General features: G+C 45.2%; 1 protein-coding gene and 1 long non-coding RNA gene across 2 annotated transcripts; one reads left to right on the forward strand and one right to left on the reverse strand.

Annotated features, from left to right (window-relative positions):
• Window positions 1–25023: 25023 nt before the first annotated feature.
• LOC138504162 (uncharacterized) lies at window positions 25024–37457 on the reverse strand. Its single transcript, XR_011279786.1, has 2 exons — window positions 37149–37457; window positions 25024–25388 (listed from the first exon to the last, which is right to left on the reverse strand). It is a non-coding gene; the product is annotated as an uncharacterized lncRNA (long non-coding RNA).
• On the forward strand, window positions 29984–141347 carry CRABP1 (cellular retinoic acid binding protein 1). Its single transcript, XM_069624417.1, has 4 exons — window positions 29984–30199; window positions 31026–31204; window positions 39525–39638; window positions 141023–141347. Exons 1-4 carry the CDS (start codon window positions 30130–30132, stop codon window positions 141071–141073), a joined length of 414 nt encoding a protein of 137 aa, XP_069480518.1. The 5' UTR covers window positions 29984–30129; the 3' UTR covers window positions 141074–141347.
• The last annotated feature ends 147011 nt before the right edge of the window (window positions 141348–288358 follow it).

Genomic DNA, 288358 nt, shown 5'->3' on the forward strand with positions numbered 1-288358 from the left:
GGTGTTGTTTCTATCTTTGTACACAGATGCATTGCTGCTTCTAGATCGGTATTCTCAGTGTGTTATGTTAGGTAGGAAGGTCTTGTCCTCTTTTATCATTGAAACCCATCAGAGATGGGGGTTTGGAGTGTGTTCACAACGCAGGGCGTGGTTTGTGAAAAAATAATTCCACCATATGGTTTTGGGTGGCCTATCCTTGCACCCATTACCCCACTAGTGGTATGTGTGGAGCATGTGGATTTGTCTGAAAACCATCCTGTACTTCCACAAGTATGCTACGCTGCGTTACTATGTTGTGCAAAACACACCATGCCAGTATGGTTTTGCATATGAGATTGATATGAACACTTCAAAGATGCACTTGACTATGTCTGTAGTGGCAACGTGTGCAACATTGTAGAGGGTCTCACCTGGGTTTGGTGGATTCCTGAAGGGTGTCAGGAGGAGTTGTGAGAGAGGGTAAGCACTCTCCCCTGCAAATGGGCAAATGGTAAATATTGGTTAGCTTGGTCACTGTGGTTGGCGGGTCTTTTGCATGTTCTTGTTTGTGAGTGTGATTGGATGTGTGTGATCAGTCATACTCACAAAGTAGCCACATGCTGCTCAAGGTTCCAGATGCCAGAGCATGATGGATAAGTGAATGAAATAGGATGTAGCTTTACTGAATGCACCCCGGATAATTGTCATTCATGTGCAGTATGTGGCCCCATTGATAGAATGTCACTTTTTGGGGTCCCTGTATGTGTGCTCTGCTTCTTTGGGGGGGGGGGGGTGCATTGCTATATGCATGGAGCCAGTGGCTCCAAGGACTCCTGGGTCACTGCTTGTCTTGCCTGCAGAGTGTGTGGCATGTCCACCAATCGCCCAAATATGAAGGGCAGCTAACACCTTCACATGCAAAGGTACAGCATGCAAACTTAGAGTGTGTGATGTCAACTCCACCTCCCACAACCCTGATCATGTCCAGGATGATGTGGGAGGAATCGTATCTTCATTGAACCTCATTTGCCATTGCAAAAATTGTGGTGCGGTTATGGAAGGCTCTGGCCTCCTCTTTGAATGTTGTGCGAGCACAAGTGCACAAAGTGCGTGATCGGCCATTATCGCTGGGTTTCACTATGCTTGAATGGCGAATGTATGCTTTGCCCTGTTCTGGATAGGCGGTACTTTTAAGGACATTCATGCCAACAGCTGTGTTTCCAGAACATCACAAATGCCTTCCTTCCTGCTCTGTGCCGTTACACTGCAGATGCTGAGCTTAAGGTGAGCCCTGCACGCGTTTGCTCCATTCTAATAAGGCTGCTGTCATCGAGGCAGCCTCACACACCATGATAGGTGCTGCAGCTGTCCATTCCCCACACATGGCGGATTGGCTGCCCTCTGGAGCATGAATGCCAAATGTTCCAATCGAGGGGAGCTGGCAGGTGAAGATGCCCCCCCATTAAGGCCATCCACTAAGATCTATGTCCCCTGTCTGGCCCTGTCCATGCCGCCAGGGCTGTCCAGCCATCTCAGCCCAAAGGTTGTGCTCCACCCTGACTTCCTATGCACAGTAATGCCTTTCTTCCCAAAGCTACCACCCCACTATTCCTAAATCTCACCCACTCCCTTTCTTCCAGTAACTATCCCCGTTCCCCCTGTTGTCAGCCCCCCAATGTGCACTATTTCATCTCCACATATCCATCATTCAAACCCAAGCCCAGTATATGGCTTCCCCAGTGCTCCGTGCTTGGGTGCTAGGAGGCTCCCCCGCTTGAGCGCCCACACCAGACCTCCGTGCACAGCCCGACCCATTGTAAATCCTCACAAAAATACCCGACTGAGAGCGCAAACAGCACTCGCTCCCTTACACTGGGACGTGGATCTTTCCTGACACAATCCTGCTGCTTTGCCCACTCCACAGTATCCTAACTACAGCCAGCTGCCAGTGCCAGGTGGGATCACAAATGTGCTGGCACCAACCCTGTCAGACCGGCCTAATCGCCCCACTCCACTCCATGGTGTTAAACAGGATACCATATTATGCCTCCTTTATTGTATATATTGGCCTAAGCCCAGTCGCTCTGCGAAGAAATCCGCGTTGCAAGGTTCCGACCTTAGATCGACCTAGCCGCCATTTTGGGAACATCCGCCATTTTGATTTTCACCTCAAAGACACTCTGTATTCTAAAATGGTGGACAGTGTTCTCCTGCTCGTAACCTTAGCCGCCCTGACCTTTGCACAGGTTAATGCCTAAACTGCCTGTAGGCTAAATGTTTGGGTCGTGTAATAAGACCATGTTGTATGTTTGACCTGAATATCAAAGGATTACTCGCGCCAACAAGTCTGATCCGCGGGCATACATTGAATACAATGTTGTTCAAATATTGAAAGCACTTGTTGAACTACATTGTATAAAACATGTACTAAGGCTTAATGTCAAATTCTAAGATACACTGTTGCCATTGTGACTTGTTGTTTAATAAACTAGACGTAATCCCCATGCATATAGTTGGACTAACTAGAGGTGAACTCGGCACAAACCCTAGTTTGAGAAAAATGAACTCGCAGACGGGCTGGACATTGCGCTTGAGAATTGTATAAAAGATGAGAATACGTAGACGTCCAGTACCTCTCTCTTCTCACACCGAAAGGGCTGGTATTCGTTGTGATGTACTGAGTGCCAGATAGCTATCTGATACTTTGTTTCTTTGTAAATTGTACAGTTATTTCAATAAAGATCTGAGAATCTTTAAAAGCCTGTGTTTGGTGTATTTCCTTTTGTGGTAGTCAGCCTCGATATTTCTCTTTTGTTTTTACAGATGGCGCCCGAATAGGGGCCCTCAAGATTGATGCCAACTCATTGAAAGTTGACAGGGCTATCGGACCGGGATCAGACGGTGTAAAAGGCGGCCCCTTTCCTGGATGAGACGCGACATCTCAGCAGCGCTGCACGACCCGATCCCTGGACGGTGAGCCCGCGGTCCGAGTCGTCATCTTGACGAGGGTCCATATATCGAGGCGGGCAGATTTGCCGAACTCACCAACCACGAGGCATCTTACTTAGAAAAATGTGAATTCCGATCAGACCTCCTTAGGATTTGATCAGGTGAGTCGTGACCCGATTCTTAAGTATCCTGATAATTTGTTTTGGCGCCTTACACTTGCTTGTGCAATTATTGACCAGGTAACACCAGTATTCTGATATGCCTGGTAAATTGTCTGCCTTTTCAGGGCGTTATTCTGCAGTGACAGACTATCTTTGGAATTTGGCCGACCGGCACCAATGGAGGGGTTGTCGGCGTGTACTATGTACTGTAAGCACGGCATTGGTGGCATAGTATTTAACGATATTTGGCACAGACAAACTAGACATGCTTCCGAACTTCAGTGGCCAATTAATGGTAGTTTTGAAATCCCTCGTATTGAATACCTAGAATCTATATTATTGAAGAAAAAGGCTAGTCCTGCAGCATTCGATGTATTACAAAATTGGAAGAAAGAAGCTATGCAGCAGCTTAAGAGTAGAGAAAAGCATGTGCGCCGTCATATGACGAACGCCGCAAAAGCGTTATATGACCAGAGTATACAGACTGAGTCAGTTATTAATGTGGATAGGGCTTTCTCACTTGGTATCCAGAAAATGTATCCTTCTAAAGACTTTCATGTATCTGATGAACTTATCGATAAACTGTTAAATGAGCAAAGGCCTGGTGCCACTGCGCCACCTCCGTATGTTCCTCCTCCTGCTGTTATTCCTCCTCCCGTTGCTCCTCCTGCTCCTCCTATTGCTCATTTTAATGTTCCTCTTCCTCCCGTTGTTCCTCCTCTTGTCGCCACTCCTCCACCTGCTCCTCCACCTTTGCCTACTGTTACGGGTCTGGAGGGCTTGCCTGCCACGCCAGCGACAGTACCTCTGTATCCGGATGTTCAAAATGTGCCTACTCTCCCTCTTGCAAGTGGTTCTACGCCGCTTGTAGTAGATCAGGGAGCGGGATCGAGAGTTGTAACTCGTAATACTGTATCTTCAGAGAAAAAGCGTGAGTTAACTGCATGGGCTAAGCATTGCATGGAGAAGGGTGACCAAGCTGATATTCTTGCCACACTTTATAATTCAGACAATTTTCCTGAGAAAAACGTTTTTATTGATGGATTAGGAATTCATTTATGTGTAATGTGGAACAGAATAAGTGATACAGATCTCCCACAAGGGTTAAGGGATCTGAATGCTTTAGCATTTTCTAGAGATACTGCAGAGAAAGTACAAGAGCATGTTGACAGGGTTTTTGGGTATAGAAGGGAGTTGGAAGGGCTAAAGAATGAAGATGTAGATGGTGATAGCTTGGATGTTATGTTCGTACAGAAACGTTTTTCTCCTTGTCAAAAATCGATAAGTGTGGCTGCGAGTGTGCAGTCTCTGGCAGTCACTCTACTGTTTCTACTGTTGCTGTGGGTGGTGCTACTACCCTCCTGTACATACAAGAACCCTTCATTCCGCGGAGCGGACCGCAGAGTGTGGCTGCGAGTGTGCAGTCTCTGGGAGTCACTCTACTGTTTCTACTGTTGCTCTGGGTGGTGCTACTACCCTCCTGTACCTACAAGAACCCTTCATTCCGCGGAGCAGACCGCGGAGTGTGGCTGCGAGTGTGCAGTCTCTGGCAGTCACTCTACTGTTTCTACTGTTGCTGTGGGTGGTGCTACTACCCTCCTGTACCTACAAGAACCCTTCATTCCGTGGAGCGGACCGCGGCGTGTGGCTGTGAGTGTGCAGTCTCTGGCAGTCTGTGCATGGCTGCCATGGCAGCCGTTTCTGAAACTTCACCACTTTTGGACATTGCCTCTGTTACCGTGTCAGACTCTACGGATCTTGAGGAGGGCCGTTTGCTTAGAAGCGCACGGCCCCGAATTGCACAAAAACAACACCTTCACCCTCGAGGTGTTTCGAGCCTCTTAACCTCGGATTCATCACATTGCCAACTACAATCTCAGGTCCCCCCTCGGCGGCGGGCCGAAAGTAAAGAAAACAAAGATCCAGCCACAAGAAAAATCCCCGCCATAATGGCGCGAGGAAGTCAGGCTGACACAGAAATTCAGTGTGATGAAACACAGAGCGTCGCAGCTCCTCACTCACCTCTGCAGCCGCGGATTCCTCCCTCACAGCTCCGAGCCTGGGATGCCTCCGGAGGGAGGACCGAGGCCCGTGAGCGGGGGGCGGGAACCAGCAAAGTGCTCTTCAGCCGTCCGCAAATCGGATCCCATTCAGGGGAGGAGCCTGAAGACGCCAAGGAGGTGGCTCCCGCTGAAGCATCGAGCGTGGAGAGCAGTGAGGGGAGGTGACTCCTTCTCCCGCCCCCGGCAAAGCAAACACCACCATCGTCCCTCCTCGTGCGTCTGGATAAGTCCCCTCTGGGTCAGAGGGAAAACAGAGAACTGAGAGCTGAATTAAGTCCTCAAATTATTGTCGCCAACGCTCTGATACAAATTGAGGCGCAGGTCCACTTGGGCTCGGACTCACCAGCCCGTGTTCTCCTGGAGGAAACCTGCCCCCGCTCTGCGGCGGACCGGAGGGGCACGGGATCTCAAATTGTCAAACCACTCGACCACACTTCATTTCCGCTTGCGGAGTCGAGCCCTCCCTCCTGCACAGAAACTTAAAATCCAAAAAAACGTCGCTGGAAGGAGGTGGAGGCATCTGATTCCAGAAAACCTCGTTTTCTCAGAAGAAAAGGCCTGCTGAAGCAAAAAACAAAAAAAAAAATCTTCACAAGTCTAGCGTCGAACAAAACTAAAACCAGCGGCCATTCCGTAAAAAAACCATGGAATCCTGAGTCCATAAAGCCCTCAGTGGCAAGTCTAGTTACAGACTTTTTCCACACCTTCGCTCCGGATTTGCGGAGCAGACAAGTGGACCTCACCGATGAGGACATTTTGGAGGCAGTTAAAACGTGTCAACCCCCAGAAAAAACAAGGAAAAGGTCCCCGGTGCCAGATCAGCTGCCAAAGATGAAAGACGCCTCAAAGCCGCAAACGGCTCAAATCTCTCCAACTCGGCTGCCGCAGGCTCAATCCCCGAAGGAACCTTCTCTCGACCTGCCTGGCAGAGTCTTATCAGCTGAACCAAGCAACAAGGGCGCAGTCACCCAAACTACACCGACAAATTATAGTGAAAAGTCTCCTTTGGTCCTCACAGGAAAACCAGTCCTGGTCAACCAAACAAATACACTTGGCACGGTACATGGTTCTACTCACTCAAACAAGCAGACTAACAAGGGCCCGCCGGGATGCCCAAGCCCAAGTCGGCCCCATTCCATTCACCCTTCAACTCCCTCAGATCAAAGGGTGGTGGCACCTCCAAAGGCTCGGATGCTTGAAACTACATCGCAAGCGCTATGCCAAGCATCTGCTGACATAAGGCAGCAATCCCGTCTGTATCAGGACAGCCTGTTGGCCGATCTTCAAAATAAACCGACTCACTCGGACAGAATCAGACGTGGATCCTTAGAGCTAGCATCCTCTCCTGTAGTAAGAAGACTTTTAAATGAGAGTCAAACAACAACTCCAAACCCGAAAAGCCTCACACATCAACCAGTGCACCAAACGGACTCTCCTTCGCAAAACAAGAGGGACATTCTATCAATTATGTCAGCGGTCACCATAGCGCTAAATCCGTTTATTAAACTCTATGAGGGGATAAATGAGTCCTTAAAAGACCATACCTCGATTCAAGCAAGGATGTATACAAAATTAACCTTTCTAGAAGGCTATATCACCGCCCTCAATGGCAAACTGTCAAGCTTAAAATCGGAGTTAAAGGAAATAAAGCTTTCGCGGAAGTCCACACAGATAATCAGATGGAAGTCGGGGCAGGTGGTCAAAATAGGCTGGCACAACCTCCTACCATAGCCTCCACCTCGGCTATTCAAAGGCCTACCACTGCGGCTGCAAATAGATCAACACCGGAAGAAGTAATTGACATCACAGATGAACCACCGTCACTGCCTCCTCCCCAACATTTTCCGGGGGGAATAGAGGAATGTGCATATTCGATGTTCTCTTCAACGAGACCAGACATCCACCCACAAAGAGGTGTGGTCCAAAAAAAAAAAAAAAGAAAAACATGCTACCCCGCGGATCTCTACCCCAATTCTAAGAACTGAGGCAACTGAAAGAACGGCTCAAATTTCGGTTCTCCCACCGGCCACACAAAACTTGAACAAAGCCTCACCCCGTTCAACGGAGGAATTTCTGGCAGAGGCGGACATGATGAACCTCTCTCAGCATCTTGATGATTCCCAAGCCCAGCAACAACTGAAGGAAGGAAAGAAAGCACGGGGGCTTCGAGCTGCTGCTTCGCCAGTGGTTCCCGGCGCTTTGGCTGACCTGAAAATTACTGAAGATTTATCAGAAGACGAATCATCACCAAAGTTCAGCACCCTGGAAGATCGCAGGAAGAAATTACACCAGGGGTCCAGACATAAGCTCCCTAGTTCCCCTAACTTTCGAGTTGTGGCATTTGCGTCCCCCGGGGACCAAGAGCGCACAAGGCGGATCCCCGGCATACAACAAGCGCGAGAGAAGGTTGGCGCCTCGGTTTCCAACAGGTACTCCACGTCACAAAGTACCAAACACTCGGGTGGAAAAACAAACGATAGAGGGAAACACCCAAAATCCCACTTTTTTTCACAAACTGAACAATACCGAAAAGCCAATTCACACGCAAGAGCGTCTCCTATAAAGATGGCCCAGCATCCTGAAAACAAAGATGATATAATCTTAAATAGAAGAGGATTACTTGCATTGTTCAGCCTCGTACCAGCTCTACGTGGGATCAAATCATCAGACCTACAGTTAGTGGACCCTTACCACTCAAACTTCCGAGCAAAAGCCTAAATTTACCTTGCCTCAACGAGTGCAAAAAAGGAAATTGTTCGAGCTGAAGAGGATTTGGCATTCCTTGGTTTCACTTTGGAAAATCAAAATCAGAAATCTCACTCTCACCAGTCAGGAAACCGAGGGTGCAATTTGAGAGGCAACGTCAAAGGTCGTGATAACGAAAACAGGAGTAAAAGGAAAAGTCACTCCGATCCCAAGCAGGTTTCTGAAAGCCACAACCAGAAGCCCTCAGCTTCCATCAACACAACCTCAAACCGAAAATCTGCCCCGCAGGGTTTAAAGAAAACCTTTGACTACAGGGAGCCTTACTCGGCTAAAACGAAAGTCGCAAAGGTGACAACTATACCCAATACTTCCACTGTTCCGAGCAACGCCACCCACTGTTTAGCTAACAAAGACCTTTCGGACAGCATCAACCAGTCAAAAGACAAACTTCAGAGTCTGTTGGCCTGGCTCCCAAAGGCTCTCACACTCAAGAAAAAATAGCAATGCGTAGGTCGGCCAAGAGGGCTTTCGGCCACTTCGACCGCCGACCCAACTCCACCCCCCCTTCGTCTCTGCTCTTGGAACACCCGTGGTCATTTGCACCTAACAACGCCGGGCGAAGCAAACCTGGCTGCTTTTGATATCATCTGCCTACAAGAGACATGGCTCGAGAAATCGCCTGCTATGGACGGCTACAACGTTATTTTGGCACCAGCAAATAAAGGATTAATGGGCCGCCCGACATCGGGTCTTCTCATCGCCTACCGGCAGGGGAGGGGTCTGAAGATCAAGGCCACTCTCCTTTCCAACCTTTCAATTCTGGCAGTATTACTTGACTGGGCGGATCAACCAAATTGTGGGCCCTCTCAAACCGCAATTATTTACACCTACTGGAACCCAGCAGCCATAAGCCAACAGTCATACTTAGCGACGATGGAAAATCTAGTAGATGAAATCCAAGCTTCCAACCAGGTCCCTTCGATCATCATTTGTGGCGACCTGAACGCCCACTGCTCGGACCACCGCACAAAGTTGGGCAAATCTTCTTCTTCGAATCCCGCCGCAAAAAGAGGGAGCCTGTGGTCAACACTGATGGCATCAAGAAAAATGGAAAATTTGGACTCAGTTTTCCCCAATGCTGACCGTCCCCCCACTTGGGAGCAAGGTGCTCACCACGCCACTATTGACTACATTTTTGCCTCGCGCTACCTTCTTTCAAAGGTAAAAGACTTCGAGGTTCGCAAAACCAAAGCGAGCGATCATAACCAGCTCACCATGTCTCTGCAATCCCATTTTAATCCACCGGCACCGTATGTGGTAGTGGTTGACTCAAATTCTTTTAGCAGGTGTTAAAATCCATGGCGCTAAGGGACCTTGATGTTAATTACGCCACCGTAATTTACGGTGGCGTAATTAACGCCTTCCCCACTCCCATTATGCCCTATGGGGCAAAAATGGGAATGGGGAAGGGTAAATGGGGATTGGGGACTTACCGCCCCGCCAACCTCGGAATGGGGCGGTAAGTCCGCCAACTACCATGGCGTAAACGTAGTTTACGCCATGGTGGTAAAGGTACGACCCAGGCGGTAACTTACCGCCTGGGTCGTAATGACCCCCATAGACTTGAAAAAAAATGCAGACGAATGGGCACCATTTATCCTGTCTATCTTCGCGCAGTGTGCCGGCCAGAAATCGCTCCCTCCATCGTGGATGAGGGCTGTTATCGTTCCAATTTACAAGAAAGGCGATATCACCGATCCACTAAATTACCGCCCTATAGCCCTCTTGGACTGCATTGGGAAAGTCTACGGGAGCCTTCTTTTGAAAAGATTTGATGCCTGGTCAAAGTCGGCCCCCTGTAATGACAGGTTCCAAATGGGCTTTAAGAGAAACGTGGGAACAGCGGCAAACATACTTACCATTAGCGTACTGAAAAGCAAGGTCTTGGAGGGCAAACCAAGGATCTTTGTGGCCTTTGTCGACCTCTCCCAAGCCTTTGACTTGGTTGACAGGCAGCGCCTCTGGTACAAACTCAAAGGCTGGAGTGCCCCCAGGAGATTCTGCAACCAATCAAGGCTCTCCACTCAGAAACCACCCTCAGGGTCCGATTGTCACAATTGGGCAACTTGTCATCTGAAATCCAGACGGGTCGAGGGGTGAAACAAGGTTGCCCCCTAGCTCCAGCACTGTTTCTTGCCTATATTGGTGATTATGGCATCTCAGAAGATCCGTCAAGGACTTTTCCGCCATCCCTGGCCACAGCAAAAATAAGCCACCTATTGTATGCTGATGACCTCATCCTACTCGACCAGACCCAGATTGGCCTCCAGAGGCAAATATCAAACCTCCTGCGTTACATGTCTGAGAACAACCTAAAAATAAACAAAGAAAAAACTAAAATCATGTCCCTGGAGTCCGGCCAGAAAAAAAACGCAGAAAACTTTAAATGGTATCTGGAAGAATATGTGATCGAGAAAGTCACAGTATACAAATACCTTGGAGTCCCGATGGACAGCACCAAACACGAAAGTTCAATGCAGGCCAACCTTCAATTTAGAATAAAGAAGTTGACATCTCAAGGTAAGGCGATTGACACAAAATTCGGTAAATTCTCTTGTATCCGTGTGATCGAATTCTACAGAAAGAAAGTCATCCCCTCCATCACTTACGGAGCCGAAGCCATGCCTCTGATTTCAAGTAAAATCTGGCAAAAACTTGAAAGTGTGTTTTAGAAAGGGGTCTTGTCCCTTCCAAAATCAACGTCCATAGCTGCTATCCGGAGAGAACTGAGCCTAGTGTCTCTGAAGACAATAGTTGACATTAGTTCCCTGAGGCTGTACCGAAAATGCATCATGGATGGGAGTGATGATATTTTTGGTCTCCTAAACAAGGACTTAAATTCTGGCAAGGTGCAAATGCTGCTAGTATGGAAAGAAGCAAACTCGGCTTTACTCAACTCAGTCGTTTGCTCGGAAGCCGACCTCACCTCACATCCAACTAGAGTGTTCAAAAAATTGAAAGAGCTTGACTAGATTCAAACCCAGGAGTCCGCTTCAAACAACAAACTTCTCCAGCACTTGCCTCCAACATTCCGTAAGCTCAATGAGCCAATGAAGTACCTTCAAAGATTCCCCAATACGGGGGCTCGGAATGCTCTTCTAAGGATAAGGATGAACTTGGTGGCCACAAACGAAATTCGCAAGATCAGAGGTTTATCTGATACGAGCGCCTGTTGCTTATGTGAAAATAAAACCGAATCCATCAGACATTTGCTTCTGTCATGCCCGAAAAACCAGAACCTGAGAGGGGCTTACTTGAATCATCTAATAGTGGACGATCGAGGGTGGGACGACGATACCTGGTGGAATAGACTGATCAGCGGAGACAGAATAACCTGGCTCCTGGCAACCGTGAAAATATTGGAACACACCATGAAAATGACAACAGCCACAGGGTCCCACCCTGGCTAGTTATCGTGCAATTTACTGCTTCGGTTCTTTTTCGTAAAATTCTTTTGAATATACACAAATAAAAAATAATAAAAAATAAAAAATAAAAAAAAAAATCGATAACTGAGGAAACACGAATTTGTACGAAAGATGCAATTAGGTGGATCTCAGATACATTGATAACTCCTGTTGAAGTGTATGACACGTATAGTCAGTATATGCCACAAATGCAGAGGGAAGTGAAGTTAATTGTAGAGTACCTACAGGATGAGTGTGTAAAAATAAAGATTTGTTGTTGTGCAGAGTTATTGAGTTTATGAGGGCTTTTTCATTTGACACTTCTTCAGCTGCTTTAGCGCTCGATTTTGCTCTGTTGCTTAGTAAGCGTTCGGAGTTGCCTACTTCTCAGTTGCCAATGAGAGAGGTCCCTCCGACATTTGTCCCAATGGAAAAGATTCCAGCTAATGCTGTAGCAGGTACTGCTGCTCAAGAAATTCCTGTACATCATGTGTCGCAGTTCGTTCACGTCCCGTTCTCGAGACAGGAAGTGAACACCATTAAACAGTCTATTTCCGATATTAGAAAGAATCCGACAGGGTTCTACAAAGGAGTGGAGTCTGTTTTACAATCCTCAGTATTCACCTTAAATGATATTGATATGTTGTTTCCCGTACTCCTGCCTGTTGATTTGTGGAAACAGATTAGGACTATAGATGATGTATCAGGGTTAGGAGATCCATGGGATAATATGACTAGACTCGATAGAGAAAGACCAGCTGGTAAGAGGCCACCACAGGTAATACTAAGTTTACCTGATAGAATAGCTACAAAATTGAAGACTATGGGCCTCGTTACACGGAAGGCGGTGAGCCATGGCGCTATTAGCGCCATGGCTCATGCCGGTAAAATACCGGCACCGCCTTGGCGGAAAGGGGATTTACCGCCCCATTCCAAGGTTGGAGGGGCGGTAAATCCCCCTTCCGCCATTGCCCTTCCCCATTCCCATTTCTGCCCCATTGGGCTCTATGGGAATGGGGAAGGCGCTAATTACGGCACCGCAATTTTGCGGTGCCGTAATTAGCTCTGAGGTCCCTTAGCGGGTTGGTTTTTAACGCCTGCAAAAAGCAGGCGTTAAAGCACCAACCCGCTAAGGGACCTCGTAGTAAGGCGGTAATGGTTAACGGTCACCGTTACCATTAACGGTGGCCGTTAACCATTACCGCCTTCCGTGTAATGAGGCCCTATAAGTCCTGAAAGAAGGATTATTTGGGACAAGCTTACGGCCTGTGTCCAAGGGAAATCTGATGGTGCCACTGAGTTCTTCAACCAGTTCGAACCAGTATTTTCAGATTACAGTGGACAAGACTTAAGCACAGAGTCTGGGAAAAGGCTATTTGTGGACAAATTTGTGCATGGATTGCTGCCTGACATCCAGTCACAGATCATGTCCTCTGAGAGCGCTTGGCAAGCGAAGTCTCAGTCAGAAGTACTGCACATGGCTCAGTACTACGAGAATCATGTCAATAACGAAAAGGAAAGAGTTGAAAAGAGAAAAGGTGACTTAAAGACAAAAGTACTATTTCAGCAAATTGTCAGAGGCCCTAGAGGGGGTAATTCGCAATTTAGAGGTCAGTACGTTCCACAAGGAAATGCGCCCTTGGGTCCTGTAAACATTAACCAGTGTGTTTATTGCAGACAAGAGGTTCACTGGCGTGCACAATGCCCAATCCTCCAGCAGAGGTCAAATAACACATTTGGGAATATGGGTAGATAATCCAGAGGCCGCCCAGGGGTAGGGGGTCCTGGTAGAGGTCAGTTTTCACAAGATTCACAGCAAGCTTTTTCGCAGGACAATCAGGCATCGAGTGTGGATAATAGAAATTTTTTGACCATCCTTCTGCTGCTTACGACTCTGAAGAACTTCCTTTCAACAACATTCTTTTTCGCTAGGATTGCCCAAAGCAGGGTTTGGAACCAACACCTATTCCCGTAATCAGAAAGGTCCCTACGTTGAAACGTTAGTGAGTAATAGGAAACATCTATTCTTGATAGATACAGGGGCACAGAAGTGTTCCATTGACCATTCACGGGTTCCAAACATTCCACTGTCAGAGCAAATCAATGTTTCTGTAGGGTTTTCTGGCACACCAGTCGTCTGTCCGTTTTTTTCGCTGGTACCTATTTCTGTAGGTCCATTTACGGACCACTGTCCATTCCTTTTGACCACGAATTGTGGAGAGAATTTGTTGGGGTTGAATCTGTTGAAGGAATTAAATGTGGTAATTCATTGTTCTTCTGATGGAGTGCGTTTGACGGTTTCACCACAGCAACTTTCTGTCTCTCAATTCTTAACCAGACCATTGCCGCCGGAATTTAGAGATGTTCCGGAGTGTTTGTGGGTGATTGACGACAATGATGTCGGTGTTTTGCAAATTGAGCCAGTTAAGATTGTTTTGAAATATGGAGTAAAGTTGCCACATATTCCCCAGTATAAGATCTCGGTCGATGGTGAGCAAGCTTTGAAATGCATCATCTCCGATTTTGTGCATCGAGGGGTGATTGAGGAAATTGCAGGTAGTTTGTGCAATAGTCTGATTTTGCCCATGTACAAAAAAGGCAATAATGCAATATAAGATCATTGCTCCACAATTTCCTATTGTACCTGATGTGACAACAATATTGACCATGATCCCGGCTTCAGCTACTTACTTTAGTGTTGTGGATCTAAAGAACGCCTTCTTTAGTATCCCTATACATAAGGACAGTAGATACTTGTTCGCGTTCACCTTAGGGGGGCGCTCGTTTATTTTTACCCGTGCACCGCAAGGTTACACGGAAAGTCCTAGCATCTATAGTAGGGCTTTGAAAGAGCAGCTCGATACCCTTGAGTTTCCCTCTACTTGTACACTGCTTCAATATGTTGAAGACCTGCTTTTAGCTGCTGACTCAGAGGGCACTTGTAAGGAGGGCACTGTGTTGTTGCGTATTCATCTAGCTCAACATGTACACAAAGCTTTGCTTAAAAAATGTCAATATTGTCGACAGGAGGTCGCCATTTAGGCTATCTCCTGTCAAAGGAGGGAAGAAGGTTGACGCCTGAACGGATAATTGGCTTCTTACTGTAGGCAGTGGTTCCCGAATGTCTCCTTAGTGATTAAACCAATGTTGGCTTTGACGAAGAAGGGCATTTCTTTGCCATTGCCGTGGAACTTGGAACACAATTTGATCTGCTCAAGACTGCATTGTGCTTGGCACCAGTTTTGGGCAGACCAAACTATGAAAAGGCCTTCGTGTTGTATGTGCATGAATGTGATGGATGTGCTTTGGCTGTATTAACGCAGGAACATGGAGAGAAGAATAGGCCGTGCAGCTACTTTTCTTCCGCCCTTGATCCTGTAGCATGCGCTTTGCCAAGATGTTTGAGAGCTGTCGCTGATGCTGCTGCATCCGTTAAACAGAGCGAGGTCCTAGGCCATGCTCTGACCCTGATGGTACCTCACTCTGTAGATATTCTATTAAACACAACACAAACGCTACACCTCACCTCCGCACGATTAACGAGATACAAATTGATCTTGTTTGCACCGCACATCCAAATTAAGAGGAGTTGTGTCCTTAATCCGGCTGAACTTCTACCTTTCCCGCAAGGTACTGCTTGCAGTGACGAAGAGCCACATGACTGCCTTTACACCACAGAACAAGAGACTAAAGGCAGAATTGACCTAAAGGACACTCCTTTAAATAATCCGCTGGGGGAGCTGTTTTGTGACGGCTCCTGTTTCAAACTCCCGGATGGTACATCCACAGCTGCTTATGCAATAACCACATTGAGCATGGTCGAGGAGACCAAAAGAATCACGCATAACTCCACGCAGGCCGCAGAGATTATAGCATTAACTCAAGCTTGTGAACTTTCTGAAGGGCTTACAGTAAATATATATGCTGACAGTCAGTATGCCTTTGGGGTGGTTCACAACTTCGGCAGACTTTGGGCAGAAAGAGGTTTCTTGACTTCACATGGTAGTTAAATCCAACATGGCTCCTTGATAGTACGGTTACTCTCAGCACTTGCACTCCCTACTCAGCTAGCTATCATGAAATGCACAGCGCATAAGAAGGTCATAGACAATGTAGGAAAAGGTAATGCTTTCTTTGACCAGATAGCCAAACAGACTGCCACTGATCCCTCTTCAGAAATGTATACTTCAAGGGAAGCCACAAATGCCTGTACTTTGGATGAGGGTACTGATTCCGTAAAGAATATTCAAGCTGATGCCACGTTAGAAGAATCTAAGAAATGGGCTGAGGGCTTGGGAAAACTGGATGATGATGGGTGCTGGGTGGATAAAGTTGAAGGGAAAGGGCTATTGCCTGATGCCTATGTTATGATGATGGTTGTTATGACTCATGGTCCCACCCATATTTGTGCTCACAAGGTCACGAAAATGTTGCAAAATGTGTGGGTAAATGGTAAAATCCCTAAAGTAGCTGAACGATTCGTTTAGGGATGTATGATTTATTTACAACACAATGTGGGAAAGGGCACATCAACTCCTAGGGGTAGTTTTGGTCCACCTTCTGTCCCCTTTGAGGTGATTCATTTTGACTTTATCGAAATGGAGTGTTGCCATAATTTTAAGTGCGTATTAGTTGTCATCTGTGCCTTTAGCAAATGGGTTGAAGCTTTTCCCGTCAAAGATGCCACAGCCATGACCACAGCAAAGACTATGCTAAAGGAATATTTTCCAAGATTTGGTTTGCCAAGAGTCATCTGATCGGACAATGGTCCACATTTTATCGCTGCTGTAATTCTGCAGATATGAGCAGGATTACAGATCGATAAACGGTTCCATTAAGCCAGACACGCACAGAGTGCTGGACTTGTAGAAAGACACAACGGCATCATCAAAAACAAGCTCGCTAAGACGTGTGCCGGCACCAAACTAATCATATTATGGTCCATGAGGTCGACCCCTCAAACTAAGACTGGGCTCTCTCCCTTTGAGGTGGTCATGGGTAGGCGAGCTAACATTTGGAATGTCCCCAGGCCCCGTTCTTTGTGCGAGGTCGATAATGTACTTCTTTCTGACTATTGTGGCCAGTTAACTAAAAATCTGTATTTGATTTATCACCAGGTGCGAGAGGCTTTACCTGTGAAATACGAGGGCTCCGGCCACAGCATACAGCCGGGTGACTGGCTCCTTACGAAAGCATTTGAGCAATCCTCTTGCCTCGCACCTCTTTGGCGGGGCCCGCATCAGGTCCTCCTGGTCACACAGACGGCAGTGCGGGTAGCAGGAAAGAAGAATTGGATCCACGCGTCACATATCAAGAGGATTCCACACCCTGTTCCACACGCTACAAAAGATACAGAACCCCTCACCAGTACTGCAACCAACGATCACGAAGCAGTAAACAGCATAGAGAGTGCATCAGAGACTCTCCCTGAGCCCGTGAGGCCTGGGGAAACAGCCATTTCACCTCCACACTCTCCAATAGCTTCGTCTTTTCAATTTGTTCCGGATCTTGCATCAGATCCTGTTTTGGATTTGTCGCTTCCAACGGGAAGTGATGACATGTTGTTCACAGATCATTCAGTACCAGGGATCACAAGGTACGATCTGTGTCCGAGGAAATAGACCTACTGCACGGTTCGGCTGTGCCTTTGAAGAAAAGTCATCAAGGGCTTGCCTTTTTGGCCCGATCATTTGTGTAGAAGGGGATTCTGTTGGCTAGGGTTTGTGAAAGGACTAAGAAGACGCTCGGCCTGGAGGTCGCCAGCAATAAAAACATTGGTGTAAATCGTTTGAAGAACAATGCCTGCAACTGCTCCCGCTCGTACGGAAAAGAAAAGAGGCTGTGTGACCAGCTACGGAAATGAACATTCAAATGCGTGGGCCCCGAAAACGTATTGTTGCTTAGTGATAATGTTGATTGGTTTTACAATAGTCATTGCCTTAGGATTTTGGTATCTGGAAGAAGTACATCCGCTCGAAAAAGTGTTACCCACTGAAAATGTACCCACTGTTCCTACTCCTTTTGTACATCTGCATACTTTATCTCCGAGAGACTCTCAGCACAGAGGTATCACAACAACACTCTATTGCTCATTATGAACGCTACACATACCATTCTTAATAGGTCTAACTGTTGGGTTTGTTCGCATTTACCGCAACATGGGGATAAGGGGCTGGGTTGGTATATTCATCCTTTACCTCTGACAACTGCTTGCTATGCTTCTCTTAGAGCACTATTCTTTGGCCGATGGAACGATAGCATCTCACAGAACTTTGATGGGACAAACTTGAACGATTTTGAAAGACGTGTTCTGACGCCCCTGGGATGCTCAGTTTTTGCAAATAGGAGCAAGCCAAATGTTGCTTGTATTAGGCCTTCTGACAGACTGTCCCGTCCTTTCCAATCTTTGATTTCTTTTAAGATGGCTCCTATAGGCAATAGGGATGCCACGCCACCTTCTTATACTGTTAACCACAGCCCCGATTCAGTTTCTTTCTGCATACAGAGGAATGGTACACAGTCAATGGGTGATTTTAAAGGTTGCACCAACTTTGCGAATTTGACTAGTGAGAATAGACCTTTGTATGTATGCGAACCTGTCTACTTTGTTTGCGTTAATGTAGCATTTCCATGGTTACCCAGGGATTGGCAGGGAGCTTGTTATTTAGGGATTCTGTTACCTGGGGTATTCATTACTAGCACTATAGAAATGTCAAAGGCTCGTCCACGGCGGGACGAGAATGGCGATACTTCAGCACAAGTTCTGGGCGATGTAGGTAACTCCTTTGTGCCATTTTGGGGGCAAATACTGTACTCAGAAGATATCAGGAGTCTTGTGAGAGTAATGGAAAGGACCATCAACCGGACCACTGACCTACTCTATAATATGACATTAGAACAGAAAGCAATAAGGTTAGTGGCACTTCAGAACCGAATGGCATTAGATGTCATCCTTGCTGAACGTGGTGGGGTATGTAAATTAGTGGGGTCCGCTTGCTGCGTTTTCGTGCCAGATTCCTCCCCAACAATCTTTAGGGCAATCCAAAATCTGCATGCCCTTAGTTCAGAAGTGCATGTTCCCGAGGGAAACTGGGAACTTAGCGCTTGGTTCTGGGACCTCCTACGATTTTGGGGGTGGAAGTTACTTTCGGTCTTGATGATTATTTTAGGTATGCTGTTGTTTCTTTGCTGCTGTATACAATGTCTTCCTGGTATATGCTCGATGTTAGGAGGATGTTGTGCACAAGCGATGGGTGCATTAGGGCACAAAGTATACGCCCCAGAGAAGATCGCCATTGAATTTGTGCTGAAAGAAATCTTAGTATCCGACCTCATGGCAATTGATATTTCCGATAGTGATTCACGATGTATGGACATTGAGACGTGGAGTTACTCGTAGAGTGACTAGAGGTAGTTTAGCGCTTGGCTTAGCCCAAAAGGAGGGTTTGTTAAACGGGATACCATATTATGCCTCTTTTATTGTATATATTGGCCTAAACCCAGTCGCTCTGCAAAGAAATCCACATTGCAAGGTTCCAACCTTAGATCGACCTAGCCGCCATTTTGGGAACATCCGCCATTTTGATTTCCACCTCAAAATCACTCTGTATTCTCAAATGGTGGACAGTGTTCTCCTGCTCATAACCTTAGCTGTCCTGACCTTTGCACAGGTTAATGCCTAAACTGCCTGTAGGCTAAATGTTTGGGTCGTGTAATAAGACCATGTTGTATGTTTGACCTGAAGATCAAAGGATTACTCGTGCCAACAAGTCTGATCTGCGGGCATACATTGAATACAATGTTGTTTAAATACTGAATGTGAGCACTTGTTGAACTACATTGTATAAAACATGCACTAAGGCTTAATGTCAAATTCTAAGATACACTGTTGCCATTGTGACATGTTTTATAAACTAGACGTAATTCCCATTCATATAGTTGGACTAACTAGAGGCGAACTCGGCACGAACCCTAGTCCGAGAATAATTGACTTGCAGAGGGACTGGACATTGCGATTGAGAATTGTATAAAAGATGAGAATATGTAGACATCCAGTACCTCTCACTTCTCACACCAAAAGGGCTGGTATTCGTTGTGATGTACTAAGAGCCAGATAGCTATCTGATACTTTGTTTCTTTGTAAACTGTACAGTTATTTGAATAAATATCTGAGAATCTTTACAAGCCTGTGTTTGGTGTATTACCTTTTATGGTTCTTAGCCTCGATATTTCTCTTTTGCTTTTACAATGGTAGGGCACTTGGAAGCATATCTGGTCTCAGTCCTGCAATCATGGCAATCTTCTGAAACCTGTATGCAAGCCCCACTCACTAACTTCACCTTGCACCACGCCACTATCCACCAGAATATTAATGCTGATTCTTTGGATGGCAAGCTGGACAGCACATGCAGCATCACGCCAAACTACAACATAACACATAATAGCTCTGCAAATCATGCCTCCCAGCACACTCGTGCAAGTCTTTCCTCCATCTGTGACCGCAGACCCACTGCACGTCCACTGCTCAACACAGCACTCAAGAATGCTTGGCAGGCCATTTCCCATTCATGCTGCAACTAGCTGCCAGACCACCAGCCCGACCCTACTGCAGCCAGACACCAGCGCTGCACGAAATGTGCACATCTGCCTACCCACTAGTCTTTCCTCTCATACCAAGCCAACTACCTTTCCTCAGCAATGCGCCTGAAAGAGTGCTGCTAGCTTAATTTATGCGCTTAGCAACATGAACAGCGCTGATAGCCTAATACATCCCCCCAGAAATTTGGACATTAGTCGCCTGCCTTACCCACCTATTGTACCTCTAAATTGTACTACGGACTTGCTACATCTCAACACTGCCAATACAAGCCTGCCCCATTTTCCACTATGCCACTGACCTGCGCACTAAAAGGATCGCCCAGCCACTCAACCACTAGCATCGCCAACACCCAACCTACCTCCCTCTCCTCTCATTTCTGCCCTAGTCAATGCCAGGGCCATCTCAAACACTTTTGGGGCCTGAGGCACGGACACCTTTGGGGGCCCCCTCCACTGAACCAAAGGAATTAAAAGATAAAAAATATCTGGTTGTCACCCCCTCATCATACTCACAACCCATAGCTTGATGTGCTGCTTTGCAGCAATCAAAATAATCATGGGTACTCCCTTTCTGTCCCAATACCCTGCTAATTCTTGCTGTAATCTGAATGACAAACAAGTAGCGTTTCAAGGCCAACATCAGAAGTCAAGGACAAGGGGACTTGGGTTCTAGCATAGGTAGAGCACACTTTTCATCAATATTAGGCACGAGGAAGGTAGAGAGGCCATAGTCTTAATGCAGAACAGAGATCGAATGAAAAAGGGTGCACATAATCCAGAATAGACAGATGACTCAAATTGGATCCCTAAAAGAATGGAAACGTGCTTGCGTATGCATACGGGAAACCAATTGAAAGCAAGGAGAAAGTTACAGAACCCATAGCATAGCTAGTGGATGGAGATAAGAAGCTAACAGGAACGAGTCCATATTCAGGCATACTGAGATTAGAAGAGGGGCATGGATCTCAATATGTGTGGCCATTAGAGAGCAAAGTAGCTCTGGTGTGCTATATACCAAGGTTCACTATTATTATAGCGGAAGCAACACTAGAGCCAGTGAAATCATGAGTGAACTTTTTTGAAGATGATACACTGAGAACAAAATCCCTCTGAAGAGAGACAATGTCCAAAGTTTTATGGACCGGTCATTTTGACAGGTTAGGCAATACGAGATTAAATGAGATGACCAGGATCACACATTCGTTAAGAGGAGACACTGGGATTTGCACCCACTCTGCAATGTCTGCACTTTACCATTTTCTTTTCTAGTACTTAACATGAACTAAAATAACCCCATTTGATAGAACTGACCTGCACAGTACACAATTCACATAATCTAACATCACAATTTCTAAAAAAAAAAAAAATTTGGAAGCATATTATGCAAAATGGGAATTATTCTAGCTTTATTTATTTTAATTGATGTGATCCTAATAGATTTTATCCAAGTTTCTATTTTGCATTTAAAAGCTTTGAATACACCTGAAACACAGGCTTGTGAAACTTATTTATAGACGTGCTGAAAAACCTTTGAATTGCACAAAAGGACAATCCGTTTTTTTGTGTCAAATAAGAAAAATGATATCCCTACAAAATATCCCCACCAAAAACATCGCCATACATATGGCCATTTGTCTCCCTATAGGTGATATTTTTGGGGAGGATACTTTTTGGGAGAGGGTTTTTCCCCGCACATTTTAAAATAATTCGGGGGTGTCCCCCGCAGGGTCCATGGGTCAATATCGCTGCAAAAATATAGTGATATTTTTGTATCACAATATTTTTGTGGGGATATTAACACATGGTACCATAAAAATATGCTTGTCAGAGGCCTGCGAAGTATGGTCCAGTGTCTTCTCTCTAGAACCCCTTCCATTACAGGATGAATGCTACAGGAATTGTGCTTCAGTGACTTCACAAACTATAAATGCCACAGTGAACACAAAAATCAGAGCAGAATGTACCTGTACACAACAAATACAAAATAGGTTTAGTGTCTGGTGAGCAATGTAAGTTACTTCTTTAGATACAACAGCCTTGTGGGGCCCCCCTCCAAAGTGGGGGCCCGGTGCAAGTGCCCCCTTTGCCCTCCCATAAAGACATCTGTGGTCAATGCTAGATTTATCCAAGCTCACCCTTTGGACATCCAAGGCCTTATTTTTAATAACAATTTGGACCTCCTCCATCTCAGAAACATGGCTTCATGACACCTCTGGCCCAGCCCTCTCTATTGCTATTCCACCAGGTTTTACCATCTACTGTAGCGATAGACTCAACTCTAGAGGAGGGGGTGCAGCTCTGATTTCAAAAGATAATCACCCAGTCAGACAGTTTAGCACGGCCCAGATACCCAACTGTGACATTCTCTCAGTGATGCTATCTTTATCCCACACCTCCACCATCTCTGTGTACATCATATATTGCCCGCACAGGCCCACTTTGTTCCTTTGAAGACGATCTCCAGCATATCCTTATTTCTAACATCAAGCCCACCACGAAAAACTATTCTACTGGGTGACCTTAACCTAGGTAAGGTGACATGAATGCTGCATCTGTATATCCACCTCCCTCAATACTCTAGGTTTTATTCAGCATATAACAATGCCCACCCATGCAAAAAGCTGCAACTTAGACTTGCTAGCAGACCTCAACTGCCAGGTCACCATGCTCTCCAACTTGCCCTGTGCTTGGACGGATCATCATATCATATCATTCATTATCTCAACCTGCAGCCTGGCCACAAGTACCAGCTCACCTCTACTACCTACCATTGCCAGTAGCTCAAGAAACCTAACTAAAGCCAAAATGCTGCCCCTGCTAAGGAATCTACAAGTGGTACCTCCACTTAGCACCAGCCCAGTTGCTCTTGCGGATCTAAACTTAGAAACAATCTCCAACGCAGTTGATACTATCGTCCCACTTGCACCATGCAAAGTAAGCCCAGCACCCACAGGAATTCGTGGTTCACCCCACACCTCCAAGTACTCTTTTCTAAAATATGAGAGGCTGGAGCTATATGGAGAACACCTTCATGTGAAAAATAAACGGGACCAAATACCAACTTTGAAGGGGTTAAAACAGCCTAGTGGATGGCCACATAATGATATAGAAAATAAAGGCTGTTTCAAATATTAACCAAACACGGGTAGAAATATGATATTTATTGAAATATGATTCACATATGTTTATGGAACAATACAAAACAAGATGACATTCACCACAAGACGAAATACATGGAATAATGACAAAAAGAAATGGCCAAAACAGTTATTCACAAACCCACACAAAAGGAAATGCAAAGGTGTTGATTCAACCCTAATGCTAATGTACACATGAATTATACATAGAGACCCAACATGTTTCTGTCGACATTGCTCGACTGCCCGACATTCTTCAGGGGGCATATAATGTAGCTTTTCTCCACACAGTCCAATCACTTCTCTGTAAATCCTCTATAGTTAACACAACTGTCTTCATTTAGTGTGTGGACATCACAATGTAATTCTCTACATTCACCCGACTGTGTCTATTGTCCATCAGGAAAGTAGTAAGTCATGGTAATCATGCAACACAATTAATGTGTATTATTTCAACTGGATCTCTAATCATCTCAATGCCCATATGCTCTATATCATAGTCATAAAGTTGCCACTGGGGGTATGATGTATATATTGATAGAAATGTGCCTCACGAAAATCCAGAAAACTGGAATGTTATGTCACCTGTCTCTGTCCGCACAAACGTACCAATACAGAGCCAGTGATTGAATCCACTCATAACCAGCCCACACCTCCAAGCACTCCATTCTAAAATATGAGAGGCTGAAGCTCTATGGAGGAGAACACCTTCAGCCACCCCAAATCGCACTTAACCACAACTGCCAAAGAGTACAAACAGGCCATACTACTAGCCAAAACTACGACTTACAACACCAGAATTGCTAACGCCAAACCAAACACTTGTGAGCTCTTTACTATCCTCAGAAAGCTGGAATCCCTCTCCACCCCTTCTCAACATCACTAAGTATGAGGCCTGGTGTACCAATATCCAGAACACCCACCTTGACAAAATCTCCACTCTTCCCAAAGAAATCCAACTAAAACAAGCAACCATCAGTACCAACACACAGCCCTCACTTATCGACCTGCTTCCCTCCACCCTGCAAGACCTTCCGCCATTTCGCTTCAACCCTGTCTGCGGAAGTCACCTCCATTCTGAAATGCGTGAAATGGTCTAGGCGTAAAGGCGGTGTTTGCCCAGCCACAATCATCAAGGACTGTTTGGAAACCCCTGACACTATTTACCATAATGTTCATTAATGCATTCTTCTCAAGCCTACTTCGCACCAGTCTCAAGGAAGCTTGGGTTCACCCGCAGTGGACAAAAACATCCTTGGACCCCATTTTTCCCACTAACTACCGGCCCATCACTACAGTCCCCTTCCTCCAGAAAATCCTAGACCCAACATCTTACCTTCAAATCCAGCAATACTTAGAGGCTAACTGCATCCTGTGAACACGCCAATCAGGCTTCTGCCCTGGTCATGGTACGGAATCAGCCTTACTAGACCTAAAAGAAACAGCTAGATGAGATCAAAGATGCAGGAAAGTCTGCTTTTCTACTACTCCTAGATCTTTCGGCAGCGTTTGATTTGTTAGACAACAAGATCCTTTACCAGCACCTCAACTCTGTGGCTAACCTTTTGCCCACAGCTACGAGCTGGATCACCTCCTTCCTAGCCAAAAGACCATTCAGAGTTTTCGCCAAAAAGGCAAATGCCCCTCCTTCACCAATTTCCTGTGGTATCCCACAAGGATCGTCCGCCCCCCAACCCTCTGTAACATTTTCACTAAACCACTATTTGACCTCTTAGACAAGAAGTCATCTCCTACATGAACTTCGCTGATGACACGCAACTCTCCCCCACCACTCCTCTGGCGACTATGTAGATGACTCCTCTACACTATTCGCAGTTTACCACACCATCCAGACTTGGATGGCCTCCCACCTACTTAGAGGGGAGATCCCCATTGGACACCCCCACCTCCTTAGGTCAGAATAATAGTACATTGAAAGAATACACAGACAACTTTTTTAAAGTTCTTTGGAAAACACAAGGTCACAGTTTATTTGGAGCAAGACAACTTGGGACGGTCCCAGCCACATCACAAAAAACAGTCAGATACGGGTGAACCATGTCACCTCTTTAGCCACTGGCCAAACAGTCAGATACGGGTGAACCATGTCACCTCTTTAGCCACTGGCCAAACTGACAAAAACTGCTGGTTATTCCAGCTACACTGGTACTACCAGCAGGACACTCAGGGGCACTGACCAGGAGATTGTTGGCCTAAAGGCCTAAGTAAGGGAGTCAGTGCCCGTCGAGGGATCGGCTCGAGCCCGGCCAACCCAGAGCCGCTGCAGCGTGAAGTCCCTCATTGGCTAGGACCGCCCCGATACTCCGCCTGTAACAAGAGAAGAGAATTAGGAACAACTCATACAACACACTAAACTTATCTTATCACTAATTAACTCTGTTCACCTTATCACTCCTATTGATGATGCGAAAGCCTCACCCTGATCCTACTCTACTACCGGTCTGCACGTATTAACTCCCAGTTACTACCAGTAGGACACTGTCCCATATATGCCACTGGCACAGGCTGACAGCGCTTTTGGTTACACTCCAAATCTTACGACCTTCAACTTGTTTGCCCCAAGACTTACTATCAGGCGTGGGTGGGTGGGGATTAACACTAGGCGGGAGCTGCAGGGCAAAAGACTGATGGCCTGCCGCTCCCGCCCTTATAAGTGTCCCCGGGGAGATCTGACCGGAAGCCAGGTCCCCGGGGACACCTTCCGCCTTGCTGAGGTGGGAGGAAGAGGAGAGGCATGCCCAGCAACCGGAAGGGGGTGGCCAGAGGGGACAGCCCGCTATGTAGGCTATCCCTCTAGCGCCCCCTGCGGGGGGCGGTCAGCCTCTTAGCGGGGAGATCCCCATTGGACACCCCCACCTCCTTAGGTCAGAATAATAGTACATTGAAAGAATACACAGACAACTTTTTTAAAGTTCTTTGGAAAACACAAGGTCACAGTTTATTTGGAGCAAGACAACTTGGGACGGTCCCAGCCACATCACAAAAAACAGTCAGATACGGGTGAACCATGTCACCTCTTTAGCCACTGGCCAAACAGTCAGATACGGGTGAACCATGTCACCTCTTTAGCCACTGGCCAAACTGACAAAAACTGCTGGTTATTCCAGCTACACTGGTACTACCAGCAGGACACTCAGGGGCACTGACCAGGAGATTGTTGGCCTAAAGGCCTAAGTAAGGGAGTCAGTGCCCGTTGAGGGATCGGCTCGAGCCCGCCCGAGCCGCTGCAGCTGCAGCGTGAAGTCCCTCATTGGCTAGGACCGCCCCGATACTCCGCCACGCTTTGATGGTGGCTCCCGCTGCCATCAATGCCCCCAAACCTTAGGACCTTACTTCTCCTTAAAACTCTCCTAAACATCTACATTGTTACCATACTCACCATTGGTTTACTGCAACCAGCCCTCCTTAGCTCACCCAGGCGGCTACTACCAGTAGGACACTGTCCCATATATGCCACTGGCACAAGCTGACAACGCTTTTGGTTGCACTCAAAATCTTACCGACCTTTGACTTGTTTGCCCCAAGACTTTACTTATCAGGCGTGGGTGGGTGGGGATTCACACCAGGTAACTCGTGCGCCACTATGCGCAACGTCACCTGTATTTGTGTGGGCAAACGTCCGCGACCTAACTTGGCCGGATTGTTGCCCCCCAAATGACTTAATAACCACCTTGGTGCCCGCCTCCCCTTTAGTCACCAGTGAATAGCAGGCAGCAAGGAATGCCACCTCATTCCAGGAGTGCCGGCCACACACCCTCGGTACCATTGAATCCCAGGTTGTGGCCGATCGTCCATTGCCTAGCCCTTTTTTTTTTTTTTTTTTTTTTAACACGTGTCACAAATGAGTGGCCGATCAACCACACTGCGTCATCTGCGGGGAAAAAACATACCACACCCTAAGTTTTTTGATCCCCCAGGATCCAACCCGCCCAACTACCCAGCCCGGCCCTTGAGTGCTCTTGGTATCTAGTATTCTTCTGGGAATGCACTGTGCTGGGGGCGGACATACAGTCAATAACGGCCTGACTCCCACCTCCCCACCTTCATGATTGCCCGTGGAGACATGCCCTGCTGAAAGGCAGTGGTAGCTGCGCCTATGCTGAAACTATGGGTAGACCACCCCTCCCCCTGAATTCCCAAGGCCTTCAAGGCCATTGTCAGCACCATGCGAAATTGAAATACAGAGAGGGGGGAAGTGTCGGCGTGGATTAGCGGGGGGGCCAGCGCTTGTAGCTTTTATTTGTAGAAACCGCTTAAAAAGGTGCACAGGGCAGCAATCCGCCAGGGGGGCCCCATGTAGGCATATGTGAAAACCTTTTCCCTGCTGATCCGTCTTGCTTTTCCTCAACCATATACTGACACCTTCACCTGAGTCTTTGTGGAACAGGGATACATCACCCAAAGCAATGGCCCTCCCAGATGTGTCTTTCTTGGATGCAGAAACTAGCTCACTAATCCTAAAGGCCTCAAAAAAGGCCCATGCGAACGCCAACCTGAATAGAGCCGTTTCGTATTCGCCGAAGCATATGCTAGGTAATATGGCCAACAACCTCACCAATAACCCAAAGTCAATTGGTTTGCGCACGTCCTCAGACCTTGGCTCCGAACGGGCCCAGCCTTTCAATGCCGAGCGCACCAAAAACCCCTTTGTGGGATCACCCCTCCCCTCCAACTTGGAGTGGAAGGCAACCGCCGCCAGGTGCGACGCCGCCCAACTCTTTGACAATCCTTCTGAGTGTGCCAAACGCTGTGATTAGGAGTAATTTGTCGAAGGACAAGACCACCCTGGAGAAGATGCAGCAACTCCTGGGTAAGCTGAATTTTGCGGCCAAAGTCATCCCGGCAGGGAGGGTCTTTGCACGAAGGCTAGCCAGGGCAACAGCTGGTGTGGCTCAGAAGCAGCACCACATTAGATTAAGCGCTGCCCTCAAAGAGGACTTGAAGATGTGGTGCAGATTCTTAGATAGCTTCAATGGGGTTCAGTTATGGCGAACCCGGTGGGAAACCAGCGCTGAGCTACAGATGTTTTCGGATGCTGCAGGAAGCGAAGGTTTCGGTGTGATCCTAGGGCCTGAGTGGTGTGCTCAGAAGTGGCCGCAGCAATGGCACAAGAAGGGCAGAACAAGAAACATAATGGTCCTAGAGATGTTCCCCCATTGTAGTCGCATTGTTGTTGTGGCCTAGGATTCTGGCCAACAAGAGGGTTCGTTTTTGGTCCGACAACAATGCGGTAGTCCAAGCCATTAACTTAGTCTGCTTCTTGCCCAGCAATGTTGAGCTTGCTCAGAAAACTAGTGGCAGTATGTTTATATCATAACATTGAATTTAGGGCTCGACATGTGCCGGGCTCTGCAAATGTTGCTGCTGACGCTCTTTCTCGCTTTCAGTGGTCCAAGTTCCGGAATGCCCACCCGGAGGGCAAGCTGGAGGGAGCACAGTTCAAAAAGGAATGGTGGCAGTTGGTGGTGTGGACAGGGCACTCGCAGAGTTGAGTGAGCGCTCACTCACGCCCAGAGTAAGATGCAGATACCAGCAAGGTTATGGTAAAGTTCAAGAGCATGATTTCTTATCTACAGTGTGAAAAACAGACCGCGGAGGAACAGGACGCACTTTTGTGGTTTGAGCTGCAGGGCAAAAGACTGATGCCTGCCGCTCCCGCCCTTATAAGTGTCCCCGGGGAGATCTGACCGGAAGCCAGGTCCCCGGGGACACCTTCCGCCTCGCTGAGGTGGGAAGAAGAGGAGAGGCATGCCCAGCAACCTGAAGGGGGTGGCCAGAGGGGACAGCCCGCTATGTAGGCTGTCCCTCTAGCGCCCCCTGCGGGGGCCGGTCAGCCTCTTTGCCTGAACTATGAAAAAACTGAAATTCTCCTCGTAGGACCCCCCAGCTATGCTATAAAACCTCAACAAATTGTATTGCTCTTTCACCATTGACAGCATCACGATCCCAGCCTCCTCAACAGTAGAGACTCTGGGAGTTCACCGTGATGCCTCCCTCTCACTAACAGGTCATGTCAAGGTTATCGAGTCCTCTGCTGCTCACACCACCAAAATGATCAGTGCCTGCAGGCCCTTCTTATCCACCAACAGCTGCCTGCCCCTTCGTTTGAAGCACTTTACAAATGTAAAAATAAATAAACACATTTGGTCTGTGAGTGAGATCTCTATAGTTTTTGTGAATTAGGTTTCTTTTTTACGTTGGTGGGTGTGTTAGGGAGTGTGCCTGGCTCCTCTCAGCCCACGCCCATGCCATGCCACTTTTTTCCCCAACATCGTGAGACTGCGTGCATATTACGCCCCATTCTCCGCCCTTGCGTTAACCCTTTCTTTGAGCTAGTGCACCGCTAGTGCCGTGCGGTGCAACGTGCTTAGCCAGCGTACAGAGGTGCTGTGTCTGCGCTAATTGCCGTTTGTGAATCGCATTTGTATGTGCGCCACACAAATTGCACTTTTTCTGCGCAAAGTAACTAAGCGCTCTATAGTAGGGGCCCATTGAGTACAATTAAATTGGGTAACACTAAGACACATAATAACAGTTCTTAGAAGCGGGAGGCAGGCATGAGGCAATATTGTACACAAATCATTATTTTTATTATCTTGGTAGGTACGTTGGGTTACCTTTTGTGGAGGCCTAGTGCAGCATTGTGTATGTAGCGCTGCGTGTAAGCTTGATGAGAACTGGACTGAAGGCAGCGCTGACTTGGCCACTTGGCGCCAAATGATCCATTGGTCGCTATTCTGGAAGCCCTTGCTGTGTTGCGAGCACAGCCCTTCTTCTGGTGACAGCCTATTCTGGAGAAGCCCACGGCAGGGGTGATGCTAATGAGAAGTGGGCAGGGGTGGGGGAGCGCGGGGGAGGGAGGGAGGGGCAAGGCGGCTAGATGGCCCCGGACAATGCGCTGTCAGAGTATATGACACGCAGGGGAGGCTGAGCGCAGGCAGGCAGAGCAGTCTGCCGGTGTCACCCAGCCGGGAGGAGTCCCCTGACTTGGAGCTCGCTCCCTGCCCCGCTGCATCTCTTCACAGCCGCTGACCCTGGCACTCCCGAAATGCCGGACTTCGCCGGGACTTGGAGAATGAAATCCAGCGAACATTTCGACGAACTTCTGAAGGCTCTCGGTAAGGCACTGATCAGGATATATAGAGCTCATCACGTTGCATTCCGTTCTTTTAGTTTTATTAGGTCGATATTTGAAAGCACCATGTGGAATACAGATGGCTTTCGCCAGTGTGCATACAGCATTTAAAGGCAGCAGCTGTGCAGTTTGAAATGTGTATTAACAAGTATGTTGTCATTGGAATCTTCAAATGTGGGTCGAATTCTACGATTGGCTCAGATACATATTTATGACATAATATTACGATAGCACACGTTTTTGTGAAAACCATATCATATTTTATTAAAAGGACAATTTTGATCAGGTAACAATGCTAATGTGGTTTACGTCTTCCTGGCTGCATTTTTCTCTAGAAAGTAAAATCTTCGATTCCTTGGAACGAATCAGGAACAGTCCCCAGCATATCGAGGGGCAAGTGCTCATGACAATGGCAATTCATGGGGAGCTCATAAAATGAATGCAGTTTTTGTAAATCAGGGCTTAGGAGGAGGATGCAGCGCACACTGTTGGGTACAGCTCTGCGGTGGGGGACTGGGAATGTGTGGTAGATGGGGGCCTTGCTTTACTGATGTGGGAGGGGGGCAGGCTTTATTGGACTAACTGCGGATTCATTAACCAAGAGAGCTGATGTAAAAAAAAATGCCGCGAATTAACGTAGTGAATAATAAATAAATCGATTTATGAATAGAAAAATTATTGTTTTTAGGCGGCGGTGGGAGTTGGCGGGGGGGGCGGGAGGGCTGTGGAAGCGGCAAGAAAAGGCCACTTTAACTTAGCATTCCCCCCACATGTCTGCTTCATGGTGTGTTTTGCGTTGTCCGCATTAGGCGTCAACGCCATGCTCAGGAAAGTAGCAGTGGCGGCGGCCTCCAAGCCACACGTGGAAATCCGCCAGGACGGCGACCGCTTTTACATCAAGACGTCCACCACCGTCCGCACCACGGAGATCAACTTCACCGTCGGGGAGGAGTTCAACGAGGAGACGGTGGATGGGCGCAAGTGCAAGGTAAGGGGCGCCGTCAACTCTGGGAAACTAACAAGTGCCGCAGACGTAATTACAGCCGCGCTAACAATGATAGATTGGTGTATGTACACAGTGTAATGATGTGTCAGTATATCACACGCCGCACCTGGCATTCCCCCCCCCCCCCACCCCCCAGTGATGGCTGCAAATGGCAGCTCTTTTTCAAATGCACACATTGGCAAGTATACAGCGCCTAACAGTAGGGCTAATCTAACTCACTCCTAGGCTCTAGATATGGCAGTGGAGGACCGAAGAGTTAAAATCATTTGTTTGCAATTGTTTGGCTCAAATTGCCCGATAATTAAGATTGCTTGGTTGAAATAATTTGCTCAAGATCACACAGTTGTGTCAAGAGGGGGAACCAGGATGAGAACTCGTGCTGTTGACTGTGCTGAAGAGAATGTGACAGCTACATCACATTGCTAACCACATTTAAGTTTTATAATAATTTGCTATTTCTTTGCTGTCTTGTTTTTTTGGTTTTTTTTTACACCATTTTATGGAATTAAAATTCCCATTGGCTATAAGAGTGGCGCACCTGAAGCCAGGTCGCCATCCTTTGCTGTGGTGGAGCGCTTACTCCCATTTCTACTCATGCATTCACACAAGGACGGTACTGCTAAGCAATGCCCGAATGTCACTTCTGCTACTGTGCTTGACTGGATCAAATACTATGATGTTCTATGATGTTTACATGTACAGCGTGTTCACTGTGGCCTGCAAAACTGCACATGGTGTGTCATCACCTCAATATGTGGTGTATTTATAGCATTGATACTAATAGTTTAAGACTATTTCCAACCTATGTGAATCCCTGGCATTACCACACGTTACTGAGTTGCTACTAACTGATACCCACGGATGCTGCATGCATTAATGACTTATCTGAGAAGTACGGAAGAGTGCCTGGGTTTAGGTGTACAGTATGGAAGGGTTTCTGGACCCAGGTGTGGAGCATTGACAGGGTTAACAGACCCAGCTATACAGCATTGAAGGGTGTCTTGACACATCTCTGGAGAATGGAAGTCTGTGTATAGTTGTCTGGACCCAGGAATACAGTACGCTGGAGATGCTGGGTCCAGGTACACAATATGGAAGGGTGTGTGGATCCAAGTTGTAAGCACACACGGTTGTCTGGACCTAGGCATACAGTACGGTGGAGCGGTTGGGTCCAGGTTCACAGTATGGAAGGGTATGTGGATCCCAGTTGATAGCACACAACGTTGTCTGGACCCAGGCATACAGTACGCTGGAGCAGTTGGGCCCAGGTTCACAGTATAGAAGGGTGTGTGGATCCCAGTTGAAAGCACACAAGGTTGTCTGGACCCAGGCATACAGCACAGTGGAGAGGCTGGGTCCAGGTACACAGTATGGAAGGGTGCCTGGACCTTGGTATGGAGTGTTGATGTCTATCTAGACCCGGTCACACAGTGGAGAAGGGTGTCTGGAGACAGGTATACAGCATAGACGGGTGTCTTGACACAGGTCTGGAGAATGGAAGGATGTCTGGGTCCAGGTATACAGTATGTATAGTTGCCTGGACCCAGGCGTACAGTAAGGTGGAGAGGCTGGGTCCAGGTACACAGCATGGAAGGGTGTGTGGATACAAGTTGAAAGCACTCAAGGTTATCTGGACCCAGGCATACAGTACGGTGGAGAGGCTGGGTCCAGGTACACAGTATGGAAGGGTGTGTGGATCCAAGTTGAAAGCACACAAGGTTGTCTGGACCCAGGCATACAGTACGGTGGAGAGGCTGGGTCCAAGTACACAGCATGGAAGGGTGTGTGGATACAAGTTGAAAGCACTCAAGGTTATCTGGACCCAGGCATACAGTACGGTGGAGAGGCTGGGTCCAGGTACACAGTATGGAGGGGTGCCTGGACCTTGATATGGAGTGTTGATGTCTATCTAGACCCGTCGCACAGTGGAGAAGGGTGTCTGGAGAGAGGTATACAGCATAGAAGGGTTTCTTGACACAGGTCTGGAGAATGGAAGGTTGTCTGGGCCCAGGTATGCAGTATGTATAGTTGTCTGGACCCAGGCGTACAGTACGGTGGAGAGGCTGGGTCCAGGTACACAGTATGGAAGGGTGCCTGGACCTTGGTATGGAGTGTTGATGTGTATCTAGATCCGGTCACACAGTGGAGAAGGGTGTCTGGAGACAGGTATAGAGCATAGAAGAGTGTCTTCACACAGGTATGCAATGGAATAGAGATATATACCATACAAGGGTGCCTGAATACACATATACACTATGGACGGGTGTCTAGACCCATAAATACCATATGGAACGGTGTTTGGGCCCAGAGAAACAGCCAGCAGAGAGGGGGGGGGTTCTAACAGCAGGTTTACTCTATGGAAGGGTGCTGAGACTTAAGTGAACAGTGTGAAAGGGTGTCTCAGCTCAGGTATACTCTATGAAAGGTTATCGAGATACAAGTATACACCATGGAAGAGTGTCTGTGCTAAGATATAGTGGAATGGTGTCTGGACCCAGGTATACTGAAAGGAGACGTGTCTAGGCCCAGGCACACCGAATGGAAAGCTGTCTGGACACAGGTGTACACAGAATGGGAGGATGTCTGGACCCAGATATAAAGTACAGATGGGTGTCTGGACCCACATGTACGCCGGGGATGGGGGGGCCTGAACGTAGATATGCAGCATGAAATGGTGTCTGCTTCCCGGCCTACAATATGAAAAGGTTACTGGATCTAGGTATACCGTATTGAGGGGTGTCTAGACCCATGTTAGCAATTCAGAAGGAGTCTAGTCATCAATACACATTGATATTGATATTTTATTTCTATCGCGCTCGTACACAAGTGTTTCAGAGCGCAACAAGGCAAGGGAGGGGAACAGGGGAGAACAATACAGTGATCTTTCTAGGCCCAGTGACATTGAGAACACGCAAGAGCATAGATATGCTTCGGGACTCACGTATACAAAATGTAAGGGTGTCAGGATTAAGGTATTCAGTGTGGGTTGTTGTCTGGAATCAAGTACACAGTACAGAAGAGTGTTTGGCTCCAAATATAAAGCTTACACGTGTGACAGGGCCGTCATATACAGTGAGGAAAGGTGCCTGAGGTGATTCGTTTGCCCTTTGAAGCACTTCACTTGTGTATAAGCGCTCTACAGATAAACAATTACAATTACGATGGAAGGGTGTCTGGATCCAGGAATACAGTATGGAAGAGTGTCTAGACCCAGCTCCCCAGATATACAACATACCAGAATCTCTGGTCCCATATATGCACAATGGAAAACAGTCGACAACCTTGGTGTGCAGCATGTGTATTTGTTTGTACCCAGCATACAGTATGGAAGTGTGTATGCAGCCAGGTACACAATATGAAAAGGTGCCACGACACATGTATGCTTCATGGAATGGTGACTGGCCCAAGGTATATTATGTGAAAGGTTGTTAAGCCCCAAATCTACACTGTGAAGGGTGTCTGGATTCCAGATGTAGAATTCTTGGAAGTGTCGGGGTCAAGGTAACAGCATGGTCACGTGTCTGGATCAGGTCAATGTATGGAACCATGTCAGGACCCAGGTAAACACTGTGCAATGGTGTATTTGCCCAGATATGCAGGTTGGAACGGTGTATAAACCAGGATCACAGTAGAGAGGGGTGTCTGGGCCCAGGTGTACTCAATGGAAGGGTGTATAGACGCAGTTATGCAGTACGATAGGACGCCTAGCCCAGAGTTCACTGTAGAGAAGGGTATCTGGACCCAGGTGTACTGAGTGACAGGGTGTATAGACCCAGTTATACAGTACGATAGGACGCCTAGCCCATAGTTCACTGTAGAGAGGGGTATCTGGACCCAGGTGCACTGAATGGAAGGGTGTATAGACCCAGTTACACAGTATGATAGGACGCCTAGCCCAGAGTTTACAGTAGAGAAGGGTATCTGGACCCAGGTGTACTGAATGGAAGGGTGTATAGACCCAGTTATACAGTATGATAGGACGCCTAGCCCAGAGTTTACAGTAGAGAAGGGTATCTGGACCCAGGTGTACTGAATGGAAGGGTGTACAGACCCAGTTATACAGTATGATAGGACGCCTAGCCCAGAGTTTACAGTAGAGAAGGGTATCTGGACCCAGGTGTACTGAATGGAAGGGTGTATTGACCCAGTTATACAGTATGATAGGACGCCTAGCCCAGAGTTCACTGTAGAGAAGGGTATCTGGGACCAGGTGTACTGAATGGAAGGGTGTATAGACCCAGTTACACAGAATGATAGGACGCCCAGCCCAGAGTTTACAGTAGAGAAGGGTATCTGGGCCCAGGTGTTCTGAATGGAAGGGTGTATAGACCCAGTTATAAAGTATGATAGGACGCCCAGCCCAGAGTTTACAGTAGATAAGGGTATCTGGAACCAGGTGTACTGAATGGAAGGGTGTATAGCCCCAGTTATACAGTATGATAGGACGCCTAGCCCAGAGTTTACAGTAGAGAAGGGTATCTGGACCCAGGTGTACTAAATGGAAGGGTGTATAGACCCAGTTATACAGTATGATAGGACGCCTAGCCCAGAGTTTACAGTAGAGAAGGGTATCTGGACCCAGGCGTACTGAATGGAAGGGTGTACAGACCCAGTTATACAGTATGATAGGACGCCTAGCCCAGAGTTTACAGTAGAGAAGGGTATCTGGACCCAGGCGTACTGAATGGAAGGGTGTACAGACCCAGTTATACAGTATGATAGGACGCCTAGCCCAGAGTTTACAGTAGAGAGGGGTATCTGGAGCCAGGTGTACTAAATGGAAGGGTGTATAGACCCAGTTATACTGTATGATAGCCCAGAGTTTACAGTATGGAAGTGTGTCTGGACACAAATGTACAGCATGGAATGGTGTCTAGACCCAGGTATATTAATTAATTAACCTTTTATAATGTGCCTAATACCAGAGACCAGCTTCTAAGCGCAGGACCGGGATTCCAATCTGTGTTGCTCCACATTGTCTTGTTTCCAAGACACACGTGTTGCCCCTGACCTATCCTCCCAGCCCCATATATAGCAATAAAGGCTGTTGGAACCCAAGTACACAGCCAGTGGCTCACCGACCATCGGGCAGACCGGGTTTTACCCGGGGGGCGGATATATATTAATTACCCAGTTGGCATCCCAACACCAAATGCAGGCTAATTCACTTCGCGATCTTGATAACTAGTTTTCTTATAGTGACCAGTTGGTGTAGAACGGAAGGGGATTTGCCGTGCCATTTAAAAGTGTGCAGAAGTTGAACATGGGTACCAGGTTTGTGTCTGACAAGCTGTGCCGAGAGGAACATTTGGGGATGCATGAATAAACATTCATCCAGCATAGTGTACAGTGTGGAAGGGCCGTGCACAGTATGGAAGGGAGGTGTACAGTATGGAAGGGAGTTGCACAGTATGGAAGGAAGGTGGACAGCATGGAAGGGAAGTGTACAGTATGGAAGGGCGGTGCACAGTATGGAAGGGAGGTGCACAGTATGGAAGGTAGGTGTACAGTATGGAAGGGAAGTGTGCAGTATGGAAGGTAGGTGTACAGTATGGAAGGACGGTGTACAGTATGGAAGAGTGTCTGGACCCAGGTATATTGCATCAAGAGGAGCCTGGGCACCCGAATACAGCGTGGAAGTGTCTCTGGACCCTTGCATACAGAAGGCTGTTTGGAACCAAGTATACATTACAGTATAGAAGTGTGTTTAGACACCGGTATGGAAAAGAGTGTTGCCACAAGTTTGCAGTGCTACTTGTAAGTAGCTATATTGCATTCCAATTAGGAGTTCTGTGTTAGTTTTGCATCTGGTTGTTATGTGACAACAGTTGCACAGTTCTACATTTTCTCTGTTATTGAAGTCGTGTCCCTTTAAAACTTGCACCCAATCCCCTGCCTCTTCCTCAGAAATAATCCTAAAACTCACCTGTTCTGATGTTGTTCTGTGCATCCACTTCAGCCAGCCAGAGTGCCTCTGGGGAGTTGCTTTGCTGAGCTGAGCTGTTCAAGACTACCAGTTGGATATTGGTTGATTAATTCATGCACTCTTTCGTCAGTTCATTCCTTTGGTCATTCACTTTCCCGTCTATTCGTTCATTCAATGATTAGTTGGTCTCTCGAGTCTGCCACCCATTCACTCCTCACCCACGCGCATTGTTCGGAGCTTGTCACCAAACAGGGCATCCATTAGACAGCACTTGGCTTCCCATGCAGACCATGAATGAAGGCAGATGTGTGTAGGGTGGGTACGCGGACCGCCCGCTCACAGGTGCACGCAGTGATAGACAACCCCGGGACAAACAACGATCAGGACAAATGAGATTATTGATTAAACCTTAACAGTGCACTCTGCAACATCCGAGACTTCTTCTCTGTCTGTTAACCCTCTCCAGGCCAAACAAAGAGGAGCGCAGGCTGATGGGGGCAGACAACGTACACTTTCATCAGGATTGTTCAATGAGGATTCCCTTCGCGTAGTGTGAACGGCTCCTGCGCGCAATAATGACGGGTGATGCGGGGGGAGCTGCCTCTCATCCGGCTGCCTCAGATCAATGATCAGCGTCAGAGTAGTGTCTGGTGGGAGCCCAGCTTCCAGCACGCCCAGACCGTCCACTCCATGTTGCAGCATTACTAATTACAGTCAGCTGTGCACTTAATGTACACATTCTCCACCCAATCAATGAGGAAGAGACCACAATTTCCCCGATCAAAGTATTGAACTGTATCAATAAGGCGGACTCTCTTGCAAGGCTTGCTTTAGTCACAAGGCTCTTTTGCATATTAAATGAGTGCCTGGATATTTTAAACAATTCTTGGAGTGCTGTTTCACTCCCAGAGGTTAACCGCAGGTGTGGCAGAAAGCCTATGTTGATGTATTAACCAGCACTTAAATATACAGGCTATATTTGCAATTTAGACTTGGGGCCTGGTTTACAAAGGGGTAAACCCTCCTTTGAAAACTCTCTTTATACCAGACCCTTAGCTGTTTGCCCCTGAAAGTTCATATCCATTGTCAGTCTACAGCCAGGCTTCCCCATACTGCAATTGTGACCAAGTAACATTGGAGTCCCCTATTCATTTTTTATTCATCTGTCCAAAATATTCTGGTTTAAGGAAAATCTGGTTATTACTGTTATTGTAAAAAAACTGGCACCAGGACAGTTACATCAGGCTGTAGGATACTGTGCTGCTCTGATCTTAAGGGTACACTATTTGAGGTTGCCCAGTGCCTGTGGGTAGATTGGTGTAAAAGGAAAAAGCTGTTGGGACCCAAGAACAACGTTGAAATGGGAATAACTGTTAGTGCTCCATGATATGCTACTGTGTGTAAATTTTGAATTTTACAACTGTAGGTGTTGATCTTTTGCAGTTTGCCAGTCTGCTATTTTTGTACATTTTGATGTATAGACATGTTGCAATTGCAGTGGCAGCAAATAATATAGGATGGCGACGATGGTGAGTTAAGGTATGCTGATACAGCTAAGGGAGGAGTGTGTTTTACTTTTAAATCAAAACAACCCATGAATCAGTGGATGGATGGGATGGTGCCTGAAGAAGTGGATGATGGACTGGCACACTAGCCAATGGATTCAACACCTGCGGCAGGGATTGGTTTGCAATCCACAGGTAACAGTATCTAATCCCGTAGGCTGGCTCAATTTGTTATGCTTCAGAGGTTGACCAAATGAATAGTGTACATTTTGGTAATAATAATATCTATGTTGTAAGTACACAGAGGCCATTCAGTGTGGCGTGGTCGGCACTGCATCAATGTTCGGTGTTGTTTTTATTGTTATCATAGTGGCATTGCAGTAATGCTGTTTTTAATCACTATAAAATAAAACGAATTTTAATAGCAACTATACTCAATTTGGGAATCATATTTCTGTCTTTTCCGTTGGACATGCACATAATAATAACAACAAAAATGTACAAAACATCAATAATACATACTAGTGATAACTATGATGTTATAATAATAGTAACAATATTAACTGTATCCAAGGAACAGAGCAATTCATTGATTATTAACTACTGATATTGCTTCCATTGTATTCCTGAGTCCATACATGTGTGGTACTCTCCATTTTTGGAAAAAACATTCATTTAGTTGTTAACGCAGGGCTTCATTGTGGTGCTTAGCGGATGACTGCCACTGTGCATATGCCTGCTCTTCCTGTGGGCCAGTTCCCACCCTTCACTCCTTTACTGCAGCCATTATTCACAGCGATGTGCATTGTTGTCTCCGCCTCCTGCTGCCAGAGAGCATCATTAATGTTACTAATGTTTTTCTTGCCTGCAGAGTTTAGCCACTTGGGAGAATGAGAACAAAATCTACTGCAAGCAAACTCTCGTAGAAGGAACTGGTCCTAAAACGTACTGGACTCGAGAATTAGCAAATGAGGAGCTGATTTTGGTAAGATGTTTCAGCTGTGGCTTATTCTATGTAGACACCTTAGGCATGTATTCCTTTTTGAGAGATCTTTAATAAAAACAGGCAGAAATCCTATCCAAAACCCTGGTTAATGCTTGGTACATCAATCTAGAATACAATGGCAGAGTTATGTTTTCCCCAAGCAAGCTAGGATCATTAGTGCAAGCAAACGTAAACGAAAAATAGCAAAACCATACACCTACCAGCTTTCATTTCAACCTGTTTCTTTCTCCTGCCATCCTTCTACTTGGAGTCGGAAAAACGTTTGTCAATAAATAATGCTTTGAGCATTGACAATAATAAGACTTTTGCATGTACGGTTTGGTGCAAATCATTAGCACTTTAATACCATTATTTCTCACAGGCAGTTCATTCTGGCCTGTAGACCTCTGGAGCTTTAGGGGTGTGGTTGGAACATGTGGTGGTTTTGATACCACCCCATTGTTTGATACTTATTCATAAATTATGTAATTTGTAAATCAGTAATAATTTATAGGCAAGCCCTGAGCAAATACACCCTGTGCGTATCTGGAAGGGCTAAGTCATATGTCAATAGTTGACTTTGTAGGTGCATTCATGCAGTACCTTCAATAGACATACTAAAAATAGACGTCTGTGAAATGTACGGCTTCACCAACCACAGGTAAGTTGATACAATGTATTAATGATAGTGTTTCAAGGCAAGATTTAAATTAAATTTGCTAGCTGACACCAATCTCAACTTCATTGTGGCTCATTTTACCTCATTATACCGCCCACAAGCCAGCAGCCAGGTTGGATAGATGAACAGAACCTAGAAGGAGTGTGTGCAGTAAACTTGGAATAGTAAAATAGCTTTGAGTGAAGCTGGTCCATCAATGCATCTTGGATACTGTTATACACCATACTCCACAACAGAGTTACTTCAAGTTAGGCCTGTATTTTGACAGATGTGCCCCGGGTATCAGACTTCAGGAAGTAAGACCAGAGTAGATGTGAGGTTATCTGGTTATGAAGATATTATGGAAAATGTTAAAGTCTAACAGACTAGTAATATGTTAAGAAGAAGGACACACACGTTGTGGAATGGATTTGTATTAGAATGTTAGGGTTGTGGAAGAAATATTTCACTAACTATTTGGACTGCCAATGGTGTCTGTGAGAAAGTTAATGATTTTATGGGAAAGTAGCATTCTCATATGGAAAGTTAATGTGTAGGTTTGAGGATGCTAGGCTGCAGTCTTAAGACATAGGATTGATTGAGGTAGAGAGTATGGAGTTTCTTGCGTGGATTCGAAATGGAATGTATGGGGAATGCTAATGTTCAACCGAACTGTGGTGATGAAGGATGTGGAGTGATGACTGATGTGAGGATGGAATTCAAGGGTGGTAAGGCATGCAGAAAGTCTGCTAATTCGTCCACAGACGGTGTAAGTGCATTCTAATTGCATGAAAGTTCAAGGATATGTAAGCGATATTCAATCAACACTACAGCTAAGTCAATGCCTAGCCTGGGATGCTGAGGAAAACCCTTATTGACGTATTTTTATGTCCAGTTCAGTACTCTGGATGACAACCCTTGTATAACACGCCCCTCTTAGAATCCCCCTGACCCCACTGAGCCAAGAAGTAGGTTGGTTTTGCAAATTAAAAGGTTTATTTGAAAAATTAAACAATGTATATATATCACACTTTTATAATAAATTAATATCTGATAGTACACTTAGAAATATGATGTGGATCCACAATGGGTAATGTTACAGTGATACACTTGATTACTTAGGAGTAGTATAGAGGATGAGGTAGCTGAAAATGCTTGATGGTTTCAAGGAAATGCAAGGTGGAATAAAATTCAGTACAGCAAATAAACTTTATATGATTTCAACCAACAACAATGTAATCACCTTTCTCTGGCAACTCACTCCCCCCCTTTATACAATATAAGGATATGGAAAGGAGAGCACACAGTCTTCAAGAATCCCAACAAATCACACTTTATAATGCAATACACAGTTCCAGTTCCCCCAGCAAGCTTAGAGAAAACAGGTATGAGTTTAAACACAGGCAAATTACTTTGAAATGTGGTGGCAATGAAGTGAAAAGATGCTAACATTGATTTTAATTCCCTGCAGGAGGTTCAGGGTGAGGGAGAGATACTTTATATTAGTTCAGGCTCACTTTAGCAATGCTCCATGAATGATTAGCAGATTGCAAACGAATTTTAGCAAAGAGAAGCAAAAAGCTGCTGATTTTTACAGATGAAGAAATCGGGCCAAATTGCAAATCACGTTAAATTTCGCGAGTGCGTGTCTCGCAATTACGGAGGCACTATAAAGAGTAGCAAGTCGGTTCTAGGTCCGTTGGAAAGCCTAAAATCCCAGCTTTAAAATGAAAAAAATTTCGTTCCTAGCCCAAACGGTTCAAGAGATACGGACGATTTAATAAAGGTAGATTTTCGGATTTAAAGTAAAACCCAAAATGACGGTGACAGTTTGCAGCTTTAGAATGACAGATGACAGGATTACTAGGAGGCAGTTCTACTTAGGTTAAAATTGTTTGGATTAGATTATTTTAACTAAGAGATTGGGTTCTGCACAGTTCTGGCGGATACTCACTCCTAATTTTGAAATGAATGGGCCTCGTCACATATCTGGTCAACTGGACTGGACTTCGGGCGGTTCTGCTCACAGCGTCTGGGTCAGCTCTGCTCTGCTGGTCTAGCCTCTGTGGATACAGCGGCCTCTGGTTCTGGATACTGCTCTGCTTTCCGGTCCGGATCAAGTGAATTCTGGATGTAACACTGCTTTCTGGGTGCTGGCAAAAGTTCTTGTCTTGGCAAAGAATTCAGACAGCTCGCCCGGCTGTGGAATAGTTTGCAAATGATTTTAAGGATGCTGAGGCCTGCTGAGAAATACTTTTGCTTGCAGTGGGCCTTCTTGGTTCAAAGTTCTGTAGTCTCTGTTTAGCTTGGAAGTCTAAGTATTGGATCTCTGGATGTGAAGTCGTCGGTCAGCACGCTCCGCAGCAAATGGAATTGAATCCCTATCTGTCCTGCACTTTCTGCTTTTATGTGGTTTAGAAAGTGGGTGGAGAGGCTAGCATCACTAAGCCTGCCCCTCTCTTGATTTGATAGGTTAATAGCTTCTTTGGTCCCTGATTTGGGAAGGGATAGTGTGTCAGAGTGATGTCATTTTTATGGCCTCCAGAAAGAACACTCCCCTGTCATCTTTACACACAAATCTATTTCTGATCCAAATACATATTTCCCAGATACACAAGTGGTTGACATTACATGTACACATTATATATTCCTTATGGTCCATGCTTGTCCGCCTCTGATCTTCCTGGGGGCTTGCTTTCAAAAATGACAACATTTTGCGCTTTTTGACTGGTTTTGCAATATTGGATTTTATCAAAAATAACACAACTGTACACCCACCTTCTCCACACATTCCAGCTATTTACTAGGTTTCTAGCATAAACCCGGTGTCTGTAATATCAATAAATAGCGGGGTTTGGTCCTAGAACACCGTAGAAATTGGAGTTTGGACTCAAATCGTGAGGGCATTTTTCATACTAAGACTCTCAAAGTTGTACATTCCTGTCATTTGGTTACAGTAAGTTATAAATGTTTCCATACAATATATATTTGTTGCAATTCAACTCCCCAAAGTGTTTGGGTCCGCCTCCAGAAGTCTGGGTGGGTCAGTGATCACATGTCTCTCCTTGCTGGCAGAGGGCTGTTGACAGGAAACACTCAAAATTAACATACCCCATTCAACTGAAAGGGGCTATTGTCTCTCTCCTCCAGGCTGAAGGGGAAACCCCATCCTCTGACTCAGAAGGGCCATGTGATATCCTGCCTCCTGTTGTGAGTCTCTGGGGTGTTAAGAGTTCTCAGCCTCTTGGCCTCTGGGAACAGCAGGTGGCTAAGATTTTTTAATTAACCAACAGGCTTTGAAGTCCAGTTGACTCAGGTCCCTTTGCCAGCCAGTTCTCCTGTCAGAGTTTAGACCGCTAGCGCCGCCTTGTGGAATTTGTCGGTACTGCATCTATTTTTGGGATATGTCTTGAATTACTGCATTTCAATAGAGTGGTCTTTTGCTTGATAGAATAGGACCCTTGCTTAACATTGTTTTGATGGCATCCTTACAGTAGAGTGGTGATGTGGAACCCCCCACAAGAAGGTTGTATCTTTGGAGTGGTCTTGTGCCAACTGCGCAGTTCTCCTGGACTCTGGGCGGCGGCAGCTCATCCCCACATCTACCCAGTCTATTGATTCGGCATGGGTCAAAACCTTTCACAGATACCAAACCACTCGACGCGCTAAAGGAATTTGTTATTTATGATTGTGGTTACACATTTGTATTTTCCATGAATAGAGGGTTTGGACATTTGGTTTACAGGTGAGAAAGGTTTTGTCTTGATATTTACATGTTTGAAGCTCCAGAGTGGTTATTGAATCACTAGTGTGGTTTGTGTTTATGGTTTGAATGGTAAATCTGGTTTGTGAGTGGAGCCATTCAAGGGGTGGATAGCTTGGGAGGATGGCCCAGGGGCAACGTGCTCACCTTGGAAGCTTGATGACACGGAGCACCACAGGTTCGATCCCTGTGTCCGCGCTTAGAAACCTCTGGGTATTACGCGCTTTATAAATAAAATATCATACTATCATCATACAAGCACGGTATGCATTGGTATGTGGACGGTGGTCACTTGTCAGAAGTGGTATAACCGTATATCTTTATGCAACGGTGAGTAGACAAGATGGTCAAAAACTCTCTGGTGTATATAGAAAATGCTTTGTCTTAACATAGCTAATTGTTCCTCCACAATACTTATCAAGCTGCTGCATTTGATAACTTGCGACTGTCTGAGAGATGGTGGGTTAGTAGCCAATACTCCTTCTCCTGCGAAGAATGCTGATTTGTGGCACTAAACTGCTTCACAAAGAAGGCTTTGGGGAATGGTGCTGGGAATCCATTGAACAAGAAACTCTGAGTTAGGAATACTTACCCTTTTTATTAAGGAATCAGGAGTCTTGTACTGCAGAGTGGTGTGATGAACCCTGATGTTGACCAACTCTATCTAATCTCAATGCACAGGAAATCCCTCTCATCGATTCCTGCTCTTGATTGGTAGAAAAGAAGAGGCACTAGTAAAAATGGCTCAAATCATACAACCCTTGCTTACCTTACATTGATTCATATGAAGCACTATATTGAAGGTTACCTACTAAAATGCAAAACCTGCAGATGCTTGAACATGATTAGAAAGAAAGCATACATATTATAATCTCATCTACCCAGTAATATGCAAATACTTGATTATCTTATGCAGCAAATTGTTAAAAATGATGATGTTAGAAATTGCCTAGAGTTCAATAGATTTGTTAAAAAACAGTTTGTCATCTGGCCAGGAACTCTAAGGCTTGTCACGGGTTGGCCCGACACAGTTCTTTTAGTCAGTTTCTTAACCGACTCAAGTCCCAGCATCTCGTTCTTTTCATTGCAATCACTTTCTCTGATGTTCTTCGGAATTTAGGCTGCAAGTTTCAGCATTCTATGTTTCTACATTCAGTCACTTCCTTAATTTCCCAGTACACTTTCCCTACAAGTTCAATAAAGTAGTCTTTCACTTTCTGTCTTGTTCTGGTAACTTTACCTTCAAATTGCAAAATGCAGTCTTTCTCCTTAGACTGCATGTTTCAGCGTGCAGTGTGTCTACATTCAGTCACTTTCTTAATGGCTCTATGAATTTTGCCTTCAAGTTCCATCATGCAGTACTTCTCCTTTTATATATTTCTCAATTGATCTATGAATGTTCTGTACCGGTTCAAGCATGACGTTTTACTCTCTTTAATGTGTTTCTCAATTGCCATTAAGAAAGTTCTCTCCTGGTTCTAGCATGCAGCCTTTCAACCTCTTTCTCACAGGGATGTAGAGGGATTTCCTTGACGTCTCTCTTGCACCCCGTGGACCTCTCAATGGGATCTCCCTTTCTACACAATCCGTCATCTACAAAATCGGTACCAGTGAGGGCATAGACCAAACCTTGTCAAACTCCTCTCACAAATCAATGCATGGATGAGCAACAAGAGCCTTAAACTCAACTGAGATTAAACTGAAATCATTTGTTTTCCTATGTTAAGGTATATCTGATTAGGTTGCGTGTTTGAATAGCTGTGCTATTTTATCCTATGAAGGGCTACTATCTTAACGTCGAGCATTTATTTAAGGGCAACCTCACCTTAAATGGGATTACAGGCACAATTCTCCAATCTATATCTATTCTGCACAATACATAATTTGTAGGAGTGCCCACATTTTCTCTTATCTGTTTAGCTTAATCTTGTTTTTACAATCTTAACAATTCATGCACTGTCTTGATATTATTTCAATTTATTATAATACACATTGTAAGCGATGTTCAATCAACACTACAGCCAAGTCAATGCCTAGTCTGGGATGCTGAGGAAAACCCTTATTAATGTATTGTTATGTCTAGTTCAGTACTCTGGATGACCACCCTTGTATAACACCCCCCTCTTAGAATCCCCCTGACCCCACTGAGCCAAGAAGTAGGTGTGTTTTGCAAATTAAAAGGTTTATTTGAGGATTTAAACAATATATATATATATATATATATATATATATATATATCACACTTTATAATAAATTAATATCTGATAGTACACTTAGACATATGATGTTGATCAACAATGGGTAATCTGGCACTAGCACATTCTTTACAATCAATGAGGAGTTAGTATAGGATGGATAAAGTAGCAAAAATACTTTTATGGTTTCAAATGGATGCATTGTTGAATGAAAATGCAGTACAGAAACTAACTGATATGGTTTCACAAGATATCATATGTTCACTTTTCCCCTGGTGGCAATTCACCCCCCCCCCCCCCCCCCTTATATGCAATGCAAGGAGATGGAAGTAACACACACAGTTCTCAGGAATGCAATCAAATACAATACGAAATTCAATTCCCACCCCAGCAAGCTTAGAGAAAACAGGTATGAGTTTTAAAACACTGGATCTCTGGTCTGGTCTCTGGCAATTGTTCTTGCCAAAATAATTCAAACAGCTCGCCCGGCTGTGGAATAGTTTGCAAATGATTTTAAGGATGCTGAGGCCTGCTGAGAAGAGTTCTCAGTTTGTGGGTTTAGGCCCTTGCTTTAAGTTCTGAAGTAAAGTTCTGGTCTTTGGAGATTGATGGATTTGAAGTCTGTATCTCTGGATGTGAAGTCGTCGGTCAGCATGCTCCGCAGCAAATGGAATTGAATGTCTCTACCTGTCCCAGCAGTCTCTTTTTATGTGTTTTGAAAATGGGTGTGTGCCTGGGCCTAGCTAAGCCTGCCCCTCTCTACTTGTCATTGGCCCAATTTTCCCCTCTCCCATGATTGGGGGAAGGAAATGGATTGTCATCATGATGAGGTCTGTTTATGGGTCAGAGGATCCTCCCCTGGTCAGTTTGCCCACAAATCTATATTTGATTCAAATACATCTTTCCCAGATATACAATTTGTTGAAATTACATGTGCACATTATATATTCCTTATGGTCCATGCTTGTCCGCCTCTGATCTTCCTGGGGGCTTGCATTCAAAAATGACAACATTTTGCGCTTTTTAACTGGTTTTGCAATATCGGACATTTACCCAAAATTACACACATGTGCGCAAGGAGTATGGACATTAATTGATGAAGTGTCAGATTTTTAACATGCAGACATTTGGAGTGAGACCCTATTTTCCGCTAGCAACCCCCCAGAATACACCACAGGGTCCTAATGCCTCTCAAAATGTTCACAGAAAAATCACAAAAATAATGATATTACTTATATAATTCTGACAAGTCCGCACTATGAGTTATCTATCTTTTTAAAATGATGCCCTGGTCAAAAAGGGGTGTGGCTTCCCACATCACAGGGTGGAATAACTGGTTTATCCACTTCCCCCAAGCTCAGCTGCTAGCAGAGGCACTGCCCCTCCCAGTTTCCCCTAAGAGGAAGTCACTTTACGACGCCCCCAATATAACATTTGCCTGAGTCAAGGGAGTTGCATTGTTCTGTTCCTTCCAGTTCCCAGGTGCTCCATCCCTAATCTAATCAGAGAGGTGACAACTCCTTTTGGCAAGGGGCAGCAGGATGCAGCTAGGCCTGGGAAGAGTGGCTGAACAGGTTTCTCCTGTCGGGGGTAGTTGTCAGGCAGTATCCAGTTTCACTAAGCCAGGTTTCAGCTAAATGTCACTTTTTGTTCCCAGTTTTCTACATTCAAATCAAACTGACAATTTGTACCTATACATTAAATAATTACTTCCTTCAAGTCATTTCAGAATATGGTTTTACATTCTTCCACCTCTTAGCAAGTCTTTCCTTGGTCCGGTTTTGTTTCATTTGTGCAGTTTTACACAAAAGTCTGGTGGTTTTAAAACGCCAGCTTTCTGATAGTGGTGAGTACTGGTAATGCAACCATTTTTGGGATTAAGAAAATGAATTCCCCACAGTTCTGAGTTGCTTTTTTGGCAATCAGCATTGCCATTCCCAATGGTTTCAGGCTACTGTGTGTGTAGCCCAATGGTGGGTTTAGGCAGTGCCCTCCTGTGCTCACAACATAGGCAAAAATGGGTGGCAGCCTATTCTTCATGTTTTCTCTGTGCACTCTCTGGGGAGTTCTGGCCATCATGATGTTTTCCATGCCAGTACTGCACAGTTTTATTGTAGGGCTTGGATGCATGGGTAAAAACATCCCACAACATATCAAAAAATACAATTGAGTGTTTGAGGTTCTGAAATTCCTAATGCTTTAGATTGCCAACACGTGTTTTGATCCTTTGGATCCTCTTCAAGGCTATCAAAGTATTGAGAAAACGACCATCATATATTCTTGATCATCCTTATACATGTTATAAAGATTACAATAATAATAATGAGAAATCAATTTCTTAACGTAATTTAATATCACCGCTATTTGATTTAAACTAGGCAAGCAAATAATTCAGTTAGTGAAAATACATTTTTTTAATTGAAGCAAAGTGCCTAGATCAAGGAATGTTTTCTTTAATACAAGAGTATGTAATATATTTAAGTTATAATAACAGATATAATTTAATTGCAAAAGTATCTTATAACATTATAAGGTACTTTTGATACAATTACATTTTATTTTCACTATCTGAATTATTCGCTCGCCTAGCATAAAATCACATAGGGGTGAAATGAAAATATATTAAGAGATGGATTTCTCATTATTATAATAATCTTTATAACATGTATAGGGATGATCAAAAATTGATAATGGTCATTTTCTCATTACTTTGAAGACTTGAAGAGGATCCAAATGATCGAAACATATGTTGGCAATCTAAAGCAGAATTTCTGAACTACAAAAACTCAATTGTATTTTTTGATATGTGTGTTGTAATACAATGAAATAATATTAAGACAATACATTAAATGCTAGGTTAACCTCCAGGAAAGAACTAAAACATGTCTCTTTGATTTACCAACCTAACGAGAGAGAAGAGAAGCGTGCAGCTTTAATGCAAAGAGGTACAGCACAAAGTGCCAGGTCAAGGCTAGGGATTCCCAGGCCGCGTGATCCAAGCAGATTTGTCTACCTGTGAAAGAGAGACCTCACATCATTAACCACTGCACAGTGGGTTCCAGTTTAATCAACAAACAACCAGCCTAAAAATAATTCAACCCTATACCCTGATCAGAGGGTCTCCCAATCCCCTCCACACTAACCCTTCTAAAACTCTCCATGCTCCTGCAAACACATGACCAACTACATTACCCACATACAGCAACCACAACACGCCACACCCACACTGACAACAAAAAGCAAATCTCCACACCTCCTCCAATAACTCACACAATCGCCACATGATCAATGTACCCCTATGCCTTGGGGACACAAGGCCACCTATATAAACTCAAGGACCTGCACACGCACTGACCCACATCACCTAGAAGCAAAATTACACACATTGACGGTTTTTTATAAACTGAAACTACCAACACAGCAAAAGCAGATCCTCATGAACACCCAGAGTCCATGTAAATGGCAGCAATGTGTGGTATAAATGTGGTATATATCCCATTAACATAACATAACATCACAATGGCAGGCACTCATGAATCTTTCCCTTCTCACTTCTGCTCACTGTCTCGTCTGATCTCCTGTGCACACCTCCCTCATTATTTTGCGCCAACTTGGCTTCATGTGTTACACCTCTGCCTCTCACTCTCAATCCTTCTATCGAGTGTCTTGCTAATCTGGCTCTTAGTGGCATCCTGCCCACATCCTCACTGTTGCTCATGGGCTCCATGTGCCACACTCACCAACTCTCGTCTTCTCAGTTTATATTCATAGACTCTCAATGACTTCTCTGTGCACACCATCTCTGTTAAGGGTCTGTTCTGAAGTGCAATCTAACTAATAGCTTTTCCCACTAATACTTCACAGTATGTTAGTTCCTCAATACTTTATTTGTATTATTTCAGTACGTCTATATAGATCGAAACATTTCAGAATGCATGCATGCATTTATGTATGGATTTTACTATAGCTGGAACCTAACTGGCTAGCAATGGAATGCCGTATGTAAAATAGGGCCATACAAAGTTCAAAGAAGATGGAGGTGTCTGTGGTAGCTGAGGTGAGGGGTTGAGGGCTATACATTATTCAGTAGTTCGTCTCCAATAAGGTTGTCAATGCCCGCTTTGCAAACGCAGATTCCGCCTCTGGACTCGATCCGTAGAAGGATATTTGGGGAACATTAGACCATGTTGGATGTTCCATGATGCAAACCTTCCCCTTGATATGCTTGATTCAGTGGCAAGTTAATGGAAGTATTCCATGAACCAAGCTGTAACCCCAAACTTGGAGGAAGTTAGCCTCAGAACCAAAAACTGGCTGGAAGTAGCAGATACCGCTAAACTTGATAAGTACAATTGAAAGTGATCTTTCAAGGCATGAAGGGCCTTCTCCTGGGCCAGTGCCACACCCGAACCCCACCTCTGTAAGTATATAGAGTCCTCAGTATTACCCATTAATAACAAACATCTCAGATCTTCACATCTATCAAAAGGTTGCAGGTTTTGTCCTTTTGTGCCAGTTACAATTTATCTTGCGCAGACTTTACAAATCATTGGTGCATTTGAACCAAGATATTAACGTGACTTCATTAGCTAGTATTTGTTATGTATTACATAAAACTGTTCTTTCTGTGACACCTAATTCTGCCTGTTTTTTTTAAGTAGATCAATTTCTTTCCATTTCTGTTCTCCCCTCTGTGGTTTCTGATATAAAAATACCATGAGAGTTTATCCGTATTTGATATAGTTTTATGATCATATGATCCTTTGAGGGAGATTTTTGTGAATGTGTGTGGAATTGCAAATGGTCTGAAGAGCCATAAATGGGCCATATCACCTTTAAACGCCCTAAATCTTCAACAAGTGAAATCTCCATTCACAGACCAAAATCTTCAGGTGAAGATCGCACATGTTCAGGTTGATTTGTAGTACAAAACAATGACTGGAAAACCTTAAAGATGGAAAGGCTAAATTAAGGGATACAAGTGTGGGGGGCAGTATTAGGGATCAATCTGGGTGACAGATTAGCATAAGGAAGAAGAGTGGTGTGCATTGCCGAATGTTATCCACATAAAACGGTTCAATAAACTGCAGTAGGATATCTCAAATGGATAAATCAGCTGCTGTCGACATTTGTGTGCAACCCACAAGACAAAGGCGACTCAAATCTGGAGAGGAACAACTTTTATCGTTCTGAAGTTGATAACATATGCACAGTTGAGAAGGGTAGTTGTCAAATGTTAGTCATAACCGGGTCTGCTTTTCATACTTAGGAAGTTATTAAAATGACTAAGTGTGAGATGTGCAGTATGTCAGTGTGGAGAGTTCACGTTAGACATGTAGCTCATAAAAGTCTTTATGGATGGGGAGGAGTCCATCACATAGTAGAACCTATTTGCTGGCTCACTATCCCCTCCACTTCACCTGCAAAGCGTCTAACCTACATGGTGGCCACAGATTCTTCACAGCATTTCATTCGTGGTAAATGCTTTGTGTAAATTACTTCCTACAGAGATCCACTCACTTAAGCATGGACCTATCCGAAAACCACACACACACACACATTGTTACTACTTTGGGCCTCATCACAAGTTTCGCCTGAGCCCTTAAATGCAGCAGTAACAGTATTACCACAGCATTTAAGGGCTAGCCAAATCACAAGTTGGGCAGAAAATGGCATTTTTACCACCCGCTTGTTGCTGGAGGTAACAATGACAATTTTCAGGACTTTTAGGTGCTACTACCTCCAGCACAATTACCGCCAGCAGTAATAGTGCTCTCAGCCCCATTGAGTCCTATGAGCCTAATGGGCAATGAGGATTACCGCCCCAGCAACTCGTGATCCGGTAAAAATTGCACCAGACCGAGTGGCGGGATATTGCTCAACTCACGGTGAGGCCTGTGTGAACCAGCTTTGCACCATGCTGTATCAGTGGGAGATGGCTTTTAGTTGGGCTGCCAGTCAGAGAAGACCCCTAACAGTGCAAGTTGCACGGCGAAGCTGAGAGTCTATGAATATGAGCTGAGAAAAAGAGAGTTGTTGAGTGCTGAAAATGGAGCCCATGAGCAACAGGAAGCAAGGGGGAGGAGGCCCCTAAGAGCCAGGAGAGCAAGACACTCGATAAAGGGCAGAGAGTGAGTGGCAGAGGTGGAACATGCGATATCAAGATGGTGCAAAACAAGCAAATGTTTTCCCGGGTGGCAGGTGCAGAGGAAATCATACGGGAAGGACAGGAGACTGAGCAGAAGTGAGATGGGAAAGATTCCCATATGCCTGCTATTGTGATGTTATGTTTTGTTAACATGGCTTTCACCCCCTGAGCCCCCGCTGTGGGGGTGGGCATCACTGGGAAAGGCCAGCTAGCCCGAGCCAAGGTAGGCCCCGGCCCAAATGCCGGAGATCCCTATGGACTAGCATAAAGTATGCTGACCCCATAGTGATCCATTGTACGCCCTGCCTACCATGCTCACATGGCAGACAGAAAGTACAGTTACAATTAAACCCTGCTCGAATTGCTCGAATGTTGGGCAGGGTTTAATTGTTATTGTGAACACTGCTTTCCATGCACCCATAGTAAGCAGTGTTCACAAATGAAATGAAACCCTGCCAGACATCGTTTACTCATTTGTACTGCAGAGTGCAAATTTACAGGGCAGCTGGTGGCCTACACATGTGAACGTGATACTAAATTACTAATTTCAAGAAAATAAGCTTCAATGTGTACATAGACTGTGAAAAGCATGAAATCGCTTCCAAGTACAAGTATTTTTTTAACAACAGACCAGACTAAGAACTGAAATCATTTGTGAACCCGGGTCGCACTGCATCCTCTTCTGCTGTTACTACGATTTGGGCATTATTCATCCTGAATGCATTGCAGAACGACGGTAATTGTATTGCGTTTGTACATGTTTTACACTATTCCTGCTTATTTATACCTTTCCTCCCAGGAGCTGGTGCTCAGCTGAATTCTGCTGCTCCTGTCACTTTAACTAGAGTTCACCCCTTATTTGTTCCCCGTACTTTTTCAGTGGTTTCCATACTCTTTTCCCCTTGTTCTCTCCTCTATCTGTTTTTTCAATCAAGGAGCTGCAATAGTGCCCTCTGTCTGGGAATAACCCCTACCCCTGCGCCAGCCTCCTTTCTCCTTCCTTCTTTAGCCCATTCTTGGCTACTTCCCTTTTGCTATGATATGGAATGCCACCCTCTAAGGCTGAGATTTGAATGTTCTTGTACCCACTTCCTCACCATCACCTCCATCCCCATGGTTTGGAAGCAAACACAATGCTATGAAGCACGTTAATAAATAAGTACACAAGATAAAAATTAAAGTTTGAATGATGTAAGATTTCATGATTGTTTGAGTGCTTACCAGGTATGGTTAAGGCTGGGTACTTTACAATCAGGAGAGTTCATGGTGGGCAGCCACTTGCTTTGGAAAGGCTTGCTATGCTGGGGCAGAATCATTCTCATGACTAGCCATTCCGCCATGTGATATTGCTTAAATCAGCAACACCCAGCCATGCAAAGTGGAAATTTCATGATATGATATGATATGTTATCCATAGCGCGTCCATACACAAGTGTTTCAAGGCGCGACAAGGCAGGGGAGGGGAACAGGGGGTACAAGAACTTTCATGCTAGGCCCAGTGACATTGAGATTGCGCAAGTGCAGGGGAGAGGAAAGGGGAGAAATGCCAGGGGAGCAGGAGCAAGTGCAAGACATGGGATCAAACATTGAAAAGAAGAAGTGCGGCCAGAAGGTGGCAGTGCAGGGTTAAGTGCAGAAAACAAGTGTTAGATAAGTGCAGGTAAGGGGGTTGTAGGGTTGCAGATATAGCCCCAAGTGCAGGGTTGCTTGGAGGCAGTGCAGGTGTGCAACTGGGAGGGCAGGGACCTGGACCCGTTGTTCAGAGGGTAGTCAGGTAACCAGTGCAGTTTCAGACAGGAGATCAGAGAGGTAGCGGAAGAGAGATGGAAGAAGCAGAGGAAAGTCTTGAGCTGCTACCGGAACCAGAGATGGTACTGCAAGAGGCAGGGAGGCTGTTCCAGAGGGAGGCACCAGCCGAATTGAGCGATCTGCCCCCAACTCGTTGCTTGGAAAAGCGACAGACGCTCAAGGAGTTGGAGGTGGAGGAGTGAAGAGCTCGAGTAGGAAGATACTTCAGAAGAGAAAGATGGAGATATTTTGGTGCCAGGCCCCAGAAGGCCTTGTGGATGATGTAGAGGGTCATGAGTTTGTGGGGGAACTGTACTTGAGCAAATCCAGGATAACACACATCTCTGCAATACGTGTTTTAGAATATGTGTTGCCAGCTGAAAACAAAGCGCTTATGCTGTTTTGTATATGAAGCAAACTGTTAAAATAACACCAAGCTATTAGCTGTGCCAAAGGACAGGTTGTTTCGTTTGAAGCTTTGTCTGCAGAAATGGCTCTGACCTTTTCAGCCTGGTTCATCAGCCTGAAATAGTTATGAGCCTAATCTGACTCCAAACACCTAAACGTCCGTGTTTGCAATTATTTGAAAACTCTGTATCCTCTGAAAATGCAGGTGGTTGTGAGTTCAGCTAAACCAGTTCACCTGATCCTCTTTGTTTTATAGTTTGTTTCTCAAATTCAACCATGCCATATTTAAGAAGGCAATCTACTTAGTGAGCATAATGACTGAGTCTATATGCCCGTACGTAGACTGTTCACTAGTAATGTTAGAATACACATGTTTTTAAAGTTATGATTTTGCACTTGAAGGTTTCTTTCCTAGAATGCATAAGCATGGTTGTGCTCCCTATGCTGGGCCTTTACTTGTGTATTGGTCCTGGCCTCCTCTGTGAGATCAAGCTGGCATGGCCAAGGCACTTTTTGCATTTGCACAGGCACAGATGAAAAATACACAGGGCTTATGCTGATAATTAAATTGTTTGCATGTCGTCCTCTTTCTCTTCTAATCGTATTGCTACTCTGCAGATAGGCAATATTTGTAATGGATAGCATAGTTTAATCCAAACAAATAATTCACTTTAGCTCCTTGTGTACTTTCTTACATACAGTATCCATACGTTAAGACATTCTCAAATATTACATCTAAAATTGTATTTTTAAATTATTTATCAAATTAATTATTGCTAGGGATCCATGTCTCTTTCCCACACGCAACTTTTGCCTCACTCCTCTTCCACACAGTATGACTTAGTTTCATCGACAGTCGTTTTTTTGGCAGGTGTTTTTACAAAAACACTTTGCCGAAAAAACTCATCAACATTTTTTGGGGGGGGAAATAGATAAGGGGTTGGGGTGGCAGGAACAGTTAAAAATAGGTGGGGGAGGTGGGGCTTGGGGGGTGTAAAGGATTTCAATCAGGCACACACCCAAGTTTTGCCTAGCATGTAGTGCGCAAATAAAACCCTTATTTTATTTTTGTCTATAAGATCAATATTCTGAATGATATACCACTCATATCGCACCCTTTTCAAAATACCCCCCCCCCCCCCAGGTCACACTGAACCAGGAATCAGGCTGATTGGTAAAGTTTAAGATTTATTTATTTATTTAATATTCAAATCACACATTGGTTTAATATAGATATATATGGGGCAGCAATCACCCAAAGGTTGACAATACAATTCACAAATAAGCAAAGCAATTGAATTCACTTATAAGGAGGAAAAATAGGAAACACAAAGAAAAAGAACAATTTGTTTTGCACACAGATAACGTTTAGGTTAATGTTCACCCTGCAAAGTTTTGTTTAAACACAAATGAGCAATCCTACACCAATGTCAGTAATCAGCAGATTTTCAGGAATTAAATTCACTGTCTAGAGTTATAGGCAATCCTCCCTCCCACACAAGAGAGAAAACCTTATTTTGGCAAATGACACTTTGAAATGACAGGTGAAAATGGCTTGGTGAAATACTGCAAAATGGTCAAAATGCCAAAATGGAGACAAATTCTAAAAAAAGCCACTCTAATCAGGCGCTAACATGCATGGGCTATAATATGAACCACAATAGACACTTCAGATCATGATGGGATGGAAAAAAACACTTTGAAATGGGCTAAAGACACGTGCACATTGGCTGAAATTGCAGATGCGCGACAAACGTTTACTATGTGATATTGAAGAAAAATGGGTCAAATACACTGTTCCACGATGTTCCGGGTTTTTAGTTGTGGAGATAGCTAAGAATGTTAGGTATCAGTGGGAGTTGAAATGTCGTTTCAATCTTCAAAACTGAGGGAGTTATAGAGGTTTTAATGAGAGGTGTTTTTCAAAAATAAAGACGCAAATTTGTACAAGATCTTCAGTTTGAAACCAGAAAATATGGATTTTGCTTTTAATCAAGACTAGAGCATTCAGTCTAGACAACCAAGTTGGGACGAAGTAAGCTCTGAAACTGATTCATGACATCAGTAACAGGTCCCCAGCGTCTTCCCCGGCGGAACCAGACCAAACACTCGAGGTGGGATTTATGAATAAGAGTTACACAAATAAAATGACTATGAAAATTACGCTTTAGCAAATAGACAGGCTAGGATAGCACTAAAGATTTTGACACTGTTACTGGGTATGAAAGTAAGGATAGATCAGACATTAGGGTGGAACAAGATAAGACAAGGTATACAATAGTTCTCTAGTGTCCTGTTAATACTCACAATCCAATGGGATTTAAGATTTTTGGACCGTCAAAGTTCTGGTCAATGGATCGGGTCTATCAAGGAAGGACCGCACATCAGACGGGACTGGATCAGCTAGGCCGGTCGCCAGAACTGCATGGGATCTATCCTTCTCGTTTCTGGATATTTCAGATCAGCGGGATGGCGAGTTTATCAGGCACGCATTTATGGGAGCAAGCCAGATAGTTTCAGGATGCTTCCCCCCACCGCAGCGCTTCACTAGGTTGTGAGGATTAGTTGAGGATTGAGGCCTAGCTGAAAATGGTTCAGCTACTGCTTGGCCTGGTGGTTGGCATCTGGATCTAGATGGATGTTGAAGGCTGGATGTTGAAGTTTGGATCAAAGTGCTTCGCTGGAAACAGAAGAGAGAGTATGTGTCTATGTGTTGTCAGATGTCCCTATTTATCCTCTCAAACAACATCACCAAATGGGTGAATGGGCCGGCTTAACTAAACTGGCCCCAGTGAACTGGGATTGGATCAGAGCCTCATCTCTGCCTTGCATCCGGGTGATTGGATCAAAGACAGATGATGTCAGGTTTATGATTTGATTTTTACAATACTTAGAAACCTCCCCTAGCCACTAGTATCAAAATCAAATTGTGTCCTAAATACATATTCATACATTTGTAACCTCTATGAAAATCACATACAAGGATTACATATTTTATGGAGTACCTGTTCATCAAAATCGTACAGCTGTGAGATCCTGTTTCGCCTTTCTGCAGCATTTTGTCCATTTAGCCATGAAAACATTTTCCGGAATTTCTCCAAATTTCCACAAATATGCACTTTTACCATAGGAATGTGTTTGCAAAGTTTAACAATTCTAGCATAAATACAGTTCCCATAAAACCACATATATTGCCGTTCCTGTTCAGCATATGCTAAACAGTTCCATCAAGTTTTCAAATGTAGGGCCAAAGATTAGATTAACAAATCTGCCCTTTTTATATTTTTCACCACTTCTGATAGCGAGTTATAAATCTCTCAAAAATGTTCACTACATATTCTTTAGCAGTAAATGGACAGCATTTTGTTTATCTCTGGAGGCAAGGAGTAGCCCCACCTTTGGAATTTCCTTCTGCAAGCCGAGTTTATGACCTCTTCACACGTCCATTTCCTGGCCTGGAAAATATGCCATTGTTCAGTCCCTGGCAGGAGGCACAGGTCTGGCATACCCCGCAATTATCATGTGTTAGTGAGCATCTGCTGAGAGCAATGCCCTCCCCTTGGGTGGAAACCGGTTTGTCAACCCCTTGCTTGCCCAGCCAGTCTAGGTTAATACTTAATTTCTTGACCTGAAATCCAGCATAAAACAAACCTGTTGCATCAGATGAAATGTATAATTTACATTCTAGCTTTAAACATGTGGGATCAAAACTACTGAGATCTGTGTTCCTTTCCGCAACAGTCCTTTTATATTTGCTAATCCGGCAGACTTTTAGTTTAGACAACCTTAAAGTTTAATCAGGAGAGCCCATTTGACATGGGCTGTCACTCACAGGTAGCCCACTGTGGCTGCAGAAGGATTTTACATTTCAGGACCTTGTAAATTCACAGTGCTTCATTAGATTAAATTAATTTTAGCACCAAACAAAAATGTGAGTGTTGGAAAGTGTTATGTACAGGCATTTTGAAGTTTCAGCAGCAAAGTAAATGTCATTAACAGGCACATTTTGGAGTTTCACTTGCAAAGCACTGCTTCTCCCTCTGCACTCTATGTTTACTTGTCATGGAGCCCACTTTTACTTTTTCTGTAGCGTGTTCTCTGTTCCACCACACATGCACCATAGCTGGCAGGTTGTGCAGCCATCTTTTTGTGTGTTGAAAAATGTGGTTTTGGAGGATTTGGCACGCACAAGGGTTTTGCCACCATTTTACTGTTTCTCACACTATGGATAGCAGAGTGAGGCCGCATAGTATAGCAGAGTGGGTCAATACATCCCACACGGGGGACACCCCCTAAAATAAGAAAAATGTAGATTACTCTTTTTTGGCAAAATACTTTTGTAAAAACACCTGTTGTAAAAATAACTGTTGATGATATGTCATAGAACCCTTCTACACACCTCGTTCCCCACGCCACTCACAGCGTTGGCACTTTGAGCACTGCCCTCAACACTTCCACCTTTACATATTGAAGACCCCCCGAATCCCCACCTCATCCTGCCCGGGTTGCCAACACCCCCTCCACATTCATCTCCCGATCCTTGTGCATTTCCCCATTCCCCTTTCATTTTTATAGAACCCCGGGCTGACACATTCCGCAGTCACATTCGTCCACACACCACCACTGCCTGTATTCGATTTCTGCTCTGCTAAACCTGACTGGCATCACATATATACACTTTGGGCCTCGTTACGAGAACGGCAGTAGCCATGGAGCTATTAGCTCCATGGCTGCCACCGTTCCGGGCTCCATTACCGGGTTCCTGCAATGGGGACTTACCGGGTTACTCCGAGATAGGAGAACCCGGCAAGTCCTCCAGCAAGGAACCCTTCCCCATTCCCATTTGAGCCCCCGTAGGGCTCAATGGGAATGGGAATGGAGAGGGAGGTAATAACGGGCAGATTATATCTGGCCCGTTATTGCCTCCCTCTTCCGCTCACAGGACGTGCGATCCGGGTCCCGCGATGGGAAGCTTGTAATCGGCTCTCCCAGAATGAAGGGGGCCGGTGCTGTACCAGCCCCCTTGAATCCAGGAGCACCAGGGTCGTAATGATGCCCTTTCTGTTTGGAAAAAGTAGTATGCCAATAAATCACATGTGAAAAAGTGGTGAACTTCCACCTCTATAACCAGGTGGAATGAATGGCATCTTCACCACTTCTGACCAGATCCTTCCAAGCACAGTGGCTCATATTTCTGTATCCCTGTTAGCATCATATCAACTCACCAACACGTTTCAGTCTTGATTCAGCTCTAAATTGTGATCTACATAGGTACATGTTCTACAAGGCTGCTTGAACAGAGAATGATACAATAGCTTGGGCAATGGGTACCGTCAAATTGCATGGAAAATAAACCTCTTTGAGGACCATGACTGATTTGATTATCTATTCCAAATCGGCTATCTGGAAACTCAATTTTCTGCTGGCCCCAAGTATCACGTTTTGCTCTCCTTACTGATAATGGCATATTGAGTGAGGTTTGAAAAGGAAAGCAAGCTGTATGTGATGTATAAAGGTACAGAGAATATGCAGATACATCATAATCAGGCTGGTGTAGAGAAGGTGCGAACTTTAGAGTTGTATGGCGGCAGTCACAGGCAGGCATGATTCTGAAAAAGAGCTGATGTGGGAATATTTCTTGCTGACCCTCATTCTCCACGGTGCACCACAGTGCAAGCTCACCTTGTACATGAGGATAAGGAATCTAAAGTGTTTGATGTGTATGATGACCCCAATAATTAAGAGAACTCTAAGGATCCTGAGGACGGCAATGGGACATATCTGTCCCCAGGAACATACTCCTTTTGATTACCGTGCTCCGTGATAACATAAGCCTTATGCCTAAACTAGATATAGCAAATCATCCAAAAAGTGCTGTTTATTACAAGTCGGAACACTGTGTTCCCGAATGTATAAGCTCTTTGAGAAAGTGCAGGGAAAAGGGAATGCCAGACTGCTATGATCCAAACACTTGTGACCCCATCCCCACTCTTTCGCATTGCCACAGGAATTTGCAATCAGCCTTTTCAGTACAGAGCAAAGGTATGGATTCTGTTTGCAATGCATTTGATCCTCACATTAGCCCCAATGTTATAGGGAGCCCCCATACTATACTGCCGTCTGGTAAATTGTTTGACCAAGGATGAAAGGTGAAGGAAGTGTAGTTGGCTTCAGTTAAAATTCTTGATAGTCAGAATCGTTGCTTACTGAAATGGTTGTACCTTAATCGTTATGGCCACCGCAAGTCACACCTCAGACACAGCGTAGTGCGCAAGGCTTCCCTAAAAACACTCCCTTAAACACTCGGGACAGAACTACAATTTTAGGCAGTCCTGGTAACCATGCACAGATAATAACGCATTTGACCATGGCTGACCTTGTCAAGATATTCTTCAAACCCACGCAGCGGCTTACTGATCATAAAAGCGCTCAGCACTCAATGCCATACAGTCCTGTTTCATTCGAGTGATTGGCGCTTCATGATATGCTTTCTTGACAACCAATTGGTGACTGAATTGATGCTGCTCGGACTCTCCCAAAGTGATGCCAAACCCAGTCTGGTGAGTTGCAACTTACACTCACCCAAACTTGAAACAATGGATTGAGTAAGGCCCGGTCAAGTTTTGAAAACTAGCTAAAGCAAGTCGGTAGGGAGCTACCATCTTATTAGACCAAATCTGTATCAAATATAACATGGGCCTAGAAGATAAGGCCCGTGCAATTGGGGGGAAATTGCACTCCCACCGAAGGCTTGCTATGGGTGCCCCCTTGGTTGCATCAACAGAGCCCTTAAAAAATAATTTTCTGCGACATAAAGATAGAGTACCATTGGGTAACCCCAGACATCATCTCCACACAAGGCCGCAGACAAAGCCTGGGACCTATAGAGTTCAAGTGCAGGGGAGCCAGCTCCCTTGCCATGAGCATTAAAGAATCAGTGAATTCCCCCACAATATATGTCAATTGTTGCTGTTGCCTTAAGCTGGTGATTTTGCCAAATCAGATTATCAGACAACTGAATACCCAGGTAGTCATACATGCCACCTGTTCCAATGTATGGCCTTCTATTTGGATTCTTAAGGAGCACCTCCCAGCTGACTTGTGTCTGAAAAGCATAAGCTTGGTTTTATCGTTGTTAATTACCAATTGTAGGCATTTGCATTTTCTAATAAAGACATTAATAACAGGATTACTGCATCCACAATGAACAGCGGGGGGAACTTGTTCAGGCCACACCTGAGGGGATCAAGACAATGATTCACAAGTTCCTTGATAATCTCATCAATGTACAGGCAAAAAAGCAGGGGGGACCATCACACACCCCTGCCGTACTCCCCTCTCGACAGGCAGCAAATATGTTACTTCAATTGCCAGGCCCCATCTTACTGACGCTGTTTTGCTGTTATAAAGAGATTAAATATTAGTAAGAAGATACACAGGGACACCTTTCTTGATCAAAGTTTCCCACAACAACCCATGTGAAACACAATCGAAGGCAGTTAGGAGGTCAACAAAGATAGCATAGATTCGGGTCCTATTTAGTCAAATGTGTTTGGGCAATATAAGACTCAATCTAAATCCCTGGTGAGTTGCGCTAATACCCCACCAGAAACCATCCTGTAGGTGGCTTATTGCCTTATTCACATCTGCCCACACCTGTAGCCGACCCAAGATTAACTTTGCATAAATCTCCCCCAAGGCTCAAGCAGTGAAATGGGCCTATAAATCCCAGGGATATTCCTGTCACCCTTCTTATAAATAGGTACGATTCCCAATTCACACCAAGATAGCGGAACCCTGCCAATATGGTCAGAGGAATTAAAGATGCAATTTAGGAATGGCACCCAGATAGTCACGTCATCTTGCAAAAAGGTGAATTGGCATTTTGTCAGCCCCACTAGCGTGTCCTGCACCCAAGGCCTTAATAACCAATTCCTCTTCCTTTACTAAAATTGCCACTGCAGCTCTTCTCCAGCTGACGAGGACATGGGTATTTTGAATATTTAATGTTGCAGTTGGATCATTCATGTAAAAAGTACTAAAGTGGCTATGCCAGGAGTCTGGATTGATTTGGCACCTGAGAGATTCTGGGGAATTCAAATCCTCCCCATTTACTAGTCTCCAGAAGCCAATCGAATCACCAAAGCTGCATGCAAGGTCGTCCCATAGGTCCTTGTCATAGGCAGACTTCTTCCTCTGGAAAATAGATTCATAATTTTCCCTCAGGGTTCTCAATTTGTACTTACCAGCTATCTTTGCCTTCTTTAGATACTTCTATATCTTTTCCTTCACAACCCTACATTCCATGTTAAACCAGTTATTAGTCTCTACACCTCCTGCTGGGCCCTCCTAGCAGATTTAGTAACAAAGGGATGCAGAGTACATACCAAGTTGTCATATGCATCCATAATATCAGCCGGAAGAGTAGCCTCTTCAAAAATTGCAGAAAGGTAGGTTCTATAATGGCACAGAAACTTAGTTTATTAGTAGCAAAATCAGTAGGCGACCATTTGATCCTTCACCTAATGCGGCCCGTAACAGTAGCCAAATACGTTCCCAACCTGGGCCGAGCACCAATCTCCTGGGAAACTCATTAATTCATTAAGAATTCCTCCACTGGGGGAAAAGCTATGATCCTTTGTTCTGTGGTGCATGACCCACCCATGATTCCTGAGTCATGCCAGATGATGATTCATCTATAAACATATCACTCCGGGTTCATCGTAAGTGTGTGTAATAATCCACACATGGATCTGAAGAGAGGGTCCCCGGGACAGCCCCTGTGTCCTTTATGCACACAGCAGCCCAAAGGATGAGAAAAAAGAGATGCCAGTTGCTGTTTGGCTAACCTCTAGGGGGTCCAGTGTGTTCCATGTATGGTAACATGTACTCACTTAGACAGCCGTTTAAACCCTATCCAGCTGATGTCTTCGCAGATACAGGTGCCTCATGACTAGACCAGGATGACTAATGGTAAATGTCCAGTGGTGCTGAAGTCATTAGTGAGAACATGATATAGCAGTGTTAGTCACAAAGTAAACCCGCATTCCTGCACCAAGTTATGCAGACACACACATGCATACACGAAGAACATACACACACCATTCTGTAAATAGAGGACAGATACATATACATACTGTCACAATCCTTTCCATTTTTACTAGCCAAATGTAGAAACATAAGTAAGCAAAGTTCATTCGGAGCAAGCTTGCAACCGCTTTATTGCAAATCACCAAATACAGGGACGTATTAGGAACTTGGAAGGGCTCGAGTACTACTAACCTCTAAAGAAAATAATACAATGTATAGGGACACCATAGAATGACTGTAGTGAATTCACATGAAGCCACACGCCTCAAAATAAGGGAAGAAGAGACGCAGACTTTACAGCGTGAAACACAGTCAGTGCTCGCAGCCAAGGACAACAGCAGGTGGAAAATTCCTCACTCCAGGGGCAGGGGGGGCCACCAGCAAAACAACAGAATAAAATCCTCACTAATTGCAAACCGAAAAGGTCTGTTTTGTGGTCCTCATCCACGTGACTCAGCTGAACCGAACAATGGCCTTACACTCGTGGACAGAATTGATACATGCGTTGTCCACCAGACATTGCAACCAGCAGGCACTTTCCCAGGCTAGGTGGCTATATCAGTGGCGACAATGGGGACACACAGTCTTTCTCATTACCTTGAAAAGGTACACTGAGCGCTGTGAACAGAACAGGGTCCCAGGCCTGGGGAGACCCGCTCCAGCCAATCAAGACCCTCAAATCCTGGGGTGGTGTGTGAGGATGCAAGGGCCAATGGTCGTCCTGTGACCCTGCAACAATGTAATAGATCGTTTTTGGGGAAGTCTCAGGCGAACCCACCTGACATGGGAAGAGCAATCCAACCACCTATATAGGGGATCTCTATAGGTCTTATTAACCGAGCTACTCAATGAGTTTGGTTCTTAGGTTTTTTGGGAAGGGTTGGGAATTGTGATGTCACTATGGGATAAAAGCTTGTAACACAGGCTCAGGAGCTGTGATTGTGAGAGATTCTGGCATTTCCTGTATGATCCCTATTTGGAAAATAAAGGACAGTTCTAGCTTGCCCCATGCCTGAGTCATCTGTCATTGCCAGGGGAGGGTTCGATGGGACTTGGGTACTCTGCTAAGCTGTGATTAGAGGTGTGAACCACTGGTCCTCTGGGATACCTTACAGATCTCTTGCTCTCTGTGTCTAGATAGGCATGTACACATCACTGGGATCAGACTGATACGCAAATGGATATTCTCTTCTCGTAAGGCAAAGAGTACTGAAAAGTGATTGGGGTCCTCCTGAGTGGGTGGCAGTCAATCAAACAACCTATTTAAGGCTTTGATCAGTCTCAGTAGCTCATTTCTCACATTGTTGGCTTTTTTGTATAGGGCTCAGCTGTGTAGGCACAGCATCTCATTTCCACAATCACCGCTCATCTCTTGTAACTGCATGACTGCTGCTTGCCAAAACAATCCCCCTAGTAATGTCTCTGGTGGAGGTGGGTGAATCTGTGTTTCCCCTTGATGGCATGTCTGCTAGACTGGCTCACACTCCAAAGTTCTGATGCCAGTAACAATTGATCTCTTTTATAACGTGGCAGTTTTTCTCGTTAATGTTTAGCTTCAGACCCACAAAGTAAGTTCTGTGGGTAAAACATAGCAAGGCTTCTAGCTCTGGAACATAGATAAATAAACCAAATGGTGAGCTTTTACATCATGCTTCATGCGGGAGACCAGCCTCTAAGCACGGGACTGGTATTCAGACCTGTGACGCTCTGCGTTATCTTGCTTTCAAGACAAACACATTGCCTCAAAGCTATCCTCTCGGCCCTGGGAGACAGTTATTTTCAGGCATCTTCCCAGGTAGAATGTTAATAATTGATCCGGCTCAAAATTCAACAATGAGTAGCTGGACTGGGTAGATACTATGACTATCTCAGAATATTTCTAGCTCCCTTATCAGAAATGCCCTCCCTCCTGGTCAAGCTATTTAGGGTGGAGTAAGTTGGGTGTGTCCAGGAAGTAGAAGTGACTAGTTTCTACCATACATCCTGACCTTCCTGTCAGAGCTGGGTATTTCAGAACAACAGGAATTCTACCTATTACCCATATTTCAGCCTGAACCCCCTCAACAAAAAGAATAAAGATAGGGGTCATGTTCTAGGCTATTGGTGAGAAGTTGCTTCATGCATGAGACTCCCCTCTAAATAGTGTCATGTAACTGATGATAAAGCTCTGATGGACCAGGCTCTAGTTGGTTTCCAGCATTCAATTGATGATCTCTAAGAGCAGAGGGCATTGTGTCCATAACTCATTGCAACCCCAACATTATGGTGATGGGCAAGCGTATATGTACCTTTAAGTAGTTGTGACATATACAACTCTTGCCAAAGTTCACATTCATTGTTAGTTAGGTGTGTTGTTTGACAGAAAACATTCCTGGGTGACCAGAATTCTCGTTCGGCTCCTGTGCTGGGGTATATTGAAATTCCAAAATAACATAGGAACATTTCTCTCTTACCCTGAAGTTACAAAAATGTATAAGGCGATAATAGCCACAGTGATTATGCCTGGGGTGACAGTTTGTGGCATGTTACGAAAAAGGAGCATCACAAGGTTAGAGGTTTTTGCATTGAAAAAACTGTTCAGCTTAAAAGAGTCAACATCTACCTGTGAAATTAGACTATAATAAGCATTAATTTCCATCAATGCTTTATCCCTGACCTCTCGATAGAGTAGTTACCATTCCGTAATTCATGTAAAGTAGAATACGCTACTACATGAAGTTTGCAAAAATTTGCTACTTTTGCTAGAACTAACTCAAAATATATACCAGTAAGAGGCAACAAAGACAGATTTTGTACTAACTAATGAGAATTATTGATTCTATTAGAAAATGTCCCCAGGAAAATGTAGGCATGTGAAAATGTAGTCACCAAAATGTAGTCACCAAAATGTAGTCACCAAAACGTCGTTTTAAAAATGTAGTCTTTCGATACAAGCAATGCAAAGTGTGAAAATGTTGCCAGTAATAAGGATGATAAAGATTCTATTTCTACATACATAACAGTACAAGGCTATAACCCTACACTGACCAACACCTCCACAATCACCCTAACTCCATTCCCTAACCTAACTCTAATCACAACCCTTATTCTACCCTGAACACTTAACGAACACTAACCATTCAGTGCAAGAAAAGATTTTATTTGCATGTCAGCCAATACAAAGCACCAAATAAATAGAAAATAAACAGTGACTCCAACTCCAACCCCATCACCAGTTTGACACAGATAACATAGCTCTTGCCCTAACCGAAATCCTTGCTCTAATCCTAACCTTAGCCCAATACTAAGTGCAACCTTAACACTTACCCTAATGCTTATTCTAACATAACCACTAGGTTTATCCTAAAACCTATCCTACTAATTGTGTGTTGTTTTTCTTGTCACAATGTTGAGTTGCAGCATTTAACAATACATTATAGTAAATGAATCACTGCATTATATTACCAAGGAAGGATTTTGTTATGTGTGATTTCCTTTTGTGTGAGACTATTGTACTGTGGCATTTAATGTAAGAAAGCAGCACTGTTGAATTAAAAAAGCCTACTTGGATATGCTAACTACGCCTGCCTGGTTTCCGGAGCATGCAGAATAGGTGCAGGTCAGAGAAATAAAAAACCCAAACAATGCTGCAGAGAAAAGAGGCAGCACGTTATGAAGTGGAAGCTTTGGACATTCTCTTCAATTATACATAAATAATACCAAGCAATGTTGAAGCCACTCAATCTGGCTTTTCCGATGTAGAGGAAAAGCCTTGTTGTCCTGTTGGCTCCACAGAAACAACTGGTTCCTATATTTACAAAGTTAGATCTCTCAGTTACCAGCCAGTGAAGCCCCCCCCCCCCGAATGGGTGCTTATTGCTATTAGCACCCAGAGGCAAACTAGCTGGGTGCTAGTAGCAATTTGTTTTAAAACAGCTGTGTGCTATGCTCTGCACAGCCGGTGGAGAGGCGAGGCAGTGACCTGGGGCCATAGAGATGGAAAGCAGGGCTCTGCTCTGAGCCCCTCTTCCATTTCCATGGCAGTACCAGAAGCAGCAGTGCTGTCGGCTCGCTTAAGCAAGCTGCAGCATGCAGGAGGCTAGGTACATCAAGCACATGGGTTGCTCCAAACCCGGGCTTGGATCAATAGATCCAGCACAGGTTTGGAGCAACCTGACTGTCTGACGCACACACAAGGGATCTAAGGTTAATTGCCATCCTCTGCAATGATGCAGTCTGTATTTGAATACATTGTGCTTCTCAAGAACTTTCATTTTGTTGTATGTGTTTGTGGTTCGTAGGTGAGTTTGTAAGCCTGATAAAAACGTAAACTACAGGGAACTGAAACAATGGATTTAATTAAATGTTCGCCATAGCAGTGGTTATGGGACCTTATAGTTATTTCATCTCACAAAACTTCAAGGTAATATTCTGGGTCATGTCCAAGTAGCAATGTCATCATTTTCAAGTTTGGTCCCTTGCATGGGGGCTGCAGTATACCGTTGATCACCTGCTGCTAACACACAGGAATACGGCTTTGAACAAACCATAATACAACCATCTACACAGAGAATCACACTGTGCTTCACCACACAGCACCAAGAAGGCTATGGCACCCGAACAAGCAATATCTGCCAATACGCTCTTGATGAAATAATTAACCCTTTTATAGATGTCCAGTGAGCAGGTGGCCTGTGTCCATTCATCTTTGTTGAATGGTGCCAAGCAAACAGATACTATTATTATCCAGATACGATGGAAAAGAAACATAGAACATGTCATAATTCCTAGCAGGAAATTCAATCAGCTAACTACCCTTGGTAAAGGGGGGTACATTGATTTAGTCTAAATCATAATCAACTGTAATAATGTGGACAACACAGGCAGTTGACTACAGCATTGTTGAACTTGCGTTATTAATGGAAACTTTGATACATTGTGCACTCTGCTTCCTTGTAATTTCACTTGAGGGGTGACACTAGTCGTGTTCCTCAAGAGCATGCCCAATGGCAGTGACTGCAACCAACAGAGACTGATTTCTGACAAGGCCCTTTCAGTGCCATGTGCCTCTGAATCACTCGAGAGAAAGGAGATCACCAAGGGATGTAGTATTAATTTGGCACTGGAGCTCAGTGCACATAAGTGCCACATCAGCATTGGGAAAGAGCCCTCGATGAATGGCTCTGCCCCATCTTAACTTTAGAAAGGGCAGGGGCACAGAAAGCCCCACCATATTCTTAAAGAGGTGCCTTCTTATTTACATGGGCATATTAATCTTGCAAATCAAGGAATTTATATTTTGCTTGAAATTGAAATATGCTTCCAATACTGCCGAAGCACCAACTATGCCCTGGGGCGATGTAAGGACTACCTGTCATCGAAGAGGTGAGGACATGTAGCACGTGCACAAGGAATAGACTTTGGGTTATTGCATGCAGTATCTTAGAGAAGCCACAGCGCTTCCTCTTGGATGGGTTCAATCGCACTCTGCCCCCCCTCCCTTTGTGTGGGATCCTTCCAACATGAGACTGGAGAGGGGATGCACAATACCTGTCAGTCATGCTAGGCACATGCTAGCAGCATTTGAGCATGCTCACACCAATCCGCCTCTTTCAGAGTGATATGCATGAGAAGCTATTAATGATGATCACAGGCTCATCCTACTGAGCTCTCTAAAGGGCCAAGGAATCCATATGCACATCCTGAAGAAGAACTTGGTAAAGCCACCTATGCAGCACAACCGCTAACTAAAATAGAGAATGTGGTTGTGGACCCTCGGAGTGGAAGAAATTCCACAGAAGAGGTTATTTGACTCATGTTCGTTCTCACTAGAATAGCTACCACAATCCTCTGTAATTCTGTAAAACTTGTGGTTTCACCCTAAGTAACCCAGGCTAATCCAGATGTTTACCTCTTGCTCACTTTGCCTTAGAGTATAGAGGCTCAGCTTCACCTCGGTGAGGCGACCCAGCAAGGCCGAAGCATGTGTCTGGGGTTGCTGATGGTATTCTTGTTCAGAGGAGATTTGCCTAGCATTTTCGGTACTGGGCTGCCTTTGTGGGTGGGACCGGACTCATATGCAAATGGACATTTCTCCTTTGTGAAGTGTTCAGTGTGCTAAAACATAGTTGTAGATGCTCATGAGTGGAAGAGATTCCATAGAACAGAGTATTTGACCCATGTTCATTCTCAGTAGAGAGGCTCCCACACTCCTTTGCTAACAAAAATAGAATGCAGCTGCACAGCACAAGGTGCAAATTGCTCTCCAATATAGGACAAGATACCGATTTACGTGCCCTGCTAATATATTGTGTCACTGTATGTGCAAAATGGCACCCTGCACGCTCAAGATAATAATTTCCTGGGTGATTAAGAGAGACTTAAACACTGAGCTGTGACATTCTCCACAAGACCCTGCTGGAAAGCTGTTTCCTCCATCGTTTTTTAGACATTCAGTGGTGGCTGGTGAATTTTTTAATTGGAGGGGCATAAATATTTCTCATAAATTTGCCAGAGTGGCCGAGAGTAGCGAGAGACCCTGAACCAACCAAGAAACCTTTTTGAAAAATGTGTTTACTTTCTGTGAAAAATTGGGTGAAAAGCCAGATAGTTTGCAATTGGTTTTGTAGGGTAACTCATGAAGAAATCCAACAGATGCAAGTCTCAGCATGCCTTTGCCCACAATATATTCCAGAATAAAAACAGGTTCATGATGGCTGTGCCCATACATTTCCATGCTGTCTGAAATATATATGGCAGTATACCCATATAAGAATATAGTCATGTTTGGTTTGCGCATAAGGCCATTAATGATAGTATAAGAAAACATGTTCACCCGGACTCTACCAATATATGTCAGTACCACCTGATGAGAATATTTACCTGTTGGCTTTGCCTTTAAAAATGCCTTGCCACAATAGAAAACATGTTCACATGGCTGCAGCAATGTAGACCAGTTTAGACAAATAATAACACTTATCAGGTTCACTTTACCCTTCATGCCTAGTAAAAAATGCCATGTCACAGTAATCAATTATATCTAGACTGGTTGCACCAAAATGTCAGTCTTGCTATTTATTAACACTTATCATGCTTTCTTTATATAGTAATGCCCAGTAGAAAATGCCATGGCAGAAAGCAGAGGAATAAATAGCTCGACTGGTTGCACCAAAATGCCCTTCTAGGGATGTTATAGCACTTATCATGCTTACGTTGTCATTGATGCCCATTAAAACATCGGAGTATCTGCATCCTCAACTCCCCACTCCACCAAAATCAATGCCCGGCACAAACACAATGCACACACATTCACACAGCATGCACTCACCCATTCACACACATTAATTCGCTCATTCACATGTGTGCGCCCCATACACCATACACAAGCGTACCAAGCCCCATTCATCAAACACTCACGCCTTTACACACACATACATTACCACAGCATGCTTTATAAAGCTAACCTTACCTTCAGACCCATCTTGGACTCTGCTTCACTGCCAGCGTCTTTCAGGACCACACATACACTCAGGCCCCATCCTGCCGCATAAAGAAGAACCAGCAAGCAAGGAGAGCTTCCTGGTTCCTGCACATGTGCCCAGATGCCATAGCACTCATAGCTTACGCTCACACCAATCCATCTCTTTCAGAGTGATATGCATGAGAAGCTATTAATGATGATCACAGGCTCATCCTACTGAGCTCTCTAAAGGGCCAAGGAATCCATATGCACATCCTGAAGAAGAACTTGGTCAAGCCACCTACGCCGCACAACTGCTAACTAAAATAGAAAACGTGGTTGTGGATCCTCAGAGTGGAAGAAATTCCATTGGGCAGGTTATTTGACCCATATTCGTTCTCACTAGAATAGCTACCACAATCCTCTGTAATTTTGTAAAACTTGTGGTTTCACCCTAAGTAACCCAGGCTAATCCAGATGTTTACCTCTTGCTCACTTTGCCTTAGAGTAGAGATGCTCAGCTTCACCTTGGTGAGGAGACCCAGCAAGGACGAAGCATGTGTCTGGGGTTGCTGATGGTATTCTTGTTCAGAGGAGATTTGCCTAGCATTTTCGGTACTGGGCTGCCTTTGTGGGTGGGACCGGACTGATATGCAAATGGACATTTCTCCTTTGTGAAGTGTTCAGTGTGCTAAAACATAGTTGCAGATGCTCATGAGTGGAAGAGATTCCATAGAACAGAGTATTTGACCCATGTTCATTCTCAGTAGAGAGGCTCCCACACTCCTTTGCTAACAAAAATAGAATGCAGCTGCACAGCACAAGGTGCAAATTGCTCTCCAATATAGGACAAGATACCGATTTACGTGCCCTGCTAATATATTGTGTCACTGTATGTGCAAAATGGCACCTTACACGCTCAAGATAATAATTTCCTGGGGGATTAAGAGAGACTTAAATACTGAGCTGTGACATTCTCCACAAGACCCTGCTGGAAAGCTGTTTCCTCCATCGTTTTTTAGACATTCAGTGGTGGCTGGTGAATTTTTTATTTGGAGGGGCATAAATATTTCTCATAAATTTGCCAGAGTGGCCAAGAGTAGCGAGGGAGCCTGAACCAACCAAGAAACCTTTTTGAAAAATGTGTTTACTTTCTGTGAAAAATTGGGTGAAAAGCCAGATAGTTTGCAATTGGTTTTGTAGGGTAACTCATGAAGAAATCCAACAGATGCAAGTCCCAGCATGCCTTTGCCCACAATATATTCCAGAATAAAAACAGGTTCATGATGGATGTGCCCATACATTTCCATGCTGTCTGAAACATATATGGCAGTATACCCATATAAGAATATAGTCATGTTTGGTTTGCACATAAGGCCATTAATGATAGTATAAGAAAACATGTTCACCCGGACTCTACCAATATATGTCAGTATCACCACATGAGAATATGCTCCTGTTGGCTTTGCCTTTAAAAATGCCTTGCCACAATAGAAAACATGTTCACATGGCTGCAGCAATGTAGACCAGTTTAGACAAATAATAACACTTATCAGGTTCACTTTACCCTTCATGCCTAGTAAAAAATGCCATGTCACAGTAATCAATTATATCTAGACTGGTTGCACCAAAATGTCAGTCTTGCTATTTATTAACACTTATCATGCTTTCTTTATATAGTAATGCCCAGTAGAAAATGCCATGGCAGAAAGCAGAGGAATAAATAGCTCGACTGGTTGCACCAAAATGCCCTTCTAGGGATGTTATAGCACTTATCATGCTTACGTTGTCATTGATGCCCATTAAAACATCGGAGTATCTGCATCCCCCACTCCACCAAAATCAATGCCCGGCACAAACACAACGCACACGCATTCACGCAACATGCACTCACCCATTCACACACATTAATTTGCGCACCCATACACCATACACAAGTGTACCAAGCCACCCATTCATCAAACACTCACGCCTTTACACACGCATACATACACACACCCTGCTTTATAAAGCTAACCTTACCTTCAGACCCATCTTGGACTCTGCTTTACTGACAGCGCCTTTCAGGACCACACATACACTCAGGCCCCATCCTGCCGCATAAAGAAGAACCAGCAAGCAAGGAGAGCTTCCTGGTTCCTACACATGCGCCCAGATGCCAGAGCACTCGTAACTTACTGCCTCAGGCTGTTTGAATGTGCGGGAAGGCACAGGAGCACCGCCTAAGCAGATTCAGTGTTGCAGTTACCCAGCTTGCATCCCCATTGGGCCATGCACGCCTGGGAAAGTAGAATGCCTCAGCTTTGCATTAGTCCATTGGACACACACGTTGGGGAACGAAACTTTGAAAGGAAAACTATGTTTGCCATTGACAGTTTCAGCCAGCCCAGAAGCGCTTCCTCAGCTGCAGCAAGCAGCAAGCAGCTGAGGGAGCTTTAATTCTTTACACTGATCTGGCAAGCCTCCTCCATAATGGGTGAGGGTACGGACAGTACTGAGTAAATATCTGAAGTGCCACCAGTCCACATTAGGCCTCCTTTTACACACATTCTACCTAAAACATTCTCCTGGGCAGTGGTACGAACACCTATGGGCTGACACCACATCTTTTTACTATCTTCATCAGAAGTGCTACACAGCACAGAAGACATGGCAGGAGTAACCTGCTGTTTAGAAGCAATAGCAATCCTACATTGGGCCCCACAGATGACTGACTGATAAGAGATATCCAGGCAAATCCAATCTAATCTGCCAGAATTGTGCACATCAGTTGGCTTTGTCTGAGCCACAACACATATAAACACGTTCACCGTTCTCAGTATATGTTCATCCTAAATTTTGGAGGACGGATTTGTGCACTTCCCAACCGCCAGAGACCAATGCCAACACGTTTTCTGCTTGCCCACAGCCTCCAAAGAGTCTAAGTCGTGAAATAAAGATAAATCATTGACAGTCTCAGTCAAATCAGCAAAATATTAGGACATAATAAGGAACATGAGCATGGAACAGCTGTTGGGCACAATGTTCACCCTTTGGGGGCCGTGTGCAAAAAGAAAAAGTGTTGGCAAGGGTCTCTAGTGGTTGGGAGGTGCACAAATCCTGCCTCTACAATTTAGGATGAACATATCCTAAGGGGATGGAAATGTTTAGATTTGTTGTGGTTCAGAAAAAACGAACTGTTGTGCACAATTCTGGTAGTTTAGATTAGATTCCCAATGTGGGATTCAACGGTCCTAGCAATGCAAGAGCTGCTGCACTTGCGCACTCACTCGGAGAAATGACCTTCACTCAGCCTCGTGCCCAGATTGCAGACTGGATCCTCACCACATATGATGCCATTCACATCTCTCCCATCATTCCTGCACCCTGGACTGACCCCTCTCTAATTGAGTTTGGTTACTTATAAAGCCATCTCCTATAACTCCAGAATCACCAGTGCTAGCACTAACGCTAAATAACTATTTTCGATACTGAGAGAGTTAGAAAACCCAGTCCCCTCCAACACCCCAACTCCGTGCGATAAAGCCTGGTGCACCACCATCGAAACCCCCCTTGCTAAGAAAATGGATTCCCTATGTCACAAAATTACTCTGAAAAAAGCACAACTAGCTTCCAAACTCCCCTCACCAATCGATCAGGTGATCCCAGCTCCTCACAAACACCCCAGCCCCCGCTATTTAGTTTTTCTCAAGTATCTCAAGTCACTGTACTAGAAACTATCCAGTCATTTAAACCCTCTGACTGCAAGGGAAATACCTGCCCCACTCACATAGTCAAACCCTGAGCCGCCACCACTTTGTCTCCCATCATTACAGAATGTGTCAATGCCTGTCATGAACACACAGGTTACACAGGATAGGGAAACCAGGGCAGGCTGGACAGGCCTTATTCACCATTGGTGTTGGCACAAATGGCACAATCATCCTGTAGTGTCACAAGAGAAAGATTGCCACCTCCAAGATGGCCACCAGGAAAGGACACAGGTAAAAACTCAATATGGCTGCTGGATTTCCATTCTTCACCAGCAGCAACAGTCTAGGCATTGCAGGAAGAGCCCAGGGCTATATATAACATGTCCTGGGCTAACCTTGCTTCGCGTTGCTCCTGCTGCTCCTGAAGCAGCTGAACGCTTACCGCTTCCCACTGCTAGCCACGCCCAGGAGTTACCTGCTGCTGTTCGCACTCGGTCCCCAGCCACCACTCTCCTGGAAGAAGCAGGACAGAGAATATATATTAGTACCAAGAATTCGGCGTGCAGCCCTGCCTCCCACATTGCAACCCCCCCTTACCTGACAACGGTGGCAACAAGAATGCAGTATTCAATCTCTGCTCTCTGCACAGCATAACTCCAATTACCTGTCGTTGGATCGGGGACCTTTCAGATCAGCAACAACAGCCAAACCCGCCTGAAACAGACAAGGTTAACAAATGCAATAACACCGCGCTGGAGCTCATCAGAGAATACACTGACATTTGAAGGTGTCGCGCTGCAGGAAAGAAGTACCTTATTCACTCTGCCACTAACTGAAGGACAGCGCTACAAGGTGCAGGACAGACCTACCGACTAAAAGGGCCCCTTGGCCCCAGCACTTGGCGGGTTGCAGCTGGTCTGGAGCACGCTTACTAGTGAAGGTCCTGTGCCATCTTCATTCGCCAGCACACCTGTGTGCAGCATCTAACCACGAGGAGAGTCCAGCCTTCCCCTGGGCCAAGATTAGTGGAAAAGGAGGGGTGCGTAACAGGGGAAGTGCAAGAACACCCCAGTGACACAATTCTTAGTTCGGCCCTAGGTCCAGCCACACAGTCCAACCAATTTTGGGGGACCTGATAGCCTTGGGAGTCTATGGCCCACCTAATCAACACATTCCTACCCCTCCTGCCTCACAGCCACAAGGTTAGTTTACCTCAATGTGTTGCTGTGGGGAAAGAGTGGTGCAGAGCCTTCAACCATTTTCATCAGAGAGTTGGATGCTTCCGCAGGGCTTCAGGTAAGTGTTACAGAACTCAAAGCCCATGTTATTAGCCCTGCCTGAGCTTCATGGCATCTGACATAGACCAGTTAGCTGTGATCCTAGGGGAACTGTGGGCTGAAGTCCACGCTGCCCGTTCCGAAACCAATGCCATGAGGAAAGAGCTAATTATAAATAGGGAACTCATTGAGGATTTGGCTAAGCAGCTCATGCAGACAAAAGCTGGACAAACTCGGTTACCCAGTCCATCATTACCTACACCCCCACCAGCACAGGTACATGTAACCACTCCTCATTCAGTCCCTTTGGCCCCTCCTGAGCGCTTCTTGGGGATACACACAAGTATGCCCTCTTCATGAACCAGTGTCGACGCCACTTCCTCTGTAGGCCAGGGGCTTTCCCGAACGATCAGACTAAGGTAACCTTCGTGTTGTCCTACTTGGGCGGGCATGCAGGCAACTGGTCGGTACCCCTAGTGAATCGTGACAACCCTATTCTGCACAATTTCCCTGGGTTCCAGCAAGAACTTGCGACACTTTTCACCCGTAAGACACAAGGGTAGGCTCTGGATGGCGAACTACTACCCCTGCGTCAAGGATAACAGGACATCCTGGTGTATGTCACCACTTTGAATTGGTTGGTGGCAGAAACAAACTGGCCAGAGGAAAAAAGGACCACGTTATTCTATTGAGGCTTGCATAGTGAACTTAAGGATTTTCTGGCACAAGTGGTCAATCCCCCGGGGCATTGTTCTGAGTTCATCAACTTAGTGATCCAACTGGACCACCGCCTTCAATTGTGCAAAACTGACCAGTCACATCTGAGAGGTGACCACTGTACATTCGACCAAAGGAATGCACCCCAAGGCATCCCGAGAGGCCTCCAGAATCAATGCAACTGGGAGGAGTCAGGGGGCCCCTATCCAAAGATGAAAGAGAGAAACTGAGACAACTCCAGTTGTGTTTGTACTGTGGAAAAGCAGGTCATTTTCTGAAGGACTGTCCTGTGAAACCACGCCGGAAGACTATGGGAGCTGTTGAAGCTGTGACCCAAAACAAACCTGCAGAAAACTACAATGCACAGCAAAAATAGAGGTCGGCTTGTCGAGGGGAGAGAAGGCATCAATGGTCTCACATCTTATTTTACCAGTCACCTTGTCCGCTTGGAGGAACCACAGAAACTGCATGCCCTTGATACATTCGTGGACTGTGGAACAGTGGGTAACTACACGGACTATACAATGGCCCGGCGTATCGGTGTTGCACTTCTTCGGAAAGGAACCACAGACAATGTGGTGTCCATGGATGGGACACAGTTGTCCTCTTGACCGGTAACTCGTGTGCGGAAGAGATTGTGCTGTTCTGTCAAGATGGACATAGGGAACGTATCATTTTTGATTTAATCAACGCACCACAATTCCAGGTTATTTAAGTGATATCATGGTTGGAAGCACATGATGAAGTCTCACCCAATGAAAAATTGGGCGCAGCACAACTGTCGGGGATACTGAGCTTTTGCCGTTTGTAGGTACAGTAAAGTCAGATGGTCTGTGATGACGGTGATGGGATGTTGGGCTCCTAGGAGGTAATGGGGGTGCGTAATGAAAAAGCTGATGCACTATCACATATAGGCTGTATCACAGAAGACGACAATATCTATGCCGCACCAGCACCGGTACCCATAATTCCAGAACATAAGATACTGGGCATCGTCGAAGAGATTTTCTATGACCTGGAATCCCTGGAGAAAGCGATCCAACAGCTGATCCACTGCAGGGTTGGGCTTCTTTAGATCCACTACGAGAAGAGTGGAATGGTCTCCCTTACTATAAGGACCAATTATATACCAGACACCTGTATGCACACTAAGATAAAGCAAGCCCATCACAATGCATTGACCGCAGGTCAGCCCGGGGTCACAAAAACTTAAGCCAAGGTCTGACAACACTACTGGTGGCCCACCTGGTGATGAAACGTGATCCAATATGTTAAGACCTGTGACGTCTATGCCCAAAACAAAATCCTGACAACAAGACCACAATGCATGCTCCACCCGTTACCAGTACCACTCACATCCTGGCACACTACATCCCTGGACTTTATCACAGACCTGCCTCCATGCAATGGCTACAACACTATCCTGGTGGTGGTTGACCTACTAAACAAGATGGCGCATTTCATAGCTTTGAAGGCTCTATCAAACGCTAGGACTTTGGCCTAGGTGCTCTTAACAAATGTAGTCATACTGCATGGATTTCCTTTTGTAGTAATCTTGGACCGAAGGAGCCAATTAATTACCCGTTTCTTGAAGAGCTGCTGAGCTATCGCCCAGATACAGATATGCTTCTCAACCAGTCATCACCCACAGACCGACGGTCAAACCGAAAGGACAAGCCAAACTCTGGAGCAGTATCTGCGCTGCTTGTTCACACAGACCGATAAAGACTGGGTCAAACTCCTTTGGGTGGCAGAATATGCTTATAATAACACCATCCACAGTTCCAGAGGCTATTCGCCATTTTTTATGCTTCATTGCAGGCATCCATGCACCTCAGCCTACGATTCACTGGCACCTTCAGAAATACCTGCTATTACCACATTGCATGCCACCATCCAAGATACCCTCCAACAAGCTACGATGGCACTACAGAATGCCAAGACCGCCTACAAGAGATTTGCAGACCGCAAAAAAACATAGGCCCCAACTTATCATGTAGGGGACAAGGTCTGGCTGGCCACCAAGTATATCCTTCTAAAAGGCCAAAAGAAATTCCATTCAAGGTACATTGGCCCCCTATTCAGTCATACCTGTGATCAATCCAGTAACAGTCAAATTCTAATTACGCCCTAAATTGCGAATACATCCAGTCTTCCATGCATCCTTGTTGAAGCCTGTCCAACCCGGTACCTGGGATTCATTAGCTAGGCCTTCCCCAGTGGTGGCAATACAAGAGGAAGAACCTGAATACAAAGTCTGGAGCATTTTAGATTCTAAATTGATACGGAAGAAGCTATATTACTTGATCAATTGGAAAGCATATGGAGTGCTAGACTGATCCTGGGAGCCAACTTCCAATGTACATGCCCCACGATTAGTAACAGTTTACCACTGAAATTACCCAGGTTGTCCTGGCCCGGGCATAGCTCTCTTGGGAGGGGCCTTGAAAGGTGGGCTGTCATGAACACGCAGGTTACCCAGGATAGGGACACTGGGGCAGGATGGACAGCCTTGATTCACTATTGGCGTTGGCACAAATGGCACCATCATCCTGTAGTAAAATCAAAAAGAAGAAACTGATAACTTCCGTCCCTGGGTGAGCTCACTCAAAGAACCCTTTCCGGGGTTTCAAAATTATGTTCCACTCAATTAATCACTTTAATGCCAGTAAGACACGATTGCAAGTTTCTGTGTAGTTTTTCCTCAAATCTCATTATTTATTCCTGACCCATCAGTGTTTATGCAGTTTTTAGCCAATGCATTTCGGACTTCCGTCCATCATCAGGGCTATTAACACTGTTATACATCAACTGTACATTCATCACTCCACATGATATAATCCACATATTCAATTGAAAAAGTTGAAACAGTTCCCCATCTTAAAGTGCATCCCACGATTAGGGCAAGATATAAAGTATAGCATATAAGTAATGTAAATTAAACATACCAGGTGATAGTTGCAGTCCACGTGCAATTCAAGAAAAAATAGAGAAACATACAATAAGTTAACGAAGATTCATTGGAGTAACTCATTCAGTTGTATACTTGGCTATTTGTTTTTAAGATATGACTCACTACCTTTGTGTCCTTTTCTCCCAGAGCACTGATCCTCTCTGCTGAGTCTCTCAAAGCAGCCCGTATTCACTGTGAAATAAATGTGCATATTGAGTTCCCCTACTAATTAATACAGATCTATGTGCTCATCCCTCCTAGACGTACGCTTACCTTGCGTCGTGTGGTTCGCAGTGATGAACCGGCTACCCGAAAAGAGTTGCCGCCATCACCGTGAGCGTATGTAAACACTATTCCCCCACGTGCATGCGCGCAACTCGCTGTCTTTTTCTTACATATACTCTGTCAGCGTACTCCGTATAGTGCAAATTAGGGATATGTGGCCCTTGAAAGATCAAACTCCTCACAGATCAAACCTCCTTCTTAACCGCTTATTGTGCTAGCAAAAAATTAGTATTAAACCGGGCAGAAAATACCTTTTCATTACGTAACTGTTGTGCACTACTCTCTCGGGTACCGCGCATGCCCGCCAATCTCGGGGTAGTGTCCCGCTTTCCAGATGGTAAAATGAATTATACATAAGTTCTCAAAGTGCCGTTCTGTAGATACCTGAATCGTTACTGCAATGCAAATATTAGTCATAAGGTATATTCCCATATGTACCCAAATATATCTCCTTACTTCTGCTCAATGTAAAACATTATTTACAATGTTGCCACCAATTTCTTATCCACATTCACGTGGTGCCTGCATACTTTATCTTGCATGTGTTTATCTCTCTGTTCCTCTTGTAAAATCAAATTAGCCTGATTAAATGCATTATATACATTCTCTAGCTCATAACATTGACCATCTGGTCTATGTATATTCAGATATGTCACTCATTTTTTCTGCATTTACATATGTTCAAACATATCATATGAACCGAATCCGCTGTTTGGCAGTATCACACTGCCTCACGTCCCACAGGGGGTTCAATCCCTGCGGGACGTAGCCTGGATTCAGTCTGGATAGTATACTTATGATCCTGGGTGATATGCTGTCATAATGTTCAATTCCAATTCTACTTACAAAAAACACATGAGGTTTAATTCTTCATTTATACCCCCCCGGTCTCAAGGAGTCAAGACGATCGATCCAAAATGATTCTCGTTGATTGAGTCTTTTCCCCCAATCTTTATGTGCCTTGAGTGGCTGAATGACTTCTAAAACCTGTATCCTCATTTGGCTTATGTTATGTTTCTTTGAGTTCCAATGTCTTGCTACTGCTGAATTTATGTTATTGTTCCGGATGCAGGATCTGTGTTCGTTCCACCATAGTTTCCCAGCTCTTTTGGACTGCCCTACATAATAAATGCCACATGGGCATTTAATTCCATAAGTTATATTTAATGTATCACATGTGGCGTAACACTTTAATTTGATCTTTTCACCCATACGTGGGTGCTCTATGATGTCTCCTTTCCTTATGAAATTACAATTGCTACAATGTAAACATGGGTATGTCCCTCTTCTTGCTGTCTCTAGTGTTTTCTTTCCAGGTCTTGTTTTCACCAATCTATCTCTTAGATTTGCGCTCCTTTACGCAAAGGTGGGCATTACTCTAAACAGATGTTCCACTCTTGAGTCGCTTGTCAATGTATTCCACTTATTTTTGATCACATTCTTAATCTTGTTACTTTGTACAGAGTAACAAAAGACGTAGACTATATGAGGTTCTTTCTTCTCCTTTTTTGTCACACTGTTGGGAAATTCCATCAGCTGTTCTTTTGCTGCTGCTATCTCTGAGGGTTTATACCCTCTTGCTTCAAATCTTTCACCCATATGTTCAATTTCTATTTCACATGTTGTATGGTCATTCACAATCCTTTTCACCCTCATCATCTGGCTAAAGGGTAAATTCCTTATCAGACTCGGTTGGTGAAAACTTAAACGGTGGAGAAGATTGTTACGGTCTGTCTCTTTTCTATAAATGGTGGTTGAAAAGTTGTTGTTCTCAATTCGTATGGCCACATCCAGAAAGTGTATTTCAGTTTTTGAAATTTCGTGGGTGAATTGAATCTGCTGGTCAATACTGTTGAAATATGTAAAAAATCTTTCAAAGATTCTTCTGTACCAATCCAGATTCCAAAAATGTCATCCCACCCTTCCCCCTGATTTTGGATTCACCATCATCCTGTAGGGCCACAAGAGAAAGATCGCCAGCGCCAAGATGGCTGCCAAGAAATGACACAGGTTAAAACTCAATATGGCCACTGGATTTCCATTCTCCACCAGCAGCAACTGTCTAGGAATTGCAGGAAGGGGCCAGGCTATACATACCAGATTTATATCTGGGCCACCTTCGTTGCTTTGTGATGCTCCTGCTGAACCCGAAGCAGCTGAACGCTTGCCGCTTCCCACTGATAGCTGTGCCCGTGAGTTCCCTGCTGCTATTCGCACTCGGTCCCCAGTGCCCGCTGTCCTGGAAGAAGCGGGACAGAGAACATAAATCAGCGCCACAAATTCTGCGCACAGCCCCGCCTCTTTCATTGCAACCTTGCTTACCTGACAGAGGCGGCAACAAGAACGCAGTATTCAATCTCCGCTCTCTGCAGAGCATAACTCCACCTACCTGTCACTGGATCAAGGACCTCCCGGCTCAGCAACAACAGCCAAACCAACCTGTAACAGACAAGGACATAAACGTTAACAAATGCATTAACACCACACCGGAGCGTGAAAGGGAAAACACTGACATTTGAAATCGCTGCATGAAGTCCTTTATTCACCGCGCCAGGTCAGCACTACAAGGTGAAGGACAGAGCTACAGACTAAAAGGGCACCGTGGCCCCAGGACCTGGCAGGTCGACGCTGGTCTGGATCACGCTTACCAGTGAAGGAGCTGGTCCTATGCCATCTTCATTCGCCCGCACACGTGTGTGCAGCATCTAACCACAAGGTTAGTCCAGCCTTCCCCTGGGCAAGATCAGTCGAAAGGAGGGATGGGTAACGGGAAGTGCAAGAACACCCCAGTGACACAATTCTTGTTTCTGCCCTAGGTCCAGCCACACATTCCAACCATGACCTAATAGCCTTGGGAGTATACAACCCCCGAACCAATACATTCCAAACCGTCCTGACGCAAAGCACACAGGTTTAGTTTACCTCACTGTGTTCCTGTGGGGAAGGAGTGGTGCAGAGCCTTCAAAAACTTTCATCAGAGAATCAGACACTTCCACAGGGCTTCAGGTAAGCATTACAACGCTTCCTTTTCATCCAATATGGTCTCTACCTGCATTAAAGCCGCCTTGGTCACCCCGCTCCTCAGGAAACCATCACTTGACCGGACCCGCCACACCAACTACCGCCCAATCACCACTGTCAATTTCCTGCTCAAAATACTGAGTCGTTCGGCTTACTCCCAAGTACAACTTTTCATAGAACATCATCACCTCCTACAAGCAGGAAAATCTGCTTGCACCCAAAACACAGCACTGAAACAGTCCTGCTCAACCTCAAAATCCAACTAGACAATATCTGAAGCTTGGGTAACTTAGCCATTCTCCTGCTTCTCGATTTATCTTCAATATTCAACCTCGTGGACCATGACACTGTATGCCAGCATCTCAGTTCGCATTTCCACTTCTCCACTGAGGCCGCCACTTGGGTGAAATCCTGTCTAAGCAAATGCACATCAAGAGTCATCATTGGCGATTCAGCATCGGAACCCATCTGAGTGCCCTCGGGGTACCCCAAGGCTATTGCCTCTCACCGACCCTCTACAATACTTACACTAAGCCACAATTTGACTTTCTTGATACGCTTGTTATTATATATACAAATTTTGCCGACGATATCCTCATTTCTATTGCAGGCAATCACACCAGCGATACCGTCGCCATCAACAGCGTGTACTCATCATCCAAAGCTGGATGGCTACCCACAACCTTTGCCTCAATGATGACAAAACAGAGCTACCCAATGTGGGCTCCCCCTACCGTCTCAAAAATCATAACTCAGCCTACTCCTCCTTTTCCATTGATGGCACTGACATTCCCGCCCTGAAGCATGTCAAAAACCTGGGTGTCTATCTTGATGCAGACCTGTCCATGAACAAACACATCAATGCTCTGTAAACTAGACTACTGCAAAGCTCTCCTCATGCATTGAATTTAAAACTTTGACAATTGCACACCGTTGATATATAAAGAGGCCCCCTGCTATCTCAATAACAGCATTGCTCTGAAAACACCATTTGCACCCTTTACAGTCATCCGCCAGCCTCACTCTGTACACACTGTGCTACAAAAGCAATAGATCTGGTTTACTGAGATTGTGTCACAGCACCCTCCCTTTGGGACTCTCTACCACCCTACATCAGAAAGGAGCGCTCCTACCTATCTTTCAGAAGACTTGTGGAAACTTGGTTGTTCAACAAATATTTGTTTATTTGTTTATTTTAATTTGTATAGCGCACTGCAGCCCACAGGCATCGAGGCGCTGCATAGGGCTTATGAAGCCTTGATTAAGGGTTACAAAGAAGCCGCCCAGTGAAAATGACTTCTTACAATGCAGGATAAGTGGTTACATCATTGCAAAAGTATATGTACAATGATTACATAAGGCAGGTATACGGAATGCAAGATTGTAGTCAGACAAAGACGCTAGTTTTGATAGCCTTGCGAAAGGCAGAGTGGGATTCAATTAGTCTGATGTGCGGAAGTAGAGAGTTCCAGAGAGTGGGGGCCATCGTAGGGAAGCTGGAGCCGCCTGCACAAGCTTTTCGTGTTCTTGGAATGGATAACAGGTTGGAGTAGGGAGTCCTGGATGGTCTGAGGGTGGTCGGTTTTGTTATCCTTTGGGAAAGGTATGGTGGGGCCTGGCCGTGGAGATACTTGTGGGTAAGGGCGAGAGCCTTAAAGATGATTCTTTCCTTAACTGGGAGCCAGTGGACCTGTCTTCTGAGTTGTGAGATGTGTTCTCTATGTGAGAGGCCAGTGGCAGCTCTCGGCGCATTATTTTGTACAACTTGAAGCTTTACAACATTCTTAACTGATGTTCCTACAAGCAAAGCGTTACAGTAATCCAGCCTGGAGCCGATTATAGCTCTGGCAATGGTGAGGCAGTTTTGTTGGGACAGGAATGGTCTTACGGAGTTGATAAGTTTGAAGTAGTAGGCTGAAGAGGTGGCTATGGCGTTAACCTGTCTGTCCATGGTCAGGTCAGGTTCCAATTAGACGCCTAGGGTTTTGATCGAAGGTGAAACGGTGATGGGGATACTGTCGATGGTGAATGAGGCGTATTGGTTGTCCAGTTTGCTCAAGGTGGAGGGGGAGCCAATCAGCAGAAGATCAGTTTTCTCACTGTTGAGACAAAGCCAGTTTTCTGCCATCCAGGATTGGATTGTTGAGTAGATGGTATCAAGCGTGTTCTGGTCGGACAGGTAGTCACCCGAGAGAGGGATAAGTACCTGGGTGTCATCTGCATAGTTCGTGTATGAGATACATAGGGAGTCCAGAACTTTAAACAGTGACCTTGTAAAGAGGTTGTAGAGTGTGGGGGCCGTGCAATTGATGATGCTAGGGTTAGCGCAGGAGGAGTCGGAAAAGACCTTCATTGCCCTGTCTTTCAAGAAGGAATAAATCTAGTTACATGCCTTGGTGGAGAAGTTGGCTATTGATGATAGATGATGGCATAGAGTTTCATGGTCAACCAGGTCAAATGCCGCAGAGAGATCCAGGAGCAAAAGAAGCGCCGGTTTGCCTGCGTCTCTGAGGTCATCAATCTGTTTTTTAGGTGAAGGAGAGCCTTTTCGGTCCCATGACGTGGCCTGAAACCTGGTTGCCTAAACCCTAGGAGATGGTTGTCTTCTAGGAATTTCTGTATTTGCAGATAAGCTGCTTTATCAAGAATTTTTTGTAGGAAGGGGACGGTAGTGATGGGCGATTAATTACTTGGGATGGAGGGGTCAAGGAAGGGCTTTTTTTAGGAGTGGACGAACCCATGCATCCTTTAGTCCCAGAGGGACATGGCCACACTGAAAGGAGGCGTTCATAAATGCTGTGATGATGGGGGATAGAGAGGGGGCACAGTCCATGATGACTTGTGCTGGGCAGGCATCCCCTTTGCAATTGGAAGGTTTGATGGAGCGAAGGAGTGTGTTGCCCTCCGTTTCACTCATATCGTGAAAGTCAAACAGAGGGGATTGGCCAGGGCTGTTGCAGGCGCTGCGCTGCAATGGCTACTGGCAATCAGTTTGGTGAAATTACGTTGGTGGGCAAGGATCTTGGTCTGCAGGATTTCTAGTTTATTTAGCATTGCAGACTGGATGGAATTGCACCAAGGTTCATCCTTCACGAGCGGTGCTGGAGGTGAGGAGGGGGTTTCGAGCACCCTGAATATAGCAAAGATTGCTCTGGTACTGGATTTGGCATTGCAAATCCTTGTATTGAAGGAGGAAGCTTTGGCGTTGGTGATGGCGATTTTGTATTGTTTAGAGATGAATTTAAAGGTGGTTTTGTTGGCTTCTGTGGGATTATTAGTTCAAAGTGTAAGAGAAGCCCTTTCTTTCCCACACATCTGTAGGAGATCCTGGGTGACCCAGGCATTAGAGTACTTGATTTTCTTAGCTTTTCTAAGGGTGAGAGGTGCCACTAGGACCCTCCCTGGGTGACAACCGTCTTGAAATCGTTGGCGAGCCGATCAGGGTCGTTAGAGAATGGGGGTCGCAGAGCGGGCACTCTCAAGTGCTGGCATAAATTGTCATGCCCAGTCTAGGGTATGGCCTTTGGTGTGTGTGGGGCTGTAAATGGCTTGGGAAAACCCTATGGTGGAGAGGGCTTTATTAAGAGCTTTGGCGTGGGGGTCGTTGGGGTCATTCAGCCCTAGGTTATGGTCCCCCAGAAGAAGAGGCTTTTTTTAAGTTGTCTGAGAGGGAGTGGGTTAGGGCATCTTGGAAGTCGCTGGAGGGGCCGGGGGGCGATAGATGAGGTGGGGGGCGATGGTGCAATTGTGGGAGAGCTTGAGTTTAAGCAGAAGGTAGTCTGAGCTCTGGTCGAGGTCCTTCTGAATAGTCCTAATTGATAGGGTTTCTTTGGCTATGACAGCTACACCGCCCCCTCTGTGGGAAGAGCAGTCCTGTCTGTAGATTGTGTACCCAATGGGAATGACCAGGGCGAGAGCTGGACCTGATGAGTCAGATAACCATGTTTCACTAAGGAAGAGTAAATCGAGGTTATAATTTCTGATCAAGTCATGTACGTCTAAGGCGTGAGCTGGTAGGGAACAGAAGTTGATGAGGGCACATGTTAGGGGAACATCTGCTTGGGGATGTGGAATGGTGGCTAGGGGGGAGGAGGCAGTGATGACTGAGGCAGGAGTGGTTACTGCTGCGATACTGAATGGTGGCCTAGCATGAGAGTCATCAAAGGGAGTAGTGGTAACTGTAGCAGTATAGGGGGAACTGGCAGCAGAGGATGGTGGTACATTGTCAAAAGTGCATAGGTAAACAAGGGGTGATTTTTGAGTTGATGCTGTACATTGCACCAAGGTGCAAGCTTGGGGCAATGGCAGATTATCTAGGGAAGGCACAGCAGTACTTGACAGGTTCTTAGATATGGCAGTACGAGGCATGGTGCTAAGGACAGCTGTAGCAACACATGACATGACCTTAGGAGTGGCAGTGCAAGGCATACTACATGGGGCAACTGTATCAACACATGACAAGATCTTAGGAGTGGCAGTGCAAGGCATAGTACACGGGGCAACTGTATCAACACATGACAAGATCTTAGGAGTGGCAGGGGGCAACTGTATCAACACATGACAAGATCTTAGGAGTGGCAGTGCAAGGCATAGTACACGGGGCAACTGTATCAACACATGACAAGATCTTAGGAGTGGCAGTGCAAGGCATAGTACACGGGGCAACTGTATCAACACATGACAAGATCTTAGGAGTGGCAGTGCAAGGCATAGTACACGGGGCAACTGTATCAACACATGACAAGATCTTAGGAGTGGCAGTGCAAGGCATAGTACACGGGGCAACTGTATCAACACATGACAAGATCTTAGGAGTGGCAGTGCAAGGCATAGGACACGGGGCAACTGTATCAACACATGACAAGATCTTAGGAGTGGCAGTGCAAGGCATAGTACACGGGGCAACTGTATCAGCACATGACAAGATCTTAGGAGTGGCAGTGCAAGGCATAGTACACGGGGCAACTGTATCAACACATGACAAGATCTTAGGAGTGGCAGTGCAAGGCATAGTACACGGGGCAACTGTATCAGCACATGACAAGATCTTAGGAGTGGCAGTGCAAGGCATAGTACACGGGGCAACTGTATCAGCACATGACAAGATCTTAGGAGTGGCAGTGCAAGGCATAGTACACGGGGCAACTGTATCAACACATGACAAGATCTTAGGAGTGGCAGTGCAAGGCATAGTACACGGGGCAACTGTATCAACACATGACAAGATCTTAGGAGTGGCAGTGCAAGGCATAGTACACGGGGCAACTGTATCAGCACATGACAAGATCTTAGGAGTGGCAGTGCAAGGCATAGTACACGGGGCAACTGTATCAACACATGACAAGATCTTAGGAGTGGCAGTGCAAGGCATAGTACACGGGGAACTGTATCATTACATAACAGATTCTTCGGTATGGCAATACTGGGTAGGTTCTTCATCACAGTACATGGAATGGAATAGGTGGTGTCATATATGATTGTTTCACCTGCTGTGTTCACTGTTTTCCTACTTCTGTACAAAAGCCCTGATACCCCTGGTTTTTGGTGTTACACACATGCACAAAATACATACAAATAAATACTTCTGGGCAAAATTGGACCGCACCAGTTTAGAATCGTCCAGCCCCAGTGCAAGTGATGTCATGCAGCCTTAAGCGAATAAAGGCCTGATTCTGATTTTGGTCTGCAAAGCGGACTCGGCTACTCTTTAACTTGTGCCGCATAGTCGCACTGTACACCTGATTTTGATTCTGCCATTGAGAGAAGGTGTCCAAATTGCGCACCTTTACGTCCAACATCAAAATGAGCAGCAATGTGTGGTAAGTGCTTGAATCTGCGCCCTTGCTCAGCAGCCCTGGCGTCCGCTGTCTGTGCTGCTGATCAACGTCTGCCACTAGTAGATCATTCATGTCAGGCCGCTGCCCCGACATTGCCTGAGGGCCACCCCAAAGGCTCCCGGGGCTGCACTTACTCATCGTCCTGGCGCTGGGCCACAGGCATCATCAATAACGGCTTCCTCTCCCAAAAGGCACAGCAACGAGTCACCAGGGCCGGTGATTGATTTCCTCGAGCATTAAGGCCAATCGCCAGGAGTGAAGACATAGAAAAGGATACAGCAGCCCGCGGGCAGCCCATCAATCAGAGTCACCAGCAAGAATGATGCTCCCCCATCAAAGTGCGGTGAGCACATGCATCGAGATGCAGCAGCAGACAGCAGCAGCAAAAGAGGAAGCGCCATCAAAGAATGCATTCTTACGGTTGACATCATTTCATGAGATTCACATTTTTACAGCAATGTGAAGGTTAATGGGTTTGTATTTTTTATGACTGTGATTTATTGATGTTTTACAGCTGGTGAACACTTTCTTTATTACCTGCTTATAATGCCCTGCTGAGCCATCAGCCTGCATTCTCCTATTATGTGTAGGGTAATTGGGAAGCTAAACTGGCACGTCTGAGACCAGCTATGGACCATTTCCAGCAAGAATCAATGCTTCAGGGCTGATGCCCACCTGGAAATGTCATGGTCATGGCCGTGTGGAAAGAAGGGTGTCTTATGTACACAGACAGTGCAATCCACAGCCAATGACTGATATTAATACCACGCGTGGAATGTTGGTTGCTTGTAATCTAATCAGGATCATTTGAATGCATTGCCTTAATTTGGATCCCCATGAATGCTGGAGGAATCCTTGCAAACAGTGTTGGTTCTAGGTGCCTGTCTGCCTGCTTCTCTACTATCAATGTTATGCAGGCAGGACCTTCTTGCGAATTCGGGCCTGGGTCAATTACCTTGCAGTGTGTGTAAGTCTCTCCCGACCCTACTCCCAGAATGCTGCATCTTCTCGAGGATCCACTGAGTGTCCATCTGCTCTTCTGTACCAGCTTTCCAATTGAAACCCCTGCTCCTTCCTTAAACCTTGGAGTCATGCTCGACTCTTTGGCATCAGGTAATAGTGTCCCTTTATATAATGTTACCATACATATAGTCGCCGGGAAAGAGCATAGGCGACATTATATATTGGAACAATATATGGGGTAAATGGGAGCATGGGTTGCGGGGGTGTCCCACGCTCCCTTTCAAAACATTTTTTTAAACAGGGGTGTCCCCAGCAGGTTCCATATGATGATGTTGCCACAGAAAATGCATGCAATTCGTGCATGGTGACATTTTTGCAGGGACATTATAACATGTAACCGAGTCTTCTCACTCCTTCCTCCCTCACACTCAGGACATTGCCAAGAAGTCCAACTATCACCTCTTCCTTCTCAAAGGAATTCTCCCTTTTCTCACTTCCACCAGAAGCTCAATGTTACCCGAGTTCTCGCTAGGCTTGACTACTGCAATAGCCTTCTGCTAAATCTACCTTCTTCAATACTACGACCTCTCCAGCTAATCCAGAATAGGGCAGCAAGACTTGGGGATACCGAGGGACCGTATCTCTCCTGCGTTAAAAACTCTCCACTGGCTCCTGGTTGCTGCACGGATTAAATTCAGATCCCTCTGCATCATCCACAAGGCTGTCTGGGGCCTGGGACCACACTATATGCAACTTTCTTTTACTAAAAACTCTCCTGATAGACATCTAAGGTCTTCTGGCACCAGCTCTATGTGCGTAAAGCGTTTCATTAAAGCGATGGTGCCAGAGGCCGATCACTTTCTTCATCTGGTTCACTCTTATGGAACAACCCCCCCTTCCTCTTCATCTTGAGCAGGACTTCCTCAAATTCTGAAAGCTCCTCAAGACTTTCCTCTTCACCTCCCCCTTCCCTTCTACCCTCCTATGCTAATCTCACAGTCGATGTGATTGGTGACCAGGGCCCTTATTTATCCTTCGGGGTCGTGGCCTCCTACACCCAATCACTCCAGCCTCTGCCTACCTCTCAGCACTTGCCTCTGCACCCACTGGCCTACTTCCTGTAGGCTTACATTATCTACCCACCACGCCCCCTGGTCGCATATCACTTACTACACTATGCACTTCATCCGCTGCTCACCCACAAGCATGGATATTCCAGCACTCACCCCCATTCCCAATTCCCCTCTTCTCTCTGCACTTGCACGTTCTGAACACTAACAAGTTATAGTAGGTCCGTCCTCATGCTCTACTGTATTTATTGTTTCAATTCCATGTTCCCTCCCAGTTGCACTGTGGGCGCTTTGAAACAGATTCCACTTACTGTATAAGCGCCTAACAAATGCTCAATACATAAAATAAATAAATATATTGGCAATGCCATCAGTTTTGGCTTCTGTGTAGGCATGGGAAAGGCATTTGACATGCCCTGCCATAGTGGTATTAAATAGCCATCAATGGTAGCAGCTGCAAAATGGTGCAAGTACCTGGGCATATAAAAGTAGTACCTGGCAAATGCCTAATGTTTATGTACAAGCCCAAAATCTTGGCTTTGCCAATGCTTGTTTTTTTACAAGTCTTCAGTAAAGGACACTCATAGTGCTTATAAATGGAGAGTCTGAAGGCAGACCTGGTTAAGACACTTTTATTACACCAGGAGCATGTTTAAAGCTTTAATTAAGTCATTATATCTCAGAAGACTGCTTTGAAAAAACATTAGCAGGCACTTCAAGCACAAAGGTTGATGATAAGCACTCCTTAATTTGTGGGAGTGTTATTCAGACTCAGTTTGATTATGTGGTGTTTTGGCAACTTTATTATTTTAACTTCCAGTCACATAATAAACACCCATAGAATCAGAGCAAAATGTAAATGATGATTGTCTTTAAAGACACACTTAAACATGTGTCTCATGTCAAGACACAACAAATATATTTTGTGTATATTCATTGGTATTTGTAAATCACACATTTGCCGTAGTGAGTACATGCGTCAATGACTCTAAGCCGGTTAGAGGTGCAGCTTTAACCTAATATATGCTGGCAGCATGGGGAGTAGCCGTGGGTGGTGGCAACTGTGGGCGGGAAGCTGTCCATCCCGACGTGTAATGGGCTTGTTAGAAAATATTTGAGCCCCGGCACTTCTTTTTTTACAATTTAAACCCTGATGGTAAGCCTGATAGCACAAAGAATTTGCAGGATGTCTTTTGGGGAATGGGCAGGAATTCGGTGGGAATGGCCATAGGAATTGGTATGGCCATGGGCAGACAATAATGGTAAATAACCAAACAAGCTTTGCATCCCTACTCATAAACCACTTCGCCCTAGCTGCACTCTGAAAATGGAAAGTGGGCTTCACCACAACCTTTCCTTTTTCTATATTTGGTTGATACATTCCAATAGCACTAGTGCCCATAGTTGTGTGAAACACATACACTCAGACGCCCTTTATACCAATGAAAAGCTCTTGCTGTGCCTGGAATGTTAACGAGGGTTGTGGGCAATTAAGGACCTGTATTGCCTGCAAATACAGGTACTAATTTTAAATGTATTTACACTGAAAGCAGCCGCAGTACCTGACAGCGGCCGTCTGACCAACACATCTTGCCACTATTTGGCCCCATTAGATTTCCAATACATAGCTGATGCTTCCATGCTAGGTGCTATCTTTCCTAAGGGTTCTCTTGACCCTTTGATCAGCCCCTGTTGCACAAGACATCCCGAGTAAGCCTTATCACCTCCTCCTCTAGCAGAAGAGAGAGGTGTAGCTTCTTTGCCAACGTTGCAGGCCTTCCACCCTTGGTTGCCCGGATTATCTCTACTCGGGCTACCATGCCTTGATCTCAGTCCTCCTTTCTCTTCAGCAGCCCGACTTGAGCCAACCCAGCTTCCTTGTGCCTTCCTGTTCTGTCTGGCTGGGGGTGTCCATCCATCTTCCCATTTGCTGTTAACCCCTCCTCTCTTGTTACCACCTACCCCTCTGTTGTAATCACTTCCCCATTCTCTGATGGTAAACTCTTCTCCTTCTCTGCCGGTACCACCCCCTTCTGCTCCTTCTACACGTTTTTCTCCAATACCTCCTTAATTCTCATTGCATCACCCTCCACCTGCCCCCACAACTTTCTCCTATAACCCACACTAGCTTATCGAGCGAGTTCACTGCTTTTTATAGTGCTCTCCCTCCTCCCTCTGGGCTGGGCTTCTGTTGAGGATTTTCAAGTGGACAGGGTGTGGACTGGATACTGCTCCTTCATGCACCTGGTCGTAGGGGAAAGACAATGGGCCTCATTACACGGATGGTGGTAAGGATTTACCGGTACCGGTATTTTACCGGTACCGGTAAATCCTTACCGCCTTACTACGAGTTCCCTTTGCGGGTTGGGGAATTTACCGCCTGCTTTTTGCAGGCGTTAAAAACCAACCCGCAAAAGGACCCAGGGAGCTAATTACAGTACCGCAATTTGCGGTACCGTAATTAGCGCCTTCCCCATTCCCATTATGCCCTATGGGGCAAAAATGGGAATGGGGAAGGGCAATGGTGGAAGGGGGAATTACCGCCCCGCCAACCTTGGAATGGGGCGGTAATTCCCCTTTCCGCCAAGGCGGTGCCGGTATTTTACCGGGATGAACCATGGCGCTAATAGCGCTATGGTTCTCCGCCATCCGTGTAATGAGGCCCAATGTCTTCATCTGGCTTGTTAGCCATATTGGATCGCACTCCCCCTCACTATGGCTGCCTATGGGCCCAGGACATTATCTGATGCAGTAATGCCTCGCCTCGCCCCCGGCTTGGGGGTTACTGCTTAATTAAAGCCATTTTCATCACTTTCAAACCCTTGGTTCCTATTGAATTTTCATCCCTTGAGGTAATTTGTCGATGGGACAGCAATGGTTGAAAAGTTTGGCATAAATTGCATGCAATTCTTTTTTGGTATTGGTAATGGAGATGTCTTGGATGCTCGTTACCTTGTTAGCTTCAGGCTGTATGGTTCCTTTTCAGGCTTGAAAGCCTTGCTACTTTATTGAGGACATGGCAAGATGATATTTAGCAGAATTTGCTGTGAGCCCAACCATCTGGAGAATACCGACCTTTAGATATAAATGCTTTACATATTCTGTCAAACTGATTTTGTAAATTACAAACGTGTCTAGGTAAGCCACTGAGAAGGCCTGATGGGACTGGGGTACAACATCCATCACTTTCAAGTTATTTTCTGATCCTCCTAAGGCTGCAGCAGGGTCTCCCAATAGCCCTTCATGTGATCAAGGGTGGATGGAGATGTACTTAACGAGGCTAATTCGGTCATCCTTTTAATCGATTTTTGACATTCGGTAAGCATCAAATGTCAACATCTCATTAACCTTCCTGAAAATGATGCAAAACCACAAGCAGGTTATGTGCTTGTGCAATAAAACATTGAGGGATGACCAGCGGCTTTGGGAGGCTTGATGGCACTGATCTCCAGCATCTGCTTGATGTTTTACTCTACCACATCCAGGCAAGGCAATAGGGTCAGCGCCAAACCGACTTTCCTGACTCTGTTTTAATCTGATGGACAAAGGTTGGTCACAGAATACAGAAAACGGTTGTAGAAAAGACCACAGATCTTGTTTCTGGTTGTTCTGAAGGTCATCAGGGATCAACTGCATCAGACCGGAGGTGTTAGCAGCAGTTTCCAAAGAGGCCATCAGGGAGGGAGGCAAAAATGGGGGAGGCTGTGAGGGAGGCATGAGGCAGCGCCACAGTTTTGGGCCAGGGAGTTTACAGAACCCGAACAGGGTGCGTTGTGTGTGCGGACTGGGTCCCCCCTCTGGCAATAACAGGTAGGCTACACAAGAAAGTAGGAGCGCCAAAGTTTCTTTGCAGAAATCAGGAACAGCGTTATTACAGGCAGATAAGTAGGTACATTGCCACCAGAGTAAGTTAGGCACCCTGGAAATGGATGCAGGCATAAGGCAGTGCATTAATGTCAAGCATACTAGCTAGGCATCCCCATTGGCGTGGCACTTGGCACTGGGGAGCACCCTTAGATTCAAGAGGGGCCAAGGGACACCGTAGGAAGAAGGGAAGGGTTGAAGAGGGTGAAAGAAGGGGGAGAGACGTGGGGACCAGGGCGGTGGAAAGATGGGAAATGGGTGTACGGGGAGGAAAGAGAGAGAGAGGGAGAAGGAGAGAGAGAGGGAGAGAGATAAAGAAAGAGTGAAAGAAAGAGGGAAGGGTAGAGTGTGAGAGAGAATGGGAGGAAAAAGAGAGAAAGGGACTAAGAAAGGCAGAAAGGCAGAGAGTGAGAGAGAATTAGAGGATGGAGATGGAGAAAGAGAGAGAGGGAAATAAGGAAAGAGACAGAGCAGGCAAGGGAGAGGGAGAGGGGATAAAAGGAGACAGTGGGAAAGGGAGAGAGAAGAAAGTGAGATGCAGAGAAGGAAAGAAAGAAGGGAAAGGGAGAGGGAAGAGAGGGAGTAAGAGAGAGAGGGAGAGAGAGAAAGAGATAGAGAAGGGCAGGGGCAGAGACAGAGTCCAGCAGGTTGGGGGGAAACGGGTAACTGAGGAGGGAAAGAGGGGCCAGACTGGGAGAAGTGTACCTGATGAGGGCCTGTGCAAGTGCTCTGTCCCCCCCACGTGTCCAGCACAGAACGGCAACCAAATAAAAGAGAGCGAGCCACAGTCTCCTGTCCACTTATAAGGCTGTTGCTATCCCTCCTGAGCCGACCCCTCCTGTCTCCCCATGATGGGCACAATAGTTCCCAGAGTCCAAGTGACAGGAAAAGGGTGGAGATGTACATACTGTAGGATGGAACATGCAGGCACAGCCAGCCCCCACCCCCTGCATCTGTCACTGCACCCTACAGGGCCTTCTGTGCTGTTCGCATGGCTTGAGGAAGTTTGGTCCAGGAAGGGGGGGACATGACAGGTGGGCAAACATACCCCATGATGGACACAATGGTTCCCACACAATTGTTCCAAGGTTCAGAGGGGCTGGAGACAGGAAGAGGGGGCAGGTGGGCAAATATATGCAGGCAGGAGGGGAGGAAACTTCTCCCAGGAGGGCTGAAGCAGATTCCATGATGACCACAGCTTCCAAGATGGACATTTCCACGGGTTGTTACCATGCTTTGAGCCAATTGATGCAGTACATTTAGCTAGGTCCCAGGTGGTTGTCTTGTTGGGCCCAGTAGTTGTGGTCACTGATCTGCATAATTTTGTAGGGTCCATGCCACTAGGCCTTCAGCCTATTCTCTGATGGCAGTAATATGACATGTGCCAGGAATTCCATCTTGAACATTGTTCACTAGGTTCTCCAGTTTACAACCTATTCTGTATCTCCTGCTGTCATGTAGTTGAATTGAATGATTCATAGTCTTTTTATGTCTACCTTTTTCAGAATGTCCTGTGTCTGCATCTGATAGGCCAGCTGGAAAGGAAAAAAACTGTGGAGGCCTGTAGTATTTTTCTGGAAGCAGGCAAGGCTCAGGGTAGCAGCTCATCACAGTTTGTAGCATCTCCTGATGAACCTTTCCAGATAAAGTTGTTTAAAGTCTGATTCAAGCATTCCGCTATGCCATCGGACTGGAGAGGATAAATAGAGGTGCAGAATGTCTTGATTTTTTAGTAATAGTTTAAATACAGCCATGATTCAGGGCATGAAGTGTGTACCCTGGTCTGTAAGTATCTCTTTTTGGTATTTGATATCTAGTTTTTCACCATATGCTGTGTGGTGTTACTCATCACGAGGAATGCCTCTGGGTGGTATAATCTAAGATGAATAGGATGGAATTGTTTCCTGCCTTAGGGGGCCTCAGGTGTCCCATTACATCCACATCAATTTGAGAAAAAGGTTCATCAATGGTTGGCAAGAATTATAGGGGGATAACACCACACATCTTTTGTGTAGGTTTTCTAGCACAACAAACTAGGCAATACTCTTAGATTTGCTCATGTAGACACAGGCAGACAAAACAACAAAATGATCTCCTTCATGTACCAGGAACATCTAAATTATGTGATTAAAACAAAAGTCCAAAATCACCCTTCTGTAGTCTAGGTTGATTACACCAGCCTACGTGTATACCATATCATCCAGCCCAGAATTTTGGGCAAGTCATCCATGCACCCCTGCAGGCTGTGCTACCTTCAAAAACATGGAGTAGAAGGCAGATTCCCTAGCAGGTATATAGCCTGCCTCCATGCCATACGTCCTATTCAGCAGAGTCTGGGCTGGCTTCTATGGGAAGTCACATCATGAGGCTTGTGCTGTTCTGGCAGCAAACTAGGCTCACGGTAGCAGTTATTATATTACAATGGGAAAGCTTTATAAAGTCTGGGTCAACTCTGGGTCAAGTATTTCACTATCTTCTACTACATTTCACTAGCAGTGAACACTAGTCTTCGTTTAGGGATAGGGCAGGCTTCTATAACAGTCTTTGAGCATCCCACTTTAGAGAGCACCTGTCAGGGTCCCATATGGCTGCACGAAAGACTGGACTCAGAAAAGTCTGACTCACAAGGATTATGTAATATATTTTTACTACCTCCCACATGAAGCACTTTTTGTTCATTCATGGTTTATTTTGACACATGTCATAATCCTTGCATAAACACATATACTGCACGATCATGAAATACATAATAAACATTAAACATAATGAATGAACCCTTAGTAATCAATATTACATATATATGGTTATGGTTAAGTTGCGGTTTCCATATGAAGAGCACTTTTTGGGCGGCCTATAACTCTGTTCCTCCTGGACGAATCCTCACCACACTTTGCAAAAAAAGTATATGGGCCACTCTGAATTTTTTTGCAAAGTTTGGTGAGGATTCGTCTGGGGGGGGGAAAGTTATAGGGGTGGTCCCAAAACATATTTTTTTCCTATAGACATAATGGGAAAAAAACTTTGCTCACGCCTACAGCCCAAACCGCTGGACGGATTTGCACCACATTTGCGGCCGGAGCAGCGGCTTGGTCCCGAAAGCGTGCTTTTGTTAATTTGGTGTAAATCCGTCCAGTAGTTTTCTTTAAAATGACCAAAATGTAAGGCACAAACATTGGTGATATCTATGTCCGCTCCGCGGGAACACTTCCCTGTTCGCTCCGCGAACAGGTCACAGATTGGTCAAGCAGCTTGCATGATGTGCTCTCTGATTGGCTGGGGTGACGCGTGAAGTGCGTCAGATTTTTGGAGACGCCCGCCATCTTGGATTCTCCTCCGGTGTCCACGGACATTGCAGCAAAACATATTAATAATAGCAACATTGCACTCATCAAGCTGATCAAATAATGTTTGGGGAGGTGAGGGGTGATGAGGAGAGGATGGAATATGGCTGCAAGAAGCACAAAACGTGTTAACTAAACAACATCCGAACGGGAAGAAAGCACGTAGCGGTGTAGACCACGCTCACGCAGTAAGGCACATGCGCAGAACTACTTCACCCGCTCTTCACATATTTGTGATGTCATCTTTGATGTCCTGGGTGTTAGTCTTAGCAATGCACGGTGGTGGCGCGAGTTATGGTTATTTAGTTTACCATAACTGGCGAATTTCTGGGTTTTTTTGATTTTACCTACAACCATAGCGTCCCCTTAACATAGTTTTGTTTACTGAATTGCATAGGTTTTTAGTAGTGCAACTTAACCATAACGTCCTTTAACAAAGTTTTATTTACTGAATAAATATATATATAACAATCAATTTAAAAAACATGACTTACATGTGTCAATGTGCTCGTAAAGTGCCTACTTTTGTTGGTACATCAAGTCTAAAAGATATAACATGTCTAAAGTGCTTGGTGCTTGAAGACTTCAGATTCAAGTATCAGTAGTTTTGCTTAGCAATACAATCCCTATGCATAGGCTATTAAGACTAAGCTGGAGAAACAATTCTGGAAACAAGCAAGTGGCCTGTGAATCATGCATCAGTACTCTTTGACCTACCAAGCTAAGCCCTGTGGCAACTGCAAAATGCCTGTTTCTTTTTTGGGTCACTTTACACTCATAAAACTTCTAGACACATGGCTAACTACAGCTAAAATACACATCAGTACAGAATATGTAAAATTACTCCCATAGAAAACGAAAATACATATACACAATATTTTTTACAAAAAACTCTCACAGATTCATAAAATAATAATAAAATGGCTGAGGTAAGTTGATACACCATGAGAAATCAGACAGGCAACTCTTAAAGTGCGAAGTGCTTAATAGCTTCAGAGTTTCGACAAAAAATAATACTTTAAAACAATCCATTTAGGATGTTGGACAGCAATCAATAACTAATCAAGGCAGGTTATTCGTGATGTAAAGTGAAAAAGAAATCTACATGTACATGAGAGAGACGGTTACATATTTTCCATCATATACACAGCTCTCTTTTTCCAAGCATGTCTCATATTGGAGAGTAAATGACTTTCTTTTAAGGGTCATCTAATTGCTTACACAAATATGACGTACTGTGAGCATTCCTTATACCTGCCAGTATCTATAGCGGCTTCCGCCGAGTCCTTACATTTTTATAAACGGGCCAAATAAAAGAAAATGCAAAACAGTTTCATCAATTGTTTTACAATAATGACAACACCTAGATATGTTGTAGCCCCATTTAGAAGTACTCAATCAGCAGGATACCCAAGCACAGTTTCAATAGGAACAGACGATTTGTGTCATCCCACCTATCAAGGAAGAACTCAAGGGCATTGGTTTCCTTCTTTGATAAATACTCTGTAACCAAACTGCCCATGTATTGCTGATGGAAGCAGAAATCCAGAATCCACAATTTGACAAACACGTCTTTCACGTATTTTAACCATGGTTATATAGCTGCACCTGAGATTTCTAACAAATTAGATAAAATCAACAAGTAATCTTTAAAAGAGTTGCTTGTCCAGATCCTCACCCAGTATGGGGGAGTTGCCTGTCCACTATCCTCACCATGGTCGAGCATAGTCAAAAATGTCTGGTCACCTTTTTCCAATTTTATTATCTGTGATTTGGAATTGATTTGTGTCAATATAACCCCAGACCTCTGTTACATATCTTACTGGCTGAAACAGCTTGTATTGTGTAGACTTCGACGATGCTTGATATTAAAGCGTTGTCGAAATTCCGTGAGAATTTTTATCATAGCTTCACCTCTATAACCCAACATGGAACCTTCCTAGCTAATGGTTTCCATGAGAGGGGGGCTTCTAGCCTGATGTACAAGTATTTAAAATATCATCTCTATTTTTCCCCAACAAGCGAAATGGCAGATTTGTGTGTTGATTATATCTGGGTGGGTAGCAGACAAGAAACCTAGGGGGTCATTATGAGTTTCCCGGTAAGCCGCCGGTAATTCTGGCAGGATACCGTGAAACTGACTTTACTGTTACTGCCGCCTGATATCCTGGTATTCCCAGGATATTCCAGGTGCCAGCAATGGTATTAAATCCCCATTCCATGGAGTCCCATAGGACTCCACGGAGGTGATTGCCAGTGTTTCCGGCACAGGTAAAACCGGTGCTAGATATACTGGCTGTGTTTTGCCAGTGGGGGCCTGATTTACCTCCATCTCTGGGCTATAGGTAAATCAGTGAACCCCCACGTGCAAACTTGTAGTTTGCTGGTCTGAGAAAATTGCTGGTCACAAAATTACCAGCAGTTTTCCTGGCAATTTTCCCAAACAGACAAACTTGTAATGAGGGCTAGTCTTGGAAGCGTTAATATTTAACAACATTGCTCCAAGTAACCTATGCAAAGATGTTAATTGGTGCTGCAAACCCATCTGAGATTTGGCACAAGGAATTGCGTCATCTGCGTGGAAGAGTGTGGAGGTTTTCTGTCCACCCATCTGTGGGGCATCTGTGGGGAGCTCCAAGAGTGCTGTTATTAGGTCATTGATAAAAGGCAAGAAGAGTAGAGGCACCAAGACACATCTTTGTCGAACCCCAATATTGATGTTGAAAGGTTCACCAGTGCCCTTACACTTGTCACGTCTAACCCGTGCATAATTATTGAAATAGAGAAGTCGGATAGCTTGTATAAGCGGGGTGGGTATGGTTAGTCTCTCCAAAGTCTTCTGAAAATGTGGATTGGAAATAGTGTCAAGTGCAGCCTCAAGATCAACAAAGGCAAGATTGATGGGTTGCTTCCTTAGGTTAACAAATGTATACAGAATTAATAGAAAACAGAACACCTGATCTGACATAGATACCCCCTTTCTGAATCCTGCCTGCATGGTGGAAAGGATATTGTGTTCTGTACGCCACAGTGCTAATCTGATTTCTAGGAGCTTCTCAAACATTTTGCCTAAGGAATCAAGGAGGGAAATCAGTCTGTAGTTCTGAGATAGGTTAATGGGCCCCTTATTATAGAATGATACGAATATGGCACCCTGCCAACTATCGGGAATAATGCCTAAGCTAAGTAGGTTGTTGAAGAACTTGGTTAAACCCTGATTTCTGTCTGCTCCCTAAAGATATAAATTGGGATAAAGTCCGGACCTGGGTCTTTTCCCGCTCTTTGTGAAAGAATTGCTGCCTCCATCTCTGCAAGAGAAAAAGGCATAAATGCTGAAACTTCTAACACCATTCAGAGATTGCAGTGATTCATAGTGTCATTATGTTCAGTTGCCATATTTTTGTATGAGGAACTAAAATGAAGGAACCATTCTTCCTGAGTAATGTAGATTAAATTCTCAAGAGTCGAATCTCTCGGAGAGTTGCGCACTAGTTTCCAAAAAGATCTCTTATCATTTGACAATGCAGCTGCTCTTAATTCTAAGCAAGAATTCTGGGTAAATACTGCCTTTTTCTTAATAATTAAATCTTTGTATAATGCCCTTTGCCTGACCACCAACTGACGTTGGTCAGCCAAAGCTATTTACACTGCTGATATCAAAGCCTTCTTTGCTGCATGGAACTCTGTATGCGGATGAATTCTTCTTCTGCAATGATATTGTGGCGGCTGCTTCTCCTAGGGTTGACATATGGGCCAGCATGTGTCAGGATCCTGGGTGATACAGAAAAATGTTTAGGAGGGAAAAAACAACATTTTTACCCAGGCTCTCCCCACTTTGATGCCTTTTTAGCTGCTGGGCACTGCCACCTTCAGCTTCCCGTATTTGTGTGGGTGACCACAGTCAGCATTCGGTGCAGGTGCAATCTTCCATGTCCCTTGTGCCCCGTTGATGAACCTGAAACAAGGTTGGCTTCCTGCTTTTCCTCTACTGGACCACAATAAGAGATTGTTCTATGGAGTGAACAGTTTGTCTTAACAAGATCAGTTCTGATAATCATCTTGTTTTTACTATTTTCTCTTAGCCTCTCTTCTTCACATCCTTGGCCTGCCTCCTGCTTGCATCTGCTCCTTTCCTGAGTCTGTTATATCATGCCTAGCCATTTCCTGCCTATTGTCATCTCTGTCTTGGAGTCTTGCTCACTTCCCAATTACATCCTCCCAGTGTTCTGTCCTCACTGTCTCCCTAAACATTGCCTTTTCAGTGCCTGGTTTAGTCTATGCTTTGGTCCAATAATCTTTAAGAACAGTTCTATCTCTACTTCACAAGGGATCTCTTGTCATCTGCCAGAGCCATGATGATACAGCGCTCAGCATTTTTCCTACTTTTTTTGGGTAAGGAAGGGTAGCATAGGGGCAATGCGTTTGTCCGGGAAGCAAGACAACGCAGCGCAACACAGGTTTGAATCCTGATCCCATGCTTAGAAACCACTTGTTGGGATTAAGCACGTTATAAAAGAACAATTATAATTATATTTAAAAAACTATCGTCCCATTACCAACGTGCTTCTCCTCAAAATTCTAGATAGGGCGAAACATTTTCAATTACAGAAATGTATTGAGAACAACAATATCCTTGCAGCACGTCAATCTGGATTCAGAGCCAGACATGGCACCGAGACCGCCATGCTGGACCTGAAATCCAGCTTGTTCAATATCACCGACCAAGGTCTGCCGGCCCTCCTCATGTTACTTGACCTGTCCGCCACATTCGACCTGGTCGATCATGCGTTATTGGTGGACAGGTTAGAATCTCGGGTGAGCTGTTCCAGGATAGCCGCACAATGGGTGGCCTCCTTTGTCGGCCCCTGAAATGGCAGGTTAGGCATTGACAATGCCAGTTCCACCCTGGCACTCATTACTTGCGGAGTACTGCAGGGATCTTGTATCTCACCATCCCTATTCAATATTTACATCCTCCCCCTCCTAAAGCTTCTCGGCAGCTTGCGTGTCCCGTATACCAACTATGCTGGTGGCACCCAGGTTGTCATGAAAATGTCGGGTTCCCATTCACAGGCCCTCAACACCGGTAAAACCGAGCTGCTGACCGTTGCCTCTGGACCCAAGCTTAAAATACTGGACCCCGAAAATAAAAGTTTCACCATCGCCAACAGCATCATCCCAGTGGCAAAAAAGGTGAAGACGCTCGGCGTTACCTTGGATGCATAGCTGACAATTAACCATCATGTTTCCCATGTTCGGGCCTCTTGTGGCTTTGTCAATTAATTACTACACCACATCCACCCGTTTCTGTCCGAAATGACCATCACCCTCCTGGCCTCTGCCCTCATCAATTCCTGTCTGGACTACTGTAGTAGTCTCCTGAGTGTCTCCTCCCGCACGGATATCTCTGCATTACAAGTTACTCAAAGTGGAGCAGTACAAGCAGCCTGTGGCCTAGCCATGCATGCCCATACCACCTCCGCCAGAAGAGAACTGCACTGGCTTCCCATACAGCATCGCATCACACACAAAATCCTCACACTGACCCATAAGTGTCTAAGCCTTGAGGCCCCCAAATATCTGAGCGACCGCCTGAAGGCACAAGTGCCCACGGTGAACCTTAGATCCAAGGATCAATTCAGACTTGTGCAGCCCAGATACAGTCTTGCCAAATTTGGAGGCACCTGTTTTGATGTCCTAGTACCCGCAACCTGGAATGCCCTTCCCCTGGCTCTAAAGAGAACTGGAATTACATCTGCGTTCAGGAAAAGTTTGAAGACCTTTTCAACTCCCCTCCTGAGTAAAAATGCCTGGCGCCCTGTCCATGACTCCTGCGCCATTAAATAAATAAATATAATTATAATTACTCCATGTTAAGTGTGGATGACTGGAGACCCTGGAATGCGGAGTAAGGCAACTGGTGGCTTCTTCTGTGTGTCATCATACGAGGAAATGTGAAGCTTGTTCCATGCCTTGCCAACCCAAACTGTACAACGACACCACAAGCAGCTACACTTTCCACAATCATCAAAAGGAAGATAGGTACACAGTGCAAGTGAGACCTCACCCACAACACTCATACACACACATAACAAAATGAAATAGCAATAACAAAAACGTTATCATCTCAAAATCAAATCTTTCACACTGAGTGTAATGTCATCCCACCTCAGGGAGCTTCCAAAACCCGAGAGTCACATGTGATATTTGCATGTTTTTCAGGAATGTCCACAACCCCTTGTCCAGCCGCTATTCCATACGATTCCCTGGAAAGCCTTGTCACATCTCCAACACTTCTAACACCCTGCTTATCCTCAGAGCCAATTACCCTTCTTCCCCAAAGCGCAGGGCCTCCCACCCTTGTTTGCACCGAATATTTCTCTTCTGGTCTCTTGTCATGGATGTCATTCCTGCACCTCCCTACTCAGCCTGCTTTGAGCAAGTCTGGCCTCTTCATGCTTTCCTGTTCCGTCTGCCTACTCTTTCTCCTCTGCTTTTACCACCTCCTCTTCCTCTCTTGCTACCACTACCTTTTGCTCTGCTGATGGCACTTCCTCCTATGCTCTTATCACCCCTTCCACTTTAGATGCCAATTCCTCCTCTTCTACTGTTACCATCTCCTCTCACCCCTTCTTCCCCTCCTATCGTGCTTTTGCTCTGCTGATGACACTTCCTCCTATGCTGTTATCACCCCTTCCACTTTAGATGCCAATTCCTCCTCTTCTACTGTTACCATCTCCTCTCACCCCTTCTTCCCCTCCTATCGTGCTTTTGCTCTGCTGATGACACTTCCTCCTATGCTCTTATCACCCCTTCCACTTTAGATGCCAATTCCTCCTCTTCTACTGTTACCATCTCCTCTCACCCCTTCTTCCCCTCCTATCGCGTACACCCCTTAACACTCCCAGTATCACTCTCCAACCACCTGCCACTACCTTATCCAACAACCCACACTTTCTGATTAGGGTCTTTGCTTTTTATAGTGCTCATTTATAGTCCTCTTTCCACCTCCTCCTTCTCTGTTTTTACCACCTCCTCACCTGTTGTTAACACTCCCTTCACTGTTATTATCACCCTTTCCACATATGCGAATTCCACCCTCTCCTGCCCCTTCTGCCCCTCTTATCTGCACCACTCCTTAACACTCCTAGTATTACTCTCTAGCCACCTGTGACACCCCTCTCCAACAACCCACACTTCCTGACGAGGATCTCTGTTTTTTACAATGCTCTACCTCCACCCCCTGGGTTGGGCGCCTGCTAAGGATCTGCACCTGCGTCTTGTGATTGTGCCTGGGTTTGGATTAGCTTCTGCTCATGGGATTAGGATGTTCAACCAAGCCGTCATCTAGCCTGTCTAGGGCTGCAGATCTCAAGGTCTCCTGTTCCATCTGTGTGTTGAGAAAACTCTTTGTAAGGCATTTCCTCTCTCTGGATGTCCAGAAAGTGTCACTTTGTTGTGAATCTTCAACATATTCTCTGCAAATGGATAACATTAGGGGGTTGTTATTTTTGTTTCTCATGCCGGTTATGTCTGCGAATGGGAACACCAGGCATGCTACATTGTATCAGGTACTGGACTTTGAGCTCAGTCATGGAGAGTTCCTGTCAGAAGCTCGAGAACTTGCAACATGTTATTAGTCTCTAGTCACCTGAGTTCATGGAACACTGGGCCGTCTAATTGATTTCTCTGATGTCAGGTAAAATGGAACAGTACCAAAACATACAGGAGTGTCATCCGGTGAATTTCATTGACATTGCTTTGAAGTGAAGCATCTGTTTTCCCTTGCCAGGAGTTTGGGTCTGCCTAGAAATAAGTTCATGCTCACTTAGTTGGAAAGGGGATGCAAAGAGAGGGGTTTTTCTGTGACTTTACTCTGTCAAGCATTAGAGACCAAGGGACGGTGACCAGGGAATTCTCCCTATACCTGCCCTGGGTACATCGTCCACTTTATCAGTGAGGCTTCCAGTCTCCTCAATCACCCCATTGGTGATACCATGAGCCAGCGGGGGACCTCGTCACACGCCTCAGTGGAGTCTAGCATACTGATGACAGCAAACATCACAAATTCGAGCCACACTCATGTCGCACCCTGGTGGGGCTTTTCAGGTCCTATCTTCTGTAAAAGCCATAGCATTTATTTCAAGGCCCTCGTCATCAAAAAGCCAAAGTATCTAGTGGACACACTATCCATATCTGGCAAAACCTGCAGAATCCAACGGCAAACACTTTTCGGGCTGGAAATGCATAGAATCAACAAAGACAAGACCCAAGGGCATCCCTTTAGGAGGACTATGCGCAATAATCTTGTTCATCCTGGACCTTGTTCATCCTGGACCATCTATGCTAATCACCATTAGAAAATAACTTCTCTTCAGAAAACAGCACCTGAGATACACACATCCAAATGGAGGACCACAAAACTGGCATACACAGAATCTTTGGGACTAGAATCCGGTTTTGTAAAGAGCTAGGAAAGTATCTTGTCTCTCTTATACTTCCAAACTTATGTAACTATTGTTTCAAACACCCAGCCACGGTCTACAACCATTATGCACTTGTAATTGTATGTCTGTCTGTATTTTAGATCCTGCCGATGTATAGAGCTCTGTTACCTTTTGAGACTAGGTGCCTCTTTTATTAAAACCATCATGAAAATAAAATAAAATCATACTTGGCAAATGAGCCATCCAAAGCCATTACTCTTTTCATAAACAATTGATTATTCCTGGTTATTTTCTTTGTTCTCTTACACATTGACTTCTGATCTATTGCAGATATATTGTTGCTGTTGTAGTCTTGTGTAACGGGTGAGCCCCCGTAATAGCATGCTTCACTTATGTATCGGAGAAGCTCCTTTTTGTCAATGACCTCACACACGCAGTGGACACAAATTTTCATAATCATTTTCTTACAGGAGCAGCTCTCTTATTGATGCCGTTCTCTTGTACATCGGGGTAAATGTATTATTGTTGATGCTGTTACTTCTAGAGGACAAGTCTTCCTATTTTTACTAGCCCTCTCAGTGTTGATGTTCTCGTACACAGTGGACAAGCCTTATTATTGTCATTATTGTCATTATTATAGGGTGGGTCAAATTAGGTTTAATCAAATAAAATTCAGAATCACCCATATGTAATATTTAATTTCCTTCATCTTTGGTATCATAAACTGTTTTAGCTCGCAAGACAGCCATCACAGCTGTTTTATTTATTTATTTATTATTTATGAAAAACTATAGTTTAAACTTAACGTAAAAACTTTTGTTTCAACTTCCTCTAGTACATTTGATATTATTTCATCAAATCTTAAGACAAAAACCAATACATATCTTTAGAACAAATGTTTCAGACAAATTAATTAAAACAAGATAAGTGATACCATCATTTGTTAGAGCTTCTAAGTAGCATCTTGTTATACAGTCCTCAAGGGGCGAATTTTAGAAGCGCATCCAAGTAAATCACAATTGCACAGGCATGTTTTACATTATTGCCAGAAGAAATTTTGCGCCACCAATCAGCCAAATCTTCGTCAATAGGCGAAAATTGTCCAAGGTGTATTGAGCGTAAATTAGAAATGTTCACACACTCAGTGACTAGGTGTTTTAACGATTTGACTGACACATGACAAAATCGGCATAAGTTATCATTTACCAGGATGTCCTTTCTTTGCAACAGGATTTCTTTGGATTTCAAGGTGTTAGTACAAAATCTCAGGAATTGCTCATGATAATAGCGGGCAGGGTAGTGCAGCAAGTAATTCGACTGGTTATTTAGTTTTTTTTTGTTCATTACCTAACCAGTGTGAAGAGGGCAATTTCTCTCTTTTTTCTAGGCTGACTATCCAAGCCCAAGACTCAAATTTTTTTTTAGCATGTTGTGGGTGTGTTAAGAGATCGAATTTGCTGATCGCTGCACCATCCACCCACGCTTGCACTTTAAGTCGCCATTGGTCTAATAGATTGGTTCTTCTGACATCACAATTTGTTGTGAATATTTGATAGGCCGGCATCAAATTTTCAATCATCATCTTGCGCATTAGCGAAATTGATTTCCAAATCACATGGCTGTATAATGAGTTTAATGATAGTTCATGTCTTAATGTTGTGATGGGACACATTGTGGAAGTTTGAGTACATAATGCCAGAACCGCCCTTGTAGGGTGTTGCAAGTTCGCTCGTTGATGTTCCAGCTGACTTCGGCTCCAAAAGTTATTATGGGGACAGATTTTGCATATAGATCATCAAAACGGGTGCTAAAGAGAATTTACCATAACATTTGTTTATCTTTGCAGCTTGAAGTGCAAGCCTTGTTAACTTCAATTTCAGTTCTTTCACCCAGTGATGTTTACAGATGGAGGTATTGAACTGAACTCCCAAATATCTAATGGGGGTGACAGAAGCCAAAATATGACCACCAACAGCCCACTTAAAGGCTCGGTCTCTTTTGCTGGTGACATTGCCTAGAGACAAGATTTTTGTTTTTTCTGTATTAATTGTAAGTTCATTGATAGCCAGATAATCATGTAGGCAGACTAATAAACGTTGGAGACCAATTTGGGTTCTGTCCACCAGGACCAGATTGTCAGCATAAACAATACATCTTACAGGGATTTGATTTATTTTGTGAGGAAAGCAGTGCACCTGGTCAAGATGTACAGGAGGTTTTATTCTCTTTACCAAGCAGTGGAATGCTTAAGTTTGTTAAGTGCGTAGTGACTTCCAAAAAGGTTTTATCCAACAAAATCCAATTTTTCCCCTGGTGGTAGAAAACCTCATGATATTGGTTTTTGATTTGTTAATTATTAGGTAATTAGCTGCTGCATAGGAGCATAAGGACCCAAAGAATCGCTGTAGGCTGTCATGGAAAAATAACCACTGACTATTCCGGTGGATTGGTGAACAATCTATTAGTAAAAACAATAACAGAACAAAACAAACCAATGACAGTACAAGTCTTTGGAGAAAGTAAGAACCACCCTCCCGCCAAGCACGGTTCTTTTATACCCAAAGGAACACATGCATTTCAATGGAAAGGGTGGTCCAGACAGGGCAAGGAATCATACTGAAACAATGTTGCAAGCAGGGAACAAAACCCACATTTGAAAGTCTTTCATACCAACTGCTTTCTTACATGTGGGGCAGGTTGTAAGAAGGAGTCAGACACTCGGTAGACATGATTCAAGCCTAACTTTCCCTATCACTGAAGGGAATACCTTACCTATATAAAAAAATAAAGGTGCTTGTCCGTTGTCATAAAGTCAAAAGAAAAGATGTCCTCTGTCCAAACTACCCTATCTAGCCCTGCCACTAATGTTAACTAGCTTAAATAGACCAACAGAATGATTTATTTTCGCCTGGTCTCCCCTCAAGGTCATTCAATAGTCTTGAATTACGCCACCTCTCGGTGGAACATAAAGTCTCTGTGATCAACTCTTGTAGCTCCTCCAGAGTGCTTTTCTTTCTATTGATTTTTGCGTTCCCCTTTTCCAAATGTCTTTTATCATCATCAACATGGTGTGTTTATTCAGATAAAATCCATTAAACAAATACAAGACTACAACAGTAAAATACAATTAAAAATACAAACGAGGTAATAAAGACAATTCATCATACAAAATGGAATATTACATCAACATCACCATATTACAAAGCCAGATAAAACTGCAAAGACCAGAAGCGATCGCTTCAGGCTCAACATAAAACACCAGTGTGGACTTACCTCACTTTTATGACCTTCTTTAAATAAATTAGGAAGGCCCAGGCCACTTATGGTGAATCAGCCATAAGAAGGAAATATAGAGCTGGATGACATCGACTGAAATTCTGTTGTCTGAGCACAGGAAGAATTGTTTGTCGTCTATTATGTGAAGAGGCAGGACAAAACAGCACCGAATGCAAAAGATCCTCCACAACAGCCCCACACAACAGGCAGCTTGGATCCTCTATGAAGCCTTGCCAATGGACTATGTTGGCAGTAGGCTGTTAAAACGTGTTTGTGTGTGACCAGCCAGCAACCTGGTTTCCTATGGCTCAGGGTGGGATACTGCTGTAAGGAATCCACACTGCCTACAATCACCTGTAGTCTATTAATTCTAATTAGCAGTTCTCTAGACTCTCGCTGTTCCTTAACCAATAGTGCAAATTAGCTCTTCTAGATGTTCTTTTGCTCCCTGATCAAAAGGGTCCAGGGGGAACAGTGCTAAGGCATTCATCTGGGAAAGGCTGGATCTAATATTAGAAAAGCAGGGAATGTTATGCATTGGCGTCAACCGTGACCTTATATAAGTCATTGATATAAAGAGTAAAAAGGACAGGAGCCAAAACAAAACCCTGTCGAACCCCGAAATTTACATCAAATAAATGTGTGCATTGGCCCAGCTCCCCATAACACACACATGCCTGATTATCCCGGTGGACTGTCTGTAGAGCTACCAATATATCAACTGGGCAGTTCAAGGGCCCAAGCACTGTCCAAATACTCTCCCTATTAACCTTATAAAGGGCGGGGCTCAGGTCCATCAAGGCCAGGAATACAGACTCACAGCTGATGTATACTAGGTGTGCCACCAACAAATAGAGGTTTAGAGCTTGGTCCCCTGTGCCCACACCAGGTCTGAAGCCATACTGGATACCAGATAAGATGGAGTTAGCTAAGACCCACTCCTCCAGGTTCCCCAACAGGATTCTTTTACAGTAACCTTTCTTGCCACTCAGATAGTTATTTGCAACCTCTTTCCATGTCTTCCACTTTCTGTAATGGCTAAAAAACAATGTTTTGAAAGGTTGCCCAGAGCTGTGCCAAAGGCTATGATTTATTCAAACCTTCCAGCCATCACCTTTTCTTTGCTTTAACAGGGAGGACAGCATAACGTGTTTTTTTTTGTAAAGGTGAATATACTCCTCAAAGATTCACACACGCTCTGTGGTAGGCAAGAATGCTTACAGTATGATGACTTGTGTCTAATAATGCTGCTTTTCTGAAGAAAGCAGGACCCGAAAACACACTTATATATGCCAAAAGGAAAACACGCCAGAAGCAAGAGATGTGAATGCGAGTCTAGCTACACTCTAGGTGAAGAGCCTTCATGCGCAGGAAAGGTTAGAGCCTCACCACGCACAAGCAAAAAACAGCATTTAACAGTGTTTAAACATGGCAGTTTGCAGTGCCTGCTCAATATTAAAATGCAGTAATGTGCAAGGAGAACGCATACCATTTTTTGTTCCAAACTTCCCACCACAGCCCCCTCCTATGAGACCTTCACTCCAGTCTCATTACATACATCTCTAGAGGAACAAACATCACATCCCAGCATATTATAGCAAATTATTTCTTCAGTAGCATGATAATAAAGCACTTGGGCAGTTCGAGAGACTTCAGAACAGGTGTTGCATAGCCGATAATAGAAACACTTACAAATCATGGACAGACACGACAGACTTACAATTATGACTAGTGCAATGAGTAAGATCTGACAAATAGACACACTCAATCCAAGACCCAAAGGTCAAGGAAGCCTCCGGACTGGTGCGAAGGAAGCTTACAGTGTGACGAGTGTGGGTGACGTACAGCACTCACTCTTCACGACTGTGCAGACGCCTCGCTCTGAGGCCAGAACAATGTCTAGAGCCATGCGATTCTGAAGCACTATGGTTCGGATGGCTACATGTTCTGGGGATTACAGAGTCAAGGAGGACGTACTAGCATTTGCAATATCCTCTACTAACCGTGACAATTGCTTTAGATGATATCTATTTATCTTAATACCAAGGGCTGGTGTGCGATATCCCACCCGCAATAATGTTTTCCCCAGGCGGTGCTTCTTCTGAGACAGGGCTCAGTGAGAAAAGTAGGAGTATGATGCACTGCAGGCAGAATATACCCCATGTAACATCTCCCTCCCGAATTAATGGGTATCAAGGGATAAGCTTTGTCCCCACAGATGAAGTTTATATAGCGTACCTGGACGGGGAAAAGAAAAAACGTAATCAAAGGCAAATATGACATTATTGATCACTACACAAGAATTGCTCGACAGATAATAATGACATTTTCTATTTTCCATTATCAGAGGACCTGGGTTAGTATAGCATATAAGACCAATTGCTGGAGAGGAAAGGTGGCGTGCTGCTGGCATAGTGCGTACTTGGTCTGGGGTGGCAAAATTCAGAGGACTGGTTCCCCAAGTGGGCCTTGGGACCGGGACACCAACTTGATATCCAGGCATACATATCCCCACTGAAAGGGGATAAGTGTGATAGGAAACCTGGAGGATAAGTCATTTGATACATGGACACAGACCCATCAGTCGGTCAAATAAAAAATGTAGGCATACTGCCAGGAGAGATGCCAGTACGTCTTTTTCACTGTGAGTGCAGGGATGTGGAGAGGACAGTTATTCTCATGACAGGTGGTGTGAAAAGCATTGGTTGTGATGAAGCACTAATATATACATTTTCTGACAATCACTGCGATGACAAGGATGTATCCAGACATCATGTACGCTAGGTGCGATCCCCAAATGTTCAAGTACAGGAATCAGGTCGTACCACCAGTACAAATGTGTGTGGCTTGACGGCAAAGTTCAGTTTAGTTCATCAAGGCGGATGATGTGCGGCACACAAACAATAGAGTTCACCAGAGCAAAACCTTCAGTTCAAAATTTATAAGCTCAGTGGAGATGCAACAAAGTATGCATCAGCTCCAAAAGCTCCACCAGGAATCAAGTACTGAACAAAGAAATCCGATATCCACAGTTTATGATTGAAAGTTCCACCTAAAAGTCCAAACCATAAGTATCCCAGGTACCAGAGCCATATGCATATCGGTCTTTGTAACAAAAAGAATGACCAACAGACGGTACCAGCAGGGGCCATAACTTGCAGATATTGATGAAACAACAGCAGAAGCTTCAACTGTATGCCAGTGCACTGTCACCTCAGGGGGATTCATCATCATTGAGGGGACAAATCCAGGGGGGAGTGACTTGGCCAGTTGCCACTTTGTTCAGAACTATTGATACTCAGAAACAATTCCTTGGGTCATAAAATGTACCTTTTGTGGGTTGCGTTGTGAGGTCCAGAGGGGTCAAACATGGAAGACGGAACGTCAGCAGTGAGGGCTGAATCTGGGTTGTTTTTTCCAGAACTTCGACTGCCTGATGAAGGAGCATTAGAAATAGCTTCTGCAGTGACCACACAGTGTGTAAGAGATTCAGAAGCTGCAGATCCTGGTTCAGCACCTGAGAATAGTGGCTGATCGAGGGCCTCAGCCTTGCCTTCTGTTACTGGCCGTTCCATTCCAGCAATACCAGAAGAGTCTGACATCGGCAAACGATCAGCGGCGTCACTGGTGTTGGATTTGGTGATCACGGTGGAGCTGGAGCCAAGCCGAGGAAGATCAGATGGTGCCATTCTCCGGAGTGGCGTCTTTACTGGCAATGAATTGCATGGATCCAGGCTGGGATTCCAAATCACTTTATGCCTGGGTTTGTTGTTAGAAGAACCACACCACCTCAGCTGCAGGACAGATTTCCACCGATGGACCTTCACCAGGACCCAGTGTCCTTGCTGCAGAGTGTGGCAGGGTTCAGTAGTCAGTTCAGGCAAGGCTTCACAGACCTGAGCATGGACAGATTGAACAGTTTTAATCAACATGCGACAATATTGGGGCAACACATCATCCTCTAAAGGCAGGCTTTGAATGTGGAGATTTGCTGGGGGTGCAGTTTCCATTCTCATGTGGTAACCAGTGAGGATTTCATGGGCAGACAGTTTATGGGTACCCCGTTGCTAGCTGTACTGAGGGGCAATCCATACCAAGGTATAAACTCTGCAAACAGCTTTTTAGCCACTTGGCAGCATATGCTTGTCTACATGTATAGGCATCGACCAGGACCAAACAGCAACCATAATTCATACATGTGGGCAGATGTATGAAGTCTGCCTGCACATGCAAAAATGGACCTTCCGGTACAAGACGTGCTGACATCCTCATGGGCATTACCAACCCAACATTATATGTTAAACATATAACACCATTTTCCCAGTAATTCTGAGCCACATAGGCTTAACCAGGAGCTATCCAATCTCTACTCAATAAAGTGATCATAGCATTTTTACCTGACTGATCTAAGCCGTGAGCTTCACGGACCAGGTAGGGGAGACGTACCTAAGAAACCACAAGGCATCCATCTGGGGAACGTCACAGGATGTCTACTCCCAACTTACAAAGACGTGGAGCCCAGGTCACCTTATCAGGTTCTGGGGCTTGATCTTGGAGGATTGTCAGACTGGAAAGGGAAGTGATGGATGACTGTGGAACTGCAACAAAAGCAACAAACTCGTTAGGAGCCAGCGGCCCATCTGCTAAAGTATATCCTAGGGCTGTGAGGGATTGTGTCCCTTACAGTTTATGATAGCTTCAGCGGCAGGAGGTAACAATTCAATCAATAAGACTGATACATATTTTCCATTTAATATTAGGGTGCCCATGATGTTAGATATCCATGCTGCTTCCAAAGGACACGCGAGTCGTGGATGACCCTGTGTGTAACGAGTCAGTACACATCATAGCCAATCTATCTCAGGCCAGAGCACAACCACAGGTGAGAACCAAGCGCTTGGCAAACTGTGCTGATTTTGTGATAGGTAATCGATATGCTGCTCAAACAGCATGGGGTTACATACAGAATACCCAAAGAGAAATGCCTCTGTTTCTGTGAACGGATACAAGATCCATCAATGGAAATAATCAGATCACGATTCAACAAAGGTACATCAGATAGATCAACATGGGGTGAGAAGAGTGTCTCCACAACAACCTGATAGTCATGCAGCTCCCCATAATCCAGGGTTTGGTAGCTATGGGGCAGGATTAAGAACTGAACATCAATTCAAAGTTACATTGGTAGCAGAAATAAGCAACTTTTCATATCGGGTGAGATGAGAATTCGACACATGCTGTGTCTTCCCTTTAAACAATAATGACAACACAGCATGGGTAATCACAATCGTGACAGGATGCCCCTAAACAAGGGAGTCAGCCTTTTCTATTAACAGGGGAGCAGTGGGGACAGCCTGCTAACAAGCTGGGAGTCCCATGGCTACTGGATCTAAAGCTACACTGTGGTAGTATATGGGCTGGTGCTTATCGCTATGTAAATGGGTCAACACACCTTGAGCAAACAGAACAGCACAAGGGATTTACTGTAATTCGGCAAACCTAAATTGGGAGCCATTGTGAGATTGCGAGTGCTTGCCTAATGGTAACAAAGGCCTCTTCTGCTGCCTGAGACCATGGCAGTGACTCAGGGGTCGAATCATGCGTGAGGTTCTGAAGTGGCTTAACTCTGGATGCATATCCCGAGACCCGCTGCCTACAGCAATTTACCATCCTGAGGAAACCCCTAATCTGCTTCTTAGTCTGGAGCATAGGGACTTTCTGGAAGATCCGGGGACAACTGTTTTTCCCCACGGATACCAGCACTTTTTTTACCAGACCACCCAACTTGGAATGATGCCAAATGTTTCCTTGGTGTGTCAGGAGAATGCCTCCCTTCTCCTGGCGTTCAGTTTCACATAATCTGGGGAATGGCTCCATTCCCCGGGTGACAAAGTTCCAAACAATATTTATTTTGTATGCCAGGAGAATGCCTCCCTTCTCCTGGCGTCCAGTCGTAAATTGCACGGGGGAGTGACTTCCTTCCCCAGGCTGATTAAACCATGCTCCTGGTCCAAGTTGCCAGGAGAATTACTTTCTTCTCCTGCTAATTACAAAACACTCTCTTACTACTAGGGAGAATGACTCATTTCCCCTGGTCAGCTTCTTCTGTGGTTTGGCCCACTTGGTTCACTTATCTACCAAGTATTGACTCAAGGAAGATGACTCATACCACTCTCTTTTTTGGGTCCTAAACCCTGGTTTCTCTTCGTCTTTGGTTTGGCCCACTTGGTTCACATACCTGGCAAGTACTGTCACAAGGAAGATGAATTGTATCACTCTCATGATTTGGGTCCTTAACCTTTGTTTCTCTCCCCTTCTCTTTATGTCCCCTTGGCTGCCTCGCTTGCCAAGTACTGACACGAGGTGTATAGTCCTGCTTGTTATATCTGTACAGGGTTTTTGCCTCCTGTACCTTCCAGCCCCTAGTGCTCCCCGCACCTAACCCGTTACCTTGAATGGTCCCAGGATGCATAGCCGGTTCTTCTTGGGGTCTCTCTACTACTCTGTGTGCGCCGCGGGCATCTCTGTGTCTTGGTGACTTCAACTCACGGATCTCCTTCCCGGCCCTTGGAGCGATGATATGGATGCTGCCTTTTGCACCATCTGACAACCTGCCGCTACTGTCTGGACACCGTAGGGCAAAGGTGTGCCGTTGTCCTCTTGACTCTGGGAGCGGACAGCTCTGGGCTCCATCCTGGCCTTCTCTGCATCTCATTTGTGCTTCCTAGGCTTCACAGTATTCACAGAAGTCTATACTGCTGTGGTTCTTTCTTGGTATTGCTTTTCATTGTTTGTGTGTTCCAGCTCATCCTAGTACTTGGATCACCTATGTTCCTGATGTTCTTCTTAATCTCAGTACTTTCCAGAACTTTGATGTAGTCTGCCTAATAACAGTGCATATGTCTGCTTTCTAAAAAGAGGTTAGCAGGAGAGGCTAGAGTGTGTGGGGGTCTGATGTTATCATAATGTCTATACCCAAGGTGGTCGTCCCTCTCCCTAACAGGGGAGTCCTTCCCCATGAGATCCTCCCACATTATACCACCCCCCAGTGAGACTATCAGGCAGTGGCCTCAACTTCCTGGTCTCATGGAAAAGGGCTCCTACTCTGGGAGAAGTGACAACATGTAGTGAATTGTCACAGTATGGAAGAAAACGCTTACCACAAATCTACAACAGTGAAGTACTTGGCTGCATAGGAAATACATGACAAAATGGTAGCCGGATTAGGGACGACTTGAAAAGCCGGTAACACAGATGCATTAACTGCTTGCAAATCCTGAATAAAACGATAAAACAAACCAACAACAGTACAAGACTTCATCACAAGTAACAACCCCCATCACTCCGAGCACCGCTCTGTAGTACCCACGGGAAGACATGCATTTCAATGGAAGTGGTGGTGCAGACAAGGCAAGGAATTATACTGAAACAATGTTGTAAGCAGAGAACAAAGCTCCACTATGCAAGCCTTTGATACCAGCTGCATTCTTATGTTAGACAGTTTTATTAGAGAGGACAGCATAATGTGATATTTTTAGTGAAGGTGAATATAGTCCTCAAAGATTCACATACTCTCTGAGGCAGGGGAGAAAGCCTACAGTATGATCATTTCCGTCTATTAATGCCACTTTTCCTAAGAAAGCGGGAGCATAAAACATGCTTATATATGCCAAAATGGAAACACGTCCAAAGCAAGACATGCACAGTAAAGCCTAAAATATCACCTTGTATGAGCAATAAACTGTGTTTAAACGTAGCAGTTTGCTGTGTCTGCTCAATATTATAATGCAGTAATGTGCAAGGAGAGTACATATACATTTTAATTCTAAACATTCCTCCACGAGGCCAATAGGAGTATGGCTGAATAACAGGACATCATCAGCATATGCAATCCACCAAAAGGCGCAGGTTGCCTAAATGAGGTGCTTCTACAGAAGATAACTCTAAAAAGTCACTAAAATCTGAGATAGATTTATGTATTAAATATACAGAAGGTTAATATATTTTATCCAAGATGTTAAAAGCAAGATCTAATCTAACTCTGATGCTGATCTCTGAAAGAAAATATATTAAAATACTTAATAGGCCTTTTGGGCACTACCAATTAAATAATTTCTTCCATTATAGGTTACTGTTTACAGTTTCAAAAGCAGAAGAGAAATCCACAAATCCCAGATAAATGGGTAAAGTATTAGTTTTTGATGTTTTATTTTGGAATATATTAAGAACCATCCCGTTTAGTGTAGTTCCATTATTGCTACGGAAACCAGAATGGTATTTATTCATGTGCCCTGTTGATTTTGACCAAGATTCAATTTCTTGTAGAATCATTGCAGCAAATATTCAAACTATCTCGAAGATTGAATTTCTTGGTGTGAGACTTACAAATAATGCCACATGAAGGTCCAATTATATAAAAGTGTCCAGTTTTACAGTGCTCCGGGATGGAGGTTCACCCTGCATATTTCTAAGCATTTAATTGGATAAAATGGTAGCACCAACATTAGAGGTATCTAGAGTTCAAACATAACCGGCCCATCTTGATGGTTGAGAGCTGTGGGTTCCTAGCAATGTAGGGAAACTAAGACCAAAATAGGTTTTTTTAGAGTTTTTTGGCTTTACCATCTCGTAATCTAGGGCTGCTGCTTAGGCCTTAGCACAGAGGTAGGGAATATAGGCACAGCATATGAAACCCAGATTAAGATGCTGCTTTATTGGGCAGAAAATCTGGAACCCCCTCCGCAACCTGGTTTGCTATAGAGATGCACAGATGTATGTTTTGGCCTCCAGATGGGGGTCTGTAGAACCTCGTATGAATCCAATACCAATGAAGACATGGACAAATTGCAGAAAAACAGCTTTAATGCAAATACAGTTGACGGCAGGGACTGTAAAACTGAAAACTCTCGACATGCCCACATCAGGCAATAATATTTAAAGGCAAAAACCACAAAACTAGAATACATTTGTATTTATCCTGGACATTAGGTGTAACCACAGCCTAACCATCCTATTGGCTCCTGCCTATAATAATTGCCCTGTTCTAGTTCGTTAGTAAAATAGTATGTTACATTTGATGTGCATCCCAACGCATGTGACCTAATCATGCTCAGGAAGAAGAACGAAATCTGCCCCACACTGCAACAAACTAGACACCATGTTATTCTCTTCCGTGTGACCCGACAACTTGGCACTGCGAGCTATTCCAAAACCCTGCTCCTCTCCCAAGTTAAAAGCATAGCCTTGCAGATATCATGTACATGTCTGTGCATGCCAAGGATACAAACTGTTATTTCATGGTGTGCTTGATTCTCTAGGGAAGGTTGCATGAGAAAGTACAATCGAGGCCTAATTCTTTGGACAATGTACTCGGAAATCTGAAGGCTCTCTCGGATGTGGCAAAAACAGAATCTAATTCAAAATGGCAGAGTCACTCGAATAAAATGGCATAATATTTCTGCCCCAGCTCACCCCGCTGTGTACTTGGCCATCTAGAGTGAGGCAGAAACGAAGCTCGGTTAACTAAAATGGCAAAAACACTCATGTTAGTAGAAGTCACGAAGCCGGTCAAGTGGCACTGCGAGTAGAGCGCTCGCTTTGACACCCGGAATCCCGGCAGGGCCAAACTCAGCCTTTCATCCTTCCGAGGTCGATAAATGAGCACCACACACCGTGGGTAATAATAAGCAGCGCTCAGATACCTGAGTGTTCGTAGCGCTATATAAAAGCCTAATTATTATTATTATTATTATTATTATATTTTCTCTGACGTTTAGGACGTTGAAGCCCCCACATTAACAGGGCTTTTTCCCTGGCGTGGGCGAAGTTGGTAAAAACAGATTTTGGTGGTGGATAATCTGCTGCTATTTTTAAAAACCCAATTGATAGGAGAAAATCCATCTTTGGCAATTAAAAAGGGTGCTCCAAGATGTACTAAGAACGTGTTGTGGCAGTTGTTATCTGGCACACTTTTACCTTGAGAATAAGTGCTCAATGGGACTACAGGGTTACCTAGACAAGATTGTGCCTCTGTCTATAAGAACATTCTATATTCATTTTCATCTGGGTACCCATCAGGGACGTCATTTAGGGGTTGCCAGGGGGTCGCAACTGCGACCCCTGGGGTCTCCCTTGCTACCCCTAAAAAAAATGTTGAAAAGAATTTTTTTTTTTTTTTTTTTTTAATGCAAGCTCCTGGGCTGTGCCCAGAGCCATGTGGCTCTTTGCTTCTGGAGTGGCTGGCTTTCTTGTTCAGGCCTCTTAAAATAAAATGAACAGGGGTTCCACAATTCTAACACTCTCAGCAGTGACCCGAAATAAGAAAGAACAGGAATACCATATAATTTGTCTTTCTGGATTTCTACACAATAATTGCTAGGGTCATTAAAGGTTTATTTCAGGAAGACTTCAGGGGGAATCACTGTATAAGTCTGTTCTTAAACACCTCAACTCAGCCTGTCATCCTTCTGAGGTCGATAAATGAGTAGAAACACAGGGTGGGTGATATTGTATGTATATTTTTTCTATATAAAGCACTTAGGCGTAACACATCATTATCATTTGGCCATGAACGTCTGCTTACATTAACAGTAATTTGGTCATATGGCCTATATACACTGATCTTAATGATACATATGGCGATCCATTCTTGTATGCAATGTATATCACATTATGGTGATATCGTAACCATATTTTTCGTAGTGTATTTAGGAACAATGCTATCTGATGCCCCTTCCTGTTTTGTCAAGGGGTGAAAGGTCGCATTCCATCGCTTCCCGCGATATCACTTCGGGGTGGGGTCAAATGACATCACTTCCTGTGATGTCACCAGAGTTCAAGGGTCATGCGATGTCACTTCCGCCACCCCTGGCGTTTTGGTGAAATGACGTCCCTAGTACCCATCCAACCACATGGTTACTGCATTTACCTGTTGTTGAAATAGGGGTTGCAGAGACAAGGGTGCTTCTTGCCTGTCTGAGAAAGGGGACAAAGTCCATGTATACCTTACTTTCCCCTCCTATAAAGAGTCAAAGGGAAGATGGCTAATCCTGCGCTTTAGGTCACATGGGGTGAATGCTCTAAAAAGTGCGATGCAGATTTGTTAGATCTACCTATGAGCATGTTCTTGGTTCAGTATCTAAACAGCCAGCCATTGCCTGGAATTTCAAATCGCAGGATAAAGGGCCTGTGCGAGGCACAGCAATGTTGTGTTTCTAAAGTAACTTGCTTCTGTATTGCGCACGTTGTACTTGCGGGAGATGTGTTTTAATTTGAGTTACTTTTATTTGTCAAGGAGTTTTTGTAACTTTGTGTTATTTTTATTGTTGTTGATTTTATGGGCACTTGCCCAACATAAATCATATTTTGACTAGGCTTGATTATTAGAAATTAATTGTATCAACTGACTGATCAGGGGCAATGTGGCCAGTGAAAACAAAAAAGCACTCTGTGCCCCCTCACTGTTTGCATCCGTGTGGGTAAAAGGCTCGATAGTCTTAGTTTCCATCAAATGGCTCACTGTAGATGCCAAAATGCTCGACTAGCGTGCCCTTGATTGGCAGTCCAGCCTTGCGATATTAAGATGGATTTTTATGTCTAATGCCAATACATTTCTGTAGAACCTCGAAACTTGCATGTAAAGCATTACAATACGCTAGGAGTTGACAGGCCTCACGTTTTAAATGTTCAGTATGGAGTGACAAACGCCTATTCAATATGCGAAGGCTGTACGGTTAGCGTTCATAATACCCAATAGAGCTAAAATGCCTCTGATTCTTACTGTGAAAACTGACAGGAATATTTTGCGACTGGATTGTTTCCATACTGTTTAACATTGTCTGAACTAGTCAAAAATGCACGTGTAGACACAAAACACGTCTTGACAATCGCTTTATTCTTTGCAATGGATCAATTAATGGTGAGATTCAGTGTGGGAGTTTTCCAATTTGAATTTAATGATGTATATGATATACATTATGTGAAAAAGTGAGGAAGGCGTTATTATGGAGAGCCATAATGATGGTTTTCACCCCTCCCCCAATTTTGGGAAAGATGTGTGCTCCAGGAGGGGTGTCAGTTCCTGGTCACCTGAATTGAAAACATGTTCTCACTACAGCTACCAGAATCCTTAGAGACTGAAAGAGCAACTAAATTGGTAACACCTGAAAAGAAACCCAGCCTCCCTGATGATTGTTTGTGAAAGGAAATCGCTTGGAGGAGAAGAACTAAAGAGCAACTTAATTGCAGCTCTTGGGATTTAACCCTTTTAATACTTGGACATTCTTGGGATTCAACCCAGTTACTTTTTGCATCAGGTATATTTTGACTGGGGAGTGCGCGCCTTGCCTTCCTCACTTTTTCATATATATGAAATACATTTTGTAACTCTTCAAGTATAATTTACATAATTTGGTCATTTAAGAAATTAATTTTATATTCCTCGATTCCAGGGACATATGGTAAAACAATCTCACGTATTGATAATTTCACACTAGCAGCTCATACCAGTTGGAGTCCAGTTCGCCTGTTGAATCTCAGATAGAAATTCTGAATTAATGTGCAGAGTGTACAGGGGTCAATCTTCACAGATGCTATTGTATTTTTGTATTTCTGCAATGCCACGTGACTGTTGGCAAAAACAGCTAGTGCCCTTGGTTGACCCAAAAACATATTTCTTAAATCACTTCTCTCACTCCCACAATCCACATCCACGGCCCACCACATATGGAAGTGGGCTTTCACCGCATTGGCAAGTATCTGATATGTATGCCAACTAGTTCTCTGGATTTAAAACTGGCTGAGAATGTATGAGGATGAATACAGAATACTCTTACAAGGCATCTGAAGAAAATAAGGAGCAGAGAACATTCTGTCGATTTGCACACATAAAAAGGCGACTGTTTCAAATTGGGTTTCATAATCATTGGTGTTACCCAGAAACAACTTCTGAAGAAGACAAGGCGAAGTCGAAGACATTCTATTGGAAATCCTGAAATATCTCATCAATTGTCAAACTTTTAACAATGCGTCTTGTGTCACATTGATTAATTATCAAAACTACACCTGGCCGCGAGAAATACTTTGACTTTTTATCCAGGCCTACTGCACAGACATTATTGTTAACCTTTTGCATACAGATGCATCTTTTCATCGTTTGTAGGCAATTGGACAAAATAGGAGAGCCACAAACTGTTCTGCTCATCTGCTGCTGTGTCCAGAACTCTGCATTTAATATTATTATATTGCCCTCCTTCATGTGATGCTGATTTAGTTTTGAAGTTTATTGATTTTGCTGCAGAGCTTGAACTCGATTCTGTGATCTGATTATTTTAGGAGATTGTAACTGTCATGCAAATGCGCCCACTGATTGTCATGCTGTCTGGTTGCTGTCCGCACTGCTGGATTTCCATTTACACCAGCTCACCGCTGGTCCTACTCATGTATCCGGTAATACTTTAGATTGGCTTTTATCTTCACCTGATTTGGCATCTTCTTTTTTGCCTTTCCCGGTGCCATGGACAGATCCTCTTATTTTTAAAGTTGGCTCTACCTTCTGAGCCTCCTTCTGGCTTCCGCCCTCCATACCAGAGTTGGCAGTCAGTCCCTTCATCTGATATTTCTGTACATATAAAAAATTCTTGCAACGCATCCTCAACAATCAATCTCTCTCTACTGGCTTCTGCCTTTTTGTCTACAGCTGATACTCTTGCACCACTAGGTCGCTGAAAAGTCCTTCGGAGCCATGGTTTACTCCGCAATTGGCTTCTTTACATCAGGCACGTAAACCAGCTGAACATAAATGACGCTTGTCGTATTGCCAAACCACTAAACAATTTCTGTGAAGGGTCACTGCTGCCTACCAGTATGCTATTATTGAGGTGAAGCCTCTGTTTTATGCTGATTCGATCTAATCAGCTATTGACCAACCAAAAGAGTTATTCAAGATCGTGAAGACATTAACGTCTGTCTTTCACCTTCGCAGACACTATGCAATTCCCTTTCTTCATTCTTTATAGATAAGATTGAAAATATTTGCTCACAGATTGCTTCCTGTGGTTTACAGTCATCCATTCCCTCGGATGCTCAAGGGATGGTTTCCCCGGACTTCTGGTCCACTTTCCCAGCATTTACCTCTGTACAGACCTTCCAGGATTTTGCGGCATCAAATGGCAAATTTTGCGGCATGAAATGGCAAATTTTGCGGCACAAACCTTTATTTATTGCGGCATTTTTGCGGGACATTTTGTATTAACTGGAGGGTGTAAGATTTCCACATTGCAGGAAATAGGCAGAGTGCAAGGCTACAAGAGAACCAGGGTATCATTATTATGTATCTTTTGTATTGAGTTAATAGGAAGAGTCCCAGATGTCTCTGGGTTGGCAGAACAGTGTTTGATTTGGCTACATTTCTGGTTTAATGTTCATGCCTATTTAATAGTATTTCAAAAAAGGTAGCAGGAGCTCCTCTCCAGAAAGAACATGGCATGATAACCTGTTCTGAGATGAGAGTTTGCAGCACATGCTTTTTGCTCACTGTACCTTTCACAGATGGGAAATGTCCATTTGCATATCAGTCTTTGTCCCGCCCACATGGGCAGTCCAGCACCGAAACGCTATGGTAATTCCTCGCTGAACAAGAGTACCAAAAGCAACCCCATACACGTGTTATCATGCCATGTTCTTTCTGGAGAGGAGCGCCTGCTACCTTCTTTGAACTATTTAATAATATTAACTAGATTGATCATCATCAATTGTAATGCTGAAAATATTCCCCTTCTATGTTCTCCAATCCCCCAAACACCCACACACCTCTCTCACCAACACACATCTCACCAACTCTCCATCACAACTTACATTCCTTAACCTCTCACTCTGTCATACAAATACTCACGTGCTATGTCACACTGTCAAGTCACAATTTGCACTGCCCAGCCCCTGCCACACTCCAAATCATACTCCCAACTCACACCTTACACTCTACAATTCCTCCCGCAATATACAGTCTTTCATTCTTTTGTGCTGCTTCTGCATCTTGCATCCTTTCTCCCATTCTATCACACTCTTCCCTCATCCTTTTTCCCAATCTGCAGCTGACTGCCTATTTCTGGCCAACCGCTTCCTCTCTGCTTTCTGGCTCACTGACCACACTCTCCCTCTACTTTCTGTACCTCTGCTCGCTCTCAGATTTCTGGCCCACTGCATCACTGCTTCCTCTGCTCTCTTGTGCAGCGCTTCCTCTTCTGACCCACTGCTCTCCCTTTGCTTTCTTGCCTATCACTTCACATCTCACCCATCACTCTCCCCCTTTCATAGTGTAACCATTTTTTTTTTTTTTTTTTAAATGTAGATTTTTACCCAGTTCCTCAAATAATGGGGCATTTAAAAAAAGAACAGAGGATATGCTATTTTTAGACAACCCATTTTTGGAAATGAGCAGGTCACCTTATTCTCAAAGGTGACCGGCGCATTTCCACAGGCTTGAGCTGTAGCGCAAATTGTGCGCTGGCCAGCTGCTTTGAATGGTGTTCTGGGTTGTTTGACTGTAGTGTAATTATTTGCGGCAGAATTGACCGTAGTCAATTTCGCTGCAAATTGATTTGCACTTCAGCCTAACAACCCAAAATGTACCTTTCACCACGACCCCACCCCCTCCCCTACTTAACTGCTTGGTCGCTGCCACTTCCCCTGCAACCCTGCGGTGCCAGATCCGTCCCTCTAATGCGGGTCAGATCCGACTCCGCATGCTCCCTTTTTCGTTCCCGGCTCCAATTTTGAGGAAAAAGGGGAAAACACTTCTGCAACCACCCTAGACCAAAAATACTGAACATGGGGAGCGGGTGACACCCCCGCAACACATGTTCAGTATTTATAAAAATTGATCGAATAGTACTGGACGAAATAGGTCAAATTGTAACATTCGATAGATTTTTGTCATCAAAATGGGCAGTACTTTGAATAGAATCGCTCTCCCGACAGTGTTCTGCAAGCTCCTAGCGCCTTTCACAGGGACCGGCCCTCCAGGTGCCTGCCGCTGTAAAATGCGACCCAAAAAATGCATTTTTATCCTGTTTGAGGAACAGAAATGCAAGCAGCACAGCAGCGGTTCATACCTTAAAAGAAATGCATGACAGGGTCAGGAAAGACCCTGTCATGCAGTGGCAGCCCCACATCCCGTGCGCATAGGGTTGCCTACAATTTCTGCACATTTAAAAGTGCATCTTGCTTGGAAATGAGGGATGCGCTTTTAAATTGACAGAAACACCACTTTATTTGATCGAGGAGGTGAAAAAGGCCATCTGAATGGGTGCGCATATACAATGTGCCCATTCATGTGCCCCTTGTGGATTGGGCTGCACTTTTTTGGTGCGCAAGTGATGAGATGTGTTAGCGCATTTCATTACTTGTGTAAAAAAAAGTTGAGAACCTGTCACCCTGAGTATTGTTTTTTTTAAAACAGTAATTTTTGCAGATTACTTTAAAAAAAATGCAAAAAACCAATGTTTTTTTTTAAAGATGCAATTTTTGTACAAAACGGCAGTTTTTGCGGCATATTGCGCAAAAACGTCAGTTTTCGCAGCATTTTGCGGGATCGCAAAATCGCTATAAACTGGAGGGTCTGTCTGTAGATATTCTAAGTGCCACTAATGGATTGAAGTCAAATTCTCCAATGGATGCTGTTCCTTTGTCGGTTTTGAAGACCATAATGCCTGATATTGCTACCTAGTTCACGGATACAGTGAACCACTCTTGTTCATCTGGTTTGATTTCCCCTATTCTTGAGCATGCTATGGTGATTCCTCCTCTGAAAAAACCGTCCTTGGATCCTTCGATTCCAGCACATTTTCATCCTATTTCAACCATTTCGTATGAAACTTTTGGAATCTTTGGTCTCTCATCTTCTCTCTTCGTTTCTTGAGAATTCTCTCTTTTTCAATACTTTTCAATCTGGTTTTCTTCCTGGCCGGAGTACTAAATCTGTTTTAGTTGTAGTTTTGGATGATCTGACCCTAATAGCAGATCAGGGTTGAGTAGGCGTGCTGATTCTCTTAGATCTATCAGCCGCCTTCGGCACGGTTGATCATCCTATACTTCTTTCTTGTTTGGCTTTTGCTAGGATCTCGGGTATTGTTCTAAAATGGTTTTCTTTGTTTCTTTCCGACTGGTCTCAAACTCATTCTCTGTTTCCTTACCGGTCTGCCACTTCCACTATTTCTTGTGGGGTGCCACAGGGCTCTGCTCTTTCTCCTTCTTTGTTTAATGTATATAGTCAACCTCTGGTGTTTTTCATTCAGTCTTTTGGTTTTCAATGCTTTATCTAGGCAGACAAATATGCAGATTCTTATGCGCCTTGATCTTGCCCAGGAGGACACTGCTGAGCGCTGTCGCTCCTGTTTACATGCAATCAGCGTTTGGATGAGTGACAACTGGTTGCGTCTAAAAGAAGATAAGACCAAGGTTCTGCTAGCTGGGCCTTCTTAATCAGTCTCGCTCTGAACATCAGCCTTCTGGCCTCCCTCCTTGGGCCCTTTGCTTAAACCTGTAGATACAGTGAAAAACCTTGTTTTTTGTTTTTCGGCTTCTCTGTTCACTGAGGCACAAATCAGCTCTGTGTGTCAGAAAGGCTTTTTTAACCTAAGGTTATTAAGTAAAATTCTTCTTTTTCTTACGACTCATCTTCACTTCCTGTAGTTTCTTCTTCGATATCTGGAATTTTGGATTATTGTAATTCACTCTATTCACCTCAAACTATTTATCTGTTACGTCGTCTACAGATATTGCAAAACTCTGCTGCTAGAGTGGCAATGGCTACTCCTCTTTGAGCACACATTTTTCCAGTTCTTCTAAGGCTTCACTAGCTGCCCATTTCCAAGCGTATTGAGTTTAAAACTCTTTTCTCGGTGCACTGGGTCTTCTACCGCATGGACCCAGAATACTAAGATATGTTCATTCATTATACTCCTATACATTCATTACAGTCCTCTGATGCTCTATTGATCACAACTCCCTGTTTTAAACGGGCCAGACTTAATGGCCGTTCCCTTTCTGTGATGGGTGCACGTCTTTGGAATAAACTACCACTATCTCTTCCTTCCACTGCACACAATTTTTCATTTCGACGCACTCTGAACACTTTTCTATTCTAGACCTGTTTGTTTCTTTTTTCTTCCCTTTTCCCTTTCTTCCTACTCACTTCAGCGATAGGATACCCATGTCGATGATTGTTATGCTATATAAGCAACTATAACATAACATGCCTTAGGACACATTTAGACACCCATTCATGTTATATTTACATGCCCCGACTATTTTACTTTAGAATTCAGAATATTTTTCCCGATCTCTGTAAACAAGGCATTAGTCAGTTACTTATATCTTATCATTACTGTTGTTGTACTGTCGATGACCTGCTATATGGCATCAGTCGCTATATCCGGCTAGCACTTAAATGTTGAAGCAAGGTTAGTATAAATCATTTTGTTAAATAGCCTTTTATTTCGATCAGTTAATATTGGAATTTGTAAACAATTCCGCTTCATCAGATTGATTCTTACTGGTCTAAATTGAGAATGTATTTTTATATATCATAAACTAGGATCTTGAATTCATGTTAAGTTGAATTTTAGAAGTGATTTAATGTACTGACATGATCCTGATTACATCATAAATTAAGGAACCCCGATCTAAACGATAGATGTATTGCAGATTTTTAAATCTCTGTATATGATTTGTTTGTGTGTATTTTCATATCAGACATATGTATGTATTTAAATATACTTTGCTATATTTTCATCTTGTGTGGGAAAGCAATTTTCATCCAATAAACATGACATGACATGGAATGTACCTGTATGAGGGGTGACTGTAAAGGGTAATGATTCATGTTTGGTGTTTACTTAAGAAAAAGTAGAGGTTTGGGTAGTCTTGGTCAGCTGATCATGGTCCCAAGGGTAGATTCCTGCCAAATGGCCTAGTCTAGCCGATCTCAGGGACCTGGTGGAAGCGCATCTCTTTATCATGACATACGTATACTTGGGACCAATGTCCTACATGGCTCTGCGGATAGTGCAAAGAGATTTATATTGCACTTGATTCACAATTGTAACTTAGAAGCCAGGAGGGACATAAGAGTGGATGGGAGGTGGCCTTGTTCCTTGAGCCTGCTACTCAATTCTTTCCGAGCTGAGGATGCTGGATATAAATACAGTGTTGCAGTAATCCACTACGCTCAGAACTAGGGTCCCACTGATGTTTACCCTACCTCAGAATACTAGCAGAAGGATGCTTCTCTTTTGCCTGTGAAAGGGATTGTGGCCATTTTATGTGAAAGCATTCACCTGTAGGAGGAATGATTGATCGCTGATAAAGATGGCAAATAGATTCCTTGCTTCTTCGACTGACTGCGCAGGTGGTCCATCGTGACTTGCCATTGGAAGGGAACAGCCCTGGAGACAGCAACAGTCCCTGATTTTCTCACATTACAACAGCAATTGTCGTTGGACATTCAGTCTGTCATAAAAATAGGAATTAAGTGCATATTACTAGCCCGTTTATGTACCATATCTACCCTGACAAAGAGCTCAATCCAATGCACAGCAATGAAATAGAATGCCCTACCATGCAGAAACCAATGTTTTCTAAGGTCTTTGGTTTGCAATTTAACATTTTCTTTTAAAAGAAACACCACCCCTGGCTTCTGTCCATGTTGCACCAGTATCTTTTTTTGGACACACTTGACATGGTGTTTGTACAGTGGCCATCCGCCTCGGCCACTGCACATGTTATAACAATAGTTTTCTTTGAGGCGTGGCCACTGCACATGTTGGACCAATAGGTTTCTTTGGGGCCCACTATCCATGGCCTTCAGCCTTGACCATTGGCCACAGCCGTAGGCCTTCGCAACTGTACATGTTACACCAATAGGTTACTTTGAGGCTCACTAGCCATGGCATTCACCCATGGCCAGTGGGAACGGCCTTTAGCCTTGGTCACTGCCCATGTTGCACCAATAGGTTTCTTTGGGGACTACTAGACATGGTCTTTGACCTTGGTCACTGTTCATGTTGCACGAATAGCATTCTTTAAGGTCCACTAGCCATGGCCTTCGGCCATGACCAGTGACCACGGTCGTCGGCCTCGGTCACTGTACATGTTACAACAATAGTTTTCTTTGGGGCCCACCAGTCATGACCTTCGGCCTTGGCCACTATACATATTGCACCAATAGGCTTCTTTGGGACCCACTTCCCATAGCCTTTGGCCATGGCTTTGGGTCATGGCCTTAAGCCTTAGGCACTGTCCATGTTGCACCAATAACCTTCTACGGGAACCAATAGCCATGGCGTTCAGCCATGACAAGTGGCCATGGCCACTGTATATGTTGCACCAATAGGTTTCTTTGGTAGCCATGGACATTAATTACATCATACATTCAATTACTGATGACATCACCAATGACATCCCCGATATTAGTGGTTTGATTAGTTACATTTTGAAATGTGACAACTATGTTTTGTTACCTAACATTATGCACATATTTCATACTTACACAGTAAATTGTATCCTGCCATTGTTTCTTTCAATTTAGTGTATAGGGCACAATTGTAGGTGCACACAGAGATTATTACAATGAAGAGTAGTATATAGGCATTACGAACATTGGAAGGTCATTTGTTAAATTGGAATACAAATTCATAATTTATTTTCAAAAGAAATGACTACAAGTATTAGTAATACAATTGACATGCTTATAATAAAATATTTACTTTCTAATCTTCATTTATTTCCATAAATGTAATTATGTAGATTTGTTTTTGTATTTTAACCAAACTTTGAATTATTAAATTCTTTATACTTTTACAATGCACACAGGCACACACTTGATATTATATGTGATTTTTTTTGGGTAAAACTTGCCATTTAGGAAATGCGTTAATGTACTGTTATTACAGTAAGAAGAATGTTTAAATGTAAATGTGTACATTTACTATGTTCATAAGACTTACCATAAAACATGTTTCTACTTCTATCTATACTTACACTTATTATATTATGTTTGAAATACCTGAAATAGATTTACCTGAACCAGGTACTTTCTCAGCAATTAAGTATTGTAATGGGTTACTAATGCATGAAATTCAAACCTTTTTTATAATGTTATAAATGTTTAGTTTACATTTGATAAGTTAATGAGTACTATAAATGAATGCTCCACACATAATCATATGATAATTCTGTATCAGTGTTTTGCTCCAAGTTATGTTATTATTATTGTTAAGTGTAATAAAATACAATATGTATCAAAAGAGGTGAACAAAGATATTGGGCCTCATTACGACTCTGGCGTTAACCATGGCGCTGTTAGCGCCATGGTTGACGCCGATATTTTACCAACTCCGCCATGGTGAATGGCGGAATCACGGCCCCATTCCAAGGTTGCCGGGGCGGTAATTCCCCATTCACCACTGGCCCTTCCCCATTCCCATTTTTGCCCCCATAGGGCTCAATGGGAATGGGGAAGGCGGTAATTACAGTAACGCAAATTGCAGTACCGTAATTACCTCGAAAGTCCCTTTGCGGGTTCCTTCCTTAACGGCTGGTAAAACCAGCCGTTAAGGTCGGGACCCGCAAAGGGACCTCGTAATTAGGCGGTAAGGGTTTAATGGCGCAGACACCTTTACGGCGCCATTAACCCCTTACCGCCTGGGTCGTAATGAGGCCCATTATAACTTATATGATCATAATGTCTTATATAATGTAATTATTGATCTCATCAATGATGTCTTGTATGATGTTGTTAGTAATGCCATCAATAATATCATCAGTGATGCCATGTGTGATGTAATTAGTGATGTCACCAGTGATGTCATCATTGCAGGTAGATGCTGCGCAACAGGGGCCATATAGTTAAAGTGCACTTGCTTGAAATGTGACCGCTGAATTTTCGGGGTTTTGTTGCGTTAAATCTGATCACCTTAACGCTGTCTTAACTAATGTGTTTTCACTGAATTTCAAAGGTTTTGTTATATTACAGTTTCTTCAGGGCCCAATAGCCATGGCCGTGGCCTCTGTAAATATTCAACCAATAGTTTTCCCTTGGGCGCATTGGGCCGACTAGCTATGGCCAATGGCCATGGCCAAACACGTTGCATAGTTTCTTGAGGTCTTACTATCAATGGCCTTTGGACGTGGCCACTGTACATGTTGCACCAATAGTTTCTTTTGGGTCCACTAGCTACGGCCTTCAACCATGGCCAGTGACCAAGGTCAGCCAAGTTGCATAGTTCCTTGAGTACCACACTAGCTATGGCCTTTGGCCATGGCCTCTGTATGTGTTGCACTAATAGATTTCTTTTGGACCCACTAGCCATGGCCACTAGCCATGTCAAACCATTAATTATTACCAAGCACACATTGCCCCCTGCCCAGTAGATGTAGGCACTGCAGATGATAAACCATTTTCTTCTAGCCCCTTATTCCTGCGATAATTTCACAGTAATCATTTCCAATAACAGAAATTCCTGTGGCTGTTTAACGTTTCCCACGATAACAGGAAAAATGGCTCAGGATTAACAAATGTTCCACATTCTCACAGGCTCTCCACATATGTTTCCCTTCATTTTTCCAGGTCCCTTCACTCCACTCAGTTGCTTTTTCCCTCCCTAACCATCTCCCATTACCCCTATCACTAATCGCTTTGTGTGACGCACACTTTTTTCAGAGCGTGTCTCATGGCGTTGCTGCAGTAATATTGTGTTATTCCTGCAGTCTTCCCCAGTTAAACCGAACATTTTCTACCTGAACCTGGTTCCCCAACCCACCTCCAACTCTGCAACTTCACATGCTGTCTTCTTCACCACTCCCGACTTCAAGTCTGATGTGATTGCTATTGCTATTGGTATTTATATAGCAGCTATGTCCAGGCCATTTTAGTGCTGTCATTTACAACAATCAGTGTTCCCCTAGGAGTGACTACAAAAACAGAGATGTGAGTCTCTTTCTGAAGTCGAGAATGTTATTAAACTCTGCAAGGTCGTGGGGAGTTCATTCTAAAGTTTGATGGCATCATTTTTCCTTCTTCAAATATTGTGTACAGTTCTTTCATTTGCGGCTTCTCCCATTAATATCGCGGGAATCACTCGCATTGAGCAAAAAAGAAATGGACCCTTTTCACATCTGAAAAGCCTCTGAGCCTCTCTACTGCACAGCACTATATATATATATATATATATATATATATATATATATATATATATATATATATATATATATATATATATATATAATATATGAGGGGCGACCCCAATGATTTTGTCGAATACTTTAAAAACAACTGGATGGATTTATCGCAAACTAGTCAAGGAAAATTTCTTATTTGGTTAAAATCTGTCAAGCTGTTTTTGTGCTATGGCTGTTCAAAAATGTCACTTTTTCTCTAGGGTAAAATTAATGGGAGTAGGCTGAAAACAGCAGTATTAAGTTTCCTTAATAACTTTTTTATTTTTCATGAATTTTTCCCATGAATTTTTCCCATGATTTCCATTTTGGGGGGCCCTTAACAAACGTTTTGTTTAGAAAATTCCATCCAAATCCACCCAGCAAGTCAAATGTTATTAGCCTTTCTCATCCTCTGTGCTGCAAAGCACCAAGGCAATATAAAGGTTTTAAGGAGCATGGGGCACCCCCTTCTATGTTGAATATTTTAAAAACTACTTGATAGATTTACTGCAAACCAGTGAAGGAAATTAAGTCAAGGCTTTGTGCCCAAATTGTTTTGCATTTAGTCCAAATCTGCCAAGCGGTTTTCACGCTACGGCTATTCAAACGCTGCACTTTTTCTCTTTGGGAAACGGAATGGGCTGAAAACTGTGGTGCGTTATTTTCTTTATAACTCTTTCCTTTTGTATTGTATAGTTCCCAAGGTTTGCAGTTTGGGGGTTGGGGGGTGCCTGGACAAAAGTTTTGTTTTGAAAGTTTACCCATGTTAACTTTGAAAAATGAATGGGAATAGGTCGAAAACAGTGTTTTGTGCTTTCTGAGTATTTTTTCAATTTTTTTGCAAATATTTCCCAAAACGTTCAGTCTGGTGGATGGGAGGATGGCGGGGGGGGGGGTTGTTGTGAGGGGAAGAACTTTTTATTTGGAAAATATTAGCCAAATCATGTATGCAAGTCAAAAGTTATTAGCAATAGAATTTTCATATTTTCTATGTATCTAGGAAATCAACTTAAATATGGTGCGATGACTGCCATACTATAATATATATATATATATATATTTCTGAAGCTTGTGGATCTGCTTAGATCACATGCTATGCATAGGCCAACATCTAGTGGTAGTCGCAGAGTATTACATTATTTGTTTTCGAAACTCGAAAAGGAACGTCGATAGGGTGTGCCAGTAATACTATCCCTAGTGTGAGGTCCACTGTACCCATGGTCCTTCATGCGTCGAGGTTCCTCAGATTGTTTTTTTACATCATCATAGTTGGACACAAGTTGCAGAGTTCCTTTATTTCTGGCTAACGTCATTGATCATACAAGCATTCAAATTAGATTTCTTCCTATCCTTTAAATGCCTGTACCACCGTAAGATCCTCAGCGACAGCTTACAAGGACAGATTCTTCATCGCCGCTGACTACATTGACCGTCTCAGCAAACTTTGACTGCGGCCTACTTAGGCCTCAACGGGCCTCGGACCTACACAGTAGGGAGAGTGGGGGGAGGTCATAATCTTTTTTCCCTTTAAGAATGCCTTTTTCCCTATTCTTCCTTTTTCATTCCTGAGCGGTCATCTTTCCATACTATCGAGAACACACAATTTAAATGTTGCCCTTCTTGTAACGGGACGTTTCCCTGTAACGATTTACACAGAGTGTGTAACCTCTGCCTCCCCAGGGACCATTCTGAAAATCATTGCAAGTTCTGCAAACTTTTTCGGCCTTCGGCCTAAGACACAATAGTACAGGAAAACTAAGCGCTGGGCTCATCAAGCCATGCAGGCAGAGGCTGCTATGGACGTGGAGGGAGCCTCCAGCGATGGCAGCGTCGGCGTCCTAAGTGACGCCGAGGGTGATCAGGACCCGATGGTTTCCCACATGCGAGCCCCGGACTCCATCAGGCAGCCCAGCAGTTCAGCTACAGAGATGACAACCGGTGGCTCAAGCACCCACACAGCATGCCACACATAACACACACCCCATGGACGACAGTAGACCACTTCGTCGACCGATAAGCCATACCAGTGTCAAATGGAAGGTCTGAAATATCCCTGTCCTCTGGGCCATCATGATCATGTTCACCACATGACAGACCCCCAAAACAGACCCCACAGTCTATATCTGACACTGCAAACAAAACAGACAAATCCTCGGGTACCAGTGAATGTGCATCGAACGACGCCTCAACGGCCCTTTGCAATAATTCCAAAATGAGGGAACTCATTAACAAACATGTCCCAGACATCCAGTCCAAAACATTGAAAAACACAAAATCTTCAATGCCCCTTCTCCCTAAATCCCCAATTTCAAAGGTGAAAGAACCCTCTGTCCCCAGTGACACCCTATCAGGGTCAATGCACCACAAACAACCCTCTACATCAGAGAGTAGCTCTACTCCTGCTCCCACAGTTTTCCATATCCACCCAATTGACCACTAAACAATTTGACAGATTAATGAGGTGAATGCCATGCTTTGTTGACTTTTTTGATCAGCACCCTGATCAGCTGTCCAACCTCCAAGGGCACTCAAAAGGGGAGTCAGCTAAAAACCAGCCTGCCTCCAAAAGATCACGCCTTGACACTGCCCAGCGAAGTACTTCTCAGAACCAGAACATGCTTGAAGACCTATACATCATAGACAATTCAGGCTCTCGAGACCCTAGTACTTTAGCGGACCAAGGGGACCTAGATGACGCAGACCAGTATTATGATGACGATGACGTCTACATCATACAATCTCCGGACCATCATGACTAACCCGTGACTAACTCCCCTGTGGATAATCAGCTGCAGCATAATGAGCTCATCGTAAAGGCTGCCAAACACTTTAAAATTGATACCCAAGAGGCATAAGTTAACAAGGACTTTGTAGAGGACATCTTGGAGATGAGAGGTCTGCAGCACAGTTTATGCCACTCCTGCAGTCCATCCAGAGATGCATTCAGCCTTCATTACTTACCACCAACCTTAAGGACAGTTAACCCCCGTATTGAAAAGATGTTCAGACCAGCCCCGTCAACCCATTATACATCATGGGTCAATTAAAGCCTGAATCTCTTGTCGTAACTACCACAAGAAAGAGAGCGGGCACTCCCTTACCCACTGCTGAAGCCCCTCCTGACAAGGAGAGCAAATAAATATATACACTGGGCAGGAAAGTAGCCTCCATGGCTGCATACCAAGTAAGAATATCTAATAACACCATGCTTTTAGCAAGTTACAATTGCCACAAATGGGACGAGATGTCACAACAAATCTACTCTGCCAGAGAGCCCCTTAAAACACAGCTTTTAAAAACAGTGGCTGAGGGTAAGCAGGTGGCAAATTTCATCCTGAAAAATAACGTTGATGCAGAAGATTATGCAGACCATATAGTAGCTAAGGGTACTGTCATTATGCGCCATGCATGGCTAAGACAATCCGGTTTTAAGCTGGAAACTCAAGCCACCCTGCTTAATATGCCGATCGAACTTGCACTGAAATGTGCTAAAGAAGAGTACGACACCTTCAAGTCCCTGGGACGGCTTACTAACAAACCTTTTGTGCAGAAAGGCACGTTTAATACACTCCACTTTCGAGGACACAACTCCCAACACTCCTCTAACTATAGTCAGGGTAGACAAACCTTGCAGGGGCAGTCCTCCCAAAACAATAATTCAAAGAGGGCACAGACAGTCTAGGAGTAGAGGCAGAGCTTCCTCCACCAGAGGCTCTACCCCTGCAAAGCCATAACCACCCGCTCCAAGTCCCCTCCCATGTTGCACCAGTAGGAGGTTGTATTTGTCATTTTACCCAAGCATGGGAGGGGATCACGTCAGACAAGTGGGTACTTTCCACCCTACCGGGAGGCTATTGCATATAACTCATTCAGAGACCACCCAACCACCCCCAAGACAAAGACAAACAACTCTGGAGGAACAGCGCATTCTGCTGGAAGAGGTCAAAGCTGGAAAAGGACTCTATACAGATCGTCCCGGAAAACCAGGAAAAGAAGGGCAACTTTTCAATGTACTTTCTTGTGCCAAAGAAAGACCTTACAATGCGCCCTGTCCTAGACCTGTGGCCTGCACACAAATATGTTAAGCCACAAAGGTTTCGCATGACAACACTTCAAGAATTAATCCCACTGCTAAAACAAGGGGACTACATGGAAACATTGGACATGAAAGATGCATACTGTCATATTTCAATGTTTCAGGTGCACAGAAAATTCCTGCGCTTCAAAATAGCAATTCAATAGCAAATCAACACTATCAATTGAAGATGCTCCTCATCGGCATAGCCTCAGCTCCAAGGGTATTCACCAAGGTATTTGCGGTAGTGGTGGCACACTTACGCAGACAATCAATGCCAGTGTACCCTTATCTGTACAACTAGCTGATAACAAGGGAATCCCCCCAAATCTATCTGCAAGCAAAATGCCAAAAGAACAATCAACCTTCTGTTCCAATTGCGGTTTTCAATCAATGAGAAAAAAATCAAGGCTAGTGACCAAGCCGAACCAAGCAGTTACAAGGAGCTATCATAAAAGACAAAGGTGGGGCTAGTCTTCCCCTCAAATGAAAGAGTTCAAAACATACTGCTGCAAATACCTCATTATCTGTCCGGTCGCCAAATAACCGTACACATGGCAATGCGCCTGCCTGGGATGATGGCTTCATGCATTTATCTAGTTCCACATGCACGGTTGCGTATGTGTCCAATGCAGGAGTGGTTAGCAAAACAGTGGTTTCAGGCAAGTGTCTGTGGGACGACCTAGTGGTTGTTTTGCTAACCCTAGTACAAGCACTTCTATGGTGGTCAAAAGAAAATCTGTTAAAAGGAAAACCCTTTCTCAATGCTCCAGTACAAGCGATAATTACAACACATGCCTCACTCTCCGGATGGGGAGCCCATTACCTCCACCACACAGCGCATGGCCAGTGGACACAGATCACAGCCCAAAACCACATCAACCTTCTAGAATTACTAGCGGTAGTCAAAGCCCTGCAAGCTTTCCAACTGCATCTAACAAGCCAAATGGTGCAAGTCCTCACAGACAGCACCACTGTCCTGTTCTATATAAACCACCAGGGAGGAACACACTCTCCAAGTCTGTCCAGGGTATGCCCAAAGATATGGAAGTGGGCACTCAAGCGGAGCATGTTCCTAGTGTCTCAACTTGTTCCAGGGGAACTCAATTCTCTAGCAGACTTCCTAAGCATAGATCCTCTACCCAAGCAACTCAACAGAGAAATCCTAGACGATGTCTTCTCCCTCTGCGGGTATCCTCCTTTAGACTTGTTCGCCACAAGTCTAAAAACACAATGCCCAGACTTCGCATCCAGGTTTCCCCTACCCAGATCCAAGGGGAACGTCCTGTGGATGAGCTGGTCAGGGAAATGTGCATATGCTTTTCCACAGACATCGCTCTTGAGCAGGATAGTGCACAAAATGCACCCGGAACAAGTGACTCTAATCCTGGATGCTACTATGTGGGCGATACAACCTTGGTTTCCACATCTACTCAAACTGGCTATATGCGAACCAATCAAACTCCTGATCCCCCACAACATGCTGTTCCAGCACAGGAGGACAACATTCCACCCACATTCTCAGTCTATGAACTTGGCAGCTTTGCTCCTGAAGTCATAGAGTCTGTACATTTAAAATTACCTCAAAGGTATATGTAAATTCTCAAGGAGGCACGCAACCCTAACACCAGGCACTGCTACTTCAATAAATGGAAACGATTTGTAATATGCTGCCGATCAAAGGATGTGAGCCCTATTGAATGTACTCCTTCACACATTCTTCACTACATGCTCCACTTACTAGACTCTGTCTTAATATTTAACTCCATCAAAGTTCACATAGTGGCTCTGTCTGCGTACACCACTTCAAAAAACAAGGTGTCCTTGTGGAAGGTTCATGTGACTAAGGCTTTCATGGAAGGAGTAAAGAGACTTTAGCCCCCCACCCCCTATTTCCAACACGCCTCTAGGTTGTGATCTTGATGTTGTACTCTCAAAGCTCATGGGTCCTCCCTTCAAGCCTATGCCCAAATCCAACCTCAAAAACCTAAAATACAAAACAGCCTTTCTGGTAGCCATCACCTCTATAAGAAGGGTTAGTGAGCTACAAGCTTTGTCAGTGCTTGACCCTTTCTTTGTTATCCACAAAGACAAAGTGGTACGTAAGACACATCCTACGTTTTTACCTAAATTCATATCCAAGTTCCATGTCAACCAATCAATTGAACTTCCAGCTTTCTTTCAAAATCCATCAAGCTCAGCTGAGAAAAACCTCCATACACTGGATGTAAGGAGGCCAGTTTTGTACTATGCAAACAAAACAAAACCACTAAAGAAAAACAGATTAACTGTTTGTCTCCATAGCCCCTGGCATGGACGGTGATCACGTTTCAAAGAATGCCATTTCCAGATAGCTAGTGAAATGCATACAGCTCTTCTATTCCCCAGACCAAGAGCTCACTCTACCAGAGGTACAGGAGCTACTTTAGCTTTTATTGAAAACGCCCCACTAGACGCCATTTGCAAAGCAACTACATGGAGTTCCATACATACCTTTACTCAGCATTACTGCATTGACACACATTCTGAAGCAGATTCACAGGTGGGACAAGCGATGCTAAAACATTTATTTGCTGCCATACTTTCTCACAACCCAACTCCTTCTCCTGGTACTGCTCACTAGTCTATGCATAGCATGTGATCTAAGCAGATCCGCAAGCCTCAGAAGTGATTCATTACTCACCATAATCATAATTCTAATGCTTGTATCGGGTTAGATTCACATGTGCCCACCCTTCCTCCCCTCTTGAAGTAGAAGGTGCATAGATGGTTTTCTGGCTTTATCGCATCTTATCTGTTTTATTACATCTGTACTCATGCTACACTTCATGCTAACTCATGTCAGAAACAAAACAATCTGAGGGGCCTTGTCGCTTGAAGGACCATGGGTACAGTGGACATCACACTAGGGATAGTATTACTGGCACAACCTGTCAACATCCCTTTTTGAGTTTCGAAAACAAATAATGTAATGTTCTGCGACTACCACTAGATGTCTGCCTATACATAGCATGTGAATCTAAGCAGATACAAGCATCAGAAATACAATTACGGTGAGTAATGTATCCCATATATATCAAACAAAAACGCACCAAGAAGCAAAGAAAATGCCAAAATCGCACACAGCACAGTGAAATAAAGCACATGGACCGATGGTGTTAAAGTCCAAGCAGGCAGGCGAAAGACCACAAGAAGCGACATGGTTCGGACCAAACCAAGTGCTTGTTCATATATATATATATATTAAACCAAAGGTTGCATCACAGAGTTTCTTTGGTTGGATCTCTCGTGTATCTTATTCTAGTTTCACACAACAGTTCTGATAGTAATCGAAGTTCATGGCTAGACATCTGACATATTACAATACAATACAATAATATACCTTTATTTATGTTTGATTAACTAATGCAATGAATAGCACAGAAATTCAAAATGTGTGTTGCATGTATTTTAAATAAAAACATGCTGTGTGTAAAAAAAAGCAATGCAAAAGCTTCATTCAATTGAGAATTAAATTTGCATTTTTTAATGATTTGAAACGTTCATAATTTCGGATGCATATACAGTTGTATTTAGTTTATCAATATCTATTGCTGTACAGCAAACACACCTGCTTTCTCTCATATAAGGGACATTCATATTGTATGTGCATGAGATTCAATTGTTTAAAGCACAGTTCTGCCACCTGTGACTCTCCAGATGCTGTCAACTGTGACTCCCAGGATCCCTCACCAATCTCTGTGCTGCCTAGGGATGATGGTAGTTGTAGTCCAAAACAACTGGAGAGCTGTAGGTTGCAGACTCATGATCTAAGTGTATTTGCAGAATAAGTATTGCATCTAAAATGTTTGTTTTTCGTTTCAGACCTTTGGAGCTGATGATGTTGTATGCACACGTATTTATGTAAGAGCTTGAACAAGGCTGAGACTCATCAACGATGAACGAAGGGTTACGATTAAGCAGTTGTCATTACAATAGTGACGGATGAAGTAGCTGCCTCCAGTATTTCAGATGCCAGTGAACAGTTCTCTTTGACAGTGTGTTTCATATCAACATTTTTACGTACCTCATTTTTTACTTTGTGGCAATAGTTTTGCATTTGATGGCTTTATTTTTCTGTACACGTTGCATTTTGTAGATACCAAACATGCATTCTGTGGTCGGTTAGTAAATGTGTTGCGCAAAAACACTGATTGTCCTCCATGCTCCTGGTGTACATTCACTTGGTGAAAGTGTTAACTCATCATTTGTGGTGGCAAGAATAAGAGAGTAAGAGAAGCCCTAAAAGTCTCTAAACAAATATGGAATTGATCAATTGAGGAACAGGCAACCATTACATGATGTTCCTCCCTACATCCTCCTGTTATAAACCTCTAAGAGACCCCACAGCGTTGAAAGAGTCTCCTAATCTTCAAATATTCTCAACAACCAATTTCAACAGATATTTCCTTATGCTTTCCTATCGTCCAGGGCCAGTGGCAGGGTTTATGCTACTTCAGATAAAGGGCAATTTTGGCATCTACATTCCCTGTAAAGGGACCATAATGTACGTTTTTAAGAGCAACCATAATGCTGCATGGCCCCACCTTCTATTGGCCTCTTTGACAGCTGCCTAGGATTGCCTTTATGCAGACTGGATTCCCCTGCAGTCCTGTTATGCCAAAGTCTGCTAACCATTGAACTGGGAAGAAAATACAACTATTGTTAAAGCACTTAGGTGCAGGAGGATTCCAGTATTAAGCACTATACATTTGTGATATTATTATTCCCTTAAAGAAGCACTGCTCAAATAGAACCATACTTCCCCAACCGTCTGAATATGCAATTTCCAAATTTTGGGGACCAGCAAAGTAAATCTGTTACTAAGTACTTTTTAAAGTGTTGAGCAGATATGGGGGACAGTGCCTTCTCCAGCAACCATTCGGACTTATTAATTTATATAGTTATTTATTTGATTTATTGTATTTGCATAAAAAGAATGTGAAATAGTTGTAAATCAATACAAAAGCCCAGTAACTCTAAATGCAACACATGCAAAGAAAGTCATTTACCTAACCAACTGTAATACTATCCTACTTTCCTATACTGCATTGTATATAAAGGAAGGCATTATTTTCAAATATGTACAAAATATAGCAAACAGAATGGATTTGGGTTGTAAGCCGAAATGTTCGAGGGAAGAAAGACCGAAAGTAATTTCTCCGAAAATAACATTTGGTCTTCTCTCCCCATAACATTTCAGACTTTGCCCTTACTCCCACCCCGTACATACCTGTGGGTGGCACACCTCCTTGTGTGTTTCCGAAATCCCACTGTGACGCCAGTTCCCTTCACTTACATGCTTGGGAAGCAGAGCCGCAGGGTCCTTTCCGTTTTTCTTTTTTACATTTCTTTTTTTACATTTTACATGGGGGGTCTCAGCCCCGCAACCCCCGAATCCAAAAATGCTAAAAATGGGGAGCAGGGGACACCCATGTAACCCCCGTTCCTCATGTTCAGTATGTTACCATCCGTACGAATGGTACAGGCCTTTTTCGGTCTTTTGTACCATTCCTTCGAATGGATACAGTCTTTTTGGGCAATTTCAAGAGAACAAGACATAGGCAACATAAGGACAATGTGGAAGGGACAGGGTTTACCAAAAACAGCCAAAACATTGTAGAAAATGTTTAGAAAATTAAAAAGTACAACAATGTTGGCTATTAAAAACAATAGAACAAATAATGCCTTATTCCAAAAATACCATATAATAGAGTTTATTATTTTGTTATTGTGCATTTGTAAGTCTCTTGTACATCAGGAAATTGTGTTTCAATGCGCCCACAAGCCAGAGAGGGAGGGAACATGGGAACAATGAACAGGAAAGGAGCGGTCCTACTAGGCCTTGTGAGCATTCAGAAAGTGCAAGCGGAGCGAGAGAGAGAGAGAGAGAGAGAAGGGACAGGGAAGGGGTGTAAGTGCTAGGAGTCCCACAGAGGGAAGTGCCAAGGAGTCAGTTGTGTGCAACAGTAAGTGCCTGGCAGAGATTGCTTTGTACAAGATGATCAACTGCTGAAAATAAGTGCAAGCCTGTGAGAACACAACTCAGTGGGTGCCAAAGGGAAGTGCTTGGATGGGTGGAGCGCTGAAGTCGATTGGGCAGGAGGCCGGAACCCAGGACGGCACACAAGGTCCCAAGCCACCAATGTCAGCAACAGTGGGGTATTAGCAAGGGAGTGAGAGGGGGAAGGAGTGTTACGCTCACCTGGTTCCCACAGGGGTGTCGATTGGACCCGGACAGCTGCGGTCTCCACCAACGTAATGCGTAGTGAAGAGATGACAGCCTGGACTGGCCCGCCTAATCTTGTCTACTGGACTCGTAGAAGTATTCTCCTGCAAGTGGAGAAAGGGATTAAGCCACCCGTGGACTTTAGTGATGGCCCCCCAACAGTTCTCGTTCTCCCCCCTAATCACCTCCGATATCCCCTTTTGGTAACCTCACCTTATGTTTTTAAATGATGAGCTCTCCATCCTCCATGGCATGCAGGGGCGCGTAGATACCAGTTACTTCACTGGGTTGAAGGTACTGGAGGAGTGCTGAAGGAATATTGACTCCAGTGTCTATAAAGTTCAAAGAGTTCAATATGTCCGATGTTCACTCTTGTTCCATTCCCTCGTTAGGTTACAGCTGGGTCCAAAAGAATATTGCCTGGAGGCAGCTGATGGCGTTCAGGTAAGAGTCTGTATTACCAAACCCTGTCCGGTGAAAGTTGCACGAGTTTAACTTGCTGTTTTCTCTCCCTTGATAGGTGCGGCATAGGAAGATGCGGCAAATTAAAGAATAATACCTCTGGTGGTAAAGCAGGTAAGCCTATGGTGGCAAAGAGATTGTCTATGTCAGTTTTCTCGGCTCACCTTGTTATTCCACTTGTTTTCCCCCCAGGTGCTGGATTTCAATGAAGAAAAAGATGGAGGCAGCGCCGAGTCGAAAGATGCGGTGGACTGGTGAGTATAACGCAGCGCTGCTGCTGGCGACGCGACGCATGCTGAAATAATGTCCTTTCCAGGCTCGGAGATGTGCTGGGTCCGGAATCAGGTAAGGAATCAAATAATGTCCGTGATCTAGCCTCTTCTCCTTTCTTTTCCTTTTGTCTAGGAGCTCCGGATTCGAGGCGGGCATGGCAGAAGACTGGATGCTGACTTGCAGACACGGTGAGCGTCACTCCGCTGGATGCAGAATAACGCGAAGCATGGGCTGCTGTTCGGGCGTGGTTTAAATAGTCTGCAAAGTAGTCCCAGGTAAGAAGTTCCCCAGAACCACACCCGAGTGAAAAATAGTCCCTGTAATAAAATAGTCCCATCCAGGCCTCACGTTGGCTTGGACTCATTTGCAGCATGGTCTGCATAAGGTAAGTAAAGTCTATGAGCCTTGCGCCTATGGCGCCAGGACTGATTTCTATGATGAGCCTGGTGCCTAAGGCGCCAGGACTGAATCCAAACAGCCCCCAGCCAGGGCTGTTGGGGTTTTAATGAGTATCTGGATGCCTGCTGCCGGGCTGATGGACTCGATCTGGATGCCCGGGGGTAGGCATCATGACAGCACTCCCCCCCAAGGCCCCTCCTAAAGTTGTTCTTCCCCTTGGCCCTGGCTTGTCTGGGAAGTCCCGATGGAATTTTTTCACCAATCGAGGAGCATGAACGTGGTCACTAGGTTCCCATGACCTTTCTTGTGGTCCATAACCCTTCCAGTCATTTAAATAAAAAAGTCTTGATTTAACCTTTTTAGAGTCCAGGATGTTTTTTACCTCAAATTCAGGTTCTCCATCTATTAGGATGGGGTCAGGTGGTTTGGTTACTCTTGTCCCGGGTTGAACTGGTTTTAGAAGTGAAACATGAAAGACAGGATGAATCCGCATATTAGAGGGTAATTCTAATTTGACGGCCACCGGGTTGATAATGGCCTTAATGGTGTAAGGTCCCAAATATCTAGGATTAAAAATCTGAGTTCCTTTCAGAGGTATATGTCTTGTAGCCAGCCAAACTTGGTCTCCGATTCGATATGGTGGGGTCTCACTTCTATGTTGATCAGCATTTTTCTTGTATTTCTCTTTTGCTTGTTTTAAATGTTTTGTTGCCTCTTTAAAGGCTTGTGTAATAGTAGAATGCAGATGAGTTACTGCCGGCATTTCTAAATGCTGGGGCGAATCGAGTTCTGAGGTTCGAGGATGATGTCCATATATGGTATAAAAGGGTCTTTGTCCGGTTCCTGAATGTACAGGGTTATTGCATGCGTATTCAGAAATCCATAAAATGTCCTTCCAATTACTTTCGGTTTGGTGGAGCATACAACGTAGGTATTGTTCAAGAGTCTGGTTAGTTCTCTCCATCTGACCATCGGTTTGGGGATGGTGACTGGTTGATAACCTTACGTCGATTTGTGCCAATTGACAACACTTCTGCCAAAATTGCGAAATGAACTGGCTAACTCGGTCAGAGATCAATACAGAAGGAAATCCATGTAGTCGAACAATATTTTCGAGAAATTCCTTGGCCAAGATTGAAGCAGAAGGTAATCCTTTTAAAGGAATGAAGTGGGCCATCTTGGAAAAAAGATCCACAATAACTAGAATGGTGTTGAATCCATTACATGGCGGTAAATCTGTAATAAAGTCTAAAGACAAAGTGTGCCATGGTGCGGGTGGAATATCTAAAGGTTATAAAAAACCAGCTGGTTTCTTCTTTTGACTTTTGTTCTGAGCGCAGGTGCCACAAGACAGCACAAATGACTTTACATCTTTTCGCCAGGTGGGCCACCAGAATTGTCTTTTAATTTTAGCTTCAGTTTTTGCAATACCTGGGTGCCCTTCAATCAGATCTTCATGGTAATTGGAGATGACTTGTTCTTGTAGTTCCTTGTGTGGTAGAAATAGATGCCCTTGATAGTAAGGTAGGTCATTGACAACTGAATAATCTTGGCCCTTTTTAACCCAGTCCTGCAGGGCTGCTGAATCGAAAAGTTGTTGGATCTTTAAATGAATATCTTCTAAGGTCTGTAGAGTAGTTACCCCAAGAATTCTTTGTTCAGGAATTATAGGCACCGGTTCCGGGTTTGAATATGCTTCTCCCATCCCGATTCGGGACAAAGCGTCTGCATTACCATTCTTACAAACTGGTCGATAAGTGATCACGAAATTGAATTCGGCAAGGAATAAGGCCCATCGAAGTTGATGCGATGATTGGACCTTGGCTGTTTTTAAATACTGCAAGTTCCTGTGATCTGTGATTACAGTAATTGTATGCCTGGCACTGAGAAGATAATGCCGCCAAGCCTCGAAGGTGGATTTGATGGCTAACAACTCTTTATCGGTAACCGGATAGTTTAATTCGGGGGCCGAGAATTTTCTGGACCAAAATGCTGCTGGATGACGTTGACCGGTTTCTGGATCCTTCTGGGACAGGACAGCCCCCATGGCTAAACTGGATGCATCGGTTTCAACTATGTATGGGAGCGCGGGGTGTGGATGCTTTAAGACAGGTGCCGACGTGAATTTCAATTTCAGTTCTTGGAAGGCTTTTTCAGCCTCTTCGGTCCACAAGAAGCATTTGTTTTTTCGCAAAAGTGCTGTGATGGGGTGTACAACATATGAGAAGTCAGGAATAAATCTGTGGTAGAAATTAGAAAACCCAAGCATGCTTTGCACCCCTTTAACTGAACTGGGTGATGGCCACTTGAGAATTGCGTCCACCTTTAGAGAGTCCATTCGGACTCCTTTTGGAGTAAGGATAAATCCAAGGAATTCAACTTCTGTAGCATGAAAAACAAATGTTTCCAATTTTGCATATAACTTGTACTGGCGTAGTTTCTCAAAGACTGCACGAACGTGCTTAACATGGTCTGATTCTGAGGAGGAGTACATGAGAATATCGTCTATGTATATGACAACACAGACGTCAATGAGTTTACGAAGGACATCGTTCATAAAATACTGGAAGCCTGCTGGTGCATTGCACAACCCAAAGGGCATCACCTGATATTCGAATAATCTGTACTTGGTGCGAAAAGCGGTCTTCCATTCGTCGCCCTTCTTTACACGTACCAGATTATATGCCCCTCGGAGATCTAATTTAGTGTAGATGCAAGCATCCTTTACTTGGTCTAGTAGTTCGGGGATCAGAGGCAATGGATATCGGTTCTTCACCGTGATCTGGTTTAATGCACGGTAGTCTATGCACGTTCTGAGGTCACCTTCCTTTTTGGGCACGAAGACTAAAGCTGAAGATGCAGGGGACTTAGATGGACGAAAGAAGCCATTAGCAAGGTATTTGTTCAAGTATTGTCGTAGGTGACGGTTTTCGGGTTCCGTAAGGGCGTAGATTCTACTGCATGGAGGTTGTGCACCGGGTATGAGGTTGATTTGACAATCGTATGATCTATAAGGTGGTAAGGTGTTTGCCTGTTCTTTCTGGAAAACATCCTGGAATTCTTGATATTCCTTAGGTAACTGCATGACTGGATTAGCAACTGTGGCCAGGCTTTTGTTCAAGGTTTTTTCCGGGTAACAGGTGTGTGCACACTCCGGGAAGGTTACTCTCTTCTCTCGCCAATCAATACAAGGATTATGTGGTTCCAACTAAGGTATCCCCAGTATTATTTGGAACTGCGGGGCTTTGATTAAGTCAAACACAGTAGTCTCTCGATGCCCATCTTGACCCAACAGTGTCATCTCTGCGGTGGAATGAGTTACAGGCCCAGAGGCAATTTCAGTTCCATCGACTGTGGTGATAACATCCTAAGTGGTCTTTTTGCAGACAGGTAGATTCATCCTAGAAGCCAATTCATGGTCCACATAGTTTCCTACGGCCCGCTATCAATGTATGCCCTAACTGCGTGCATACGTGATGGCTGCATTGGATCAATAAGGACCATTGGTATGATTAGGTGCAAGTTCTGAATGTCCTTCTTTAAGCTCGGCAAGCGTACCTCTACGCTTGTCGGGCGTGGTTGTTTCCCGAATCAGGCTCTGTTTGATTTCTATCAGCAACTCCGACTACTTTCTTGGATGGTTTTATAGGGCAATCCCTTAGAAAATGTCCTGAGGCCCCAGAGTACAGACACAACTGCATCTGTCGTCTCCTTTCTCTTTCTTTTTGAGTTAAGGGTCCCTTAACTCCCCCGATCTGCATTGGTCCTGATGCATCTGTTCCTTTGGGAGTAACATTGGGTTTAACCAATACCCGATTCTCAAACTTAGCTCGATCAGCTTTTCTATTCTGAAGTCGGTGGTCTAGCTGGACCACTAAGTCTATATATTCTGCGCAATCCTGAGGTGGGTTCACAACTTGGGCCAAAACATCTTTGAGTTCACCCCGAAGTCCAAGATGATATAATGTAATTCGCTTTACCTCTGGCCATCCGGTTTCCACCACAAACCTATTGAAGGATGTGAGATAAGTTAGCAGGTCCTGGTTTCCTTGTCGTAGGGATAGAAGTTCGTTATCCAGGGCCTGTCCCTGTGAATGTCTGGCAAATAATCTTTCCATGCTCAATTGAAAAACCTGAAAATCCCAAAGAAGAGGGTCATCCTGGTTAACTAATGGAATTGACCAATCCGCTGCGCTGCCACTAAGGTATGACAGTACAAAGTCTACTTTGGCTTGGTCATTTGGAAAAGCTCCTGGTCTGCATAAAAAGTGCAAGCGGCATTGGTTCATGAACACGGCGAACCTTTTCAGGTCCCCAGCAAAGTGTTCGGGTGGAGCTAAAGGAATGCTCCCTAGTAGAACCACTTGCACAGGGCTTCTCGATGAAACGGGGGTTGAATTCCCCCCAAGTCCAAGTAGTGGTGTTTGCCCGGCTTGGTTTTGCAGCAGTTGTCTGGCAAGATCGTCAGTGCGCTCCTTTGACACAATCAGTTCTCTCATGAGGGCATTAGTTTCTTGGCCCGCGGAGTGTACTTCTGCCCTAAGTTCTCCTAACAATTGGGCTAGTTGGTCAGTTTCTGAGGTCTCCATTACGCCCGAGTGGGGATTTGTAGATAGGCTTTGCGTTCTTACGCTCACCTGGTTCCCACAGGGGCGTCGATCGGATCTCCACCAACGTGATGCGTAGTGAAGAGATGACAGTCTGGACTGGCCCACCTAATCTTGTCTGCTGGATTTGTAGAAGTATTCTCCTGCAAGTGGAGAAAGGGATTTAGCCACCCATGGACTTTAGTGATGGCCCCCCAACAGTTCTCGTTCTCCCCACTAATCACCTCCGATATCCCCTTTTGGTAACCTCACCTTATGTTTTTAAATGATGAGCTCTCCATCCTGCATGGCATGCAGGGGCGCGTAGATACCAGTTACTTCACTGGGTTGAAGGTACTGGAGGAGTTCCGGAGGAATATTGACTCCAGTGTCTATAAAGTTCAAAGAGTTCAATATGTCCGATGTTCACTCTTGTTCCATTCCCTCATTAGGTTGCAGCTGGGTCCAAAAGAATATTGCCTGGAGGCAGCTGATGGCATTCAGGTAAGAGTATGTATTACCAAACACTGTCCGGTGAAAGTTGCACGAGTTTAACTTGCTGTTTTCTCTCCCTTTAAAAGTGTGGCATAGGAAGATGCAGCGAATTAAAGAATAATACCTCCGGTGGTAAAGCAGGTAAGCCTATGGTGGCAAAGAGATTGTTTTTGTTGGTTTTCTCGGCTCACCTTGATATTCCTCTTGTTTTCCCCCCAGGTGCTGGATTTGGACGAAGAAAATGATGGAGGCAGCGCTGAGTCGAAAGATGCAGTGGACTGGTGAGTATAACGCGGCGCTGCTGCTGGCGAAGCGACGCGTGCTGGAATAATGTCCTTTCCAGGCTCGGAGATGTGCTGGGTCCGGAATCAGGTAAGGAATCAAATAATGTCCGTGATCTAACCTCTTCTCCTTTCTTTTCCTTTTGTCTAGGAGCTCCGGATTCGAGGCGGGCGTGGCAGAAGACTGGATGCTGACTTGCAGACACAGTGAGCGTCACGCTGCTGGATGCAGAATAACGCGAAGCATGGGCTGCTGTTCGGGCGTGGTTTAATTAGCCTGCAAAGTAGTCCCAGGTAAGAAGTTCCCCAGAACCACACCCGAGTGAAAAATAGTCCCTGTAATAAAATAGTCCCATCCAGGCCTCACGTTGGCTTGGACTCATTTGCAGCATTTTCTGCATAAGGTAAGTAAAGTCTATGAGCCTGGTGCCTATGGCGCCAGGACTGATTTCTATGATGAGCCTGGCACCTAAGGCGCCAGGACTGAATCCAAACAGCCCCCAGCCGGGGCTGTTGGGGTTTTAATGAGTATCTGGATGCCTGCTCCCGGGGCTGATGGACTCGATCTGGATGCCCGGGGGTAGGCATCATGACAAGCAGGTGAAGAGGAAAGTCTTGAGGACCTTATGGAATTTCAGCTCAAGGCAGAGAGAGGGAGGGGAAGTTTGTTTCAGAGGAGGGAGACAGCCGAGGAGAGAGATCTGCCACCCACTCGCTGTTAAGAAAAGTTCCTGACACGCAGAGAGTTGGAGCCGGAGGAGCATATAGCTCAGGAAGGAAAGTATTTGGTGAGAGAAAGTTGTAGATAGATTGGTGTTCGGCCCCAGACAGCCTTATGCATGATGCAGAGGGATTTTAATTTGATCTTTGAAATGACGGGGAGCCAGTGGAGGATTTTTAGGGCTGGAGAGATACAGTCCCTGGGCTTCAGGCCAAAGATAAGTCTCATAGCTGTATTCTAGACAAACTGGAGGAGGCAGAGAGAGGAAGAGGGTAGATTGAGGAAGAGGTTGGCAGTAGTCTAGCCTAGAAAGTACAAGAGCTCTAGAGAGATTGCGCTTCTGGGGAAAAGTGAGGAAGGGAAGGATACCGCTGAGGAAGTGGAGTTGAGAGTGGGCTTTCTTGGCAAAGTCCAACATGTGAGGGAGAAAGGAGAGAGATGAGTCGAAGATAACTTCAAGGTTTCTGGGTTCAGATGCAGGAGAAGGGGGGAGCCCATAGAGGATGGCCAGAGTGAATGGAGGAAAAGGGAGTGGGAGTCCCACTAGGAGGTATCTCAGTCTTGCTGGAATTGAGGAAGAGATCATTGAAGACACACGAGGATTGGATAGCAGATAGGCAGTATGGAATGTTTGAGGAACTAGGGATAGAAAGGCTGAGGGAGGTTGGGCGGCCAGCGGGGTGAGGATGAGTTAGGAAGGGAGGAAGAAAGTGTTTTTTCAGTGGAGTGGCCAGTGCAGTGAGAGGGCCTGGGATGGAAGAGGCAAGGTGGAGACGGCAGAAGGATACGCGAGTTCCTTGCAGATATTAAAGAGTTCCGCTGTGTTCTTGGATGCTCCAGAGACACAGGCCTGGATGTGGGCCCTCTTCTTTGAACAAATGGTGAGATGATATTGCCCTTGGAGAAGATGGCAGGCCAGTTTGTCAGAGGATTAGCCTTTGCTCTGGAAACAGGGGGTATAGGTGTGCACTACTTTGTTGATCAGTCTTTTCAAAATCTGATGTGATTCCTTATGAGAATTATTAGTAATCCCCAGAGACCCAAAGTACACCACATTGGTACAAAACTATGGAACTAAAACGTGTCTGGTGACAGCATTTTCCCGACCTGGGGTCGCCAAATCTTGTAGTGGGAACTACTGAATATCTTTTTTGATTAATTCGAAGGTCAGATGTTCATCGTAAAGCAACAAAGTTGAAGATGCATCAGTATTGTGCAAAAACTCTTCTTTAATTAAGGTAATTTTTTTTTCATATAACTGTGCAGAAGCCAATAGCGGGTTCTGCTTGTGGTCCCCTCCCTGGGATAAACAGTCATGAGCCTTTGGTCTGCCACTTCCGGTCTGCAGCTCTGCACTTGTGCTTCAGGTCTGCTAGATTGGAGTCGTACCAAGTTTTACACTTGGTGGCATGTCTCAGGCAGATCCTCATGACTGGGGCAAGAATATCGAGAGCATTAGAGATGGCGAGATGGAGGTTGCTGAGAGCAGAGTCGGAGGTAGAGTCTGCAGTGGGAGGGGAGGGTGGGATGAAAGTGGATGCAAAGGCAGCAACTGACACTCATTTCATCAGGTGGATATCTGTGAACGAGGTTGGCAGGGCTAGGGGAGGTGTTGTCAGAGGGTTCCGAAGGTACATTAAACAGCTTTAAAGTTGGATACATTAAAGCTGTGAATGTGTATGCAATGAGCTCCAGAGTTATTACTTCAGCTTGCAAAAGTCCAAAAGAGACCTTCAGTGCAACACCTACAGATATGAATAAATAATTCATGCCTACCCTTCCTTGTGTTTTTCCTCCCCTTCCCACGTGATAAGATTCTTGTTTAAGAACATTTGTATTGTGCATTTGTAATATTCGTTTGCTCTTAAATAGTCCGTCTTGTCAAAAATAGTTCAGTGCAACTGCCATGAAAAAGTCATATGTTTATTCTACGCAAAACACGCTCTCTTTTTAAATTTTACATTTACTTAGGGATAAACAGAAATTATTTCCAATGGAAGAAAAACATAGCCTGGTCAAAAAAGGCAGCCACAGCCTACATTTGGTATGTTCTGCAGGTATAAAGATAGAAAATGCGGAGGTTAACTGACTGATAGAGTCCCATTATTTCTGGACTGCCTTTCCAGTCCATGAGAAACTTAGTAAGCCAAAGCCACATCCTTCTTTATTTACATGGGACAGTCCCAAGACGAGTGTATCTGCTGAGTTTTAATGTCACTTTCAATGACGTGTTTTTAGCTAAGCACATGCTGCAGACCCTGCAGAAGGACTTAATCTGAAGTAGCTAAAGAATGAAAATCCCAGTAGTGAAAAACTGAATCACACGGGGGGGGGGGGGAGGGGCGCTGTTGCGCAAAAAAAGGATGGCCACCTGAGTGTGAAGCTCCGGACTACAAGGGCGCATATCCTCCGATATAACCACGCTAAATACAGCTGGAACATCCATTACTGCTGTGGCTGCGATATAAGTCTGCATTCTACACTCGATCCGACTTTGGGTTCCGGAGACCCCCTGTAAGCCTCGCTGTCACCATTGGCTGCGCGGTGCTGTGGATGACTGACTTGCCTGGGGACGGAGCTCGGTGGAGCTCGGATCAGTGGTGCCACCCGACACCCCGGCGCAGGCGGCCTGCGTGGGGGAGGGGCATCAAGGCGCGTCGAACAGCTGCGCAGCTCATCTAATCACCCGGCGGGCCTGCGACTGCACTGCACCATCGCGGTCTGGTGGCCGCAGCCCGAGGCCTGTGCTCCCTCTTGATTGGGGCTGGAGCCGTGAGCGGTCGGAACCGCTGCGGCTGACCCCGTGCTGCTGTGCTGCTCGTCTGCCCTTCTCCCTCGCTCCCCCTCCTGTGGCACTCCAGCCACGTTTCTCTCATCAAGGTAACGAGGCCGGGTAGCGTGGAGCGGGCTGTCTTCTCCCGTAACTGGGATCCTGCTCCTGCAGTCGAGGACTGGCCTCAGGCCCTCTCTTCCCCTGCTGGTGAGCGGATTTGGCGGCGGCAATCGGCTTTGCCGCCCATGGCTATTTGAACTACATACTACCCGAGCACTCCGAGGGGAGCGGCTCGAGGCCTGGAGTCTGCACCATCCTTTATTCTGTGGGGGCCTCCTCTCCCCCCCACCTCAACATACCCAACGCATTGACATCCAACTGACGGACCAACGAGGGAATCCCTTGCTCCACCTTGTACTCCTGTGCAGCATTGAATTTGATACTCACCACACGCTTACTTGAGGTGAGGGGTGCCGCCCCTTGTTTCCAGCGCCAGTCTTATACTAAACCGGCCCTGCTGAACCATGCCACCGGTACCTTCATCCCCCACCGACTCTGCCTTAGGTGTCACATCCACTGTTACCACTGTTACCACCACGGGTGTGGGCCCTGCACAACTTGGGACGCACGTATGGCTTGGCAGGAAGGCTTGGAGCATACCTTGCTGCATATTGGACACTGAACCACAGGCTCGAAAAGCTACATAGCCATAGACCCATATATTCCTAATCTGCAGGTATCACCGGGGGCGCTATACTACCTCTGAGTACCTACTTTCGTCCAGCTCCCCGGTCCCCGGCCCGAATCACTTGCCATATGCTCCCTGTTCTGATGGGGGATCTGGGATCAGTGGAGACACCCTGATGCTGGACCTGCTTGGGGGCACCCCCTCTGGATTGTATATCCACCAGGACGGCTAGTCCAACCATGTGAACTTTATACAACATTCAACTCGGTACTTGCCATACGCTTACTTGATGGGAGAGGGTGCCGCCCTGGTCCCCAGCACCCGTTTCATACTAAACCGGTCCTGCTGTATTGAACCACCGGTGCCTTCACTTCCACCGACTCTGCCCTAGGGGTCACCCCCACCGCTGCCTCCATCGAGGGCTGGCCCTGCCCATCGGGGCACACACAAAATAATTAAAAAGAAGGTTGGGAGCATGACTTTTCCGTAAGTTGGACACTGACCCACAGGTCCTAAAAGCTACATAACTATAGACCCAGGTATCCATAATTTGCAACTATTACCGTGGGAATCTCACTATCTCTGAGTACCTACTTTCATCCAGGATCTCGGACCCCGAACGCGGCCTTCACCATGACCAAGGGGGCTGGTGCTGGGAAAAAGCAAAGTTCGTTAAACATGTTCACTAAAACGCCGTCCAAGCCTGTCCCCGATGACCACGAGGAGCAACCTACTACCTCTGCCCCATCGGATTCAGACGACTCACAGAAGATGCTAGAATATATTCGGGATGGCTTCATTATACTCCATACAAAACTGAACGATATGAACGGGACCATCTCCTCCATAAAAGCCCATATCGAAAAAACGGATGGAAGAGTTGCTGAGGTCGAAACCAGATCTACGCGCTGCAGTCTCCATGCTCACCAACCGGGAGACAGCGGCAGAGAAGAAAAATGACGATCTCGAATCCCGCTCGAGTCGGAACAATTTGGACATTATTGGAATACCCGAGGACAATATTACAGAGCCCATAAAGGACTACGTGGAACGCATCCTCATGACACTCCTTGATGCCCCTAAACTCTCCTTGACCGCAAAGCCCAGGCCGGGCGCACCACTGCAGCCCATTAAAGCCAGGATCCTAAACCTCCGGGACCGAGATGCCCTCCTACGAGCGGCCAGGATCAAGGGAGAACTTCTCCTTGGAGCAAATAGGATCCACCTCTAGCCGGACTATTGTGTGGCTGTGCAACTGGAACGCCAATCATTTACAGCTGTGAAAAAGAGACTTCGAGACTTGGGAGTCAAGTACTCCATGCTGTTTCCCGTAAAATTACGTATTGAACATTCCAACAAAACTTTCTTTTTCACAATCCCGGAGGAGGCCTCTAAGTTCCTCGATGAGCATTTCCCTGGCTGATCCACTGCTGGCACGGGCCCAGTCTGTTATGGTACCTATTATGTTGGTTTGGGTCAGTGATGGGCCGCATTTAGCCTTATTCATAATGGTTCTAGGCCATACACATCGACTCTGGTTGTCCTTCTGGTTTTTCTGGTTGGGTTGATCCTCTGCACTCCGGTCCTCTTGAGGGGCAGGATCTTGCTGTGTTTGACTATTATTAATACCCTACAGTTGCTCCAGTTTTTGTCACGGGCCGGTCCTCTGCCGGGGAGCTGGCGCCGATGAAATGCTTACAATTGTGATGTGCCATAGCTGCAATCTATGGAAACGCATAAACATGTTGTGGCGGCCCTCCTGTCCTTACCATAAATCCTCCACTCATGTAACCTAAACTGAACACACTTGCTCTTCCAACTGTATTTGCACTCTCCTCACCCTCTTTCAGTCCGTCGCGCCACGGCTTGGACAACTAACAGGCCCCCAGGCGCTGATGCCGAGTCGTTTGTTGATGCTTTGTTGGGTATTGCCGGTCAAGTGGCACAGCGAGTAGAGCGCTCGCTTTGACATCCGTGCAGAGCCTGTTAACGCAGGTTCGAATCCCGGCGGCGCCAAACTCAGCCTTTCATCCTTCCGAGGTCGATAAATGAGCACCACACACCGTGGGTAATAATAAGCAGTGCTCAGATACCTGAGGGTTCGTAGCGCTATATAAATGCCTAATTATTATTATTATTCCTCAAGTTGGGGGAGGGATGCGGGTGGGGGGGATAGGGAGTTATGTTGAAAAAGTCTTGGCAACCACCAGAGAGGTCACACATGACACACTAATACTACACAGGATCTTAGATGGGGTGACACATTGGCCTAGGCCGAGATGGCGTGTACCAACACAAACCCACAGTACAAAATTCAAACTACCCCTCCACACTAATGGCGGATAACAGCCTAATCTTCATGAGCTGGAATGTTAGGGGTCTGGGCAATTACAGAAAGATGCGACAAATACAACTCTATGCAGAGCGTCATGGTATTCAAGACCTATGCTCGCAAGAAACCCACGCTCGTTCCGAACAGTGCGAGAGATTCGCTAAACAGTTGGGACCCCAGAGGTACTACACAAATTACTCTACTCAAAGCAGAGTTACCCTCACCTAAATTCATAGGAACCTTAAGTTCAGTTGCTCCCAGTTGCGTGCAGACCCCCTGGGGAGATATGTACTCATTGTTGGTAAACTGCAAAATCAAGAGGTGGCTATCCTGAATATATATGGACCTAACATTGACGACCCTGAATTTTACCTGCACCTAGCTCGATTCTTCAAAGTTACCCCCAGATCCCGATCATATGGGGTGGAGACTTCGACACGATCTTAGATGTCACCCTAGATAGGTCGGGCTCCAGACCTCGCCAGCTCTCAAGGGCAGCTTACACGATCCTCACAACTTTACCCCGACTGGCCGTGGTCGACGCATGGCGTTTAATGTACCCTGACTCCCGCACGTACACCTATTACTCTTCAATCCATGATTCACATGCTAGAATAGATAGATGGCTTGTGTCCGACATACTAATAAGGTGCCTATCCCACCTGGCAATCCTCCCCAGAACGCTGTCCGATCACTCTCCACTGGTCATCTCTCTAACCTGGGGGCATGACTCTGGAAAAACGAGACAATGGAAAATGAGGCCCTATGCCCTCCTGGACCATACCTTCCCCTCTAAACTTCAGTCCTCCATTGAGGAGTTTTTTGAGGTCAACACATATTCAGTACCCTCAAGAGCCACCCTCTGGGAATCATTCAAAGCATATGTCAGGGGTATCGCCATATCTAAAGGTTGTGGCATTCTTAAACATATTCGTGAAGATATCGCTGACAGCGAATCGTCCCTGGCTATCCTGGAATCCCAATATGCTCAAGATCACTCTCCCACCGCACTTGCAACACTGGGTCGGGAGCTGGATAGATTCCGCGGCCTTGCACAGCGTGAAGTTAAATTCCTTGATGGTCCCCGGGCAGTTAGACGATACGGGGAAGGCGAGCCGCCAGGCCGCGTACTGGCCAGGCTAATTCATCACGAGTTTGGCGCCCCCAATATCCTGAGAATTGAAAGGGACGACGGTACGCTGGCCACCTCATCTCAGGACATCAACACAGAGTTCCTTGCATTTTACACACCCCTGTACTCGAAAGCCGATGAGCCCCATATCTCAGAAATCGATGCCTACCTAGAGGAACTCCTTCTCACAGCCCTATCTATTGATGCCTCTGCTTCCCTAGATAGACCCTTCACTGTCGAAGAGCTGACCGAGGCCATCGAGGCACTCGCTGCGTCAAGGCCCCCGGCCCTGACCGTCTCCCCATGGACTTTTACAAGCGTTATAAATCTATTATGGCTCCACAATTACTAGCATTATGGGAGGAGGCCTGCGAAGTAGGCACACTCCCTCCCTCTCTCTGTGAGGCCATGATAACAGTTCTCCTCAAATCTGGTAAACCTCCTACCCAGTGTGGCTCATATCGCCCCCTCTCGCTAATAAACTGTGACATTAAAATATTTGCTAAACTACTGGCTAACCGCCTAGCTCCACTCATGCCTCACATCATACATCCCAACCAGGCAGGTTTCGTCCCTGGTAGGTCCACATACCTAAACCTTAGGCAGCTCTTCAATTTGATCAGTAGGATTATTTCAAATACACAGGCGGTAGCAGCCACGCTGGACATGCAGAAAGCTTTTGACTCAGTGTCTTGGGAGTATCTGTGGCGAGTCATGGCAAAATGTAGATTTGGCTCCAACTTTCAATCCTGGGTCAGACTCCTCTATACCAACCCAGTGGCTAGGGTCCGTACCGAGGATAGATGTTCCACCCTTTTCCACATAGCCAGAGGGACGCGACAGGGGTGTCCCCTTTCCCCGCTAATTTTCGCAATAGCAATTGAACCCTTCTCAGACATGATGCGCCAATCACATTCTCACATGGGCTTACGCACAGCGGGTCAGACAGATATTGTTTCCTTGTACGCCGACGATGCTTTGCTTTACATCCGCTCCCCAGAAGCCAACCTAGCTCCAATCCTACACGACGTGACCCGATTTGGTCAGATAGCTGGTCTCAAAGTAAACTACTCGAAATCAACCTTATTTCCACTCACAGACAACACACAACCACCCACCGACCTTCAGGGTTTCACTTGGTCCTATTCCACCTTCACCTATCTAGGAGTGACGATCTCCCGGCACGTCGAGAAGTTGCGCGCCGACAACTATCAGAATTACTTAGCCAACCTGACGACCAAAACTGCAAGTTGGACTAGACTCCCCATTTCCTTAGCTGGTAGAATCGGAATCCTTAAAATGGTTGTGCTGCCCCAACTCCTATACCACTTTACAAACATTCCATTATGGCCGGGCGACAGTTTCTTCAAGAGGCTACGCAGCATTTCTAATACCTTCCTTTGGCACTCCGGTGCAGCCCGGCTCAATCTGACTACACTCACCACTCCCAAAAAATTGGGCGGGTTCGGCGCCCCCGACTTTCTCAGATACTGGGTAGTTGCTCAATCCCAATTCACCTCCTACTGGTTCAGTACAGAGGATCCCCCTCCTCATGTCCGGCTTGAAAAACTAAAGGTCAGCGAACAAACTATTGGTTCCCTCATTCTCAAGCCCGTCCCACCTGATCCTGACTCACCGGACCCTGTGGTTAGCACATCACTTGCACTCACTAAAATATGGGGAATGGTTGCAACGCCTAATCTGTTCCATGGTGACCTTCCACTCTGGAATTTCTTCCCTGATGTCCCATATATCCCTCAATCTATGGGCTCCCGCTGGTCGGAAGCGGGCTTCCTGACTCTCCGCAATGTATTTGAACGGGACAACTTCCTAGAGTGGTCAGACCTTCCTTCACCCCTTAGGCGTAAACCATCAGCGTGGCTGCAATACTCCTCGCTTCGGAGGGTTCTCAAAGCCAAATATCCCGAGTTTCCTGCAATCCCTCTGGATGACCCTATAATAACTGAACTGTGCTCTTCCGGCGCCTTCAGAGGGAAAGTATCTAGACTTTATAACATGCTGCAGACCAGAGCCGCCCCCTCTTTTGTTAAACTAAAACTCAAATGGGAGGAAGACCTCAGAGTCGAGATTACTGATGAGCGCTGGGCTTGAATGTGTTCGCGTACCCTGGAAGTATCTTACAATTCCAGGTTTAAATTAGTACAGTTCAAGGTACTGCACAGGTATCACCACACACCAGCTAAATTACACTGCATGTTCGAAGAGTTTTCGCCTCACTGCCCCAGATGTGGAACCGACCAAGCTACTTACCTTCATATGATCTGGCACCGCTCACACCTGACACAATACTGGCAGGACATATGCTCTTCTATGTCAGACATACTAGACTGTACCATAGATCCTTCTCCTATGCACTGCCTCTTTCATGAGCTCCTCAGTCTGAAACGTTACTCTAGGAAATTAGCTGGTCTCTGTATGTTGCTGACAGTGCGCTGTATACTACTGTGCTGGCTTCGCCCCAGTGCGCCCACGCACGCCCAGTGACTCCAGGCAGTCACCTGGGCGCACAATACGGAGGTGGCATAGGGGGCTACACAACATCCACACTCCAGACCCAGGGATATCTGGCAACAATTTCACGAATACATGTCTGCCCTATCCTCCAGCTCAGACTCTGGAACTTCCTCTCCTTCCCACTCTCCTCAGTAGCTCTCTTGGGATTTACCCCCTCTCAAACCCTGGGCATTATCCTTCCTCCAGTATCCGCACTGAATGTTCCATGTGATAATGTTGCATTGTACTGTGAAATCTTCTTGGTTTGTGTTGCATGCCAATGCCATGATGTCCCTTTTCTGATCAGTTCGGTGTCTTGTTTTTTCCTCAATGGGTTGTCAAGTTGATTGAATAAAGTTTAAAAAAAAGAAAAACTGAATAACAGCTTGCCAGAGGCTGCAGAAAAGTAGATAAATAGAAGGCAAAAAATAGAAAGGAAAATAGTTGAATCAAAGAGATTGAATACCAACTCTTTCAAACATAGGCATGGCCGAAATGATTCAAGCAACATTCAAACTCCTACATTTCAGTAAGTTCGACCAAGCCAAAATGTTTCATTTTTCAAGTTAAAAAGATTTAAGTTAGTTAGTCATCATTCCTATTTAAAGTTCATTGAGATGTTAGATGAACCTCTAGCGAAGCCGAGCAAGACCCTCTGGCAAGGACTGGATCAGAACGCAAACCCTCTGATCAGGAGACTCTGTGCCACCACTGCAAACCCTTTTGACCTCTACCTACGGCCATCACGGCGAAGACCCTGTGAAACCAGCCTTACTGTGACAAGACTACACCGACCATGAAGAAATCCAACCCACAACTACACACTCAACCGGAGAGGGTGGAGTAATGAGGCTCAAGCCTCGATATCCAATAATCATTGATGACAGATACAATCTGTCAGGAACAAGAATAAAGACACCTATTTAAAGCCACACATTTCGAGGTTCAGGGTGGAGGATCTGGATAAAGTATTTGCAGACGCAGGAGTTCCTGGCTAGTGTTCAGGCTATCATTTAGAAGGTAATTGATTTAGTATATGGTTAGATCAGGATCATAATTAGAGCACGGTAAAAGAGAATTAAAAGTATTGTCGGGCTCTGCATAGGAAATTAGTTATTATGGTAGATAAGAAGGTAGCACTTGAGATCTGATTTGTTTACCTCACTGAATGGAAAATCACTGAGGCGAGCTGGATTTTTACGGAGACAACAGAAAATCACAGAGAGATATTTGACGGGGTGTAGAGGTACATTTCCAGAGGGAAAAAGAAATCAGTGACTGGGTTTCAGAGTGAGAACTTTTGTAACTGAAGGGGAAGAACATTATTTGGACTGACACATTCAGAGTGACACATTTTTGGTGAAATAGCAGTGAAATACATAACAATTTGTAAGGACGTATCAGACTATTGGGTTGTTTTGAGAGTATGCTGAAAAGGATCTCAAACCTCTCTGTGTATTTCAAGGGCTCAGGCTGGCTGCCTTGAACCACCAGAGTTTAATGAAGTGCCACACTACAGTTTAATATTAAAGAGTGCATTCAAGCCAATTAATACTCTGGCCCAACATGCTTAACAGTTTGAGAGGTGTGTGTGCCTATTTTATAGAATTTGAGAAAGAATAGTCAAAAAGATATGTCTTTATAGATAGCAACTGAGAACGTTTTTCAAACTCAAATGGGCAACAAAGAAGTGTGTCTTATTGAGTGTGTACCTTGTGTGAAGCCATGAGTTTCTATATTCGCATGAAATATCACAGGAACTATTCACTGATTCAAGACCCTGGGTGATTTGGAAATCTGCATTAGAAGTATAATTGGCAGGAAGATGAACTTCCTCGGTCTACGTTTCAAGACTATGGACAAAGCTGCCTCATGAGTTGAAGCTCTCGGCCTCCATAGATATTATCCTTCAGAGGAGCATTGAACAGCCACCTGTGTAGACTCTCCTTTCCCACTGGGCCACAATCTCTTTCCTCTCTATCCCCTATGAATGTCTAACTGGACCTGTTACTGTGTGCTACTCATTCTGTATTTTTCTATGACCATCTGAGTTGTTATGTATTATGTGATGTGCTCCGTTACCCTTAGTGATTAGGTTTGAGCCACAAAAAACCCTACAATAAAAGAGACACTCATTATAATCACTGATTTAAAACAACCTAAAATGTACTTTGGGGCACTATGAGTTGGGTGCATTTTGTTGGGTGAAATACTGCCATCGTCGGTAGTATTTCACAAAATCTGCCCAATTCAAGTTTGGCACTGGAGGAGGTGGAATTCCTGGATTCCTCTTGAATTTGACGGCCTTAAGTCTTGTGGTATAAGGTGGAAATTAGTGGATTTACCACTGCCGTGAAACTCACAATGACCCCCTAAATGGTTTTGTGGGAATATAGGTGGCAATTTTAAATGACTCATCACTCTCACTGATCATAGGCTTCATTGCGGACTCAGGTAAGAATGTCCTTATTAAATCCTTCAGCTTCACCTCATCCCCTTTAACCAGCTCTCAATGTTTTAGTTCATCATTGATCATCGGTACCTTACAGACCTCCTGTGTATGTGCTCACCAAACATATGTTCCTTCACTGGTAACACCCATCTTCACACGCGTATCACAACTAATGAGCTGTGTGATTACACAATGGTCCTGAATTCCACTAGCACCGAACAGTCCTGGTTGAGTCCTTCTGGTGGGCATGAAAGTGAGGACAGTGCTACCAACTTGAAATATCACTATGAAAATGTCTTTAACTCAAGGAGGTCCAAAACAATGCCCCCTTGCCTTTGGACAATCAGAATGATGATATGTTTCTTCTCTATAGAGACGATAAGGCCTTTCCACCATCTAGCCAGAGAGAAAGTAATGAACTCTAGAGCAGATTTCTGACAGGACTATCCTTATTTTCCATGTGCTGGTGAGTAGGAATTTCCTCAGGTTGGCCGAATGAGTGGAATCCACTGTATAACACTTTGGTGGATGTCAAATTCAATGCATAGGATAAAATGCAGTCCCCCTACTAAGGTTCCATATGTCCAGCGTTAGGTTGCACACATTCCTCTAAAAACCTCTGGGTCATCTTTGACTCCACACTCTCCTTCTCTCCTCACATCTCCGACGTCTCTAAGAAGTCACACTACCAGCTGCACCTCCTCAGAAGTATTCTTCCTCTTCTCTCCTTCCCCCAGAAGCTCACCGTCTCCAGAGCCCTGGTTCTCTCTAAGCTGGACTATTGCAACAGCCTAAATCTGCCTGCCTCTACTCTCTGCCCTCTGCAACTTATCCAAAACAGGACTGTGAGACTTGTCCTTGGCCTCAAGCCCAGTGATCGTATCTCTCCAGGACTGAAATCTCTGCACTGGCTCCTAGTGGCTGCAAGGATTAAGTTCAGAACCCTCTGCATTATCCACAAGGCCTTCTGGGGCCCGGGACCACATTACCTTCAACTCTCTCTTCCTAAATACCTTGCTTCTCGGGTTCTTCGCTCATCTGCTTCCAACTCCCTCAGGGTTAGCCGCTTCTCCAAGCAACGAGTCGGTGGTCGATCTCTCTCCTCGGCTGGGGCCTCCCACTGGAACAGCCTTCCTGCCTCCCTGAAACTTGAGGAGAACCCTCTCTGGTTCTGGAAACACCTCAAAACCTTCCTCTTTGCTTCTGCTTTCTCTGCCTCTCTCCCCTGCTGAAATTCCCTGCCGATTCTGCACTGGTTACCTCGTCACCTTTTCTGATCTTGGGCAGGGTCCTGCCTTTTGCTCACCTGCCCTGCTTCCCTGGCAACCCCCTCCACTTGGGGACTGGTTCTGTATCCCTTCAGTCCCCTTGCCAGCACTTGTCTGCTCTTACCTTGCACTTAGTACCATCAGGCCTTTTTATTTATCGTATTTATTCTTCTTTCCCATGTACTGCACTTTCCCCTTTCCCTTCCCCTTCACTCTTCCCTTTCTCCCTACCCTTGCACTTGCGCGATCTGAATGACACCTGGCCTAGTAGGATTGTTGTCTGTCTTCCACTGTTTTCCCCTCCCTTGCCTCGTCGCGCCTTGAAACACTTGTGTATAGGCGCTTTATAAATGCCATATCATATCATATGATATCATATGATATCATGCTGTTAGAATAATTCAGCTATGAATGTACCAAAGCTTCTACTACTGCTGCATGGTCCTTCGCATTGTCCTTCATAGAGACAAAAGGAAGGGTGTGCCGTAGAAGGCGCAATGAGTGGAAAGCAGCTTGCACTTTAGCCCCAATTTGGCCTTCACTGTTCATGTTATTCTGCCATAGCAAGCCAAGATTCTTAAGCTTGAATGCAAATTTCTGTTCAGATCTGAGAAAAGATGGAGGGGGAGGACATCTCTCCCCATTGAGCAGGTGTTTTGGTCCGGATTAAGTTGAAGCCAGTTAGTGGACATCCAGCTACTGACTCCCTCTAGACAGAGTCCTATCCTGTAGAACGATTCCTCCACATTGCCCAACATTGCCCAACCTAATGAACACCTGTGCGGATGTGTAAAAATGAAAACAGATATTATGTTTTCACAGGATGTTCATTAAAGGGTGTAAATATTAATTGAATAACAAGAGGGAAGTGTGAGGAGTCAGAAATGAGCAGCTGACACAAATTGGTAGTGTTCTCACCATCAGACATCTTTATTTAAAGAAACAGGTTTGATAAAGGCCTCTCTGTCCCTATCCTAAAGAGAATTTCCCTATCTAGGAAACTAAAACTAAAGATCCATCTGTCTTGTCATCAAACTTAGGAAAACTGTCCTTGTGTCCAAAACATATCTGACCCTCACACTAGAAATGAAACACCAAAGTGCATGGAAAAGTGTTTCTGATCTAGGTTTAGCCAAAAAGTGTTCAAATGTAATTGTAATTGTTTATTTATACAGCACGTATACACACGTGGAGTGCTTCAAAGCGCTTCAAGGCGGGAACGAAACAAGGGAATACAGTAATCATTCTAAGGCCTTGAAGTTTCTTAATGATACAGTTTCGACCCAGCTATGGAGGGGGGACAGGACAGGACAGATGAACTTACTAGTCCTAGTACATTTAGGTAACACATGCATACAGAAGAGGTGCGAGGAAGAGGGGAGGGGGAGCAAACGTGTCCAGCCCAACAGGGCCCTCTGTTAAGTGCAGAGAGGTTGCCTCGCTCATAGAGCGTAAGCAGAAATTGCAGTGATGCTGAACATAGTGCAGTGGCCCGAGGCAAGTGCAAAGTCTGGCGGCTGGACCAGGGACCTGTAAGGCTCTGGAGGTGACTTATCAGCAAAAATCTGAGCAGAGTTAGGGAGAAGAAGGAGGAAGGAGGGTGGGGAAAAAGGAACAGACGTTAGCTGGGAAGAGGGAGAGAGAAGGAGGAAGAGAAGAGGAAGGTCTTGAGGAGTTTCCGTAACTTAAGGTGCTCCAGTTCAAGATAGAGAGAGGCAGGGAGGCTGTTCCATAGGGAGGCACCTGCGGAGGATAACATCTACCACCAAATCTCTGTTTGTGAAAGCGGCTCACCCGCAGAGAGTATGAGAACAAGCAGAGGACTCTGGAGGAAGAGTATTTAGGAAGAGAGCATTGTAGGTCGTGCAACAAATATATACATCCAACAAAATGGTTTCTTCCAAGGACATGTCCTTGGATCCAGAGGATGGTTCATTTCCCCTGGATTGTTTCAGAAAGGATGGCAAAAGTGCATTTTCCAACTACGTTCTCTTAAGGATGGTAGGAATGTTTCAAAAAGGATGGCGAAAGTGTCTTTTCCAAACAATGTTCTCTTTCGTACAGCAAACACTCCAAGGATGGAAACAATGTCTCTTTGAAACAATGGGCCTCATTACGAGTCCGGCTGTAACCGAGGCGGTAAAACCGCCTGGTTACCGCCGGACTCGTATTACCATTGCTCCTCCGTGATTCCCGGAGTTACCGGGGCATTACAACCCCAGTGTCCCGGGAATTCCAGAGGTGGAATGGTGTAAATCCCCATTCCCATTGAGTCCTATGCCACAAATGCTCGAGAATTATTTTTCGCTGCTTAAATCTTTTTTTTAAAGAATCTGATTTGGCCTTGAAAATTGCTAGTTTATATTCTTTTAGAGCCAATTTGACCTTAGAAGCCGAATCAGAGGTCCTATATTTTCTCCACATCCGTTCAGTTGCACTGTAGTATTTCTCAAGGTCAGTCAAGCGTGTAAACCAAGGTTTCGAGAAATTTTCTGAGGTGTTTGGCCTCAGCGGGGCAGCCCCAGAACAGATGTTATCAACGATAGACATGCCTTGCTCAAAGAGTTGATCACATCTAAGTAGAAGTTTGATAGAGGCTAAGGCTCTCCTCAAATCAAGTCCTGACATGTTTTCAAGATCCTTAAGCTTACGAGAAAATACCTTGGATTTGGACTTGTGGAATGGGTTTGAAGTGGGAGAATGGGATAATACCAGGGGCGTTGCTAGGGGCTCCTAATCTTTTGGTTGTAGCCCCGGACAGAATCTCAGGAGCTACAGCCAAAAGACTAGCTAGCCCCCAGTCCCAACAGTTCTGACATCAGCTTAGCCCCGGGTCTTTTCCAGACCTAGCAACTCCCCTGGATAATACCCTCCCCCCAGTTTCATACAGACCATGGCCTAGGGGACCACGGCCCAAGCACCCCCCACGAGAGGAGTTCGACCAATTACCTTCTTTACCAAACGACAAGGTACCATGTGTTCGTGGCCCACATGCACGAGGAGCATGCCCACTACCAGGCCCCGGTCAAGCCGACGCCTGCGACAAGGACCAGCTCGACTAGAACAACAGCCACAAGTATTCACATCGTTACAGATGCCATGACGACATAGCCAACAGACATGAACACACGTGCCACCATGCACACTGGTCACTCACACACCAACCCACACGAAGAAAATACTCAGTGCTATGACGTAGTGGACTGACATACCCACGGACATGCATCGTTGTTATTTTTCACATAGGCCTTCTACAGCACTGCAGAAATGCAAGATGCCTGAAGAGCTTGTGTATATGCTTGCTGATGCTTTCTCGCTACCTATCCCTATGAAGATGCCACAATGTATACCTAATGCTGCTTGTGACACTCTGTTGCCCCACGACCCCCAAATTATGGGTTATGTACCGCCACGCAGAAACTAGGCCCAAGTAGGCCGCAAGCTGAGTCCCCAGGCAGGCGCCTCGCAAACGAAAATCCTCAGAGAATGAAAATGCAAGTGCTGACCATGCAGAACGAGCCCCAACAAGAGCCCACAGCTAAGGCCGCAATGTTGCAACCCACATGCTGCGCTCCCAGCGCCAAGGTTACACCCTCCAATGCCAAATGCTCCTCAGAGGTGAAATACAAATCTAATGCTCATAATTCTGCTCCAGCAACGGTTTCTCCACATGTGACCAAGCCGAACTGACAAGGTGCCAAGCTCACGAATCAGAAAGTCGCCAGGATCCCACGTCTTGGACACAGTCTGCAACAACGAAACGACAAGTTGGACACCTACAGCAATGGGAAAGACATGCACACCAGCCATTATGCAGACCTGTCCATTGTCCAGCACAAACACATAGTTGCACATTGTTGCCAACGCCAGGTAAACCGCGAGCTGGGAACGGCGATGGTCCCAGGCTTGGGGGCTCGCAGGAGAAGCAATCAGAACACAAGGGGCTCATCGCCGACGCCATTACCCTTAGCCAATCACCAAGTATCCCCTTGTAACAATTTCGGTGTAGCAACTGTTAGGGACAACACAAGTGTACCACCTGACCCATCCTTATCCACTAATATTTCCTTCCATAGGTAACCATACTAACCCTACCACTCGGGGAACCAACCCGAAGTGGCGTTAGAACCTCTGCGATGCATACGGTCTGAGCGTATCCCTGTCGTTACTCTAATAAACAGCAGTTATTACCTTGCTCTTGGGTGTGTCTCATACTTCTTTTGGGACGCGGGAGGAGTTGGGGCCTCCCCAGCTCCGTAGGTCCGCGGACGGCTCTGCCGTCCCCCGGGAAAATCACCCCGACAAGACGGAGGCATTGCTGAGTTCTGTTTGAGGTCTACCTAACCTGTAGGCATCATTCTAAGGCCTCTTGCAACGAGGCAACCCGGCAGCGTGGCCCCCTCTGCCGTTGCCCCCTTTTGAGGACTACAGGACCCTCGCGGAACTGCTAGAAGACCGGACAGCACAATCCGGACATTGGCCCTCGGGAGTCGACTTGAGAAGTATCCTGCCTGCGGTTGGCGAGTGTCCAGACGTGGTCCAGACGAGGGGAGGTGGCGAGCTGCTTTGGAGGGGTGCACGCGGTTGAACGGCCCCCGCTCACGAGGATTTGGTGAGTATGACACGCCCAACCAGCAATGTAATGTTGTGTGAGAGGGGGCACTCATTAAGGGAGGGGCGAAAAAGGGAGTGGTGGCCGCGCACGAGAACGTCAGTCTCGCTCGACAAGGGGGATTGAGAAAGGGGAGGGAGAGGTTTGACGAGAAAGGAAGGTGGGGCGGCTATAAAGAACGCCACACAGGGCACGCAGCCGCAGGGGGCTTCGTGCGCCACGGCCGAAGGGGGCCATAATCGTCACATCAAGGGAAACAAAGAATAAAAGAGAAGGAACTGTACACTTGCAATTGTATTACTGTTCAGAGGACAGTCAGAAGTCCCCAATTTACGGGGCCAGGTAAAAGAAGGTTGATATCAAGAAAAAGCAAATTTTAACATGGCTACATACTATGGGTCGAGGGCAGGAGTTGGGTGGGGCATGAGAGGAAGCGCTTTAACTACACCCCTCCAGCACAATTGCACGTCACTATCACCACATAAGGAGAAAATTATAAAGTACAGCATTGACTGGGCACAAGGGACAGAAGATATGCCTGCCTCTGACAAAGGTAATGAATTAACAGCCGCTGAGGGATACTCAAACCCCACATACAGTCCTCCACCATACTCCCTTACAGATAGCTACCAGAGGGGGGTGGTGGGGACGGACACGATAGACTTAAGCACAATACAGGCAGGCCCGGGGGGCGGGAAGAGAACTGTGGAAAACATTGCAAACATAGGACCAGATGAATGGATAGCAGCACAGGTGCTCCTCAAGCTCCGGGGGACACTACCAGGGGAAGAAGAGGACGCAGTAAGGAGAGGTAACAAGGAAGAAGTTAACAACGCACAAACAGGGCAAGAGGTGAGTAAGACAAGAGAAGGGCGACTGTCACAGGTAGAGGAAGAAATGTTGGAGGAAAGGTTGGCTGAATTAAGGGAAGTACAAAGCGCACTGATCAGACAGTTCGAGCAAGAAACACGAGAAAGGAAGAAGGAAAGAAAGGAGAATAGGGAGGAGCAGGCCAGGATGAAGGAACGAACGGAAGAGAGGAAGAAGGAAGAGGAGCGGATGAGGGCAGTAGCAGAGAGGGTGACATGCGCGGAGCAACGGGAAATGAAAAGAAAGGAGGAAGAGAAGGATAGGGAAATGGAAGAAGATACTATATGAAAGCACCCAGAAGTATGAAGAAGGTAAAGTAATAGAACGCATATTAAAGAGGAAAGGGGGAATATGGGGGAGAAAGGAAGAAGAAGAGAGGATATTACCAAAGGTGAGTAAAGAGGTATTGGAAGAACTACAGAGGAAACGAGCAGAAATAGGCGGTGAAGTAGTGGGAGAGAAAGAAGAGGTGAAAGGAGATAGGAGAATGGAACACAGAGTTAAAAAGTACACACGCTAGGACTTGGAGGTGGCAACAACGTCAACACAGGGGGCCGCTGTTAAAGGAGGTGAGCACAAGGAGGTTAACTTATCAGATTTAAGGACGGTAACAGTGGGGGCAAAACGCACAGAGTGGGGATTGTCATTTCCTGATGGATTTTGCAGTGAGGAAGAGGAAAGTTCGGGAACAAGTGGAAGAGATGGCAATAGGGAGAGTTTAGACAAACTATACATAATGCGCACTAACTGCGAGTCACCATGGGCATGCAAAAGGAGGGAAGAAGTAAACCCAGGAGAAACACAGGTAAGAGAGGCAACAAGGAAAACACCACAACCACTAACACTGACACCGGTACAAACACCACGCCGACTGACACCACGCCCACTGACACCAACCCCTGCGCACACCCCATATGTCGGCAGACCTGCGGACCTCCCAGGACGCAGGCAGGAAAAACGGGCAAGCATGCCTACGGTGAGATAAAAGGGTAACAGGAGAGGGAGGAAGGATGCAGGGGATGAAAGAACAAACTACTGTAACATTGATATCATTGAAGAGTTACCTGACACAGAGGAAGACCATGAATACACCAACATAACCACACGGACACTGGGGGAGGTGAGGGAGTACACTTTAATGCCACTCCTGGAAAGGGGAGGGGCCAGACCACAATATGTCCCCTGGGAGCATGCCGATAAAGATAATATAAAATGCTGGCTTCCATCACTAAGTGGAGGACCTGGGAAGTGGATATATGAGATGGAAAAACACACTGCAGGGCAAAAACTAGCAGTGGAGGACGTGAAGGGACTCCTAATATCAATACTGGGGGATGCTGCAAATGACATTTGGAAAAGGGCGGGCTTCCCAGGGGTCACAATAACAGACACTTCACATGATGGAGCTCCATTTGCCAACTGCAGACATGCGCTGTGGCAGGCAGTGAGGGTTCAGTACCCGGACACGTCAGACATAGGAGCAATAACGTCACGCAAGATGCGTGAGAATGAAGATCCTGTTGATTACATCCAGGAGATTCAGGAGAAGTGGTGCTTGGAAACGCAGGCGCCGTGGGATAAAACACTAGCAATTTTCTACCATATACAAGGGCTCCCGGAGCAAGTACAAAGGCAGCTGAAGAAAATAGTGGGGATGGAAGTTAAGGCCTGGCCAGAAATACTAACCATAGTACACCACTGCAGGATGTGGCAGGAAAAGATGAAACAAAAGGAGGAAGATAGGAAGGCAGAGGAGTCAAAATTGGTACAGAAGAAGCTATCCAAATATGTCATGGAAGGAGCACTAATACCAACACCCACCACCACGCAGGTCACAGTTGCACAAGACACAACACAACAGCAGGTATCACAATTACAGCAGCTAGCACAAATAATAACACAGCAGATGCCCCCGCCCCCACCATACACGGCTTACGCAGGAGGTGGATATATGCAGATGGGAAATGGATACTCAAACAACTACAGGGTGAGGGGCGGCCAGATGAGAGGGAGGGGTTATGGCCGCCTGCACAACAACAAGGGGGAGGGTTCTGGGGCTACAACCCAAATGGACAGCAGGGATACCAAGACAACACGGGAGGTTTTCCATGGCAGGCCCGAGAACCACCAGTATGTTGGATATGCGGGATGGGGGGACACATGTCACGCACTTGCAGGATGAGACCCCCCCAAGTAGCCTGGGGGGAACAAGGGCAGCAAGGGCCTATGGGGGAACAGCAATTTTACCAACAACAGCAAGGAACACAGCAATGGCTACCACAATAACAAGTGCCACTGCAACAACCCCAGCTACAAACACCAGCCTACATACAACAGTCACAAACACAGCAACAACAACAGGAACAGCCCACACCACCACAGCCACAGCTACAGGTACAAACATATACACCACTACAGCAACAGGCGATAGCCACACAACAACATCAAGTGCAAACGGTACAGCAGCTCACACAAATACAGGACAATGCAGTATCAACAACTGATGCACCTATACCACAGACACAGCTACGGAAGGTGACAATATTGGGTCACAACCCTTACACAGGAAGCGGTCAGTCACTATACCCACAATAGGACAGCCCACAGATGTCTTTGATGTGTCCCATCCTATCAGTAATACCTAATCCTGCGGAGGAACCACGCATACAGGTGGCGATAGGTGACAGAAAATGTTCCTTCCTAGTTTACACAGGGGCCACCAGGTCTTGCATAAGGGAGGGGAAGTTTAAACTGTCAGGTGAAGCTATGAACACTGAAGGATTCCCTGGGGCTCGAGGGTTGGTTCCCTTCACTGATAACATCTCCTTATCTGTAGGAGATCACGACATGTCTCTTCCACTTCGGTATTCAAAGCAGTCACCAGTAAACATACTTGGAAGAGATATTATGAGCAGATTGAATATGACTATCTCCTTCACGGAGAAGGGCATAATTTGCTCTAGACCAGGCATTAACATGCTCACAGCACAACAAATACTGCAGGCTTATTGTGACCAAACAGTGGCCTGGGCTGAGCCAGTCAGTAGATGGAGACATCTTCCAATACGGGACAGACATGGCAATAGCATGGTTGCCTGGAATTGAGGGCAACATTTGTGGGAGGCCAGCAGTATACCTATTCAGACCAGAAACACCAGCAAGTGAAAAGGAGGGGAAAATGATTTCAGTAAGCATCGAGAGAATTATGGCTACTGCAGACTGCGTCGCAGTACATGCCCTGGATAGTGAGGGGAGGGCCTGGAGAGCTGTAATAGCACTGGCAGAGGGGTGCAGGCTTACACAGGTATCTGATGAGGAGCTCTTCTCAGAATATAATGGAGAGGGAGAGATGGTGTTTGGGATGGGCATTAACATCTGGTTGAAAGTAACATACAAGCAAGTGGCACAAAAAATGGCCATGGCACTAGAGGCACCTGCCCCTACACCAGTGCCATTTTACGAGGAAGACATGGCAGCAGTACCAACATTTCTGTGGACCACCAGTCCATATGACATTGGCTGCACCAAAAGCATTGGAGGAGTAAAAATAAAACTGAAAGAAGGAGCAATGTTACCAAGAGTCAAGCAATACCCACTATCAAAAGAGGCAGATAAGGGCATATATGAAACAATAACAGCCCTAATAAACAATGGTATATTAGTACCATCAGAGTCACCATGCAACGCTGCTGTGTACCCTGAGCGCAAAGCAAAAGGAGGGTCTTGGCGTTTTATCCAGGACCTGAGACCCTTGAACTACATTGTAGAAGCAGAGTACCCCATAGCAGCTAACCCAGCCACCATACTATGTGGAATACCAGCAGAGGCATCACGGTTCACCATGATTGACCTAAAAAATGCATTCTTTTTGATACCTCTGCACCCTGACTCACAAGACCTAACAAGCTTCACATACCGCAACACAAAATGGTAAACACACAAGGTTGCCACAAGGGTACTGTGAGTCACCATCCATCTTCAACAGAGTGATACAAATGGAAGCATTGAGATGTAGAGCACAGTGTTGCAATATGTGGATGACATAATAATTTGCAGCACAACAGAGGGGAGGTGTAGGAAGGACTCAGTGAAGATGCTCACAGCGTTAAATGAGAAGGGGTACAAGGTAGACAAAGAAAAGTTACAGTACTGCCAAGAACATGTGTTCTACATTGGTCAGCTCATTTCACAACATGGAAGGAACATTGCACCACAAATGGCACAAGCCATAACAAACACACCACAACCACAGACAGTGAGGGAACTACAGCAGTTTCTGGGCCTATGCAACTACTGCAAGACGTGGGTTTTTGAAGCACAGAAGGGGGATAAGAGGTTGGGATGGACAAGAGAAATGAAAGAGGCATTTGACGAATTAAAAACACGCCATCTCAACAGCACCAGTACTGGCCACTCCAAACTATGAACATCAATTTTTCATCTTCTCACATTGCAACTCAGCAGTAATGAAGGCAGTACTGACAAAGAAAACAAGCATGGGACACAAGCCTGTAGCATTTTCCAGTGGACACTTGGACCCTGTAATGTTAGGTCACTTCCCTTGCGAACAGAGCGTGGCCGCCGCAGCATTTGCGGTAGAAAAGTCATCATCAATAACAATGGGGTGCCCCACCACACTGTTCATGGAACATGCCCTCTTTGCAATACTGAACAAGCCCAAATCAACATTGACCACACAGAGGGCATCAGGCTACGAGATCATTTTATCAAGACCAGAATTAACGATTATAAGGTGCAGTAATGTAAACCCAGCAAGGTTCATAGCAGAGGTAGTTGAAGATGGTGACTACGCTCATGATTCCACACAGGCCATTGAAATTTACTCCAGCGCAAGAAAGGTTGATGAAAAGGGGGGAGAGATAATGTACATTGATGGGTCCTCAACAATTGACCAGAATGATGGGGTAAGAAGGACAAGAGCAGCAGTGGTTCATTTGACAGAGGATTGGATGTATGTACCAGTAAAATGTGTTCAACTACCACAACATTACTCAGCCCAACCAGCAGAACTAGTGGCCTTAATTTTAGCACTAAAAGAGAGCAATGACAAAAGGGTGACAATATATTCTGACAGTGCATACGTCACATCAACAGTACACTCAGGGCTAATAAAATGGCAACAAAGGGGGTTCAGAAGAGCAGATGGTACCCCAGTACAACATGCCTTCCTACTTGCTGAACTAATTGAAGTAATTGATGACCCTAAAGAAATAGCCCTGGTGAAGCGTCAGGCCCACGCTAACGGGGATGACCCTATCTCAAAAGGTAACGAAACAGTAGACGCACATGCCAAATACGCTACGTACTTTGGCGAAATCTGGACCCCTCCAGAAAAACACAAAGATAAGGGGAGGGCAGGGGCAAGACAAATGCTAATGAAGGATGGGAACACACACATCCCTGAACCTCAAATTATGTAATTACAGGCAGCAGCACCTATGGCAGAAAAAGAACTATGGGTCAAAAGAGGATGCACAATGCCCCCCACAGATGCATTATGGTGTCAGAATAATACAGGGAAAGTAGTCATGCCCCTAGCCCTATTGAAAACAGACTTGGCTCGGCTACACCACCCCACACACACAGGAAAGGAAATTATTGCAGCACGAATAAAAGAGGCCTGGTTCTGTCCCGAGCTAAATTCACACATTGCAAATTTTATCAGCAATTGCCTAACCTGTCAACAGTTTACGGCCGGTCACACGCTGCAAGTGATCAAAGGTACTATACCCCGGCCAGAAGGACCCTTTCTGCACCTGCACATTGACCACGTTGACATGATCAATGTATGGCAAGGACACAGATACATGATTGTAGTAGCATGCCGATTTTCAAGGTGGATCGAGGCTGGACCCTGCTCTCATGCAGACGCATTGAGAGCAGCTAGGTTCCTGGTGAGGGAGGTGTTCCCGAGGTGGGGGTTTGCGAGGTGCTGCGGTCAGACAATGGCTGCACTTTGCCAATGAAATGTTCCAACACATAACTGCACTCCTTGGCATCAAACACAAATTTGCATGTGCATACCACCCGCAAGTTAATGGTCTTTGTGAACACCTGAACGGCCTCCTAAAAGAAGAAATTGCAAAGATTCAGCAGACAACTAAGAAAAACTGGTTGTACTGCCTCCCCTTGGCCCTGTTTGAATTAAGGAATAGGCCAGGGTCAGATCACCACCTCATACCCCACGAGGTGGTGACTGGACGTCAGATGCACCTTCCACTAACACCACCATAAAGGGCCATGACAGATCACCATACATCTACAAATGTTTTTGGTGATGAAATGTACGACTATGTGTCTTTCTTGATTACTAGTGTTGTCTTTATCTCCAACAGCTCGAGGGGATGTGGGGCGGGTCGAAAAACACCCAACAAGAAGAAACAAACGAGGAACAGGAACAACCATCACAGTGGACTGTTATGGAGGGGGACCACACCCTCCTCCGCAACTTCAACCGCCGGTAGAACAGCCCCCGATTTACCGGGCCCCACCAGGTGGAAACAGTAGCTCCTAGAGCTATAAAGGTCAGAGATAAGAATGTGTGGACACATCTACACGACATCAAGCCCTACAAAGATCAGACCCACCCTTGCGTTGACGACAGGGCCAACGCAGTAGCAACAGCAACAAAAGACAACGGTGTCACAGCCCATGACTCCTCCCAAACTACAGATACCCCTAAGGACTCAAATGGACAATCGCCCATAGCCCACCTCATGGTCACGAGATCCCAGAACAAACAAAATACTGCCCCGGCCAGCCCCGCCCATGCCACTACCCAAATAAAGGACATTGCCTAACAAACTGTCATACTGTACCACATTTGTAGACACATGCATGTTCTCTTTCTCTTTTGTCTTGCACATGCAGGCACCACTTACAACTGTATATGTATAAGAAAAGTAAAGTAACTAACGTTGCATTTTGCCCAGGGGTATATGCTGCCCACAGACAACGACAAACCTGAAGCACTGTCACACCAATTTGTATACGTTATAAAAAGACCAAAATATTTAAAGAAGCGAAAAATACGTGTGTATTACAACACGTTCATTTTGGCCATAGAACAATCATTCCCACATCTCCACGAGCACTTACCAGCCCTGAGAGATAGGTCACTAAGACTACCGTGGGAACAGCTTTTTGCTTGGGCATTAAACGATTACTTGATAGGGAGAGCTTGAATAAACAAAACTAACAAAATTAATGCTTATTTTTAGAAATTTTCAGGCGGGCATCTATATCGTCAATCATAATAGTCTGCAGGACCGCAGCAAAGGTAAGAGAAAAATGCCGGTGATATTAGCTATTGTGATAAAAACTATAGGTTTGTTGTTTATCACTGGTCTACTTGCTGCCACTGTTTGGCAGGCACGCTATGCTTCTCATGTCATGGCTGTACCTCCTACTAATGGACCCCCCACCACGGCTGCAACAGGTACGGTGTCAGGTGGTACAAGTAAAACAAGAGTAAACAGGGGAAGCATTAAACGTAGCACATCTGTTGATAATAATGGGGTTGACACATATCTTACAGATTCTGCACACGTCGCAAACAACATGTGGTATCAGCACATGTCCAAAATTGGTAAGGGGACAACTAAGGACAGCTGCTATGTGTGCTCATTGATCCCATATGCCATGAGCACCTCCAGAACATTTGTGGCTACTGAAGTACCAGTAACATCAGTAGAAGGCCTGATATATCTGACCCTGCTCCAAACGAAAGGACATTTTCAAGGGAGAGTGGCAATAATAAAGTGGAAAACGAGAGACACATACCCGTATGAAAATAACTTCATCAAGACACTTCACATGTACAATCACTACTGACAGCTAACAGAAGGGCTCCAGTACATGACGGATGGGCCAGACAAAGGAGAGACGAAGGAAGTGTTACGCTCACCTGGCTCCCACAGGGGCGTCGGTCGGACCCGGACTGCTGCAGTCTCCACCCATGTGATGCATAGTGCAGCGATTGTGATGCGTAGTGACTGGATCTGCCCTCCTAATCTTGTCTGCTTGGCTCGTAGAAATATTCTTCTACAAGTGGAGAGATGGATTTAGCCACTTGTGGATTTATGTGATAGCACCCCCACTGTCCTCCCCACTAATCACCTCTGAAGCGCCCTCTGAGCAATCTCACCTTATATTCTTGAAGGATGAGCCCTCCATCCTGCGAAGCCTGCAGGGGCGCGTTAATGACCAGTTACTTCTCTGGCTTGAAGATATTGGAAGAGTTGTAGATGAATCCTGACTCCAAAAGATCCTGGCAAAGAGCCGTAAGTATATAGTTTGTAAGAGTTCAAAATGTCTGGAATTCACTCCTTTCCAATTCCTCTTTTATCTTGCAGCTTTGACCCAATAAGAAGATTGACAGCTGAAAGCGCTACGGTAAAAGTCTGTGTTACCCAACACTGTCCGGTGAATAATGCCAAGGGTTAAACTTGCTGCTTTCTCCTTATCTTACAGGTGTGGCATAAGAAGATGTGGGGTGATGATGAATTATACCTCCGGCGGTAAAATCAGGTAAGCATATGACGGCTAAACAGATTGTCTCTGTTTGTTCTCTCTGCTCACTTTGTTGTTTCTTGTCCCCCTTAGGTGCCAGGATTCGGCAATGTAAAGATAGAGACAGCGCCGGATCGAAGAGATGCTGCATGGAACGGTGAGTTTGGCGCGGCGCTGCTGCTGGCGATCCGATGCGTTTAAAACAAAGTCTTTCCTCTGGTTTGAAGATCTGATGAATCTGGAATCAGGTAAGAAATCAGGTAATACTCTTGTTCTAACCTTTGCTTCTTTCCTTCTTTCTAGGTGTTCCAGGTTCGAGGCGGGCGTGGCAGAAGGCTGGATGCTGCTGCTGGCATGGTGAGCGTTACGCTGCTGGATGCAGAATAACGTGAAGTGTGTGCTGCTCTTCGGGCGAGGTTTAAATAGCCTCCAAAGTAGTCCCATGTAGGTATTCCTCCCCCACCACACCCGAGTAACAAAATAGTCCCTAAGGTAAAGTAGTCCTTTCCATGCCTCACATGGGCTTGGATCTTCTTGCAGCATGGTCTGCATCAGGTAAGTGTGCACCTATGAGCCTGGCGCCTATGGCGCCAGGACTGATGTCCCACATGAACCTGGCACCATAGGCGCCAGGACTGAACCCAGACAGCCCCTAGCAGGGGTTGCTGGGTTTTCTCAAGGCGACATGATGCCTGCTTCCGGGGCTGATGGACGTGGTCTGGATGCCCGGGGGTATGCATCATGACAGGAAGTAACATTGAATTACCTACCATGTGAATGGCGCACAAGTGAAGTTGCAGGAGTAATGCGGTGCTGGGAAAGACCACTACTGCTAATATTTGGAAAAGTATACACAAAGGAAGGATGGACAGGTGGGGTTGTGGGGAGCGAGATGGTAACACTGATGAAACCAACTATGGCGACAATGGACGAAGAAAATAACAAGTGTTTCAATGGATGGATAAAGACAGCTGGACTGGTCACCTGGTTGGAGAAGGACGAAGACCCAGTAACAATACTCCCACTAACTGCACCGACACTATGTTATCAACACAACGGAGACGTCCATGTTGGAAGGAACAGCAATTGCAAAAGGATAGTGATAACTAAGGAGGGTGCCGGTACAGCGGTTTTAATGGACCACTATTGGGCCTGTGGAGATAAGGCATACCACAGCTTGCCGACATCTTGGAATGGTCTATGCACAATGGTACACATAAATGTACCATCTCTAGTGCTACCACAGAAACATGTCCATTTGGGGAATTTCCCTAAAATGGACGAAGGGAATAAAAGGAGGAAAAGATCTGTGACGATTGAAGAAGGTAAAGAAAATAACGACACAAACATAGAGTGAAAAGACAAGGAGAAACACTGACGGGAAACTACCTGGGGGGAAGATCGGAAACAGCTCTCAGTGACATTCCACCAGGACACAGACTGTTTAGCAGAGCAGCAATGTTCTTCTCATCAATAATACATCCAGGACTGCAAGCATATGGAAATGCAAAATGGCTCCAGATAACAAGATGGGAGCTAATGATGACAATAAACTCCACCGTCAATGGATTCAATGCAATAAAAGAAGAATTGAGGGCAGTACGAATGGTAGCACTCCAGAATAGATATGTGCTGGATCTCCTTACGGCGATGGAAGGAGGAGTTTGTGCAAAAATTGGAAAATCATGTTGCACATTCCTCCCAGCTAATGACGCAGACAACGGCACACTTACTGAGGCAGTATCACAACTTGCCAAGATGCACTCAAAGATGGAAGAAGAAGCTAAGGGAGTGAAGAAAGATGGCAGCTGGTTTTCCTACTTGTGGTCGTGGATGCCATCATGGTTGTCGGATGGCCTTAAAATAATAGCTGGGTACATAATACTGGGTATGGCTGCCCTTTTAGGAATGAGGTTATGGAAAACAAGAACAGCACGTACCACAGATGAAATGATGGAAATGATCAGCATGCACGCCCTACTACCAGCCTCAGACGACAAGCAAACGGACATCATTAAATAGGAACGAGAAAGGTTGTGCAAGCAAATACTAGAAACAAACTTGGACCCACCATCTGTGAAGGTAGAGAACCCAAGGAACCCGAAGAGCTATGTTGGAAAGTGGGTCTACTGAAAACCTGGTGGTGGCTGCATTTATATGTATTGGTCATTTGAAGATCATGTCAACCACTATGGACAGCTGGCTGGAATAACGAAAGTTTGGAGAGTGCGCAGAGATAAGAGAGAGGATAATTTTTTGGTCGACAAGTCGACCAGAGGGGGGACTGAAGTGGGAGAATGGAATAATACCCTTCCCCAATCTCATACAGACCATGGCCTAGGGGACCACGGCCCAAGCACCCCGCACGAGAGGAGTTCGACCAATTACCTTCTTTACCAAATGACAAGGTACCATGTGTTCATGGCCCACATGCACGAGTAGCATGCCCACTACCAGGCCCCGGTCAAGCCGACGCCTACGACCTGGACCAGCTCGACTAGAAAAACAGCCACAAGTATTCACATCGTTACAGATGCCATGATGACATAGCCAACAGACAAGAACACATGTGCCACCATGCACACTGATCACTCACACACCAACCCACACGAAGAACATACTCAGTGTTATGACGAAGCGGACTGACATACCCACGGAAATGCATTGTTGTTATTTTTCACATAGGCCTTCTACAACACCGCAGAAACGCAAGACGCCTGAAGAGCTCGTGTATATGCTTGGTGATGCTTCCTCGCTACCTATCCCTATGAAGACGCCCCCATGTATACCTGATGCTGCTTGTGACACTCTGTTGCCCCGCGACCCCCATATTATGGGTTATGTACCGCCACCCAGAAACTAGGCCCAAGTAGGCCGCAAGCAAGAGTCCCCAGGCAGGAGCCTTGCAAACGAAAATCTTTCCAGAATGAAAATGCAAGTGCTGACCATGCAGAACGAACCCCAACAAGAGCCCACAGGCAAGGCCGCAATGTTGCAACCCACATGCTGCGCTCCCAGCACCAAAGTTACACCTGCCAATGCCAAATGCTCCTCCGAGGCGAAATACAAATCTAATGCTCATAATTCTGCAATTCTGCTCCAGCTACGGTCTCTCCACACGTGACCAAGCTCACGAAACAGAAAGTCGCCAGGATCCCACGTCGCGACAAGTTGGACACCTACAGCGATGGGAAAGACATGCACACCAGCCATTATGCAGACCTGTCCATTGTCCGCCACAAACACATAGTTGCACATTGTTGCCAATGCCAGGTACATCGCGAGCTGGGAACGGCGATGGTCCCAGGCTTGGGGGCTCGCGGGAGAACCAATCAGAACACAAGGGGCTCATCACTGACGCCATTACCCTTAGCCAATCACCAAGTGTCCCCTTGTAACAATTTTAGTGCAGCAACTGTTAGGGACAGCCCAAGTGTACCACCTGACCCGTCCTTATCCACTAATATTTCCTTCCATAGGTAACCATACTAATCCTACGACTCGGGGAAACAACCCGAAGTGTTGTTAGGTTTAGTGAGTAGCATGTCATACTGCTATAAAAAGGGCCTGCGAGCCCCACTAACGACGAGAGCCTCTCCGGATGCATACGTCTGAGCGTATCCCTGCGTTACTCTAATAAACAGCAGTTATTACCTTGCTCTTGGGTGTGTCTCATACTCCTTTTGGGATGCGGGAGGAGTTGGGGCCTCCCCAGCCCCAGAGGTTCGCGGACGGCTCTGCCGGCCCCTGGGAAAATCACCCTGACAGGTTTTTGTTCTTATTCTGCATTATAAAGAACAGCGTCACAAAATGATCGGACCATGATCCTGGGTATGCATTGGTCACTAGAATTCCATTACTTCTAGCTAGCAGCACATCTAAACAATGACCATGTACATGTGAAGGTGAAAACACTAAAGGTGACATATCATGAGGGTCTGCTACTATCCTTCTGGCAACTCCCCCAAAGCTTGACACTGATTGACAGACTGGTTAACTTTTAAAGGATGGTTTCCCCATCCAATGGATTATGCATGGCAACATGACTTGCACCTGCGATTCAGCCATTTGACAAGGTCATGTGGTATGAAAGGGTGTGGCCTAAGGTTATATCACAGTGAGCCACCATTTTGGATTTTAAACTTGATTGGGATATGGGTGCGGTCCCCTGTCTCTCCCCTGAAGGTCTTTCTCTGTTGCCTGCATCCCTCCTTGTCTGCCTGCCTGCCCAGCATGCGAATTTAGACTCAGGAGACACTCTTGTAAACCTGGGGAACAATCTGTTTGTTTAGCCCAGGGCTCATTGCACAGGAATTACAACATTGTAACTTCTGTGGCTATTACTAGATTACCAGAGCAGGAAAACAATGGTTGTTTGTTTTAGCCTTCCAGTTAGAGACACACATTTATTTATTTTTCTTAAACATGCTTCCGACTTTCAACAATGTATTTCGACAATCATGCAAACTATGAGGATCGTGCGACAGATAATAAATAGGCCTTAAGACCCAATCTGGTGGGCTGGATTGGGTGTTATAAGCCTGGGGCCCGAGTTAAAGGCTGTGCAAAACGAGGACGTTTAAAGAGGGTCCCTGGGCCGATAACTCCCGATCTGGCACGCCCGATCCTGCAACAGGATATGTCCGCCCCTCGGAACCTGAATAAACGGATGCACGGCTACTTTTCAGGAATTATCACGTATAACCCTCAGGAAAGGAGCTTCAAGACAAACCCTGCCTACACCAGCACCGATTAGAATGCGCACTGCAACACAACACTAGGATGCTAACACACTGATATGTTCATGATCCATTTCTTAAATAAGGAACACGTTGCAAGGGTTATCCTTGTATTTCATAAACATTATATGCAGGAATTATTGCTTAGCAATCATACTTTAGTTTGATTCCTTTGTAACAGGTGTACATGGGGAAATCAGACACAAGCACACATCTTTGAAGCAAGAGCATTAAACGTCTTAGCTGCCGTACCAGAATTCAAACCCCTGACTTGCGGTTTAGATCAAAGATCTCTACAGGAGATGCATTCACCAATTGCATTATCGTATGCAAATGTAAACATTGTTAACATAACTACTCATCTTGAGTAATATATTATCATGCTTACTGAATTTAATTTAGTAGCACTCATTGGCTTCTACCGTGATTCCACCCTCTCCCTTGCCAAACAAGTTAGCTCCATGGCCTCTGCCACAGCCTACACATGTAAGCTGATCAGAACGGGTAAAACCTTTCTCTCTGATGACAACTGCATTACCTTGGCAAGAGCCCTGATCCTATCAAGGCTCGACTATTGCAATGCATTATACATTGGGGCCAACAAATCTATCATCCAAAAAATTCAAATCCTGCAAAATAATGCATTCAGAGCTGCCCTAGGAGTGCCCAAAAGGTCACATATATCGGCAATAAGATGCCAAAACAACTGGCTCTCTACCCTCAACAGAATCCAATTAAAAACAGCCTCCCTGACTCACAAGGCATTGATCAACGCTGCCCCTGGCTATCTCATGAACAGACTTCAAAGAAGAATCTCCAACAGACCCACGAGACTTGCTAACTCCAACTGCATCACTATCCCTAGATTCAAACTCTCTAAGGTTGGTGGAAATAGCTTCCACATCAAAGCTGCTCAACTGTGGAACTCCCTACCACATCACATTAGAGAAGATCAACCTTATCCTAAGTTCAGACTAAGTTATATCAACTGGCTTAAGTCGAAAGACATCTAATGGCCGTACATAGTCCATCCATTGGGACTACACTGCCGCATCTCTGCTCCCCCTCTAGCATATTTGCCTGTACCCTACTGTATCCCAGCTGCTACAACCTTGCCTTTGTATCCCATTTATAATGTAACGGTTATCTTTGCATACTCCTTGCACTGCCCTTTCCTCTTTATGTTACCCAACTGCACTATTGTTTTCTTGTACTGCCATTTCTGTAACCTGTTAACTAAGCTTTGCATTACCTGTAATTGCTGCGCCCTGAAACCCCTGGGTCTGGTGCGCATTACAAATGAATAAATGAATGAATGAATGAATGAATGAATTGCGCCCCTTTCAAAAGGTTAAAAGGCTCTAAATCAGGGGCATTTGCCCACTGAACTATCTCACTGTGGCACAGTAGTGTAGTCCTGATTCATAAAAGTATGTGCGACCCCTGCGGCTCCTACATCTACACCTGATCAGCCTTGATAGGGCAGGTGCACAAGAATGATTGAAGCTGGCAGTTTCTCTTTTCAAGCCACTACCTGAACTGTAGTACCCCAAGTCAAAAGGTAAATTCACAGCATACATTCTTCTAATTCTCTTTTCACATTGCCACCCCTGAAACAGAGGTGAAAATAGAAAATCTGCATTTCAGTGTAAGCTATGTTACTGGGATTTATACTGTGCACCGCTGCCATTTGCATGGTCTCTGGGTAATCTGGTGGATCTCGGGAAGGTTAGTGGGGAGGAGGGAAAATGCAAGATAGCTTCGCTGTTTTGTTGATGAGTGCGGATCGTAAATACCCTGGCACCGTGCATAATTCTGCTTGATGTAAACAAATGTGATTTGGAAGGAACGCTTTTACAGGATCTTCAGAGATAGTACCTTTTATACATAACTGTAAATCATTGTGGATTTGGGCCAGAAGAAACAAAAAAGCAGCCCAGCCGCTATTATCCATCACTGCATGTGGCCGTTGTGACGAATCTGGACTATTCGTCCCTTCTCCCCAGAGAGGAGCCACCCCCTTTGAGGTTAGGGAGGTGAGCCCGTGCAACAAGACCCTCCCTAGGGGGCAATTGGGACCTCACTGGGGGTGACTCCCCTATTGGGGACAAGGACTTTCATTCTTGCAAAGAACTCCCTGTCCAGAGCACATAATCCGCCTACATGGGAGTTGGAAAGACTGTAGTTAACCCTGCTTTGCATGCACTGAATAGTGTCATAGTGACATTGCTTCAATCTCTTTGGCTTCAGGTAAGGCAGTATTCCATCTGAATGGCACAGTCAAAGAAGAACAACAAACCCCTTTTGTTCATGATGACGTACATCAAATCATTAGGAAACTTGAATGGAGGAGAGTGAATCCTACACAGAGGCTAGCCTCTGACAGGAAGACATCCTGGAGGAGCTGGGCCACCTCAGGCCGTGGAGCCAGCTAGAGTCAGCTATGAAGATGCCGGAAGGCATCTTGACCGGTGAAGAAGCCAAGATAGAGAAGGAGATGGAGACATTAAAGTGGTTGTCTCGCCTAGTGGCGACCACACAGAAACCGTGGTGGGCCTGAGGCCTATTAACTGGTGCCTTTGCAGACTGCAGTGGGGAGACAGGATCTCCAAGCTCTGCATGATAAGTGCATTAGCTGCCAAGCAGAGCACTGGAAGGGAAGCAAAGGCTCCAGAAGAGGTAATGCCAGTGAGAGGGGCAACCAGTGATAGTCAAGGCTAGGAAAGCCACAAAGGTTCAGGAGCCTGACAAACCCGAGCGGGCAAACACCCTACGTAATCGAGCTGAAGCAAGCCTATCAAAGGGCCACAGGGCTTTGGGGAGCCCTGAGAAACTGAGAGACATTAAGAATTGAAGATGGAGAAGCCACACAGGGAGCCAGATACCCCCAAGCGGGCAGACGCCTTACCGAAAACAAGTGTAAGCAATCCTATCAGAGAGCCAGAGGTCTTTAGAGAGCTCTGAGAAAGTGAAGACATTAATGTTCAAGGCTGGAGAAGCCACAAGGGTTCCGCAAGCCATGTAAACCCTAGAGGGCAGATGCCCTACCAAAATCGAGCTAAAGAAAGCCTATCAGAGGGCCAAAGGGCTTTGAAGAGCCCGGCAAAATCAAGAACCTTTCAGTGTCGAGGCTGGTAAAGCCACAAGGGTTATGGGAGCCAAGAAAACACGGGTGGGCAGACATCCCAACAAGGCCCTGATAAATTGAGCAAGGGCCAGAGGACTTTGGCAAGCCCTGGAAACACGAAATATACTTAACAGAATTTGAGAGAGAGAACCTGGAAGGTTCCAGTCTTTACGTACAAAACAAGAACAGTGTCAAGTACCAAGTAGGAAATGGTGGAATTGTATTAAGAAAATCTTTTCTTCCTGGAAAGAGAGAACCATATGTCTTTAAGTTTAACAAAAGAACATTGTCAAACACAAAGTTGGAAATGATGGAATCGTATTAACAAAACCTTTTCTCCCTGGAGACAGAGAACCCGTCGAAATTAGGATTTGGCATACAGAATCTGCAGAAAGGTTGTGACATGTGTTTTGACAAACCTTTAAAACCTCTTGGAAATGGGGGTGGACTGGGAACCAAAAGAGGCCCTGGAAATAATTTTCAAAGTGTCCCTATATTACACATTTTCAGCAAGCCCAACACTTTTCCTATGGGAACATTTAGAAATACAACACAAAAGAGGGCTAACCTGCAGAGGCCTACCGGGAAATCTCCAGAGTTCCCTATAGACCTGTCCACCCCTGCTTGGAAAGGTAATCCAAGAGATCGGGCCAGGCAGAAGTCCAAAGATAGAGGCCATTACTCTGGTCTCCTTTTCTTTGTTATTTTATAAGTGGTAGGTACTAGGTAACTAATAGGATTTGGAAAATAACTATTCCTTTTGGACTTTGATGAGTAGTTTTACTTTTTGGTCTTTCAGGCAGGGAACGTCCCTCATAGCAGTAGACTTAGATAGGTGTTTTCTTTTTTATTTAAATAAACATCCTAAACCTGACACATCTTAGTCTGAGTCTTTCTTCTGGTTCGCCACACAGTCTTTGGGGGTGAGTGGGCGAAAACAGAACACGACCATCCCCAGTAAATGTGAACTGCATGCACTACCAATGCGCACTTGACATTTTAATCACACAATGGCGGCTTCCATAATGTTATCTATTGCAGAAATCATTAGTGAGGTTTGAGGGGGCCCGGGAGAGCTCCAGCTCAATATCATTTTTTTTATACTGCCCAAACTTCGCCATGGCTAGCCCCAGCCCACTTAAAGCCCGTTTCCACTGCTAGCCTCTTTTGTGGTGGTTCATGAGTAGGATTAACGTCAGGGGAAAACCTGGTGAGTACCATCTCTTCTGTGACCTCTTTAACTGCCTGTGAGGCTGTGTCACTCCTGACGATGTTGCATCACCACATTCTCCTCACACAGACGCTCTGCTCTCTGCACTTTTGGGTCTAACTCTTGTCCTCCCCAGAAGACACTTGTCTGCACCACCCATCACCTTCCAGTGCATCTTCTCCCTCGTCTTCCACTTGTCCTTCCTCTATTTCCACCACAACACACTGCGGGCCTCCCTCCTGTATTTTTTCCAGGTGGTAAACCCCACCCTGGCAGGTAAAGGCTTTGTACTTTAGTGTGTGTATCTTTAATGAATATCAGGATGAAACTGTTGACCCTTTCTTCTACGTGTGTGTGTGCGTGCGTGCGTGCGTGCGTGCGTGCGTGCGTGCGTCTTTCTTTGTATGTTTTGATTGGCTCATCTCTATATTTTCCTGTATTGTGTATTTGATAAACTTATTTGTTAGCAGGCACCAGCGTCAGCCTCAACTCCTCCCTTCTTAAATCCAGTGTTCTTCAAATGTACTTTCATGATTTGTTCTTCTCTGATTGGACACACAACAATGTTTATCTGCAAAGCCAGTTCTGATTGGTTGATCCCTCAAAAATAGTGACATGTTCTAGCCCATATCCCTGGATTGTGCTCTACATAGCCATTCTAGATACATCACTTTCTGGTCCTGTTTTTTTGTTTTTGTTTTGGCTCTTAGGTGGTGCTTAAACTGAAACTAATGCACTGGTGTACGGCTAGGATGGAGATGGCATGTGAGGAGGGACGCACAGCTTGTGGATGTTGCTGAGGAGGGAGGCACAGCTTGTGGTTGTTGTTTAGGAGGGACGCACTGCTTGTGGATGTTGCTGAGGAGGGACGCACAGCTGTCGTTGTTGCTGAGGAGGGACGCACAGCTTGTGGATGTTGCTGAGGAGGGACGCACAGCTTGTGGTTGTTGTTTGGGTTCTTATTCAACCATTGACTGCCCATGGCTATATTAATCCCTATTGCTATTCCCACCCACTACCTGCTCCTCTCCGCCCAAAACACTTCCTCCTTGGATCGCTTTGAGCTACTTCTATCAAGCAGTCACATCAAACGTTAGCCTGCCAGTGTTATTTCTAACCAGTCCCTGAAAGGTGATGGCTTAATTGCAGAAGTAAATGGGGCTACTGGTGTAATAAAAATGCCGTAACTAAGTGTGCCTTCAACATCTTATTTATATCTGTACCTTGCAATGAAGTACTGTTAAAAACAATCATTGACTAACCAACAGATTCATTTATCAGTTGCACCACCGAGATCTTAGCTACAATTCTCACAAATTCGCCATCAATCATGAGAAATTTTAGAACACATTATTAAACTGAAATCTGCACTATTCCAAATCAAGGCCACACTTAAATTCTCTTAAACATGGAATCACTCTTCAAGTTTGATTCCTCGCCATTGGCTCTGCAGTGACTTTTTTTTTTTTAAACTTTATTTTAAGGTTTTAACATAAGCATACAAAAACCACCTGTGTCAACACAAAAAAGGGAAAGAAAAGCCAAACGTTACGTTCATAGCACACACAATACACATCGGATAGTTGCGGATCACATGTTCATCGGGCTATTTGTTCTGTCGGAAAGTCCATTCTACGGGTACTCGTGTGAATAGTGGGACCTGGACCTTTATCTGGGTTGTGATTGTTGGGTTTGAGATTGGGAATGTGCAACAATGGTGGCAGTGAGTAAGTATCGAATATAAGGACCCCAAATGTCAGGTGGTCGCGCATGTAGGGGAAGGGTCTGTGTGAACTCAGTGTCCATGTCTTGAGAGTAAAGGATATCTTTCTTCCATGCGGTGAGCAAGGGAAGGGGACCACGTCCCCAGGCCACGGCTATCCTTCTACGGGCGAGCACTAGGAGCAGAGAAGCCAGCTTCCGCACCAGGGTTTGCAGGTGTCTTGTCATACCCAAGAGCGCGACTGTTGGGTCAGGGCCCAACACCTCTCCCAATATGTCACTCGTGTGTTGTAGAAGTGAGGACCAGAATCGGGCTATACCTGGACAGTGCCATGCGAGGTGGACGAAGTCGGCGGAGGGGATGCCACATCTTTCGCATTGGTCTGAGGCCTCGGGGTGGTGATGTCGTTTCTTTTGGGGAGTATAGTATGTTTGGTGCATGAAGTTAAAATGGGTCTGCTTGTAGCGGGTATTTAGCACTACTTTTTGGGTTTGCCGGAGAATGTAAGTCCAGTCGTCTTCGGGTATCGTGGTATGAAGGGCCGTTTCCCATCTGCGCTTCGCCTTAGCGGCGGTCACAGTTGAGTCAGCGAGCAATGATCTGTAAATTATGGACACCAATCTTCCCCCTCCCTTGGCCTGGATCACATTGTGCAGCAGGGTCCACGTTGGTGGTTGTTTAGGGAATGCTGGGTAGTGGGCCTGCAGGGTATGACGCAATCTGAAGTAAAGGAAAATGTCGAGTGAAGTGGTGCCGCCCTTCCCCCTGATCAGTTGTGGGGTAATGAACACGCCGTCTGGGAACAGGTCCCCCATAGAGTTTATGTTGGTTTTAATTAGCCAGATCAGGAAAACTTTTTTGTTGGTTAGGGGAATGCCGGGAATAAACTTGACAGGTAGTAGCGTGGAGTATCTTATCTGTATTCCGTAATTACGGGCGATTTTCCTCCAGATGGTGTATGAGGATAGGACTGTATTTAGCGTGCCATATGGGACTGGGAGATTGCTGAAGATAACAGCTGTTAAGAAGTCTGGGGAGGCCAGGGCGCGCTCAACCTGCACATGTGGGTGGACGTACTCAGAGGCATACCAATGGCTAAGAAATTGAGCCTGAGCGGCCCAGTAGTACTTTTCAATGTCTGGAAGTGCAAGGCCACCGTGTGACACCGGTAACGTCAGTGTTGTGTAGGCGACTCTCGCTGGTTTGCCCGCCCAGATTAGTTCCAAAATGAGGCTTCTAATTTTCTGCAGGAATGAGCGTGGGAGTATTAGGGGTATATTCGTGAACAGATAGAGAAGTTTGGGGAGAATCATCATTTTAGTCAGTGAAACCCTCCCCCATAGTGTTAGGGGAAGCGACTTCCATCTCTGGACACGCTCACGGAGGGATTGGAGTACTTGGCCATAGTTATCTTTAAATATCTCGTCATGATTAAGTGACATGAGAATGCCGAGATAGCGAACCCCGGTGCTTTCCCACTTAAATCCGTGGTCGTCTTGGAACTGAGGGGTAGCTGTTGTTAGCGGAAATATTACTGATTTGGAATGATTTATTTTGAGACCAGAGATGCTGCTAAATCGGATCACCTCGCGCATGATCGGATTGAGATTTGTTTGGGGATCTTTGATGAACAGCATCACGTCATCCGCGTAGAGGGAGATGATCAGTCTGTGTGGGCCCAGGGTGAGGCCTCTATCAATTCGGTGCGTTCTTAGCCTGGAGGCGAGTGGTTCCATAATTAAGGCAAATATAAGGGCTGACAGGGGGCATCCCTGCCTAGTTCCCCGTTCCAATTTAACTCCGGAAGATCTGGTAAAGCCGAGGGTGATGTTTGAGCGGGGGTCATTGTATAGTAATGAGACCATCCTGATAAAGGTTTTCCACAGACCCATTTGTGTGAGTGTTGCGAAGAGATATGGCCATTCGACGGAGTCGAATGCCTTTTCGGCATCTAATAATACTGCGATGGCCTGCTGTGATGGGTCGAGTGCAGCAATGACTCCAAACAGTCGGCGAATGCCGTATGTCGTACTGCGTCCGGGAATAAAGCCGGCTTGGTCACCCAGGACCAGTGCGGGCATGAGGGGAAGGAGACGGTTTGCTAGGATCTTGGCTAGAATCTTGTTGTCGAGGTTGATCAATGAGATCGGCCTATAAGAGGCACAGTCGTCTCGGGGTTTGCCTGGTTTGTGAATGAGAGTGACATTGGCTTTGCGAAGGGTGGGCGGAAGAATCCCTCGCTCTAAGGCCTCTTCGTATACTTGAAGGAGTAGTGGGGCTAGCGTGAGTGCGTGAGCCTTATAGAATTCGCCGGTGAGACCGTCGGGGCAGGTGCTTTAGTATTTGGGAGAGATTTTATTGCCTCAGTGATTTCCCCCTGTGTGATGGGCATGTTCAAAGGTTCGAGAAGGTCATGGATAACCCAGTATAATTCAGTATCATTAGGGTAGTTCCAGAGCTCCTCGGGTTACTAGTGATTTGAGAGCTGTACAGGTCTTGGTAAAATTTATGAAATGTGTTCACAATGTCTTCTTCAGTGTATGTCAGGTTCCCGTTCATGTCTCGGATGCATTCCACCTGAGGGGGTGTCTAATCAAGTCTCAAAAGGCGGGCCAGGAGCGCCCCAGGTTTCTGCCCCTCGCCGTACTGTCCGATCTTATGTCTGCGGCCCAAGAATTTCATTTCACGGTCGGCTGCTGCTTGGAATTTTACTAGTTCCAGCTTTAGGTCGGCCCGGGTCTGCACGTCTGGGGATGTTGTTTGCTTATTTTCCAGGTCTTTCAGACGTCGTTCACTTTCTGTTAACTCTCGCCTGATCAGCTTCAGGATGCCATTTTCTTTAGCCATGCATACGGCCCTCACGTAGCATTTTAATGTTTCCCATAGCGTGCCGGGTGAGTCGACTGAGCCTTGGTTTGTCTCGAGGAAGGTGGTGATGTCCTGCCGGAGTTCATCTGCGAAGATAGGGTCTAAAAGCGCCCCCGATTTGAATCTCCAGTTCACGGGGGTTTTCGGGATCTCGGATAGCGTAAATTCTAGTGTGACCATGGAGTGGTCGGATAGGGATCGTGATAGAATTTGGCAGGGGCCCCAGCTGAACGGACTACGAGACGATACCAGTAGATAGTCAATGCGGGAGCTGGTGTTATGGACTGCTGAGTGAAAGGTGTAGTCCTGGGAGTTTGGATGGGAGTGTCTCCAAATGTCTGATAACTCAAAGGCCTGGCAGATCTCTGTAACTTGGCGACTGGCCTTGGAGATTCTGTTCCTCGGACCATGCGATTTGTCGATATGGGGGTTTAGGGGGTTATTGAGATCTGCTCCCCAGATGATAGTTGCTGAGGTATATGTTTCCAGGTTTGACATGATCCAATTGAAGTTATTCGGTCCGTCGACATTGGGGGCGTAGGCGTTCATCAGAACTATTTCTTTCCCCGCAAGTAGACCCCTTACCAGCAGGAACCTGCCCTCTTCATCCTTCCTAAAACCGATTAGACTGAATCTGGCCTTCTTGTCGATCAGTATTGCAACGCCTCTCGCGTACGAGGAATACGAAGAAAAGTATCTATGGCAACCCCATGAGCGGGCCCAGTGCTGCTCTGCCGATGGTGCAAGATGGGTCTCCTGCAGAATAGCGATAGTGATCTTGTGTCTCCGTAAGTATTGAAGAACTTTCCTAAGTTTGGAGGATTGGTTGCCACCTCTGATGTTCCAGGTGGCGGTTTTAATTAGACCCATCTTGCAACGACAAAAGGGAGGGGGCTGATGCCTCCTCTGTCATGCGGATCCGATAGTACTTGAAAGTGCAGAGGGGCCTGTCACTCATTGCAGGCTCCGGGCTGATGATCTGTGGTTGTTGTGTGCTTGAACGCAATTGGTTGGACGAGAACAACTTGGTAACTTTTGGATCCCCCCCTTGTGCGGGCAACCCCCAACAGGCCCACGGTATACCCACCCTCCCGTGCACGGGCAACTCCCAACTGGCCCGTGGTGAACAGTCCCCGGTAAACCAAACAGTTAGCATTGCTGTGCTAGGGGTTCTAGTGGCCCTCCAAGAGGAGGCTGGCTCCCAGTCGCATTGTGAGTTTGTTCCATGGTGGTGATGTTGTTGCCTTTATGATAACAAGATATCTCCTATCTGTGACAGCTGCGGGGTGGGTCTTTACGGCGGCTCTCTTCTAGGTCTGTTTCCTCTTTGGGGGTTTGCATCGTTCGGAGCGGATCTGCAGCCATTGCAGTCTAGGTATTCATTGATCTCCTCAGGCGTGTTGAAGAACTGAGTTTTGCCTCCGTATTGTATACAGAGTTTCGTAGGAAAAAGCATGGAATACTGGATTTGGTTCTCTTGCAATCTACGTTTCACTGTTGTGAATGAACGCCTTTGCGCCTGAACTGCTTGGGAGAAATCCGGGAAGAATTTAATCTTGTCTCCGTCATGTTGAAGCACCCCCTTGTCCCTGGCGGCTCTCAGAATAGCGTCACGATCCCTGTAATTGAGCAGTTTTGCTATGATGGGTCGAGGATTTGCTCCTGGAACGGGTCTTGTATTGGGAACTCTATGGGCCCGCTCGACCACGAAGAGCTTCGATAGGATCTCTGTCCCGAACAGGTCCGTGCAGATCTTCTCTATGTATTCTTCCATTCTTTGGGTGGGCTGATGTTCCCTAATGCCGACAATCCTTAGGTTATTTCGCCGGGAGCGTCCTTCTAGATCTTCATTCTTGGCACTCACCGCCTTCCCTTGCGCCTCCAATAAAGATACTCTGCTAGTTAAGGTCGATGTACCGTCATCAAGGTCGGAGACCCTCTGTTCAACGGTATCTAGTCTGTCGGCGTGCTTGTCTAGTCTATGCTGGAGTTGGTCGACTTTGGAAGAAAGGGAGTCTAGTTTGCTCCCTAGGCCTCCTATTCCAGCCTTGAGGTCCAGCAGGATTTCTCTAATATCAAGTTCTTGTGGCTCTCCGACTTCATGGGGCTGTTCTTGATTGGGTGATTGTGGTCTGCTGGTTGAGGCGGTTGTTTTGGCGGAGGCGCAGCTTTCAAAGTTTAGTTTCCTCTGTGACCTATCATTTTTCCCCATCCTTGAGGTGAATATGGATGGCGGGATGCCAGGAGGGTGACGTGCGATGCGCCTGAAGGGTTCAGCTGTATGCACGCTGAGTGTTCTGGTCACTAGAAGGCTGGGGGGGCCTCTGGCCTGCGGCGTGGTTCAGGGGTCACAGATTCCTTTTTGCACTGTTGCCTCAGGCTGGGGTGGAGGGGCAGTGAACGCCTGTGAATTCAGAGTACATGTGCCGAATAGTTTATGCTTAGGCCGTCCTTAGATAGCGCTCTGTACTGGGCTAGGCCGCAGTCCGGTGCTGGGGGTGCGGCTGTACCAAATGTCTGATTCGGCCTTTCCGATATTAGGCGCGAGATCTTAGATGTCTTGGGCCTGGTGAGATGACTACTTGCAGGTCCCTTGCTTTATAGATGTAACAACACCGGGTCTCTGCCGTGCTCCCCCAGTCTCCCCTCAGCCCCAGGGCCTGTAGGGCCTTGGAAGTCGCCAGCCGGTGGTCATGGGGGCTCCGGATGTCAGACAGGCCTGTCACGGGCTCTCGCGGCTGCGGTGGGAGCGCAGGGCGCTCGTACCTGGCTTTCTGCTGCAATTCCTCCGCACTCTCCGCTGCGTCGACTATGCCGCCAGTGAGGCCCGCCGGCTCCCCGACACTCGTCGGTCGCGGTCGCTCTCCCGCCGGCTCCCTCCGGTCTACTGGGAGCTCTGGTGGCTGTGATGGGTGGTTTGGCTTTCCTCGACGAGCGCCGTGGAGACACGATCATCCGCTCCACCCTGCGTTGCGGGGGTTCCGACGAGGCGCGGGCAGCGGCTCGCGTGGGCGTGGGCGGGTCAGCTTTTCCGTGACTATCAGTATGCTGCGGCCCCAGCGAAGCCGCGCTCACCGAGCAGCCGAAGGGAGGAGGGGGGTGGAGGGCCTCACAGTCCGTCGCCCTCGGGCGAAACCCCGGCGGTCAGAAGAAATAAAAGCAGGAGCTTAAGTAGAAACGCCACAGCTGTCGATAACTGAGGATTGAAAACTGTGTAGATGCCACGGAACACACGATTCTTCAGGATCTTTTAGGGAGCTCCTCGGAGCTCACAGGGAGGCCGCCATCTTGGACGGCTCTCTAGCGCCGTCTCCTGGCTCTGCAGTGACTTTTAAAAAAACGCCTCTAGGAAGACATGGGTCCAAAATACTAGCTGGTAGGCTGTTCGTGACTTCAATGTCATTTAAAAATATTTTAGCTGAGAATATTGTTGAGAAAAAAGTCTATCTTTACGGTTGAAAGAACAAAACACAGCTGGTCTAGTTGAACGCACAAGACAAGCTTTGATGATGTGCGTGTGTTTAGTTATTTTAAAAATAACCATTAAGTTAAGACTGCAACCCGCTGCATGCCTTCCCTGTATAATTCCTAGCTTGCCCTTTTCTGTCATAGGCATTGGTTATACAGAAAGTATACTAGCTGGTAGTGCACCATAGATGTCCTCAAAGTCGGCCATCAAAAGGGAGCCTTGTATGTGTGTGTTTGTTATACTGGTTAACACAGCCCCCTTATTTTGATGTCATGTTGCTGCAGCACGAGTGATGAATGTTCAATTCAGGGCTTACATATAATATATATATATATATATATATATATATATATATATATATATATATATATATATATATATATATATTACACAACCACAGTAGTGGCTGTGTAGTTATGGTTAAGTTGCTGGCGGCAAAGTTATAGGGGGGGTTCCAAAATGTTTTTTTTCCCATAGACTGAATGGGGGAAAACTTTGCGCACAGCTACAGGCCAAACCGCTGGACGGATTTGCACCAAATTTGAGGCAGTGGCAGGGCCTTAGGCACTAAAGCGTGCTTTTGCAAATTTTGTGACAATCCATCCAGATGTTCCCTTAAAAAATGATCAAAAAGTATGACTCTAAAAATTAGTGATATCTATGTCTGCTCTGCGGTCACACTTCCCTGTTCGCTCCGTGGAGAAGATTGCATTTGGCTATTCTGTGGCGTGCTGCCCACGATCATGTTGAGCTTTCACCGATTAGTTGTGGCACAGCGTGAAGTGCGTTGTAATCTTTCGATATGTCCCCATGTTTACTTTGTTTTCTGTTGAACGCGAATATCGGCGCTAACATACCGAAAAGAAGAAGGTACCAATGCACTTATAACACTTATGGAAAACTGTTTCGAAAGGTGAGCATTAATGAGAATTGGTAGTAGAAAGTCAAATATTGAAGTATTCTTGTTAGCACTGTCATACGGTAGAGTGGGACTTGCTACTCATTGTACGAAATTAATTTACTGCATCCATTTCACAATACATAAACAGAATTACTGCGATCAGGCTGGTGTCCTACTGTTTGAAATCTCAGCAAGCCACCTGCACTATTTTGTAAAGACAGCCCTTCTGCACATGTACAGCAGTAGCGGTTCTCATAAATAGCCACTGATTTGTTGTTGCAAAATGAGAATTTATTTGTATTCGGAGTGAAGGCCACTGCTTTTTCTCTTTTCAACACAAGCTCAGTACGGCTGCATATTTGTCGACACCCATAAGGGTCCCTTGTTTTTTAACCTTGAGGTACAGGCAAAGAGTAGAAATAATGTAGGGAGTAACAGTTTGAAAAACAAATTGTTTGATAAGGTTATGCTTCAAAAACGTGTGCACCGACCATGAGAAATTAGTTCCCGAACCGGCAGTCTTACACAAACTCAATGGAGGCGCCCCACATCATGTAAGTGTATTTTTGCCACCTATATACCGAATTGACGTTATGTTTTAGTTTGTAAAAAAAAATAAATATTTTCCCTAAAGTTTTACAAGTTTTATGTGCCGTTGCAATTTTTTTCCCATTATGGACATTGCACATTGTCGCCGTTTGTAGGGTGCCGCTACATTTCCCCAAATTAAAAGAATATTTAATAAAAAAAGGTATGTGTTACAATTTTGTTTTGTGCACAGGTTGTGCAGTGATACACGTTTTATTTCCCCTTCCACCGCGCAGCTACTTCCAAACAAAAATTGTATTATGAATAACGACGTTCCAGCTTTCTGTGCCGTTCGATTTATTTTTCCAATTATGTACATTGCACATTGTCACCGTCTCTAGGGTCCCACTACATTTCCTCCTATTGAATTATTTTTTTACTGTAAATGTTATGTATTACAGCTGTGGTTTATCCAAAGGTTGCATATTCATACATCTTATAATTCCCATTTCCTCCTCAGATACTTCCTTCCCTATTGTGATTGTCACGGATTACAGATGCTAAGTGACGGCTTCTTTAACCGTCAAATGCAACTGTTCATAACTGGCTGTCTGAGCATCATAATTCACTGGGATGATCATGTGGGTCCTCTGTGTCCCTACGCTGCTGTCGCTATAAGAAGTAACATTCAATCCTTTCTGGTGGTATAGATCACAGCGGTTGACGTTGTCTTGCACATCAATGTGGGAGTAAAAAGACTACTGTGGCAGCAACGCTTACTTTCCGTGTGGAAAAAACAACGTGACCTTTAACATTCTCATTATCAACCAATGAGACAAACTTAATACTTCTATGGAAAAGTGAATAGTGCCATCTTTTCGCACAGTTCATTGTGAAACAAAACTACTTTACTACTTTCATAGGGTGATGATTTCGCTCAGTTTATTGTGAAATAAAACTACTGGACAAATTTTTAAATGTTTGTGTTTTCTTTACAAATTTACTCTCTGTTATCACAATGTGGCATGCTACGTTGCAGGTCGTAATGTGTTCTTTTGTAGTTGCTACATCACGGCACATATGTCCATATGGATGCATTTGTTTAAGCTGCCAAGGAACGTTATGGAGAAAGGTACTCCATATCACTTGCATTGGCTATGGGAGGGTCAGGCCCATCTCGTATGCATTAGTGCCATCTGGTCAATTTCTGTCACCCAGATGCCCCATGCACAGAAATGTTTGTACAATAATATATGGTTACACCCTCCCAATACACATCTTCACACCTTTCCACCTGTGTCACTTACAAAATGATGTGTCGAAAGGTGAGTGGTAATGGTGTTGCATCCAGTATTTCTGTCGTCATTGCGCTTCGCATCACAGAGTTTGTTTGGCATTTTATGTCAACGTAAGCACACTACTTCCTTGCTGTTTTTATGCACATTTTTACAGAAAAAGAATTAGTACATGTACAACACATGTATGTAAAGGTCATTGACAATGACTGAAAAGCTTTGTGTTGTGCATGTGATAGTCTTTTCATATTTAACGGTACAGCTTCCGTCTATGAGGGGTAGCCTCTATGTATGGGTAGTGGCCACAATGTCGGGGATATGGCTAACGGCCTTTACTGCAAGGGAGAAAACATTGCATTGAGGTCGCCATGTCCACCAGGGACTGTGTTTCTGGTAAAGGTCTTGCTCATAACCACACATTTATCGAGGAACACAAATGTGGTGCTGCCATAACGGTAACACAGTTTCTTTTTTGCTTTCTGCAGCCTGCAATGGAAAGCGAAGAAGGCTTTCTATCCAATGCCGCCTCCCCTTTGTGTGCTGGCCATTTTGAAAAAGGATTTGTTTTCTTCAGCCAGGAACGCAGGAGGCGTTCCGGTTGAAGACAAAAAATCATCTTTCTTGGTACCACGGATTAATGCTGTAAAATCTCGATTGCCAATGGCATTCATCCCCCACTCTTTGGGGAGGAATGGGGGTGAATGATCCCGAAACATCGGTATGCACTCTTGCTTATATTGTGTTGCACACTTGCATTGTGGAGTTCTGCGCCAGAAATTTTGCAGTTAAAAGTTCTTACAAGAATACCCAATGTACTTTTGTACTATCAACCAGTTACACATGTCATTGTGAAGTGTGTATGACTGTTCGAACATGCCCCCATGCTGTACGTCAGCATATGATAATGTGGAATTCTTCGAAAGGTGGGCAGTTACTTCAAATGTTCCTTTACAGTCATATGCTTATGTGTTACTATTAGAACCCTGATAAATGTAGTTGAAAATGTTTGTTAAAGTAATGTTATGATGTATTTTTACAACTCAAAACCTATGGCATTCAGTTAAAAAAACTTTGTTACAGGGACGTTATGGTTAAGTTTCCCTACAAAAAACCTGTGCACTTCACTAAAAAGAAAATGTTTGCCCTCCCCATTGTGGTTCAAATTAAAAACAAAAAAACCCTGAAATTCGCCAGTTGTGGCAGACTGAGCCCCCTTACTTGCCATCGCGACTGTGCACTGCTAACACTAACACCCAGAACATGAAAGTTGTCCTCTCAAATGTCACTGATGACATCACTGACGACATCCTATTTGTTTTCTTTGCCTGTCATATATATATATATGCACATTCAGTAAAAAAACTTTGTTAAAGGGATGTAATACTTCACATTGAAACCAAAAAAACACTGCACAGTCCCCATTATTGTAAGCTAAGCAACCATAACTGCCCGCACCACTGTGCACTGCTAACACTAACACCCAGGACAAGAAAGATGACATCACAAATGTCATTGATGACATCACAATGGTGAGGGCGAACATTTTTTTTTAGTCAAGTGCACAGGTTTTTCGTAAGGCAACTTAACCATAACGTCCCCTCAGCAAAGTTTTGTTTATATACCTCCCTGTATGTGCCTCAGATTTGTATGCATTGATGCTCCCCATATGTATTTTCTGTACTAACACATGTGTGTAATAATTATTGTATTCTAGCCCCTAAATGCCTTTGGGCCTTAGTCCGCGCTCTATGAATTTTCAAATAAATACATAAATAATAATTCAAAGTTTAATATTAGTCATTAGCAACACTTCAATAGAATGTTTCTGTTTCAATAAGTACATTTTGTGATACATGTAGTAGTTCATGAAAGACCTCCCGATCACCCTTCATACGTTGATTGCAACATTCGAAACAGAATCACTTGTAGGGACTTTTCATCAGAATTGATGTCATATGTGATGTCATCAGTGATGCCTGCATTTCTGGGTCTGGATGGATGCTCATATGTTGGTGTGGTGACTATACGCAGTATGTGGTATCCTCTTCATTGATATATAATTTAGAAGTGAGGTCACCTCCCAACATTTGCCTGTTTCTTGCTTGTGCAGTTTCTCCAATCTAAACATCTTTTACGGGATTGTTGTGTTTTGAATCCTAACATTTGCTCAACCACCTTCTGTACACACAAACACATACATACGTATATGGTTCCATGTCTTTATTGCATGACTTCTAGCCCCGCAGGTCTTTCCCTCACATGAGTTATTGCACAAATCTTTACCTTCACGGCCATGCAACCTACCTCTTTGACAGGGGGTGCCTCTTTGCCCCCCTGCTGCAATTCTGTTGGAAAAGGACCACCCCTTCACCCTCTGTCCCAAATTGCACCCACTTCCTTACCTCCCTCTTAGGCCACTGTTGTGATAGGCCAGCCCTTCCCCTCACTCTCTTGTCCTCTCCCAAGGTGCAACCCATTTCTGACTGGGCAACATCCCTCTCTCGTCTGGGTGCCTGAACTCAACCACAACCAAACCCACCAGCACCGGCACCAGTTTGTGTTGTAGTAAAGACCTGCGACCCACGCAGCTAAAGTGTTGAAGTAAACACCTATGATGCGAAGGCGGCCCAAATAAAACATGTCACCACATTACACGGCCACGGTAGTGGCTGTGTAGTTACGGTTAAGTTTCTGTTTCCATAGGAAGAGCACTTTTTGGGCGGCTTATAACTCCGCTCCCCCTGGACAAATCCACACCAAACTTTGCAAAAAAAAGTGTATGGACCACTGTGAATTTCTTTGCAAATTATGGTGATGTTTGGTCCAGGGGGGAAAAGTTATAGGGGGGATCCCAAAACATCTTTTTTTTCCCATAGAGAGAATGGGGGAAAAACTTTGCGCATGTCAACAGCCCAAACGGCTGGATGGATTTTCACCAAATTTGCGGCAGGAGCTTGGTCCCGAAAGCATGCTTTTGTAAATTTGGTGCCAATCTGTCCAGTAGTTTTCTTTAAAACATCCAAAAAGTATGTCTGAAAAAATTAGTGATATCTATATATGCTCCACGGACAGGCTTCCCTGTTCGCTCTGCGGACAAGATACTGATTGGCTAATCCGTAGCGTCATGTTCGCGGACATGTGGCGGGTTCACTGATTGGTTGTTGAACGGCGTGAAGTGCGTCAGATTCTGTCGCTGCACCCACCATCTTTCGTTCGTGTTTTGGTGTATGCGGACATCGCCGCTAACACATATAAAACAACACACCATTGCACTTGTTAACCGAGGCAGGCACCTGCACTGTTTGATGGAAACAGTGGTTCTGAAAGTGTATGGGAGTAGCAGTTCTCATGCATGCATTCAGATATTTTGTTGCAAAGTCAGAATGTATTTTCATTCTGAGTGAAGGTTATTTGGTTTGCTTTTTTGGTTGCGAGCTCAGTAGGCCCACGCATGCGACTGAACCCATAAGGGTCAATTGTTTTTTTGACCTTGAGCGAAAGGGAAAATTCAGTAAGAATGCAGGAAATGCAAGTTTAAACAAAATACCATTTGATAGGGTTATGTATTCAAAACTTTTGTAAGACACATGTAATGTCAGTTGAAGAAGATTCTTTGCTGCAAGTACATCGCTGTCTGGGTTTAACGAAGACAATGGAGACGGTAAATATCGTGTAAGTTTACTTTTGACGACTCTACGAGTTTTAATTTTTTATTACCAGAACAATAATGTTGGCATTATAACTGAGGTACTATCTTTCTGTGTAGTTGTCATTTATTTTTAAACTAATGGATAGTTCAGATTCTCGCCACTTGTAGGCTATCATTAGGTTCACCCATGTTCAACGCTATTATTTCTTTAAAATGTCATGTATGACCACATCAATTTGTGTATCAGTTTCCACGTTCTTTTTGTCTTTTTTTAAATTGTTTTGTAAAGGTTGAGTATTGATACGTATTTTCTTTTACGTTTTCCGAACAGCTACATTCTGCCGTACTGTGATTGCCATGGATTCCAGATGCCAAGTGATGGATTCTTTGCATACCAGATGCACGTACTCGTGAGTGGCTGCCTAACCGTCACTGTATTGTGGGATGACAGGCCCGGCCCCATTTGTCCATACGCTGGAGTGGCCATTAGGAGTAACATAACATCTTTTATGGTGATGTAGGCCAACGTTCTGCCGACGTCTTGGAAATCACTGTGCGACTCAAGCGATTAATTTATCGAAAGCGAATACTTTGTGTATGCCAAAAGATCAAGGTGTGCCTCACGATTAACATTTTTGATGACGACCGAACAAACAAAGTTACTATTTGATTGAAAATGGGAATAGTCCGATGGTCTCGGACAGTTTATTGTGAAATTAAAGTATTTTACAAATTCTAAAATTGTTAATGTTTTCCTTTAAAAAACAGTTTATTATTTCAAAATGTAACGTGCTACGTTGTATGTCGCTATGTGTTCATTTGCAGGTACTGCGTCACGGTACGTAGGTGTTTATGGGCGCATTTGGCTACACTGGAGAGGAACGTCATCCAAAAAAGTGTACAATATCATTAGGGTTGGTTATGTGACGTGATGTGGGAGTGTTTTCATATTACAGAAGTGTCGTAAAGTAGTTAAAAAACATAGCAGTAATGTTTATTGACTGAGGGGTAGGCTGCAGCCATGGGGAGTTGGCAGAATGTCGGGGTCATGATCCGCACAATGTGGCTACTGGCCATGGCCAGAAGGGAGAAAAGATAGGATTAAAGTGGCCATGTCCACCTGAGGCTGGCTTTGTGGTAAAGTTGTTCGACATTAGCATACATATGAAAGGAAGGAAAAAAGTGCTGGTGGTAATATGTTAACAGCGTTTCCTTTTTGCTTTTTGCAGGCTGCCATGGAAAGCGAAGAGGGGCCATGTATGGAACAACCGCCTTCCCTTTCTATGGTGGCCATCTTGGAAAAGGATTTTGTTTTCTAATCTGGGACGCCAAAGGCGTCCCGTGTTAGAACAACAAATCCTCTTTTTCAGTAGCACACTTTACTGCTTTGCAAATCTCGATTTTTAATGGCAAATGTTATTGTGTCTATGTCCTTTACTGAGAAATATAAAGTAGAAGGAGTGTATGCGATTTTTTTTTTTCATATTTTTAAACTGTGAAAGGTGGTTCTTAAAGGAACATTGTGTGTACGGATTCCCGGACACGTCACCATGCTGTGCGCTAGCATATGGTCATGTGGCATTCTCCCCAAGGTGTGCAATGAAGTCAGATGTTACTTTATATTAAATTTACGTGCTACTACTACAAACTGATCAACTTTAGCAAAAAAACTTTGTTAAAGGGATGTTATGATTAAGTTGTGCTACTACAAAACTATGAAATTCAGTAAAAGAAACTTTGTTAAAGAGACGTTATGGTTAAGTTGCCCTACTAAAAACCTGTGAAATTCAGTAAAAAAAAAACATTGTTATAGTGACGTTATGGTTAAGTTGCACTACTAAAAACCTATGAAATTCACTAAAAAAACTTTGTTAACGGGACGTTATGGTTCGAAGTAAAACCGAAAAATCCTTGAAATTCGCCAGTTATGGTAAGCTAAGTAACAATAAATCGCGCCACCACTGTGCACTGCTAACACTAACACCCAGGACATCAAAGATGACATCAGAAATGTCATTGATGACATCACTGATGACATTACATGTACATTTATTTTGAATGAAAACTCTGTAGAAGGTATTCTTATTATAATGTTGACCAAAAAGTGTCAGGGATCATTGGAATAAATATCAAGTGCTAATTAGTGCATTAAGCAATGCGTTGATATACGTAGCATTCTATTATGAAGTTCTATGCAGTATACTAAGGTACTTATGTAGAAACATAGGCATTGTGTGCAGCATACATGATGGAGGTGCAATATTCATAACCTTGCCATGTTGAACAGTGAAATGATAACCGTTTTCTTATTAGAGTTTTGGGTACTGTGAAACATGTGATAAGTAGGTAATGAAAACCACTTACTACATAATGGCATTATTATAGACAAATCACAAACAGACAATATCACATACAAATATGAGTATATACACGAAAATTAAAGTAAGGAAAAAATAGCGGTAGTAGTAGTAAGTGTTCATAACCTAACTGATTATATTTATGCAGAGAAATTATTGCTCTGTTTCAAAGATGCTACTTACCCTATGCATATGTATCACATGATTTGACTGGACCCTAAGGGAATTACTGTAAGAACAAACTTGAAGGATAAGTCTACAAATATAGTACCTTTTATATTTTTAATTCCTGACTGTTACTGAAGAAAACCATGTGGCCTAGATATGTCAATAAAGGAAAAATGGGGGAGCCAGACATGTGATGTCACCAGTGATGTCATCAATGACATTTCTGATGTCATCTTTGATGTCCTGGGTGTTAGTGCTAGCATTGCATAGTGGTGGTGCGAGTTATGGTTGCTTAGCTTACCTTAACTAGCGAATTTCAAGGGGTTTCGGTTTTACTTCGAACCATAACGTCCCGTTAACAAAGTTTTTTTTTGTGAATTTCATAGATTTTTAGTAGCGCAACTTAACCATAACGTCCCTTTAACAAAGTTTTTTTTACTGAATATATATATATATATAGGTCAGTGGTAACTTAGTAAATGGGCACTAAGTGGCACTTTTAAGTGATTGCCTGTAAGGGCCAGGTGCAATGCATATTTTACTTTTCCACCTGTACTTTTATAATTATAATTGTTCTTTTTATAACATGCTTCATACCAGAGATTGGTGCGGGATCAGGATTCGAAGCTGTGTTGCGCTGTGTTTTCTTGCTTCCAAGACAAACGCATTGCCCCTAAGCTATCCCCCCTGCTTTAGCGGTGGGAACGCAAAAGATTCAACACAACCATTCATGGTATGCATGAGCATGTCCATTTGCACCACATCAAGGCTAGCATGGGTCTTAAAACTCCTCTGCCTGCCCTGCCCCCAACCAACCATCTTGCCTGTGAAAAAGGGGGCAGAACCCCAAAGTCTGGAGGTCGTCCATTTGACAATACGTGTGCAATGTTCACCCCAAATGGACTTCCACAGCCCACAGGGTGTTGCGTGTGGGTAAAACCTCATCTGCAAAAGAATTTGCGCAAGCACTTTGCCTTCTTTGCAATATATAGAAAATGCTCCCACTTGCAAGACCACTTCACACATGAGTGGGAAAATGCATTAGTGAATCAGGGTCTACGCTTTTTAGCACTTCCACCTCTGGGAACAAAGAACATTCACTGGGTCGAATTAAAAATTCATCCCATTTTAATTCATCACAATTTTACAAAAGCATGGGAACAATTCACCTTGTGTTTTTCTTTATGCGAAAAGCGCTTGACATTTTCATAGCTTTTGGTCCACTAAGTTCAAAGCGCCGCTACGTCTGCCCTTGACCCCGATATTTCATGAAAGAACAAGCTGCTCTTTTCGGATCTCCCACAATAGCATGAGCTAAATGTTACTATGAAGTGCACTGGCCTGAGAAATTAAGAGGCAGTCTATTCAGACTATGCTAATTCAAGAGCCGCTAGCAAATAAGTAATGAGGGTCTTTTTGGCTATAATTTACACTTCAGCGGCTGGTGTAATTATGTCAGCACCTCAACTCTAAGACCTTTGTCTTTCCTCTCACCCAATGTCCCAAACACTTTATCCCCAGCGCAAATCTAGAACAAAGAACTATATTTCTTTAGTTAAGCAAACACCATTAATGTTATGGTGGGTTTAGAAATGTATGAAAAAAAAACATGCTACTTGAAATGTACGAGCAGAATAGGCCATTTTACGTAACACGCAACACATGCCCAAGCAGCAACCAGTAGTCATTACTGGAGGTTGTCCACCAGTTTAGAGGCAATGAGCAATGTATTGTGGATATGCAAATTATCTCAAAAGCATGCATTTTGCTCCATATAGTTATTTATTGTTTTTTTGTATCAAGCGTCATTGGCAATCAAGCGGCTGTCATTGAGAACAACCAAAGAGAAATCAGGAATATTCTGTCTTCATTGTACATCAAACCCAATTTCTGTGAACAGGCATAAACATTGGCACCACTGCAGATAAATATACAGTGTAAATAAGGAAACTGGCACACTGTTGATTAAAGAAGCTGAAGAAGACAAGATCTATAACTAATGAGGACTTGGTAATCATGTGTTCTGCCTTCTGGGATAAATTGTGAAAAATGTACATCAATCAATCAAAGCAAGTTTTATTCGGCTGTAAAAAAACATCAACACATCATACAATATACAAATTCCAAAATGATTTAAAAATACTTACAAAATGGATTTCAGATATATATAGTTTAAAAAATATGAAAACAATTAAATATCACAGGCGATTTCTTTATCAATTGATTTAAAAGCTCTCGTTCTCCTTACCCATGCCCAGTGCAATTACTTCGCCACAATTTGAACCACAGAGGGATCACCAGTTGTTGTGCAGAAATATAATGTGAATCTAAACATGGGTAGTAAGGATCTATATCTTAGTACGTCATACCCAGGCCACAGCAACATCAAATAGGCCACTGAATTATTTGGGGCACCACAAATCAGACAAGTGGCTGTTTTGTTCAAAGACCAGTTCACGCTATAAGAAGCTATTTTCAAAGTGCAAGCTCTCAAATTTAAGAAAAGTGACCGTGCATAAGGCGGTTGGATGAGATCGAGTTAGGGTAGAAAGCCAAAGTACTCCTTCCAACTGAGAAACTGGCTACCAGCCAGAGAGTTTGAAACAGGATACTAACATAGTTTGCCTGCACTCCTGTACACTTGCCTTCTTAACCAGGTCCAGGCAACCCTTCACCATAGCGGATGGTCGTTCCGAAAGATTAGGCAGATTGAATTTACATGACTAAAATTTTTAACCACAGGGTGGAACTACTGCCTTTCACAGATATAAAGTCTGTCAGCATTGATCTATAGTCTGATAAATCTGGGGAAGTCCATGATCATATCCAGAACAATAATGGCTTAAGAGATATGATATCTTTGATTGGCTGAAGGTCGCAGTCTAGATGCAAAATTATATTGGGAGTACTCTTTGGCTAAATGAGCCTGGATTTTAGAAAGTTGTTTTCCAAGACTCCCAGGGAGGTTCAGTTGGCGTAGCCCCAGATTCCTGCTCCAAACTCTACTGCTTGTGCAGTCTGTAGCCTGTATAGATGCAGGACTGGGGACAATGCACCCCCACTGTGTAATGATGATTTTGCTTTTGACACTTGCTCAGTCAAAAGGCCATTCTCAACAAACCGGATACGGGATACCTAGGTAGTCGTAGGCAGAGACCTCTTCCAGCTTTCCCCATTGACTTCCATATTAATGGTAGGTCTCTTGGACGATCTGTGCCTGAAAACCAGCATAGTATGCACCCGGATTATAATCAAGGAGAAAGGGGGGCTTTTGGTGGGTTGCCCCAAATAAAAAATAATTTGGTATTCTTTTGGTTTATCGTTGAAATCACATAGATCCGCTTGTGTGAAGGTTTCCCACCTTTTCTTGACTCTTGTTCCTTATAGTCGATTTATAGATTGCTTGCAAGGTTTGCAACCAGCTTGTATCTATTGTGCAGTTTCTCTGAGGCAAGAAATTAGGGCTACTTTGCACTTTTTACAATCTTCATCAAACCAACTATTCCTTAATTTCTGCTTGTGTTTGATCGCTCGGTTGGTTTTGGTGAGCAGAGAGAACAGGTTTTGCTTTAAAGCCATACATTCTTTTATGATTGAATCTGCATCTTTCCGAGGGGCGCATATCGGTCAACGTGGCCTTGGATGGCCTGGTAGAGTTCTGATTTTTTACTGCATTCAACAATCCTTGACCACCTCACCACCTGCTGTGACTGGCCGTGAATTTCAATATCTATTGACCTCTGTGGTATGCTCCCCTTATGCATTCCAACCTTCAATGATGATACAGTACAAGCTAGTGGTTTATGATCACTCTCTTGGTGGTTCATCACTCCAAAAGACCTCATCCGATTCCATGATTGTGCATTAACCATTATATAGTACATTTTACTAATACCATTGTGTCCATGGAAAATACTATTTGCAGGTTGATCGTTCTTACATCACCCATGCATGCCCTAAGATTGTTATTGTGCAGGATTTCTTGCAGCCTCTAGGGACAAGTGATGGGTCTTTTTGGGGTAATCACTCAGCAATTGCGGCATCCCCCAAGCAGTATCCTGATCATCACAGATGCCATCCAGGATCCTGAGTGATTCGGATTGTAGGTTGAAATCGCCCATTGTCATTATAAGGTTATCTGGAGGGATGAAGGATGCCCTCATTTGCAATAGGTCATTCATTCTGACTAGACTCTCTAGGGGAGATGCCCTGAGGTCCTATTATATATATTCAACAGTGTTATCCTAGACTCCCTTCCGATAGCAAAGTTCAGGAGTTGGAGATCTAGAGTTTTGGTTTCCTGTTGAGTTACGCCACGTATTTTTATTGCTGGAATCACATAAGCGGCATACCCTTGAATATTGCTGTTATCTATCACCCATGTCTCTTGGAAACATATGAGATCAAACCCTTCAATGAATTCTCTCCAGTCCAGATCTGCCAGGTGCTTTTCTATACCAGCAATAGTCCATGAAAGGATCTTGGCATCCTGGGTTGAGTCTATATTTAAGATGTTCAATGGTAACTGTAGTCAATCTATATGCTCCAGGCCAGGTTCATGGTGTATTTATTCAGTCTCTGGAGTTGGGGGCTCTCCTGCTTTGTCTCGATACTCACTACATGAGGGACTTGGTCTTAGACTTATCGAAGAGCCAATAGGAGGGCATGAGCGAGATTCGATGGACAGAAGACCACTTGCAAGAATTCTGCCCTGAAGTGCATATCTCTAATACTCTTGTATGACAGATGCTGAATGCTTTAGGGGCCAATTCACAAAGACAAACATTAAGGTTGTTGACCCCATGTCTAAATGTGTGCTGACAGACATACATTGACAAATGTTACATGCATGCATTATATAAATCATGATTTTCTCACCAATGTGTGCAATAATAAAAAACATTTGTTAATTATAACAATTCATTGCACATTTTCACTTATGTGCAAACACAACTATACAATCCACCAACCCCTCCTATACAAGTGGTATTCATTGCGTGGTGCAGATGTATAAATTCAGGTTATATCATGTGTTCCGTAAACAGTGAATCTTAAACCTGCCTTGTTACAATATGCTACAGGGGGCTTGCCAAACGAGACTCAGGCCCTCCGAGGACAAGTGTCTGGCTCGAGCTCGACTCATATTTCAAGCCAATGGTTGCCCAAAACAAGGCCATATCCCAGCCTGCTCGCTGTAAAAATAAGGAAAACTGAATAATGATCTGTCCTGGACATGCTAGGAGGCGTCTGCCTACGTTTTCATTCCGCTCCAATCACATATCCTCTATCCTGGAGGCCTGTCTGGAATCATCCCTTATTTATGTTTTGTATTGTATTTGTCAATTATATAGCACCCTTTCCCCATTTGTATGGCTTCAATGCATTTTGTGGTTGGAACGCCCTAAGTGACCGTAGTCCATGTGTGGGAGATTCTAAGAGTTAATTTAAATATGCATGTGTACATTTTGCCAGGTCAGGACTTAGGTGAGCTAGATAATCCCCATTAAGCAGCCCAGAGGTCAGGCACATACGGGAGGGGGGCTGTTGGTGGTTAAGGACAGAGTGCTAGTGCCAGAGATTCGATGTGTGCCCAGTTAGACCAACGTTTTTCATAGGTTGGCGCTGTATACTAATGGCAGAGGTGTTGAGGTAACACAGGGGTTCCAGCATGGTTGGCTATGCGAGCTGCTAGACTGGAATTGCCGAGCCATAGCTGCATTCTAGAGTGCATGGATGGGTGGCAGTTCCTGCAGCCTTTGACCACAGCCACAGAACGTGGTGCAAGGTATACATATCTTAAACTCAAATAAAGTTCATCTTTAATTTTTTTATAGGTCCAACGGGATTGATTGATCTCGCCATTTGTCGTCTCCCTTGATTAAGAGTCTAAGCAGTGGGGGAGGGACCTGGAAGGCATCTCAGTGGTGTATGATCATCTGTCAGTGAGGGGGATTTGGCACAGTGTGCTGCTGCAAACTGCTGCCGTCATCCGCAGAGGTTTGGGTGGATAGAGGTGTTGTTAGGTTTGGACCATTGTTTCTGTGTGTATATCAACAGTATAGAGTGTGACAGGGTTTCAAGAGGAGGGAGGGAGGAGCCAGGATTTTAGGGACCTTCTGAAGGCCAAGTGATTGTCAATGTTGCGGATGTGCAGGGGCAGAGAGTTCAGGATGATTGGCGCTTAGACGGAGAAGGAGGATGTGCCCAGTCTGGTATAGTTGTAGTGTGGGACTACTAGGAGAGATGCTGTGCCAGATTTGAGTGGCTTTGAGGGGTGGTAGCAAGTGATTTTGGCTTGGAGGAATTCTGGGCCGGTATTGTGGATGGTACAGTGAGTGATGCACATGGCTTTAAAGGCAGTACAAATAACAAGGGGGGTCCTGGAAGACTCTCTGACAGACATGAGTCCTGGTTACAAGAGCCTTACCCAGAGTCTTTAGCTCACTATCTTTCACAGAAAAGAAATATCCCATATCAGTCTTTGTCCTGCCCTGGCGCAGTCCAGCACCGAAATGCTAGGCAATTCTCCTCTGAACAAGAGTACCAACAGCAACCCCAGACACGTGTTTCGGTCAGGTTGAACCTCATCAGTAGGGTAAGTCTCTCGTAACCATGACTAATGTCTGGCAGAGGGACTCCCAGGACCCCCCTTGTTAATTTAAAGGTAGTACGTCGACCAATAGGGAGCCATTGGAGGACTTTCAGTGTAGGGCTGATGTGTTCTTTCTGAGGGAGGCTAATGAGCAGGCGGGCCGCAGCGTTTTGGATTCTTTGCAGGTTCCTTGGCTGAAACGCTGGAGTGCCTAAGTAAAGGCAGTTTGCATAGTCTAGGCGAGAGAGAGGATAATCGAGATGATGGCAGGGAAACAGTGAGGATAGTTCAGCTAAGGAAAGACATGCCTGAGGATGCGTAGATGGAAGAAACCGATTCTGGAAACAGAGTTGATGTGTTGGGAGAGGCATACATCAGTGTCTAGTGTGCATCCAAGGTTTATCACCGAGGTGGAGGTTGCCCGGAGTGGGGAGACCTTGGGATTGAGGCCAGGAAATAGGTTGTCGAAGGAGCACTGTTTCCCCCAGACTAGGACTTTCGTTTTCCCAGGGTTGAGGATGAGGTGGTTTGTCGTCATCCAGTAATCAATATCGGAAAGGCTTAATGACAGATCTGGACGGTTGGAGCCTGGCGATTTGGGGATTTTAACCCTTTAAATGCCAGCGACGAGCCGGCTCGTCGGTAAAAACCGCTCCAGGTTGCCACGGACGAGCCGGCTCGTCGGTGGCACTTAAGGGGTTAATGAGCAGGGAAATGTTGGCGGGTTTGGGCGGTGAATACCGCGATTTAAAAAAAAAAGCCATTGGCACTGGGGGGGAACCTCAATGGCACTTAAGAGGTTAAGGATGATCTGGGTGTCATCTGTGTAGTTGTAGCAGATGAGGTTGTGGGAGAGGTGAAAGGGTGGAGGAGCATGATTTTTGAGCGATTAGAGATGAAGAGGAGATCCATGTGAGGGCAGTGTCTTTGATTCCTAAAGAGTATAGCCTAGGAGAATGGCGTGGTCAGTGGTATCGAAGGAGGCAGAGAGGTCAGGGAGATTGAGTTCAGCACAATGTTCTGCCTCAGCTGTTCTTTTTAGGTCCTCCTAGATGTACACTAGAGAGGACTCCATTCCTTAGAGCGGTCGGGAGCCAGATTGGGCAGGGTCCAGGAGGTTGTTGGCTTCAGTGAAATGACTGAGCTGCTTGTCTGCTGTGTGGTCCATGTGTTTGGCCATGAAGCGGGTGTTTGAGATGGGCTGGTAGTTCAGGGGGAGGAGTGGGTCGAGCGTAGGTTTTTTGAGGAGGGCATTGATGTAGGAGGTTTTTAAGGCTTCTGGCAAGGATTCTGATGTTAGGGAATGGTTGAGGACTGAGCATGCAATACTGCCTACATAGGTTGAGGCTAGGATGTTTTTGATGAGGGTGGGTGGGCAGGGATACTCGGGGGAACCTGATGGGTGGCTTTGTGCTAGGAGCAAGAGGAACTCCTGGTGTGAGACTGAGAGAAAGAGAAAAGGTTTGTACCGGGAGGGTGTTTGGATGGGGCGGGCTGTGGATGGGTAATGGGCAGGGGCATCATTTCTAATTTTGAGATAATGGTGGGTTCTCTGTCGATAGCGATGTTGTGGAACTGTTCTGATGAGGCATCACATAGGGATTGGGAGTTGGGTGGAGGGCGAGGTAGAGCAGCCTGGAGAATTGATTTAAAAAATGATTCTATGCAGTTCCTTGCTCGGGTTGCGAGAGTTTAAGATTCTGTCCCATTGAATGCTTTCTTGGTTTTTATGATTTTCAATCTGTATGCCCATGTTATTCTTGCTAGGGCGGTTTTGCTCTGGGCGGTTGGGTTGGTTCTCCAGGTCTGCTCCAGATGGTACTTGAGGGTTTTTAGTGGTTTGAGATTGGTGGTGTTCCACCTCGGTATGGGACCTGATCTCAGAAGGCCATTTTGTTGGGGTGAAGAGAGTAAGGCCATTCAAGAGTCAAAGGTCAAATAGATTGATGGGAAAGGGGCCTTCCTAGAGGGAGAGTGCTGGGAGTGAGGTGAGGGGAGAGTTGTCCAGAACCGGGGTGATGAAGACTTTGTTCCAGGGTGGAGTGAGAGGTGATGAGGAAGGTGGTGTTCAGGTATGGCCTTGGAGGCGCCTTGCGCCCAGGCCGAGGTTGAGAGGTATGGAGAAGAAGATTGCTGAGTAATCTGTCAATGTTAGGGGCGATGAGGCAGTGTGGACATGATGTTTATGGTGCTAAAGACCGCATCAAGGGTGTGGCCTCCAGTGTGGGTGGCCGTGGAGATGTGTTGTGTCAGGTTGAAGGCTTCTAGGTTTTCTGTGAGAGATCGGGTCATGGGGTTTGAAGGGGAGTCAAACCAGATTTTGAAACCACCCAGGATGGTAAGTGTTTGATGTAGGTTGTCAGAGTGTTGCAGAGTGTGTGTGTGTAAAGTTTCTGTTGTAGACAGGGGGTCTGTAAATGAGTAGGAAGATGTGCGAGGCGGAGGGTGAGAGTTGATGTTTTTCATAGTCTGTGGTTGTAGCTGAGGTGTCCTTAAAAAAGATGTGGAAATTGGTGTTTGTGCTGCATTGCAAGTCCCCCACCCCTTCTTGATCTGTTCCAAAAATAAATTGTAGCCGGGTGCGAAGGCCTTGTGCGCAATGGACTTGTAATCATCAGCAAATCAGGTCTCTGTGATGGGAAGGCTGTCTACATTTTTGTCTGAGATAAGGTCAAAGATGTTAAATTTGTTTTTAGAGACTGACCTGGCATTGAGGATGCACAGGATTTGGTGGGGGTTGTTTACAAGTGTTGGACAGGTCAGGTTGGGGATTATTGGAGGAGGGGGCGGTGGTGGGGGATGGGGGATTTGGTAGCCTGAGGAGGGCATTGGGCATGGGAGTTGGTCGTGGTTGATTGGGAGAAAGAGGTGGACAGAGGAGGGCATGGGGGAGCTTATTGGGGGGGGTGGAGATGGACCAGGGAGGTTGGGGTAGGAGGGAAATAGGGCTAAAACCGGGTTGGATGTCAGTGGGGAGGTTTGGACTGTATAGCAATGTGACAAGGATTGGGATCTGGGTTGGAGTAGGATGATGCTTAGTGGGGCCTGAGGTGGGCTAGGTCTGGGCCTGCCCTTGACTTTTGGGTGGCCCATGGGGTTTGGGTGAGAGTGGGGGCACTGTGGAGGTTGGGGTTTTGGCCAGGGCTGCTCTTGCTGCGCTTAGAGAAGTGAAATGTGAGTTAGCGGTGGGAGTGCTATGTTGTTCAGGAAAGGTGCAAGGTGAGGGTATGAGTGAATAGGTAATGAGGGGGTGGAGTAGAAAGCGTGGCTTACTTGGGTCGCTGGGCGATGCAGTATGCTCAGGGGGGTCAATGTTTTCAACTCCCACTCTCCATCGTGCCGCTCTCATTTGTGCAGAGCGAGATCTACATGGAAGATGTAGCATGGGGGGAAGTGAGGGTTCAAGGGGCATATACCTTGGAGTGTTGGAGGGTGAGCGGGTGCTGTGAAATGAGGTGGAGGTTTGGGAGGTTGGGCTGTGTTTTCAAGAGGGTTGGGTTAGGTTGTGGTGGGTCACGTTAGGCATTTTGGCGTGCCATCGTGCAGCTCTGATTCGGGCAGTGTGTGGGATGGTGTCTATCCTGTTGGTAGAATGCATCTTTAATTGGGAGGTCACACATGTATGGATGGTGCAGTTGGTTCAGGTGTGGGAGTAGGGGGTGGTGGGGCTGGCCAGTAAGTGTAGAAACAGAAACACCTAGATTAGAGATACCTGAATAGAGGAAGTGTTGGAACAGAACACCTACATTTGAGACACCTGAATAGGGAGGCACGTCCACCTGGGGCACAACAGTAGATGTAGACTCACCCAGCCCTGGGACACCTGGACAGAGGAAGAAACATCACAAAATGCAGTAACACCTACATTTGGGATATCTTGATGGATGGAGAAATGCGTAAAATGGGGGCACAACAGTAGACAGTGAAAGCCGTAAAACCTAGATTTGGGACACCTGGGTTCAGGGAGAGCGCCTTAAAAATAGGGGCTCAACAGTGAACAGTAAATGCAGTAACACCTAGACTTGGGACATCTGGATAGGGAGAGAAACACCTAATAGGGGGGCACAACAGTAGACAGTAAATTTAGTAACACCTAGACTTGTGACAGCTGCAAAGAGGGAGAAACGCCTAATAGGGGGGCACAACAGTAAATGCAGTAACACCTAGATTTGTGACACCTGGATACTGGGAGAAACGCCTAAAATGGGGGCACAACTGTAAATGCAGTAACACCTAGATTTGGGACACCTGGATACTTGGAGAAACTCCTAAAATGGGGGCACAGCAGCAAGTGCAGTATCACCTAGATTCAAAATCAGCACCTAATATGAGGGTCCAAGAGTCAATTAAATGGTGCCCGATGGATGGAGGGCAGCAGTGAAAGGACTACTCATCACTAGCTAGAAAACCTTGACAAGCTAAGGTATGAGGCTGAGAGGGGCGGTAGGGCTTTCTGGAATACAGTAATTGCTTTATTCCCCACCCTGACCACTCTTACCTTGTCCGTTGCCACTGGTTGACGACGGCAGGCTTCCCAGGCGTACACCGGCAAACACGGTCTGGAGCTGATTCTGCAGTGGCTGCCCTTTGCCTTGGGCCCTTAGCTGAGACGGCTGCACACACAGTGGGGCTGCCCTAGAGGTGTGGCTTAAAGGGCCAAGTATCCAATCAGGATATGGGGCAGGCTGGTTGGTGGGCACAGGGCAGAGGGGAAGAAGGAAGGGGCTCATGGTGGTAGGAGGTACTCTGCAGGTTATCTCATGTGTTCCATAAACAGTGAATCTTAAACCTGCTGTAGTGGAGCAGCCAAATGCCTCTGCAGGAAGTCCCTCCCCCTTACTGCCTAATGTTGGAAGTCTGAACCTGTACCATGCATGACACCAGTGATTGTGCCTATTCCGCGGAGAGTGTTCGAGAAAAGGTATCCACTCATAAAATCTTATCTGATGTGTCCCCAAAGAGATGATAATTTCTTGGAAGAAGTCCCTGAAGGGATATGAAAATGAGAGAAAAGAGAAGCTGGTGACGTCACAAGAAGTGAGAATAATACACTGAGAAGATTATAAGGAGAAGATGTATGGACCTTATAGAAGCTGATGACGGAATTTAGGGATTGAATGAGCGTTCCTGTACAAAAAGAAGATTGTGCATATATGTGTGACACACTGAAGAAAATGTAAACCGTTCAAAGAATGTACAGACGCAGTACCGCAAGTAGACCAAGTGATTATAGAAGCTGGCTATATATAGTGAATAGACAGCAGGCAAAGCCGCCATTGTATATGAGGAAACTGGACTTCAGTGTCATAATTTAGTAAGTTCAAATCCATGAAGAAAGAAGGATCGAGAACTGTGCGTGTCACAGCAAAGAATTAGCAGAAGATTGTGGAGTTGAACTGAGAAAGGCTGCTTGGCCTGGTGTGAAGACTAGAAGCAGCCAAGAACTGGTTATCTGTTCTCAAAGGCAGAGACGTGAGACGCCATATCATCCATTGATTAAGGTACAAGGAAAGAACAACAGGAGTGCCAAGTTTAATAATTCAAAAAAATGAAATGCTATAAAACATGCCAAATTGTGGTCTCCTGTCACGTGAACCAAGGATTGAAATAGAAGTTGGGCATGCCGGCCAGAACTGTGATAAGCATGTACCCATACTTGCTTTTATTCCTAAGAGAAGAGAAACTATTGCAAGGCCAAGTTCAAAGACAGTCTGCATGGCAGAAGGCATGCGCGATGAGAGATGTGGGGCTAATTGGGTGGGAAGCGGAAGTCATGTCCACACTCTGGTCCCTCGGTCTGAGTTTATGTGCTGCCAACCAATTATAGAGGGCCATGTAATGAAAGGCCTTATTGTTTAAGAACCAATAGTATTCTGTGTACTTAACAAGTGTTGAGGATGATTTGCAATAGAGACAGGCTTAAATTGTCCACATAAGAGTAGATGTCCTATCACAACCCGACCCCTTATAGAAAGTGTACTTTGATGTTCCTCTTGTGTCAACCACAACACCCTGTAGGTTTTTCTTATTTGCCACATAGTATGACGTCACTTATGACAAATATTTAGTAGAAAGGATTGTATTCATATGATTTGCGCTGATAGAATACGATCGGAAGTCTGTTGATGTCTGTTGTAAGTCCCTTTTTTAGACAATTGATAATTAAACAGTTGAGCGCAATTTTGCCAACTTCCTGAGTCAGTCTTATTATTTGGTGTAAGAGTTATTCTGCATCCCATCCATTGTATGATGTGTCATTGATAAGGACCTTAAGTTCACTGTCTTGTTACAATATGCTATGGGGGGCTTGCCAAACGAGACTCAGGCCCACCGAGAATAAGTGTCTGGCTCGAGCTCGACTCATGTTTCGAGCCCATTGCTGCCCAAAACAAGGCCGGATCCTAGCCTGCTTACTGTAAAAAAAAAGGAAAACTGAATAATGATCTGTCCTGGACATGCTGGGAGACGTCTGCCTATGTTTTGGTTCCACTCCCAGCACAGATCCTCTATACTGGAGGCCTGTCTGGAATCCTCCTTTATTATTGTATTTTATCGTATTTGTTATTTATATAGCGCCCTTTCCCCATTTGTATGGCCTCAAAGTGATTTGTGGTTGGAATGCCCTCCGTGACTGTAGTCCATGTGTGGGAGATTCTAAGAGTTAATTTAAAAATGCGTGTGGGCCTTTTGCCAGGTCAGGACTTAGGTGAGCTAGCTAATCTCCAGTAAGCAGCCCGGAGGACAGGCACATGGGGGAGGGGGGCTGTTGGTGGTTTAGGATAGAGTCCTAGTGCCAGAGATTCGATGTGTGCCCAGTTAGACGAAAGTTTTTCATTGGTTGTCGCTGTATACTAATGGCAGAGGTGTTGAGGTAACACAGGGGTTCAAGCGTGGTTGGCTATGGAAGCTGCTAGACTGGAATTGCTAAGCCATAGCTACATTCTAGAGTGCAATGATGAGTGGCCATTCCTGCAGCCTTTGACCACAGCCACAGACCATTGTGCAAGGTATACATACCTTAAACTCGGACACAGTTCATCTTCTATGTTGTTTTTCTAGGTCCAACGGTATTGGCTGATCTCACCATTTGTCGTCTCCCTAGATTGAGAGTCTGAGCAGTGGGGGAGGGCCCCAGAGGGGTAGCTGAGTGCTGCATGATCATCTGTCGGTGAGGGGGGTGGGTGAAATTTGTCACTGTGTGCTGCTGCGAATGCTGCCGGCATCTGTGGAGGATTGGGTGGATAGGGGTGTTGTTGGGTTTGGGCCAGTGTTTCTGTGCGTGTATCAACAGTATAGAGTGTGAGAGGGTTTCAAGAGGAGAGAGGGAAGAGCCAGGTTTTGAGGAACTTTCTGATTGGCAATGTTGCGGATGTGCAGGGGCAGAGTGTTCCAGAAGATCGGCACTTGGACAGAGAAGGAGGATCTGCCCAGTCTGGTGAAGCTGTGGTGTGGGACTACTAGGCGAGATGCTCTGCCAGATCTGAGAGTCCTTGGGGGGTGGTAGTAAGTGATTTTGGCTTGGAGGAATTCTGGTCTGGCATTGTGGATGGCACGGTGAGTGCTGATGTGTTCTCTCAGGGGGAGGCTAATGAGCAGGTGGGCCAAAGCCTTTTGGATTCTTTGCAGTTTCCTTGATTGAAACACCAGAGTGCCTACGTAAAGGCAGTTTGCATAGTCTAGGCGGGAGATGCTAATCGAGATGATTGGAGAGAAACGGTGAGGATAGGTGAGGTAAGGGAAGATATGCCTGAGGATGCATAGATGGAAGAAACAGATTCTCGATACAGAGTTGATGTGTTGGGAGAGGGATACATTAGTGTCTAGTATGCATCCAAGGTTTTTCACTGAGGTGGAGGTTGCCGGGGGTGGGGAGACCTAGGGATTGAGGCCAGGAAATAGGTTGTCGAAGGAGCACTGTTTACCCCAGACTAGGACTTTCGTTTTCTCAGGATTGAGGATGAGGTGGTTTGTCGTCATCCAGTAATCAATATCCGAGAGGCTTGATGACAGATCTGGACGGTTGGAGCCTGGCGATTTGGGGATTTTATGTATGATCTGGGTGTCATATGTGTAGTTGTAGCAGACATGATTGTGGGAGCGAATGAGTGCGGGAAGTGGTTTCAGATAGATGTTGAAAAGGAGGGGAGATAGGGATGCTCCTTGAGGGACCCCTTTTGGTACTGGTCATTAGTCAGAGGTGAAAGGGTGGAGGAGCATGATTTTTGAGCGATTACAGATGAAAGAGGAGATCCAAGTGAGGGCAGTGTCTTTGATTCCAAAAGAGTGTAAACTGTCTAAGAGAATGGCATGGTCAATGGTATCGAAGGAGGCAGAGAGGTCGAGTAGAATGAGTGCAGAGCAACGTTCTGTATCCGCTGTTCTTTTTAGATCATCCCAGATGGACACTAGAGAGGACTCCATTCCTTGGAGTGGTCTGAAGCCAGATTGACTGGGTCCAGGAGGTTGTTGGCTTCAGTGAAATGGCTGAGCTGCTTGTATGCTGTGTGGTCCATGAGTTTGGCCATGAAGGGGGTTTTGGAGATGAACTGGTAGTTCTGGGGCGGAGTGGGTCAAGCGTAGGTTTTCTGTGAAGGGGTTTGATGTAGGAGGTTTTTAAGGCTTCTGGGAAGGATCCCGATGTTAGGGAGTGGTTGAGCATTGAGCATGCAATACTGCCTGCACACGTTGAGGCTAGGGTGTTTTTGAGGAGGGTGGGCGGGAAGGGGTCCTCGGGGGAACCTGATGGACAGCTTTGTGCTAGGAGCAAGATGAACACCTGGTGTGAGATTGGAGAGAAAGATGCAAAGTTTTGTATCAGGAGGGGGTTCGGACGGGGCAGGCTGTGGATGGGTAATGGGCGTGGGCATTATTTCTAATTTAGAGATAAAGGCAGATTGTCTGTTGATAACAACTTTGTCGAAGTGGTCTGATAAGGCATCGCATAGGGATTAGGCGTTGGGTGGAAGGGGGGTAGAGCAGCCTGGAGAATTGAATTCAGAAATTATTCTATGCAGTACCTTGCTCAGGTTGCGAGAGTTTAAGATTCTGTTCCCATTGAATGCTTTCTTGGTTTTTATGATTTCCAATCAGTATGCCCATGTAAGTCTTGCTAGGGCAGTTTTGTTCGGGTGATTGGGTTGGTTCTCCAGGTCCGTTCTAGATGATGCGTCAGGGTTTTTAGCGATTTGAGGTTGGTGGTGTTACACCTTGGTGTGGGGCCTGATCTCAGAGAGGGTTGTTTTGTTGGGGTGAAGAGTGCTAGGGCATTTAAGAGTCAAAGGTCGAATAGCTTGATGGGCAGGGGTCCTTCCTGGAGGGAGAGTGCTGGGAGTGAGGTGAGGAGAGAGTTGGTTATATCCAGGGTGAGGATGACTTTGTTCCAGAGTGGAGAGAGAGGTGAGGAGGAAGGTGGTGGTCGGCTTGCCATGGGCACAGGCCGTGGTTTATAGGTATGGAGAAGAAGATTGCTGAGTGATCTGTCAATTTTAGGGGGCGTAGAGGCAGTGTGTACATGATTTTTGTGGTGCTCAAGACCGCATCAGGGGTGTAGCCTCCAGTGTGGGTGGGCGTGGAGATGTGTTGTATTAGGTTGAAGGCTTCTAGTTTGTCTGCGAGAGTTCGGGTCATGGGGTTTAAAGGGGAGTCAAACCAGATGTTGAAATCACCTATGGTGGTGTTTGATTTAGGTTGAAGTTAGTTGTCACAACGTCGCAGAGTGTCTCTGTGAAGTTTTTGTTGTAGCCAGGGGGTCTGTAAATGAGTTGGAAGCTGTGCAAGGTGGAGGGTGAGAGTTGGAGTTTTGCAAGAAGGGATTCATAGTCTGTGGTGGTAGCTGAGGTGTCCTCAATAAGAAGTGGAAATTGATGTTTGTCTAGCATTGCAAGTGACCCACCCCTTCTTGATCTGTTCCAAAAAAATGTGTAGCCGGGTGGTAAGGCCTGGTGCGAATGGGCATGTAATCATCAGTAAATCAGGTCTCTGTGATGAGAAGGCCACTTGGGTTTTTATCTAAGTTAAGGTCAAAGATGTTACATTTGTCTTTAGAGATTGACCTGGCATTAAGGATGCACAATATTTGGTGGGGTTTGTTTGCAAGTGCTGGATGGGTCGTGTTGGGGATTATAGGAGGTGAGGGAGAGGAGGAGGGGGAGGTGGTGGGGGATGAGGGAGGGGGTGGCCGGTGGAGGGCATAGGGGGATGGGGGTTGGTTGTGGTTGGTTTGGGGGAAAGTGGTGGTCAGAGGAGGACATGGAGGGAGCTTGTTGGGGGGGGGGGGTGGAGGTGGACCAGGGGGGATGGGGAGGAGGGATATAGAGCTAAGACCGGGTTGGGTGCCGGCACGGAGGCTTGGGCCCTATAGCAAGGTGGCAGGGATTGGGATCTGGGTTGGAGTAGGGTGATGCTAAGTGGGGCCTTAGGTGGCCTAGGAAAGGAAAGGTGCAAGGTGAGGGCATGAGTGAATCGGTAGTGAGGGGGTAGAGTAGCAAGGATGGCTTACCTGAGTCACTGAGCAGTGCGGTATGCTCAGGGTGTGAATGTTTGCAACTCCTTCTCTCCATCATGACGCTCTCATTTGTGCAGAGCGAGATCTACATGGAAGATGTAGCATGGGGACAAGGGAGGTTCAAGGGGCAAATACCTTGGAGTTTTGCAGGGTGAGAGGGTGCAGCGAGATGAGGTGGACGTTTGGGAGGTTGGGCTGTGTGATCGAGAGGGTTGGGTTAGGTTGTGGTGGGTCTTGTTAGGCATTTTGGTGCACCAGTGTGCGGCTCTGATGTTGGCCGTGTGTGGGATGGTGTCTATCCTGTTGGTAGGATGCATCTTTAATTAGGAAGTCACACATGTATGGACGGTGCTGTTGGGTCGGTTCTGTGAGTAGGGGGTGGTAGGCCTGGCCAGTAAGTGTAGAAACAGAAACTCCTAGATTAAAGACACATAAACAGAGGAAGTGTAGAAACAGGAACACCTGGATTTGGGACACCTGAATAGGGGGGCACGTCCACCTGGGGCACAACAGTAGATGTAGACTGACCCAGCCATGGGACACCGGGACAGAGGAAGAACCATCAGAAAATGCATCAACACCTAGATTTGGGATATCTTGATGGAGGGTGAAATGCCTAAGATGTGGGCACAACAGTAGACAATGAATGCCGTAATACCTAGATTTGGGACACCTGGGTTGAGGCAGAGAACCTTATAATAGGGGCTCAACAGTGAACAGTAAATGCAGCAACAACTAGATTTGGGACACCTGGATAGAGGGAGAAATGCCTAGTAGGGGAGCACAACAGTAGACAGTAAATTCAGTAACACCTAGATTTGGGATATCTTGATGGTTGGTGAAATGCTCAAAATGGGCGCCCAACAGTAGACAATGAATGCCGTAAAACCTTGATTTGGGACACCTGGGTTGAGGGAGAGCGCCTTATAATAGAGGCTCAACAGTGAAGAGTAAATGCAGTAACAACTAGATTTGGGACACCTGGATAGAGGAAGAAATGCCTAGTAGGGGAGCACAACAGTAGATAGTAAATGCAGTAACACCTAGACTTGGGATACCTGGATAGGGGAGAAACGCCTAATAGGGGGGCACACCGGTAGACAGTAAACACTGTAACACCTAGACTTGGGACAACTGCAAAGAGGGAGAAACACCTAATAGGGAGGAACAACAGTAAATACAGTAACGCCTAGATTTGGGACACCTGGATACTGGGAGAAATGCCTAAAAGGGGGGCACACAGTAAATGCAGTAACACCTAGATTTGGGACACCTGGATACTGGGAGAAATGCCTACAATGGGGCCACAGCAGCAAGTGCAGTATCACCTAGATTCAAGAACCGCACCTAATGTGGTAACCCGAGAGTCAATTAAATGGTGCCCGATGGATGGAGGGCAGCAGTGAAAGGACCACTCCTCACTATCTAGAAAACCTTGACAAGCTAAGGTATGAGGCTGAGAGGTCCAGAGGGCTTTCTGGAATACAGTAATTGCTGTATTCCCTACCCGGACAACTCTTACCTTGCCAGTTGGCGTTGGTTGAGGACGGCAGGCTCCCCGGGCAAACACGGGCAAACACGGTCTGGTGCTGATTCTGCAGTAGCTGTCCTTTACCTTGGGCCCTTAGCTGAGGCTGCTGCTCTAGAGATATGGCTTAAAGGGCCAAGGACCCAATCAGGACACAGAGAGGGCTGGTAAGCGGGCACGGGGTGGTGGAAAGCAGGAAGGGGCTCAGGGTGATGAGAGGGACTCTGCGCAGCCTGCGATGCAACAAAACTATATCAAATAAACAGTGGTACCGCTAAACAAAGTGATTTCTAAGTGCACAGAAACTCGCGCTTTCGAGGGGCTCACCATAACTGGCAGAAGGTTAGAGAAGTGAGGCCTTCAATGAAATCTGCACTTGGTTACACTGAGTGCAGGACAACAAACACAGGGCCAAGGACCCAATCAGGACACAGGGTGGTATGAAAGTCATGCTGGCATGAGCCATACAGTTCAGGCCACTTCCAGAATCTAGCTGGCGGAATCATGCAGACAAGGGCCTGTAAATCATTTTCACAGGTCTTGCTACAATAGGCAAGCTCTGTGAGTATGTACACTAGGAGATGGGGCGAGCATGGAGTTAATCCTTGCCCATGGGCCAAGTGTGAAAGCTGTTTAGATCTCGATGGGCACATTTGTAACTGAACCTCCACCAACCCCACCCGTGCCATGCAGTTGCTCTTTGTGTTCTTACAGAATGCTAATAAGTCACAAATTAGATCCCCACATTAAAAGCCATCTAGTTTATTTCCATGTCATCTACTGGTGTCACACGGACAAAAAGAAGTATGCTTTTTGTGGAAACTCACAATTTCTTTACATCATGAACAATAAAATGCTGCAAGTCTTCATCCAACAGTGACTAGAAGCAGGTGACCTTGTTACATGCTTTTTGTTGTTGTTGTTGTTGTTGTGTGCCTTTAGTTCTTGAAAGTACAGTCTCAATAACCTAGTGAGATATTTTGGGATGGCAATATGTATTCCTGTTTTAGTTTTCATTAAGTATTGTGAACATAAAGCTACTATTGTTGTTTTGTTGCTTAGGAAAAGGAGTTATATTTTTGCCAAGTTGCTTTATGTGACTTGTGTACTTTTCAGCTCATCTCTATGAAAACTAAAACACATTCCTGTCTCAGTTACAGGTGAGAAGATATTTGGTCAAGTGTCTTAAGTGCAGACTGGGCTCAAACCCCAGATTTATCTCTTAGATAATCTGAGTGATCAGCACACCCCATTCCATTCTGGAGATTGTAATCCAGTCCTGCTTTTACTTCAGCATTCTGAGACCTGTAGTCCTGTCTTTATATGAAGGAGTCTGGGACTTCAAGATCCAAAATGCAACTATACACTACCAGCGCTGGACTGCCATCTCCTAAATTGCATGGGGCATGTTATCCTGTATGCGTCGTCTTTTTCGTGGCTTGGCTCTTGCTCAGCTTTACCCATGAATGATATGGTTCCCCCTCTTCTACAATATAGGAAAGTCGTCAGATGGGTAACTTATCGAGTCGAGGAAGGTAAGGTAGCTCAGCCTGTTTGATTCCCTTGCTCCCATCCCTCTCTCTCATGCACTTTGAATAGCCGTGGAAGGTTATAAAACACAGAATGATCACTGAAGGATAATTAGCTGCAGCAAGCCTGTTGGAGGCGGCCTCAAGGAGGTACACTGAGTCACCTTACTTCCCCCACGATTCCCTGGCACTCAACATCCCCCTCCAAGCCCCTCCACTCATTGCTCTGCCATAGGGCCTCACTATGTCACATTGTTTAACGTCATTTTTACAGGATTCTTTTTCTAAAAAAGGCCTTGTAGGCTGAACACAAAATACCCAACAATAAGATAGCCCTGGAGTTAAGCACTCTCCTCTGCTATCCATATGTGCTCTGCTATCACAAACTCAAAACCTGGTAGGCTGAAAAATATAGTAGTGTCAAAGTAAGTAACAATAACGACAAGTACTAGAGTTTTTAGAAGTGAGAGGAATCCGACATGAAGTGCTATATAAAAACAGCTATCCTTATATATTCCATTGCATGAAGAATCCTCTAGGGGTGGAGGGGGGGTAGGGGGTGTGTGATTTCTTTGCCTCTGTCAAAGCAGAACATCTGGTATTCTGACTGCTCTACAGTAGATGCTATCAACGGGTCAGTCAACAAAATAACAGCGAGCAGTGACGTTCCCTTTCATAAAGAATGCCAACCATTCCATAAAACGCACCTGCAGCGTGAGCCCTACCGTCCAGCCAGAAACGAATTCCAAATACCAGGCAAATCTTGAAACAGTAAGCAGATGGAACACAGGAATAAAGTTGGCTCCTACCACACCACATCTGGAACAGCATGCTTTGATATCTGGGTTAGTTTTACATAACACCCTCTGCAAAAACTTAAGTTACAGCAGTTTGAAACACGAGCTCTGAGAAACCTTTGTTGTGCGTAGGGAGAGCTTGGTCCAATTACTGCTACTCACTGCAACGTGTCATTTCAGGAGTTCCCATCTCCATGACCTGGCAGCGCATAGGTCAGCATGGAGAGCTGTCGTCCCTCAACATAGCTTAATGCATTGCAACATTGACAGAAAGGAATGGAAGGCATAGAAGGCATAGATGGCATAACAGGCATAAAAGACATGAAACGCATAAAATGTTCGAAACGGATAGATGGCATGGAAACTATAAAAGGCACGGAAGGCATAAGAAAGCATGGATGGCATGGAAAGCATGAAAGGCATGGGAGGCATAAAAGGCATGGAAGTCATAAAAGGCATAAAAAGCATGGTTGGCAAGGAAAGCATAAAAGGAAGGAATAAGAAAGCATGGAGGTCTTAAAGGCCCTGAAGTCATAAAAGCCACAGAAGGTGACACCGAATCAAAAGCATGGAAGTTGTACATGGGAATGGTAGGCTTAAAAGATGCATTAGTCATAAAAGCTATCGCGTTCATGAAAGGCATGGAGGCATAAAAGGTATTAGTACCCGGCGAGGGTCAATGAGCTTGTAAAATGCAAGCTCATTAGCCCGCGCCCGAGCCTTACCTGCCTGAGGAGGTTCTGAGCCTCTGCGGCATCCAGAGAGCTTTCCACGACTGACTGCCATGGAAAGGGACAAGGGACTGTCGACCCTTACCCCTTTCCATGACGGCCATTTGCCCTGTTTACTTATTTTGCATTGGTTATAATGGCCGCCATGGAAAGGGAGAAGGGACCATTGAAGGGACCATAAATGGTCCCTTCTCCCCGATCCCCGGCAGCCATTCTTTTGCTTTTTTTCCGAGAAAACGGTCGCAGTGCCGTTTCTCAACTCGAGAAAAATTGCAACTAGTATCCTGATACGACGTGCCAGTGTACTAATGGCAATATGACCCTCACAGGGGGGCCGTTACCAATCGACCATTAATTACCCCCCTCCGAGGGTAATATTGCCTAAATAAAAAGCTGTGTGGAAGTGGGAATAAAAAGACATGTAAGACATACAAGGTATAAAAGCCATAGAAGTCATAAAAGTAATGGAAGGTATTACAAATCCTGGAAATCATGAAAGTCACAGGTAGTACACTTGGCCTGGAAATCATCCATGAGTAATAACATGGAAAGCATTCATTTCATACAGGGAATAATAGGTATCAAAGGCACAAAGGGCATACGAGGCATGGAATGCATAACATGGTTCAAAGGTAGGAAGGGCATAAAAGGCAAGGAAGGCACAGAAGGAAAGGAAGGGGAAAAGGGCATGGATGACATAAAATGCATGAATGGCATAAAAGGCAGGCAGGTCTGAAAATAAGGGAGGTTTGAAAGCCCCGGGGCATTCAACTTTTGAATAAAAATTTTAAAAAAAACATGTAAAGCAGAAATGACATGAATGGCATAAGATGCCCAGAAGCAATGAAAGAAATTGACGTCAGAAAAAGCATAGATGGCATAAAACCATTAAAGGCCGTGGATCATGGAAGGCATAAACGCATGGGTGGCATAAAGGCCTAAAAGACATTGAGGGCATAAAAGGCATAAATAGCAGGGAATGCCTATATGCCACGTAAGGCATAGATGGCGTATATGTTATGTGACAATATCACAGGCAAGACTGTAGGGGATGGAGGGTGGACTCTGAGGGAAGCAGACCATAACCCATTGCATGATACATGTCGCAGAGGCGGTATATGGGGGATCACCTGGCTTCCCACCCCACACCTTGTTTGTAGGCAACCACCTGGACCCCAGAAAACTCACAATACATGGGAAGCTGGCCACTCGCAGACCCACATTCCTGGGTGTCCATGAACTCTGCAATTATGAGAGTGGATGCTTTCCTAGGCAGGGTTTTGGGGACACCATTCATGAGTTTTACCATAGATTCCGCTCTCCTCCAAATGCGGACGCACGCGGGTGTCAGTACACAATTAGAAACCAAGAGAGCCTGCTGTTGGGGATCCACCAGGCCCCTGAGGTGATGGGCTGGGGAGATTGTTGCACTTTCTGCATTTACCCAATCACTATCCTCGATCACAACACATGCACAGCTGACACATCTTGCACTCACGAGCCCCGGTCCCGGTGTCACAAAATTATAAAAGCATGCCACAGTGACAGGCAAGTGTGGGTGTTAGGAGTCAGAGTGCGGGAAGCAGAAGTGACAGAGTGATTGGCCGAGTGTGGCCACGACTGGAGACTGCTGCTTTTTGTTTTGAATACAGAGTCTGTTTACTCTGTTTGCCTGGAGGAGGAGCCCAAGCTACCAAAATACTCGCCACGAGCGGAGCGTGGCGGAGTGTTTGGCTGAGTGTTCGGCTCGAGTGAAGCTCGTTCCAAGTTTTCTAAGTAACTCGGCCCGCTCCTCGGCACTTTATCATCTTGCCTACGACATCATTGCAGAGCAAAATTCGCCTGAACTGCACATCCGTGCATATCTGTGTGTTATGGAAACCGCTTTGGGCATCACCCCGTCGGAAGCGACATTGGAAGCTACTTCTGCCACCAACCAAACAGGAGAGGTAATTGAGGTGAGTGATGCGCTGCATGCAAATTGCCCCCATGTCCGCTAAACAATATACACATAATCATTGCGGCCAAAACTACATCACCTCTCATGACTGCACAACCGTTCAACCCGGCACGGTCCCCTCAAACTCTCATGCTTTCGCCTTCTAGCTGTACAATAGACCCACCTTCGCATCCAACGACTTCACCGGTCCATCGGACTGCGAATATTGAAGAAGACTCAGAGCACAACAACATCATGCGTAATAAGCATGCCGTCCCTGTCGCACAACGGGAAGCCTGCGATTCATCTTATTTGTATTCAAACAAGCCGCAAGACAACAGCGACAACGGCGAGTCTGAAAAGCGTCAAAACGTATCAGCAATAGAAACAATCTCAGCATCCTCTCCTGGCACCCTGGCTACTGATTGTCAGGCCAACGACTTACGTAAAAGGCCTACAATCAAGCCAGTGTCTGCATTAAGGACAGATGAAATAAATAATCATACGCAGTCTGCACTTGTTGTCCACATCAACTCTGAACAATTAACATCAAAAACATGGATGACCCCATCTACTCCCTACTTCCCAGGATCCTCGAGTATGTCTCAATCAAATGTCTGACAAAGTGGCTAAACTCAGCACATTAACACCAGCTCAAACTGATTCTTCCGGCAACAATGACCAGTCATTTGGTTTTTACCAGAATTCTCATCCAGCTGAAGCCCATGGACACACGTGCATTAATGACTCGCTGTTAGGAGGGGGCAAGACAAAGCAACGTTACATCTTTCCAAGGAAGCAATTATCTGTGTCTTACATCTCCCTGAGAAATTCATATGCAAAACTGGAAGCCGAGATCACTGGCGCCCGCAACAACATGAAAGGCTGCCTCTAAGTAACAAACGCTTCCACACCACCTGCTCCCATGCTCCATCACTGGGCGACTCAGAGGTCTCTGACCAACAACTCTTAGACTCTGCCTCAAAACTTGAAGCCTTAGAACGTTGATTCAAAGATTTGCCTGTAGGTGTTATTGATAAAAACGACTTCACAGAGCTCAAGCATCTTCAACTTCAACTCAAAATTGCAAAAGTCAACTCATTGTGTACCTTCAACCCCACAATGTAGTTTCTTAGAAAAATCGAATATCCAACTAAAGGATGTCTCAAGTCGTGACTTGAACGATCCACCAGCAACCAAAGTGAGCCTTAAGGATAATGCCACTCAAACTGTCGATGCACTGGAAAAAGACACACAGAACGATTCAACATCAAAGGCTACCTCGGAAAATAACTTTACTGTGATATCAACTATGACCACTGTCATGGCTCCATTCATGAAGCTGCATGAGCAAATGGCAGAACAACTAAAAGACCAGACGACAGTTATAGCTATGATGACTTCAAAAATTATATTTGTTGAAGCATTCATCACAGCCATCCAAAAGGATCTAGATATGAGCCAAGCGAAAGTAGCAGCTCTTCTCCACTCGATTCTTGATCCATTGAATAAAGACAAGGAAAATCTACATCTATCCAGACGATTCGAATCAATTGAAGTTGAACCCAGCCCCAATAAATCAAGCCACCATTTGACAGATCCTTTTGAGATTCCTGAACGCAGCTCATTAAGGATCTCACCGCACCAAAAGGCCATTGTTCCAGCATCTAGTGGCCCTGTATCTTTATTGGAAACTGATGCAACACTTGACAATGATGGGATGCATTACAGGGAAGGGACAGCGGGCCCAGCCTTAACAGCCTGCATGGGCTCAGTTCACATTTCTTGTGACAATTTACCTCTGCAAATATGTCCCATTTTTTGTAAAAGGTGCAACAACATCTAAACCAAAATCTACAACCAAGGCATCTAAAATTAAACCAAACCCTAAAATCAAAATACTGGAGTCAAAGCAAGTGTTAACCAAAAAGCAATGAAAGGCACAACTCATGATCAACACATGCCTGAGATCAACTCAGTACAGTTGGCAAGTCAAAGCAAACAAAAGAAGGCTCACGATTCAATAAATGCTGAGTCGTCAACCAAACCAACACAGTTAAATCAAAAAACAAAAATATTACTAGAAACAACTGATGTTGACCCTAAACATAACAAGCACAACAGTTGCAAAAAACAAAGTCTACAAGATAAACATTCTCAAACAACCAGCATAACAATTGCAAACAACTAAGTTCACAAGATAAACACCCTCAAACAATAGAAAATCGTGCGCTGGAGGAAATTACTGATGAAAATGACGCAGTATCACCAGACTTGATTAACCTATCAACCTATTCCGTTGAAAGTTGCACTCTATCAAGTGAATATCTAGAAGCAGATGAGGAGGCTAATGTGAGCGTGTCCTCAGCCCATACGGACATGGAAGATGGATCTTCAGAATGAGATCTCAAGCCAGATCAAAAGAAAGCTCCAAAAGGGCCACTCCAGTTGCATATAGAGAAACCTATGCCAAATCCTGCATTCATTCCGGCACGTTCAAAATGCGACAAATTAAGCTTACTACCTCAAAAGAATTCAAAACTGAATAAAACCGTCGTGAATATGGAAAAAGAAAAAGTATTGAACAAAGAATCAAGTCGATCTGCGGGTGCAGAGGGTGAATCAATCTATGCCCCCACTAAACAAAATAATATGCATAATGACTCCTGGGTGGAGCCAAGTGAAGACATCTACCATATCTCACCACTCAAATTACCATCTCGCTCGAAAAATTATGAGGTACACAAATCACGAAGTCATGCAATTAATTCCAATCCTTTCGAAGATGGGCTCCTACTTGAAAGAATGAGTACAGAAGAAGATGGGCTGATCATGAATCGAGCAAATGTCATAAGACTATTTCACCATGTTCCATCTCTTCGCTCGTTAACATCTAATGATCTAGTGAGAGTCGAATTTCTGGAAGAGAATACACTGGACTGAGTGCTCATTTACCCGATGACTCCTCTAATCACGCAATCCTTGAAACAAGAAATATTCCAATTAAGATCATTAGGCTTTGATCTCACCGAGTCAAAAATAGCGTATGGATCATTCTGAGTTGAATTCAAAACCTGAATTAAAATCAGCCTACGGGCCTAAAAATAAATGGTCTTCTAGAAATAATGGAACGGCGGATAGACCTACACCTATTGACACTCATGATCAGCGCTATCACAAAAACGACTGGCATGACAATTCATCTCGCCATTCAGACCGTTATAGGTCAGATAGAGCCAATACACACCATCGTAGAAACTCTATCAGGCACAGAAACTCAGTGTCGCCACAACCTAGAAAAGGCTACAGTCATGAAAGATTATCCAACAAACATGATTCGAAGACCCCAGTGGTTGGCACAGAAGAAAATTGGAAATGGTTTATGGGGCTAGTGGCTGACAAAATCAAGATGCCATAAGGCGGGACACCAACAGCTTTGAAGCCCCTCACAATAGCATCATGGAACACAAGGGGCTTTACTCATTTGTTTCAAACAGGAACTAATCAAATTGAAAAGCATGATATATTTTGTTTCCAAGAGACATGGATTCGTACTCCACCCATAGTTGAAGGGTATTCGAGTCATCTTAACCCAGCAATCAAAGGAGACACTGGCAGACCGACGTCAGGCCTACTTACCCTCATCAATAACCATCTTGACTTCTTAATAGTAAAAGAGTTTACACCAACTTCCCTAATTCAAATTATAGTGGACTCTATCAAAATTACTAACAAAAAAACAAGGAAAACGCTCATTGTTGTAAACCTTTATTGGAATCCAGATTCTGTTGCAAGTTTGAACTTCCCAGACCAAATTGAAAAATGGCTAGTGCATTGTAAACAAAAATGGGTAGATCCATGGTTCATTATCTGTGGTGATCTGAACTCTAAATGCTGGGATGAAACCAGAGGTCTCATAACACTAAACATCTTCTCAGCAACACAGGCAAAAAAGAGAGGCTATCAGTAGAACACCATCATGAATGCGAACAAACTAAATTTACTCAACGGTAACACCATTGGAGACATACCGGCTAGCATCACGAGAAAAAATCCAAATGGTGGCCATATCATAAACTACATATACATTTCATCGGAAATGTTCTACACGGAAAACAGATGATGGTTCAACACATGGATACTAGTGATCACAATTTGCTTTCAGTCAAATTATTACCAATCTTCAATGATGTAACTTTCACAAATATGACGATGGTAGAAGTCAATATGGAAAAAAATCGAATTAGAATCCCGTCTACCAAACTACCCTTGCTGACCAAAAACTTAACCAGTTTAGTGAACCATCTACACTCAACAGGAGGGACTGAACCCTTAAACTATCTTAGTTTGTGCAGAACCTACAAGACCAAACCAAAATTGTCTTCTTTAAAGCAAATTGTACATTGTCATGCCTTCGACCATCAAGCCATCCTCAAAAAATAATTATTGAGGCAGAGTCTAAACAGCTTAAAACAAGATCATTCCATAACAACTACAACCAAAAGGAAACAAATTCTGCAGCATTATTGGAACTGGTTACGCCATCACAAAAAGGTATTACAACGTAATGATGCAGAGAAAATGTTAGACTTCATCAGATCGTCCAATACTGCAGACATGTGGAGACAAATAAACCAGCTGCAGACGGATCAAAATTCGTTAACAACGACACCAATCCTTCCAGAAGCTTGGATCTCTCATTTCAAATCAATTTCCAATCAAGAATCTGACAATAAGTTATTCTCCCAAAAGAACGAGAAATGGCACTAAATCTGGTAGGAAAAAGTTTAAAAAGGACATCCTGGTCTCCAACCCAGGCCTCCCTATCGCTGACACCTACACCAGTGCCTCATCTAAGGAAACTCTCACTGACATCCTCTTTTTCGTGCCTTCACCTGACCAATGGACCCTTCATATGGTGTCTGTGTTCTCTCCTTTCTCCTCTTCTCCCAGTAATGGTGGCACCCGTTGGGATGTCCTCTTGGCCTCCTTCCACTCCTCTAAGGCCATCATTAATGTCTACGCTAATGGGACCATCTTGGTCCAAGGCCCTCAGGCCAACCTTCACCTCTTTGATAGACGTTTCCCGCTCCTCATCAACTTCCTTTCCTCTCCTGCTGTCCCCCTCCCTCTGTCCTCGGCTACCTTGCCTCTACCCTCCCTCCCTCTCCCCTCCCTTGTTTCTTCTTCACCTCTGCAGGGCGTACCTCTGATCTGTACCCCTCCCCGGAAGTCCTTTAAAGATGGCAATCTTCTCCACATTGCCACTCTTAACTCTTGCTCTGCCGTCAAACATTCCTCTGATATCTGCCACCTTCTTGAGGAACTGGACCTTGACGTACTCGGTCTCACTGAGACATGGTTCACGGCCAGCTCTGTCACCAGCTTTGACACACTCCTACCTGAAGGCTACAAGATCCTCTCCGTGCCCAGGCCCAGCTGTGCTGGGGGGGGTGTGGCCCTTATCTTCCCTGAGTGGATTCCTGCCACGGTTATTCCCTTGCAGACCTACTCCTCTTTTGAATGTCTGGTCCGCCGACTCTCTCTCTCTCCTAGCCATTCCCTCACCGTGGCTACTATCTATCGGCCACCTGGTCAAATTTCCCCCTTCCTCTCCGAGTGGGCGGACCTGTCCTCCTCACTCCTGTCCTCAACCACTCAACTCCTCATTCTTGGAGACTTCAACATCCACCTGGATGCCTCCTGTCCTCCCTCTGGACTCTTTCACGAACTCTGCGACTCTCTCTCACTCTCTATTCTCCCGTCTGGGCCTACTAGAAATAACAGGAGAGCAGGTTGATACCTTGTCAACAATCCGGACAAAGTAAAAAAAAGCTCTACTCCTGTGATTGGTTTAGAACTGAAAAAGAATGGTCAATATGTAAAATATATGGCAAACCATGGGCGGACAGCAAAAAACCAAATTCTTTACCCAGCTATTTAAAACTGTTTCCCCATTGGTATTTCAGAGACCAATTTTTTAGATTTTGGCTTAACTTAACCAAAACAAGAGAAACTGCCTGGCCTCGGAACCATGTAGCTGGTCCCTCGAATTGTAGACTATACACCAAAGCCGAGACAACAGAAAATCTGTATCACTTGATGATGGAACTTTATCTTCCCAAAGGGATATTTTAATGATTCCCATCATTACCAAGTATGGACACAAATCAAAAGATTTATGGTGGAAAATGTTGCAATCTGGAGAGAAAACGTCAATAACATTAACTTTGGTCAAATTCTCCATTGCCATTCAGAAACAGCTATCAGCATTTCAAGACTCATGAATTTCATTTTTAAGAAAAAGTAATTTTTGGGAAACTGTTTTTTTATCTTGATCAATGTGAGTAAAGGTTGTCAAATGTATAACCACATATCACAATAAAATAAAATAAAAAATAAAAAAAGAAGTGACAGAGTACAACATCACAGGGAGGTGTGGCGGTGGAGCTGAGGGAGAGAGAGAGGAGGGAGGAAAAGAAGAGGAGGAGGTGGTGAGGAGAAAGAGAGAGAGAGAGAGAAGAGGACAGAGCAAGGAGGGGTGGAGGAGACAAGAATAAAGAGTGAGAGTTGAACGGTAAATCCACATTCCCGTGGAGTCCCATAGGACTCCATGGGAATGGGGTCACAGAAGCACCAGTACCGTTGCTAACGGTGCCGGTGCATCACTGAAAACACTGCCGGTAGGGACCTGAATTCCCGGCAGGTCAGGCCTGCCGGGAGTTCCGTGCCCCTACCAGCAGACTATTAGTTTGGCAATCCAGAAAGGGTGCTGGTACGTTGCTAATTTGTAATGAGGTCCAGTTGCACAACTGACTCCCATCGGAAGATCTAAGGATACCAGGTGGGAGTGCCTAGCAGGAGAGTCCAGCTGGGCTTATGTGGGACCCTGATGACTTCAGCAACAACCTAGAAAGACACAGCAAAGGTCAAGAAAGAAGTGTCATAAAATCTAAATCCCAGAGACTGTGAGTGAGTGTTTGCCTACTGAGGAGTTGTCCCTGACTGAGCTACAGGGTGATGGACTGAGGACCACAGTGCTAAAGAAAGCCAGAGCAGTACTTGTGGCCCTAAACTGATCCTGTGGGCTCCGTTAAAACAAAATTCCTACTTTGAAGATACAGAATAAAAGGAACAAACATGTATATGGTTTCAAGTCACCCTTATTTTTAAAAGACTGACATTAAATAAATGTGTACATTTGTGTAATGACATATATAGCATGTAGCGCTGAATCAATTACCTTAATGATTGTGTCTGTTTCATATGTTGTTTTACCGGTTTCAAAAGAATTTCTAAAATCAATAAAAAATGATATTTTAAACATGAAGTTATACTCTGAAGCATTGTAGCTTCTCTTTCATTAAGACTCTTCCAAATTAAATAACTCCTACTCCCCTGAAATGATTCAGATTCCTGAGAATTTTTGTCAATTATTAAAGAAATCCAAACATGTGTTCCAAGTACGTAGAAAATACAAAATTGGTTTTAAGTCTGTCGAACGACTGAAGAAGAAACAAAACAGCTGGTTGCAAGTTTACAAAAGCCTAATAAAGAGTCTGTTGTTCCAAAGCAATGACAGCAATGCCCATAATTGAATCACTGATGTCATGAAAGAAACAGAGGTGAAATGCACGATGGCAACCACCTGAAAGACTGAGGGGCTGATTCCGAGGTTGTGATAAAACGTGTGTGGAAATACGACATTCTTCCATCCAGTTTCCAGTACCATCATTTTGAGGTGGGTGGAAATATTGGAGATGACGTGCCTTCGAGTATCAAAAGCTGATAAAATCACACGTTCTGCGGGAAACATGTGCTCCAGTGACATTGCACACATTTCTTGATAGATTGTAGCTTAACTAGTTTAAGAACGTGTTCTTAAACTTTCCTTAAACTACAAAAATGGTGCTGCAGTGTAAGAAATGCCTTGTTTGTAAAGGGGAAAAGTGTGCAATGTAGTTTAACGGCAACTCAAAGGTACCATATTTGTGCTCCTTTTTTTGTCATGCTAAACCAGTGCTGCTGGGAGGTGAGTCCCCTCCATGTGGCTGCCCTGTATTCCTCATGGTTGCTAGGCCTGTTGTCAAGCCGTAAATCGAGCTCATGCAGAAGTTGAGGCTTTCATGTCCCTGCACCACATTCCTTCCCTGTCAGAATATAATTCATGTAAGAAAGGTGTTGTTTCAGCTTGGAACAACACATTTCTATTTTTATTTGGACCACTGAATCAGGTCCTGATATGGACTGAATGCAAAAGTGGCCAACTATACCCAGTGAACAAAATCAAAAATCCCAATCTACGCAAAGGTCAAGAAGAAACGAGAAAGAAATAGCAGAAGTAGTTATTTTATGCTAAACTGTGGCAGGTATGGAGCAAATCTGCAGCAAAGCCTATAAGAGACTGACGGAGTTGGGAAAGACCCTTTGGATCTCACACAGGGTGTGTTTTCAAATGTAAATACAAGATAATAAGTTGCAGCCTCAAAGGGATAAGGCAGGGGTGTCCAACTCCATGCCTCGAGGGCCACAAACCTGATGGATTTTCAAGATATCCCTCATTAATATTCATGAGATAGATTTACATACATTTAGACTCATGGCATGCAAATTTATCTCATGAAAACTAATGAGGCATATCATGAAAATCTAACATAAAAAGTGATGGGTGGAAGGTTTAGAATAAATCAGAATCTTTGGCACTGCTCGGGGCAACCTTCCACACCACAGTTTTTTTGTCCGTCTGCGCCATTGTAAAAGGGGTCCAGCCACATGCAAATGAGTCAGGTATTGCCACCAATAGGGGCAGTCCAACTCGTACTGCTAGCCAGATACCCTCTATACGGAAATACAAGCAACCCCAGACATTTTAGCCATCACCTCTTTTGTTTTGCTAAATATCATGAACATCTGACTTGTTTCTGTCCCTCGAAGGCAGGAGTTGGACATCTCTGGTAAAAGGTGATGAAGTGACCCTGTAGTCATTGTCAGATGGGCCTGGGAATTACATCACCAGGTCCCCGGCAACAACTGCTTTTCTTAAAGTTATATTCCTAAACCAAGTCATCTAGCCCATTACAAAAAAAACAACATCCTGGAACTACACCTCCCAGATGCCCCACTGTACCAGAGGGAAACCTGTAACGGATCCCAAAAAGTCCACTATGCAAATGGGAGAAAGAAAGCTATGTGGGACCCAAGTAGGTCTCCAAAACTAGTGAGAATGCTGCAGAACATAGCCCAAGTGCAAGCTATCCAGATGCTGTTAAGAAACTTACCAGGGAAGAATTACATCTCCCATAATCCCTCTGTATTGCTGAAGGAAAACATGCAACGGATTCAGGAAAAACGTTTACAGAATTGGGGGCAACAGACTATAGGGAGGACCTGAGCACTCTACTGACGTGCTTTCCAAATCTAAAAGAGGACAGTTCTGGGGAACTCGCACCCATATAATACCTGAGTGGCAGAAGGAAGCGCAGCGCTCAGCCATGCAGCCACTAGATACCTAGAGAGAACTCTACTTCATCCCACACTGCATAGACACCTGAGGAGAGGAAAGCTTATTTACTTGCCGCAACTGTAAGCAGGATGAAGAAAGAGTTTCCCGGAAGCAACCCCTTCATTAGAAATAGTGAGAGAAAAACCTACTTACAACTCCAGTACAGGAGAAACAGGCCTGCTGCATCCCAACGACTCAAAAGGACTTCACATCACTCACACACACACACACCATCAGGCTACATAGGATGGTCAAATTGAACCCTGTGGGGGAGGTTATGCGATGGCAACTGACTTATTTAAAGACTTCCTACAGAGAGGCAGGACTACAAAGCATCCCAGTGACTGAGCATGCTCAAACGGAAGCCATGACCGCACTACCAATTAAGAGGGAGATTTTTAATATGTATGAGCCCTGTCTAAGAGCCAGCTCCCAGGACAGCAGTGAAATGGAGCTTAAGAGGGCTGAGCTAACGAGTGACATTTCTGGAGCCCTTGAGGCCTGTTGGAGAAGGAGCCCAGGGGTTTGGAGGGGAAGAAAAGACCCCCAGAGGAGGGAGAAATCAATACTCTTCAAGACCTGGAGAAGGCAGACTGCCATACCTGGAGAAGGAGGTAAGGAGAAGACTTCCAGAGGAGAAAAGAGGCAGGTGGTGGGAAGGAGAGTCAATACAGGTGGAGCACATGAGAGAAGCGGCAGCGTGGAGGAAAGGAGAGCGTATACTGGAGGATCAAAGGAGAGAACAGACAGTGTAGTGGAGATGAGAGTCAGTAAAGGTGGAGCTAAGAAGAGAAGACGCGAGTGGAGGAACAGAGAAGTGATACCCAAAGAGTGAAGGAGAAGAGATTTGACAGAGGTGTAATGGCAAATAGGAGAAGGTGTGATACCAGCGGCAGTGAGGGTAACAGAGTTGGAAAGGCATAGAGGAGGAGAAAATAGTGTAGAAGTAAGGAGGTTGGGAAAGGAAAGCAGAGGACAAGAGGAGAAATCGTAGGGGTGGACTGGGAACCAAAAGAAGCTCATGATTTATTTTCAAAGTGGCCCCATATTATACACAGCAAGAAAGGTTGGAAAGGATGGGTCCAGATGGTGCATTGTAAAGCACTTTTATCCACATACATAAGGATTAAAAAGTGGTATAACGAAAGAAAACTAACATATATCATCTTTTTTATAAGAGTGAGGAAAACATAGTGACAGCTTTATAACACATTCTTCATTACAAAGGGCTGGAGGGGTTGGGGAGAGAGGCAGGCAAAGAAGGAGATAGGGAGACTGACATAGAGTGTAAGAGGAGCAGAAAAGCAGACTGCATCAATCTTAATTTTCTGGTATAGTACTTAAGGCTGCCGGGAGGTGCCCACAAAGTGCTAACAGGGAAGTGGGGAGTGTCCATGCGCATTCACGGATATTCGTTTTGGAGAAAGAGCATCCCTGGGTGTGGCTTTTTGTATTGTCTATTAGAGTGAAAGGCAGATTCTAAGTGTCTGCTATTCCTTGGTCCTAACCTTCAGAATGGCCTCTCAGAGGCTATCTGCAGTAAAATCTGTCCAATAGAGGATGATGATGGTGGGTATGAGTAAGCATGACGCAACTGTGAAATATTTCATATCTGAGAGAAAGTGAACAGTGACTGACACTTAAGCAGTGTGTGTTACAGCGCAAGAAGCACCTGACTGACTGTCTACATTCGTGAATGTAAAGCACCAGAGTGCCTTCAAAGGCACCCTTCTCTTTGGGGGAAGTCAGATTGGTATTTATAGTTACAAAGCTAAGCCACTGCAGAGACAGAAACACAAGAGTCATCTAGGCTAAGCAGGTACATCACTTTTTGCCTCGGTATTTTAGGGGTTTCTACCCCATAAATGTGTGCTGACATATTGGTTCCACTTTTACGGGACCTTTTAGAGCAAATCCAAAGGCTCTATTTGAACCAAGTGGTTAAAAAAGATGGCTTCTTAGTATGCACATAGACGCCTATGAAATGAAATTATATTTATGTATTTACTATAGCCAGAAACAAGGTAATTTCGAAGAACCCATAATTTGTGCATAGTCACATTCATACCAAGGGACTCTACTGACCATTCCATCCAATGCACAGATATGCAGATCTATCACACCCCCACATCTAGGAGGCCTACAGCACCATGCGGTAGCATACAGTTCTCATTTACGTGAATCAATACTCAAGTGTCTGGTGCTTGCTCTCACTCTAACCGAAGGGATAACCTAGAGATACGTCATTGGTCTTTAGCGTATCATTGTATGTTTATTTGCCGTTGCATCTTCTGTTGCTATACACATTGCCTCCAGAACTGGGAGCTATTTGACAGTGATCTGATAGAGGGAACCAGCACTGTCACACTAACACATGTTGGCCCCAGGAGCAGAGACGGAGCTAATGCTACACTGTAATGCATTGCAATGCACTGTTCCTGCAGACAGGAACTGACTGTTTCCCTCACCCAAGGAATCAACACTGACTACATGCTACACATTGGTTTCTAAAGTACTTGCTCTCTGGCATACACAAAGTCGAAATGGGGTAGGTGTCATATGTTGATACATATTTGTCATCCCAGATGTGGGTATCATTTCTGGTGGGCAGATTTTATTGTGTCTAGAGGTGTCCATATTTTCATGATAAATAACATCAATTAGCAAGGATAAGCTACCAGGGTGATCTATTCATGAACTCCTTAGGGGATCGGGCTTGCATCTGTGCTCACACAAAATAAACTTGCGGTGTACACATTAACCACATCATCTCATGCTTGTAACTATATTAGACCACCTATTACATTCCATCCTAGAATTCCCATTTCCCCTTAATGCACAAAAAACAGTTGGTGAAGGGTGGATATATTGGTGTACGTGTATGTATTGGTGTATGTGTGTGTTTAGTGGGGGGAGGGCATAGGGACGGTTATGGGGGAGAGGGTGTAAGAATAATGAGGGGATTCGCGGGGTTAAAGCCCTCCAATTTAAGAGTTGAGGGGGGTCAAGGAGAGGCTGAAAATTGATATTGGGTGAATATTAAAGGCTGCACTAATTCGGTGGGAAAAATAGTTTTTTGTGTGTGCTGCCTTGAATATTCGACAATATCACACAGAAGTGACTGCACACTTATACAGTTATTGATCATTATGAAGAACAATTATTAGTCATTTCACTTCAGAGACTCTGCCTCTGCAAAGCCACCTGTATCCATCGCTGGGCCTATTAGCCCTAATCAGGTATTGGAACGCAGTTGGGGCACTTTGTTTACATTTATGGGTGCTCAGAGCGCCATAGCACTCCCTCATGCTTCCACTGAGCCTGAGAACCCAGCCCCTTCTCCCCACTCTCATTGCCCGCCCTTGCTGCTTCTGATTGGTATTCCAGGTCACGAGACCTGGAACACCAAAAAGAGTCAGCGAAGGTAGGCAAAAGCCTCCCACTCGACCTCTGCACAGCCACATGCTTGGCTCTCTGAGTGCTGCATCGCTCCCTGATTCTTCCCCTGTGCCTTGGAGCCCAGCACCTTCTCCCCTCTCCCACTGCCTGCCCTTGCCACCTCTGATTGGTGTTCCAGGTCATGAGACTCGCAACACCAAAAAGACTTGGTGTAGGCAGGCAACATCCTCCCAATCTGCCTCCGCACAGCCACCTGCATCCATCGCAGGGCCAAGCAGCCCTAATCAGGTATTGGCCCTCACTTGGGGAACATTGTTTTGTTTACATTTCTTGGCTCTCTGAGCGCCACAACGCTGCCTCACACTACCCCTGGGCCTGGGAACATCTTCCCTCCTCCCCCCTCCAACTGTCCATCCTCTCTGTCTCTGATTGGTGTTCCGGGTTACGAGAATACCTTACTTGAACTTAGCCGGCTAAGGGCTCAGGCAAAGGGCACCTTTCTTGGGCACCTTCCATACCTGATCACCTGCCAAGTCTCGCCTTCTGTCTGCAGCTACAATCGAATAGGAGACTACTTCTCTGACCCAAGTCTGCATCTCTTTGACTTTCGCTGCGATTTTGTGCCACCTCTCTCATTTTTCCCACAGGGCCATTGTTGGGTTTGCTCATTTTAAATTTTGCTGCTGTTTTGTGTGACCCCTCTGCATTTTTCCCACAGGGATATTGTTGGGAGTTTTCTTCATTTTGAATGTTGCTGCTGTTTTGTGCCATCTCTCTGCATTTTTCCCACAGGGACATTATTTTATTAAATGTATTTAATTGGTTTTTTATAATGCACCTAATACCATACCTGAGTTTGGTTTCTATACGTGGATACAGGGTTCAAACCTCTATTGCTCTTGCTTCCAAGACCAACGTGTTGCCCCTGTGCTAACCTCCATTCAAAGGGTTCTGTTGTTGGGTTCTCTCATTTTGACTTTCACTGCTGTTTTGGGCCACGACTCTGAACTTTTTCCACAGGATTCTGGTGTGGGTTTGCATCTTTGAGTCTTGCTGTCATTACATTCTACCACTATGAATTTGTTTCTGCATGGATTTATGCATTATTCTTGCATCACTCATTCCTGCTCTATTCCATCTCACTGCAGTTGTCTACACAACACTCCCTATAAGGGATCTGTTTTCACTCCCAAACCAAATAGTGCAAACCCCATACTTGACTGTGGTTGCTGCTCTACACCCGCATTCTTAACACTTCCTACAGGGCCTGGGGTGCAGTTTGCCTGCCATGCCTAGCAGCTCCAAAATTAGAGGCACACTGTGACACCCCAGAAACTCTGTTCCCTCGTGCAGACCCCACCCTTACATGCCGCCTCAGCCTCCTCATTTTAGCCCTCCCAAGTGGATGCAACCCACCGCTCTGGCCATCCCAGATCCTTCCTCCCACATCACTCACTTTTTCCTCCCACCTGACTTTCCTAGGCCACCTTCTCAACCCGCGTCTCTCAACCAGATCCATCCATCTCCAGACCTCTCTACCACAACCACCCAAAGCATTCCATCCTCTCATCCACACTACCATGACCCACACGTTGCATCCCTAAACTGTGACTGTGCAATCTCAGCCACCACCCCCACTCTGATTCCCCCAACCCTCACACACACACACACACTGCATATAACACACCTCACCCTATCTCTTTTCCAGACTCATGGCATCCCACAACTCATGCACAGTTACAGCCTCGCCAAAGCCACCCAAAACAGTTAAATCTCTCATCAACCGTCTAAATAACACACCTGCAAGGACACCAGACTCCATTTCCTTTGTTCCACTAGAAAACAGACCCCAGACTAACCCTAGAAACTGTCACCAGACCTTTCTGTAGTGACAGAAAACAGGACTGAATTCCCCGATTGCAGCCTTGCATACACCCTCACACCCTCACCTCGTTATCCACTCCCTCCTCAGAATAGGGTCTCCAATTCTCAGCCCCCCCCCACACACACACACCACTATTTCTTTTGTATACAACTTTTTATTGGTTCATATTAATGCATAACAAACGAACATGTACCATTGCTTGACCGAATCTCTTACAAAAGTTATCATCAGCAAAAGAGTCTCGACAGAAAGGACTCAATCGGGTTCCGATAATAGTATCTTGGAATATTAGGTAAGAACTGGCAACATTTTTCATCCTTCCTCCCTCACATTTGCCCCAAACTTTATGATACTTGGAGGAACAATCTCTTGCATTATACACCCAACTCTCCAGGGCCATGCAAATGTCCACTTCAGCAGAGCACTGGCTCATCCGGGGACATTCCTGAGCACCCCATATCTAAGCAATAATCCTTTTTGACATTCCCAAAGTCACAAACAGAAACACTTTCTCACATTTACTGAACCCAAATTCTCCCCAGATTCCAAGAAGCACACGTTTTGGATCTTTCAGCACATCAGCGTCAATGGCAGCAGATAACCTATTGATACATTTATGTAATGTGGGAACATTTTTATTACTGAGTCTGTGGCATTGATTGTGGCACGGATGCGTTTTTTGCACAACATAGGATTAATCAAGTAGGAAGCAAGACAGAGATAACATTTTGAAGAGAGACGCTTTACTGAGTAAATTTAAAAAGAGAGATTGCCAATGCAACACGTCAAGCCTGAATCTATCTGTCAGCGGATGAACATTTAACAAGAGAAACCTAGAGAGAAGAAGGCCCACTTCGCTGCCCAGATACCTGAAGCCCATTGCAGAGATCTGATAGGATGCAGAGGACTGCTCCTGTGGAATTTCCTTGTCCCCGCCCTGTATAGGGAAGAGAACCGACTTCTGCCAATTGATTTTTAAACCGCTGAACCCTTGATATTCATTCAGAATGGCAGGAGACCGAAGAGCTCTATGCAGATCAAGAGGTCATATGCATATGGCGAAACTCGATCTTCTCCCCTCCCCCTGCCAAGTCCATTTTCTATCCCTGCCAATCAGGGTCTATTTTAAGTTTGATTGCCCGAGGTTCCATGACCAGAGTAAAAAGTAAGGGAGAGAGGAGCCCCATTCACTCTGGCCACGGCAGAATTATAGAGCAAGTGTATTCAACTCAAAAAGTTCCTGCCGAACCCCATACCTTCCATATGGCTGCACAGTGAGTCCCAGTGAGTGGAATCAAATGCCTTCTCAAAGTCCAATGAGAGTGCCAGTGCCAGAAATGCCAGTCAATCTGGTATTGTAGAGGCCTGACATATGGCAAAATGCACTCTCTGTAGATTCATACGTGTTGATCTAGTGGGCATGAACCCACATTGCTCAGGGTGGATTAAGGAGTCAATTACCCCTAGTAAGCAGTTAGCTAAAACTCTTGCCAAAATTGTCGCCTTTCCATTTATGAGCAAAAATAGCCTGTAAGAGGTGCAGTGCTCTGACGGTTTACCTGATTTAGGTGTGACTACAATACATGCTATCCTAAGGTCTGCGGGGAGGCAATCATCTTGTCTACATTAAGTGAATAAGCGGTGGAGTGGTCCAATGACAAAATCCCCTAGCCTCTTCAAACCTCAACTGCAAAGCCGTTTGGGTCCTGGGTCTTCCCAGACTGAAGCTGAGAGACAGAGATGTGGTTATTTCTTACCCCAAAATATAAGTCTCAAAGGCCAGTTTCTGCTGCTCCGTGGGACATGGAAGGACCACCGGCTCAGTACTTTCCCGTCCTTCAGATATAAGGGCTGTTCCCGCGGGGTACAATATAATGACTCGTAATATGTGGCAAATACATCCGCGATTTTGGCATGACCTGGTAGGACATACCCATTATCATCCTAAAAAGCTCTCACCAATCTAGTACCCTTATTCGTTCTTTCCAACCACGCTAACATTTGTCCCCAGACTCATGAACCTGACTGCGTGCTACCGGCCCTCCGGAGTGCCTTTCATTCCGTTGGGGACAGAGTGGTAAGGAAATCCTCCTTGGCTGTTGACACCAGCAAAATTGACTCACCCCTAAGAACTGCTTTGTACCACTCCCACAAAGTAACCAGACCTATCCACTGTCCCTTCATTTATAACAAAGTATTCCAATGTCGTGTGAGATATTGCCTCTGTGAATTCAGAGAAATCTAAATAATAGGCATTTAATCGCCATATTGCCATATCGCATTGGGTTCTGCCTGCCGGCTTTTAAGTTCAAATTCCTCTGGCCAAAAAACTTGCAGAGAGAAGCTTATAACTATTGTATTGTGGAGTGAAAAAATAATCTCGACATTGACAGCTATGAACCCCAGAAAGAAACTAAACCCTTTCTCCGAAGCATGCAACATTCTCCATGTGTCCAGCAAACCAGCATGATTTAGTGGGAAAATTAGGGTTTATACTGCCAATGCAGGTCCGGTCCAACCCCAGGTCCATGACGTCATTGAAATCCTCCCTAAAACCCATGAATCAGCTTGACTGTGCACTATTAGCTTCTGAAGATCATTTAAAACATCCAGTGTGAGCGGAGGGGGTGCATACTGTTAAGTGGCTTCACTTCAACACTATAGCTAAGTCAATGCCTAGTCTGGGATGCTGAGGGAAACCCTTATTGATATATTTTTAGGTCCAGTTAATGTACTCTGGATGACAACCCTTATATAACACCCCTCTCTTAGAATCCCCCTGAACCCACTGAGCCAAGAAGTAGGTCTGTTTTGCAAATTTAAAAGGTTTATTTGAGAAAAATAACAATATATATCTATCACACTTTTATAATAAATTAATATTGGATATCACACTTAAAATATGACCGTGATCAACAATGGATAATGTTCTACTGGTAAACTGATTTGGTTACTTAAAAGTAGTATAGAGAATGAGGTAGCTGAAATGCTTTATGGTTTCAAGGAAATGCAAGGTGGAATAAATGCAGTACAGAAAATAAACTGATATGGTTTCACAAGAGATAATATGTTCACTTTTCCCCTGGTGGCAATTCACCCCCCCCCCCTATATGCAATGCAAGGAGATGGAAGTAACACACACAGTCTTCAGGAATACAATCAAATACAATACGGAATTCAGTTCCCCCCCCAGCAAGCTTAGACAACAGGTATGCTTTTTAAAACACGGGCAAGAGTGCTTTGTAATGTGGTGGCAAGGAAGTGAAAAATGCTAAAATTGCTTTTAATTCCCTATAGGAGGTTCAGGGTGAGTGGTAGACACTTTAAATCAGTTCAGGTCAGCCCTAACAATGGTTCAGGGATGGTCATTAGGTTGCAAACGAATTTTAGCAGTTCAGGCAAAAGCAGCTATCTTTTTACAGATGACGATGTAAATCGCGATTGCGGTAAAAGTATAAAGAGTAGGCTTGTTGGAAAGCTTAGATTCTAAGCTTTCAGAGGAACGTTAAATCTTGTTCCTAGGACAAACGGTTCCAGAGATACAGACGATTTAATAAAGGTAGTTTTTCGGATTTAAAGTAAACTCAAAATGACAGGTGACAGCTTGCAGCTGCAGAATTGACAGGTGACAGTTGTGCAGCTTTAAAAATGACAGATGACACGATTTCTAGGAGACTGTTCTAATTAGGTTAAAATAGTTTGGATTATATTATTTTAACCAAGAGATTGGGTTCTGCACAGTTCTGGCGGATACTCACTCCTAATTTTGAAATGAATGGGCCTCGTCACGGATCTGGTCAACACGTCCAGCGGAGGTTCTATCTGCTCGGCCGGTCAATCAGGCACCGGTTCTGCTCACAGCGATCTGGATCTCTGGTTCTGCTCACAGCGGTCTGGGTCTGGTCTGCGGTTCCGGCAAAAGTTCTTGGCAAAGAATTCAAACAGCTTGCCCGGCTGTTGAATAGTTTGGTTAGGTTTGCTGGATTCTGAAGGCCTGCTGAGAATACTTTTGCTTGCAGTGGGCCTTCTAGGTTGAAAGTTCTGTAGTCTATGGGTCCCTGGTTCTGGTCTCTGTCTGGATGGGATGTCGGCCGTCAAAATGCTCCGCAGAAATGGAAAATTAATGTCTCTACCTGTCCCAGCAGTCTCTTTTTATGTGTTTTGGAAGTGGGTGTGTGCGTGGCATAACTGAGCCTGCCCCTCTCTTGATTTGATAGGTAAATAGATTCTTTGGTCCCTGATTTGGGAAGGGATAGTGTGTCAGAGTGATGTCATTTTTATGACCTGCAGAAAGGACACTCCCCTGGTCAATGTGCACACAAATCGATTTCTGATCCAAATACATATTTCCCAGGTACACAAGCGGTTGACATTACATGTACATATTACACATTGCTTCAGGTAGTCTCTGTCCCGACTCTGGCGTTTCTAGGAGCTTGCATTCAAAAATGGCAACTTATTTTCAATTTTAGTGGGTTTTGCAACATTGGTTTTTCATCAAAAATTATACAAAGGTACACCCTCCTTCTCCACACATTCCAGCTATTTACTAGGTTTCTAGCATAAACCCGGTGTCTGTAATATCAAGAAATAGTGGGGTTTGGTCCTAGAACACTGTAGAAATTGGAGTTTGGACTCAAATCGTGAGGGCATTTTCCATACTAAGACTCTCAAAGTTGTACATTCCTGTCATTTGGTTACAATAAGTTATAATGTTTCTATAAAATATATATTTGTTGCAATTCAACTCCCCAAAGTGTTTGGGTCCGCCTCCAGAAGTCTGGGCGGGTCAGTGATCACATGTCTCTCCTTGCTGGCAGAGGGCTGTTGACAGGAAACACTCAAAATTAACATACCCCATTCAACTGAAAGGGGCTATTGTCTCTCTCCTCCAGGCTGAAGGGGAAACCCCCTCCCTCTCACTCAGAAGGGCCATGTGATATCCTGCCTCCTGTTGTGAGTCTCTGGGGTGTTAAGAGTTCTTAGCCTCTTGGCCTCTGGGAACAGCAGGTGGCTAAGATTTTCAATTAACCAACAGGCTTTGAAGTCCCTGCCCCTCTTGCAACTCCTAAATACAGTTTCTCTGTCAGAGTTTAGACCGCTAGCGCCGCCTTGTGGAATTTGTCGGTACTGCATCCATTTAGGAGTTGTCTTGAATTTGACAGGAGATTTTTGCTATTGTTCTGATAGGTATCCTTACAGTAGAGTGGTGATGTGGAACCCCCCACAAGAAGGTTGTATCTTTGGAGTGGTATTGTGCCAACTGCGCAGTTCTCCTGGACTCTGGGATGGAATGATGGGCGGCGGCAGCTCATCCCCACATCTACCCAGTCTATGGATTCAGCATGGGTCAAAACCCTTCACAAACCCCCCCCGACCGACTACGCTTTGATTCAAGTCGAGGGGAAGTCAGGTGCAAAGGAGGTTTTGAGCCCTTGCGCTGGTATGTCCACATTATCTTCTTCCAATTCTGTAGATGGCACAGTTCAGCATCTTTTCCTCCACCCAGTTGGATCGATCGGTCCTCCTCGCCGGTCCTGATGGGAATATTGGGCGGTACCCCGGGCCCCTCGGATCTTTGCTCCCGGTCCCTGGGCGTCCTCCTTGGCCAGTCTCCAGGTTTTCTTTCTCCTAGGACGACAAAGGAAAGCGGCAATACCTATTCATAGACATTTCTCCCCCACTATTGATATAGTGGGGCGACATATACATTTTATACTTTAATAGACATAGCATTCCAATTTTGAAAAACAAGATATAATTCAGAGACAGTGGCTTACAAGCGTCATCATATTTTAGACACTATATATGTGGGATATTTTAGGGCAGGAACTGAATTACTCTGGAGTGGCCCCCTCTGGTATTGCAGAGGACTCCTCCAGTTGCTGCAGCGTGTGCCTGGGATGGCAACACTTTAGCTGATTTATATTTATTTATTTATTTATTTATTCGGATTTTTAAAGCGCGCGATCAGCCCGAGAGCATCGTGGCGCTGTAATATGTACCCACTTGTCTTCCCCTTCCGCCAGACTACCTTTGGGGATGCGGATCTAGTACGCTACAGGGGAGATCTTGTCTATAATTTCAAACGGTCCCTTCCATGTAGGGAAAAATGTTCGCTGTTTGGCCTGGCTCCTTTGGAAATTGTATAGATAGACCTGGTCTCCCACATCATATTCCTTCCTGGTAGTTTTCAAATCAGTGCGTTTTCATACTCTCAGCTGATCTTTCTAGATTCCGCTGAGCATAGGCAAAAGCATGCTGAAGGTGTTTCCTTAAATTCTCCACATACTCATGAGTTGTGGAGGCATTTATCAACATTTGCTTTGGGTTCTGTAGAGCAAATGCTGGGGAAGCACCATCTTGCGTCCAGTCATCAACTCAAATGGTGACATTTTAGTTGCAGATGAAGGGGTAGATCTGATGGCCATTAGGACCAGAGGTAGTCGGATATCCCAACTTGGCCCAGAATCTGCCACAAACTTTTTTAAGATGCTAACAATGGTTCGGTTGTATCTCTCCACTGCTCCAGAAGAAGCTGGCCTGTAAGCAATGTGTAGCTTCCTTTTAACCCCCAGTATCTCCCACATCTTTGTCATTACTTCACTGGTGAAGTGGCTACCTCTGTCTGACTCAATCCTTTGAGGTAGACCAAAACGGGAAAAGATGTGGTTAATCATCAGGGCAGCTGCTGTTTCTGCCTTGCAGTTTGGGGCTGGGAGACATTCCACCCACTTGGTAAACAAGCATGTAACGGTCAAAATGTACTTGTTTCCTCTAGACGAGCGAATTACAGGGCCTACAAAGTCGATTTGCAAATCTGGCCATGACAGTGTCATCCCCCTCTTTTGGAGAGGTGCACCGTGTGTGAGGGATGATGGCTGAAACTGTACACACACAAGACACCCCTTCAAGTATTGGTCGAGGTCCTGCCCCATGTGTGGCCAGTATGCAACCTCCCTTAAGATTTCCAGTGTTGTATGAAACCCCCTATGACCGGCGGTGGCCGCATCATGGGCGTGACTTAACATCAGGCTTCGGAATGAGGTAGGGACCACCCACTGATCATGGCCAACTTGGGATTTCCTTACCAACAAACCGTCTTCGATTCAGAACCTTTTTGGACATTTCATCAACACTCTTAGGTCCTCTTTCCCAATGTAATCGGTATCCGTCAGGGGAAAGTTCTCAGGGTCCTCAATGTGTTGGTAAAACTTACCAATTATTGGATCCCCCTTCTGAGCTGTAATCAAATCAGCATCAGGGGTCTCCTTACTCCATTGTGCAGTTGAAAGATCATTGTGAGCATTGGTCTGGGACCTAGTGATGGCAGTGACCTGGATTTCCCCCAACAGGGACTCTATTTCTATTAGATCCCCTTGGATAGCCCCGGTTTTGGCCAGCTGATCAGCTAAGTCATTTCCAGTTTTGTCTGGTCCCTCTACTTTGGAATGACCCTTGATCTTTTTCCAGTAGATGGTCATCCCATTCGATGTGACCAGATCATCAATATTTTGGATTAACTTCCCATGTTTCAAGGGTTTGTTATTAGCACATAACATGCCTCTGGTTTTCCAATTAACCAGGTGCTCCACGAACCCGTTCCGTACATAATCCGAATCTGTGATTATGACCAGTTCGTGGAGTTGATGTTGGACAGCAGTGAGGATGGCCTGATGCACAGCCATTAATTCTGCCACCTGACTACTTCGGGGACCAATTTTGTATCCAGCGGAGGGTTCTGGAAACTCCTTCACCCATGCATTCCCTACGCCGGCCACCAGTTCTTTCTCCCCGTTGTTGTCAACGTGGTAAGAGCATCCATCCACATAGACAGTGGGCATTCCCTCACACTTGTCTTCTTCAAAGGCTTTGTGTGGGGAATTGAGGTATGCCTCCATGTTGTCCTTGATTTTTAGACTTTCGTCCTCGAGACAGTTTTCTCTGGCACAATCATGCAAGTCAGCCAGACCTTGCGCGAGGGGACTCTCCTTGTTTTGGCTATATCTGACCTCTACAGGAAAGCCTTGCATTGACAGAATCCAGGAAGTAATTCGGGAATTACTCACATTTCCGGCCCGGATTCTGTCACTTTGGAGATATTGCAGAGGCTGGTGTGGAGTCTCCACTATGATGTGTTCCCCCTGGAAAAACGGGCAGTAATTCTTCAATGCCCACACCGTTGCCAGGAGTGCCTTCTCACAATCGTTGAATTTTTCCTCCACAGAGGATAAAGTTTTGCTCGCATAGGAGATTGCTTTATTGACCTGGTCATGCTTTTGGTATAATACTGTCGTCAAGCACGTATTAGAGAACCCTGTCTCCAGGAAGAACTCCTTGTTTCTGACAGGGTAAGCTAGGCAAGGCGCTTGTGAGAGGCTTCTTTTGAGTTGTCTTACTGCCTCGGATTTTTCTGGACCCCATTTCCACTTGACCCCCCCTTCAAGAGATGAATCAGGGGTCTAGTGATCTCTGCGTAGCCTTCAATGAACTTTCTGCTGTAATTAGTCAGTCCAAGGAGGCTCCTTAGTTCCCGCAGAGTCGTGGGGTCTTTCAGTTTCTGAAGTGCTTCCACTTTCTTTTCCTGGGGACAGAGACCCTGAGGAGTAATCTCATGCCCCAAGTAATTAACACGGGTTCTACACCACTGTGCTTTCTGAATTGAAAGTTTTGCTCCGGCGGCCCTCAACTGCGTCAGAACATAACGGATCTCCGCTATGTGTTCCTCCACAGATGAACTTTTGATGAGGACATCATCTACATAAGCCAGGTTACCCCTCGCACCCAGGTCGGGCATTGCCTTATGTAAGAAAATGTTGAATTCATTGCCGGAGTTGAGATATCCGAAGGGAGTCCGGGTCCAGGTGTACTGCTGGCCCCCAAAGGTAAAAGCCAGTTTGTATTGGTCCTCCCTACTGACAGGCACGGTCCAGTATCCATTGGTCAGGTCTATTGCAGTGAATACTTCTGACCCTTGAATCTGGGCCAGCCCTTGGTTAATGTAGGGCAGAGGCCATCGGGAAGTATGGACCCGTTTGTGGAGCTCCCTAAGGTCAGCGCAGAGTCTCCACTGGCCGTTTGGCTTCAATATTACCAGCACCGGATTATTGAAGGTGCTGTGTACTGGACGGATTATTCCCCGGGACTCAAGGTTCTTAATTATTTCAGTAAGGGACTCCATGGATGCGAGAGGCAAACGATATTGCTTCACAAACACTGGAGTCATTTCAGGGTCCGTGGGAATTGTTGTGGTGTGGATGTCGGTGCGACCACAGTCATATGAGTCTACCGCAAAGAGATCTTGGAAATCCAAGAAAACTTGTTTCAACTTTTGCTTCTGTTCCAGAGTCATGCAGGCATCAGCTAGGTTGACCCTCTCTTCCACCATCTGCCTGAAGCCGGGAAAGACTTCTGGTTTGGCTATCTCAGCGGCCTCCTCCAGCTGGGTGGAGAAGTCCCTGGTCAGAGTGCTGATTTGGACTGGCAGCTTCAGGTGGGGAAGGCAGCCTTCATGGACCTGAAAAATCACCTCATCCCTCCTGAAGTCACAAGTCACATCTTCCTTACCATAAGGGCAGGAAGTGTACACCAGGAAGTTCCCCCCATGCCGGGTGAAGATCCTGTCTGGTGTTGTATTGTCATCGCTGTCACTGTCAAAACAGTCCTTGGGGATCGGTCCTAACAGTTCATTCCCTAAATCAATGGAAAAATGTCGGTCATCAACCGCCATTCCGATAATGGTGCCTGCGGCTAGAGTAATACTCTTTAAGTCGCTGTTATCCACCTCTATTGGAATGGTGTCATGTTCTATGTTGACTAATGGTGTTGGGTTTACCCCCAACCCTTGCTGTTGGAGAGAAGCATTTAGATGTATATAAGCATCAGGGTTTTTCAATTTTTGTCCTCTTTTAACTTTCACTTCCAGGGAGAATTGTTGGGTCCTTTCTGGGATGGTGACTTCCTCTTTGATCTGAATTTCAACTGCATAAAGTAGCAATTGAGCTGACCTAAATGCTTTTTCTGGATCATCAAAGCCCATGGGATTATCTGCTAATCAGGACCAAGCTTTGAAGTTTATTAGGTCCAAACTAATGGCAAAGCGATTGAGAATGTCACTGCCTAAGTAAAAGACGGCAGTGACGTCTCGCACGACCCAATGATTATGGACTATGCTCTTGTTGCCAATGGAGATTTTGAGCATACACCTGCTTGGCAGGAGATGTTTGGAATTAGGTGCTTCCAGGTCCATTTCCCATTTGTCTATCAGTTTGAATGTGGGAATGGCTGGATCTTTTGGGAGTTGGCAGAACATGGCTTCGCTGATGAAGCTCTTACCGTTGTTCACACACACTCGGGCGAGAACAGAGTCCTTTCCCTTCATTTAACTGAACCTGGATGAACAACTGATCTCCAATTTGCTGAATATCAGCCAGGCTCTGAGCGGATTTCACATCTTTCTGGACTATAGGAGTGGGAGTTTCTGATTGTGGATTGGTAAAGAATTTCAGAGTGTTTCCTTCCAGTGTGGAATACCACCTTAAACTGGAAGGAAGGTTGATTTTCAGAAATAGAGAGGACCCCCCACCACCAGTCTGTTGTCCTACTGCTATCACTGTCACGTCTGGAATTAGGTTGTTCTGGAAGTGAAATTCTACTTGGTCAGATTTTTGTTCAACCATGTGGCAGGTGCCATTTAAACTAACATGGTTGACACTCTGTTTTAATTTTATTGGTCGGCTAGTCTGGGTCCAGAGGACCTTGTTTACACAATCTATTAGGGGTGACAACCTTCTCAGGAGGTCGTTCCCTAGTAAACAAGGGGTGCCCTCTGGAGTCACTACTATGACCGGGTGTTTCACCTTGTGTCGCCCAATTTTGATGTCCAAATCTGCAGTCCCCTCGACAGGAATTTCCTTCCCGTCAAAGTTCTGCAGTTGTCCAGGAAGAGAGGTGAGAGGAATACGGTAATTCTCCCCCCTTCCTGCATTTAGTTCATCAAAGGCCCTTTTGGACAGAAGGGTAGCTTGGGATCCAGTGTCCACCAGTGCCCAAATTGTACCCTACCCCTGTACTTGTACCGGGGCATAATATCTTCCCTCCTTCTCCTCAAGGGGGCACAGATAATGCACATTTTTGGACAACTGGTGGGCTAACTTTCTGGTTTTGGACATTGCTAGCGAAGAGATTTGGGCAGAATTCTGCGGAGAGCCTGGGGAATCTGAAAGAAAAAGTTGGCAACTGGAAATGGTTTCGGGTTCTGGGCCGCCCCCCCCTTTTTGGAGGCAGTCATCAGGATGGGTTTGACCCATGGGATTCTGGTATTGTCGGTTCTGGGATGAGATGATGGGCGGCGGTAGCTCAGTCTCCATATCTCCCCAGTCTGGATTGGAATCCCTTGGGACCCATTTTTCTTTGGGAGGAGTTCCCCCATCTCTAAAGGAGAAGATCCCTCAAATTGGAAGATCTGTACCTCCTCCACAAACTGGGCCTGTTTGGGTCCTTTGTTTCTTCTACCCACTCTCTGCTCCTTGGGTGGCAGACTTTCAGGGGCAAGAGATTTTGTTTCCGGTTCCTGGTTTTCCAGGGGCTGTTTACAAGTTGGGAAGGAAGCTTCCTCCAAGGCTTTATACCCCCCTTCCCCTTGTGCCTCCTCCCTGGGAACCAGTGGGTTATCGGGGTGCTGCCCCCGTCATTGTTCTGGAGCACCAGGTCCAGAGTTTGGGGCATTCTGCTGTGGCATGCTCATCTGAGGGTTCTGTTGAGCCCTCAGTATGTGACCCAGATCCCGTGCCATGTTCTGAACCTGGCGCTCTAACTGGGAAACCCCCTCAGGCTGATACAGGGTCCTGTTTTCTCCCCTGGGCTGATCCCGGGAAGGGTAGCTATCCCTTCTCTGTCCGGCTCACTCCTGGATTCCGTCAATTTCACCCCTCTTCTCGGAGTGCCCCTTACAACCTCCTGCTCACCTGTAGTCTCCTCGTCCGATGCGAGTCCGAATCTCTTCTTTCTCAATGCCTCCTCCCTGGAGTGTGGATGAGGTCTGCCTCGAGAGGAAGCCACCCTGCCCCTCTGACACGGGGCCAAGGGGGCCCCCGTACCGGGGCAGACCGATTAAGGGGAAAAAGCCTTGAGGCACAAAAAAACCCTTCCTTGATGAAGATGGCAGCAGGATACAAGGTGAGAACTGAGTAACTTCAACCGATTAGCAAAACCACAGTAAGTAGGATAAGGCGACTGTTTCAGGGGGGAAACAATATTTCAAAGCTGGGAAGGCCAGTGAAATGGGCTGAGGAGGGAGGACCCAGGAGAACAAGAGAGAGAGAGATATCATCGGAGCCAAAGTAGAGCAGAGGGGAGCTGAGAGCAAACTGCAGGTCGGCCAGCAAACAGGAGAGAGAGCGGCAGAGCCGCGAAGGAAAGGACTGGAGCGTACCAACCCGGAAGCCTAACGCGAAAAGGTTGCAACGCGCTTGCTTCCGGGTTGGTGCTCGTTAAATGTACGTCGTCGGTCGGATGGCCGGAAGACTAGACCGCTGCCGGGGAAAGCGCGGGCGGCGTGACGGCTAGGTCAATGGCCGCTCCACCGCCAGCGCTTCCACAGCTGCCAGCGACCGCCGTGCGTGACACTATAACCCCCTCCAGACCCGAACGCATCAGGTTTCCCTGGATGTGTCCGGTGAAAACGCCTGACAAGCCTAGGCGCATGTACATGCGACTTGGGCTCCCAGGAGTCCTCTGAACTGGGATAGTTCTTCCATGACACCAGGTATTCCAACCTACCCTTGCGATATCTGGAATCTAAGATGGCAGATACCTCATATTCTTCAGGTATAGACTTGGGATTACCCAATAACCCTGTAGTCTTCCTAACTGAGGTGCTTGGATCTACTGGGCGGAGAAGGGAGGAGTGAAAGACCGGGTGCACCCAATACATGGACCTGGGAAGTTGTAATTTGAAGGCCACTGGGTTAATCCTCTTGATTATCTTGAAGGGTCCTATGTATCGTGGTGTTAGTTTGGTCGGATGTACCCACCTAGGTAAGTTTTTAGTAGATAACCAGACCCGATCACCCTCCTTCCAGTCAGGACAGGGTAAACGAGCTCGATCGGATAGGTCTTTGTACTTGCGTCTAACCGAAGCTAAACTCTGTTGAGCTGTAGTGTGGGCTGTAGTTATTAGATCCAGGGTGGATTCAATGGTGGGTATATTAGTAGGTGAGGAAAATACTGGGAGAATACTGCGAGGATGAAAGCCATAAGAACAAAAAAAAGGGCTGAGTCCCGTTGCCGAGTGCACAGCGTTATTATACGCAAATTCGGCGGTGGGCAGAAGGTTCACCCAATTGTCCTGATTTTTATTGACATAACACCTAAGGTATTGCTCGAGAGTAGCATTAAGCCGGTCCGTTTGACCATTAGTCTGGGGATGGAAGCCTGATGACAAAGCCCTCTCAATTCCTAACCGTTGACACAGGGCCCCCCAGAATCGAGATGTATACTGACTACCCCGGTCAGAAATGATCTTGTCAGGAAGTCCGTGGAGCCTAAAAATGTCCCTGAGAAAGACATCGGCCATCTCGGTGGCTGACGGCACTCCCCGCAATGCGGAGAAATGGGATAGCTTGGTGAACGTGTCAATTGTAACCATGAGACAAGTCGACCCCTGGGAATTGGGCAGGTCCACTATAAAGTCAGTAGAGATTTGGGACCATGGTCGGCTTGGCAAGTCCGGCTGTAGAAGCAATCCATAGGGTTTGTGGGTGGAGTTCTTATTCTGGGCGCACACAACACACGTTTTACAGTGTTGCCTTACATCTCGGGAGAGTGAAGGCCAAAAAAAAGACCGAGAAATTAGTTCTAAGGTACCTCGGATTCCCCTGTGCCCTGCGGTTACATGGTTGTGACCCCATTCCAGAACTTTAAGCTGTAAGGACTTAGAGGGAATGTACAGACGCTGTCCCACCAGTAGAAGACCCTCCGACCAATGGATCTGAGAACGTAAGTCACCGGGTACTGTGGTTGCCAAATTAGGTTTGGTTACTGTCTTAATCTCTTGCAGGAACGAGGAAACTATCCCCACGATCTTGTTTCGGGGAAACATAGGGTGGCTATCGGAGGAAGAGTGATAGTCTGTAGACCGACTTCTAGACAGGGCGTCTGCTACGTTGTTTTGGGTGCCAGGTATGTAGGTAATGGTAAAATCATACTGGCTGAAGAAATGCGCCCAGCGAGCCTGCCTTGAATTGACACATTCCATATTACGGAGAATCTTCAGATTCTTATGGTCGGTACGTAATGTAAATGGATGCGTTCCGCCTTGTAGCAGGTGTCTCCATTCTTCACAGGCCACTTTGAGAGCCAAAAGTTCCTTTTCGATAACAGAGTAGTTCTGTTGACTTGTGGAAAGAGTCTTTGAGAGATATGCAATTGGATGTTCTTCGCCATCCTTCAGTTGAAGGAGTACAGCACCTAAGGCGCTCGCAGAGGCGTCGGCTTCGACTATAAAAGGCTGGTCTTGATCTGGTTGAGAGAGGACAGGAGCAGAACAGAATCTCCTTTTGAGATCGATAAAGGCTTGATCAGCTAGTTCCGACCAAAGAAAAGGTTTGGCATCCTTTTTAAGTAGAGAGGTAATGGGCAGCACAATCTGCGAAAATTGGCTGATGAACTTCCTGTAGAAGTTGGCCAGACCTAGGAACCGTTGGACGTCTTTCAAAGAGGTGGGCGTGGGCCAGTCCAGGATGGCAGATACCTTCCTCGGGTCCATGGTGATACCTTCCTGGGAAAGAATGTATCCCAAGTATGGAACGGAAGACCTATTGAAGAGACACTTCTCGGGTTTGACTAATAGATGTTGCGACTGTAAACGATGTAGGACCATCTGGAGATGCAAGGCATGTTCTGGGGTGGACATCGAAAAAACTAAGATGTCATCCAGGTATACTATGACACTGAGGTATAACAGATCAGAAAACAGGCGATCCATGAAGCGCTGAAATATGGCAGGAGCGTTAACCAAGCCAAATGGCATCACTCGATACTCAAAAAGGCCAAACGGAGTCCGGAAAGCAGTCTTCCACTCGTCCCCATCCTTTATTCGGAGCAGGTGGTAGGCACTCCGGAGGTCTAATTTAGAGAAGGTGGTAGAACCCTGGACGGCTTCCAATATGTCTGTTATCAAAGGCATCGGATAGCGGTCACGAACCGTGACTTTGTTCAGACCCCGATAGTCAATACATGGCCTTAATTCTGAGGAATCTCTCTTAGGTATGAAGAATAGAGAGGCTCCAGCCGGAGATTTGGAAGGACGAATGAGGCCGTTGGTCAAATGAGAATCCAGATAATTGCGAAGAGTCCTCTTCTCCAGTAGAGACAAAGAAAACATGCGGCTAAACGGAACCAGAGCATCTGGTACCAGCTCGATGGCACAGTCTTCCGGCCTATGTGGGGGTAGATCCAAGACAAGATTGTCTTTGAAGACTTCTGTGAATTCGGCCAACTCCGGGGGAACCTTACAAATCTCATTTACTCCTTCTTGTTGGGGAGTAAGGATTTGGACCAATTCTTCTGAGGAATGAACTGAACAATTCTGTTTACAGTATGAGGAGGTAAAGGCCATGGTATTCTGCGCCCAATCGATGAGCGGATTATGCCTCCTAAGCCATGGAATCCCAAGGATTACTGGGAAATGTGCTGCTCGGATCAAATCGAATTGTAACTGTTCCGAATGTTGGAATATGCGGACTTTCAATGATACCGTGGAATGGGTAATAGGCCCTGATGAAAGCGGGGAACCATCTACTCCTTCTACCTTCTGGAGTTCATCCTGTCTAAGCAGAGGGAGTCCTTGTTGGTGTGCCCACATGGTATCCATAAATACCCCTGCGGCACCACAATCCACCAAGGCCATGGTGGTAAGTACTTCTGTCGGAGTTTCCAACTGGATAGGAACGGCCATGAGGCGAGAGTCCAACTTGGTTGGGTGTGGAGCTACCGTCATAGTGACATAGGGACTAGCGCTCTGACCTCGGTTACTCGTCCCCTTTAGTACCGAGGTTGTTCGTTTCCCGACCGTTTAGGCAGTACTTCTGGACAGTTCCGAAGCAGGTGTGCGCCTGATCCACAATACATGCAGAGGCCAGCATCCCTCCGACGTCTTCTCTCTTCAGGTGTCAAGGGGGATCTAGCGGACCCCACTTGCATCGGTTCTTCCTTGTTACTGGAATGAGGCAGGGAGGGCAATGAGTGGGCACTCGGTAGAAAGGGGCCAGGGGTTCTTTGCTTCTTCCTCTCCGCCTTGCGTTCGCTGAGGCGATAATCAATCTGGGTAACAATGGAGAATAAATCAGACAAGGTGGTGGGGCGGGCTATCCTTGCCAGTTCATCCTTTATCTCCTCCTTCAAACCCCGGCGGAATATTGTGTACTGGGCCCGTTCTGGCCATCCAGCCTCTGAAGCCAAACGTTTAAAAGTGGAGATATAAGTCAGCAAATCACTGGAACCTTGATGCACATCCAAGAGTTCTTCCGCCGCAACATGTATGATTTCAGGCTGTTCAAAAGTCTGACGCAGTAAGGCCAAAAAACCCCCATAGTCTCTGATTATAGGATTATTGTTGGTCACTAGAGGGGCTGCCCAGGCTAAGGCATTCCCTGTTAAATTGGATATCATAAATCCCACCTTGGTGTGATCATTGAGAAACAACTGAGGTCTAAAGGCGAAATAAATGGAGCAGGCCTCCAGAAATTCTTTGAGGCGCTTCGGAGTTCCATCGAACTTGCCCGAGGATAGGGCCATAGGAGGTAAGTCGGAATCCCTAGGTTCCCGAGTAGAGACCATCTGTCTCAAGACTGCATTATCGGCCTTCACGTTCTGTAATTCTACGTTCATGGCCTGGACTGCAGCCACTAGTTCTTGTATTTGTTCTGGGGTGGCCATTTTCCCTTCTTGGCGTTGCAAACTGTCAGGCTCACTCCTGGATTCCGTCAATTTCACCCCTCTTCTCGGAGTGCCCCTTACAACCTCCTGCTCACCTGTAGTCTCCTCGTCCGATGCGAGTCCGAATCTCTTCTTTCTCAATGCCTCCTCCCTGGAGTGTGGATGAGGTCTGCCTCGAGAGGAAGCCACCCTGCCCCTCTGACACGGGGCCAAGGGGGCCCCCGTACCGGGGCAGACCGATTAAGGGGAAAAAGCCTTGAGGCACAAAAAACCCCTTCCTTGATGAAGATGGCAGCAGGATACAAGGTGAGAACTGAGTAACTTCAACCGATTAGCAAAACCACAGTAAGTAGGATAAGGCGACTGTTTCAGGGGGGAAACAATATTTCAAAGCTGGGAAGGCCAGTGAAATGGGCTGAGGATGGAGGACCCAGGAGAACAAGAGAGAGAGAGAGATATCAAGGGAGCCAAAGTAGAGCAGAGGGGAGCTGAGAGCAAACTGCAGGTCGGCCAGCAAACAGGAGAGAGAGCGGCAGAGCCGCGAAGGAAAGGACTGGAGCGTACCAACCCGGAAGCCTAACGCGAAAAGGTTGGAACGCGCTTGCTTCCGGGTTGGTGCTCGTTAAATGTACGTCGTCGGTCGGATGGCCGGAAGACTAGACCGCTGCCGAGGAAAGCGTGGGCGGCGTGACGGCTAGGTCAATGGCCGCTCCACCGCCAGCGCTTCCACAGCTGCCAGCGACCGCCGTGCGTGACATTCTCTGGTAGTACCCCTGGTTGGGAAGATTTTGATACCCCTCCACCCTTGGCCTCCCCTCTCCCGGATTAGGTTGTCTGGGCTCAGGAAAGTGGGGAAAGAAGGATGGATGATTTTGGGGCTGGAAGTTGGGCGGATACCTGGGGAAAAGTTCTGCCCAGGATTTGGAGAATTTCTGCCCTCCTGTGGGAAGTTGGGAGGGAAGTTCCCTGGGTTAGGGGCTTGGCTGGATCCCCCCCTTGGGCAGGAGGAGCCCGCACATAACCCAGGATTGGTCGGTTTCCCTTGTAGCGGGGACTTACATAGTCAGGGGAGCGGGGGACCCCATTTGTGGGACTACCTCCTCGACTCCCTGTCTGTGACTGGCCCAAGAGCCTTCTGGGCTGTGAATTATTTGGTGCAGGCAGGTTTTTAGGCCCCCCCATCTCCAAATCTAAAACGGGGGCAACCTTTACCTCTGCCACCTTGGCAGCAGCAGGGGTGCTGTTGGTTTTGGGGTTTTTCTGCGCATTATTTTTATTTTCCATGGGCTTCTGCACGGTGTCCAGTCAACTCGTCGAAAAAAAACTGGTCGACTGCAATTTGGTCGACGCAATTTGGTCGAAAACCATTTCGTCGAAAATATGTTTTTATTTATATATTTATTTTTTGGGTTTTCGTTTTGTTAAAAAATGGGTTTTTAGAGAAAAAAAGGGGGTTGGGGGGGGGACCCCCCCAAAAAAAAAAAAAAAAAAGGGTTAAAATAGAAAAAAAAAAATGTCGACGAAATGGTTTTCGACCAATTTGATTCGACCATTTGTCTGGTCGACCAATTTTTTTCGACGAATTGACTGGCAACCCTTCTGCACCTCATAGATCCGGGTAGCCTGTTCAATGACCCAGTCTAAAGATCTTTTCTCGTGAAAATCTCTCACGAGCTGGGTCATTATGTATTTGGGTAAGGCATGGAAAAACGCATTGATAATTTCTCTGCTATCCGTGCGCAGCCTTCCGGTGGTCTGCGCAAAAGCACGCTTTAATTCTTGCACAAACTCTTGTGGGGCCTGATCCTCCCCACATTGCAAATTGTAGGCTGCCTTGCGAGCCTCTTGAGGATTTCTGTGCACAGAAAAATGTTTCAAGATGGCCGCCCTGTATGTGGACCACCTTGAATGGTTTTGATCCTCCAGCCCTGCAAAGAAACTGGAGTATTCTAGTGAGAAGGTCCATTTGACGTACTGGATGCAGCTACTGCTGTCCTTCAAATGGAAAGTCTCCATCATTTGCTCATAGAGCTCCAAGTGTTACCAAACAGAATACTTGGCGTTCTTATGATAAGGCGTGATGACACTCCTTATTGCCTTTATTTGTTTCAATGGGCCTTAAGCAAGGCCCTTTTTTGCCTTATTGGCCTTTTTGATTTGGGTAACCCTGGTCCATTCATCCTCTGACTCAGAAGCACTGCTCCCAGAGGTGCCCGTCTGATCTTCCAGGTTTTCCCGGATTCTGCGAGCCTGGGAATGGCTGGCAGAATGTGGGGACCTGGTCTCCTGTGTCCTGTAACGCTCAGAGGAGTCTTCAGATCCCTCCTTGCTGCCAGGATTTGATGGGTACCCCCCCACTGACCTAACTGGGCAGAGGTTTTCAGGATGCCCTTAATGGGCCTCCTCTCCTGGGGTTCCCCACTAAATTGCACTGTGCTTGGGTGCCCATACCCGGATGCCCGCCCATCCATTCCTGGGAGGTACTGGCCTATGAGCCCCATACTTCTAGCTGGATAGTAATCTGCCATCCCCGTGGCCATGGGCTCATGTGCGCGAGGGGACATGGGGGTTGCAGAGTCCAGGGACTGGGAGCGATGAAGGGCTCTGGTACTAGGGCTCCTGAGGTTATGCTCCGGAGTTTCTCTTTCCCAGCGAACCTCATCTCTATCCGCTCCTGCTCCCTGTTGCAATGCAAGAGCCTGCGCTTTCAGTTCCTCAGTTAAGGCCTTACTAGACTCTATCAGTCTCTCCTGCATCGCTACCTGTTGCTGGAGCCTATCATTGTGCTGGCAGAGAGCCTCATTCTCTCTCTGTGCCTCCTGATTGGTCCTGGAGTACTGGGCCAGTCTCTGCTGCAGGAGGGTTACCTCCTGAGTCCCATCCCTACTGGCCTGCTCCTTTCTTGCCAGAGCATCCTCCACCCTCCTGGTGTGCTCTAACAAGTTCTGGTGTTCTTTTTGGAGGTCACCCAGTCCCTGGAGGGCCAGGTGATTTTCTTCCATTTTCCTTTTTAAGTGGCAGACTTCCTGGCCTAAGGTATCCCTTTCCTGACTAAGAGCCTGCATCTGTGCCGCCAGGTCGTCCCTTTGCCTTTGGAAGGCACCAGCTTTCTGGCTCTCCTGATCAAACTCTGCCTGGGTATCCAGGTCTTTCAGAATCAATGTATTGCTTTCCTCTTTTTCCCTATCTAGGTGGCTTTGCAGGGTGACTACCTGCTCAGCACATGCCCTATTGAAATCTAATTGTTGCTCCAGCTTTTTCTGGCTCTGCAATAGGGAGTCCAAACTTTCTTGGTACTCCCTCTGTAAGGCCAGAAATCTGGTATCCTGGTCAGCCTTTTCCTGTTGCAGCACATCCATATCCTCCTTTATTTTAGTGATGTACTGTCTGCTGTCATTTTCTGACTCCTGGCTCCTGAGCAGCCTCTGCTCAGAAGAGTCCAGATCAGATTGGGCCTTCTGTAACGCCATCTGTTGCCTATTTGCCAGATCTTGGCCTTCAGCACATTTGTCCTGCATGGCTCCCATATATAGATACAAATATGCCGCTATCCTAACCATCGTGTCGTGTTCATCTTTAGCTTTAGGAGCCATATATAATTCACTCAGGGCCACATGTAATGGACCCTGATCTCTCCATTTATCTGACCCTGTTTCAGTGACCTGTTGCGCAATTGCCTGCGACCAGACCGTTTGGTCCTGATGAGTCCACTCACCTCTCACAAATAGCTTATGTAAGAAGTGCTCTCTGGCTATTTTGATGTCTACCAGTGTCGTCATTCTGGAATTTTAGTTCCTTCCTGACTTACAGAAGTTTGTATTTTATTTTGCAAAACAGACCTTCTCCTTAGAGCGTTCCTTTGAGGAGTGCTTTACAGCGTACCACAGCGTGGTGATCCGACCGGATGTATGTATCCCGTCAGTTAGCACACTGTATTAAGCTGCACAAGTGCTAAATCTAACCCAGAATATCCCGTCTCCGAGCCCCCACTTTGTTAAGCGGCTTCACTTCAACACTACAGCTAAGTCAATGCCTAGTCTGGGATGCTGAGGGAAACCCTTATTGATATATTTTTAGGTCCAGTTGTCTGGATGACAACCCTTATATAACACCCCTCTCTTAGAATCCCCCTGACCCCACTGAGCCAAGAAGTAGGTCTGTTTTGCAAATTTAAAAGGTTTATTTGAGAAAAATAACAGCTTTATGGTTTCAAGGAAATGCAAGGTGGAATAAATGCAGTACAGAAAATAAACTGATATGGTTTCACAAGAGATAATATGTTCACTTTTCCCCTGGTGGCAATTCAGCCCCCCCCTATATGCAATGCAAGGAGATGGAAGTAACACACACAGTCTTCAGGAATACAATCAAATACAATACGGAATTCGGTCCCCTCCCCCCAGGAAGCTTAGACAACAGGTATGCTTTTTAAAACACGGGCAAGAGTGCTTTGTAATGTGGTGGCAAGGAAGTGAAAAATGCTAACATTGCTTTTAATTCCCTATAGGAGGTTCAGGGTGAGTGGTAGACACTTTAAATCAGTTCAGGTCAGCCCTAACAATGGTTCAGGGATGGTCATTAGGTTGCAAACGAATTTTAGCAGTTCAGGCAAAAGCGGCTATCTTTTTATAGATGACGAAATCAGGCCAAATCGCAAATCGCTGTAAATTTTGCAAGTGCGTAAATCGTGATTGCGGTAGGAAGTCTAGGCTTGTTGGAAAGCTTTGATTCTAAGCTTCCAGAGGAAAGTTAAATCTCGTTCCTAGGACAAACGGTTCCAGAGATACAGACGATTTAATAAAGGTCGTTTTTCGGATTTAAAGTAAACTCAAAATGACAGGTGACAGCTTGCGGCTGCAGAATTGACAGGTGACAGTTGTGCAGCTTAAAAAATGACAGATGACACGATTTCTAGGAGGCTGTTCTAATTAGGTTAAAATAGTTTGGATTAGATTATTTTAACCAAGAGATTGGGTTCTGCACAGTTCTGGCGGATACTCACTCCTAATTTTGAAATGAATGGGCCTCGCCACGGATCTGGTCAACACGTCCAGCGGCGGTTCTCTCTGCTCGGCGGGTCAATCAGGCACCGGTTCTGCTCACAGCGATCCGGATCTCTGGTTCTGCTCACAGCAGTCTGGGTCTGGTCTGCGGTTCCGGCAAAAGTTCTTGGCAAAGAATTCAAACAGCTCGCCCGGCTGTTGAATAGTTTGGTTAGGTTTGCTGGATTCTGAAGGCCTGCCCTGAATATTTTTGCTTGCAGTGGGCCTTCTAGGTTCAAAGTTCTGTAGTCTATGGGTCCCTGGTTCTGGTCTCTGTCTGGATGGGATGTCGGCCGTCAAAATGCTCCGCAGAAATGGAAAATGAATGTCTCTACCTGTCCCAGCAGTCTTTTTTTATGTGTTTGGAAGCGGGTGTGTGCGTGGCTTAACTGAGCCTGCCCCTCTCTTCATTTGATAGGTCAATAGATTCTTTGGTCCCTGATTTGGGAAGGGATAGTGTGTCAGAGTGATGTCATTTTTATGACCTGCAGAAATGACACTCCCCTGGTCAATGTGCACACAAATCTATTTCTGATCCAAATACATATTTCCCAGGTACACAAGTGGTTGACATTACATGTACATATTACACATTGCTTCAGGTAGTCTCTGTCCCGACTCTGGCGTTTCTAGGAGCTTGCATTCAAAAATGGCAACTTATTTTCGATTTTAGTAGGTTTTGCAACATTGGTTTTTCATCAAAAAATATACAAAGTTACACCCTCCTTCTCCACACATTCCAGCTATTTACTAGGTTTCTAGCATAAACCCGGTGTCTGTAATATCAAGAAATAGAAATAGCGGGGCTTGGTCTTAGAACACCGTAGAAATTGAAGGGCATTTTCCATACTAAGACTCTCAAAGTTGTACATTCCTGTCATTTGGTTACAATAAGTTATCAATGTTTCTATAAAATATATATTTGTTGCAATTCAACTCCCCAAAGTGTTTGGGTCCGCCTCCAGAAGTCTGGGTGGGTCAGTGATCACATGTCTCTCCTTGTTGGCAGAGGGCTGTTGAAACGAAACACTCAAAATTAACATACCCCATTCAACTGAAAGGGGCTATTGTCTCTCTCCTCCAGGCTGAAGGGGCAACCCCCTCCCTCTCACTCAGAAGGGCCATGTGATATCCTGCCTCCTGTTGTGAGTCTCTGGGGTGTTAAGAGTTCTCAGCCTCTTGGCCTCTGGGAAGAGCAGGTGGCTAAGATGTTCAATTAACCAACAGGCTTTGAAGTCCCTGCCCCTCTTGCAACTCCTAAATACAGTTTCCATGTCAGAGTTTAGACCGCTAGTGCCGCCTTGTGGAATTTGTCGGTACTGCATCAATTTAGGAGTTGTCTTGAATTCGACACGAGATTTTTGCTATTGTTCTGATAGGCATCCTTACAGTAGAGTGGTGATGTGGAACCCCCCACAAGAAGGTTGTATCTTTGGAGTGGTCTTGTGCCAACTGCGCAGTTCTCCTGGACTCTGGGATGGAATGATGGGCGGCGGCAGCTCATCCCCACATCTACCCAGTTTATTGATTCAGCATGGGTCAAAACCCTTCACAATACACAACTACAATACCCAGACAGCCCCCCACCACTCCCCCCTGATCAAAACAAACCATCCCCGGGAATCTGGTCATGCCTCAATATGTTGAAAGGGGACCATTTTATGTACAATAATCAGAGTGCCTCGTGCTCCCATTGGAAAATCCTGCGAGAAAGGCCCATTTGTAGTTGGTCCCCAAGAAGAACTTGCAGCCATTCCAGCTAAGTCAGTTTCTGTGAGAAGGGTGAAATCTGGTGAATATCTATTGAGAGACTGCAGCACCAGCCTCCGTTTGATGCTAGAACACAGCCCATACACATTCCATGTTAATAGAGAGACCGCCCCATCATGTGCCATTCAACCCAAAAATTAATTGCAGGTTGTGCATTAAGAGAGCCCCACCTAACTTCTAGGATGGAGAGAAGCCCCCACCCAACCCAAACCGCAAGTGACCATGACAAGCAATTTAGGTAAATTGTAAAGAGAAAACATTCCCAACCCTTCCCACCCCACACTTCACCCTCATCTGAAGTACCTGTCGCCCTAACTCCATGCAGAACATATTTGAGCGAACTAAATCAACCATGTGCAGGGAATTTGCTGAAACAGTCAAAACACACAAGAGCTCATCATCTAGTGCTCCACAGTGCTGAGCCACATAAATTGGAGATACACCAATTGGAAGGAAGAGGCCGATCATGCCTGAGTGAGCTGAACCAAACAACCCAAGCAGTACACATCCTCATTCATTTTCTGTCATTTTCCAGTCATTGCCTGTGTCTTCAGGCAGCGCGGCACCCGTGGATTCAGTGGGGTAGAGGGTGGTACCCACTCCTGCACCAGTTGCAGGACTTCTCTGTCGTGCAAAAACTGTCTAATATGAGTTTCAAACCAGTCTCTCACCTCACATGGACTATTGAAGAGCAGAGCCTTCGCTCCAGGATAAACTTTCAATTGTGCATGAAAAAAGAGGGCATATTTGAAGCCGTGAGAAATCTGCTTCTTCTTTATAGGATCAAAGGATTGCCACGCACGCTGTACCTCTCTGGTGTAATCTGGAAAAAATCTGATTCTTGAGCCATTATACATGATCGGGTCAACAGCCCTTGCCATTTGTAGCAAAGTGTCCCTATCCCAATAGTTCAAGAGCCTTGCTATCACGGTACATGGGGGGCAACAGGAATTAGGTGGGCTTGTTCCACTGAAATGAAGTTGAAGAGCTTCTTTGGTGCCATGAGGTCAGTCAACCACTGTTCCAGAAAAGGTTCCATACAGGGCCCTTCTTCCTTCTCCAGCAGCCCTATAATTCAGAGATTATTCCATCTTGATCTCCCTTCCCTATCTTCTGCACGGCTTTCCAGAGATTTAAGTTTTTGGGAGAAAGATGCCACTTGCTTCTCCATCTGTCTTATAGTGTCCTCCGAATCCGACATCCATTGCTCCACCTCCCCCACTCTCGAGAATAACTTATGGAAGTCTTGGCGCAGGATGGATACCTCTGATGACAATCTGTTTATCTTCTCCTCCACTGAAGTTCTAGATTCAGTGATGGCCCCCATTATATCCACCAGCGAGATGAGAAGATCTTGACCAGTTTCCCCCACAGTCGCAGCATTCAGGACTGGATGCTGGAAAGGTGTAGTACTATTAATTGTAAATTGACCCATTTTGCACTGTTGTAACGATTTATTGAGTTTATCCTTTGCCCTATTGCCGTGTGGAGCATTCAAGTCAAGGAGAATACAGACATCAGCACTGTCTCCCCGCAGGACTATCGATGGTGCTCTGAGTGGTGGTATGGCTCTGATGTACTCCAGCAAGCCTCAATATTGGTGCACAGTGAGCCACTGCCCAGTCCCTTTGCCACAATGTCTCTGACTCCAGAGATATATGAGACCCTGACAGAATATATTGTGACCTTCCTCCTCATGTCACTGGGCATAGCTGGCACACACAGTTATCACCCCAATTAACTCCTATAATGTTATCAGACTCATAAATGGCCTCATGGCGCTAGGAAAACCACACAATGTCACCTTTGGAGTAGAATAGATTAAGGCTCCTCCACAGCAGAAAATGACAGTTCGGGTCAAGAGGGCTGAGACCGTATGTCTGCTGAGCCCAGGGCTAAGGGAGGGCTGGACTTGGGGGGAGAAGAGAAGACAGAAAGTTAAAGGCGGTCCAAAGCCCCTGGGATCACATACTCCGCCGCACAGAGAGCGAAGCAGTTGGCCCTCACAGGACCGCTCTGCACAGGCAGTGAGTGCAGAGCCCTATGATCCTCTGGTAGCCTCCCGTTGTTAGCAACAAGGGCAGCCTCAGAGTCACAGTGGCTGCCATATCCACAGCACGGCTCCTCTTTAGCCGATGCATCTGCTCAACATGATGCAAAACATCTGTGGCTCCAGACCAAAATGGCACCTATTCCCAAGCTCTGGCAAAGGTTGTCCTCGTACAAAGGCTTTCCAGCGCTGATTAGCCTCCAAAATGCAGTGATGTGGGGCTGGGATACTCCACTACCTCACCACACTCAAATTTATCAAATACAATCCCTTTCAACTTTTATTTCCCTGCAGGATACTGGCAGTCTCCCAGCATGCCAAGGGCTCACGTTCGCATTCCGCAGCTGCTCAACAGTGCCCCCCACATGTCCCCCCACTATTAACCACTACACTCACCATTAACCACAGAACTATAACCTCATGAGCACTATTCACCCACACACCTACAAAACACTGAGCTGCCATCGCTACTGCCCTGAACTGAGACCTTATGCCCCCTCTAAGAAATATCTCACCTTCTAGCAATTCTCAGCCAAGGTACCCATCCACTCCTGCAGACCCTACAACACAGCACACCCCAGTCACCCAGGGGACCTACCCCAGTGGACCCCCCCCCCCTCGTCATCGAACACAGCAACATATTTCTCCCACCCTTACTTTTATACCAACAGTTCCTCTTCCACCTGGTCGCTTCCTCTCCCCCCTCCCAACTCCCCCTCTGAATCCTCAAACCTTTGCATCAACACTCAACCTAGCAACAGACTAAACTGCATCCTGATCAATGCCAGATCCATTGCAAAAAACGGACACAACATTTACGGCCTAATTTCTTCTTAAGGCCCTGATATTCTCTTCATCACTGAAATCTGGTTCTCTCAAGATTTCTTGCCCAATGCACTCCAGGTCATCCCTCCAGGCAACACTCTTATTGTGCACAACAGAACCAGCAGGGCAGGGGTCAGTGCTATCCTATACAAATCCTACCTCCCTATTTCACACTTGGAGGAACAAGCCTGCAACCTAGACTGCAAATCACTCCTAGTAAAATGTCTCTTCTCCCCCTCACACACTCACAGCTTTCTGGCAATATAGAGACCCCTGGGCTGCAACAGATGCTTTGCAGAAAATCCTAGCGACTCTTTAGCAGCCATCTTGGTTTCTCATCCCTTTCCTCAGTCTGCTAGGGGACATCAACATCTGGTTCGATGTCTCACATAACCCCATGACACAATCCCTTCTGGACAACCTGGATACCCTACACCTGACACAACTAGTGTCAGGACCAACAAATTATGCAGGCCATAGACTAGATGCAATTTTCAGTTCTCCTGAACTCATGACTCCTCTTCCACCTCACACACTAGTCTGGATGGACCAGGCAGCCATCTTCTTCACTCTCTTGAATGTCGAGCCTTCATCGTCCCTCAGCACCACTGGGCCATCTACTCACTCACCACTATGGAAGAAAGTCAAAGTAACTCCAGTCCTGTCAGATTCCCTTCTGGCCTCCCTGAAACCCCCTACCACTCTAGTCGGGTCAGATCTCCATCCGCCACTTTGATTGATGGCTTTCGGAAGCTCTTACCCCAATCACCCCAATCAGATCCTTCTCTAACAGACAGGGCCTCTCCCCAGATTGTTCACATTATCCATCTCTCAAATCCCAGAATCACATCCTAGAAAGCAGATGGTGGGAAAACCTGTCACCGCAGAATAGAATAAACTACGCCCAGCAGCTCAAAGCCTACAGGGCAGAAATACACAAGGCCAAAAAAATCCTATTACTGGAATAGAATCACCAATGCCCCAAACACCTGTAGAGAACTCCACAAGCGTATTGCTGAATTCAAGGCCCTGGTATGCACCTCATCCTCCCCATCCCACATCCAAATACTCTGTGACTCCCTTTCAGACCACTTCCACAGCATAGCCCTTGAAAGAAATCTTGGCATTGTCACTAAAATAGGACCGCTCATGCCCCATCCCACAGCATCCACAACCGGGTTTTCAGATCTGCCCTCCACCCACTCGCTCTTCTCATCCTTCTCTCTTACCTCCAACCCTCAATTTCTAAAGCTACTATCGAGAAGCTGCCCCTCAGGATCCCCTTGAGGCCCCTGTCCTCCTACTCTTCTTAAAGAAATCCTATCTTCAGCCTGTGCCGGCAACATCTCAAGATCCTTGATTAAATCACCTCTCCCCTCAGGGACCTTCCCAGGAGAATTCAAGATCTTGTACTTCAAACCTTTACTCAAAAACCCTACCCTTGTCCCCCTTCTGCCGACGAACTACAGACCTAGCTCAAACAACCGATTCATAGCTAAATTAATTGACCGAACAGCCTACACCCAGCTATGCCTTTTTACAGAAACCAACCACCTCCTCAAACCCACCCAATCCGGCTTCAGATCCCTAAGAGGAACTGAATCGTGCCTAGTATCCATCTGGGATGATCTTAAAAGAACCTCAGTCTCAGAAGGTTATGCCGCACTAATTCACTTCAACCTTCACAGTCAGACACCACTCTCTCAGCATCAGGGACGCAAATCTAAAGTGAATATCGTCCTTCCTCTCCAACAGATCCCAAATAATACACATGCCACCATTATCCTCACCTCCATGCCTTGTTGCCAACGGAGTGCCGCAGGGTGCCTCTCTCTCTCCCCCTGCTCGTTGACCCCAACCTGAGCCACTTTGCTGCACTCATCGGATCCTATGGCCTATCTTGCTACAACTACACAGATGACACCCAGATTGTATTCAAGATGCCAAAAGGCCCTTCCTCCACCTCCCCAAACTGTGCATCATCCCGCAGAGAAATCCGTCACTGGATGGCTGCTAACCACATCCTTCTGAACAGTGGAAAACTAAGATCAACATCAGCGGGAAGACTGCCCTCTTCCCCCAAACCACCGATTGGCCGCACTCACTAGACCCAACCCCCTCCACACCCTACTGGCCCACCAGAAACTTGAGATCCAGCACAGCTCTCCTCCTCATTATTCCAGTCGCAAAATCGACCAGAATAGGGGGATCTTCTTTCTCAGTCCAAGCTGCCAATATCTGGAACTCCATGCCATTTAGCATCCGCTGCATAGAGGATCACCTTGCTTTACGGAAGAGTCTCAAGACCTGGCTCTTCACCTCTGCATCCTGACTGACCTAGTCCACCTCCTGGGTGAACTATCATCCCCAGATAGGAAGGTGGGGGCACTCGGGGCACTCGAGTCACCCAAAGAGATGACAAGGTGGTACCTAGCCTGCACGGAAAGGACTCCAGTCTAACATTACGATACGAGCTGCATTAATTACATCATGGTAAATAGATATCAGCTTTCATTTACTGGTACCTATAGCACTCCACCACAATGGAAGATAGCTGTATCCCTTCTGGGGCGCAGCCACCCATCCACATACATCTGCAACAATCACTACTCGACTTCACAATACACTTCATCTCTGCTAATAGAAAAAATGTGTCCCAGCTGTGAACATCAGTCACCTTGACTCGCCTACTCTCCTGACAGTCTGTCACAGTACCCAGCCACTAGCCAGATCTCCATAGGTCACTATCAGGGACTTAGCCACACCTTCCTACCTTTGTGATGGCTAAAAATGCACACACGCATTCTAAAATCCTCCTCAACATCCCTCATCTCAGACCTCGGTCCTGTTAGGGTGTTCAACCCACAGTGCTTTCAGGCCATTCCAATAGCAGTAGGCACTATACAAATAACATATGACATAACTTTAGAGGACATAATGACAAGAAGCAGGGTGTCATAATGCATGCCTGAAGTGGAGAGGAAAGGGAAGAAAGCAGATGTGGAAGCAGTTAAGATCAAGGCGGCGGTCTCTCAATACAGCTTGGAAGGTTAAAGTCCTCCAGCATGAGAATGAGGAGAGGGTGGGAAGCATCTGAGGAGATGGTTTAGGTCATGTAAAAAGGAGTGAAGATGACCAGAGGATCAATAGAGAGCCAAAACAGTCCGAAGAATAGGAGTGAGGAGTCGAATAGTGGCATATTCAAATGGAAGAAAAGGAAATGTCAGATGGGTACAGGGGAACATTTTGAGGGTGCATGCACTACAAGGGACGATCTGTATGCATGCAATGCTCCCCCGTACTGAACACCCTCTCTTTACCCCAGGAAGTTATAAAACCTACCAATTATAGACGTTTCCCAACTGGCGTCTCATAACAATTGCAAAACCCGTACAGAATACAAGGTCACCCATTCTTTGTCCCCTTTTCCCTCACATAGAAAGTGCTGTGACGTCACTAAAAGGCACCAGGAGTGCTATACAAAAGACAGTTTTGTGGCTGGGGTTTTCAGTTTATCATCTGAAAAAAAACACATGCTTCTTATTAGTTACCCTCAATAATCTATTCGTTTTATTGCATTCCGATTATTGTACCCTATTACCGTATAGAACGCCACTGCATCACAGCTAGATTTGCACTATGTGAAACCCAACACATCCAGCATATGTATGAGCTAAAATGCAATATGCACCGCATGCAGCCAATTTCCGTGATTTACTATTTCACTTTCTATCTTTTTTGTTATCCCGCAGACCATTTTTTAAATAATATTTCTTCAGAACGAGTTTATCATATCTAATGCACATGTGCGATCCTTGTGTAGCCAACAGGCTCACTAGAGCCAAACTGCAAATGCATTTGTGCCTTTACGCTGCTGCTTTGTATTCCAACCTGGACCGGTTCCAAAATGGCCTCAGACCGGTGGCTGTGCACTGAACTGTGCGCGCAACCAATTTAGGCCTACCTCAAGGAGCGGCGTCTCGCCCCGTCCTCAGCTTGTCTTTCTTATTTCGGTAATAACTTTTGACACCGTTTTTTTCCCGCCCCCGCTAACACTGTGATTGTCTGAGCCCTGCACATCGATTTGGAATAATCGCCAGACTAGTTATGCCCTGAGCCTAATTTTGGCACATTTCGAAACATGTGATTTAAATGCAAGTAGTTTGCTCCTTATTCTCACGTAGAGAAGCAGCATTTGCTGAATTTATGGAACACACACAAACTTGTTAAGGCAGGTTCTGAAGGGGATGGTAGGGGGGGGGGGGTCACTGAGAGGGAGAAGCCATGAGCGAGATAGAAAGGAGCAAGACAACAATAGATGTGTAGGCAAGCAGCTCGAACGGAGAGTGATGTTGCACGGTGAGCCATCCAGCATGTGCTGAAATTACCACCCAGCAATTTTGATAAATAGCATTGCTGCTAGAAGAATGGTTTGAATGTTGGTGGTAAATATCACAGAAGTCTCTTTTACGTGCAGACTTCTATGTCACTCACTTGCCACCACATCTTTAAAGTTTTGGGAGACATAGGCATCACCCAGTCATCTCGAGTTAAAACACGTGTCAGGTTTTTATTTGTCTCTCGCAAACGCCCAACACCTTCTGTGCAGTACTCCAAGTGCCATCGGCCCTGCCTCTCTTTTTCACTATGTGCATGTGCACAATTTCAAAGTCCTTTGAAAAGCGCAGCACAAAATACAATAGGAATGTCTCACCTACAAATACGGATGCTGCAGAATTGTCTCTCAAAAGAAATTGGGAATGACCTACGCTTTGGAATCCCGCCACGGTCCTCAGTGGCTGGCTGCTTCTGCACTCATTGCTGTGCTCTACCCTGCCTCGGGCCCGGATGAGAAATGGTTGCTAAGCAATCATAGCTCGAGTAATAGACCTGAAGGCACTGGCGTGCCACGCTCCTTCCACTGGCCAGGCCTGGGGTGGCATCAGGAGCTTTTTTATACATTTTTTGTAACAAACTATTTATAAAAAAGCACAAGCTCCAGGCCAGGCCAGAGGTTGCAGAATTATGCCAGAGGTCACTGAGGAAACAGCAGAGGTCACTCTTGTGACCGCTGGTGACCCCCAATTGACGTCCCTGGTGAAAGGCCATGTTCCATTGCTTCCTGTGATGTCACTTTGGGGTGGGGTCAAATGACATCACTTCTTATGATGTCATCAGAGGTCAAGGACCGTGTTTTGTCACTTCCGCTACCCCTAGCATTTTGGTGAAATGACATCCCTGATCTCTGTCTTCTCCAGCTTCCCGGAGCTCTGCAAGAGAGGGACACAGACAACGTGTAACCAAGAGCGTGGAGCAAGAATCAGACAACCATCAACAATGCCAAAAGGCGAGCACAGGAGGACAAGGGGCTGCTTAGCTCTGGTGCCCGGGGTGGCTGAGGTACTCTCCAAGCATTCACAGAGCCCTTTAAGCACCACTGATTGTACAGACTGGGGTTATTTTAAAACACGTGAAGGACAACTGAGCCCCCCTTTCTGTCAACGCCCCCACTCCACCTGTCGATCATTGTGCCCTTTCACAAATAGTGCTGGGTAACTGTGCCCATTGCTTCTTTACTGGTGGTCGCAGCACGGTCCCCATGCAATGCTAGATTACTACTCCTCAATGAATCTTCCCCCTCTCTACTCCCCACAATCCATCCACATATATCAGTTATTATAACCCGCACCACTCTCTGTAATAGTCCTTTGTACTCCAAACTGCAAATTTAATTAGTATCCCTCAAGCTCTGCCCCCGCCCCCACACACACCGGCAGTGAGAAATCACTGCGCCCAGCATGACGCATACCTACTTGACGAGTGCCATGGGTACAGCCTTGCCTAGTTCCAGCAGGTAGCAGTTGCTCCGGTCCCACATCCTCTTCTTGATCACTTTGTAGGAGACCAGGATCCTCTGTGGGGAGAAAGCATGTGGCTTCAGTCCGAAGACGCACACCCGCTCCATATTCTCGCCCCTCATTTCAGAATCGGGGCCACAGATCCTCCATATGAGAGGCACAAGGAAGGATATACAGAATACCTACCTCCAGCAATTACGCATGGCCTCGCCCTCTTAACACACCGACATAGGGAAAGGAAGATAAGGAATTCCACACTGGTCCTGCCATTCAGATCCCAGCGTAGTCTAAACGCTTGTATATGAACTAGGGTTTCTCTCCTGATCTATGTTCCGGATTTAACACCTTTTGTGAACTGAAACATGTTGAGAAATTACATTGTCTAATTTGAAGACAGTGTTCAACCAGATACAAATAACTACAGAAGTATATGCAAAAAAACATACGTTGTTTCAATAAGCTTGAAAACTAGGACACAACTAAATGTACAATTGATATTGTTAAGTTACCCTGGACACACACGTGGTAATTTGGAAATGTGTTTAACCATTGAGAAACCAATTTAAGTGTTGGTTTTTAGACAATTGTAGTGAAATCTAATGTATGCAGTTTAATGTTGAAACTCTTAATGATTAAATTTGTTTTTAACCACTGGAAGTAATCTCCCCTTTCATTTTTTTTTTTTTTTTTTTTTTTTGTCTCCCCTTTCAGTCTTTCCTAACCCAACAGACCTAACCTAACCCAACAGACCTGCCTCTATCTTCCATATTGTTTCACAGTTAACCCTTACCCGGGACCAGATAGAGGCTGCACTCTGACATTTGTTTAATGAGTGCACACCCGGGGTTCCTCCTTTATCTCAAGATACCTCACAACGCCAGCATGCTCCAGTGTCAGGAGACTGGGCCTGCATATGAGTCTTTATCCATACAAACGCACGTCAACAGAAACAGTGCGATTCCGTCTTGAGCAATTTATTAAAACATGATGCATGGCGGAAGCACATGAAAAAACAAGGCCCAGCCATTTTTCATCGCCAAGCGTCAGAAAGTTGCCATGCCAACGCAATACACTGCTCCCAAACTCCTCTTTCTCATTTCTCTTTTACAGTGCCAATGTTTTGGCGATAATTGGTGGCTTACACCATAAATATGTAAATCCTAGGTTTGGTCCACTCACCAAGAAACAGTCCACCATTTTGAGCTGACAGAACTTCTCTAGTTCGGACAGTTAACTTGGTTTGTGGCAAGTACGCATTGCTATAGCCCACATTCTTGGGCACTGACATTTAGTTAAAGCTGGTCATAATTGTACAATCATCCAAAAGACCATAAAACGACTTGTACTTGTATAAAAGTCATAAGGCCGATGGGGATTTCGTTTGACCAATTCCTGGACCCACATTCTATTGTTCTTTAGTGCACTGATGAGCATATCAACATTTTTGCTTATATCGCTGTCAACAATTTAGCCAAAATCAACCTCAAGGAAACTACATAAAATGCGGAATTTTGGGAGCAAACTTAACTCATTCTGTACCATGTTTTTGAGTAACTCAAAACATCACAGGTGTGTAAGGACATGTATAGCATTTTGCAAAAAAGAATGCTATATTACATGTTGCAAAAATATAATAGCATTTTATTGCCAGCAGATAATAGTATTTTGTTAGCATGTAATATAGCATTATTTTTTGCAAAATGCTATACATGTCCTTACAGGTGTCTGCATTATATGGAAACTTACACATTTTTCAATTATATACATATTTCCATTCAATATTTTTCTCTTTTCGGTACTCTAAAAAGTATTATTTCTGTTGACAGTGAACATATTCATAGTTTATTAAAAAAAAACATTCCTAAGCAATAAATAATACATGGTAGCCTGAAAAGTAATTAAAAAAGATTGGATACAATATTCTTATTCCAGTGTTGTTGTGACATCATAACTATCCGTACTAAGAAAATGATGCCGCCACTGCTCTGTAATGAGTTAGACGCCATATTTGTGACATCACATGCTTGCTGCTTCAGCCAGTGCAGAATTCCAGCTGTCCCTACAACACTTAGAGCCTTGCTTCTAAAATGTTTTCTGTGGCACTTTGCAGTCATTAATTAACAGGGAACTAATTATGGGAGAATGCTTGGTTTATTCACTGCCAGTTTAACACGTGAGTTAAGAATTTGCATGTGATTACATATTTCAAAGCACAAAATGAAAACATTTTGGATGCCTTTTGTTAAACGGCTTCAAATAATTGTCTGCCACACATTGAAAGCTGCATATTAGCTTTTTCAAATTCAAAATAATTCTGCATTGATTTTAAGAACCAGCAAATGCAAGATCTCTTAGATTAAGCAAGAAGCCAAGTATTAAAGGGGATGACAGTGGGTGTCCATGCATTATAAGGGATAAAGTACCCCCTACTGTACGCATAAAGGATATTGCAGGTCACCCCAGAGTTCCACAACATTATGAAGGAACTCGGCTTTCCGCCTCGTTCCTCTGTTTGGTCAGAAACTCCTCAGTGACTTGCAAAGTGCTTACATGTACTCTGGGGGGTACTCTATCCCATGTATTAGTCCGTGTATTAATACATTGAACACTTATCTCACTAACCAAAACATTCATACTTTTCTTTTATTTGTGCATTTGGTTATACAACAAACCTTTTACACTACACTAAAATCAATCTATACCAACATTTAGAACCATCACACACCATGAGAATTACACATACAAAATAGCAGCTTATACAATTGTATAAAAACACATATTCAAGTCTAGATATAAAAAATCCAAGACACATATTCTATTGTTCGTCCCTGTAATCAGGATTTCCAATCCTTTCCCGATATGGTAAGCAGCTAACGTTATAACCAATGAGTCTCCAGAACACAAGGTGCACCAAAATTTGTCTAGCTTCATTTGATTTCAATCACAAACAAACCGTGAATGTCCCTTCTTTTCCATCTGAGAAAGCAAAGAAAAGCCAGTTAATATATGCCGAGAAGTCTCTTTTTCAAGATCACAAATTCTACATTTACGTTGTTCATACAGTATATTCATCCATACTCTAAGTTCTCAAAGGTATGTAATAAATGAAATCTTAAATACATCATGAATTTCCTGAGCCTATTGTTATGCGTTTTAACAATATATGTAAAAGGACTGGGAAATAAAAAGCCTTGTTTCACATAGTCAAAGTATTTTCTTTTCTCAGACAGCTTCTCAATTAACCTACTTCTGTCCTAAAGGCTTGCTTTCTTCTTAATCATTATGCTACTGAAACGTAAAATTAAAAGAAGATTATATTTTAAAAACAATCCTAGCAAAATCATTAACTTCCTCCATAAAACTGTTTAGGACGCTGGATGGATTCACAATAGCCTTTAGCATTGGTGTGATAGATGTAGTAACAATGGGAATTTGTGTTGTCTGTCAATATTTTTAAATACAAAGAAATATGATTGATCCTCCATTGAGACAATAACGAAGTGAGGCCAAGTACACTGCATATTCCCTCAACGGGTACACAGTTGGGCAGACCAAAAAAGCTTCTCCAAATGTTTCCTTCTAATTGATGAAACCATTTTACTTCCTTTTCACCAAAAACCCTGAGCCGATATAACATACTGGGCATTTAATAGATTTATACAATTTTATAAAACCCTCAATCAAATATCACCTCCTGAAGTAATAAAAGACTTCATTAATCGCTTTACATTCCAGTCGAGAACTAATAAGTACTCACAAATATACATCTTCATTTACAACTTCCACCAGTGTATTCCATGTCCATTTAATGTCACCTTTCTTCCCATTGCCAATGACCATAACTTTGTTTTTTTACCATTTATAGCCAAGGCATTAATCCTAGAATATTCCACCAATGCATCCATACTTCCATGTAGACCAATTGGGGTCCTATCCAAAAGGATGCTAACATCTGTATATGAGACCCAGGACAGCAGATGGGCTCCAATGCGATGGGGGAAGGGGACATTTTGAAAAAGAAACTAGATTTTCATCAATACATCAAAATCCCTCAAATATAAATTGCATAGCAGAGGAGCTAAAAAGCAACCATTTTTTACACCATGATTTGTTTTAATATCACGAGAGAGAGAGAGAGAGCCTTTCTGATCAAGTTTGATTATTAACCATAGTATCTTGATATCCTTATTTTATACAATATAAAAATGATTTAACACATCCCTGAGCTTCCATGTTTTCTCATAAGCAGGGGCGGGAGACTGAATCGAAGGCTGCAGTATAATCTACATAACACATGTACAATTTAGCTTGTTTGGTTACAAGAGTAGTCCTAATTAAATGCAACAATGTCCAGATGTTAAGAAGTGTCCCAAGGCCAATTCTAAAGCCAGTTTGCTTACAAGATCAAGGAGTGCATCAACAACCCATTCGTTTAATTTCAAAAGCATTCAACTCGCAAATATTTCTGAAATGGTGTCCGTTAATGCCAGTCAGTGATCATTTTTGGGGACTTCTCTAGCTCCCTGCTTAAATATCAGTATCAAGTTAGCTCTCTTCCGATTCAATGGCATGGCCCCTTGGCAATTATTTTTGTAACTATAATATGTAAAAGGTTAGCCCAAAACATTGAATAGGCTTTTATTACTACATTAGGGATGCCATCAGGCCCAGGTGCTCTGCATGCTTTCAGTTGTTTCTTAATAATTATTCAAATATCTTCCACAGGGAAATCATTCACACTAGTCTTGGAATCATACAAAGGAGCTTTCAATGCACTGTCTTCTCATCCTTTATTCCGAGTATTCTTTTTTATAAAAGGGATCACCAATGTTGCTGTTCGGAGACATTTTCAGAAACTGCATTAATCTCAAAGCTCCCACTTCCTTTCATGTGCGTGTTTGCATAGCACCAAAACTTTCGGCTGTCTCTATTTCTCAGGGCAGTGTAAACATTTTGCCAATTAACCAAGTATATAGACATTTTGTGAGAACTAATCCAGTTTTTTTATGCAGTATTCTGCTTCCTTAGCAATTTTTGCTTCAACTCTGGATAATGTATCAATTTTTTAATCTATTTTGCGTCCTATATTCCCTTTTCTTTGCCACAATAGCGGCATCATAGACCGTCCTCACTTTTATTTTTACTATAAACTGTCTTTTTGTGAGCACCTTGAACTAGCGTGTTGCTTTTACAACAGCGCCTAGCACATCCTCTAATTCATACTCTTCCTCATCATCATTTTCTACACATGCCTAATAATCAAGAGGAATCAAATTGTTAAAACCATCAATATTACGCGCTGTCCATTTCAACCTGTTACCTTGCTTATTACTCTGCACCTGGCCTAGAAATCTACAGTGCCTTATTTCAAAACACAAACTCAAAGAACACTTCAGCACAACATGATCACTTAAACCGTTAACCATAGGCTTACAACACAAAACTACCCTTCTCAAATGACGGGTTACAAAAGTATAGTCAATTCCGGATTTGCAATTACCCTTATGCCATGTCAAAATAGACTCTTTGTTCTGCCTAGAATGTAATCCTTCTGAATCCAAAGGTTCAAAATCATATGCATCCATAAACGCAGACCACCTTTCATCAATATCTGCTGGGAAATCTTCCATGGCCACACTTTCACTCCCATCAACCAAAGAGACACAAGGGGTATTAAAGTCCCCAAATACCATAAATTGCAGCCAGGGAAAATCATCTGTCCATTTCTTAAGGATAATGTCACTATAGTTCATGATGGATCTAGTACATACATCAATGTACACTTGTTGAGTTGGCCATGACTTCTGCATAGCAAATATATCTGAGTTTGCCAGAATATCCACTCCCTCTTGTTTTACTAAGAAGGATTGGTAGCCATGGGTATTCCATGATGTACATTCTAAGGGGCAGTTATCAGTAGATCTAATAGTACTCTTATCAATACGAATTCATTCTTTTTTACTACATAAAACAGCTGGGAGCCAACCCCAATTGGTGTGAAGATCAGACAATTTAAAGTTGTCTATATTCAATGACAAGTGTTGAACTACATCCTTGCCTCAATGCAATTTTTATTCATTTTAAGTAAGTTTGTCGATTTTCCTGAATTCAGGCTGGCTCAGCCTCTAACTCTACTGCTGCTTTCATATTCAAATATATTTCAAAGCCCATTTTCAAAATGTCCAACATGAATGTTTGCCAATCACTGGGATATATAATGGACTAATGACCAATTTGTGGGACCATGGCTAGAGGGCAATTCCACTAATCCAATGTCACTACTAGTAACACAAGTAAGTTGGGCGACACAATTAATTAGTTTCAAGATCGTTTGCCTATTTAAATATGGACTATCGTCCATTGGAAATAATTAATTACATTTTATTTTCTTAGTACCATTCATGTTTATTCTTTTCACTGAACTTTCTTCAGAAACCACATGTAGCACGCCCAATGAGCCAGTCAATTCTTCTACACCGGTATCTCCCCTGTCATTAGAGACCGTTTCCAATTGCAGCGAGCTTTCAGAAGACGAGCAAGAGTTAAGAGTTACAATTCATTGATTTACCTCAAAGGTCTTTTAGGCTTAGGAAGCCATTGATAAAGATGTCGAGAAACAACACACCTTTTTGGCTCATTGCTATTATTACTTAAAGGGACCAGATTAAGGCCATTAAACGTTTGTATTTAAGCTACATTAGATGATGTAGTCGCCAGTGAGCCAGCATTAACTCTGGGCACCCCCACATTATCTGGCAGTTGATGATTCAAGGAACCAATTAGCTACTTTACGCAACTTTTATCTCCACCTCCTTTGTGCCCTCTTTTTATTTCCTTTCCTTTTATCAGAAACAAGTCAAGCAGAGTCTTCCATTTGACTATTCACATTGGATTGAACCAGTGCCATCACTTCCAAAGAATGATATGCTGTTACATCATTGGGCTCCTTTCTTACATTGCCCTTCACGTTGTCCGCAACATGCTTGTTCTCATCTGTCGTAGATGGCATTCTGAAATATCCCAGTATACCGCCCACAATGGATAAGAAAATACAGTGACTCTGGGACCCCAATAAAGAAGTTTGAATGCGTGACATGTTTCCAAATGGGAAGTTTGTGACCAGAGAAGAATTTGGTGGTGCAATGGGATGGGGACCAGTTAAAACACTTCAGTACTACAGGATAAAGTTGGCATTTAATAAACGTTGGCCACTTTTTCCAGATGAACCACCTACGCACTGATGCCTACAAGCGGCAACATCTGGTACAGGACTGGGAATCTCTAAGTTATATTCATTAGCACAGTCACACATCCCTACAATAAACAAAGTTAAAACCAAATGGGAAAAAGATCTGAATACAACTATTACAGACGAAAAATGGGCCAAATACTGTATGCTTCCAAAATCTGTATCATTAAATGCAGGCCTGCGTCTGATTAAATTTAAGGTCCTAAACAGGCTCCACTACGCCCCAGCCAAGATGGCTAAATTTTCAACGGGACAAACAGGGGAATGCCCTAAATGTAAATCAGCCCAAGCAGGGTCCTTTCACATGTACTGGGAATTTCCCCCGGTGGCTAACTTCTGGAAAAAAGTGTCAGAAACTCCTCAAAAACCTGTTCGGGGACATTGGCAAAAAGGCAGAAAAAACCAGGAGACTGTTCAATGTCTCCTGCACAGTGGCCAAAAGATGCACATTAAAATGTTGCACAAACTCTTTCCCACCTAACATGGAACATTTTCTCTGAGACTTAAAGTATGTCAATGAATGCGAGGAACAATAAACATTGACTGTAACATCCAGCAATAGCCCCAAAGACATATGGGCCCCATTCCGGATATACCTGTGCGAAATGGCCTCAGACGAGGAAACCTCCATGTAATGCAAATGTAAGTCCTTGAATATGTATCTAACAATGTAAGCAATGTATGCGCTGTGAAATGCAATGTGCAATAAGTTGTATCTGTGATGACCATCAATAAAGAGAGTAAAAAAAAAAAAGAAATAGCTGGCATTCTATCATCCGAGTTCTGGGCATTTTCACCATCAATAGTATTAAATAATATGAAATCAACTATTCTGCTAACCATGTCACACATGCATCCCAATCTCTGTGCCAGCATGGGTCATTTATGAATTCCGCGTACCTCTCTTTCCACGGCCCAGTCACAACAGCTGAAGTTAGCGACCACTCTGGCCCCACTGGTGCCTATCCATTCCTGGGGTGGGGTAAGGAGTTACAATGGGTGGGGACGTGGTTGGGGTAGGGTATTTATTATAGGGAAGGGGGGGTTGGTGGGACCACCCCAAAATATAAAAACAAAACATTTCGATGTTTTTTTTAAAAATCCTTTCTTTAAGCAAATTATTTCGAAAAGGCTTATGTCGGCAAAACGACACAGAACGGTTTACACTGTGAGACGCTTGCTCAGGACTGTGACCCCCAGCCACACCCTGAGCTGCTTGCTGGCTTGCATCTGCGCATGCCACAGCAAGAACCCATTTTCCTTCACCTCCCAACCGGACTGGATCTGCTTTACGTGCCTGCCATGTGTTTTCTACCAGTAGTGGAGAACGATAGATATCAGCAAGGGACTGCTCCTTGCTTCTTGTTTCACAGACTTAGCTATCCTGGACCAATTGCGTGACAAGGGGTGCAGAGGTGTTGTGGGGTGCTACCTGTGCTCATCACAAGTGAACTAAAGCAGCTGCACAAACAAGGATATGTTTAACATTTACTTTATTTGTGGACAATATCCTGCACACCACCTTAAAAGCAATGACAGTACACCAACTGGAAAGGCCGCCCCAAGGTTTTATCCCATAACCAGTACAGCTTCTGGGCGGTGACTTTGTGGATTTTGAGGGCCTTCCATTGGAGAAGGACTATGAGATAACTACAGCGGGCCTCTCTTCAGAAACATCTGATGGGGTACACTAGTTATACACGTTTTCTTTGTGTTCAAGTGAACATTTAAGAGGTGCAATTAAGAAAATTAAAAGTTAAGAATAAAAACCAAAATCTCTTGCCCGGCTTACAGGTTGCAAATGTGGCTGGAACATGATTTAAAAGGGAGACATGTCATAGTGGGAGTAGAGGTTTCTGTGGAGTTCGGGGTTCCTTGTAAACGGCTCAAGAAAGACAGGTAAGTGCAGAATGAGGGACCACAGGGGGGCAGCGGCTTGGAAGCTATTGAGGAAGGGACAATTTTGTATTTATTTTATTTATTGTTTTTGGTTAATACGACATTAACCTTAAACAAAGAAAAATAAATAACATACAAGAATAAAAATGAGCTAAAAAAAACCCTCACGCACTTGATCCTCAAACACGTGCTAGAATGTCATAACACGAAAAAGCATAACAACATTCAATAAAATAGAAGACTTAATAAACATCAAACACGTACTTCAGAAGGCAGAATAAAGAAAAGCATACACATCAGGCACAGGCTAATGACGTCATGACTAAAAAAGGCATACAACATTCAATGCAGCCTGTAAGATAGGTAGAACAACTGGTCTAATCAACCTCCTCAGGCACAAGACCTTTACAAAAATGTCGTGACTGCTATTAATGTGGAGGTTGTAGGACCCGAAACAGGAAGAGCAGACAACCTCAGGATGCCCCACTTCAAACGAGGAGGAGAACCTTTATAAGTACTTCGGTCTGAGCTCATGTAATGCTAGACAGGCTATGAGTACATGTTTAAGAGTTTCCAGCTCCAGCCCAAGCTTACAAAAGCGGCAACGGGTCTGCTCAGCTTGCACACAGCCCATTCTCATCAGAACTAGTCGTGTAGGAAACAAATTCCAACAGAATCTCAAAAACATGCTGCGGGTCCACTTTGCTGTACACAGTGCCAGATACGGGGCTATGATTCCTAATTTCTTGCGATCGCCACTCAAATGTACAAGGGATGGTTAGCCACGCATTCTCTCCATGGTTCCTATCCAGTCTAACTCAAATATAAGGTTCTTAACCCGCTGTGAATTTTCTTGTAACTCACTCAATGAACTACTCACTTTTATTAACAAGGAGCACAAGTAGTCATACATCTCATTCACCCATTTACCACTCCTGGCCCCAATGACAGTTTTTAGATCTTCAAATAATGAGCTTCCAACTGGGACAGTAATTTTTCTCAATAATGATAGAAACTTGCACTGTACACGTGCTAACATAAAAGTGATCCCCAACTCATAGCGAATGGCGTCGATAGGGACTTTCTTGGGCACCCGCAGCACATGCCGCCAGACCAGAGCTTCAAGCTTGGGTAGGAGACCCAGTAGCGATGTTGTATAAATATCCATACCATAAAGGATTTTGGGAACCAGTTTTCCTTCATAGTATTTTAGTGCTGCTTTCAAGCTATACTTCCCATACCGACAATCAACCCTCACCAGTTGGTTTATTAATGGACCAAGACGCACTATTACCAAGATTTTCAACTTAGTCTACCCGGGCTTGCCTAAAGGAAGAACCCCTAATACACTGGTGAGTCTGCTGTTGTTACCAAATCCCAGCCTATACGCCACTTATTATTAATTAATTCTCCCCCTACTCTTAGAGCATTGGAGGATTTTGATCTTTGACAGGTTTTTCTTTAATATGTGGATATCCATGCAAATCGTCTGCATAGGGTAGCCAATATGGCCTGAACTGATCAATGGCCGGGGAAACAAATCTTGCAGGTTTTAAATATTCCCCTATGTTTGACAAGTATAGGTTACACAGGCAGGTAGCCAAAACGCAACCCTGCCTGTCGCCTCTACCTGTAGGTATACAACGAGAAAGTGCTCCAGCACAGTTTAGATGAACCTGAATTTCCGACTGTGCATACAAACCAAAAAGCAGTCTTAATAAAACTGCTGGGAAACACCCCACTGCTGTAGCTAGAGCCACAAAGGTTGGCGATCTACAGCATAAAACGCAGGTGTCAGGTCTATGGAGGTGATGTAAACAGATTTATAGTTTCCACCCCAGGCCAGATGTTGAATGATTTTAACCATTGTCCTGTTCATTGTCCGTCCGCAAGTTCCGGAGAAATCCAAATGACCCCTTCGCCAATCTGCCAACTGCCAGTGCCCACTTCTCTAGATGGGACAGGAAGATGGATGAAAACACCTTGCTGTCAGCATCTAAGGGCAATCAGTTGATAATTCATGGGGCATGTTCTCAATCCGCTCTTAAAGATCTGGACTATGTGCGCCCTGTACAAGGAGGCCGACAATCGATCAAGGTTCACCACACTCCTAAACAGGGAACTTAAGACTGCTGCCCACGCAATTGGGCCAGCTTTAAACAGTTAATTTGCCAATCTATTGGGGTTCAGGGCACACAGGGTACTAATCCTCTTAATCACCTCCAAAATACTGGCCTGTTCAAAGGCTGCCAACTCCATCCGGTCACTACCCTCTGGTTGTAAAAAACTGCACTTGTCCTCGATATAGGCTGAAAAAATGAGAGAACCAGACACTTTCTGCAACAAAATTGATTTGTTTCTCGTGTTGATGAAATTCTGCACTATTTATCAAACACCAAAAGATGTGTGCATTATTATTCCCAAGGACAGTAAAGAGGGCTTCAGCGTCCACCTGACGTCTCCTACCACGGCTACATCTAAGCCAGTTCCGGTAAGTCTGGTGCAATCGCCTGGACGCAACACCCACCATGTCCCAAGATAGATCTGATCTTTGTTTTAAACTCCTTATATCCTTTCTTAGTTGCCTTTTCTTGGCAGCCACCTCCTCACTATACGCATGCAAATGTTTTTTAGAGGTGTTTAACCGCAAACCCTGAGGCTGATGAAGTGAGATTAGGTAATTCATAAATTACTCAAAGTCTGGAGCAGAGAATACCCAATTTCTCCATTCCATTGTTGAGGTCCCCTGGATTTCTGCCAAATATCGATTCATTCTTGTTACAAAATGCAAGATTCCAAGAGATACGAATGCCTGACGTGTTAATGATCAGATCTACAAGGCCCCACTCTTCTGGTTTGTTCAGCAGGATTTCCACTGTGAACTTGGCTACAAGCCTAGCACGATCACTGAGAAGGGTTGGGGACACGATCAATGAGTCAAACTTTTAAAAGACCAATCGGTAACAAAAATGAAGTCTATGGTGGTGTGTGAGAGGCCATTAGACCAGGTCACATTGGCAGGTGTATACCCCGCACGGCACCGTTTAGAGGGTATGAGCCCAGACCTCTTGTACTTTGCAACTATTGGGCACCTCTACATTTTTTTCCCAACGAAGATCCATTCAACCTCTCATTACCACCTTGGGCATTACAAGATAAGCAATCCGAGTTTAGATCGCCCACCAGGACTACCTGTCCTGCATCGTACAGGCCACACCAGTCATTGATAAATCCTGACAAGTGGTCCAAAAAAGTTGCCAAATCCATAACATGTTTATGCCAATATATGTTAAATATCACAAGGAGAGCAGACAGAACCCAAGAAAGCTCCACATGAGTCATTATGATGTCAACAATTTAGTTGTTAGTCTCCACCACCCTTGGTTTGTCTGTGGATCTCACAAGGGTGGGAAGACCCCCATAAGGACGTCCTCTGTCCCCTTTCCTTGCTGCCTGATTGATCACCAGGTATCCATCCAAACTTGGAGTGGATAGCGGCCAAGTCGCTTGCAGACACACAAACCAGTGGGCCTTTAACTCACGACCCACATCTTGATTGTCAAATAGTCTGGCATGTCCCGGTTTGTTCCACAATAGAATATTTAAATGGTCTTCCCACCCCACCCCCGTTTCTTTAACTATATTTGGTGATGGTTAATGTGGCATTGATCTGAGGAGCCATGAGCAATCGTCTGATGCCTTAGATGCTTTCACCTTCGATTTTAGTACCAGTATCTTGGGTTGCAGCTGGTGTCCAGTGCCAAGGTGTCCACAGCACCCTCCCCCAGCAGAGCACCATCAAATTCAGATAAATCAAATCCAAAGACTCTAATAGATTCTCGTTCCTGCAGTATGAGGTCCACAACCAGTTTTGAGTTTAAATACACAGGAAGTGAATCCTCTTTATGCCAGTTGTTGAAATGCCTGTCCGACAGCAGGCACAGAATATTAGTACAATTTAAACTGACCAGCATGTTTTCAGGGATTACACTTTCTAATACAATACACTTCTCCTTATTCATGGGCTTTGTCACACTTAGGGTTCTATTCCCCAGAACACTCCAACTCCCCATCACCACTGGTCCCCCACCCCCAAGCAAACGCCCCCAAACCCTTGTTCATCCCATGTTGTTTCAGCTGCTGTGACCGAGACACTCTTTGAGCCCAAATAGGAGGACTCTTTGAAGCTGTAATGATTGAACCAGAGTGTCAGGTTGCTCTAAGATTCTCTGGGGCAGAAAGTGGGAGGGTGAGGGGGGTGGAGTCCAACTCCCATAGGGGGTATTTGTCTATTTTCTGGTGCGGGAGGCTCAGAAAATATCTTGAGGCTTGGGAGTTCAAGTTCACTGCTGGACGTTGTTTTATTTTCTGCTTTTGCATTTCCTTCCGTTACCACATTTTCCATCGGGGATGTTTATGATCGTTTTTTCTAGTAGGAGCAACTTGATTCCCCCTGCCACCCAAGTCATTA

The sequence above is a fragment of the Ambystoma mexicanum genome, chromosome 11 (assembly GCF_040938575.1).
Source record: "Ambystoma mexicanum isolate Mex_15411 chromosome 11, UKY_AmexF1_1, whole genome shotgun sequence".
Taxonomy (NCBI): Eukaryota; Metazoa; Chordata; class Amphibia; order Caudata; family Ambystomatidae; genus Ambystoma; species Ambystoma mexicanum.

What these genes read in the sequence shown, in the direction of transcription:
- CRABP1 (XM_069624417.1), top strand. Translation starts at nt 30,130, where the DNA reads ATGCCGGACTTCGCCGGGACTTGGAGAATGAAATCCAGCGAACATTTC. An exon ending in CGAACTTCTGAAGGCTCTCG is followed by an intron (nt 30,200 to 31,025) that starts GTAAGGCACTGA and finishes TGTCCGCATTAG; the next exon opens with GCGTCAACGCCATGCTCAGG. An exon ending in CAAATGAGGAGCTGATTTTG is followed by an intron (nt 39,639 to 141,022) that starts GTAAGATGTTTC and finishes TTTTCGTTTCAG; the next exon opens with ACCTTTGGAGCTGATGATGT.